Below are 269,203 nucleotides of genomic sequence, written 5' to 3' on the forward strand. Positions count from 1 at the left end.
GTGAGCAGCTGGTTCAAACTAGCTCTTGTAATGAAAAGCAATTAAGCAGTTCAACCCCACTATTCTCCAGCTCATCTGTTTTGCTTCATGATGGTATAAAGTACAGAAATGACTACTGTTGTCATTGTTTATGAAAGGTAATCACAGATCCAGTGTGGTGTAAAATTGCAATAAAAGTGTGCCTAGACCTTTGCTTTCTTTCATATTGCATTTCTCTGAAGAATGCAAAGATTTGGGTTCCTTCATTGTTAGCAGACAATGCTGAAATGAGAGTGGAGTCTAACTGTGCTCAACTATGAATTTCATGATTTATTGTTGTGCTGTGCATTTTGTTTCAGTAACCTTTAGCAAAACCATGGCTACCGATGAAAGAGACACTGAGCAGAATGCTCAGTCAGAAGTACTGAGTAGTGATGTTGCAGGTACTGGAGGGGGAGGGAAGCTAATTGTGTTTCGTTTGCAAATTAAAGAGACCGAATCTGTTGCTTCATTTACACAGGTGTACTTAAAAATAAAGAAGTGTGCAATATATTTTTCCCAGGAAATGGCTTGAGAAAATAATATTATAATAGGAAGAGAAAAGATATTGCATACTTTAAAAGCCGTGAGGAACTTTGGTTCAATTAAAACATTTATGTACTGTTTACATGCCATGCATTTGTGAATAACACACTGGTGTTGTAGTTCAATCAAGAATCTACAGCAACACTTGCTGTTTGCAATTTGCAATGACTCCTTTGATTAACGGGGATCTCCAACAAACAACAGACAATGCATAGCATAGGCACGTTTCCAATATTTTGGATAGGGATGGGCATGAACCGCATTCTTGCAGTTCAGTTCATAGTTCATGGCTGAAATTTGAATTGAACCATGAACCCCTACGAACAGGGAGATTGGTTTGCTAATCATCCTGGTTCATATCCATTCATAAGCCATTTAAAGTTTAAACCCCTGCTCTCTGCTCCCCATGGCATCTGCTCGCTGCAGCTCCCTGCCACTCAGCTGTTTGTTTTAATGGGTTTTAAATGGCTCTGAGCCATTCAAACCACTGCTTTCTGCTCCCCATGGGTTCTGCTTCTCCATGGCTTCTGCTTCCTGTCCCTCCCCACAACTCAGCTGTTTGATTTAAATGCCCCACTGCTTTCTGCTCCCTGCAGTTGAGCAGCTGTTTTTCACAAAGCCACCACAAACTGCATCAGAATTTGTGAAAGTTCATGGTGGTTCTTCAGTTTGCAAACACTGCTTCATGAACCGTGAACTGCTCAAAATTCGTGATGAACTTTAGTCCATCAGCTAATTCATGCCTATCCAGGACTTTTTGGTAGAAAAAGCCCAGCAGGAACTCATTTGCATATTAGGCCACATCCCCTGACATCAAGTCACCCGGAACTGTGTTCCTGCTCAAAAAGAAAAGAAAAAGCCCTGTGCCCATCCCTGATTTCAGAATAATCAGATACAAAGTAGATCATTGGACCAGTATCTGTTGTTGCTGGATTATGAAAGCTTTCAGGGTATTGCCTCATGAATCAAAAGTTCCATGTAACTAATTGCATGTCCCTATATCAAAAGAAGGTGCTGTAGTTAAAGGTAGGACTTTTTTTGTAGCAGGAACTTTTTTGCATATTAGGCCACACACCTCTGATGTAGCCAATCCTCCTGGAGCTTACAGTAGGCCCTGTACTAAGAGCCCTGTAAGCTCTTGGAGGATTGGCTACATCAGGGGTGTGTGGCCTAATATGCAAAGGAGTCCCTCTACCAAAAAAATCCTTTTTTGGGGTAGAGGCACCACATTGGTAACCACATTGGTATTAGTTCAAGATTCTGCCTTGTATGTCTTAGCTTCAGGCACAAAAGCATTGAGAAACTTTAAGTCATATCTTAGGAAGTGGGCTTGATGTAAACCAGAGCTTAAGGGTTCTGCTGTGATGCAGTTATCTACACATTCATGATATACTAATGGCTAAACAGGCTATTTCAGAATCTTTGTTCTGTTTGCATTACGGCCCGTTAAAGGACTTTCCTTCAGCTTGCCCTCCTCTGCCATCATAGGGAACAGAAGCCTCTCCAAAGAAATCAGCCTCACTACCTTAGGAAACAGGCAGCACACATAAGGAAGAGGCATGATATTACTGTTGCCAAGGTGTAAAGAAGGTGCTAGCTGTGAATTATTAATGTTCTGCTTACAATTTGCTTCGTGCAAAGGAGTTGGGAACAAGTGATGGAGGATTTGTGCCACGTCAGTAGCCAACAGTCGAGTCCAGCGGAGAAAGGTTGAGGAGAGGGAAGAAAAAAAACTTCTACATGATAAATAAAACCACAAAGCAGTATTTTAAGACAGAAGTTATTCAGTGTCCTGGAAACAGTTCTAATTTGGCCTGCTTCTAAGATAGCATTTTGCTTTCCCAAATGGCCTCTTTTAAACATAGGGCTGCCAAGTCCAATTCAAGAAATATCTGAGGACTTTGGGGGTAGAGCCAGAAGACTTTGGGGGTGGAGCCAGGAGACATTAGGGGCGGAGCCAGGAGCAAGGGTGTGACAAGCATAAATGAACTCCAAGGGAGTTTTGGCCATCACATTTAAAGGGACGGCACACTTTTTCAATTCCTTCCTTCCATAGGAAATAATGAAGGATAGGGGCACCTTCTTTCGAGGCTCATAGAATTGGACCCCCTGAAACTTGGGGGGTATTTTGGGGAGAGGCACTAGATGCTATACTGAAAATTTGGTGCCTCTACCCCAAAAAACAGCCTCCCAGAGCTCCAGATACCCACGGATCAATACTCCATGATTTTCTATGGGAATAAAACTCCATAGGGAATAATAGAGTTCCCAGCAGACATTTCCTTCCCCTCTCCCCGCTTTCTGACAACCCTGAAGCGGGGGGAGGGTCTCCAAACCGGGGGATCCCCTGCCCCACCTGGGGATTGGCAACCCTATTTAAACAGGATCATAGGAATACCTAGCGCTGAAACACTGCTTAGGCATGGATTGTCCACAGAACTTTTCCAGAACTGAATCTGTACCTGGTAGTGGAGCATAGGATCCCATTGGGAAATTTTTCATGGGCCAGCAACAAGGAGACGCTCAACACAGAGCCAATCATTGCAACAGGTTTACCCATCAAATGTGACGGTTCTGCCTCTTTCTAGTTGCAAAACAGTGTGGGTTTTCTTTCTTTGTGTTGCTGTGATTATTCTTGCTGTGTGTCTTGACGTGAAATTATTCAAGTGGATAGAATAACTGCATGGTGCGTTTGAAGTGTGATGTGACTTCTCTAGATTCGATGGTTTTGCTTTGCTTTTTCAGTGCACCTTAACACTTCCAGTTGCTACTCTCTTATCGCTTTGGTTCTACCGAAGGTTTTCTTTTCTTTTCTTTTTTAAAAAATTCCAAATTCATCAGATGCAACTAATGGATTTTACCTGTTGACAGTTTGGCAGATACTAGAAAAGCAATAATGGCAGGAGATTAAAAGGTCTGCTGTTTTAATTAGGCAAGGAAGAAAATGTGCCAGATCTTGTTGGGGTAAAATGTCAGTATGAGAAGTTATGTTAAGTGCTGAACTGCAGGGAATGAGCATTAACAGTAAAGTCTGCTCCCCTGGGCAGGCTCAGACAAACACCTACAAATATAATTTAGTCTGTGGGGCATTTAAAATGTTATCCTATCTTTCTGGGAGCTCTATGAATGGATTCTGGGGAACTGGGCAATGGTGAAACTCCCCAACCTATGTCATGTAAGTTACAATTATGGTACCAGTATTCTTTTTTAAAGGGGTTGCTGATTCCATGGGAAAGACCCACACAGTCCATTCCCACCCACATGTTTTGTTCATGTTTTGTTAAATGCTACACCATCTGTGCAGGAACCTCTAATGGAACACTGAGTCTCATGTGGCTAGAATAATAGGGCTCCTATGTAAATACCATTGAACAACATACTTGGAACAAGTGGAACTGCTTACAGAACATGCAAAACATATAATTCACACATTGTGGAGAACAGAATTTAGTTCTGAGGCTGCCACCCTATGTACCCAATAGGGGTTGCAACAGTGATACATCAGCCTTCTCCCTCCCCCCCACAATTTTACCAATCTACAACAGTGGGGCGGGGCACTATTTTGCTTGCTGAGGAAACCCACAAGCATACACAAGGGTGTACACATGAATTTCCCAAAAATGGCAAACACCACACACCTAAATACTGTTGCGTGTCAGTAAAATGACACAGGATGGAATGTTGATGCTCTTCTCCATACATTTTAATAAAGGGAACAGGGCCAAAATTACAGTGAAAGTGTGGGTGGTTTTTTATTGCATTGTTCATTGTTTGCACCCTATACTGTTGCATAGTTTAAGGCAAAATGCCCAAGGAAAACATTAGTGAATTTGAGACCACAATTCTTCTCATAGTCATCCATCCAAATGTAATTTCTTTAGGTTCCTGGTCAAGTATTCATTCATTCATTCATTCATTCATTCATTCATTCATTCATTCATTCACTCACTCACTCATCCATTTGGCTTATATTCCGCCCTCCCCACTGAAGCAGGCTCAGGGCAGCTTACATTCCACAAAAGTCATATAAAAACCACTATTGATATAAACCACAGATATAAAAATATAAAAATACATAATACATAATAAATAAAAACATAAAACCGTATCAGGTGCTATTTCGATCTTAAAATAGAATTGTTGATAATGGCAGATAGCTGCCAGTTGTTTGGCTGTTACTACTAGATGTAATTGAGTTGAATCATCGGATGGTCAGACCTCTAGGTTTGTGTCAGGCCCATAGCTTAATATTAGAACCTGGTTTAGATACCTGGAACCCTGAGAGAGCTACTGGGCTGTATCAGAGAATATTTGGCTTGATTTGTAGTTTCCTGTGTTAGCCCTGGAATGCCTAAAACTGCTCCCAGGTGAGTATTTGGGAGACTACTTTGGTTGGGAGTGCTTTGTTGTTTTATATAGGTTAATCCATTGCAGAAACTGAATGTGGATTGAATATTGTCTGCATTAGAGCTTCTCTCATTGGCAGCTTGGTGTTCCAGAAATGTGAGATGTCAGTTCTGGGAAACAAGGATTCTGTTCTGTGAGCATTTGTGCAACATTCCTGTCTGGGGGTGTTTTTACATTCAGTTTGATCCAGAGTTTTAGAGTCTTCAAATCGCCTGCCACCGTTCTGCTTTAATTATTTTCCTTTTACATTGGTGGATTTGCTCTGCTCATTTTGAGTAGCCAAACTTCTATATTTCCTGCTGAAAGTGTTTCAATTTGCGGGGGGGGGGGGGGGAGTGTCTGATCAGAGGGCAGCTGGAATGCCAGTGCTTAGTTAAATGTATAGGATTGCTTGGAAATCGTGTCAACACTGCAAAACAATACAACTTTAAATTACAAGATGAGGCAAGCAATGATATGTAAAAATTTTGAGTGCTGTCAGTTCTCATGCAAATTGCTGCACCTTGTGGCTTTTGGAGGAGTTTTTTAAAACACATGAAAACGTCTACAATACAAGTTTGAAACGGCTGTAGAGAAATGACCGGATCAAAACTAGTTTTGATAAAAACGTTGCAGCAGCAGCGCTAGAACTCATCTCACCAAAACAAATGTAGATGCTTTGGGCAGCAACGATGCAAAACAGTTGTGAGAATGTTAGGTAATGTAAAAGGTGAGTTTCCAATGCGGTGATAGAGAGTCACAAACTGTCAGTGTAAAAACACCCTGGGTTGTTCCCTTTGCATTGCCCCTGTGATTCTCCTGGTCTGCTATTTGGATTGGGCTGCTGGCCTTAGTCAAAAAGTTACCCTTAACTCTTTTTTTGTATTAATGATACACGTAGAAAACATTTAGAAGCCTGAAAATGGTGCATCTGGAGTGTGCAGTCTGAAGCAACAACTTTGTGGTGCTTGTGCAATAAGACCTGCCCTGGTAAATTAACAGAGATAAGTGTGGAGATAAGCACAGTAGCTGTTGAGTTTGTAGAGATCTGATATGCTTCACATCATCATGATCAACCACCACCACCACCACCACCACCACCACCACCAATCCCTGTGTGGGCTTGTCTTTGGAGCCGGGGTTAGATTTGACAACTTTCTGTTTTATCTCTTGATCCTGTATATAACATGTCCTTGATTCTGGAGTGGAGAAGATGTGCCTGAGCAAGTTAGATATATACACATCTGTGGCCTGCAACCTGTCCTTCTGGTATTGTTGGACAAGAATGTCATCTTGCTATTTATCGCAATCATAATTAAGCAGTGGAGATTCTTGTCAGCAGAGGTCCAATTTGTGATATCCAGCTAAGTTAATTCCATTTTCTACAGGCCTCACACAGAAAGCATGCACAGTTTCCTGTAGTTTTCTGTTTCTTTAGTCCAGAGGTGTTGAACTCATTTGTTATGACGGACAAATCTGACATAGATGTCACTTTGTTGAGCTGGGCCATGCGTGCCATAAAATGTAACACAAGGTACCAGAGATATAAACTTTATAAAGGTGATTTCAGTTGTCAAATGGCAATAGGAGGTGAATGACAATAGCAGACTTGATTGGATTAGGTGTGATATGCAGAGGGGTAGTAGGCATGGAGATACCAGCATTGATAATGAGACAGGAAACCTAGGTCTCAGTTTGGTCCAGGAGGATTCATTCCAGGAGGATGCAAAGAATAAATAGACATAAGTCAGACATTAGAAACCACAACATTCAGTTGCTGACCTAAGAGCAGTAGTTGTTTTACAAAGGAATTTCAAAGGGAGATTAGAAAGAGAGACTCCTGAATTGCGATAAATAATGAAGCTCAAGACAATGCATTCTCCTGGACTGAATTGAGACCTCATTTTCCCATCTCCTTACCAATGTAAGGTCACTTACATTATCATTTGATATCTGAAATCACTCCACTTTCCAAGATATAAGGACCAGCCCAAGTGTTCTAATTCCTAATCAGGGTCTTTTTGAAAGAGAATAAATCCAGATTGGAAGAGAGAAATCCAATCTTTTTGTTTTAAAAAACAACTTTTCAGTGTAAGCCAAACTAATTTCTTCAATGTACATTGTGCTTGCCAGAAGAAGTTGCTTGGGGACAGATTTGAGCCCTGTATACCCCTGCTTTAGTACTTATGGCTGTATAAGATTCTTGCAGTATGATGTTTTACTAATGTACAGGAATAAATGTGCACATCAGTAAAACACCACAAAAGAATCTTGATGCAATCATACATATAATCACATCAAGATTTGTTTGTTGTGTTTTATAAATGCACAAGTACACATTAGTAATATGTTGTGGTGGGGGGGGAGGGAATACATATTCCTGCTTCTGGAATCTCTTCAAAGTTGTTTGCATGGCTGCTTCATAGCTGTTTATATTGCCTTATGACTAGCAAACTCGGACCAATTCCCCACTAGGCTTGTTCTGGCATTGCAGCTCTTTCTAGCCCTCCCCATGCTTCCATCTGATTTTGCATAATCTGCCATGGGGCTGCAACTCACCCCACCTCTTTCCCATGACAAGCAGAAACCATTTTTCAGAGGATCTTGCTTGCCACAGGAAAGAGGCAAGGCAAGTCACAGCCCCACAGCAGCTTATGCAAAATCGGACAGAAGCATGGGGGGTGGGGGTGGGAAGAGCTCTGATGCCGGAACAAGCCTAGTGGGGAATCGGTCCCAGATTAACCCCAAAACCCAAAATCATGCAAGGTTGTTCAACTTACATAATTGATTTGGGATCCAAAATCTAATTTTTCTTGTTGCAGAATTTGTATTTCTTGGGCAAAGTTTAATTTTTGTATCACAGTGAACACATAGCCCTGATTGTAATGGCAGTGGGGTTTTCTCAGTCACGTTCTCTGTGTGTCTGTTTTTGAACCAAAGAAACACTTAAAGTTATCTGGATTTTACAGGACTGCTGAAGACAGACTAAAGTCAATCAGAATGAAAACACTATTTCAAGCAAAACATTTGTGACTCAGCTACATGTTGAGAACAGATTTCAAACAAAGCATGCACAGAGCTGATCCATCTGGTGAAATGCTTAGCAAGAATATTTTAACTTTTGAGAAGTATATTCTTTGACATGACAACACTAAGAGGAACAAAATTATTAAATTAATGATGTACCTTTTTAGGTAGGTTTAGGCCACTTGTGAAATAGGGTTGCCAGGTCTGTGTTAGAAAATACCTGGAGACTTTGGGGGTGGATCTGGGAAAGGGAAAAGTTTGAAGAGGGTAGGATCCTCAGTATGGTACAATGTCATATTGTCCACCCTTCAAAGCAGCTATTTTCTCCAGGGGAACTGATCTCTGCCAGCTGGAGATCAGTTGTAAAAGGAGATCTCTAGACCCCACCTGGAGGCTGGCAACCCTTGAATATGGCTTATTTTTGTTTATTTAATACATGTGGGATGAGGTGAAATTCTGAGATTACAAATTTGTACAGTCTTGAGTGCAATGTCTGTTAGGGTATTCAGACAGTTTCTGTTTTTTTCATTCAGTTCTTTAGATCTTATTATTATTTTCCTAAGGATATTAAGGTACAAAGTAAGAAACACATTCTAGTTAAAGAAAACTTTTGCAGCCCTGTCACCAAACAGGCATCCGCAGGAATTTTTTTAATAGAAAAGGCCCAGTAGGAACTCATTTGCCTATTAGGCCACACTCCCGGTGCCAAGCCATCCTGCGCATTCCTGCTCAAAAAAAGTCCTGGGCAGCTGACTTCAAGACATTGAAACAGCCCACCAATCCACTGCAGTTTCTCATCAACTCTTCCCACTGCTCACTTGATGCAGTAGTGGGGAGGGTAGTTGAAGGAATGCAGTCGTAAGTGAACAGTGTATTCTTGCTGGGGCGGGGTGGCTTCTTGCCAAAGATCCCACAAACAGCTGGAATGAGTCCCAGTCTAAGTAGTGTTCCTTGCCGAGGAAATATATTTCACTCTTGGCATCATTGCTGAGCATCCTGAAGCTTTGTTTCTAGGGGCGTGATTTTTGCAGTCCTGTACTAATTTTTGTTGACTTATAGTTTCCTAATATTCATTTCTACTGACAAACATCTGGACCTGACTTGGTCAGCTGTTTCTTTCTTGCTTGTTAAAACAGGAGGTGTACTTGCTGAACAGGCACCGTTGTCTTGAGTTCAAGGCCTAATGATGATGTAAATTAAAACTCCCTTAGTGGTCTTTCACTGTCAGGAGCTCAGATGTAACATATACTTGAAAGGCAGAAGGATATGGGTCACCCCACCCCAATAAAGCAACAATGAAAGATTTATAACCTAGAGTTCAGTTCAAGAAGCTCTTAGTGGTCTGGTCCCAGAGGCTATAGCTCATCTTGATTCCAAATGGAGGCAGAGTGAAAAACTGCAGCCAGCTTAAGCTACGTAAATCTGTGTTAACATTGCTAATGGGTATTCCTGAGGGTTACTCTAAGAGTTGCTTGTGATACTATTTTCACCTGTTCATGACTTCAGATTGCAGATGGAGAATGAAGGAGAGGAGGGAAACATTTTCATAGCTCCAAAGGCTCTATAAGGGACTGATAATGCTATTCTCTTAAGCAAAGTGAAAGAAGTGGCCATCTTTCTAGGTTTTTGTTTACAGCCGCATAGCTAAAAAGGGACATTGGTGATCAACTGATGTTCTGAGAACGTGTAATGGAGGTTGCATCTTAATGTTCTGCCTGAAAAGAGGGTTGTCAGCTTCCAGGTGGAGGGGCATGGAGGTCTCTTGGAATTACAGTTTATCTCCAGACTATGTAGATTGCTACATAGTGCGTGGACTCTTCTTTGGGAGAACCGGGTTTGATTCCCCACTCCTCCACTTGCAGCTGCTGGAATGGCCTTGGGTCAGCCATAGGTCTCGTAAGAGTTGCCCTTGAAAGGTCAGCTGCTGTAAGAGCTCTCTCAGCCCCACCTACCTCACAGAGTGTTTGTTGAGGGGTGGGGGAAAGGTAAAAGGAGATTGTGATCACTCTGAGACTTTGATTCAGAGTATAGGGCAGGATATAAATCCAATATCATTGTCTTCTTCTTCTTCCATTTATCTCCTGACAAAAATATGTAATCTTTCATTGAGATCTGCCTCTGTTCCTGAGGATTGGAAGGTAGCAAATTTCATCCCCATCTTTTAAAAGGGTTCCAGGAGATCTGGGAGATTATAGGCTAGTCAGTCTGACTTCAATATGAGGAAAGTTGGTGAAAACCATTATTAAAGAGAGCATTCATAGGCACATTGATGAACAAAAGTTATTGAGGAAGACTCAGCAAGGGTTCTGTAAGTTGAGACAGTTTGCGACTGCAATAAATAATTGGTGCTTGGGGGGGCACAGCGGGAGGGCTTCTAGTGGCCTGGCTCCACTGATGGAGCTCCTGATGGCACCCGGGTTTTTTTGGCCATTGGTCTGATTCAACATGGTTTCTCTTATGTTCACATAGGGCTTTTTTGTAGAAAAAACTCAGCAGGAACTCATTTGTATATTAGTTCACACCTCCTGATACCAAGTCAGCCGGAACTGTGTTCCTGTGCATTCCTGCTCAAAAAAAAGCCCTGCGTCGGTCTGAGCGAGCAGTGCTAGGTGGTAGCACCAGGTCTCATTATCCTTCAGCTAAACCTTTCTGAGTGGGAGCAGTCCCTGCTAGAGGCTTCTTTACTTTCCAAAGACATTTGTAGGCGTTCTTTTTTTCCTCCTGAAATCCAAATATAGACCATGTATTTTCAACTTGATCCACCAGGCTGTGCCCACACAAACTTCATTTGCTTTAAAATATTCCTTTAACCAATTTTTTTTTTTTGGTAAAAATTTCCATCGTGATCACATAGATTCAGTTATTCCTTCGAAGAGGATCAAAGCAGGAGAGTCTCTCGTTTTCTCTGCAATATTTAAGAATGATCAATTTGCTTAAGAAACCTTGTAAGTAACATTGCCTAATCATATGGATCTAACAGGGGTCTGTCATTTAGAAAAGTGTTGACAGTGGGGATGCTTTGTGGCTTAGTTTTGATTTCTCACGTAGAACAATTGAAGGTATAGCTTGTTGTCGATCATATTTGCAAAGCTAAAGCTGAGTTGCTCTCAGTGTCCATAGGGGTTTTTCTTCAAGAAATGTGTGCATATTTAGATTTGGGATTTGATGCAAAAGTAATAGGATCAATTTTATTTTCCAATATTGTGCTGTTGGTTTTGGGGGGAACTTCCAGTGCATCAGCTGCAATTCTTTGCACAGAGATAAAAGAATTAGCATGTTCTCTGTGACTGGCATTCAGGCTAGCAATTGATGTTTGTCTGTATTTTTAATTTCCTGTTCCTTTGCCATGTAGTTAATCCCAAAAGCAACGGAATTAGAAAAAGAGTCTAAGCATTAGTGGTAGCTATGACTTGGAATCACCCTGAGGTCTTGTTTTGTGGCAACTGTAGAACATATTGCATCTATTTCCATTTCATTATTATTTTTAAATATACCAACTGTGGCTTTAATTGAAAACTTAACTATGCTGGTATTAGATCCTCAGAGTGCAACTACAGTCTTTATCCTTGATATCAGTAATGCAGGAGTGAGAAATCTGAATATTCTTTTGACCTAAGAGGGTAAGCATGTGGCATTAGGCTTGAATACTCCTAGGCAATTGCTGGGCAACCAAATTGCCACTGGACATTTAGGTTAATAATCTATTAAGAAACATAATAAAGGAAGACAAGATTTCTTAAAAGTGTGCAGACTGCAGCACACAAGCAAATATACTGGTATCTCTCTGCGCTTGCTACCTTAATTTTTACATAGGGCTATGCTTGGAAATGTAATAGGAAAGATACTGGTTAAATTCAGATTCCTATGAAGCCAAACAATAAATCAGTCTCACAGTTGGGTCATCAGAGATTTAAAGAAAATATAAGGCAAAGCACCAGCATATTGAGGATGCTTAAAACTATTTAGACCATTCTACTAACTCCTTTCAAGGTGGTACTCTCAAGGAAGAGTTTTTCTTTTGCTGGGGAGATCAAAGCAGTAGAGACATCACTGATGCTGCCTCCCCTTTAATGGTGGCAGTGGCCTTTAGGGTTGCAGTAGGACACCAAAAATAAAATTGCAGTGGTTATTGTCAGGTTTGTTCTCTTTCTCTCTCTTCCCCTCCCACCTTTAAGGCAGAGCAGCTTCAGAGGTCTGCACTTGGCTGGTGGTGATGTTTTGTAATGTCCATTTCTCTTGGTGGTAGGGTTGCCAGTCTCCAGGTAGCACCTGGAGATCTCCTGCTGTTACAGTTGATCTCCAGAGGATCAGTTTCCCTGTAGAAAATGTCTGCTTTGGAGGGTGTTATACCCTGCTTAGGTCCCTCCCCTCCCCTCCCCAAACCCCACCCACCCCAGGCTCCACCCCCAAAATCTTTGGGGAGGGACGGTGGCTGAGCAGTAGAGCATCTACTTGGTAAGCAGAAGGTCCCAGGTTCAATCCCCGGCATCTCCAACTAAAAAGGGTCAAGGCAAATAGGCATGAAAAACCTCAGCTTGAGACCCTGGAGAGCCGCTGCCAGTCTGAGTAGACAATACTGACTTTTATGGACCAAGGGTCTGATTCAGTAGAAGGCAGCCTCATATGTTCATATAGCTTCAGGTATTTCTCAACCTACAGCTGGCAGCCATGGGTCAAATATGCATATCAGCCTGGATTGGAGCTTGAAAGGAGGTGGTGATGGGGAACGGTGTAGCTTGACCTTGCCACTCATTGCCAGAAGTGCTGCCAGCCAGATGCAGACATGGCTGTGCACTGGAACAGATGAAGCCTAGAGTAAATCACACCTGAGCCAATCTAATTTAACAGTTCTCTGTTCTGTCTAGCAGCAGCTGTCCAGAATCTCAGGTAGAAGCTGTTTTATGGTTGTGGCTCGTAATTCTGAAACTACCTGCTAAGAGTCAAAATAGATGTGCTGTGTTTCCGCAAAGGCCAACATTTCCCAAATTTAATTACCAGGTCATGGGGACCTGATTCATTTTGGGACCACAGCACAAGGAGGTAGGGTTAAGAAGAAGAATTGCATATTTATACTCTGCCCTTCTCTCTGAATCAGAGACTCAGAGAGGCTCACAATCTCCTTTATCTTCTTCCCCCACAACAGACACCCTGTGAGGTGGGTGGGGCAGAGAGACCGTTAAACAGGAATGCACAGGAATGCAGTTCCGGCTGGCTTGGCGGCAGGGTGTGTGGCCTAATATGCCAAAGAGTTCCTGCTGGGCTTTTTCTACACCCCCTCCGGTCCACACACAACCACTACACCATACCTTCTCACCATACTGTTTTCCTGGTCTCAAACCAAACTGGGGAGCTGCTGTGAGCAAATCTTTATGTACTGAGAGTGGACAGAAACAGAAAGTTCTGGGTCAAGTCTCAGGTCAGAGGTTGAAATCTGGAGGATTTTGAAGTATCAGGGACAAAGTCTGGTGATTATGTTATCTTGGGACCTGTTTCAGTAGATGGTCAGGGCAATGGAAAAATTAACTTCTACAGCTTAAAAAAAATAGTTTACTCAGCAAAATACCTGCTACCAATTCTGAGGCAAACATACTAGGCAAACAGAACACTGGATGATATACTAAAGTCTAGGAAGTAGATCCAACCATATTTTCAGTGGAGAAAAAAAAAGAGAGTTCTCTTTGAGCATCCAAAAGGCTATACTATGTTTATGTATATAATAATTGTTTAGATTTTTAACTATAAATTATGAAATGTTAATTTAATGCTTAATTTTATATTTTATGTTAGTTTTACATGTTGTAAGCTGCCCTGAGCCACCTAGTGGGAAGGGCGGGATATAAATCTCAGATAGATAGATAGATAGATAGATAGATAGATAGATAGATAGATAGATAGATAGATAGATAGATAAATATACTATGGCTCATGGAACCTGCATGGACAAAAGCCATGTGGGACGGGGCTATAGTTAAGAAGGAGAATTAAATAAGGTTGAGCTGACAAAGAAAAACTGGCTAGATCCCACCCTAAATCTTGTCTAGGACTGCCACTTGAATCCCCTTTAATTGGCAATGCCAGGGACTGGAGGTAGACCCCCCCCCCCCCCCCCCCGCGCACACACACACAACATGTGCTCAAGTGCTGATCTATGCACCAACCCTGGGCTTCTTTTGTAGAAAAAGCCCAGCAGGAACTTATTTGCATATCAGGCCACACCCCCTGACATCACCATTGTTTTACACTAGGCTTTTGTAGAAAAGCCCAGCAGAAACTCAATTGCATTTAGGCCACACCCCCTGACACAAAGCCAGCCAGAAGTGCATTCCTGTGTGTTCCTGCTAAAAAAAAGAAGCCTTGCACCATCCCTCTTATACCCCCATTTCACTGGAGGTGCCTCTTCAGTGGTATCCAATGCTATTCTCAGATTTCTGTGGCAAGGCAAGCATTTGCTGCTAGGAACATCGTGTTTTCCTGTTTTTGGTTCAGGAATACCAAAGCAGACATGCCGTCAGAGATCTGTGAACAGGATATCTTGTTCTTTAGCGGCCCCACCTGCACCCTGGCCTGCTGTATCAGAGACATGAGACTGACATAGGCAGTGTGGCCCTAGACTGTCTGGCACCCTAGGCAGGGCTAATTTCTGGTCCCCCCCCCCCGCACTGATAATATCACTGAGTCACATGGGGACACCCAGTTCATCACTCCAGAAGGCCAGTGCCCTAGGTGGTCACCTGGTTTGCCTAGTGGCAAAGACAGCCCTGGACATAGAGGGGTTGCATTCCTCCCTCCTGCCCCATTTTCTCTTACAAATCGTCTTATGATACTAGAGTTTTCTCCACAGTGGAGGGGAAAAACATAAGCACAGGTTCTGTTCCTGTATTTGTCCCCTGCAGAGATAATTGCAGCTTTGATGGTGTGTGTGTAGAATAGATCAAGGAAATAGAACAGCAGTAAAGAGCTAAATGCTGCCTCCCCAGCACCGTTTCCATCTCTTTTTCTATGGTGCATTAAGATGATGGTGGTAGAAACTCCTGTCAGGTTGCAACAGTGTTATCGTGACCTGCAGGGTTTTCAAGGCAAGAGATGTTCAGAATTGGTTTGCCATTGCCTGGCTCTGCATTGTGCGACCCTGGACTTCCTTGGTGGTCTCTCATCCAAGCACTAACCAGAGCCAGCCCTGCTTAGCTTCCAGGATCTGATGAGATGAGGTGTGCCTGGGCCATTCAGGTCAAGAGCATTAAGATCTAACATAACAATGTGTACAGTCCGTTTAATTTCCACAATACAATGGATCAGGTCCACGGTGCTAGTTGGAACACGGTCATCAGCAGTGCTCTCAAGGGAATGGATATGTACAAGGTTTTTGAGCAAGAATGCACAGGAATGCAATTCCGGCTGGCTTGGTGGCGAGGGTGTGCCCTAATATGCAAATGAGTTCCCGCTGGGTTTTTTTCTGCAAAAAGCCCTATGTTAAGTAATGGTGACATCAGGGGTATATGGCCTAATATGTAAATGAGTTCCTGCTGGGCCTTTTCTACCAAAGAACCCCTGGATGTGCATATGTGGAAGATCTGGAATATTTACTGTGCAATCCTGGGAGTCAGCCCCCTTGAACAGACCTTAGTAGAATTCAGAGTAGACCTGCTTAGGATGCTCTCTTAGCTACTCTTTTCTTCAGAACTGCAAATTATTTGATCTTCTGGCTTCTTGTGCACTCTAGATCTGCAGTAAAAAAAGCTTCTGTTCTATAAATGTGTGTGGGAGTGCAGCGTGCTAGTTGAATACAAAGGAAAAGATTCACTGTTGTCAAATTGAACTTTTAAAAAAAGCTTTCTTATTTCTAGTGCAGCTAAGGAAATCATTTTTTAAAAAGAGTGCCATAAGAATAAATGCTGAATTAAACAAAAAACAAAACTTTGAGATAGAAATGGCACATTACTGTCTTGACAGCTGTTCTAGAAGAATCCCCAAATCCTCTAAACTCAGGGCTTTTCTTTTTGTAGGAAAAAGCTCAGCAGGAACTAATTTGCATATTAGGCCACATACCGCTGATGCCAAGCCAGTTGGAACTGCGTTCCTGCTTGAAAAAAAGCCCTGCCTAAATTTAAATAGGAATGAGTGATTTCTGGGTTTGATTTGCATCTGTTCACATTTTTTGGTAGAAAAAGCCCAGCAGGAACTCATTTGCATATTAGGCCACACCCCGACACCAAGCCAGGTGGAACTTCATTTCTGCTCAAAAAAAAAAAAAGCCCTGAGTGCCACTAATCTAGTGTCTCTTGAATTTTTACCTTCTTCCAAACTGTTGTATGCCATCAGCCATCTGTGTAACCAAACCTGTGTAACCGAGTTGCTGCTCTGGAGCCGTACTGGATTTATAGCTGCCCAGAACCCGCAATAATTTCAGTGGTTAAAGAGGGCATGCACGTGCTTGCTCTGGCCCCCAGGACATCACAGAGGTTTGTTTTGGGTTCAGGCAAGGCAGTTTCATCCCCTGTGCTCAAGACATTTCACACATGGTGGCATTTGGTTCCAAAGGATGGAGAATTTTCTTCCTTCCCCCTTTCACTCCTGAAGCCACTGGGCAGGGAGGGGAACTGAGCACTGGAAACATGCCCTCCCCAGAGCTAAGTCCTCCTTTCTAGCCATTTAAACTGAAAGGAGGTAGTTCCCATCACCGTTTCAAGGATCCTTTGCAGTGGTGGGACTTAATGAAGACATTGCCGAGATCTCAGCTCCTAAAACACCACATTTCTCTTGATTCTGAACTTTGAACTCGATTCTGAACTTGACCATGGGCAGATCCCTTGTGTACTGGATCTAAATGGGGGCATGAAAATGTCCTTCTGTAGCAGCAAGTGGGATGGGAATGTGTTGGGGCAGCATCCACCCACCCAATCCTATTCTACTTGCTGTTGCTACCCCTACCCCTGTTCCTCTCAATTCCCCCAAGCAAAAGTGCAAAAGCAGTAGTGATTTTGCCAGGACCCCCTCCCCCACTTTTCTTTGCAACCCTTTAAAGGGCTTCAAAGATCTAGACTGTCTGGCACCCTAGGCAAGGCTAACTTCTGGTGCCACCCCCTGCACTGATAATGTCACCGAGTCACATGGGGAGCACCAAACTCAGTGCCTCCAGAAGGCCAGGGCCCTAGGCAATTTGCCTAGTTTGCCTACTGACAGGGCCAGCCTGGGTGGTGGGGGTGAGATGGCATGTGATAGTGATCTACAGCATGCCATTGTGGAGCTTAGCTCCACTCTCCTTCCCCTAGTGATGGCAGAGGGAGTGTCCACACAGAAGATTCCCCTTTGAGATACATTTAAAAGGTTCATTTTTAATCTGGTTTAAATGGGAAGACCTAAAGGACTCCATGAGTCATGGTTGGAATAAACATGATGGCCTGTGGATGTTTCCCTTTAAGATGAAACTCTCCCATTTTCCATGTGGGGAAGAATCCCTGTGTGGAAAGCAGCCATGGTTTCACGGATCCTTTGGAGGAATCATATCGAGCTAAACAAACTGCTTCAGACCAACACGGCTGCCCGCTTGGATCTATCATATTGAGCTAAGAATCTCTTCTTTAGGCTAGTTTGCTGCCAGTGTTCTAAAAGGCCAGCATGCATACATAGACCTCAAACTTCAACCAGGTTTGAAAATTTTCACAGTAGGAAATTGTCATATTAAAAAATCCAGCCTTTCCCTGCAATTTGTGGGTGGGCAGAAACCCGTCCTGACCATCTCCTTGGCCTGTTTTTGTGTATCTGCACATTAAATACCCAGTTGATTACCAAGGAGGGTGGTGAGATGAAAGCTGCCAATATTAGTTTCACACATAAGCTTGATGTTTAGACAAGCAAAATCATTTGCATGTGTTTCAAATAATTAAGAATATGGAACATGGTTTTGTGGCTTCCCAAAGATTAACCAATGTTAGTTTCAGCAGATGCTTGCATTTAGCAGAACCCACTTCCTCAGATGCATGCGGTCAATCAAAGCTTAAAGTGGAATAAAAATGTATTGGTCTAAGGTGCCACAAGATTCCTGTTTGTTTTCACTACAATACACTGACATAATTGACTTCAGTGGACTTAGAAGGCTGTGAGTCTCCTTAGGATAGCACTCTAAATAGCTGCCTTTCTGAAATTCAGACCGTAACTGATTTTGTGCAAATACGTTTTCATTTTCTGGTGGTAAAACACTCCAAAGTGGCAGTGAACTCTAAGGAAAGCCAGTTTCCCATTTGTGATGGAATACATTAATCAACAGAAACCTAAATCAAATAGGTCCATTAATCTAGCTAGGGAGACGGTCAACTTATGACTGTTACCAGACCAAAAGAGCCTCACCAGTAAACAATGGTGGTAGCAATGAAATCATGCATATCTATTGGTTTATTTAAATCAATGCATAAATCACCTTTCTGATTTTTAGCAAATATCCAAAGTGAAAAATAAATTCCAGCAGGGGCAGCCATATTAGTCTACTACATTCAAAACAATAAATTTGTTAGCCTTGGGGCAACTTAAAGATTAACATTTATTATGGCATAAGTTTTTGTGGAAATTACCCTGACTCCATCTGTCTAAATCTGTGTGTATTATCAGGTAGACAGAAGAGTCAACAGTCCAAGAAATAGGTGTGTTATGTTGCTATGCAAATCACAATGGAAAACTCAGTTCAGTCCAGAGTCAACAATCCAATCAGAACAGGTGTGGCCCACTCTCAATCTGTGATGTGGCAAAGCAAGAACTACAGGCTTCTCAAAAGGAACGGTTGCTTTCAGTAATGAGCTAGCCTCTTCAGAGACCTGGCAGTAGAATTTTTCTTCATAACTGGAAGTTTGTTCACTGATAGATCCACTAGAATCCAGACAACGTTCCTGCCAAAGCACTGCCCTTTAGTGTTTTCCATGCCATTGACTTGATATCTCATGTACTTTAAAGTGCCTTATTGGGCTTCTAACACCATTGTAGCATTATATTTTCAGAGGTCAACTGGCATAGCACTCTTGCCACATCTAGCATGGTCTCTATTGACCTGACAGGTGCCTTAACTTATATTAAGTAGAATGAGTGTGATATTCTATCTTAATATATGCCATCTTGTGTCAACAATGCCCGTCTGCATTGGACCAATTGGAGAATCCCTGTGCAAACTAATAACTGGACACACATCTGGCATTTAAAACGTAGCATTCAGAAAACAATGGGGGATATTTTAACGATACAGGACATACTGTTACTGATCCTAAGATTAAGGGTATGTTACAAAAAGAATCACTAGAAGGGTGTATTGTCATGACTTTGCTAATAAACCCTTCCCCAGCAAATTCCTTTCCCCAGCAAATTCCAGCAAAAGAACTTCATGGGTAGAATTCTGAAAGGAATTTGCTGGAGGAAGGGTTTATCAGCAAAGTCATGACAATGCACCCTTCTAGTGATTCTTTTTGTAACATACCCTTGCCACCCCAATATATAAAACCCCAATATATAAAACCAGGCCCAATGCTTGTAAACTTCATGCATCTAAAAAAGTAAGCTCTGACTCACAAAAGCATATACTAAAATGAATTTGGTTAGCCTTTAAGGTATTATTTGACTCCTGTGTAATTTTTCTTCCTGTTATCTCACTGTTCCTTTGGTAGATTCAGGTGGATAGCTGTGTTGGTTTGAAGCAACAGGACAAAGTGTGAGCCCAGTGGAACCTTTAAGACCAGCAAAGTTGAATTCTGGGTATGAGCTTTCATGTGCCTGATGAAGTGTGCATGCATGCAAAAGCTTATACCCAGAATTAAACTCTGTTGATCTTAAAGGTACCACTGGACTCAAGCTTTCTGTTCCTTTGGTGTCCTCCCCCCCACCCCCGCGGCTGCATTGAAACTGATTGTGGAGGGGGAAATTTAATATTTCCACCAGTGGCTATACTTTTTTTTTAAGTTAAAATATTAGTACTTCCATCAATCTGCATAATACTTTTTTGAAGGAAGAAAGTCCTTCTAAAGCCTTCCAGGGCTTTCATGCAGCAGCAATAACATAACAGTGCTGTGGAAAGGAGTAAAGAGGTGAAAGTTTCCAACTACCAACTGGTGAAGGAGAGGAGAAGCTGAGGGTGGAGGGGGGGGAGAGGTCTTCAAAAGGGCATCGTACAATCAGCTTGGGTGACTTTCCTGTCCACCCCATCTCTTGTTCACTAAGCTTGGTCTCTATGCCAGCACTGCCCTGGAGTTGACCCCTCATCCCGCTTGAATTGCTCTCTCCTGCCCTCTCATGGTTGGCTCCCTAACTGCAGCAACAGCTGACAAGAGAGCTTGCCCACCAGCCATTTCAATTCAGTCTGGGTTGCCCCTATTTCTGGACCAGCCAATGAGAATAGAGACAGGAGGCTGTTGGCAGCAGCAGTCTTGGGGCAGGGCAGCCAGTCGGGGCCTTGTCTTTGAAGAAGAAGATGACACTGGGTTTATATTCCGCCCTCCACTCAGAGTGGCTCACAATCTCCTTTATATTCCTCCACCATGACAAACACCCTGTGAGGTAGGTGAGGCTGAGAGGCTCTCTCAGAAGGTGCCCTTTCAAGGACGAGCTCTGAGAGAGCTATGGCTGACCCAAGGCCATTCCAGCAGCTGCAAGTCTTGCATTGCTTAAACACCAACTGTTGGGATTGAGATCTGAAACCAGTTCTTTCACTCTCCAGCTGTTCCACTAACCCACATACATAACAGAAGAGCAGGGCTTTTGGGGGGTAGAAAAAGCCCAATATGAACTCATTTGCATATTAGGCTACACCCCCTGATGGCAAGCCAGCTGGAACTGCATTCCTGTGCGTTTCTGCTAAAAAAAAGCCCTGCAGAAGAGAGGAATGGAGAATTGAGTCATGTGATTGGTTGTTGCAGGTGCTTTCAGACTGCAACAAACACGTCTGTGTGTGATTGTGGGGCGGGGTCTTTTATTACTGTTATGAAATACTGAATTGGCATGAAACAGGGGCTTAGCATTATCATACTATGCCCCTCTTTTTGTTGTCTGGATTGCAGGTAAGACTTCATATTTTAATTTCAGAGGGATTTCTTTATATAGTCTCCAAATGCAAGTGTGTGTGACGGTATGGTTATTCCATGCAAAAAAAAAAAAAAAAAGCCCAACAGACTATTCTAGTGCAGGGTTTCCCAAACTTTTCTTTCCCGTGGCCCGGTTATTTTTACACTTCTCCTTCGTGGCCAACTAAAATTCAGGCTTGGAGCCAGGAGACTGGAGGTGGAGCCAGGAATTATGCCATTTTCTGTGGTGTCAGTTCCAGGTCAAGGGCCAAGTGATGTCATTTCCAGGGCACACTGAACCGAAACTCCACCAAAACCAAAACTCCACCTTTTCCTGTGATGTCACTCCCCCAAACCTGCCTCTTCTTCTGAAGTAACTTTGTTTTCAGAAAAATCTCTCTGAAACTCATGCTGAGCCAAAATGGGGATGGAAAGTCGGTGGTCTGCAACTTTTTCATACATTCCCAGGGTCCTCTCTTTCCACCCTCACATCTGCATGCACCTATCTGTCTGCGTGTTCTTCTCCAGTTTGCAAGCACGCCTAATGCCCATGTTCAATTGCCTGCACCACCTACACACCCCTTCCTCAACAGCACTGGCCAGTGTATGCAGTTAGGAGTGCTGTTACCATTGCCATCAGGAATGCCAGTGTTGTGTACCACCCACACTGGGCCTTGGCAGCTGCTGTACCTCAAAATATGCTGACACATTTAGTAGGCCCTTCCTTCAGCTGCTACTATTGGAACCCTTCCTCAAGCTACAACCAAGCTTGCTTGGTTTCAAGAAAATCTTTTGACAGCTATTTTTCGTACTTTTCCTTGACTGAAACACTGGGAAATTGCTGTGAAAGATAGCAGAGAATTGTACTGCAATTAATGAATTAATTTCAAGTTATATAAAGTTCATACAAGCTTTTCTGCAGTTATCCCAAAAAGGATATTTATGAGGGGCTTGCGGCTTTTTACTGGCTGTGTTTCCCATGCCTTTAAAAACAACCTGTTGTGCAGATATTTAGCCAGTGAACTTCTTTCATCCTTTTAAATATCTACAGGAGGAGTTTAATTTTGGTGTCAGACAGCTGTTAAAAGCAGGACCAGTAAAATTGTGCCAAATCTCCCCAAAAGAGCATACTGCTAGGCACATGAAAGCTCATAGCTTGAAGAACATTTCATGGATCTAAAGTGCCAGTGGATGCCAGCTTTTCTCTCAAACACTGGGAGAGGGGGAGAAGGAAGGAGAGGCAGACCAGCTCCTCTCTGCACAACACAGAGACAGGGGAAGGAAGGAACCAAGCAGAGCTCAGGCCTTGCAGTCTGTGTCAGTCTTCAAGGCTAGCTTTTGTCTGCACAGCACAGAGACAGGGGAGGGAAGTAAGCCAAATGGAGCTCAGGCTTTGCAGCCTGTGTCAATCTTCAAGGCTAGCTTTTCTCTGCACAGCAGAGAGACGGTGGAAGGAAGGAAGTAGAGCAGAGGTCATGCTTTGCTGGGGCGGGGCTAGCTTTGGCTTTTCTTGTAACCCAGTAGTGAGGCTTCCGTGGCCTGGTACCGGATCCTGACCCTGCAAATGGGAAACAGTGGTCTAGTAGTAAGAGTTGGCCTAAGATCAGGGAGACCTACTTTTAAATCATCACTCTGCCAGTTTTACACTCTTAGCTTAATCTACCTCTCATAGAATTGTGAAAATAAAATGGAGGAGAAAATTATGCAAGTGGCTTAGGGTTCCCATTGGGTTGTAGCTGAAGTAAACACATGAAATGGCCATATTTAAATGCTGCAGGTCCAGTTGAAGACAGTAAAAGCTGAGGAAAGGGTTGTTGTGGAAAGGGTTATTGAATGGAGGGGAAATTTAAAAATTCCGAGTGAAAGTTCGATGCTTTAATTAATTAAAGGGATTATTTTTTCATCTGTCAGTCTGTTTCCTCCTACTACTTAACTGGTTTTAAGACATTATGTAAGAGATGTTTTTGTTTATAGCTCCTCATACGGCTCTGACACAATCCTTGCAGGTTGTAGAAGGCATGTGGAAACAAGCTCAGAGTACATTAAAATATGTATACAGAAATGAACACAATGGTACACGGTGGTGCACAGGCCAGAACATGTGCTCATTAGCACGGACTGGAAAGTCACATTTAGTATCATTTTAATTACTGCGACTTAAAGTCTTGAAGCCAGAAGGGTACCAGCAAGGATTCACTGTGCAAGCCAAGCTGGGCAAAGATGGCTTTGTGCCCTGTTTGTGTATTTATGAAACTGAAGCAAGGTTTTGATAATGTCACTGTGGGCAAAGAAAAATAATAAAATATCAAATCAAAGCACAGAACATGTAAACATTTGGAAACGTTTGTTTTGGTAATCAAATAATCAATTTTTAAAAAACTTAGTAGACATATCCTGCAGATTTTGAAAGCTCTCTAAGTTGTTGGCTCCGCTGCAAGCTGTTATATGTTAATGAACATTCCAATCACACAAAATTGGGTTTTTTTTTTAAATCCAAGGGATATTATACAGCAGACAACATTTGTGTATGGGTATGTTTTTAGATATTTGGAAACCTTTTATAGATGCTTATGTATAGACTTACTACCACTTTTGTTATATTTTCCATTACTTTTCTTTTTGGGTTTTAATTATTTTGTAAAAAAGGGAAAAGGAACAGGGAAAGGGGGAAGCAGTTGTGTGAAAGTGTGGTGTGCAGTGAGGATACAAGTGTACATAGGTTTGTGTGAGAGAGTTAATTGGAAATGGATACAAAAGGGTATTTTATCATTTTACAAAAACAAAATGATTATAAATTTCACTGCAATAACTCAGGTCAAAGAACAGGGAATTTGAAAGGTGAGTAAATTTACAAGAAAGACACATGAATTGTGGAAAGGGTTATTGAATGGAGGGAAATGTTATGAATATCCAAAATATGTGCTGGAAAGTTTGTTAAACCAAATATTCTCCGTATGGAGACTTTCTGAGAAATATGCTTTCCTGTTGTTTTTCTTCTTACCTGGATAAAAGTATCTGGTCAGTCAGGAGAAGAGAAAGGAATATGTTTCCCAGGAGCAGTATTTAGAATCCCTGCTGAGATCACACAAACTAGTGATAAGGCTCAAACAACAGGGTGTATTTTAGGGAACATTTTCTGCCTCTCCTTCTCTTCCAATTCACTCCCCAAAGCAGAGCCTTCAGCTTGCCTCAGGACTGGGCTAGCGTAACTCTGTCTCTGTTTGAAATTGCAGCTGGATAACCGGGGGGAAAAATTCTGCACGGCTGTCTTCTCAGTCAATGTATTATTGAAAAGATTGCCTATCCCCCTTCACATGTGATGTAAACCAAGGTAGTGCTTGGTCTCAGTGAGTCTCATTGAGAGCTATGGTACAAAAATATTTATTTAAATGAAAATGTTCACATTTATTATTCTGCAGCAACTGACTGAGCAAGGATACAAAGTAAAGATACATACAATGCAGATCTCTTATTCTGAATGTTGGAAGTTTGTTCTCCATAATCACATAATCCTACTAAAAGCACAAAGGGAAAGCATACTGTTGGTCTATGCTTTTCTAGATCTCTAGAGAGTGCAAGTGTGCTAAGTCATCCCTGTGATAGCTAATCAGAGGGAGACACAGGTACTAGGCTGAGCCTGTAGATGGCGACGTAGATCAAGTACTGCGAGTGCTGGCTGACTCATTGGGAGATACTCTAAGTGACCAGCTGGTGGCGGCATAGATACCCAGTGAGAAGTGAAGTAGGGATCTGCGCTTAGATAAAATCAAGCTGAATATGTATCCCCAAAATACCTTTGGGTCTCCCAAATGGTATCCAGGGTTCTCCAGGGCACTTGTAAATGGGTCCCAAAAAATCCTGGAAATATTCAGGGTTGACAGAGTATTCAGAGCCAGTGTCTGAAGGCTCCCACAACTATTCCCCTCCCCCGCCCCACCCCACCTCAGAATGCTTGTGTTTCTTCTCAGGCTTGATATTGGCTTGCCAATTTGATTTGTATTAGGCCATGCCCTTTTAAATGGTTTTTCTTGATGTTATAAAGTTGTGTTCTTTGCTCGGGTTGCTTCGTGTCATTTGCTTTTTGCAGTGGATTCTTGGGTTTTATATTGTTTTAGGTTCTTTGGTTGTATTTTGGCTGCATTCTCTGATTTTACATTTACTAGGCTTGCAGCAGAGTTCCCATTCAGTTTGACATGGGCGTTCTTGGGTTGTGCAGACTGAAACTCACAGGCCAGCAGGGGTGTTCTGTGATGGTGCTGGGAATTATCTTGCATGTTGATGTGATGCCAAAGAACCCCTTCTATTTCCCCCCATTGTGTTGGTGGGGAACAGGGGCCCCAGGTCTGCCACCCTGAGGGCCTATAGTGGATTGGCCTTTCGTCCTACAATGCTCCAGACATCATAAGCACTGGGCATTTCCCTAACTTTGAAATAAACAAAATGGTCATGGACAAGGCCTTTTTTAAAAAGAAAAGGCCCAGCTGGAACTCATTTGCATATTAGGCCACACCCCCTGATGCCAAGCCAGCCAGAATTGCATTCCTGCTAAAAATAAATAAAAAATCCAATGCTCTACTTTCCCATTAAAAACAAATGATTCATGGTAGCTGTAGCTACTCTAGCCATGCTGCCTTCACCTAAGCCTATGCCTACATTAGATGGGATCTGAGAGCAATGGGGAGATTTGGGGGGGGGGGTGCCTGGTGAGGGTAGAGTTTGGAAAGGAAAGGGAGGTCAGCAGGGTTGGGAGGCTAAAGCTGCCATTTTATTCCAGGGGAATTGATCTTTGTTTATTCCAGGCTGGAGATCAGTTGTAATTCTAGCTCAGCTTGGAGGTTGGCAGTCCTGGGTGCAACTCTGATTCAGATGGCACTGATAAAAATATCTGGGATATGATATATGCATGCAGATTTGGTAGGATCAAATGCTATAATAAAATAATGGTTTCACTAGCATGGTTTATCTCAGTTTTTTTAGTCTTTGCTTTGAACTCTTTGAAGAGCCCCGTAGCGCAGAGTGTTAAAGCTGCAGTACTGCAGTCCTAAGCTCTGCTCACAACCTGAGTTCGATCCCCGGTGGAAGCTGGGTTTTCAGGTAGCTGGCTCGAGGTTGACTCAGCTATCCATCCTTCTGAGGTCGGTAAAATGAGTCCCCAGCTTGCTGCGGGGAAAGTGTAGATGACTGGGAAAGGCAATGGCAAACCACCCCGTAAAAAGTCTGCCGTGAAAATGTTGTGAAAGTAACGTCACCCCAGAGTCAGAAATGACTGCTGCTTGCACAGGGGACCTTTCCTTGAACTCTTTGGGAATGGGATTGTTGCACCCAAATCCTTCCGGCCCATTTGCTGCTCTCTCTGCATCTCCCCAGAGCAATAGTTGCTTCAAGGGAGGATAAATACATTTGTTTGTTAATCATTTAATTACTTTACATAATGGGTAGAAGCATATATTTACAAGCCTTTTTTCATTTTACTAAAATCCTACCACCACAAATAAAAACATGGAAACAGGTGGAACATTAAAAATAACATTTGGTGCAGAAAGTGTGGGGATGACAGTCAGGATTCATTCTCGGTGCAGGAGGTCGTGGAATCAGGGGGAATTTTAATGAGAGAGACCAGTTTACAATTGAATATGTAAAATCTTTTTAAAAAATTAAATTAAAATTGGAAGAACCAGGGTTTCTTTCAGAATTATATTAAAGTACTCCTGCAAACTAGCATTGATAAAATGTTTCATTTATTAAATGATGTATAGAATTCTAGGAAGGCCACATATTTCAGCTGTCCTTATTTATCAAAGACAGTCCTTGTTTTTATATTCAGGTGGGTAGCTGTGTTGGTCTGAAACAACAGAAAAAAGTGTGAGTCCAGTGGCACCTTTAAGACCAACAAAGTTTAATTCTGGGCACAAGCTTTTGTGTGCAGATGAAAGCTTATACCCAGAATCAAACTTTGTTGGTCTTAAAGGTGCCACTGGACTCTAACTCTGTTCTCGTCTCTGTTGTTGTCCCTGCTAAATTGCTGGCCCCATGTAATCCCTGTTTTTAGCTTTTGAGCTTGCGTTTTGTGAGCTTGAGTTGCCAGTGTAGGACTTCTTCAGGGTTTAGTGACCTTCTTGGATTTCCACAAGCTAATTTGATGAAAGGGTGGATGAATGTGTCCTGTCTGTCGTGCACATTCATGTCAGTGCCCACATATGAACATTCAAGTACCATGTAGCTGCATACCCTGCCTTTTCACCCTGCAGCTCCACAGGTACATAATATATTGTTGGGCAAGTATGTTTTTTATATAGTGTATCTTTAACCAGAAGATTAAACATCCCTTTAGGTATTAAATCAGTGTAGGGCAGGTCAGTGGAGATTAAATGGATATAACATATAGCAGGCAGGGTAGAACCCCTCCATGAGATTTATATTTGTGTGTGTGTGGCTCTTTGATGTGAGTAAAGAGATGTTACAATGTGAGAGGATGTTAGCATTACAAACAGCCCCACTCTTCTGTCAAATGTGAATAACTTTTTAAAATCAAGCTAACAATTTACTACTGGAATTTATGAGGATGAGAGTATTAAAGGCTCCCTGGAGCTAGTTCTTCTGTGCCTCTAAGGCCATGCTGGAGAATTTTCAATACCTTTCCCCCCAGTGGATAAATGAAGCTAACCTTCAGCTCTTATTCACTTAGCTCTAAAGTGGGAAACACTTAATGGAAACTATATGAATCAAACATTGTTTCTGGTAAGTCTGTTTTGATCTTTGTGAGCTGTTCATTTTCCTATTATGTTAGTGCAAGTTGTATGCATTGGTCTCAGTTTTTATTTGAAGTTCTTACCTAGATAATCATATATGGTGTGTAACCTATACAAATTTGGGCCCCTTTTGCTATGATGAGGGTATTTCTTCCTCACACCATGGAAGATCTGGGTCATGTGAAAGGAACCCCCCCCCCCCCCACCGGCTTTTCCTCTTGTGTCTGTTCTTGAAAATCCCAGAGAGGGAAGCATGTTGCTGGCTTCTCTATTGTGGATCTGACGCTGTTTATGAACTGAAGAACCTCAATCTGGTAATTACTTTTTTTTTAAAAAAAATGTCCTTTTGAAGCAGTGGCATCTGAAATATGTTATATTTGTTAAGTTCCATAAGCAAAGAATAAGGTTTATATGGGCAATACATTCATCACCAGATTGCTGAGCCCCTCATGGTTCAAAGAAGAATGGATGAAATGAAATGCATTCTACATGGGCCCAGTGGTGGAGCAGCAGTAGCCCAGGAGCCATGCTGTGCCAGGCAGTGGCAGTACGGTAGCCTGAGAGCTGTGTGCTGGGCCTGGGGGTGACATGACACCCTGGGAGCTGTTCTGGGTCCAGTGTTGGAAGCATAGCAGCCTGGGAGCTGGACTGAGCCCAGTAGCCACAGCAGAAGATTGGGGGGGGGGGAATGGGATTCTCCCTCCTGCAGCTTCCTCCTCCTCCACCAAGCCAGCAGCCTACCATCCACCTACTGGTGGGGAGAGCAGCAAGGGTGGGGAGGGTGAATGGAAAGGATGGGGAGGTAGTGGAGGGCCAAGGGTGGAGCTAGATAAGAAGAGCTCCAAAGGTGGGGATGATAGGAGTGCCAAGGGTGGGGGGTAGGTGGGGAGAGCAGCAAGGGTGGAGATGAGTGTATGTCAAGTGTAGAGGGTAGTAGAGTGCCTAGGGTGGGGGGGGTAGGTGGGGAGAGAGCAAGGGTGGGGGTTCAGTGAATGCCAAGGATGGGAGATAGAAAGGAAGAACCTCAAAGGGGGCGGATCAGTGGAGTGCCAGGGGTAGAGGGTAAGTGGGCAGGGCTTCAAGGGCGGGGGTAGATAGGGAGAGCTTCCTGTAAGGGTGGGGGGGTAGTGGAGTATGAAAGGTGGGGTAGTTAGGGAGAGCAGCAAGGGTGGTGGGTAGGTGGAGTGGAGACAGCTGCAGTGGTGAGGGTGAGTGAAGTGCCAGGGGTGGGGAGAGCAGGAAGGGTTAGATAGACTGGTGGAGAAAAGAAGGGGCAAAAGAGATGGGGTAGATTGACAGATAAGGGGAAAGGAGTGAAATGGGGGTTGGTTGGCAGATAAGGGGAGGGGAGAAAGAAGGGGAAGACTATTAGAAAAGGAGGAAGAGGGGAGGAACCAAAGGTGGGGAAAGGATGTACCCTCTCCGCAAGCTTCTTGCAGGTCCCCACTTGTGCATGTCTAATCCAGCCCTTCATCTACTACTTCCTCAGTAGTAATATTCCTGCCCCTTCTGTTGTCCTGGAAAGGTCCTAGAGTTTCAGTCCATGTTCCCTCTAGCTGAGTTAGTGTGAGATAGCTTACAGTTGTTTAGTTTCCAGCTCACACATTTTTTTCTTAGTTCAGGAAAAATGGCCCCAGAGCAAACTAATTTATGCATTAGCTCACAACTTTAATGCCAGTAGAATATTTGCTCACAAGACCTCACAGCTTAGAAGGGGCATTGGTTTCAGTTAATGATGATTTGGGGGAGGCATTAAGGTATCTTTAAAGGCAGATAACTTCAGAAGAGATTGACTTGTGAGAGTGAATCCCATCCCAAAAATGCTGAACGTTGAGTTGGAACCAGAAACAGCTCTTTGAGCCTTATCCAACAGCAGCTGAAAAGCCGACAACTCCAGTTTTCCCCTCAACAATTAGGAGGCAAATACTAATGACCAGCTATCAAAAGGTAGCACAATGGGGTTGCCAGCTCCAGGTTGAGAAATTCCTGGAAATTTGGGAATAGAGTGTGGAGAGGATGGAGTTTGGGGAGGGAAGGAACCTCTCAGTGGGGTATAACACCATGGAGTCCACCCTGCAAAGCAGCCATTTTCTCCAAGGGACTAATCTGTGTAGTCTGGAGAAGAAGAAAAAGAGAAGAAGAGATTGGATTTATACCCAGTCCTTCGCTTGCAACAGACACCTTATGAGGTAGGTGTGGCTAAAAGAGCTCTTTCTAGAACTGCTCGTGAGAGAGCAGCTCTTTCAAGAACTATGACTGACTCAAGGTCACTTAGCAGGTGCATGTGGAAGAGTGGGGAATCAAATTTGGTTCTCCCAGATTAGAATCTGCGCTCCTAACGACTACACCAAACAGACATCAGTTGTAATTTTAGGAAATCTCCAGGCCTCACCTGGAGGTTGGCAATTGTTGCAGCTCTAGAAAAAAGAAAATTCTAATTGTCCATGGGACTGAAGAATATCCAACCCCCACTCTGGCCTATCCTATAGATTCTTTAAACCCCAACCTCCCACAATCAAATAAGAAGGGGGCTTTGATTAAAGGATTGGTAGTGTGTAGCTACATGCTCCCTAAGTGTCTATTATTTGTAAATCTCCTAGACTGAGGCTGTTATTATTTGTGAAGTAAACAGAAATCACTTTGCCCAAGATATCTGATGAGAGACAAGATGCAGATGGAGATGGATCACAAAGGTTTAACTAAAAAGTATTTCATAGGATAAATATTATATATTGGCTTCAATATATAAAGTAAAACTGGCTTTCAACTTCACCCCCCAAGATTACAAACTTTTCCGCAGTAAGAGTAACTACTTGATAGTCTTATTTCAGGTAAACTAAAAACCCCTGAAGGGAGATTTCTCTAGACAGGTTACCTCAGCTTACAAGGTTTCACTGGAACCTACAACCTTAACAGACAGGATCCTTGAGTCCACAGGTTGAGGGTTGCTATTTTAACACATAAAGAACCTGTAAATTAGGAATGTTGGGCCCTTAACAGTCTGCTAATTTATTTCACTTAAGCTTTCTTTCTTAAACTGACCCCAAATACTAACTAAAAGCCAAATGAAAATCTGGCTAAGCTGACCCTCTTATCCAGATAGATCGAGGTAGGTAGCTGTACTGGTCTGAAGCAATAGAATAGAGTCCAGTGGCATTTTTAAAACCAACCGTAAAACTTTGTTGATCTTAAAGGTGCCACTGGACTCTTAACTTTATCCTCTTACCAGAGCCTTGAAATTTCCTGTCTGAGAAATATCGGACTGGCTTATCCCTCTCATCCATTGGAGTTCTGTGGTCTCTGATTGACTGGCAATCACTTGGATGTGCATGAGGCCAAAACCACAAGGACATTTGGGGATGACTGACACATCCTGGTAGGACTTTTGGGGATAACTGACACACAACCTAATAGCCTATCAAGATATGGGAAGGTGAATGTCTATGTATTCCTGCCAAGTGGTGGAGCAGTAAAAAGACTTAACTGCAAGGTTCAAAGTTGCGTCAGTGTTTAGATATATTAATGATTAAGTTGCAGGAAAGCACTGGATTTTTAGAACATTTGCTGTGATTTCTTTACATGCCTCATAAAATCAAGCATATAGTTGATTCTAAGCAGGGCTTTTTTTTGTAAAAAAAAAAAAGCCCAGCAGGAACCTATTTGCGTATTAGGCCACACCCCAGTTGTCACCATTGTTTCCACACAGAGCTTTTTTGTAGAAAAAGCCCAGCAGGAACTCATTTGCATATTAGGCCACACCCAAGCCAGTCAGAACTGCATTCCAGTATGTTCCTGCTCAAAAAAGGTCCTGATTCTAAGTGATGACCACACTCTAGAAATGATAGCCTCAACTTGGGGATCCCTCGGAATTACAGCTGATCTCCAGACTATTTTGGAGATTCTGTGGGATTCCAATCCACTGAGGCCCCCATCCTCCCCAGGAGCCATCCCCAAATTTTCCAAGAGTTTCCCAACCTGGATCTGGCAACCCTGTCGCTCCCCCCCTTTCCCCACCAATGGCCGGGGGGGTCTGGCAATTAAGGAAGGAAGGTGTCTGCTTTCCTCCCTCTTCCTTAATGGCTGCTCTGGTGTATGTGTCTGTGGGCATGTGGATAACTTAAAATGTAAGTCACCTTAGGCAAGATATTATTTGAAATAAGCTTGCAGGAGTAACCTGTGAGTCAGCTAAGTGATGCTCATCTTAGGAGGAAACTATATTTGCATTTTGTTTTTTTTATCTGACAGTCTTTTCAGGTACCTGCAAAATCTATTCCTATCCAACATTTGAATTCATTTATAAAAATGTATTTCTAAAAATATTTCAGCTAAATCCTTCTCCTGGGAGAAATCAATTTATGCAGAGTTTTTAATAGAATTCTTGCTAGCCATTCTGAAGGGAGATGGGCTTTGATGACACTCCTTAATTAGTTCCTGGTATTTTAGTAATGCTATATCGGAGGCAAATCAGTTGCAATCTGTTGTGAAACCAATCCCTTTATGTTGCCGTTTGGCTTTAGTGATATGATGATGGATTAGAAATCTAGTTTCTTATTTCTGTTTCCAGATTGAATGTCATTAAATGACGTTTTCCATATGTAACAGCATTCAATGATAGTGGACTTTTGTGGGGGAGGGAGATGGTGGTGTATTTGTTTCTACTTGTTGATCCTTGTAGAAAAAAAATCACCACCACCAAACACCCTCCCCCCCCCCCCCCCAATTGATTTTATACAATCCCAGTTTTAAAAATTTAATGAAGGTTGCCGTGGTAGTTTTAGAAAACCTGTGTACCATGTAGCTCCTTACTCATGTAGCACCTTATGCACCTTACTCACCCTCCAGGTGGGGTCTGGAGTATTCCCAGAATTACAACTGCTCTCCAGACTACAGAGATCAGTTCCCCTGAAGGAAACAGCTGCTTTGGCAAAACTCTATGTCAACAAGAAGGCTCTTGTTAAATAAGCAGGATTCTTATCAGAAGGTTAAACAAAATCCTCAGAAAGCTTCAAGATGACTCTCAAGCAGATAGTAGATTAAGGAGGTTTATTATTGCTGAATAAAAAATCATCTACAGCTTCTGCAAAGAGGATTTCAGGCAAGAACTTCTTGATAATAAAGAACACAGCAATTTGGTGCTCTGGCAAAGATTTATTAATTGAAAAATCCCTGGAAAATGGGAATGGGTAGCCTCTCCTTCCCCAACAATGGAGTTCCAAGCAGACTCTCACAGTATTGTTAAAGCAAGAGGACTCCTGTGTCAGAATGTAGGGTTGCCTTCTGCTTTTGCAAATGATTTCCAGACTGTAGAGATCAGGGCCCCTGGAGAAAATGGCTACTTGAAGGGTGGGTTCTATGACCTTATATTGGAGTTGCCAGCAACCAGATCCCACTGGGGTTTAGGGTAGCCAAGTACCTTTAAGCCCCCGGTGGGGAATTCTGGCTGGTTCACATGCAGCACGATGACGTCACCCAGAAGTGATGTCATTGCGTCGGTGACATCACACGGCGACCGCTCTAGGTGATTCCAGGAAAACTCTATGGTTTCCCCCAGACGCTCTAGCTATTTGGGAGGGGAAAACTATATGGTACCTATTGTGCCATAGAGTTTCCCCTCCCAAATGGCTAGAGCATCTGGGAAAACCATCATCGGCGCGATGAGGTGACATCATCGCACTGGCGACGTCAGGGGAGGTTCCCCCCACTGGCCCAATGTGGGCCGGCGGGTTGGGAACCTCCCAGGATGGGGGAATCCCCACCGAGACTAGGGTCTTGGCAGTCCTACTGGGGTTTACCCTGCTTTTGGGGGCTTTGATCCGCCCACCCCAAACAAGGGTTTCACTGAGGACTCCATATTGTCTAGTTGTGCCCACAGAGTGGATAATGCAGGGGATCCTCAAGGCAGTTTAAAGATTTCTACAGGCAGTAGAGGTCAGTATGCAGGTGCTATTTATGGGACAACTGGGGAGTCAGGAGTAGGATTGCCAACTTCCAAAGAGTTACAACTGGTCTCCATTTTACAGAGATCACTTTCTGAGAGAAGACTCTGGCAGTTTCAGAGAGTAAACTTTATGACATCACATCCAAGCAGAGCTTCCTGCTCTCACCAAACTCTGCCATCCCCAGTATGTGCCCTCATATTTCCAAGAATTTACTAACTTGGAGTTGCCAACCCTAGTCAAGGATAGGATTGCCAGGTCTCCCCTGGCCACCACTAGGGAATGGGGAGGGGCAGGGTTGCCAGACCGATGTTGGAAAACTGGAGATTTGGGAATGGAGCCTGGGGAGGACAGGGACTTCAGTAGGGAGCAATGGCATAAAGCAGTGTTTCCCATTTGCATGGTCGTGACCCGGTACCGGGCCACGGAAGCTTCACTACCGAGTCACCAGAAAAGCCAAAGCTAGCCCTGCCCCATCTCTGTGTTGTGCAGAGAGAAGCTGGGCTGCCTCTCCTTCCTTCTCCCCCACTCCCAGTGTTTGAGAGAAAAGCTAGCATCCACTGGCACTTTAGACCCATGAAGTGTTCTTTAAGGTATGAGCTTTCATGTGCCTCGCAGTATGTTCTTTTGGGGAGATTTTCCCGGGAGGCCTGGGTGGCAAAGAAGGGTGTGTGTGCTTTCTTTCTTTCTTTCTTTCTTTCTTTCTTTCTTTCTTTCTTTCTTTCTTTCTTTCTTTCTTTCTTTCTTTCTTTCTTTCTTTCTTTCTTTCTTTCTTTCTTTCTTTCTTTCTTTCTTTCTTTCTTTCTTTCTTTCTTTCTTTCTTTCTTTCTTTCTTTCTTTCTCTCCCTCCCTCCCTCCCTCCCTCCCACCTGGAGGCTGGCATCCCTAGATCTGAGCTACTGAAGTGTTATTACATGCTCATAGACACTGAATATTGAGAAGTTCAAGGGACAGGGGGGGAAAGGTTTAGGTATGCACAGTTCTGTGACCTGTTGGGTATACCAACCTCCTGGTGGGGCCACAGAGATCAGTTCCTTTTGGGAGGGAGGGCTGTGTACCATCACATCCAGTGTTCCCTCTAAGCTGAGTTAGCATGAGCTAGCTCACAGATTATTAGCCTCCAGCTCACACATTTTTGTCTTAGCTCAGGAAGGATGACCCCAGAGCACAATAATTTATACAGTAGCTCACAACTTCAATGCCAGTCGCTCACAAAGTAGAATTTTTGCTCACAAGACTCTGCAGCTTAGAGGGAACATTGATCACATCCCTAATGAACTCCTTCCCCAAACTTTGCCCTTCCCAGGATCCACTTCCAAATCTCCAAGAATTCCCCAAGCCAGAGATGGTAACTCGTGGGAAGGAGTGCAGAGGTGGTGAACTATCACATTAGTGTTTAGCTGCTGGGTTGCATATGTGAATAGTGTATGATTTTGGACTAAGAGCAGGAAATAGAAAAACTACAGAGATGATAACCATCACACATATATAAATAATTCTACATCTCTTGTACATCCCATTTTAGGCAAATTCTGCCAGTATTTCTGAAGGTGTGTCTTCTTCAAGGATAGTTATGTCTTGGCACATGTGATGTTTATGGCAGGTTGATTTGAGGTCAGATGAACTGACTCTGTTACCACGGAGCATTTTGTCTATGTATTTCCTCTTGTCTTAGTTATCTTCCTGAGAAAATGATCTTCTTGTCCGACTTCACTTCCTTGGTATGCGCCTCCCCAGTTGGTATCTAATAATAAGGACCATATTTGGAACTGAATAAGGACCAAGGAGCCATTGGCTGCTCACATTCCCTCAGTCACATGATCACGTGAAGCTGCCGTATACTGAATCACACCCATGGTCCATTAAAGTCAGTATTGTCTACTCAGACTGGCAACAGCTCTTCAGGGTCTCAGGCAGGGGTCTTTCACATCATCTATTGCCAGATCTTTAAACTAGAAATGCCAGGGATTGAACCTGGGACCTTCTGCATGCCAAGCAGATGCTCTACCACTGAGCTACAGTCCCCTCTGAGATGTCAGGATTGAGATCCAGTATTGTATAGCAGTTAATGTGCCAGATTAGGATCTGGGAGACCCACACTGGGATGAAGTTTGCTGGGTGATTTTAAGACAGTCATTCTCTCTTGGACTAGCCTACCTCACATGGAGATATAAAATGGCAAAAGGGAAAGGATGCACATCTTAGTTTCTTGGAGAAGGGGCAATATAAAAATGTACTAAATCAATAAATGAATGAAGCCATTGGGTTTTAAGTCAAAGTCTGGAATGAGTTAAATATTAATCAGGCTCTCATTCTATGTAGCCTTTCTTGGGAATAGATCTCATTTAATTCAGTGGGACATCTGGACACTGATGTGTATAAGATTCCTGCCTCCCTAACTATATGTTGGTTCTTTTTTCACCAAGATGTTGCTATCTTATAGTAATGGGTTTCATATAAACCACAATGCCTGCATATGTGACTAGAAAACGGTTGCCATGGGATATGAGACTAAAAACAAGATGCTCAGGTGCAACCTTGAAGTCTGATGATGACTCAGGAGAACAAACCTTGAATTAACATCTCTGGCAAACCCAGCACTGCCCGTCCTATCCCATCGTTGTAACTAACCTCTTTGTTTGCTTACAAAGAATCACACACACTGATAGCACTATGTAAATAATACATCGTAAAGTCATTTGCAGTTTTGCTCTCCACACAGTGACGTCTAGCGTCTGCTGCAGATGCCCTTCCTTTAGCACAATGAGGATAAAGACGTGCATTGCACAAAACCCTTAAAAAAGATTAATCCCACTGTGGATGCATAGCACCATGTTTTGGCGCTTGCAATTCATTTTTGTCCCTTCTAAAAAATTAGCCTGCTCTGACAATGGAGTGTGAATAGAACTAGAGAGCAGATGTTTTAATGGTTTTAGTTGTGCTTTGTCACTACAGGCAGAAAGCAGCAGCCGTACAATTGAAATTCTAAGCACAGCGTCTGTTTAGGCTTCCTGCTCTTTGGCCTCATTTTTCCTTGGCGAGTGCTTAACCAAACTGCCTTTTGCTCTGAGGTCCAGCATTGATCAGCTCTTTTTGTGCATGCTTGTCTTGTTATCTGCAGACAAGAAAAAGTCAAACAAATTCCAGCCATTTAAGAAGTTTTTTGGTCGGAGGAAAAAACGGGAGGCAACTCCAGATCGCGAGGATGCCAAGTTGAAACCCAGCCATTCCTTTGGAAATGTCTGCAATGGCTTGCTCTCTTCCGACGAAGAGACAAACGATGGCTTGAGGTAAGCGGATGACGTGGGTTTCCGGTGGCTGGACCTTTTTGCGCTGAGCCGGCCCAGAAGGATAATGGTAGGTGTGGTGAGTATTCTCAACTCAGCCGTAACAATTTGCATTTTATCAGATTATCATTGTTGCCTCTTCTAGAGTAGAAATACTTCTGGAAATCCATAAGCAGTTATTTTAAGAGAAGTTCTACTGAAGTAAGTAGTTCCCTGATTTGACTTTATCTGAAGCGAGCGAACTGGGTACTGTCGCTTTGGCGTCTCTGTCTGTTCACAATCTGATGGGTTCATTCATAATTGTAGTGTGAATATTTAATTTCATAATATTATTTTTACTGACACACATACAGTTTGTCTATTAAATCCAGAGGAGTTTATGTATAAGCCCATTGCAGCAAAATTAAGCAGGGGTCAAGTGGCACCTTAAAAAACTAACATATTTGATTCCAGCATGAGGTTTTGTGAATCAGAGCTCACTCCATCAGATACAATGACGGTATGCCCATAGACAGTGGTGTCCAGCGGTAGCTCTCCAGATGTTTTTTGCCTGCAACTCCCATCAGCCCCAGCCAGTATGGCCAATGGCTACCGTTGGCCACCCCTGCCATAGAAGATGTGTTTATACTCAGTGACAAGTTACAAAAAAATTGCTTTTTTTTTTTGCTAAATGTTGTGAGTCCTTCATGTGCCAATGGACAATATTGGCACTTTACAAAAAAGAAAAGACACCTCCCTTCCATGTTACAGTCTAACATCTTAGATGCAGTTGTGATTGGTTGATTGCATAGGGGAGAAAAGCATGGATTGTGGTGGGTGAGCCCTTTGCTAGTTCTGTTTCCAGTGAACGTAGGCAAAACACCTAATCTCCCTTCCAAATAATGGATACTTGATTATTCTACTTCAAACCCGATTTGACCTTGTTGCACAGCCAGTGACTTCATTAGGTATATGAAGGTATCTGAATTCTTCCCCCAGCTCCCTGTGAATTCTTTCCAGCTTCTCAGTCCCTTCCTTTGCCCTCAAAATGTGCTTTGCAACAATTAGAAGAATCTTAATGAATGAAAAGCCTAGTTACACAGGGACCAGGGACCCAGGAAATGTTCGTGGCAAGAATTTTATAGCTCTGAAAATGGCATTTTCCCAGAACTCCTTATGCCAAATACACTACTGTGTACAGCAGCATCTGAGTATCAGGAACCCTGGGAAATATTGTTGCCAGGTCTCCTGATATCATAGTAGAATGTCAGGAGTCCTAGAAACATTTCCCAGAGTTCCCAGCACCTGGAACGCCACCACAATAGAATTTTAAGGTTTACTGCAGACCAGCCATATGCATTGCAAATGCCAAATAAGTTAGGGTGGGATTGGGAAGTGATGATGCTGACAATAGAACCAAGACCATTCCAAGCCTGCTCAAACTTTGGAGGAATTTGGGCCCAGAAAGGGCTCAGCAAATCCTGAGTTTGTGGAGTTTGGGCCCAGAATCCTCATTTTGAGAATCAAAAATAATCACTAATAAGATTAAAGCAAGTACATTCAAATCTATTTTTTTAAAGGCATTGGCAAGAATTAAAGCACATGTGATGCTCTGGTCCTTGTCACCTAGTACTTGAACTGAGTGAGTACTGAATTGCTTTTCTATCCTCTCTCAGATTTGGGTTTTCCAGTACTGAAGGATACAGATTGGGTAGTTGAGGTAACATTGTGCAACTGTAATTTTAAGAGTAAAAATTGGCTGGAGAAAGACTTCAAACTTTGCTGAGCTGATTGGTAGGGTTGTAGGATAATGACTTGCCTATAGCCATCCAATAAAGTTTATGGCTGAATGGGTATTTGAACCCAGAACCATCCAGCCCAACTCTGATAGTCCACCCACTACCATACTGTCTGGGTACTATAACCCAGGGATATGATAACTACAATCCTGAGCGATTTGCTTTTTATAAACAAGAATCCTGGTAATAAACTGATTTTCTTCATAAATTTGAACAATGAACCACTCAGGATATTGTAATAGTTTTAAGGCTTAACTAATCAATGTTAATTGACCCTGAATATACACTCTCACTTGGTGGACTAGTGCCAAACTAGATAATACATTCTATGAATCAGGTCATGGAAACCTTACTGATGAAGAATGTATCATCCAGTATGGCCCTTAGATGAAGCCCTTCTGCTCTGGCATTCTTTGAAAGAATCAGGGCAAGCAGCAGGTACTAGTTGGTCCATCGGAAATTTGCCAGTTTCCCAGCAGCAGATCACAGCCTGTCTTCTATTTACCCTACTTATATCATAATCAAGTATGTTCACTACGAGCTGAGAAATTGCTACACTAAGATCACCAATATGAGGCCAGTATCTGTGCAGGATGCAACAGAACATATGCAGTGATATAGGTAAGGGGGCAGTTTTGAAAATCTGTAGATCTCTGTGTGTCAGTAATTTATGCCAAAGAAGATGATATTGGATTTATATCCCGCCGTATACTCTGAATCTCAGAGTCTCAGAGCAGTCACAATCTCCTTTACCTCCCCACCACCACCACAACAGACACACTGTGAGATGTGCGGGGCTGAGAGAGCTCTTACAACAGCTGCCCTTTCAAGGACAACTCTTGCAAGAGCTATGGCTGACCCAAGGCCATTCCAACAGCTGCAAGTGGAGGAGTGGGGTATCAAACCTGGTTCTCCCAGATAAGACTATGCACTTAACCACTACACCAAAAAGATCCTGTTCATACTTAACTGGAGTGCCTAGACTTCCAACTGTCATACAAGACTGAAAATGTTTCCAAGCCTGAGGAAACATCACCTTCCCTATCCTAGTTTCAGTGATGAATATGTGACATTTAAATATTACCAGAAAGGGCAAGCAATTTATTTTTCTGTGGTTTTTATTGAAAGAAAATTGAATCATAGACTGTTAATGAGTCAAATTATGCCAGACTGATAAATGTGCAGATTCAGAGTTAAGCCACTATAAAACTGTTGGGTCTGTGTATCAGAGCCTTTCTTATTTCATCAGAGGTGGCATTTCTAGACCTCTAGATGCAGAGGAGATCAACTCTTCATATGCGAAATAAATAAAGTCCATGTTTTATGACAGTGTTCTGCAGAAGAGATATTTTCAGTGGCAAACTTGTGACATATAAACTATTATTCAAGGCACCATTTCTGTTTGAATGTGGAAGATGTAGCATGTCATCTTTTATTGTGATTCTTTTAGTTGAAAGCTGAGATCTCCCAATTAATGATGGGCTTGTTTTGGTGAGAGTAGGACCTGTACTAGGCCTTAACATTAACAAGCCACAACTGGGAACCATGTTTACAAATCTTTCATAAGTGACCTGCCTCCGTTTCAATGCCATGGTTTAACACTTGCCTTGCCCAAATGTTCAGGTTGTATTTATAAAGACAAAATTGTCTCAATTTTGCATTAATTATGTCATCCAGAGGACAATCTGTACACGCCATCTGTTCCTCCTATTGCTGTGCTCTCATCATTTAACAAACCCAGTTCACTGATGGCCTGAAGGGGTCTTTATTTCTAAGAGACATGCACAGTATTTCATTTAATCCTTAACAATCTTGTTTATATCTGATAACTTATTCAATGGGAGCACCATCACCCCCAGATGTGCTGAAGAGGATAATAACATAATTGTCCTTTTCTTCTAGCAAGCTGCTAGGAATATAGTTAGATATATCCCCAAATTTTGGGAGAATCTTTCCTAAAATTCAATATTTAGCTCCACTTGTAATTTGCCACCGGCTTTCCTTCTTCGCTTCCCCACACTTCTTATATTATGAAATCAGTCATAATCAGGGCTTTTCTTATGAAATCAGTCATAATCAGGGCTTTTCTTATAGAAAAAGCCCAGCAGGAACTCATTTGCATATTAGGCCACACTCCCTGACATCACCATTGTTTAATACAGGGCTTTTTGTAGAAAAAGTCCAGCAAGGTCTCATTTGCATATTAGGCCACACAGCCATCATGCCAAGCAAACCGGAACTGTGTTCCTGTGCGTTCCTGCTCAAAAAAAGCCCTGGTCATAATAATATACCATAGACCGATTTTGCACTCAGCTTACCCCGCAGTCACGTTCCTCTTCTCTGCGCAGCGTCTGTTGGATTTCCCACTATCTGCGCCGGAATTACAGGAAATGTCGTGGCTTTCGTGCAGCAAATGGAAACTGTTTTTTTAGTGGTTTCCGTTTGCTGCACGAAAGCTGCGACACTTCCTGTAACTCTGGCGCAGATGGTGGGAAGTCTGACGGACGCTTTGCAGAGAAGAGGAACTTGACCGCAGGGTAAGCTGAGTGAGAAATCGGTCATAGTGTCATCCTACTGTGTCACCCAGCTGCCTCCATTTTGGTTTGCCTTTCTTTCCCCCGCCACTTTGATATTGGGGTTGTTCCTCTTTGTCTTAGAAATGGCCAGAAACTTATTTCTGTGGCACTAAGTAACAGACAAAGGCATGAGAGCTGGAAGAGCGAGTAGGACCACTCCTAATCTCATCATTTTCACTGAGGATAATGATAGCGGCTCCAGACAGAACTTGAGCCTTAGTCTGTACCTAGTTTTCAGACCATTAAGCAAGGCTTCTCAGCAATTAATCATGGCACTTAAGCCACAAGGGGATCGTGCCTTAGTAGCACTGTGCTATAGAAAGAGCTAATCCCACATTAACATTTCTCACTATAAACTTCTCAATTGAGATTGATCTAATTTGGTTTGATTTGAACTGCCTGTAAGCAAGACTTCCTTCAAACACTCCACAACCTGGAGACCTTCCCTCTCTTCCTTTATTTGGAAGTGGTTTCAGGATCCTGGACCTCTCTTTTCCATCCCTTCAGCCAATCAGGTGGCATACCTATCTGTCCACCTGGCCAACTCTTTCCATGCCTGGAAGAAAGAAATCTTTTGTTTTGAACTTGTCCCTTGTCCTATAACTGGAGCCAGAATCTGTCTCCAAATTATATATATACTCAGAAGTTTGATGCTCTACTTTGCATGATCTGAATGTGTACAACAGGGGTGGCCAGACTGTGGTTCGGGAGCCACATGTGGCTCTTTCACACATATTGTGTGGCTCTCAGAAACCCCACCTCCACCCCATTGGCTAGCAGCTTGGAGAATGCATTTAAAGATGCTTTATTTCCACCTCCACCTCCCCCACCTACCTGCTTTCTTTCCACCTTCCTTCCTTCCATCTTGCAGCTCTCAAACATCTGATGTTTATTCTTTGTGGCTCTTAGGTTAAGCAAGTTTGGCCACCCCTGGTGTACAACCTTATGTGCAGTCTGTCTGGATCCAGAGCACAATTATGGGGGAGCCACTCTGCACATAACACATGCTGCTTCACTGCTTTTCCCTTGGCTTTATTTGCTATTTGGACCCTTATTCTGGAAATCAGACCTTGCTCATCAGAACTCCACACTTTATCCACTTGCTCTACTTTTTGATGTCTTGTCTCGTCTTCTTATGTGGAATATATTGCACAGTATATGGGGATTAGGGATGCCAGCCTCCAGGTGGGACTTTGCTAATTCTAAGTATAGTCTGCCATTATAAAGCTGAAATCTGGGTGGAGCTGAGGGCATGGAAAGGGAGGAATAGAAGTTAGACTCCGGTGCTTGTTGTGAGAGCCAGTTTGGTGTAGTGGTTAAGTGCATGGACTCTTAACTGGGAGAAATGGGTTTGATTCCCCACTCCTCCACTTGCAGCTGCTGGAATGGCCTTGGGTCAGCCATAGCTCTCGTAGGAGTTGTCCTTGAAAGGGCAGCTTCTGGGAGAGCTCTCTCAGGCCCACCTACCTCACAGGGTGTCTGTTGTGGTGGGGGGGGCGGTAAAGGAGATTGTAACCACGCTGAGATTCAGAGTATAAAGCGGGATATAAATCCAATATCATCATCATCTTCTTCTTCCTTTTCTTTATCCCTCTCTGGAAAACAAAATCTTGCCAAAGAGGTATTACTTAGGACACTCCCACTGATGTAAATTAAGAACCCCAGAGAAGGCCAGGATTCCAACTAACTCTGCAACCAATCATGGCGAACCATCAGAAGTGCATAAGCCTCAGCACAGAACTCATATGTCAGGATGATGTGGCTTGAGGCTACATCATTCTCCATCTCATAGTTAAAGAACTGGGAGTTCACAAATGATAATGTGAACTTTGATGACGGAGTGGTTTGCACAAGCAAGCACAACACAACAACCAGAGAAAACAAAAATAAATGAAAGGAGGATGAGTAATATTGGTCATCTTAGAACATTTACAGGTCCGGTGGCTGAGGACTTCAGACACCATCTCCCACAAGGAATCCCAGATCTGTTCTACAATGAGACTGTGAGGAACAGGCAAGTTGTGGAGGAAGCACACTATAGAAGCAGAGACCATGGTTTAATGAAAGACCTCTGCAACTCTTCCATCCTTCGTGTTCTGCAAGAAAAAAAACAAGAAAGAACAAATGTTTATTGGCCTAACAGTTCTGTACTGTTATGAGCCAGGGACACATAAAGTGGAACAAACAGCAGCTGGAGACAGAATATTAATCTACTTGTCTACAGCAGATGAGTGAGAATTATTTTGATGGCTACATCGTATCACCTAAAGATGACTCAGCCAACATGGAGGCTTGGGAAGCAGCTTGGTGATAATGCTCTTTCCTTCTAACTCAAGAACCTCTAATGAGCCTTTAATCAGAGGACTGTTTCAGCTGGTACCCATGAATCATCACTTTCCCCACAGGCAACCAAGCAGCCATTCAAAATGCACCAAGGATAGAATGTTTCCCACCTCCAGAGCCATGCAGAGCATAAACAAGACCTACTGCTGCAGCAGTGACTAGAAGGAAACAAACACAGTGGTTCTTTGGTTGGGAGTGTCACATTTTCATTGTAGAAAGACTCTTCTGCCTTCCAGAGTTCAAGTGCGAGCATTATGCAGAACGGCGATGCAGGAGAGGGGGCAGTTGCACCTGTCATTCCCCTGTCTGTCATGCAGCTTTCTCAGTCACAGGGGCCCTGCAAGAAGAATCTGATTTCTCTTTGACACAACTCACTCCACAGTGGACAATGCTCAAAAGTTCTCATGGTTTTATCCCTGTCTGTTGTCTCATGATATTAGTAGATGGGAAGCTATTACCACTCCATCCATGTGCAGAATAGCCATCTCAAATTAATCATTCAGTTCACACATTCTGTAACTCATCCATTAATGAGAGAATAGATAACAAGAGACCCAATGATAAATATTTATGTGTGAACACAGTATGCGTGCAAAGTATAATCAAGTAGCTCGTACCTGTTGTGAAATGAGTAGTCACTGAAAACATTCAAATAATTCTGTTCCTAGAAGAGTTTTTCATGCTTTACTTTTCCGAGGTTCTGGAGAAGTTGGAAATACTGTGGGATCTGGTGCAGATAGGGAGAAGGTTCGTGGACTGCCCCCCTCCCCCATGAGTCAAAGTTCTCTAGCACAAGCTGGGGCTGAATCCAGCCCGTGGCTCCTCCAGAAAAAAAGAATTATTTTCATCTTCTATATCAGGGTTTCCCAAACTTTTCTTTCCCATGGCCCATTTATTTTTACACTTCTCCTTCATGGCCAACTAAAATTCGGGGGTGGAGCCAGGAGACTTATGTCATTTCCTGTGGTGTCACTTCCAGGTCAAGAGCCAAGTGATGTCACTTCCAGGGCACACTGAACCAAAACTCCACCAAAACCAAAACTCCACTTTTTCCTGTGGCGTCACTTTCAGGGCACTCCCCCAAACCTGCCTCTTCTTCTGAAGTAACTTTGTTTTCAGAAAAATCTCTCTGAAACTCATGCTGAGCCAAAATGGGGGTGGAAAGTGGGAGGTCTGCAACTTTTTCATACATTCCCAGGGTCCTCTCTTTCCACCCTCACACCTGCATGCACCTATCTGTTTGTGTGTGCTTCTCCAGCTTGCAAGCACTCCTAATGCCCATGTTCAATTGCCTGCACCACCTACACACTCCTTCCTCAACAGCTCTGGCCAGTGTATGCAGTTGGAAGTGCTGTTGCCATTGCCATCAGGAATGCCAGCTCTGTGTACCACACACACTAGGCCCTGGCAGAGGCTGTACCTCAAAATATGCTGACACATTTAGTAGGCCCTTCCTTCAGCTGCTACTATTGGAACCCTTCCTCAAGCTACAACCAAGCTCGCTTGGTTTCAAGAAAATCTTTTGACAGCTATTTTTCATACTTTTCCTTGACTGAAATACTGGGCAATTGCTGTGAAAGGTAGCTGAGAATTGTACTGCAATTAATGAATTAATTTCAAGTTATATAAAGTTCATACAAGCTTTTCTGCAGTTATCCCAAAAAGGATATTTATGAGGGGCTTGCGGCTTTTTACTGGCTGTGTTTCCCATGCCTTTAAAAACAACCTGTTGTGCAGATATTTAGCCAGTGAACTTCTTTCATCCTTTTTAATATCTACAGGAGGAGTTTAATTTTGGTGTCAGACAGCTGTTAGGACCAGTAAAATTGTGCCAAGTTCATGGTATCATCACTTCCAGTGCTGTTGAGATATACAGCAGTAATCACCAATAATCTCTTTCTGCCGCACACCTGTAACTCTCACTCACTCACACAGAAATCTCATAGAAAGGCCAGCTGGCTACAACTGGGGGTGCCAATTTTTCAGTGACAGAGCTCCTATGTTTGCAACAACAGTATGATTAACAGAAAAGTTTCATCCAGTAAAAATGGAAGGAAAGAAAGGGAAAGAATGACATGGAAGGAAAAGAAAGGAAAAGTCATGGAAAGAAAGAACATAAGAACATAAGAGAAGCCATGTTGGATCAGGCCAGTGGACCATCCAGTCCAAAATTCTCTCATACAATGCCCCAAAAGCACCAAAATATCCACCAGTGGGGCCAGGGCACTAGAAGCCCTCCCACTGTTGCTTTCCTCCACCCCCAGCACCAAGAATAGAGACAGAGCATCCCTTGCAGAGGGCAAAAGAAAGAAGGGGGGGACAAAGAGGGAAAAAGCCTTACTCACCATCAGATGACCCCAGCCAGCAACAATTCTGCCCGAGGGTCGTTTGGTAAAAAAAAAAAATAGCTACTGGAATGCCCACTCCCCGCCCCTCCCGGCTGAAAAAAACACACACCCCTTCTTTGCCGCCCAGGCCTCCAGGGGAAATCTCCCCAAAAGAACATACTGCTAGGCACATGAAAGCTCATAGCTTGAAGAACACTTCATGGATCTAAAGTGCCAGTGGATGCCAGCTTTTCTCTCAAACACTGGGAGAGGGGGAGAAGGAAGGAGAGGCAGCGCAGCTCCTCTCTGCACAACATAGAGACAAGGGAAGGAAAGAAGCCAAACAGAGCTCAGGCTTTGCACCCTGTGTCAATCTTCAAGGCTAGCTTTTCTCTGCACAGCAGAGAGATGGTGGAAGGAAGGAAGCAGAGCAGAGGTCATGCTTTGACTTTGACTTTTCTTCTGACCCGGTAGTGAGGCTTCCATGGCCCGGTACCAGATCCCGACCCTGCAAATGGGAAACAGTGTTCTATATGGATTGTTGTGTAGTATAGAATACCTACTTTCTGCTGGAGTCCACAGGAGCAGAGCTCTGCCTGGGTTGGCCAGGGCTCCAACTGACCCGATCTGCCATGTGGTGGCCACATGCTCCCAGGCCAGGTGGTGTGTCCTAATATGCAAATCAGCTCCTCCTGGGCTTTTTCAAAGCACTGCCTACTTTTGTTTTCCATCTATATACTGTCATTTCCCCAGTATTTTCTTGCATTAATATCGTTTTGAAGCATGGGATTACCAATAACGGGATTTTTAAACTCAAGTTGCTGTCACAGGCACATTCAACCATGTTAATGTCCATGTTCAGTTTCTAATAAAATGCAAGTGTGAATTCAGCCTCCAATGCAGTAATCACACTGATCCAAAGAGTCACTCATATGTGTCATGGCAACTGTTGTCATGGTATTACCATGGCATTTAAATAGATGGGTAGTTTAAAGCCTATAGCAGCAGCCTGTTCCAGGCATACACTAGATTCCACATGCATTGTTAATTTTCGGGGTCCTTTTAAAAAAATCAAATGGTACTCACAAGTGGCTCTTATTTTGAAATGATAAGGCACAAAGGTTCAAGAGAATTCCATAATGAAGACATTGCAGAATGTCACATTCTTCTGTATTTTCTTGTTTCTATTTCTGAATGCCTCAATATGGCAGGGGGAGGCAGATTTCTATGCTCCTAAAAATAAGTGACAACTTGAGCTTTTTTGAACAATGATAATGCTCTAGACTGGAATTCTGCAAGAGCCCAGCAAGCGCATGATGCAAATAAATCCCCTGTATCTGGAAGTCTCTCGTGTCACTGTAGGTGAATATGCCTATATTAGAGAGGTGTCCAAAACAGAATGGGGCAAAACTTATCAATGTATGTAGCAGAGGTGGACATAAGATGTCAGAACACCAAAGGACTAAAGATATCTGAAGAGACCGAATCTACTAATCTACTGATTGATGTTCTATTCAGTTTAATACAAAGCCAGCCAAAGATTATTGAGAATGGGGATAGATAAAGGGAGGTATTTGTCTTTTGTCGTTATTCTGTTTCTCTTAATTGGTAACTTGTATAACTGTCAGCTGGGTTCATCAGTACCATTTTGGATAACAGCCATAATACACTAACCATGTGCCCATGGTGCATAGAACCAATAATCTGTCCAGAGATATAAATACTTCTATGCTGCTCTAGCCATGCATAGTTTGAAAACTGAAAGTGGGCCATCTTGCTCACCACTTCAGTTGTTGGAGGAACTGTGATGAAAAATCCAAAGAAAGCTCGAGCTCTCTCAGTCAATTCTTTGTTGGTCACAGTGTGTGCCTGGCCTCATAAGAACATAAGAGAAGCCATGTTGGATCAGGCCAATGGTCCATCCAGTCCAACACTCTGTGTCACACAGTGGCCAAAAAACCCAGGTGCCATCAGAAGGTCCATCCGTGGGGCCAGAACACTAGAAGCCCTCCCACTACGCCCCCCCCCCCCGCACAAGCACCAAGAATACAGAGCATCACTTGCCCCAGACAGAGAGTTCCAACAATACACTGTGGCTAATAGCCACTGATGGACCTCTGCTCCGTATGCTTATCCAATCCCCTCTTGAAGCTTGCTATGCTTGTAGCCACCGCCACCTCATGTGGGAGTGAATTCCATGTGTTAATCGCCCTTTGGGTAAAGAAGTACTTACTTTTATCCGTTCTAACCTGACTGCTCAGCAATTTCAGAAAAGGTATAAATACCAGAAAAGGTATAAATCCAGGGGGACACCTTGGGTGAGCTGAAGGGATCCCCGATTTCCACCAATTAACGCCCCCTGCCCACCACTGACTGTTTCACCCTCAGGCCCTCTCAGAAATCAGATGGGGGGAGCTGTGCCAGCTTTTGAGGCCTGTAGCCACAATAAAAATTTTTTAAGGCAATATATTATGTGAATAAAGATAAGCAGTGAAACATATTAAATGGTAAAAAATTAACAAGAGGCTCTCTTTGAAATTGAGGCCCAGGCCAAATGGCCTTCCTGGGGCCCTGGGGTTGCCAATCCCCAGCTGGAGGCAAGGGATCCCCTGGTTTGGAGGCCCTTCCCTTGCTTCCGGGTTATCAGAAAGCGGGGGTGGGGCATGTTGAATGTTCACTGGGCACTACATTATACCCTATGGAGACTGCCCCCATAGGGTATAATGGAGAATTGATCTGTGGGTATATGGGGCTGGGGGGCATGTTTTTTTGAGGTAGAGGCACCAAATTTTCAACATAGCATCTGGTGCCCCTCAACCAATACCGCCCCCCCCCCCAAGATTTAAAAGATTGGACCGGGGTCCAATCCTATGAGCTCCAATGAAGCGAAGGCTTTTAAAAGGAGTGTAGTCCCTTGAAATGTGATGGCCAGAACTCTCTTTGGAGTTCACTCATGCTTGTCACAACCTTGCTCTTGGCTCGACCCCCAAAGTTCCCAGATATTTCCTGACTCAGACCTGGCAACCCTATGGGGCCCTACTTACCCCAAGTTGCTTCCACCACACACCATACCATTCCCGAGAGTCCCTGAGCCCTCAGGAGCAGCATTTGAGTGACTGCATCAGGAACAAGGTGACCAAAGAAACCCTGTCCTGCATTAACAATCAAATTATTTATGGTTTAGTCTCCTGTCTGTTTTTAATCCAGTGCTCTAAAAGAAAAATGTTGCAAGTTCACTTATTAACACTTTTGTTTCTGCCACCATAAATTTTAGCTTAGAAAATGTATGGATTTGGTAAACCCCAACTTTAATTCAGGACCTGTCCCTTTGTTACCTCATCACTTGGTCTCTTCTGTTGACTTCATACAAGCATTCAGGCACTAAAGAAAGGCATAATGACTCCCAGCCACATTGGTACCATTTTCTGTCAGCCCCTCATGGCTGTCATTTTTCCTGCCACATCACTAGAGTTTTTTTTAACCAATGCTAACTGCTATAGTGTTATGAAACTATAATGCTATGGCAGCATAGTAATTACTGGGGGTTTAGGGGAGAGGGAAACCACCTCAGGTAGTGCATCAGGGGGAAATACGGGGAAAATGGCAGCTTACAGAGGAACATTGTGCACAAAAATTCCTGCGTGGATGCAATATTGCCAATGCGAATGACTCTGTATTTACATTCCATTCACAAAATCCACTCTACATTGCCAGAAAACTCCTTTGCAGATCCAATCTAAGTCCAAATTTTAAATTACATTCAAGAAATTGTTGCAATGACAGACAGGTCACATTCCATCAGCATAACTTATCTCACAGAGTTTTTGTGAGGATAAAATAGAGAAAGTGGGTCGTGTACACTGCACCGAGTTCACCAAAGGAAGAACAGGATACATTTGTAATCAATATTGAGAATTCCTCTGAATTCATTAGACTCTGTACTTCACCTTACAAAAACTGGTATAAAGTAAGAGTCCAGTAGCACCTTTAAGACCAACAAAGTTTTATTGTCTTTATTCTGTTGCTTCAGACCGACACAGCTACCTACTACAAACTGGTGTTTTATAGAATGACTGCTCTGGTAATGATTTGTGGGTTAGAGAAATACTTACTCCATGTTTATGTAGCAAACAACTGTAAAATAAATATAATTTAAATAGGTTTTCCCCTGCTTTGAGCCTTCAACAATGGGAGAAATACATATTAAAACAAATACATATTAGGAACACAATGTAGGGAATGAGGACGGACTTGGTTATAATTGGTTGGACATGCCATTTGAGGCACTTGTTTAAAATATCTGTGCCTGTCTTTCAGGTCTTCCAGTTATAGTATGGGAACACGGGCCTTTTCCCATGACAGCATTTTCATACCTGATGGGCGAGCAGAGAGTGAAGAGTCTGTTCAAGCAATGTCACAGGACAACATTCTAGGAAAAGTCAAAACCCTTCAGGTAAGAATTAGTAAGCTATGTGACTCTAGAGGTAGAACAATTCAAAGCCTTGTGGAATCCTTCACTTGCTGTACTGTCATTAGAGTTGCCAGCTCCAGCTTGGAAAATACCTGTTGATTTGGGGGGTGGAGCCTGAGGAGGGCGGGCTTTGGGGAACTGGCATTTTCTCCAGGTGAACTGATCTCTATCACCGGGAAATCAGTTGTAATCACAAGAGAGCTCCAGCTACCACCTGGAGCTTGGTAACCCTGAATGTCATTATCATTCATTGTTTGTACTGTGCCTGTCATTAAACTAGGGGCCATACTCTCAAGAGAGAGTTAAGGGTAAAGAAGATGGATCAAGTTTATGGTTCCAGTCTTGAAAGCCATTCCCCATCAGCTTATAGTATGGAGAGTGAAAATGAAACATTGCAATGCTCAGATTCCATCCTCCAGCTCTAAAGTTCAAGTCTGCACTATTTGAGACCCACCATGATTTGTGTTGTGTTTTGCTGCAACTTGATCCGCTACTTTGTGGTAGCTTGACAGCAGCTGCAGACATGTGACTCAGGAAACACAAACTGCTTTCTGTTTTGTTATAATCCATAAGAATGTAAGAAGAGACCTGCTGGTCCATGTAGTCCAGTATCCAGTTGCTCTGGAGAGATGCAGATAAATGGGTTTTTTACATTTTCTGAATTTGCCCAGATTACGTAGATAGTTCAGTTGTAATTCCAGAAGAGCTCCACCCCCCACATGGAGTAGGGTTGCCAGGTCTGACTCAGAAAACTTTGGGGGTGGAGCCAGGAGACTTTGGGGAGTGGAACCAGGAGCAAGGTTGTGATAGGCTCGATTGAACTCTAAAGGGAATTCTGGCCATCACATTTAAAAGGACTACATTCCTTTCAAGTGCCTTCCTTCCATAGAAAATAATGGAGAATGAGGGCATCTTCTTTTGGGGCTTATAGAATTGGATCCTTCGGTCCAGTCTTTTTTAAACTTGAGGAGGTTGAAGAGAGGCACCAGATGCTATGCTGAAAATCTGGTGCCTCTACCTAAAAAAACAAAAACAGCCCCCGCCCCGCGCCAAGCCCCAGATACCTGTGGACCTATTCGCTATTATACCCTATGGGAGCCAGTCTCCATAGGGTATAATGGAATGCTCAGCAAACATTTCCTTCTCCACCCTGCTTTCTGATAACCCTGAAGCGGGGGGCAGACAGAACAGCCCAGGCTTGAGAGAGTTCAAAGCTTTATGGGAAACTTTATGGGAAATAGAACTCCCTGGCTAAGGAGCGCAATTTTTTGTGCACAGGGTGTGTATGTGTGTGTGTGTGTGAGAGAGAGAGAATGAAAGAGAGAGTACAGTGGGGAAAATAATTTAAACCTGTTCCCTGATGTGGTACATTCCAAAGAATGTACTATTTCATTATTTGAAACTGCTGACTGCATAAACAGGCCCTCAGACAGAAGTTGCTGTATTGCTGAAATTCAGTGGCCCATATTGGTATGCATGTCAAAGCAATCCTAACTTACCCCTATTGATGACAGGTATTATTGAAGAGTTACTTATTCTTTTAAAAAGCAATTAGTAATAAAACATCTTCTGAGCAGAGGGCAGCAGTTCCTAAAATTATTGAGTTGCCCCGATTATGTAGATAGTTCAGTGAGTCTAGTTGGCTAACAGAGGGGCCTTCATCCGGTACAAGGAGACATGCATTTCCAGAACATATCTCTTCCACAAGAGGAAGGGTGAGCCATTAGTGGAACAGATTCTTAGGCAACATTCTTTTCAGTGGTTTAGGAAAATATCTAAAATGCCCTTTCCCCAAGCAAGTATAAATCAGCCACAACTTTAAATTAATTTGGAAGGTGACCACTGTATAGCCACAGCTGTGGTTTTTTCCTTGAAAAATATAGTTTTCATTGATAGAGCGTACCCTTAAACTTCGCTTTCCTTGTTGCTGAAAACATGCATTCATCTCGCTGCCTTAAAGTTCTTTGAGCAGAAGTGGCTTCTCTCTTCTAAATTTAGAATCTTCAGTAATCAAAACATGTCTGCTCTAGTTGCTAGAGGCTATAGTGAAGTTAAACCTTCATTAAATCAGGTTTGAATAATTAACAGCTAAATGCAGCTATGGCAAAAAAAAAAAAAAAGAGTTCCAGAAACATATATATCACATAGAGCTCGAAAAGTGTGCGAACCAGGAAGCATACTTAACAAAAGCAAATACCATTTTAAAAGCACGCCTTGATTAAGTATTGGTGTATTTACTCGTTAAGCATATTGCTTGAGAAAATAAAGGCCAAAAGAGGTGTGACCCTTGGAGATTAATGATTATATTTTCCTGGTATATTAAAAAAGACTAATAGCTGCTGCACAGGCCAAGATTTAGACTGGAACTGCAGTATCTGGAGAGAAGAGCCGTAGAAAAGAGCAAGAGTCCTGTAGCATCTGAAAGACTAACAAAATTTGTGGCAGGGAATGAGTTTCGTGAGGCGTTGCTCACTTCTTCTGATACAGCTAGAATGTGAGTCCATCTGTCCTATATTTTGGAAAATGGAGTGATTTCAGATGCCAAATGACATTAGCAGGCAAATGACAATAGCAGGTGTGATTGGATTAAGTGTGATAAGCAGAGGGGTAGTAGGAGTGGAGAAATCAGGAGATGGCATGGCTGATGTTATAAGGGTGATTAACATGTGGAATTCACTGCCACGGGAGGTGGTGGTGGCTACAAGCTTAGCCAGGTTCAAGAGGGGATTGGATAAAAATATGGAGCAGAGGTCCATCAGTGCCTATTAGCCACAGTGTGTGTGTGTGTGTGTATATGTATTTTGGCCACTGTGTGATACAGAGTGTTGGACTAGATGGGCAATTGGCCTGATCCAACATGGGCAGGCTTCTCTTATGTTCTTATGTCCAGTGATGGTGCTGCTAGGATCTATGAAAGTAAGTTGGCATCTTGGTTTGTTGCAGGCCTTGGTATCCGAGTCCATGTTACTGTTATATAGTTTATCCTTGTGGGCAGGAAGCTGTTTTAGGTTAGCAGGCTGTCAGTAAGCAAGAAAAGCCCCCCTCCTAGTGCCTCTATGAGGGAAGTGTCACTCTCCAACATGGGTTGTAGGTCATTAATAATGTGTTGAACTGGCTTGAGTTGTGAACTGTGAGTGACCACCAGTAGTGTTCTGTTGTCATTTTCTTTGTGCATGTCTTATGTTGAGTCATCCCTGGATATCGTACTGGCCTTTCCGATCATCTTTCTCACTATATTAGGAGAATATTGCAGTTGCAAAAATGTCTTCTTTAAGATCCTTAAAGTGAGTACCTCTGTCTGAGGGGTTGGAGCCGATGTGACTATAGCTTAGGGCTTGGTTATACACAGGGCTTTTTAAAATCAGGAATGCAGTTCTGGCTGGCTTGGCATCAGAGGGTGTGGCCTAATATACAAATGAGTCCCTGTTGGGCTTTTTTCTACAGAAAAGCCCTCTGTGAAACAATGGGTGTGGCCTAATATGCAAATGAGTTCCTGCTGGGCTTTTTCAGCAAAAAAAGCCCTGGTTATACACAATGGATTGTTGGGGTGGTAGCTGAAAGCATGTAGATATGTTTGCCTATCTGTCAGTTTTTGATATAATGTGGTACTTATCTGTCGTTTGTGTATATTTACTGTGGTGTCCAGGAAGTTTGTGTAGAGTAATTTATATTTAGGTTGATCGTGGGTGTGGAAGTTGTAGAAGGTGTGATGAAACCTCTCAATGACTTCTTTGCCATGGGTCCAGACAATAAAAATGTCATCAATGAATCTCAAGTAAAGGAGAGGTGCCAATGGGTTCAGAAAATGCTGTTCTAGACCTGCCTTTAAAATGTTGGCATACTGTGGAGTCATGCAGGTGCCCATAGTTGTGCCATGGATTTGGAGGTATAAGGTCTCAGCAAGGTTTAACTCTTCCACATTCGCATAGTTTTATTGCAACAGCCCTTGTCTTGCTATTAGCTTTACAAGGGGAAAAAGACAGTCTTTCCCCCCTTCCAGGTCTAATTACTCATGTGTGGGTCTTTGCAGTTACCAAACTCGGGGGGAGGGGGGGGTTGAATCTCTTCTCCCCTGTTCTGCAGTCTTGATGTGAATCAGGACCATTTTTAGACCAGAGAGAAATTCTGATCACTGATTTCCCAGTGACTCATCTGTTTTGATCTTTAAAATATATTAATACAAAGGGTGGAAATTGGACATTGCATCAGATGTAATATTTTCTATGCTGAGGTAATAAATAATAATTCTCTAGTCTCAGATAAGGTGGTTTTCAAAGAAAGTGACTCAAGGGTAGAAGCGAAAGCAAAACACAGATTGCGGCCAACACCGATCTCCTACTTGACGTCATGTTCTTTCCACATAACATAGAGAACCTCATTCTGAATGTTATGGTGTTGTCACTTCATGAATTTTCCTGACTCCATTTCAGCTCATTAGATGTACTAGTAAGAGTGGGGAAAAGCATTATGTTACGAGGATGGAGAGATGACCAAATCCATGGGATCCGTCCTCTTGTTTTGCTTTCAGTCAAACCTGTTTCTGTATTCATATTATCATTTTCTGTTTCCTTGCACAATATTTTTCTCATTGGAATTAATGCATTTTCAGTGTCAATTTTGCACCAGTTGTATATAAATGCAGAGAGCATTAAATGTCCAAAAACAAACTGGGAACCTCTCAATGAAATTCAGTAGGCAGAACAAAAAAGGGCACAACAAAGGAACAATAATGCATTTTTGTGCATCTCTATTGGGCATGCATGCCTTGGAATAACAATATAGCCATTTACTCATTGTGTCACATGTGGAGACGGGATAAACTTAAAAGGGGTAAACAAAATCTCATTGACTTATTACATGTTTCCAGCACACACACACCCATTTTCATGTGTCTAAATAAAAGCTACAGCTTTTGGTATGCACAACTGGAAAATATTTTTTGGAAGGAGCAAGGACTGCAAGCCTCTCTATGCAGGAATTTCGCCACTAGCCAAAGAGTGTTTTAACACACTATCTTTTTGTATTGCTATTTGAGAGTCAGTGCTTGCTGTTAAATTAAAATGTCATTGCAAACTAATAACGGAAGGAAACAACATAGCAAAGTATTAATGACTTGCTTGCCATACTGACATTTACTGCTTGTCTTCAGTTCTCAAAGATGTTGAAAGGAAGCTGACAAACAAAAGTTTCAAATGGAAATATTTTACAGGAGGACTTCAAAATGCCTCAGGTGCCTAGAGTCTGGTTCGGTGAAGACATGAGGGCAAGGGCATTACTTGAGAACCAGTTTGCTGTAGTGGTTAAGTGCACGGACTCTTATCTGTGAGAACCAGGTTTGATTCCCCACTCCTCAACTTGCAGCTGCTGGAATGGCCTTGGGTCAGCCATAGCTGTTGCAGAATTGTCCTTGAAAGGGCAGCTTCTGTGAGAGCTCTCTCAGCCCCACCTACCTCACAGGGTGTCTGTTGTGGGGGGAAGGTAAAGGAGATTGCAAGTCGCTCTGAGACTGAGTTTCGGAGTGAAGAACAGGGTATAAATCCTTCTTCTACCTCCCCTCCCCCAGTTTAAACACTAATATATGTTGGTCACAATAAATAAATGTTCAATAGATGAGAGATTTTTAGAAAGCTGCATCTGGCCCACAAAGATAAAAAAAGCTGGTCTTTGTTAATATTGGAGAGAACCCAGCAAAACCAGCTAGAGAACATTCAGCATTTGGTGGGGGAATTTGGAAATGCGGCATACTCATATAAACCCATTCTTCCCGCTTGGCACCAACTTGGATGTGGACTCTGAAGCTACATTGAATGTGGAATAATGGTTACAGTGTTGGACCAGGATCTGGGGGATCCAGATTCAAATCCCCACTCTGCCTTGGAAGCTTGCCGCCTACTCTCAGCCTTACCTATCTCACAGGGTTGTTGTTATGAGGATAAAACGGAGGTGTGAATGGCCATATTGTTAGGGTTGCCAGCTCTGAGTTGGGCAACACCTGGAGATTTGGGGGAAGGAGCCTAGGATAGGTGGGGTTTGGGGAGGAGAAGGACCTCAGCAGGTTGTAATACCATAGAGTCCACCCTCCAAAGCTGCCATTTTCTCCAGGGGAGCTGATCTCTGTAGTCTGAAGATCAGTTGTAATAATAGAAGATCTCTAGATGCCAGCTGAAGGTTATCAACCCTACATACTGTAAAGCCCAGGCTAGCTTGATCTTGTCAGATCTCAGAAGCTAAGCAGGATCAGCCCTGACTAGTACTTCAAGGAATACCAAAGTTGGGATGCTGAAACAGGCAATGGCAAACCACCTCTGAATGCCTCTCACCTTCAAAACCGTAGAAGGCTGCAATGTCAGCTGTCAAAAAAGTCAATTTGGGATCCCTATTGGGGAAAAAAATGGGATATAAACACCTAAACAAAAAAGGGCCGTTTCATCTCTCTGTGTCCATAGCAATATCAGTTTTTGGTCTTGCACGTAGTAGTAGTCAACTACTTGATCTAAATCAGAGTCTAAAACTTCATTTTTTATTTTTTTGATGCTAATTCACGTCAGTAGTGTTTTATTCATTTCTTCTCATAGACAATGCAATATCTTGACCTGATCCAGATGAAGCATAGTGCTGTTTTAATTTAATTTTATTTCTTCTGTAATATACTTTTATCTTTCCTCTGTTTGGAGGACTACCTTGATATTGAAAATATTTCTGTGTATCCAACAATCTCATATTTTATAAAAGTTCAGCAAATATCCTTTGCTTGAGCATTCATTTCCTGTAGATTTTCACACATCAGATGACAGGCAGGGAAACCAGACCTTGTGGGAAAAAATCTCTGTAATTTACAAAATAAAAATAATTAGCAGTCTCTTCTCTCCTAACTGGGTATGATTCATTTAGCTACTTGGAGAAACGAATGCTACATTTTCCATGTGCCTGTTCGATATGCTTTAAAATCATTTAATTCCCATGTCACACCCAATTTTTCATTTCTTTCAAATGTAATCATGTGAGGTACTATTTTTGTAGGCCTTCAACATTAGCAAATATCATTATGAAAAAATATAGTCCTGTGACTCTGAGTGGCCATAAATAAATGCGGATGGCCATAAATAAACAAAGAAATAAATAAATATCACAGGGTTATTGTCAGGATAAAATAGAGAAGAAGAGAATGATGTGATCCATTTTGGATACCCATTGAGGACAAAGGCAAAATACAAATAAACACCCTCTCCCCCAATTGTTTTTGTAGGAAGTGATGTTGTGAGAGTGGCTGATTCACACGTTACAACGTACATAGGTTGGATCTGTGATCTCCACCCTGTGTAACAGTCAGGTGTGAACTGCAGGTTCTCCTTCAAGCACATGGTGCTCAAGCTGGATCAGGACTGCATAGAGACAGTCATAGAGAAGGAATAGAGAAGAAGCTTCAGCAGTTTTTCCCAGGGCTTTTTTTTTTTTAGAAAAAAAATCAGCGGAACTCATTTGTATATTAGGCCACATCCCCTGATGCCAAGTCAGCCGAACTGCTTTCCTGTGCATTCCTGCTAAAAAAAAAGCCCTGGTTTTCCCAAGCAAAAACTGTTCATGGGAGGTGCTTTTCGGTCCACTAGAGAAATCCACTTGTACCCCAGGAAACATGTGAGCTTCCCCAATGGGACATCTAGCACTCCCTGGCCATCAATGAAAACTGCATATTTAAGAAGTTGGGACAGAAGAAATTGGAGTCAGCTGTATGGCATCTTTCTGTGTTTCAGCTTAACGTATGAGCCATCTCTACAGCAGGAGGGGGGTTATTTAGTATGGGGGGAAATTAGTGGCACGTAAGTGGAAAGAAGAAGAAGCTACAACTGTGCCCATACCTGGACTGCCTTTTTTGCAAGGAAGAGGTGAAAGCTCTGAAGAGGACAGTCCAGTGAACAAGCGAACAGTGAACTCTCCTATTTGTGAGGAGAGTGACATATCTGAACCACCCCCATTGTGAGGAGCCATCAGGATGAAGAGTGGTCCAGGTGTTAGCAGTGCAGCCTCCTTGTCCTTGACTCTTTATGAGGGTACAGAGGCTGCACTTGCATCTGGGCCACTCTCTTGGGGAAGAGGAGGAGCAGTCCAGGAATAGGTGCTGGGGACTACCTCTGCTACCACCACTTTGCCTCAGCACACCTGTGCTCAGATAACAGCATCCCATTTAGATTGGAGCAAATTGTTTTAAAAGGGAAAGGAGAATCCTTGCCCCCCCCCTATTTTTTTATGCTGTCAAATCTCAGCTGACTTGCAGCAAACCCATGGGGTGCTCAAGGCAAGAGACATTCAGAGGCGGTTTGCCCTTGCCTTCCTCTGCATAGAGACCCTGGACCTCCTTGATGGTCTCCCATCCAAATAACTATCAGGGACAACCCTGCTTAGCTTCCCAGATCTGATGAGATCAGGTTACCCTGGGCTATCAACATTAGTGGTTAGATCCAGGTGGGCAGCTGTGTGGGTCTGAAGCAGTAGAACAAAGTAGGAGTCAAGTAGCACCTTTAAGACCAACAAAGTTTTATTCAGGATGTAGGCTTTTGTGTGCTCTAAGCACACTTCATCAGACAGTAGGATGGAATGGCAAGCAGTCGTAAATATAGAGAAAGTGGGCAGTGAATCAGCATGCAAAATCATGGAAATGTCCCTTAGCATATTAAAAGAATCACAAGCCAGGGCCTAGACTGCCAGCCAGTGTCCACTGGGCTAAAAATACAGAAACAGTAATAAATGCCAGAATAGCAGATTGATGTCCATTAAGTATCCTGCAATAAATGAGAGTCTGCTCTAGGTTAAAAGGAAAGCATAAGGGTTTCAGAGGCTTAATTTAATGTTGGGGTTTTTTGCTATGTAGATTTCTTCAGCTGATAGCACTATGATCTTCTCACACACACACACAAAGAATAAAAATATGGAGCATATGTTTTTGGGGAACAATAATTACAAACAAAAAAGAGAGCCCATTCTACCTCTCCTGAATGTTAATGGCTATTTATGTACCTTCTAACGCATAGGTTTATTTTGTTTTTCAGCAACAGTTGGCCAAGAATATAAAATTTGGCCAACCCCCACAAATGACAGTTTCAGTGAAGACATTTGGGGAATCAAACACTAGTATAGAAGCAGATGTGTTACTGAGCAGCCCCATGGAGACTGAGACACAGCAAGACTTGGGCCTCCCGGAGAACTATAATAAAGTAAGCACTTAAATCAAACATATTCACTATGTAGCTGGAACAATAAAGTTCACTGAAGCATAGCCACCATGTCCACTGAAACAGAGCAAAGCTCACGGAGGTATTTTATAGGCAGGTTTAATAGCCCTTGGTATCTGGCTGTCTAATATAATTTATATGTGTTGGGAACTCAGGGAATAAATTGGGCAGAAGTCTCTGCCTACTGGGCTGCTTGAGGATAATCAGCAGATGTAATGCAAAGGAAGTCTGAGAATGTTGTGTAGGGGACTGTGTTGAGTTCAAATCGAGTTAATTCACTGACACATGGCTCTGCCTTATCCTGAGTCACACTGTTGGTCTATCAAGGTCAGTACTGTCTGTTCTGGCTGACAGCAGCTTTCCAGAGTCTCAGGTAAAGCAATGCTCTTTCACATCGCTTAACTAATCCTTTAAATAGAGAGGCCAGGGGTTGAACCTGGGATCTTCTGCGTACCAAGCAGATGCTGTACCATTGAGTTGCGGCCCCTCCACACCTTGGTATTTCCTCTTATTTCAGGATTATGCAAGTCATGAAACTTAGCTCAAGACAAGAGCTCTGATGTTGGGCCAGTGCTTTCACCTGTTAATAAATTTATTAAATTTATTATTATTTCACGCACACGCTCAAAAACACAATTTCAATCCACTTGCAATGCACTTTGCAACTAGAGTTCATGATGTGAAATGGCAAAATCTATTTCCAATCAATTGCTGAATGAAACTACATTATTAAATATGTGTGGAAGTACCTTATAACTTCCTGATAGATGAAACAAAACAAGCGATATATTTTGCAGCCCTTGATTCTACGGAATCTGCTGTTTTTTGTGTTACATAAATCTGCATTAATTCATCTTCCTTGTATCTCAAGGCTAAAGTTTACCCATTATCTTTCACCTCTGTTCCTCATCTTAGACTATGTACTGATGCTGCATTAGCAAAGGTGCATAGATCATCCTTGTTCTGAAAGATCTTCACTGGCTGCTTGCTTCTGAACAGAATTCAAAGTGCTGGCGCTTCCTTTTTAGACCATAAATGACTTGAGACCGGGGTACCTGAAGGACCATGCTAGGGTCGTCAGCTCTGGTTGGGAAATACCTGGAGATTTTGGAGGTGGAACCTGGGGAAGTGGGGTTTAATGAAGAGAGGAACCTCAGCAGAGTGTAATGCCAGGATTTACTCTCCAAAGCAGATTTTTTTCTCCAGGGAGACTGGGCTTGGTCATCTGGAGAATAACAGATGGCAGCCTCCAGGTACCACCTGGAGGTTGGTGACCCTGACAGCACTAGCCAATCCACAAGTTCGGGTCATTTTCCCAAGCTCTGTTCTCTGTGCCCCTCGCCTGCAGAGATGAGCCAGGTGCCTGTCAGAGGCAGGACTTTTCCTGTGGTCATGCCTTGCCTTTTGAATTCCCTTCCCCCTCAACTGCCTGTCCCAGGTTTCTAAAGCACTCTCTAGAGCACACAGTAGCCTGAAGGCCCTCATCAGTCTGGATTTAGAGTAGAAAAGCAGATGGCATTTGCCTAGCTCCTTCCAATTTCCACTCCTCTCCACTTCAGCACAATGGGGTCGGTCAGATGCATCCTCTCAGCTCACTCTCCGCAGGCACAGTCATTTGGGGATCTTTAGCATTTTTACAATACCTTTTTCTGTCAATGGCAGAGGAACCTGCCAGAATTGATTTGAGAAAGGTGCACAAATGTCTGCCTATGCTGGTCTCATTATCAGTGAAAGAAACAGAGAAGAGGTGCTGTTTCCCTTGAGAGACATGGCAGATGTTACTCTTCTATGGGAGAATGAGAGCTAAGCGAACCCTAATTTCTCAGGTCACTATATTGGCTCCTCCACACATTTATTTGAGCTAAGGTGTGTGTCTTTGTGTGAAAAACTCAAGGACACCTCATTGCAAATAGGTGTTTTGTTTTAAATGCTGCAGATTGGAAATTAATGCAAGCAGGCAGACTTGAACACATTTTCTTTCAAGGACCCAGATGCAAATGCTTAAAAACTATGAGTCAGATGTGCTCTTATTTTTTTTAAAAGGAAAAGAAATAAATTCTTGTCTTCTGAGATTTTGACTCAATCTGTCAGTCTTTTTAAAAAGTAATTTTCAGTCAAAAGCAGAAGTAATGAAGGGGGGGAGGACAGAGAATTTCCCAGTTACAGCACTTAGGAAGTTCCTTGTGAATATAAATCTTAGACATTAATCCTGTCATCCTAAACAGGGACTATTCAGAATACTTCTCAAATTGATATAGATGGGCTTACTTGCAGGGAAATATTCTTAGGATTGCACTCTAAGACTTACCTGTAAATGTCTTGTCAAAATATAAAAAATTAAAATAGAAACTTCATGGGACGCTTATTCAGACTGGAGGTCTCATATTTGGAGGTGGGGGCAGGGGAGATGAGGTTTAATCCTTCACCTCACTCATGGTTTGCCCTTCCTTGTTAATCTTGAAAAGAAAATAAATAGTTAAAGTGGGTGGTGCCTTCTAGAGTTCTGAATACTCGGGGCGGGGGGGGGGAGTGCTTATGTTTGTTGAACCTGTGCTGTGTTTGAAGGGTTACCTTTAATGTCAGTCCAGATTGTTGCCGCTGCAGCAAATGCCCAGGCACTTTCCCCTCATTTCCCTTACCTCAGCCCCCAATGGCGGCTGTCCTCCCCCCTGTCACCAGGGGCCTTATCAGACTTTCAGTAATACTTACAGTCCTATAAGGCAGTTGTTGCAGTAATGAATTAGTTCCCAGCTGTCATTTTTTTAAAAAGTAAGCTTCCAGCTCTTTTGCAGCATTATAAAGAAAAATGTACAGCCAGCACCTTTTCACTTCTAACTCCATGGTGGAAAAGATTTTTTAAAAAATGAAAGCTGGAAACTAATATATTGTTGCATTGTTCTGATAGGGACCAAAAACATTTCCAGAACATCTCCACTCTGGAAATAGCGTGGGAGCTGGTCATATTGTGACCAAGGACTTCCCCAGGCTCAAATCTACTATAGCAATGTGGTGGCTAGATTGGCGAGTTCTTGCTGTGCCAGAGGTCTAGAACAACAGGCCCAGATGGTATTTTCTGCTGCAGAGCGGGAGTGGAGTAGAACAAATTCATTCTGGAACATTCCAGTGTAGACCAGAAAGGCTCAGCTCAGCTCTGTGAATCATGAAGACTGAGCCTTCTGTAGATTTTCATCTCACAGTCTTATATTTGTTTAACTTGGCAGGAAAACATCTGAAGTTGAAGAATTTTTGAAATGAAGCTCTCGTTGTATGCTTCTGAAAGACTAATTACTCAGAATTTATGTAAATGAATCACTGTTCTGTCAATAGAACAAAAAATAATCCTAGAAAATATATACCATCTTTCAGTTTCAGAAAAGCCTTTGGGGAAGGGGGTTGCATTCAGTCATTATTTCAAAGGTGTAAATTACCTTCTATTCATAACATTCAATGCAGTCTGCGCTGAAATCCTGAATGAGCTCTTGAGGTGGATGCGGTGCATAAATAGAGGCAAATGTCTGAATAGAGACAACTGAAAAGTTGTTGCCTATCAGTGGTGATGTTTTCATTGAATTATACTATTTATAACAGATGAACCATCAGAGGGCTTTACCGCCTGCCCCCCACAGTTCCCTATCTGTGCCATTGAAGTTCCTCCCAGTCCTGTGGATTAGAGCACAGCTGATGTAAGATCCGTGCTACGCTAATTGAGAAAAGCTGGGCAGAGTCGCCCTGTTTACAGTGCACTTAATTGGGTCATAAGGAACCTGAGTTCTGTTCCTAGTTGTGTCATTGCATCCATCATGAAACGTGGGGGAAAATAAAGGCGAATTGTTTATCCCTTGAGTCTGTCATTGACTAAAATGCAAAATGCCTTTGATGCTTCTTTTATGTGACAAAGGACTTCCTGAATCAGGCTGCTGGAGTTGTGACACTGGCAAATGTTGTCTTCTTTTCTAGTCAGGTGGCACACCAGATTCATTAAGCCCAGCAAGTTTGCGTGGAACAAGGCATGAAGGGGAAGAGAAGGTAACTGCCTTTGCTTCAAAGCATCACTTAACACATATTTTGAGCTGAAGACTTAGGAATTTTTTAAAAATGCATACCTAAAAGTGTGAATACAGGCTTTACTGCATCATGTTTTTGCTCTCTTACACACTATTGTTTGCGGTTGTTGCTCTCCTGTATTGCACCCCTCAATTTTTTTCTTGGTTTTTTCCCCCCCAAGACCACTTTTGAGGTCAGAAAAAACACAGGACTAACTCAAAGGCATTTTGGCCCCATCACTAGCTGTGCCATCAGCACAATCCAGCATACTTACAAGTGGCAGTAATGGCAGCATAGCTGTTCGGTCAGGAGGGGTTGAACTGGCAGGCAGGGACTGAAAAATTGAGACGGCGGTCCTAAGAGACCATGAAAGGAAAAGGCAGAGGAGAAGAGGCAGGATGGCTGAAGGCTGTAGTCAGTCAGGTGTGGGCTTCTCCCATAGCTGTAGTAAGGGGAGGAGAAAATTGGCACTTGGTGAAACTCATAAAGGCACAAAAACTTTGTGAGGGTTTGAATCTGGCAATCTTAAAGGGAGCACAGTGGAAGCCAAGAAGTAGTGGTGTGTGTGCCGAATTTAAACACCCAGCCAAATCCTGAACTACATGTGTCTACATTTGAAAAGATAGCATGAAAATACAATGCTCCATATGTGGACAAAAATAGAATGTTCCTTGATTCTGCTCTCATCTCTGCGTTGTTGATTATGAGCCTTTAATCTTGCTGGCATTTTGGCTGGTTTCTGCAAAGCATCTGAAGAGCTGGTTAAACACAAGCAAACTTGTCAGAGACAAGAGACCGCTTGTGTGAGAGATTATGACTCTAGATTAATTAATGAAGTCAAAAATTTCCCTTCCTGAAAGTTTACATTTCTGACCTCTCTATCAATTAAATTAGTTTTAAAATTAATTTTAAAGCAAAAGGTAAACCATGTTCAAAGAACACTAAGAACCATATTATATTAAGCTAGACCAATAGTCCATCAAGTCCAGCACTGAGTCAACTGACAATGGCTGTCCACAGGACTCTTTCCTTTTAACCAGAGATCAAATCTTATGCATGCAAAAATTGTATTTTTCCAATGTGCTATGACCTCTTTTTTTGGTAGTGTTCAGAATCTTGATATCCATGGCAGCTTAATAAGGACTGATCTAGAAATTAATTTGCTATTATCACCCAAAGGAAATGACAGAAGAGTGGAAAGGGAACTGGGTCTGTCAGTATTCTTCTGCATTAACTGAAAAATATCAATATTTGGGTGCAATACTGGAAATTACAACAGTGAAATCAATTAATGAGGCATGAAAGAAAGCCCTCACTCAACCCTGTCCTCTTTCTCATGCCTGTGACAGAGAGTGTGTTTTCCTTTTACTGCTGCACTAATGAAGCAGTGCACATAATTGTACTTCTCCTTGGACAAGAACGTGAACTGTGGTGCACATGGTAGTTCCGAGGGAAGCAGTGATACAGTTGCCTTGCTAGGACATTTGTGCAATGGGTCTTCTCATAGTCTGGATTCAGTTTTCAGTGCTAAAGCAGAAATATGAGAAGTATAACTCAGAATTAAGGACTACAGCAATGCAGAAAGTGCTGGGGCATAATACTCCATGATGTCCAGACAGTCTGCCCTGCAAGAGTCCACTGCTCCAATGCATTTCTGAGTCCTTTTAGTTGCTGCTACTTGGACACATAGGAAATCAAAGGAGAACTGGGGATAAGAACTGTGATGTGGAGTGAGTGCTAGGTTGTCACTGGGAATGAGACAGGTCTCATATCTGAGCCTATCTCATATCGGGGGAGGGACGGTGGCTCAGTGGTAGAGCATCTGCTTGGGAAGCAGAAGTTCCCAGGTTCAATCTCTGGCATCTCCAAAAAAGGGTCCAGGCAAATAGGTGTGAAAAACCTCAGCTTGAGACCCTGGAGAGCCGCTGTCAGTCTGAGAAGACAATACTGACTTTGATGGACCAAAGGTCTGATTCAGTATAAGGCAGCTTCATATGTTCATATGAGCCTCTAAACATTTGGTCCTGATGGGTAGCACATGGCTGCCATGCTGCTGGTGGGTCTTAGCCACACTGATGGAGGAGACTGAGTGGAAGAGGCAGTCCTGAGAAAAGACCTGGCTCTACAAAATTGTGGTTACTATGGAATGAAACTTCTGATGTTTGCATTGACTTCATTTCTGTGACACTGTTGGATATATACTTAGTTGTGTTTAAAATCTGTGAATTCAGGTGTTTGACTCAATTTACTCCCATATGTGATATGTACAGGTTACTCCAGTCAAGTCGTCTCGGCCGAAAAGACATCATTCTCCTTCTGGCACGATTGAGACAGTCAATCTTGATGCAATCCCTCCAGTGATTGCCCGTCTGGACAACAGCGCAGCAAAGCACAAACTTTCTGTTAAGCCAAAAAATCAGAGGGTGTCAAAAAAGCACAGAAGGTTACTGAAGGTACTGGACTGTTATTTTTTTTTTTGTGGTCAAATGCCTACAGCAGGCTTTTGACACTTACCTAGCAATTCTTTATTTCTTGTTCATATGTACAATTCAGCATCACACTAAATCAGTCAATGGAATTCATGGCCACAAGATGTTATGATAGCCATTAATCCAGCCTTGAAATTAAATCTACAACCCTTATTACCCAACTGAATCTTTAAAAATAGTTTACTTATCTGCAAATAGCAGTCTTAGTCATTTGGGGTCTAGAGGGGGTGGGGTTCCCGGCCTGATCATGTGAAGGAAGGTTCTTAGGGGATTAGCTACTGTTTGCACATGTGTAGTGTCTAATTTTATTAAAGGCTATCAGTTACTATTGGCAATCATAAAGAACATAAGTAGCTGCTTCACAAATAGGAAAGGAATAGATAAGAAAGGAAAATACGTGTTTAGATGGAAGATGCCCTTGATTTCCAGATGCCATTGATGAAACAAATGTCTTCCTCAATAAAACCACTTTATGTGCTTTTCTAAATGCAAGTTGATTGAAGTGAAATAAGTCTTTGTTTTAGCTATAGCATCATCATAGTCTGATGGGATTTCTTCTAGTTTGTGTGTGACTTGCAGGCAAAGGTCACTGTCTGAGCCAGAGTGCTGAACTAGGTACATCTTTGGTTTCACCTAATCAAACAGCACTCTTTTCCTTGAATCTAAGAGGAATACATTATTTTGCTCCCAGCTGTTCAACAAGAGATTCCCTCCCTCTCACTTGTAGCCCTGACATTTTCTTCGATCAACAGAAATTTTATATTCCAGAACTCATGCATTTTTTAATGGTAGGCTACTTGTCATTACTGAATCATAAACAGAAATCTTTAAGAAGGAAATATATTGTCTAAAGGACTTTCAGATCACATAACAATCAGTAGGGATTCATCTTAAAAATACCGTGGCGTGTTGAGATCACAGGTAATCACATCCTGAGAAAGCCTTTGAAACGTGGATTGAGCCAGGAGGTGGCAAGTTACAAGAATTGTCAGTAACTGTGTCAAGAAAAAACACATCTTCAGCACACAGGTTGCTGCTTCTGTCTTTGAAGTAAAGCTGACCAATTGCACCCATCGCCATACATTTTGAATTTCTGCAATAGTGCAGTCTCCATGATAACATGCTATATGTGATGCTACTGATTCTTGCATTATTGACAAAATGCCTGCTGTCCAGCAATTTTTCACTTAGATAAAAATGGCAAAATCCAGACTTTTGGCCCTTGCAACTTATTGATTTGTTTAAATGTTTACAAGCCTTGAAAGGGGAGGAAGGATTAAGCAGCTCACATAACTGGGCAAAATAAATAATACATTACAGGCCAATTTTGCAATAAAACAAAAATGGATATCTTTGTGCAACCCACAATCAAGACCTTGCTGCCACTGATGAAACAAATGTCTTCCTCAATAAAAACCACTTTACGTGCTTTTCTAAAGGCAAGTTGATTGAGATGGAATAAGTCTTTGTTTTTAGCTACAGCATCAACAGTCTGATAATTGAAATTTCTTCTAGTCTGTTTGTGACTTGCAAGCAAAGGAAAAACAGTGTGTAAAGAAAATGAATGACTTGAAGGCAAAGAAAGGTCTCTTCAAAGTGATATAAATTTCTGGGAAAGATAAAAATCCCTGGCTTTGCAATGTGTGTGTTTTTTAAATATCTTTGTTCTATTAATACAAGAGAAAGTGTGTGCTTGATTCTCAGAAACATTTATTAAATGGGGTGGCAGTTGGTTTTCTGATTAATTGAACTCTTCATTGGAAGAATTAGTTCAGTAGTAGCAGGGCCTTTGCTGCCCTTCCAGCTGCAGGTGCAACTTCACAATGACTTTAGGAGATGCTGATGAGAAACCTCTGGAAAGTACAGCTGTACATCCTCAGCTTCCTGTCCACGGTTAAGAGCAGACAAACATATTCCTTAACATTCAACAGTTGGAGCATGCTGATTTGCTATCAGGTTGATTAAGATTAGATTATTTTACTTGGTTATTGTAATTCTAAACACGGCCAAAAAAATGAGGATCGATAAATCTACAAAATGAGGACATGTTCAAATAGAGATTTGTCTATATGTCACAGACAGCCCCCATCTGAAAACTTTTAAAGGTGTGGGGGGGGAGTTAAATTTTTTTTAAAAAAAAAAATAAAGAAAACTAAGATATCAGCTGCCATCTTGGAGGATGCCTAGCAGCCTCTAAGATGTGTTGAGAGAGGGAGACAGCCAAGAGCAAGAAGGTGGTGGTTGGGGGAAAACGAGCACTGAGCTGTGGTGGTGATTGGGATGGATTGGGGAGCCCGGAAGGCCATGGGCTCCCTCACAGCCTAAACACTGCCAGCATTCTGCAACCCAAAGATCTACTAAGGGGAGAAGAGACTGCCAGGAGGTGGGCATTCAGCACTGGCAGTATTTGATGGCAGCTGTCACTGCCCAAAAAATAGAAGGAAGGCAGAGTAACAATGCAGCAGTGGTGACCCACACAAAGAGGCAGGGGCTCTGCCTTCTACTTCCTTCCACCACTGCCAACCCTGGCAAAAACAGACAAGAAAGTGGCAGAAGCTGGATGATGGAAGAAGAGGGAGTACTGCTGGTGGTTCCTTCCTTCCATACCACCACATAGGAAGGAATGTGACCAATTTTGCACTCAGCTTATCCCGCGGTCACGTTCCTCTTTGTCAGCATATGCTTGCTAGTAAGACTTCAGGCTGGAGTCTAATGCGAATGACCGTTCATGATCTGTGACAGTTCCTGACAGCTTCCCTTAGCAGGTGCAAACTGGTTCTGTCCAGAGTACTTGTGCTTAAGCAGAATGACTCAGCACTGTGTGCTGATTGGTGCTTGTATTTAGCTATGTGTATATAACTGAGGAGAGCTTGTACAGTGTATCCTCTGCTAACGAATGTATTGTCTGTGAAGCACTTTGATCAGTGTATACCAGAACAACTATAAATTGTATATCTGTAAATAAATGTATATAGTTAGCACAAGTCACTGTGCTGTATATTCTTAAGCCTCACGAACCCAGGGCATACCAGCGAATACACCAACACTCTTCTCTGCGCAGCGTCCATCAGATTTCCCACTATCTGCACCGGAGTTACAGGAAGTGTCGCGGCTTTCGTGCAGCACACGGAAACTGGTTTTTAGTGGTTTCCGTGTGCTGCGTGAAAGCCGTGACGCTTCCTGTAACTCCAGCACAGGTAGTGGGAAATCCAACGGATGCTGCACAGAGAAGAGGAACATGACCGCGGGGTAAGCTGAGTGTGAAATCGGTCTGTGACTAAGACTGATTCCCACTAGACTTGTTCCTCTCCCCCCCACCCCTCCCCCCCAGCGCTTCCATCTGATTTTGCACAAGCTGCCATGGGGCTGCAACTTTCCATGCCTCTTTCCTATGGCAAGATCCTCTGAAAACTGGTTTTTGCTTGCAAGGCAAGTTGCATCCCTGGGGCAGCTTGTATGAAATCAGAAGGAAATGCTGGGGGGGAGGAGGGGAAAGGGCTCTGACACCGGAACGAGCCTAGTGGGGAATCGGTCTCTGTGATGCTCCTTTCTCTTTCCTTCTGCACCTGTTGCCCCAGTCCCTGTCAGGGAAAGTAGACAGGCGAGAGGGGATAGCCAGGAGGAGATGACAGCAGCTTTCATGAGTCCCTTGTGGGTCTCTGCTTGTCTCTTACATTATTCAGTATCCTACAGACTCATATATGGAAAAAAGATTGAAAACCATACATGCCAAGGTTACTAAAAGCATTCCAAGGTTCTTACTAAAAAGCTAACCAATTAGTACGCAACACACCTACTTGTTACTCTGTAAAGGGGTAGGGCATAGATAACAGTCTGTTTTTGTTTCCCAACACCAGGAGTCACAAAGCACGACTGAGTTTGAACAAGAAATCACAGAAACTCAAAGGTACAAAGATAAAGTCGTAAAACAGAATGGCCATCATGTTGCAGACAAACCAATCCAGGATACAGAAGGCCAGGAACAGGAAGAAGAAAAAAGGAAGCACGAAGATTATTGGCAAAGCCTTGAGCCTGAGCAGAAAGTACAAGCAGCTGAAGCAGAAGTAAAACACCATCTGGAACACAAGAGACTTCAAGAGAGTCAAAGGGAGGAAGAAGGGAAAAAACAAAAGCTCCAAGAGGAAGAGCAGTTTTTGAAAATGGAAGAGAGAGAGGGCCCAGAAGAAAAAAGACAGGAAGAACAGGATTGCAGGCACAAAGAACTGGAAGAGCAGAGGGCCAGTGAGGGGCTCTGGGAATGGCAAGAACAAATGCAACAGGAAGAACAAAGGCATCAGGAAGTGGAGGAGCAAACGCCACAGGAAGAACAAAAGCCATTAGGAGGACAAAGGCACTGTGAACTGGAGGTGCAAAGGGAACACGTAGACCTAAGTCATCAGAAATGGGAAGAACAAAAGCAGGGGGAAGAACAAAGACCTCACAAGCTGGATGAACAAAGGCATCAAGTACTGGAGGAGCAGAAACGGCAAGTTATGGAGGAACTGAAAGGAAAAGAAGAAAACAGTCATCAAGAATTAGAGGAGAAAAAACAGTCTGAAAAGCTGTTACAGCAAGACCGGAAAAACAAGAGACAAGGTCAGGAGAAGCAAACACAAAAACGAGGGCACCAGGAACTGAAAAGGCAGAGGCAACGAGAACTAGAAGAACAAACTCATAAGACTGATAAGCGGGATGGTCCAAACCAGCAAGTACTGCAAGTACAAAAGAAAGAAACGGGGCAGAGACAACAAGAAGAGAAAAACAGGAATGTAGAAGGTGAGAGATGGCAAGGAAAAGGAAAGGCTGTGAAGCTGGAGGAGCAAAAGAGGGCAGAGGAACCACGGCAGCATCTGGAGAGGGAGAGAAAAAGGAACGATGAAGAAACCCAACAAGAAGCAGAGAAGCAGATGAAGCCAGCAGGGCATGCGCCAGGAGAACTGTCACAATTAAAACAACCTCCAGCTGAAAAGAAGATGCAACGGGAAGACTTTACAGAGAAGAAAGGGGCACATCTACCAGAAGGACAGAAAGGTCCAAGTTCGGAAATACACCAGACACTGGAAAACACAAAAGAACAAGACAAATCCTTCCAGTCGCCACTAGGCAAACCCATGCATACAGAAGAGAAACGTCTAGAAGCTGCAGAACTTCCTGTTAAAGAAGAACGAAGTCCGCAAAAGGTAAAGCAGCCAGAGAGAGAGCCAACGGAAGATGAAACGTTAAGACACAGTCAGAGAAGTACCACTGATGCTCAGGAACAAGAGAGAATCCTAGGAGAAGAGCTGCGCTGGCAAGAAGTCGATGCGAGGCAAAATATGCCCAGGGGATTCACCTTTCAAGTCTCTTCTGGAGAAAAACAGATCATCTTTCAAAAAGTGAATCTGAGCCCAGTCACTCCTATGAAAGAGGCAGCAGCTCCTTCTGCCTCAAAAGAACCGAAGGCACCTCAGTCCAGTTCAGGGGCCCATGCGCTTCTGTCCTCTTTGTGTGTTCCACATACAGCAATTTTGGTCACCGGAGCACAGCTCTGTGGCACCGCTGTCAATCTGAATCAGATAAAAGACACTGCTTGCAAATCTCTGCTTGGTTTAACAGAAGAAAGAAAAACCGCGGATGTAGCCCTGACAGAAAATGCTCCAAAACTGTCACCCGATGCCAAGCATGGCAGCAGTAAAATGAAGACCACTCAGGATCCATTGAACAACGAAGCCACGTTAGCGGAGTGGGCTACTATTCGGTCCAAAATCCTAAAAAGTGCAGAAACTGGGAAAGGGAATGAGAAAGAGCGAGGGAGCCTCAGCAGGCACAGTGATGACTGGACCCCGAGAGGACGAGCTGCTTCTCACGGGAATTTACGAAAAACCTTGTCTGCAAACGCAAAGTTTTCTATAACTCCTGCATGGCAGAAGTTTTCAGAAGTTACAAAGACTAATGTCGATGCAGAGAGTGAAGTTGGCTCTGAGGTAGCGAATGTAACAAAAGATGTAAACCATGAGACAGTTCATAAAGAGGGACTGCTGGGTAAATTTAACACATTTGGAATACCTATGGGGAAAACTGAAGTATACCACGAAGCGGCAGATCGCACAGAAGGCTGTAAGTTTGCCAAAGATCTTCCATCCTTTCTTGTCCCAGGCACCTCTCATTCTCTAGGGAAAGAAACGCCCCAGTCGGAAATGGTGGAATCTCTGCAAAATGTCGGTGTGAGGAAAGCGGACAGAGGGTCACCGAATGGGGAAGAGAGCGTTTCTCCATTTGGAGTCAAACTACGGAGGACAAACTATTCAGTACGTTTTAACTACGATCAGCAGGCAGAGCAAAAGAAGAAGAAAAGATACAGCGCAGGAGATAGTTTTGATGGTGTGCCTACCCCGCTGGTGACCCCGGACAATGAAAAAGAGGCAAATAATATCTTTTTGAAAGAAAGCAAATCCCCTAGCCAAGAGAGAAAGGACACCGTTTTTCATTCAACAAAGGAGACTCCAACTAACATGAATCAAAATTATGCCCCAGCTGCCCAAGTGTGTCTGGCAGCTAGTGTTCAGGGGTCTGCACCTAGTCAAGAGAAGCCCGTCTGTAAGTCCCCACTACCACAAAAGCCGGCCTTAGCTCCAAAGCCCACCAGCCAAACCCCACCCTCATCCCCTCTCTCAAAAATGCGCCGATCTCACTTAACCGAGTCAGTCGGGCTGAGGGTGGCTAAAACTGAACCTGATGCCTGTTGGAGAAGAGCGGAGGTGAAAGGCAGCTCTCTGCTTTCACAAGCTCATGATGAAAACAAGAATGAAGAGGAGGAGTCCAGGGAGAAGAAGTCATTTTTCCCATCCATTACCATGCCATGGAGAGAGAAAACTGAGAAGAAGCCAGAGCCACTGAAAAGAGGTAGGTGGAAATTCAAGTCTTATACGAGGCGAAGAACTCGGTGGCAGAGAACTCAGTGGTCAGTCTTAAGCACCACTGTATTATTTTTATTTTATTTGCCCTTCACTGTATTCCAGACCTGGTTTTTAATGCTTACTCTTAAATGTGAGTTCACACATGCCAGGAGGAGATGACATCATGTGATGATTTTCGAGTGTAAAGCAAGTCAGACTTTACAAAACACATCTCGCATCACTGCAAACAAAATGGTTTCCAGCAAAGACAATTTGCACATTTGGTCTTGGTTTATCTAATGTGCATGCATATGTGAAAACTCAGCTCCAATAAGGGCCACTTCACACGAGCAAATGTCTTTAGGCTTATGTTTGTCCGTGTTTGCATAGGGGAGCCAGCAGGTGAACCAGAGACATATGTCGTATATATTGGTGCATCTACAAGCATGAACACCATCTCAGGAATCCCGACAGCCCCTTTTGAGGCTTCGACAGTAGTAAGATTTGTAGCAAATGCACCCAGCCAAATGCACATGTGGTTCCAGCTCATGTTCACATGGTCATGGACGAATATGAGCATGTCCACATGGAGGTAATGTGGAACTACTGCTCAAGTCAGCCCTTAGTGTGCAGAGTAATTCACAAAGAGGAAATGCAGTTGGAACCATATTTGGAAGGTGCCATTGAAAACTCAAACTTACGTAAAGCCAGATTTATGTAAAACATGTATGTAGGACTTCATCATTGTTAAGTAGCAAAGCTTTTAAGAAAGCAGCAAAGCTTTCTTCAGTCCTGATGTGTCGTTCAATAAAGATGCACAAATATTGAGGAGCCTGAGCTATACAACTCTTAATGTTGAAAGCACATCTTTGTCAGGACACGCTCATTCCCGCAACCTCATCACCCAAATACATGGCTCCATGCTGGGGTGTAGATAGAGAGCACACAGGTCTTCTCTCTTTATTTCAGTGGAGGGGTGAGCTGTGTTTGTGCATGGAATCATAGAGTTAGAAGGGGCCATACAGGCCATCTAGTCCAACCCCCTGCTCAATGCAGGATCAGCCCAAAGCATCCCTGACAAACAGGGGTGGAATTTTAGCAGGAGCTCCTCTGCATATTAGGCCACACACCCCTGATGTAGCCAATCCGCCAAGAGCTTACAAAAAAGAGCCATGTAAACTCTTGGAGGATTGGCTACATCAAGGGTGTGTGGCCTAACATGCAAAGGAGCTCCTGCTAGAATTCCATCCCTGCTGACAAGTCTCTGACAAGCTGCTGCTTGAAGACTTCTAGTGAGGGGGAACTCACCACTCCCCTAAGCAGCCATAATAATACCCATTATTGAGGGTCCTGTCTTCTGCTGCCAACAGGAGCAGCTCCCGGCCCTTCTCTAAGTGATATTTTCCCTTCGCTTATGTGCAGCGGAGCTACTTGATCCATTTAAATCTCACAGGGAACCCTGCGCTAGCAGAGAAGTTTCATGTGGCACTGGAGCCCCTGTGGCTTCCAAAACATATTGAGGGGGCTGGGGAGGAGTGCTTTCTTTGGACATTCTCTAAGATATTCCCTTTAAGCTGTGGAGTCGTGTGAGCAAGAATTCTACTTTGTGAACTACTGGCATTAAGAAGAAGACTGCAGATTTATACCCAGTTCTTCTCTCTGAATCAGAGACTCAGAGCGGCTTACAATCGCCTGTATCTTCTCCCCTCACGACACAGCTTTCAAGGACAACTCCTGCAATAGCTATGGCTAACCCAAGGCCTTTCCAGCAGCTGCAAGTAGAGGAGTGGGAAATCAAACCCGGTTCTCCCAGATAAGGGTCTGCACACTTAACTACTACACCAAACTGGCTATCTTAAAGTTGTGAGCTACTGCATAAATTAGTTTGTTCTGTGGCCATTTTTCCTGAGCTAAGGCAAAAATGTGTGAGACGGAAGCTGAAAAACTGAGCTAGCTCACACTAACTCAGCTTAGAGGGAACACTGGTTTCTTGACTTCATTCTCAATAGCATGGAGCACTGACAAACTTAAAAGTTTGCTCAGGTTTCCCAAAATAGTGCATCAAATAACTCCAAAATTAACCCCCACACTTTCCAGAAATAGATGGAAGTGTGAGCGCTCACAGATAAAACAAGCGTTGACATTTCTAGGCCACCTAAGGATGCAGAGAATGGTTAACAAACTTTTGAAAAAGTCAGAAGTACTGCCAAGTAATTCAGGATATGCACAGTCTAGCTGAGAATCAAGGGGAACGGTGGCGGGGGGGAATGAACTTTACAAGTGCTATTTGTGGGTAAACCTGCTTCTACTATAAGCAGATATCCTGGCATCATGTATATAGTGGCAGGGCGGAATAGCTGTGCTAAGAACATAAGAGAAGCCATGTTGGATCAGGCCAATGGCCCATCCGGTCCAATACTCTGTGTCACACAGTGGCCAAAACCCCCCAAATCAGGAGGTCCACCAGTGGGACCAGGACACTAGAAGCCCTCCCACTGTGCCCCCCCCCCCCGGCACCCAAAATACAGAGCATCACTGCCCCAGACAGAGAGTTCCAACAATACGCTTGGCTAATAGTCACTGATGGACCTCTGTTCCACATGTTTATAAGAACATAAGAGAAGCCATGTGCTGTGTCAGTTTGTTTCAGGAGAGATTAGGGTGAACAACTCCATTCTAGGAAATCCCTGCAGATTTGGGAGTGGTGCCTAGCAAGGGTGGAGTTTGGGGAGGGCAGGGAACTCATTGGGTCTGTGATGCCATTCAGTCCACCCTCTGAAACACCCCCCCCCCCATTTTCTCCAGGGCAACTGATCTTGGTAATCTGGAGATCAGTTGCAATTCTGGGATGAAGAAGACATTGGATTTATATTCCGCCCTCCACTCAAGAGTCTCAGAGCGGCTCACAATCTCCTTTATCTCCCTCCCCCACAACAGACACCCTGTGAGGTGGGTGGGGCTGAGAGGACTCTCACAGCAGCTGCCCTTTCAAGGACAACCTCTGCCAGAACTATGGCTAACCCAAGGCCATCCCAGCAAATGCAAGTGGAGGAGTGGGGAATCAAACCCGGTTCTCCCAGATAAGAGTCCGCACACTTAACCACTACACCAAACTGGCTCTCCAGGCCCCACCTTGAAGTTGGGAGGAAAGCGATCAGGACTCCGAAAGGGGAGTGCACGTCTGTGTGCATGTCGAGTGCTATCAAGTCACAGCCAATTTATGGCAGCTCCAGCAAGAGGCTTCCAAGGCAAGGGAGAATCAGAGGTGGTGTGCGGTTGCCTTCCCCTGCAGAGTCTTCCTTGGCGGCCTCCCATCCAAGTACTGACCTTGCTTAGCTTCCAAGATTGGCCGAGATTGGCCTTGACCCTGCCGCCTTCCCTCTCGCAGAGTTTTTTGAGGGAATGAAAATTTCACACAATGTTACAGTATCAGTGTGGCAATAGACTGCTAGAATTGTTGTTCCTGTTCCCATTAATTTTTAAAAGTTACGTGAACCGCTCCCTAAAGAAATAAAAACAAACGTTTAAATAGATTTTTTTTTTAAAAAAAGAAAGAAAAGAAGATGATATTTTGGTGCACCTATATTCTAGGACACCATAAACACTAGGCATGAATGGAAAAGGTACATTTTAGACCAGGGGTGGCCAAACTGTGGCTCAGGATCCACATGTGGCTCTTTCACACATATTATGTGGCTCTCAAAGCCCCCACAATCATGTCGGTTGGCTTGGAGAAAGCGTTTGTCTCTTGAAATAACTTCTCCAAGCCACCTGGCAGCTTGAAGAATGCATTTAAAGTTAAAGTTGCTTTCTTTTCACTTCTTCTCCCTCCCCCTCCCCTCCATTTATTTATTTCCTTCCTTCCTCCCTCCCTCAACTTCGGCTCTCAAACATCTGATGTTTATTCTATGTGGCTCTTACATTAAGCAAGTTTGGCCATCCCTATTTTAGACCATTCACCAGAAGGCTGCAACACTAGGAGACGGGCAGACAAGCCCTTTCTTGTCAGGAGTATTCCTGGATGGCTGCTGGCACCAGGAGAGAGCTGAGCCAAGCTGCCTTTGAGATGCTGTCAGCACCACAGGGTCCTCTCTGACCAGACTCAGGCTGTGGAGATGATGACAATAGGTGTAGGACACGGCAGCTCAAGGGCCGCTTGTCCCGGTCTATCCCTGCTAGGAGACCACAAGCTAAGTCATGCACCCCTCACTAGAATGCAGGGCAAGCTTTTTCTTTCATGCTCCACCACCAAAGTGTGTCGTTTTGCCTTCTAGAAAGGCCTGTTCTACAGAGCAGGCATTCCATAGATGGCTCCAAGCTGATGGAAAAAGTGGAATCTGCGCAGCCGCTCTGGATTACGCTGGCCCTGCAAAAGCAGAAGGGTTTTCGAGAGCAGCAGGCATCGAGGGAGGAGAGGAGGCAAGCCAGGGAAGCCAAGCAAGCCGAGAAACTGGCTAAAGAAAATGTAAGTACCTCAAACTTTGGGATTGCTGACATATTTAACACAAAAACTCAATGCGGAGGATGTGTAAATATTTCATGCAGTTGGCAGTAGGTACTTTTTCATAGTATGCATTCAAAATGGAGTGCTCAGAGACCGGAAAGCAAGTCAACTAGAGTCTACGTGTCTTTTGTGACTGTGAGCAGCAAGCCTAATTGAAAATCCCCCACAGTATTGAAAAAGATGTTACTAAATAACAGAAATTATGGCAATATATGGTAGAGCATCGTGCCCCATGTTTATGCAAATGATAAGGGGATTGTGATAAACAGAAACCAGTAAAAGTTTGAGGATCATACCCAGCTCTGTATCTCTCTATCCAACCCGCCTGGTGACACAGAAGAGGACCTAAGCAGCCTGACTGCTGTGGTCAGATGGCTGAAAGTGAACAAATTGAAACTAAACCCAGACAAGACAGAAGTTATGCTGGTTGGAAAGGGAGAGATTTTGAAGGATTTGGAACTTCCCACTTTTGATGGGGTTTAGCTAACACTTCTGGAGCCTAGGGGTGGTATGGGATCCATCACTGGTGCTGGAAGAGCATATTACTGCGAGTGCAAAGAAAAAGCTTTCTTCTAACTCACTCTGGCCCACAAAATGTCCAATCTGACCATCCTAGATAACACTGAGCCTTAGTAACACTGAGACTAGGCTACTGTAATGCATGCTACATAGGTCTACCCTCAAACTCAACTTGAAGACTCCAGTTGGTGGAGGATACTGCAGCTCAGTTGCCATGACCTGGGTAGCTCAGACAAGGCCAATCTTGTCAGATCTCAGAAACTAAGCAGGGCCAACTCTGGCAAGTACTTGGATGGGAGACCTCCTTGGAATACCAGGAGTTGGGAGGCAGGGACAGGCTTTATTCAGCCACCTCTCTGAACATCCTCCAGACCTCCAGTAGGGGTCAGTCACCATGACTTTCAGGGGCACACTCTCACACACCCGAACATGCATGCACATAAAAAAACAAAAATACCCTCCCCCTCCCCAAAAGATACTGCAGCTCAGTTATTATCAAGAGTTAGGTGGAACATGTGTTCCACATTCTGCAGTCACATTATTGATTGCCTGTCAGTTAGTGGACTAAATTAAAGGAACTGGTTATTACATACAAAGCCCTTTGTGGCCATGGCCTCATACCTGCAGGACTGCCTCACTCCCTGTGCTCTGCTGCAACAGCCTTGGTCATCTAAGGAGGGCCTTCTGCAGGAGCGACTCTGCAAATAGGCAAGATCACCAACTGCCTGTACACATGCCTTCTCTGTTGTGGCCAGGGGTGGAATTCTAGCAGGAACTCCTTTACATAATAGGCCACATCCCCTTGATGTAGCCAATCCTCCAAGAGCTTATTAAAAAAGAGCCTTGTAAGCTCTCGGAGGATTGGCTACATCAGGGGTGTGGGGCCTAATATGCAAAGAAGCTCCTGCTAGAATTCCACTCCTGATTGTGGCCCTCCACGTTATGGAATGGCCTGGTGACATTAGGAAGGGTCCCACTCTTCTGGCATTCCTCAAACTACACAAAACTGAATTAGTAAGGGGGGCTTTATTTTATAGATAATAGAGCTGTACCTAATGAAATGTTTCAGGGAGATACTTTGGTAAAGGTTGTGGCTGTGAACTATACTACTATGTATAGTATGTACTGTCTGTTGCTATAAGTATGTCCCTACTGTGTAATTTCTGTATCATTTGGATGCTTGTGCTTTGTTTCAGCTGTTTCGGATTTCTGCAGTATTTTAACTGGATGTCCCATCCTGTCAATTCTGTTGATTTACACCATGTAATCCTCATTGTGTCTCAGTGGGAAAGGTGGACTATAAATAACATGAAGTAACTAAATGTTAGATGAAAAAGTTGTAATACAATAGTTTTTCCTTTTGCATTTTCCACTAGGCCAGTATAAACAATCAGTCGGATAACAAAAGCAGCAGTATCAGCCGGATAAGTTCCTTGCCGAAAGCCGCACCCCAGGAAGAAGAGAAGAAAGTTGAAACTGTCATGTCAAGGCTCGAACGCCGAGAACAGCTGAAAAAATCAAACACCCTTCCAACATCTGTGACAGGTATCTGTACTTGAAGCTGTCTTATACTCAGCCAGACTACTGTTCTATCCAGCAGTACCCTGATTATATAATGAGGTCTTAGGCTGACATTCATGTTAACTTACTGCTTGTACTTGTTGCTAGAGATGCTCGGGATTAAACCTGGGACCTTCTGCACGCAAAGCATATACAGTCTGTTACTGAGCCATGTGTCAGGTCATGAACATGGCCACCTGGTCATTTCTGAAAGTTTTGCAGTGCGTTGAGCGAATTACCGTAGCTTCATTGTTGACTGCAACCACATTTGCAGATGCTTGTTTCCAGATTCCTGTTCATTTCCTGAAGACAGATCCATCTTGTCCCTAAAAATGCCAATGGTCAGGAAAACAAAAGCTTTCCAAAGGAAATGGTTGCATATGAATGTCACTGACAATGCAATCTTTACACAGAGTCTGTTGAAGTCAATGAATTCAGAAACTGTGAGATGAAAAAAATGAAGGCCATTATGAAAATGAGTGCAGGTATTCCTTTACCTTTCCACAGTGGCCATGTGGGTATTTCTAAGCACAGTGGGCATGTGGTAAGCTGTGGGAAGAGTTTTATCCCAGTTAATAAGCAGTGTGTGTTCTGTGCTTGCTCAGGAAACTGAGCCTTATAAAACTAACTAGCTATATTAAAAACACTCAGCTCACTGAATCATTACTGTAAAGAGCTTTATTGGAATAAGGGTCACAAACTGGGCGGAGGAGGAGAACCCTGAGGAAAAGTCCAGCTTTCCCCCCTTTTGAAAAATGGCAAAATTCCTCTTGAAATACATTTCCCCCCTAAATGACAAGCATGTGCTTGGATGCGGTGCTGGCAGATGGCTGAGAAAGCTGTTACATTAATGAGTAATGTGCTCGTGTCAGAAGTACGTGCTTCCCTTTAGTGCATTCCAGCCGTTGAGTCTCTAGATTGCACTTCCCTAATGATGTCTTCTTTCGTTCCACTCTTTCAAAAGGTGCCTTTAAAGTTCTGAGGCTGATTAGCTGATAGAAAAGCAATATGTTGAGGTGATAAAAGCAAGAGGGCAGCACATAGATTTTATTTCATAGCAGGTTAACACAAATAGGGCCTGCGTAATTTTTTTTATGTGCATCCCATTATTCACTCTTATGCTCTTAAAAATGGAAGATCAATATAAATGGGATTCTCTGTACCTGTAACAGAGCGGGAGCATTTAGAACAATTTGTTCTATAAAATATGCTCATTTTAAAAAGTGCTATAACAACTTACCTTAGCAATTTTGCTTAGAATAATGGTGTTTAACCGTAACCCTGTGCAAAGCAGATGATTGGTTGAAGATGGGAAGGAGGAATCTGAGCAGTCCAATGGGGGTGAAGGGCCGATTGGGCTCTAGTAACGCCCAACCTGTTGCAATTGTCAGGGAACCTTTAGGGAGACGAAATCTGGTATTCTATATTGATTGCTCTTTGATGCCATAGTGATGATGTTTTGTTTGTTTTTTGTTTGTTTGGCTTTTAATTTGACAGCAATAAATTTACAGTTAATCCAGATTGCTTCCAAATGGAGAAAATCAGTACTATCTAACTTGGCTCTGGAATCTGTTTCAATTTCAGCGCTCATGAACTGAGGCAGTGTGCATTTTCCACATTACTAAGTGGCTGCAGATCCTATTTTCTTTTACTAATCATATAGTCCCAACTGTTAGACGATTTTATTATTGTTAAAGGGAGTGAACAAAGGGTGAACAAAGCGTATAACTCTGTGAATACTATATGCACGGGGGCGGGGGGAGGCTGATGTGGACGGCCCGGAGTAGCCTGTTTTTGTCAGATCTCAAGGAGCTCAGCAGGGTCAGCCATGATCAGTACTTAAATAGGAAACCACCAAAGTAGTCCAGGATTGCTACACAGAGGCAGGCAATGAACATCTCTTGCCTTCAAAACACCATGGGGTTGCCATACGTTCACTGTGATTTGACAGCACTTCTCACCATCAGGGAGAGAGAGAGAGAGAGAGAGACTTGATGCATATTTTAAAAGTAAGGATTTAATTTCCACATAGCCATTCCTTTGTGTTAACAGCGTTTGACCCATAAAGTGGCAAAATGCATCCATTCTCACGTCAACAGAAACCAAATTAAAATTAATTTGTTTGCCTTTGTTTCTGTTTGATTTAAAACTTAGAACTGGGATTTATCACATACACTCTCCTTATAGTTCATGATAATGTTAGCCGCTGAATGTTATTTCAGAACCCACATATTTTGGTATGATCACATCTATGACATAATCAGTGCAGTAAGAAAACAGAAATTTCAGCCCTGCTGCAAAGTGTTCGAAGACTACCATCTTTCCAGCATTCAAATGTCAGCTTCTTCAGGCTTAGAGAATTCCTACTGGTAAAAAGATCACATCTTGTCCCGTGTAGGCTTTAAAGGGTTTTGTTTGTCAAGGTTAGAGATGGTTTTTAGGGGCTGATGGCAAGGAAGAAGATGATGATGATATTGGATTTATATCCCGCCCTCCACTCCGAAGAGTTTCAGAGCGGCTCACAATCTCCTTTACCTTCCTCCCCCACAACAGACACCCTATGAGGTGGGTGGGGCTGGAGAGAGCTCTCACAGCAGCTGCTCTTTCAAGGACAACCTCTGCCACAGCTATGGCTGATCCAAGGCCATTCCAGCAGGTGCAAGTGGAGGAGTGGGGAATCAAACCTGGTTCTCCCAGATTTGAGTCTGCACACTTCACCACTACACCAAACTGGCTCTCAGTGGGTGTGACTTCAGGTGGGGTTGAAAGTTTGTTGCAGAACAACAGTCAGTCGTTTTCTTGTCAAATGGCTTTCTTTCTGTGCTAAATTTGCAGATTCCTGACATTAACGTCCAGAGGAAATCAGTCATCTCATTTGTCCATCAGCAATCTGCCTTCAGTAAAGGAAGCGGACTTCTTTGAGGAGCAAGGGTGGGGAATGAGAATAATTGTGTGATATGAAGTCACAACATGGTGGCCCCAGGAGCATGGGGTTTCCAAAGCAAGAGATCAGCAGAGGTGGTTTGCGGTTGTCTCCCTCTCATCTAACCATGGCCAACCCTGCTTAGCTCCCAAGCTGTAATGAAAGAGGACTAGGCTGGGCTATGAGGCTGCTAATAAGATAGAAAAAATAAAAGCAAGTGGAAGGAATAGAAGAGAAACTGGAAAGCTCCAGCAGAATAATCTCTGTCACAGACCAAGTCCTCTGTTCTATGGAGAAGAGCTTTCTGGATAGCTGAAAAGTACTTTCTAAATTACAGTGACCTGCCTCATAGAGATTGTAACACCTGCTAACTGGAGGCATTTCACAAATTAGTTACATGGCTGCTTGGTATGTTACAGAAGCTATATGGAGACATCCTTAAAATATTTTGTGTGGAAACTATTGTCACATGAGAAGCTGCTTGTGAGGAAAAACAAATCTGGGTTTCTCCACAATGAAGAAGACCATAGATATATACCCTGCCTGTCTCTCTGAATCAGTCTCAGAGCGGCTTACAATCTCCTTTATGTTCTTCCCCCACAACAGACACCCTGTGAGGTAGGTGGGGCTGAGAGAGCTCTCACAGCAGCTGCCCTTTCACGGACAACTCTTGTGAGCGCTATGGCTGACCCAAGGCCATTCTGCAGCTGCAAGTGGAGGAGTAGGGAATCAAACCTGGAGTCCGCACACTTAACCACTACTCCAGATTAGCTCACAGAAAGGGGCTACAGACTTTTTTTTAAAAGTTGGGAACAGGTACATAGATGGTTGTAACACTATTATTATAACCCAGTTCTTAATATGGACTCAGGTGTGGATTCTTAAACACAGACATTGGGGCCAAATACACAGAAGGGAGATCTTTCTACAATCTTTAGGGGGAATACCACCTTTGCATATATTAAAATGGAGCAGTTACAAAACAACGAAACATGGAGAAGCATTGCCTGAGCTTGTGCAGGTAACAGACAGGAAGCAGATCTCAGGATGCAGTGTGGGCAGGATGAAGGAGGCTGATGGTAGAGGGGAGGAAGCCAGACAGAGAGGGATGGGGGAGGAGGCAGGGGGAAAAAGTTAGCAGGCTCATTGGCAGTGGCTCTCCAAGTTTTGTTACAAGGGTCTTTCCAATGACAGCTCCCTGGAGATGCCAACAACTAAACTATGACCTGCTGCCTTCAAAAAGCTTGTGTATTTTTAAATATGCTGCTCTTTTGCAATTCAATTTTGAAACTACCCCAGAGCAGGACTTTGAAATGTCTGGATTTTGTCATCATCTCCAACTTCTCTCTTTCTCAGATAAAATGGTTGCACTGTCCATGACCATATAATGACAGATAGATTTATGCTGATGGGTTTTTTTCTTTCCCCTCTTTTTCTTTCATTCTCAAACAGTGGAGATCTCAGATTCTGTTCCCTCATCACCTCTGGCAAAAGAAGTTGCAAAGAGATTCTCTACCCCTGATGCTAATCCTGTGTCAACAGAACCTGCCTGGCTGGCTTTAGCCAAGAGGAAAGCGAAAGCCTGGAGTGACTGTCCACAAATCATTAAGTAAATGATTCCGGTTCTGCTCTTTACTGTCATTTATTAGTTGGTCTCAAGTTTTTATTAGTCTTTTCTCACGACAGAACAAACAGAACAAAATTAAGTGCAAATCCTAGAAGGATATGAACACGTCAGTTTTCCATTTTTGCTGGCTCATTGCAGATTTCCTCTACCTTATAAAATCTGTTGCTTTGAGCATCCTGCTATAAAGGGGAAGAGACGTGCAGGTTTTGTCTATGTGAAAGGTATCAGGAAGTTTTAGATTCTGACCAATTCTAAAAATTTCTGCTCCAGTGTTCCTGAAGTTTGACTCCTAGGGGTTTGGATTTCTACATGTCTTTGGCTATATTACTGAAAACGAAGTAGAGTCCAGTTGCGTCAGTTCTAAAAATGAATGTAAGGTGCACGTTTCTAATTTTGAATGGAGAATGTAATGCCACTTACTGGGAAATTTTTAAAAGAAACCCTCTACTCAGGTACAGGATTTGGAAAGAGCCATTCCTGTCCTAGTAGTAACCAGAGTATAGGATGATTAACTTTTATTCCTGTAACCAGCCCAATGATGAGGACACTGAAATAATTTCTTTCAAGCCTCATAAAAGCATGAATATGTACAGTCCTACCCAAAGAGGTTCGCATAGGAATTTCTCCAAGTGCAAGTAGCAGGTTAGCCATCCTACAATGAGATCCTGTTTTGATGTTTTCGCAGATTGTGTAATTTTTAAGGAAGACTTATAATTGCAAGGCTTGCCTTGATCAGCAGCTTCTAACAGGAAGAGTCTAAATATAACAATCAATATGATAAATATGGGAATAGCAAATGTGTAACTTTCCTACTGTGGTTATCCACACCATGCAGAAGCACACATGAAAACTGCACTGCAAGATTTTTCCTGGCAGAAGTGGGGTGCCGCAGCAATGTAGGGCACATCACTGCACCTCCTCTCTTTCATTGGTGAGGAGCATCATGCAAAGAGGAAAAGAGCAGCAATTCAGATTTGAAAGCACATGTGACAGTGAGCCCACCAGTCTTGCAAATGATGCATAATTTAAATGTTATATAGCAATCCATTTGACAAAATAACAACTTACATGCCTATTTGGCTCCAATTCAGCAGATTAACATGGAGAGATACAATAAAGTTTTTGAAAACAGGGAACTGTAGAATTAAAAAAACCACTGGAATTAGATTGTTCAAGTTTCATTATGAGCCTGCTATTCTGTTTGCTTTCAGGAAAATAATTCCATCTTTGGTATTTAATTAGTACCTTGGTCTTCAACACATGTGCCAGACTAACGGTGATGCTAGCAAAACATCACTGCAGCACTGTTGTTGACAGCATGTTTAGAAACAATACAGCTCAGTACTTACATAGTGGTATAACAAGCAAGTCCAATCATTTTTTTTTTAAATGGCAGATGAAATCTTGCATTTTAAGTCTTGGAAGAAAATGGTTTCATGATTTCTTCAAAATGGTTTCACATACCTGAAGAATCATAACAAGGTCCACAAAGCAGTAAATTCTTGTTAGTCTCATTGACTTCAAGGGATTTAAACAGAATTCCATCTTAACTAGAGTGTGGATTTCAGCTGCAAGAAAGATGTTCTAACTATTCCACATATGATGAACATCATCAGAGAGACCGAGCTGCTCATCCAACACAGCGTTCCATGTAAAGTTCTTCTGGCAGAATGGCACATGCCGTTAATAAATAGCCATCATCACAGATCCACCGCAATGGCGTTCAAGAGCCCACTAGGTTCACTGGTTGTGCGCCTAGACCCAGGAGGGTTTCTTCTGTGATTGTTGGGTTATCAAGGTAATTTTTGTTTGTGGTGTCAATTCATACCATAAATATCCCCAAAGACTCACCGGTGAAACCGATTATGTTTAGCTTCAAGAAGGACTGACGCAGGGCAAATACTGCTTTTAGGATTCCCTGAGTGGTGTTGCTGAAGAGCATGAAAATAGCCCATGTTATTTACTTCTGTGTGTCAAGTGTGGAACTTCCCAGCCAGTGTAACGTTGGGTTATTCTGCACCCTTTCATTTAACCCACACCCTCATTCCATCCACATCAGTTTGTAGGGAGCTGCAAGCCAAAAGCACAGTTTGGGCTCCTTCTTGGGTGAAGCTGCAACATGAAAACAAACCCTTTGTGGATTTCACCTATGTGGTCATCCACAACCCACCAAACACTCCATTATCCTAGAGAGACATAAGTGATGAACAATAGGAGGAGCGTCTATTGGATCTAGCACAGTAACACAGAGAAAAGGAGAAATGCAAACAAGCTACCGACCTTCTCTGCTTGTTGTAAAAGCCTCCTGTTGCTGGTATAAAAATATTTTTCAATGTGCACTTAACTGTAGATAGGCTTAAACCTCTAACTGGATGACTTGCAATTTAAGCTCTATGTTTCCTAAGATCTAGTCCCCAGATTTGTTTTAGGGGTTTTCTTGAAATTGGAAAATAACAAGTTGGGGAAGGGGAATTATTAAGGTGGGTGGGATAATGCAAAAAAGAAAACATAATTTTAGAAAAAAAGACACATGTTTACAAGGAAAAGTAGGTGGTATTTGCATGATGGAAGGAAAAAGGCCTACCAAAATAATTCTAGGCACAGTTAGCACACCGTGTAGTTAGTAAATAGTTCTAAAGCTTCAAAAGCAAAGTTTTCAAGCATGAGATAATCTAGTCTACTGGAAACTGTATTTATAGACTCCAGTCTAGGGAACCAGGAGGAGAACAGAAGGCTGAGCCATCCTAGGCTGTTATAGCAGAGGGCCCATTGCATCCCACCCACCGATCTAGCTAACAGCATTATTAGCTGGAATGATAATTTGGGGGGCAGATGGGGCACCCAGGCTGGGCCAAGAACCTGCTTTGTATTCACCCTGCCTAAGAAGTTGTCAGTGTATCAGAGGCAACTGTACTGGTTAGGTGGGAGGACCCCAGGTACTAGATGTAGGGCTCTGCGTAGCTCTTTTTTTCTTCTTCTTTCCCTTGTAATTATGGCAAGGGAAAATGATTTCCATTCAGAGATCAGTGTCTGGATCAGAGCTGGAATATGTACAATATTTGTTTGGAAACATTTCTAAAAGCCTTTATTTTCAACATGGTTATTTCATGTAAAGTCAACCTAAAATTTTGCACTAAATACCAATGAAGTGTTACTTTGCTTTAGCTCTGTTACAGCCTTTCCTAATGAACAAACTGCTGGAACACTTTACTGAAATGGTTTAAAAACTGGCCCAACCACTATGTAGAACATGGCCTCAATCTTTTTTTTTTTTTTTGGTAATTTATACACAAAGGTTTTGATATGGAGGAAATTAGTCCCACTCAAATCCTGTTGTGAAAGAGAGAGAGTTTAAGTCTAGTCACATGACTTTGCTAGCCCACAGATTTCAACAGGAATTAGGCATAACTAACTTTCTCTGGATTGTGGCCTAAATATTATTTCTGAGGTTATGTATGCTTAACCTCTGTTGTTCATATAGTGGTGTATAAAATTATAAACAAATGTATAATTGTGGGGTTTTGTTTTGTGTACTTTTTTAATTTTTCAAATGTTTTAAAGTGCAATTGTTTCTTATACTAATGTCATTTTAATTCCTATTTAAATTATAACCTACTGAAATCAGATGTATGTATTCATTGTCTTTTTGTTTAAAATATCAGGTTTATCTTATAAGGAGGGCCTGAATTGCTACAGGAACCTAATTATGTGTTTTTACCAACAAAGAAACCTGAGTAAAATTACCTATGATTAAGGAATATGTTAGTGCAATTTCTATTTTCAGTTTTTGATTGTCAAATTTCAATGTAAATGGTCCATCACTGAAAATTTGTTCTATTTCAATTAAAAAAAACCTTGCAAGTGTTTACGGAGCAATGAACATCCTTTTTATTCATTCATGCAGTGATTTCATTCATTCATTCATGCAGTGATAACATGAATATCTAAATTAAGACTTCCAACTTCATCTTTGCTGATTGGCAATATGTGAACAGTTATAGTACATCATAGTTCTGTATTATCAAACAATATCTTTTTTTCATCTGGAGAAAAAAATCAGTTGAACACTAAAACATCCACGCATGAGCTCAGCCCACAAATGTAAAGTGTATAGATAGAATCCTGATCAAAAAGTGTTACTGACATATGCCTTAGGAGGCGATTGTTACCTTTAAACATTCCTTTGTGTAACGTGCACAGTTCTTCAATATGCCATAAATATGCCATTAGTAAACAAAACAGAGCAAGGTTCAAACATAGCCAAGAACGTCTAATACTTGGAATTATCAAAACATTTTAAATATTTCCATATTAATTTATCATTCATACAATCTTTCATAATTGTAAGAGCTCTCCACTAGAAGTTACTGAGGTGAACAGCTCCATCCATTCTTTGGAAAACTGCATTCGTCAGCTCATTTGTTCCTACAATATCTAAGGCCTTAGTTAACTACTCAGTAGTTTTCAGTAACATGCTCCAAACAATTTTTCTGCAACTAAATTATTATGGGTTCATACATTCATAGGTTCATATTATTTTTAACGTTGTTAAATATTACATACTACTAGAGAGCAATATTACATACTACTAGAGAGCCAGTTTGGTGTAGTGGTTAAGTGTGCGGACTCTTATCTGGGAGAACCGGGTTTGATTCCCCACTCCTCCACTTGCACCTGCTAGCATGGCCTTGGGTCAGCCATAGCTCTGGCAGAGGTTGTCCTTGAAAGGGCAGCTGCTGGGAGAGCCCTCTCCAGCCCCACCTACCTCACAGGGTGTTTGTTGTGGGGGAAGAAGGTAAAGGAGATTGTGAGCCGCTCTGAGACTCTTCGGAGTGGAGGGCGGGATATAAATCCAATATCATCTTCTTCTTCTTCTTCTACTATTGGCCCTGAGAAGAATTCCATTCCAGCTTTGAAAGTGTGTTAGTGACTACAGGTTGACAACTAACAGTACATACTCAGCATGCTTTTAATTAGCTAATACATATAGCTACTGATAACCATCTCTAATATGCTTTCTAAAGGATTCATGGTTATCCATAGAATATGCACAAGCAATGGCAGCATCAATTTAATTTTAAGCACCGAGGCTTAGCAGATATGTAGATCATATTGTTACGTTTCAACTGCTAACACAACCTTGCCTTTGATGCTGTTCTCTCTCTTAGTTTTTATAAACATGAGAGGGTCAAAAAGGTGCACAGCTTGAATAACCAAAGCTCAAACATGGTTGTGGGTTGGGAGTCTGAAAAACTGTCCACAGCAAATTTCAGGCAGTCTTAATGTTTTTCAATATACATAAATCCAGGCAATAAACATAGTTATTTCTACAGCCAACAACAAGCTTAGTTCCCCATATGACAGGAGAAGAGAACACTTCTCCCGGAAGTTCCCCTGAGCCTTCTACCGCGCCAGTCTTAGCATTCAAGATCCAGATTCTGCCATCTGTAGATATTACTGCCAGAAGTGTTTTATCCTCCAAGTCATGACTGTGGAAAACAAACGGTGTTGCATATACAGTTGATGTGGTCTCAAATTTCCACATTAAATTACCTTCCATATTACAGCAGTAAGTAAAGTGGTCATGGGAGCCAAAGAACACTTCTCTAGTAAAACTTGAAAGGCAGGGTGATGAAAAAATTGGTCCATTAGTGGAAAACTGCCAAACCTATAAAACAATATCAGGACATCATTTAATATTAGTATATCATTTAAATTTCACTTAGCGCTGCCAAAACATACATTGATTTAACATTAGGAACAAAATGATAATGCAAAGTGTCAATAATCTTTCTCTCTCCTTACCGTTAGTTTTATCAAATATACACAAGGCCTCAGGTAGCAGATTCAGCACTGTTCATTTCACAGTGTTTCATATATTAGGTAAGAGAATATGAGAGCCAGTGTACATTTTCTGCAGAATGGTGATAAGAGGGGCTATTTTTACCTTTTCTCCAAAGTGGCTAAAGCAATAAAAATTCCCATCTACGCATCCGACACACACACAGTCCTTGTTGCAATGTGGTGATGAAAAGACAGGTTTCCCACAAACGCTTTTCCAGACTGGACTCCCCGTAACCTGTGAATGTGAAACAAACATACTTTTTGTTCAAGGCCCTCCATGCTTCTGACTAAAGAGCTAATCTAGCACCTGAGCAAAGATCTGGAATTGGAATTGCCAGGTCTGGATTGGGAAACACCTGGAGATGTTTGGGGTGGCGTCTGAGAAGAGTGGAGAGACTTTGATGGGGTAAAATGCCCTGGAGTCCACCTTCCAAAGCAGCCATTTTCTCCAGTTGAACAATCTCTGCCATCTGGAGAGCTACTGTAATTCTGGGAGAGTTCTAGGTCCCGTGGTGCAGAGTGGTAAAGCAGCAGTACTGTGATCTGAACTCTCTGCTCACGACCTGAGTTCTATCCCAGCGAAAGCTGGTTCAGGTAGCCGGCCCGAGGTTGACTCAGCCTTCCATCCTTCTGAGGTCGATAAAATGAGTACCCAGCTTGCTGGGGGGGGGAAGTGTAAAAGACTGGGGAAGGCAATGGCAAACCACCCCGTAAAAAAGTCTGCTGTGAAAATGTTGTGAAAGCAACGTCACCCAAGTCGGAAACAACTGGTGCTTGCATAGGGGACCTTTCCTTTCCTCTAGGTCCCACCTGGAGGCTAGCAACCCTATTCTGGAACCATCTGTTACTGGGAAAATGGCTACGGTTTCCCTTAAAAAGTGGAAAAGCAGTGGGCTCTGTGGGAAAATTGCTCCTGCACTGAAACCACTGAAATAATTTATTTATTTTACTATATTTATATCCCGCCCTCCCATGATGGATAGCAAAACATCAGGTGGGATCTTTATGGCCACTTCTCCCACCTTATCAGCCACACAATGCTGTCCTCTAACCTAGATGGGTAACCCTTCCTGTTACCCATCTTAACACCTTTGACTACCTTTGACTGTCTTGTTCAGTACACATTGCTGGACCATATACAGCAGGAAAATTACGTACAGGGTTTAAAGCTAGCAGCAGCCCTCTGAGTGTAGCAACATATAGGTGGTGTGGCAGAAGATTTAGATAAGGGGAGGAAAACACAGCTCCAGCGTCACTGTTTAACTTCCAGACACACTCTTCCTTCTGTCATCGTGCCAAAAAGAAAATACAAAGTTATGCCATTTCACAAAGGTTAAAAGGCATTGTATTTTCAAAGCTTTGCAAACCAGTACAGCTGTACTATGGGTAATTCTTCTGAATAAAGACACCACTCCACTTTTAAATCATAGCTAAGAAGAAATTATGTTCACAGTTCTGCTCCATAAACTCATAGTGCCATATACATTTAGAGGCAAAAAGTGTACATGAAAAGATGTGCTACACTAGTTTGAAAAACAGCAGTAAGACAAAATTAAATTTGGTGTTTGCAACAATGCACATGCTAACAAAACAAAACAGAATTTACGTATTGAATAATCAAATCATTTTTAATATCTAATTAACCTAAATACATACATAACAGCAGATGCCCTACACTTCTCAGTTTGTTATAGAATCAGTTTTGATAATTAACATAAGGACTGCAGTGCTAGGCATCCTTACTTAGAAATTAGTTCCAATTAAATTAATGGGCTACTTTTAAGTAAAACACGTATTCATTCATGGAGGCATTTTTGTTACAGCAACTTACATAAATGTCTAGAGCATATACATGCTGGTCATGAGATCCAATGAAGACCAGCCCCGTGGAAGGATCTGTCACCGCAGAACTTTTCACAGCATCTTCTGCAACATATGTCCATTTTGTTTCCCCATTACTGCTTCTGAGTACATATACTAACCCATTATAACACCCTGCACAGAATAAGAGGCAGAAAATAAAGACATTTGGGTATGCAGTGTAACTACTGTAATGCCAGCAAAGCAAAAATGTTCTCATTCTTAAGGCTCTCAAAACATATTCCAGTATCTGAACTCAATTCACAGTCCAGTGATGTGAATTACAGATGGGCAAAATACCACAGGCTTGAATGGCCTGGCAGTTTGCAATGGGGAATGCTCAGGAGGAAACAAAAACAAGAAACCTTGTTTTTTAAAGACTATTTTCCATTCACTCACAATTTCCTGACCTTCCCCATGAGCCCCCAAACACAGCTCCATCCTTCAAAGGGCTTCCTACTGACTCCCACTCCTCCCTAACATCACCTTGCTATGGCTACAGCTGTTGCTGTGGAAGGCTGGGAACCAACCAACAGGTGAACGGGCAGTAGAGCTGCCAGCTCTGGGCTGAGGAATTCCTGGAGATTTGGGGGGATAGAAACCAGGGAGGGGGGGTTCAGGAGGGGAGGGACCCCAGTGCGGCACAATGCTATAAAGTCCACCTTCCAAGGAAGCTGTTTTCTCCAGATGAACTGGCGGGAGACCAGTTAAAATTCCAAAAGACCTCCAGCCACCACCCGGAGAATGGCAACCCTAATGGACAAACGGCATTTTCATCTCCTTCCCTAGCATCTTGGGTGCTGTTTGGGCAGCACCTGAGATGCCAAGATGTAGTCTTCAGGATGCTGGCAAGAAGTGGTAGGTACAATGTAAAGAGGGGAAGAAGCAAAGGAGCCCTCTGGCTCCACTATATCATCCAAATCGCAGTAGCTCAGGATAAGATGCTGGAGTTTGTATTTTGGGTCCAGGTAAATAAACTCTGGCAGCTGGTAATCATAAATTTGTCTCCACTGATGTGTTTGCTGCATTCACGTTAAGAAAACTGCGACCCAATGGTACAGGTTTATTCACAGACATGTAGCTTTGGACTGCCCTTGAACAGCACCTAGCTGCTCAGTAAATTTTATTCTGAACATCAAAGAAAACAAATTTATGTTCATACCAACAATTATGAAGTTTCCACACACAGACACACAGGCAGAGGACTCAATGCGATCTGTAAGGCATCTCTCCCACTTCACTTTTCCGGAATACAGGTCAACTGCCTGAATTGCATGAGAATGAGATCCAATATATACAGAGGCAGATAACTGGTCAATGACTGGTATTACAACTAGAGGAGATGCATCTACACATTTGCCCAAGTCTGACTTCCACCTTACATCTAACGTCAACTTTCCAGCAGTTCTTCCAAGGTTCTCTTTTAAGTGAGTCTGTTGTGCAGAATCAATGTCTGTTGTGTTTGCATTGCTAGCAATTGTTTCATTACTCTTCAAAACTTCCTCCCCTCTGGGTTCACTTAGAACAAGTGAAGAGGGCCTTGATTCCCTTAGCTGAATTCCTGCACCACACTGGTTCTTCAGGTGTTCATCTGTGGACAGCAATCGATTTCCGCGGCTCACTGCAACAAATCCAACAGTGTGTGCTTCACTTTTTAGGGACCCTCCAACTTGTGGCTCCGCATACATTATACTCAGCTCCTCTCTGCTGTCTCTCCGTTTTCTTTTTGCAGAACTGTTTTGATCATCACTTGGGAAAGCAATCCTTAGGACATGGTTGTAGACTTCAGCAATGGAGTGACTGAGAATAACTTCCAGGAGGCCAGGAATGGCCCTCCCAACCAGATTTTCAATTTCATCATGGAGGTGTAATGACTTTAAAGAATCTCCACCACTGTTCAAAAACAATGAATCTTCTGAAATGCTGCTGGAATCATCAGGGAGATTCAGAAGAGACTAGAGAAGATGAGAAGAAACAGAAGTATGTAACGTGCATTCTTCAGAGAGCTGCAGTGTAGGTGTAGTGGCACTTTAGGACTGGACTGATCCAAGTTCAGTCATTCTCTTTTTGCGTAACCTAACTCACAAAGTGCTATGAGGATATAATGGGGGAGAAGAGAACCATATATGCCACTTTAGGCTCTCAGGAGGAAGGGCAGGATAAAAATGAAATAAACAAAGGAATTCAATCATGCTACAACTGTCCCCGTAGACTTGCAGCAGGATACGAATCTAGAGAGCAACAGGAAACCAGACTCCCAATGAAACAGACTATAGCTAGCCCACTCAGAACTGGGACTCCCAGAGAAACAGACTATAGATAGCCCACTTGGAACTGGGACCCGCTTTTGTGATTAAGTCATTAAACAAACCTTTTAATAACAAGGGCACTTCTATGATGCAGCAGTGCATTAATATTTTCTTAGATGCACAAGCCAGAAGGAAAATTGTTAGCATCCTCTTCTCTTGTATGATGGCTGCAGTACAAATTTCCTTCCTACTTTCTTCTCAATTTCTCCTACGTTCTGTCCTGCCAGGCATACCCTTCTGCAGCCAAAGGGCATGGAGACATCTTAAACATTTGACAGTATCCCTGTGTCAAAACCAGGACACAACTTACTACATGAGAATGCAGTGTGGAAAACCTCATCCACTTCTTTGTTATTTCTGTTTCATAAAAAACGAATACCTAAACATATTAGGAAATGATGAGTAGAGTTAATTTAAAAATTCATTCCCAAATTACTGCTAGAAAGGCAAATTTCAAAAGCCTTTTTGGCACCTGAAGCAATATTCGAAAAGTCTTGGCATAAATCACTCCGTTAGCAATGACTGCCCCAGTTTTAATTTCTACCTTTTGGAAAAACAAATAGTTTCCATAAAACTACCGCAAAGAACTTCACTGAAATGTCAAATGGATGGTAGAAGTGTAGGACAGAATTTATACAGGGTGAGAATAATGAGCCTGCATTCTTCTCCCAAGGTTCCTATGAGAACCTGATTAATACGATGCAGATGCACGCTGTACCTTCAGACACTACCTTCCAGAAGCACTGCAGCCTCTCCCACAATTCTTCTTTCTTATTCAGCTTCCTTTCACACCTTCTGGAATTCAGATGGCTGATGTAGATCTTGTTCAGCTCAGGCACGTCAATTTTGCCTTTAATTAAAAATTTTTTTTGAAAAAACAAGCTTACATGGAATCCAACAATTTAGCACTTGGTTTTATTTGCAATCGCTATAAGCCTGAGATCAGATTTCCTTGGGGTTTTTTTGGAATGTGTACCTATTTGCTATAACTACACTGGCTTCAATGGAACCAGAAGCTAGATCCAAAGAATCTATATATTAACTGTACATATGCAATTACTTAGGGTTGGATCCTGTCAAGCAGATCTGCACATTTAAGGGACGGGGTGTGCACCTGCCGTAGATCTGGATGTGATCTAAGCCTTAATTTCAGTGAACCAAAAGGTCAAAATTTCTAATTGGTCTGGGCCCCTCGAATCTCTAACTCCCACCATCACCAATTTCTTCTGCCGGGAAAGAATGAAATAAGACAGATCATAGCAATAGCTTACACCAGAATAGAACTATGCACTTATCAGCTATCAGGGCCACAAATCCAGACTACCATTAGGACGAGAAACATTGGGGTTTCTCCCTGAGCCACAACCTGTGTAGTAAACCTCTTCAAAATGGATTCTAAAACAATTTGAGACATGGTGGGAGAGTTTGTTATTCTGAAGAAAAGGAAAAACAAAATTTCCACCACACGTTTCCATGCCCCTGAGCATACCTCACATAGTTTCCATGTGTGTCGAATCACTAACCCCATCCCCCACATTTAGCCTCTATGTGGCCACTAAGCACAAGAGAGATGTTTACTGCTAGGCATGCTGACCATACTCCTGGAGGGGTCTCCCCAGGGAGTAACTCAATCACTTTTCCCATTGTGTCGAGATCATTTTATTCTATCATGCTTTTAAAACCTGATATGCCTGGGTGTTTGTTGTGGTGGGCTGGTGCCACAGGATTTTAAAGACAGTATACTTAAATATGAGCTTTCAAACTGAGAAAAGCAGATAACATGTTTTATAAACAAATGAAGGCATGGCTTTTAAAAGTATTTCTTTTTTACCATGTGACGTCAAAGGCAAAGCGTCAATCAGCAAAAGCTCATCCGGGACTGCGTAGCTGGGGAGACATTCCTGGAGTTTTCTGAAAAGATCTCCTCGTTTGAAACTGCCTTTGGACACAACAAACAGAACTAATTTTTCTTCCTGGTACCATATCACAGTGCAGGTTTCCACTTGGCAGTTGTCTTCCACAAGCTGCAAAATAAACCCATTTCTCTCACTTGCTCTGTTATTTTCACTGACAGTTGGGGAAGGAACTGAAAAAATAAATGCCCAGTATTTTTTTAGTTTTCCCACAGAGTTAGTAAAAGTAAGGGTCAATGGTAATCTTACCAAGCCCAAAGAGTGCAAAGCATGCTGTTTGTACTGAAGGGGTGATACTGAGCCGAAGAAGATGATGATGAACAAAAAGATCATGAAGAAGAAAAAGATGATGATGAAGAAGATGATGATGATGATGATATTGGATTTATATCCCACCCTGTACTCTGAATCTCAGAGTGGTCACAATCTCCTTTACCCCCCCCCCCCCACAACAGATACCCTGTGAGGTAGGTGGGGCTGAGAAAGTTCTTACAGCAGTTGCCTTTTCAAGGACAACTCATACGAGAGCTATGGCTGACCCAAGGCCATTCCAGCAGCTGCCAGTGGAGGAGTGGGGACTCAAACCTGGTTCTTCCAGATAAGAGTCTGAACACTTAACCACTACACCAAACTGGTTCTCTGTTTGCACTGGGAGAAGGTGGAGCCTTGCCTCATGTGTCCAGTATTTTTTTTTAATCTGGCAGCCCTAACCTTCGGGTGGGGGATCTGTCATTCTTGCCTCCTCCCTTTTATTATCAGAACAAGCCTGCAAGGTAAGTCAAGCTGAAAGAGGCTGACTGAAGATCATTAAGCGAGCTTCATTACAGAGTAAAGACATAAACTTGGGTCTCTCTGATCCGACTCTGACACAACCACTTACTGGCTGTCGACTAAAGAAGATCTAACTCTTTTCATGTAATTATTTTTGTGATAGCTAGATCATTATATCTCCTGATAACACAAGCTGTGCCAGAAGATACCCGTGCACAGTCAATGCTTAAACTCCCTTTCCAATCTATTTTTCCCTAATTGATTCCCACTGACTATCCCCAGATACTCCTCCCTAGTTTTTAACCCCACTCTATACCATCCTTTTGTCTCTTGTGATTCATCTGCCCCTTGCTTCAAAGAGAGCAGATGGAGCATGAGAAGGTGTGGTTTGGTGCGCACTAATCTGCTGCATTCAACTGAGTAGCCATTTCCCCAGCAAAGATCTTGGTGATCCTATGAAAGGAAACTTCATGAATGACACCGAGTTTTATCAATTCTTCAAACACTTCATGCTCCAAAACTGACTCTCCGGCTACTTCAGAACTCTCTAAATAACATTGTTATTTATTATATTACCTGCTGAATGCATTCAATATTGAGCTTCTTGCCGTGACGCTTAATCTGATTGTCCTTCCGCCCCAGGTAAAACATTTCTGCGTCCTTAACTGTTACAAAATCACCAGTCGCTCTCATTGTGGCCCTAGGCAATGTGACTTCATCATCAAGGAAACAGACCCGTTCTTCACCTCCTGCAGAAAATGAGATCAAGTGTCAGGTCAGGGTCACCATGACCTCACATAATGCAGACCAGAAGGCTACCAATAGGAACAAGAAAGATGGCTGCACATCAAGTAGCAACACACCCATAATGGAGCATGGGAAACCACAACAACAACAACACAACCAGCCGTACAGCTGAAACAGGTTTACAACAGTGGTACAATAGACATAAAATTTTCATGCAATGCTACGGTTTCTGAGAGTGTGCAAGCATCCCATCTGATGAAACTCATCCTAAAAACTGCCATATGGCTGGCTCATCAACTCTTATAATTTGCTGTTTATCCACAGCTCTACTTAAATATTCAAAATGGCACCAGCTGCCACTCACCCTGATTTTCACTGTACTGTTGAATATTGAATTCATTTTCTTAACATTCGTCTTTTTATGTTCTCAATTTTAATAACCTTTTCACCTTTGCCCTGCCAGATCAGGCTGATGATCATTCTAGTCTAGCACTGTTTCACACAGTGGCCAACTGGTTACCTCAGAGGGTCGACAAAGAGGGACCAAGGCTTTTATGAGAGGAGTCTACAGCTGCAATCTTATGAACACTAAGCTTCATTGAAGAAAATGTAATTTATTTCTGAGTAAACATGCATAGGTTTGCATTAAAAATAAGCAAGATGTGCTGCTAGTTGTACATATGCAGAACTATATCTGTACAGTAGGTTGAGGTGGGCAGCTGTGTTGGTCTGAAGGAATACAACACTCCTATACAAAGGCGGCTCTGACCCCAACAGTTAATCAGTATCTGTTTAATTTTAGCAAATAATATTTATCACAGTCATGCGCTCAGTCACAAAAGACAACAATCTTGCAAACCTTTCAAACTTGTCTGGTGCTTAGTGAGTACTCTAACCTGGGAATCCACAGCCAAAGGGGGATATTACACTAAAGAGCCATTGCCAATCTGAGCAGACCTGGGGCAGGGGGAGAAGCTTGCAGTGCCCAGCCATTTCATGTTTTCCTAAGCTCAGAGCATTTTATATTAGTTTCTGTTGTGATCCTTGTGCTTTTTCTTGATATTTTATTTTTAAAATTGCATTGTCAACTCTCACTATTCCCCCACCTTTCCATCTTAAACAAAACATTGCAAAGAGTTTTAAACATGTTTGTATTTTAAATAAAAAAAAATATCTTTAATTGTGTTTCTCTCTATCCTTTATAAAGTTTCTCTCTCCACTACCTGACATTGCATTTTATGTATGCATGGCCTGGCCCCACAAAGTCCCATTTATGTCAGATCTGGCCCTTGTAACAAATTAGTTCGACACCCCAGCTCTATGATAAATCCATAGCCTAGTTCTGTGGGATGAGACCAAAGGGCCATCTAGTTCTGCATGACATCAACATAATCTGATCTGCCTATATCAAAAGTTTTCTGAATAGCACCAAATATGTAGTTTTAAATTGTTTAATTGTTTTAAGTTTTATCGTTTTAAAATTGTAACTTGAAATTGTTGTTTTAAAAGGACTGTTAGCCACCCTGAGTCTGCTTGCAGAGAGGGTGGGATAAAAACCTAAGGTAAACAAATAAATATTTCCCCAACTCTGCCCTGTTGTTTACACTACATTCTGTGACTGCCTCTAAACATAGAGGTTCCATTTAGCTATCACAACAACTAATATGAATTGACAGAACTCTCCTTGATGAATTTGTCTTAAAGCCATCTATGCAAGGTGCACAGAGTTCTAGAATTAAAGCTATTAAACAGAAAGTCACCTATAAACACTTGACCTTCACCTTCCAGAATGGCAGAACCGCTGTAATTTTTGACTTCAACTCTTGTTCCAGATAATGGGGTTCCCAATGGCACAAGGGAATCAGATCTAAAAATCAGGAGGAAAAAGAGACAAAAGGGTGGGCAACAAACAACTAGTCAATCAAGTAACAAAGCACCCAACCTGCCTACAGATGCTTCATCTCTATTTAATTGTTACTTAAAACTGAAACTTAAAAAAAATGCAGCACTGACACCATTTACAATAGGACTGCAACTTTCAAGGCAGTGTTAGTCACAAGTCAAGTGCTAAGAAGCCTAGCTCTGAAATGGATCCTCATACCAAACACCCACAAAAGTACACTTTGAACACTGTGGTTGCACCATCTGCAGAGGACTGAAGACTCTTGCGAACATAAGAAGAATTCTGCTGGATCAGAACACAAGAAGAACTCTGCTGGATCAGAACGGAAGGAGAACTCTGCTGGATCTAGTTTAGCATCCTGTCTCACACAGGGGCTAACTACTGGAGGGCCAACAACAGGGCATAGAGGCTGAGGTCCTCCCTTCATGTTGTTTCCTGGCTCTGGGATTCAGAGGATTGGTGCCTCTGAATGTGGAGGTTCCCTCGGTCACCCTGGCTAGTAGATAATGATAGACTTATCCTCCATGAATCCATCTAATCCCCTTTTAAAGTTGTTTATTCCTGTGACCATCACTACATCCTCGGGCAGCAAATTCCACATTTTAATCACTTTCTGAGTAAAGTAGTATTTCCTTTTGGACCTACTGCCCATCAGTTTCATAGGATGCCCTCAAGTTCTATTTTATCATTTATCGCGATGTTAAAGAGCACAAGCAGTAGACATTTCCTACCGGCGATCAGAACCAAATAATGCTTCAGGGATCTTGTAGCATGTGGCCCAGCAAGAGACTTCGGTAATGCCATAGAGATTAAACACCTGTGTTTTATTTCCTTTTTCTTTCCAGCTTCTCAGCACATTCAGGCCCGGAAATGCTTCTCCACCAAGAGCTAAGACTCGCAATGAAGTACTGGCAGATAGTACAGTTGACTTTATGCGCTGAACTCCAAATCTTCTCAGAAGTGTTGGTGTGGCCTACGCACATTGCAGAAAATAACAGAGCAGTCCAGTACATATAATTTGTATGCCTAACAGCAGAGACTGCTAACTTGTATCCTGTGCGCAAAATCTAATCTATAACAGGCTGCCAGCCTATTTAGGTTCAGGTGGGTAGCCATGTTGGTCTGAAGCAGAAGAACACAGTTTGACGGCAGTGGTAGCATAAATAAAACTCTGAATAAAATGCTGTTGGTATTAAAGGTGCCATTGGACTCAAAACTTTCTTCAGCCTATGTTAGGGTTGCCAAGTCCAGTTCAAGAAATATCTGGGGACTTTGGGGGTGAAGTCAGGAGACACTGGGGGTGGAGCCAGGAGCAAGGGTGTGACAGGCATAATTGAACTCCAAAGGGAGTACCGGCTGTCACATTTAAAGGAACCACATTCCTTTCAAACGCCTTCCCTCCATTGGAAATAACGAAGGATAGAGGCACTTTCTTTGGAGGCTCATAGAATTGGGCCCCCTGGTCCAATCTTTTTGATATTTGGAGAGTGTTTTGAGGAGAGGCACCAGGTGCTATGCCGCAAATTTGCTGCCTCTACCTCAAATAACAGCCCCCCCCCAAGAGCCCCAGATGCCTATGGATCAATTTTCCATTATATCCTATGGGAATTGGTCTTCATAGGGAATAATGGAGTGCCCAGCAGATATTTCCCCCCTCCCTGCTTTCTGATGACCCTGAAGCAGGGGAAGGGCCTCCAACCAGGGAATTCCGTGCCCTCACCTGGGGATTGGCAACCCTAGCCTATGTAGAGTTCGTTCTGCTTCTACCACTAAATTATGATGGTTACAGCAGTATTACTAACTGGGCTGAGAAACTGTTAGAATTGAAGGGAAGAGGAAACCAGTGGCATCAATTGTATGGCTGCTAGGCAACCAGACAAGGATATTGGGTCTTTTGGCAAATCCAGTTCCTGGCCAGAGATACATAGCCGAGGTTTCCATATTATGGGCTGGGATACTCAGAAAGGGTCTCATGATTCCCACAGGGTGGCTGTGAGTGATGTGAGTCAGTGCTCCACTGCTCCAAGGTTTCTCTCTAAGGTCCTTAGTGAGAATTCTGAATGGAAAAGAAAAAGACCCTCAGCTCTTTGTCTGTTGGGTCCATGCCCACATTGAAGAAGTACTGCACCTGGAACACAACAGTCTGACCCAGGGAGAAACCATGAAGACCAATGGCTAGACCAGTGGGGGACTGCTGTGCCAGACGTCATGCCAACCATTTTCATTTGTATCCTGTTTACTGCTCTGCAGTTCTTTGCTTATACCAACAAAGAACAGAAGCCCAGCAAAGGAGGAACAAAACTGGATTTGTTACAACTGAAAATTAATCTCCTATAGTCTTGTCTTATGCAGGAAAATCATTTCACTGTCGTTGTTAAAATATAATGCAAGTTATAATTTTCAACAACAGAACCAATGCATATTCTTCTTGCTGCTCTCCCTGGCAACAGGGTTAATTTGTGTTAGTAAAGCGAGAAAGTTCAAGCATTCATGACTTGAGCTTGTACATTAAAACAATTTAAAAAGTGCTGTTGCTAGTAAACCCTTTTAGATGAATTCTGTATTTATTTTCGGACATTTATTGTGCAACTTTTGAAATAAAATATATTAAACCAGGGGTCGTTTTGTAGAAAAATAGGTGGTGGAGCTCATCCAGGGACTGTTATGCAGCTGCACCTACTATTCAATGGACAAGGAGGTGGAACTCTCAGAAGGAGGAGGTGGAACTCTCAGAAAGGTTCAGGAGCTGTGCTCTTGTGAGTTCCCACTGAATCCGAGGCCTGTATTAAACTAAGACTTGATTCAATACTTATACTTGGTCCAAATATCCTCTTCTCATGATGGAAGAGTACCCATAATGTAATGTGAAGCACTGGTGGTTTATGTAGCCACCTTTAAGCTCAGATAGTCAAACTGCACAATCCAATCTTTTAAAAGGGTGACAAATTAGTAAGCAAGTCTTCTGCACACATGAGCATTCTTGTGGATTATCTATGTGTTCATTATGTGTGCAATGAAGAAGCGGGCTGTATGCCTAATCCTCTGTCACAAGACCACAGTCTTTGACCTTGCATCCTTTAAGCATCTGAACGTGGCTTAATAGCAGGTTTCCACTGGCATATTCATTACTTGTGACTGCAGAATCAAGTGACAAATAGCATGGGAAAACTGGCTATTATCACATCTTTAGCTCCACAGACAGAAATCTGATATCACCTCACACCCAATGAGGAAACCTTCACAGATTCAGGCACCAGTCATCAAGGGTACCATAGTGTAGGGAAGGAAATCACTACACAGTTTGATCGTCATTACAGTCCAATGCTGTGCTGAAGCGGTTTTCATGGCAAAGAGTAAATAAACAACTCAGTTAACATTCCCGTATCTTACCTGTAATACAGATACTCTGTGGTGTTGAAAAAGAGCCTCAGACAGCTCCTGGGGCATCATTTTAATCAGCTGGGGTACAATAAGTAGAGAAGCCCCACTTGCCAGAGTAACAAATAGCTCAACTACAGATGGATCAAACGTCAGGGGAGAGGCCATGAATATCACATCATCAGGGGTGATTTGAAACAGATCTCTAAAGCCAAAGATAGACAATGCACACCTTTATTACTACACATATTTTGACGTCTGAACCTGTGCAAATATCACAAGAGATCAGTGAATTATTTCCCATTCCCAGTAGTATAACAGGTCACTTTAACCTACTGCTCATTTTAGTGATGATCATTTGCCCTTTCCTGCCAAAGCTGCCTTCATTAGGAATCTTACAGCATACTGTGGCTTTCACTCTGCCTTCCTTTACATCTTCCAGTTCTCATGTGCTGATAAAAATACTGTATTTGCTTTATCAGGTGAAATCTTTCATATCATTAACTTCTTGATCCAAAGCAGTGTGATATGGTGCAATTTGTGAGCCCCTGATTTAGCCTACGAGGCCTTTTATTTATCAATAGGAAACTGGAATTATAATTGGTCATTAATTTATTTACTAGAGCAGTCTAAAAATAGGGAACTGTTATAATGTGAAAAACGTATGCAACACAGAATGGGGTACATTGCCACAGTAAGGGTCGCAGTGAAAGTCTCTTTTGGTTTCATCTAAGGGCCAGACCGTACAATGGCTGATTATATGTTGAAACCAAGAAGTGCTAGAATCACAAGGCTAGAAATCCAATTTAAGGAGCAAAAGGTGAATCTTCCCCTCCCCTCCCTGCCATGCCTTGACTCTCTCCCAAGTGCTTACCCCCCCCCCCAACATACACCTGGGTTCAGTCTCAGAGCCCCAGCTGACAGAAAAGTGCTTTGGTAGAGGAGCTGTGGAGTGGCAAGCTGTTGCCAGGGAAAAGCCATTATGTTTCTCATCTGATTGACATTTTGTTCTTAAATAACTTCCCCACCCTGCACTTGCTATGTGAATGCAGCGGATCTGAATCTGGCATTGTCAATGTCTAGTTTGGTCCTAAATAGCTACTCATGTAGGGCCCAGTTCCACTGGTGTGAATGGAGGAAAAAAAATAAACAGAATTTAGAAATACTTGCAGAGGGCAGGAGTTTGCTCAACATGTTTATAAAATAACCACGATAAAGCCAGGTCAAGCAAATAAAGAAGTGAAATTGATGTTCTATGTTGCAAAACATGAAAAGCAGAAAATAATACAATGCTAAAGTATACCTTCAAGGTTATCAGTGCATGGGGAAAAAATAGTATTTAAGAACCCAAATGGATTGAAGACTTAATTCAGCCATGCAAAAGGCATATGGTTTATTATTTCTCTTCTGAAAGCAGAGCAATTGTGCAGTCAGCTGGAATTATAGCAATAGCATTCTGGCAAGGTAAGGACAGAAATTCAGATACCAAGGGAATAGACAAAGCATTAAAATATGGGCTTTTCCACTGGTGAAAAAGGAATGATGGGGGTCCCTTTTGACCACCCAAAAGGATATGCTGGGGATAGTGTTTCCTATAAGTTGAGTGAGTGTGAGCTAGCTCACAGTATCTGGCTCATACATTTTTGTCAGTTCAGGGAAAAAATGGCCCCAGAGCAAGTTAATTTATGCAGTAGCTCACAAAGAAAAATTTTTGCTCACAAGACTCCACAGATTAGAGGGAGTATTAGCTAGGGACTGCAGGACTTGCATGGACAAAAGACATGAGAGACAGGGCCTGGAGTGATGAGGGGGACTGAGAAGAGTGAAGGAAGAAGCCCGCGGGATCCAACCCATGATTTAGCATCAGAGAGACACTGCCCGCCCTCAGAACCAAACAGATATTTACTTCTGAAACACCAAACAATAACTGCTCCTGCAATTGGCTCAGTTGCTCCAATTTCTATGTAAAAGGGGACTAAATTGTGATTCCTCTAAGAGCTGGTTTGCAAACAGCAACTGATTATGAAAACACATATACAGTGAGAGAGAATTTCTGTTTGTGGGATGACATCTAGATAAACCAAGTAACGAATATGTGTGTATGAACCAGACTAGGGTTTATCTGCATTATTTCAGGCATAACTAGTCCCTCTGTTGCCTCTCCCAGCTTTCTCTGCTGCAAAAGGCAAATAAACCAAAGCGGTGCAGCACCAGAAAATCCATCTAGGCATCTTACCTAATGATTGCTTTGTGATTTATTTTAAAAAGGCTGAGTGGCTCTGGGATTTCATATACTGACAGTTTCTCCAGAGGCGACATTAAGCAGAATGAGCCAGGGGAATCAACAAACAACAGATACAGGGCACTCATGGGAAACCCTCTCCACAGAGGAACCCTGACAGCTGAGACTGAACTAATATTTGTTGCAAGGCATGTGAAGCTGGGAAGGCAACACAGGATGGCTTTACTGTTCTGTTATCCTAATTATGCCATCCTTCCTCTTGCTAGACTTCCACAAAGAAACCATCGATCTCACACTCTTGTACTTGCCCATCTCCTACTAAGGCCAAAATGGCTAATATGTTCAAAACCATTAAAAGAAATGTGAGCATCAAAGCAAAAACCACTCTGAAAAGCAGTCAGATTTGTTAAATGGGAGAGGTGAAAGCAAACTTGGGATATAGTTCAGATGAAGTAGATTTATTATATTGAATATTATTATGACAAAACTTGGTGGTAACTACAGTTTTTAAAGCTCCTAAAAGTTTGAGCAGTTTTGCTTTTCACTTTAGAATTACCCACAGGCAAGTTGTTTTATGTTACTGATGAACTGTTTTCTGGCAATAAGCTGGAAGCGGAATTAAATGTAGGGTTTCAGACATCACTTCTCAGCAAAATTTTAATATGTCGCAGAATTGTAGGCTACAGCAATAATAGATAAATGATAAATTTATGGAATTTATCGGCTCTCTCTCAAGAGATCAGCTCGAGGTGGCTCCAAAATAAAAATAACAATCAGAAAAACAATAAATTATCAATATAAAAAGTTAGCCCTGAAAAATAAGCCAGAAAAATAAAAACAGCACAGAATGACCATTCAGCAGCCTGATAAACCATAAAATAAGCACACTGCAAAACAGCTAAAAGGATAAAATCTATTTGTGTAGTTTGGTCCTTAGCAAAGAACATTTATGTGCTGAACAAAATCAGCCTTCAACATAATAATATAAATCAGTAAAATCATCAGAAGTACAAAAACATAGCAAAACATAAAAACACAGCATCAACAACAGTATTTTTTTTAAATCCCTTAAAATAAATCATAGCAACAATCAAAATTAAATCACAACCCCCCACCACCCGATGCCAATAAACAGTGCCAGACCTGCAAGGGGAAAAAACTTCTAAAGCTCGCAGAAAGCAGAACAATACAATAATAGGAGTAAAAAACCAAGTCAATCAAACTAAATGCAAACTAAAAGCAGTCAAGTGATGAAAACTTTAAAAACCTTCTGAAACAGAACAGATTTCAGTAGATGCCAGGAGACCAAGATGCAGTTGTATGGGCTTCCTGAGGTAGAATTAGGGTTGCCAGCCTCCAGGTGGGGCCTGAAGATCTCCTGTTTTTACAGCTTCTCTCCAGCTGGCAGAGAACAGCTTCGCTGGAGAAATGGCAGCTTTGAAGGGTGGACTCTATGGCATTGTCCGATGCTAAGGCCTCTCCCCTCCCCAACCCCGGCCTTCTCCAGGACCTACCCCCAAAGTCTCCAGGAATTTTCCAAACAGCCCAGGCAACCCTAGATGGAAGTTCCATAAACTGGAGGATACCACTGGCAATGCCGTTCTCAGTACCTAGTGTTCTAACCTCCCTCACTAACAGCACGCAGAGCAGGACCCCAATAACAATTATAAATCACAGGCTCTTTAATATAGGTGGAGGCCTATATTATGTTTAAACATACTACTTTCTATCTTAAATATAACATTAGATATATATTTTTGTGTGAAAACCTAGCCCAGAGAGAATTTCATGTATCTACCTATAGGTTAAGTGTGCTGTTGAGTTGCAACCAACTTATGGTGACCCCAAGAAGTTCCACCTCTTGGAGTTTTCAAGTCAAGAGCTGGGCAGAAGTGGTTTGCTCTTTCCTTTCTCTGCAGAGCAACCCGTCTTCATTGGTGGTCTCCCATCCAAGTACTGACCCTGCTAAACTTCTGATTTATCAGGCTAATCTTAGCTATTAGGGCTACCGCACACTTAACTACCTTCCTCTGAAGAACTCAGGGCAACATAAATGGTTCTCCCCGCTCCATGTTACTCTAACAACCCTGTGAAGTAGGTTCAGTTGAGAGTAAATGGCTCAGGGTTGCTCAGTGAGCTTCACAGATGAGTAGTATTATAATCTGGGTCTGAGCCTATCCACTCTACTCCACTGGCATCTATTTAGTTTAGACTGCCAGTTTGTGACAAGGGCGTATGCTTCATATTATCTCTGTATGCAGTGTTGCCAATTTTAAATACAATAATAATCCAGCCTCTATCTGTTCACCTTTAAGCAACAGTAATTTATGAAAGACACTTACCGGAGATGAAGGATATTTGGTACTATACATCTATGGGGCACTCTGACAATTTTCGGAATCCCTGTTGTTCCTGATGTATGCAAAACATAGGCTAAGGAGTATTTCTTTCTGGCATCCAACAGCTCTTTGGATTGCTTTGTCTCATTCTGGTCTGGAGTATTTTCCTCCCAGCAACTTGTCACTGCAGGCCTTTCACTATTATCATTTTCACGGTCAATCAACAGATTTCCATCAATTCTACTGCTGCTCCTTTGGAAAAGAATTAAGCCAATGTTCTGAATTTCAAGGAACTTATGGCAGAACAAGTGTCCAAACGTGATTTTGAATTTCTGAAAGAGAATGAAGAGCTTTGTCGTAACGTTGTATGCATGCATTCTATTAGAACAGTGTTCGCTATGTTGGCAAGAAAAACAGCACATGTATAAAAATAAATAATCATTATTATTCTTTCATCTCTAATACAAGCTGACAAATTCTGCATACAAGGCAAATATTAACATACACAGTGAAACACTGAACAGATTTGATATTCATAACCCCTGGGGAATATTATAAATCTATCCCTGAGTTCAGTGATTTTCCCAGGAGCTTTTTAAAGGAAGTAGTAGTGAGGCTGCTCTTAAAGAAGCCATCTCTGGATCCCGCTGATCCATCCAACTACTGCTCAATTTTGAATCTTTTGTTCCTGGGCAAAGTAGCTGAGAGAGTAGCAGCTGAGCAGCTCCAGACATTTCTGGATGACACCTTGGTCCTTAATCCTTTTAAATCTGTCTTTTACCTTGGCTATGGGATGGAGGCTGTGTTGGTTGCCTTCCCAAATGACCTCCATAGACACCTGGATTGAGGTGGGTCAGCACTGCTGTTTTTATTTGACCTTATAGTAGCATTCAACACAGTCAATTATGACCTAATGACCCATCACCTACGTAGGGATTTGTGGGACAGCCCTAAAATGGTTTGTCTCATTTCTTCACAGTTGGGGACAGTGGGTGGCACTTGGGGGAAAATTCAGGGCATCACCCTTTGGGGGTGCAGTGTCCCCCAGGGGGCAGTCGCCTCTCCAATGTTCTTCAATATCTGTATGCGCCCTCTCACCAAGCTGAGATGTAGCTTTGGGCTGGGATGTCACGAGTATGTTGATGACACCCAGCTGTACCTGTTGATGGACAGCCAGTCAAATACCGCCCCAGACAACCTGGCCAAGGCTCTGGAAGCTGAGTTGGCTGAAACTAAATCTTTCAAAGATGGACGTCCTGCGGCTGAGCTGGGGCGATCCCAGGTTGGGATGCCAACTTCAAGCCCTTGATGGTGAGCCACCAAGACCATTTTGTGAAGAGCTCAGGAGTCATTTTGGAAGCCTGCCTCTCAATGGAGGCCCAGTTCACAAATGTTGCCAGACTGGCATTCTTCCACCTATGCCAAATTTGGCAACTGGTTTCCTTCCTGTCTTGCCATGCAATGGTCACCTCCAGGTTAGACTACTGTTACTCGCTCTATGCAGGGCTATCCTTGAGAGTGACCCGGAAACTCCAGCTGGTCCAGAATGCAGGTGTGCATGTGCTACAAACACTCCATGTAGAACCTATATACAACCAGTGCTCTGCCAGCTACACTGGCTCCAAGCTAATAGCAGATCATGCTCAAGGTTTTGGTTTTAACCTTCATTATTACTCTTTCATCTCTAATACAAAGTTTTGGTTTTAACCTTCAAAGGCCTGCATGGGACAATATCTATAGGAGTGTATCTCCTGGTACACTCCCCCCCCCAACATTGCACTCCATGCGTGACAACTTCCTGGTGGTCCCTGGCTCCAAAAGTATTTGCCTCACTTCAATGCTGGACAGAGCCTTTTTGGCTCTGGCCCCAGCCTTGCTGGAACACTCTTCAAGATGAGATACAGGCCCTGCGGAGTCTGATTCAGTTCTGCAGCCTGAAAAACAGAATTGTTCCATCAGGCATATAGCTGAGGCAGTGAAGTTTCCAATTTACTTGCACCTGCCCCCAAAATTCATTGCACTATGTACCAGCTCTACAAACCATACAGCCTGCACAATCCTTACCAGGCTAAATTATGTATTTGGTCCCCAAGGTGCCACCTGATTTCTCATTTTAACTGTTATTATCTTGTAATTGTTTTAATCTATGATACTGATTAACTTGTTGTACCCCACTCTTGAGTGTGCAGTACAGGGGAGGGAGGGTTAGAAGTCCAATAAAATAAAAAAATAAATATTTAAAACAAATTTGGCTGCAATCATAAACATGCTATTTTGGGAATACCTTCCACTGACTATAGTGGGCTTTTCTTCAAAGTTAAATAAAATCAAAGTGGATTGAGCAGTTTACTTGAAAAGTTCATTAATGACGTTGCAAGCATTTCAGTCAAGACTGCACTTACATCAAGTTTGTCTTTTTCCACAAGGACATATTTGAAGTTGCACTTTTTCATAACATAAGTAGACAAGGTTGGCAGGGCATCTGGATCAATAGGAGAATAAGCAGCTGGCACTTGGAGAATTCTAATAAAACAAAGTATTTCATTTAGGGGAAAAAATTATTCTCAGGAGCCAAACATTTAAAGGCCTAAATTTTCTTGAGTTTTATCACAAGCTGTCCCTGTGACAGATGTAAAGGCATTCAGAATTCCCTCTTGAGAGTTCTGGCACCTCTTTTTCCAGGAAAAAACCCTGCTCACAATGATTCTAATGCAGCTGCACAGTTCAAAAATAATCATTTTCACTTGGGTAAACAAACCCCTGGTACTTTGAAAGTGTGGGGGGGTGGGGGGGGGAGAGAGCAAGACAGACTTGCCAACAGAAGAGAAGTTGGTTTTATATCATATGAACATATGAAGCTGCCTTATACTGAATCAGACCTTTGGTCCATCAAAGTCAGTATTGTCTTCTCAGACTGGCAGCAGCTCTCCAGGGTCTCAAGCTGAGGTTTTTCACATCTATTTGCCTGGACCCTTTTTTGGAGATGCCAGGGATTGAACCTGGGACCTTCTGCTTCCTAAGCAGATGCTCTACCACTGAGCCACCGTCCTACCCTTCACTACCCAAAGGAGTCTCAGAATGGCTTACATTCACCTTCCCTTCCTCTCCCCACAACAGACATCCCGTGAGGTGGGTAGGGCTGAGAGAGCTCTGAGAGAACTGCGACTGGCCCAAGTTCACCCAGCTGGCTGCATGTGGAGGTGTGGGGAACCAAACCTGGTTCTCCCAGAGTCCACTGTTCCTAACCACTATACCACAGCTGGCTCTCCACCAAGCCACGCTTCCACCCTTGCAGGATTCCAACCACATGTTTACACAAACGCCTTTTCATGGCCTGCAGATCAAGGAAGGAAACAACACCCACCACAGAAGTGGCAGGCAGGAACCTGGTCCATAAAATTAATAATACACTTCTATCAAAAGGAACAAAAGGCCAGTGCTCTAAGGACAAATTGGATTTATTTCATCATTGAGTATGTGCTCCATCTAGTGGAGCTTAATAGCGTTTTTAAAAAACCAAATATTTTATAAGGATTTGCTTTAATATTTTAAAAAAACATACTAACTTCTTGAATTAATAAATCCACTTGGAAACTGTTTCAAAATTATAAAAAAACAAAACAACCCACCCACCGCTCAGGACAGGCTGTACGACACAGATATGAATAGACTAATATTTTAAAATATATAATTGACTTGAGCTTAACAAAATGACTGAAATATTCAATTCACTTCTGAGCAACACACAAATATCATCTCACAGCCATACCCTATAATCCAAGAAGGCAGATTTATCCCTGGATAGCAGTAGAGGCCTATCACTAAATTGCCGGTGAGATTACACTTTCCCCTCAAAAAATCAGTCAGTTCTGTGGCAAGGGTGGTAACTGTCTTATATGTGTACGTGGCGGGAATCTTATTGTTGCACTCGTCAAAGCATACTGCTCTCCTCTCAGGATATAAATTGGCTGCTGTCTGAGCAATCTGCTGAAGAGTCATCACCAATACTTATACAGCATACCTGAAGAAATGAAAATAACAGTTAAAAATGTATCAATCCATAGCTCCAAAAGACTGCAAAATACATTATATTCTGCAAATAAATTTAAAGAAAATTAATAATAAACAATATATAGGGGAAAATACCATCCCCACACATTTTCCATTCAAGAGTATCAAACAAAAATAATTTTGTGGAAAAAGAACTACAGAGTATAATAAAGCCAGTAACCAGCATTGATTACAGATTCAGTCCTTCTAGCCTGGTCTATTTCTAATAACCCTGCTAGTTTTAACTCAATGTTTATATATCAGGCAGTGTTTTTAAGAACATGTTTGATGTTTACAGTGACAGGGTGAAAGATTCAGGTGAGCAGCTGTGTTAATCTGAAGCAGTAGAACAAATTTTGAGTCCAGTGGCACCTTTAATACCAACAAAGTTTAATTTTTGGTATAAGTTTTTGTGTGTATGAACACTTCTTCAGATTGGTTTTGACTGACACTCACAGATCATCTATACCTATGAGAAATTAAATTATATAGTCATAATTATAATTTGTGAGAAAACGGGATATCATTAGCCCACAGAGGTTTTCTTTTTTCATCTAGAGAAAGGGAAGTTTTGCTGTTGCTTTTTCTTTAGTTAAAAAGATGTCAGTTTTCAACTAATCTGTTACAAGGAAGAATACATAATTTTAAACCCAAGGATTCAGCACTTTGATTAACAAAATAACTGTCATTAATGTTATTATTGTTGTATATTGTAACTCTGCCTGCAAGAGGATCTGGGAGGGAAAGGGTAAAAAGAATTCTCTCACTTGGCAGTTGGGCCCACCCTCTCATCCATTAGATGTTGAGCCTCTTTGGCCCTTGCTTGCCTTCTGTTTCATCTTATCTAGGACCTTCTCTCTCTTACCTGGGCTTGGAGCTGCAGTGTTAACCTTTTTGAAGTTAATCTGTTGTTAAATGTGCCTGCATGAATATGCCACGTAAGATGTGCTTCTGTTTTTGTAAGTAAAAATTTCTTTCTCTTGTTACCACTGGAGTCAGATCATCTTTGCAATTAGTTTGAACAGCATATTCCCCTTAACCAGGAAAATGGAGAATCAGGGATATTGTGAAAAAGCTTCTGTGCTTCCAAGGCAATTTTTTATTTTTACATTTAACCCAATAATTATATCTTTGAGATAACCCTGTGTTATGGAAGGAAGGGCAGGAAGGTGCCTTTCCTTGCTGGGAAACTCCCTTAGACCAAAGGTTCCCTGAAAAGCATCCTGGTAAGTAGTTGCCACCACTCAGGGGCCTCCTGAAAATATCTAGACTGACCTGCTGAGAAGATATCTTTCAAGGGCAGCACTGGAGTAATAACAAAGTGACAAGGTAGAAACCCTAGAAAATACCTTTGCATTGAAGGATTTCAAGCATAAGGAAGAGATTCAGAGAAATATCCCAGAGAAAGAGATTGTACTAAGCAAAGCAAAAAAAGAGTCAAGAGCCCCGTGGCGCAGAGTGGTAAGCTGCAGTACAAGCTCTGCTCATAACCTGGGTTTGATCCCGGTGGAAGCTGGGGCTCAAGGTTGACTCAGCCTTCCATCCTTCTGAAGTTGGTAAAATGCGTATCCAGCTTGCTGGGGCGAAAGTGTAGATGACTGGGGAAGGCAATGGTAAACCACCCCGTAAAAAAGTCTGCCGTGAAAACGTTGTGATGCAACGTCACCCCAGAGTTGGAAATGACTGGTGCTTGCACAGGGGACTACCTTTAACTTTTTATTATGAAAGAAAGAAAACAGAGACATGGTGGTTGGATTCAAAAACAGCTGGAAAAAGGTAGAACAAAAATACGGGGGGGGGACCCATAGAAGAACACAGAGCATAGAATTATAGAAAGCAATACAATTGATTTAACTCAGATAAATACACTTTACCTAGACTGTAGCAGGTTCTTCAAAGCATGTACAGAATTCCTTGTAATAACTAAATATTGAAGGAGTCCTCAACCTCTACACAATCTCCTGCAGACCCCGTTTCTGCTGCAGACTGAAGACAAGGGAAAATCCCAAATTTCCAAATAGTCATGGTTAATGGTATCTGACCTAGCCCAAACCAGATGGTATTTTGTAAAAAGGGATTAAGTCTGGCAGGATGGTCCAATGTGGAAGGGATGAGAATGGGTTATTGTAATGTAAATTCCAGATTCCAAGATCTCAGATACTTTCAATGGCACTTGCGAGTCCTAGAAAGGTTTGAGGTTTCTGTCACACTCTGGTTAAAAGTCCCCCCCCCCTTTCATATACTGTTAGTTATAATTTTTGAAAAGCATGAGAAAAAAAAGTAATCTGATCTCACTGTTGTGAGGATAAAATGAGGAGAGAATGATGTTGTAAGCTGCTCTGGGTTCTAATTGGGGAGAAAGGCAAGGGTATAAGTAAGTAAATAAAGTAGTAACATTTTCACATACCTCTCCAAATTCATTCAGATGTGCAGATTTTATGACCCAATCAAAATGCCACGTTCCTTAGCCAACAGAGCACCTCCCTAGCCCTGCTTCCCAGACTCCTGCCAGTTGCCAGCTGCTGGCTGTCAAACCTATCCTCTTGGCACCCTCAAGTGTACCTCGTATAGTTTTCACTGTATGTTTGAGGCCTCCACAAGACATCACTTGTCTTGGCATGCAAACTTAAGCAGCTGTCCAGGATACTTTTGGCACTGATGAGAGAAAGGAGGCCTTGGGAAAGGCCTGCAAAACATCTTTAAAAACTGGAGGTCCTTCTTGGATTCCTGATTTAGAGGAGGGAGGATGTGATCAACAACTAGGAAAAGGAGGTTAATGGAGGGAGAGCCACATAAATTAAGCTAAGAATACCTTAAAAATTACTTTCTGTAACTGACTCTTTATCACGGTCAGTTTTCATTCTGATAACAACGCAAACAAATGAAACAGATGCTAAAATCTATACTTGTAATCAGATTCATTTCCATGTACTCCTGATAACTGCGTACACTTGATCTCCTCTTCTTACTGGGAAATAGCAGCTACTTGGAACCAAATGATATGGCTGATTTTCTGAAAACCGTTAAGAATAACCAGAGCTACATAGTTTCAAAATACTGTGCACAATGTGGCTTTTTTTTTTAAGGGATATTTTAAACTACAGGCAGATTTTCTGGCATAAATGCACTAACTTCTACAAACCCGCATTAACTGCTACAGACAACAAAGTAGTACTCAAGACGAAACTGACTGGGTGACTACTCAGCACGTTCACAAGAAGCACACAACGTTCCACAGATCTTGTATGAAGATGTTCAAAGGGTTGTTACAAATGTTACCCCTGATGTGTCTGCACTTACAAAAGTGCAAATGGAAAACTATTTCTCTGTCAAAAGTATCAATTAGCGATCAATCAACTCGACCATCAAAATTAATTCAGAAAAAAAAGAGGACCAGGTTACATGTTCCTAGTGGAAAACATTTCCACATAAGAAACGGCCTGAAATCCAAAGCGTGCAAATCAGTAGATGTGTAAAGAGCAATGGTAGAAAAACAGCCTGTGCAACGATCTACATAAATCTTTTTTGTAAAAAATGCAATGCCACTCAAACGCGCTCTGGAAGCAAGCGGATAACAGGCATCTGTATTTACCACTGAAGGGCTAGAAAGTGATTTCTATTGGCTCTCTCATGTCCCGGGAAGTGGTGAAAGCACCCTCCTGCAAAAGCAGGATTGGCTCCAGCCTCCAGTCAACTCCCTATTATTGTGGCTAGCGGTAAAGGAACAATATGGCTGACGCAAAGCTCTTCTGTCATCAGAGTTCGGTACCAATATGGCAGCCATAAATGCGACAATTAACTAGAAACAGGACACTGATGCGGCTTGTACGGCCTTACCGATCTTCAATTTGCCTGTTTGTTGCTATGGAGACTGCTAATGGCGGAAGTAGTCAGCCGGACGAGAATCGCGAACGCAGGCGCTTACCTCCTCCGTTCTCTCCCCTCCTTCCCTACGTCGAGTCCCTTTATCCAACTACAGAGCTCAAACGCCTCGTTCTCCACACGGAAAACCTGCTTCTGACCATCATGGCAACATGTTACTCGAAACGGATTGGTTGACTGGATTTGAATTTTCCTGATTGGCCTATCTCTATAGCAAAGGCGGGAAAACGGGGGGGGGGATTCTGAAGTGGCGTGGCATTGGCTAAGGAAGGTAGCATTTTGATTGGGTGGTTGCGGGCAAATCACAACGGGAGGCAGGTCCGTGTGACGTTGATGCGTTATATAATCCGTTCAATCAAACGAATGGGCGGTTTGGTCGGTGGTGGGACAACTGCTGGTTAAGGGAGCTCTAAGTTGACTAAGTTGTGAGCGAGTACATAAATTACTTTGCTCCGGGGCCATTCTTTCCTGAGCTAAGGCTAAAAAACTGTGAGCTGGCTCACACTAACTCAGCATAGAGGGAACACTGCCCTGAGGGAAGAAGTCAGAAAGCATTGTGCGTTTGATATGTCAACTGAGAAACTTTAACACAAATACTTATTTCTTTGACGATGCAAAGGGGGAGGGAATGTTTCCCAAAATCACTGTGCCAGTAAGGGAGAGGTGTTAATTTGCAACAACAACAAAAAGTGGGAATGTAGAGCAAGGGGCACCAACCTTTTCTTTGAGCCACTTCTTGATTAATGGAAAATATTAGCTCCTACCTGCCCCCCCCCCCTCATTTCTCTCCTGCGCAGGTGAAGTGGAGCTGGGAATGGGCCAAGGAAACGGCTTCAAGTTTCTGTCCATGAAGCAGACAACCCTGAACCATTTTCTTGGTCTAATCAACACCACAGTTTTATTGTGAGATGGAAAGGCATCAGGGAGAAATCAAGGCTGGCTTTGCTGATTTTATGGAACTGGAAGCAATGAGGAAAAAAACCCAACTTTAGCAATAATTTTGTTTAAAAAACTCAATACTTAGAATTACTTGTGCGCACACATGCACTATGGTTACAATACAGTGGCACGAATTTAATTGTTTCTAGCTAATTACTCTAGCTGCATTTTCAAATTCACTTCCTCAGAGAGTACAAAAAATCCATGAAGATGGATCCAAGTGGGTAGCCGTGTTGGTCTGAAGCAGTAGAACCATGTGACCAGTTAGTTTGCCAGACTGCTTGTATTTCAGCTCACAATACCTAATCCCCTCATCTGATAAAGTGTGCTTAAGAGAGCGCACAAAAACTTATGTTCTGGATAAAAATTGGTTGGTCTTAAAGGTGCCACTTGATTCCTGCTTTGTTCTAAAAAATCCATGAGTAATAGTTCATCCTGTCAACTTTTACATTTACAGAATATGTAAGTATGCTTTCAAAATATGACCAGCAAATCCATGCTGACACACATAATGCATATGGTATTAAACAGAATTTCCAGTACTTGTCCAAAATTCAGTTTGCATTTGACAATATTGTGGAATGACAAGAATTATGATAACTGTTTGAATACAGTAATGCTGCAGCTGTTAGCATTGCCTTGCAGAATGGAGTGGAAATACAAATCAGCTTAACACAAAGCATTCACATATTAGGATGGGTAGCGGTGTTCCTCTGTCTGTAGCTGTAGAAAAGATGAGTCCAGTAGCAACTTAAAGACTAAACATTTGTGGTAGGGCATGAGCGTTCATGCTTACTTCTTCAGATATAGCTAGAATGAGGGTCCATCTGTCCTGTATATTGGGAAGCGATTTCAGATGCCAAATGGCAATAGCAAGTGAATGTGTGGAAACATTTTAACTTTCCAGGACATTCAGCTGCTAACTTAAGAGTAGCAGCTCTCTTTCAAGATAATGAAGCTCATTGTCTTGAGCTTCATTATCAGTTCAGCAGTCTCTTTCAAAAAAGAGACTGCTGAACTGATAATGAAGCTCAAGACTATGCATCTTCCCGGACTGAAACAAGACCTAGGTTTCCTGTTTTATTACTAATGCTGGTCTCTCCATGCTTACTACCCCACTGCATATCACATTTAATCCAATCATGGCTGTTACTGTTATTCACCTGCTATTGTCATTTGTTGCTGTGCCCAGCATGCTGTGTTAGAATTCCAAAGGTGTCTGCTGGCTCAAAAAGATTGGGGACCCCTGCATTCTCAATATGGGGGGCACCAGGCTCCATACTACCTACATGCTTGTAGCCTGTGAAAACTCCATTATTTTCCCTTGCAACTTTGAACAGCAGTGTATTTCAATGAAGTAGAGATAAGCCAATTTCATTTTTTGCAATGTTTATGGCTAGCTGAAGTTGCTTGCAAATAAAGGGTTGATGCTTTGAGCCAGTTTGTCTATGCTAAATGGACCTGAGAACTGATGCCTAGTGAGTACTCTAACCTGGGAACCCACAGCCAAAGGGGGATATTTCACTGGAGAGCTATTGTCAATTCAAGAAGACCTGGGGGAGGGGGGTGCAGAGAAGCTTGTAATGCCCAGACATTTCATATTTTCCTAGACTCAGAGCATTTTATATTTTTAGTTTCTGCTATGATTCTTGTGCTTTCCCCCTTATGTTTTATTTTAAAAATTGCATTGGCAAATCCCACTATTCTCCCCACCTTTCCATTTTAAACAAAATATCACAGGAGTTTCAAGCATGTTTGTATTTTAAGTTAAAAATATCTTTAATTGTGTTTCTCTGCATTCTTCATAAAGTTTATATCTTCATAAAGTTTATGATATGCATTGCTCAGCCCCACAAAGTTCCATTTGTGTCAAATCTGGTCCTCGTAACAAATGAGCTTGACACCCCTAGCTTAAACAGTATACTTGAAATTCTAATTCAAACAGACAGAATTGTTTTTATTTTTTTAAATTTTGACTTTAATTTGACTTTTATCCGCCCTTCCCACGAACGGGCTCAAGGCAGGTTACAACATTGAACAACAGCATATAAAACAATTTAAAAACTGTAAAATCAATGACTCTAAGACACCATCCAAACTACACCACAGTGTTTCCTTAGTGTCCTGGTATTAATTTGTTATAATCAATGTCATAATTGATGGCAAGATGCTGATAGAAAGACATAGTGTATGAAAGGAGGGGTCAATTAATATCTTGACGTCTGCTGCCTCACCTGAAAACCTGGTGGAACAGCTCCATCTTACAGGTCCTGCGGAAGCGTAAAAGGTCCTGCAGCCGGGCCCTGATCTCTAATGAGAGATCATTCCACAGGGCTGGGGCCAGGGCCTAAAATGCCCTGGCCCTGTTTGAGGCTAGATGGACATCTTTTCAGCCAGGCACCATCAGCAAATGCTGGTCTAGCAAGCACAAGGCTCAGCTGGGCACATGTGGGGAGAGATGGTCATGTTGGAATGTTGGTCCCTGGCCACTCAAGGCCTCGAAGGCCTTTAGTTGTATAACCTCAAATGAGTTATTTCAACTTTATTTAGAGTCAAACATACACCACATTTTTAAAAAGCCACAAGATATTGGGCAAAGCAGTAAAACATGTATATTTTAAATTAAGCCCAATACATTTGTTACTGCTCCGATTGTATGCTAATTTTTTTCAACATTTGAGTCTTCTGTGAAGGTTTAAATGCAACAGAAACATTCATTCAGACTACAGTTCAGTAAGTATTCAAAAGAATGTAATTGTAAAAACTTAATACAATGTCTAAATCATTGTACTTAAAATGCTTATCGGTTTATCTAATATTCCCTGTCACATTCCTTGATATACATTGAAAGCACTTGGTATTATTTGTCAGGCTTGAAGGTACTAGAGCAGGGGTGACAAATGTGTGGCCCATGGGACAGATCAGGCCCCCAGGGGTCTTATCAGTCCCACAAGCAACTCACTGTTGTCTGCTTCCTTCTCCCTCTCTTGGTTCCTTCTGCGTCACAGCTTGCTTTATCAGTCTTGCTCAGTCACACAGCAGAACTACTGAGCCAAGCCTCTCTTCCTTCTATTGCTGAGGCTCTTCCCCCTCCCTGTCCCCTGGGGAGTCCTCAGTAGGAAAGCAATGTGAACGATTTAGATGAGGAATAACAACAAGCCAGTAAGTGAATTAGACTTAGTGTGTGTGTCCAGACCAAGCTCACCCAGCATATTTCCTTTGTATATTAGGGATTTTTAATTTAGGCTTCTCATATAAACAGGCTGATACTGACCACTATACATTCCTATCTCTATATTCTTGCACTGTCTCATAGGAGGTGCAGTTATTTCTCTGGGGAAGACTATAGTTTTGTAGACAAACACATAGTCCTCAGTCTGCGTCATGGTGACTTCGCATGTTCCTGACCAGCACGTGAAGCAATTTATGTACAAAATCTCGCAATGCTCAGCCGTTTCATGTTTTTCCCTGGGTCTTGGACTCAAAGCATTGACCATGAGATTTCTGTGATGAATGTAAATAAAAATGGGTTTGCAGCTTGCAGATGCACACCTGAACAACACCTGAACCACATACTCAAGACAACAACAACAAACATTATAATTCAGAGCAAGGGGCGTCAGCTGTCAGAGATTGTTAAACAAAAAGTATTGCAAGAATGCTACTGTTTTAACCATGATTAATTTTAATTTTTAAAAAAATATTTGTGTGTGTTTGTGTTCTTTATATTATATCCCTGCTACCTGGCATTACATTTGATGATGCACATGGCCTGGCCCCACAAGGTCTCATTTATGTCAGATCCATCTCTCACAATAAATGACTTCAACACCACTATACTAGACTTTTGGTTTAGTATTTCCCTGAGTCTCTAAGTCCCAACATCACACTGTATAAAACCAACATTGTCTCTTTGGAAGCAAGTTATAACAGAGTTTGATTATAAGGCCCTGTGTTTACATAAGCCAAAATACAGGCAAACAATTTTTCATTCTGCAAAACTTGTAGCTATATAAGAATATCGAGGAAAGTAGTTTAACCTCAGAATTTTGCACTCATATAAAACAGAATTTGACATTTCCTATGTGTTCATAATTTGAGATGGCTCAGTGGTCCATGATCTTTCTCAGAACGTAGTTTATAATGAACCAAAGGTGCAAACAGATCCATGTTTCCCTTGCCTGCAAAGTTAGGCTAGCAAGAAATCAAAAGACTGTAGCCATCTCCCAAAAGTTACAGCACTAATTGTTTATAATGTGATATATGCCAATAAAGTTACAGCACTAATGGTTATCATAATGCATTATTTAAGTTCTTGTAAAGTCTGTTACCCTTAACGTTTTAATTAAAATTGAGTGGTTTAATAACTGGCTTCGTAGCAATTTCCTGCATGCTTTTAGGTGCAACACATTTCTTAAGTTCCAAACTTTAATTCAGTGGCTGCAGCTGCATTCAGAAAATTCACCACTCAAGTTCGACAGGATATTCTCCAACAAGGCAGGCTATGCAGTGGCCGACTTTCCCAGCGCGAAACTTGTTTGTCTTAATGTTGTTTCCACTGTCTTGCTTTGCTTTGATACTTTCCTGAACAGATGATACCAGTCCTTCTACCGAAAGGTAAACAACACTGTCAGCTCCTAAAAGCGAGGGGAGCAGGAGAAGATAAATAAATTTAAAGTTCTATTACTTCACTTAAAGTAAACTTCTAAAAACTAAACTTTTAACCCAAAGATATTGAGCTTCTGGAATCCAAACTTAAAATGTATAGGAGCGAGCCATGCTAACAGTGAATGCCCTAGGAGATGACATTCAGTAACTGAAACATTATACCATCTCATAGAAGCAGTACGCAGACTCAGACCACAGAACAACTCCCTTCAACATTCCCTATTAGTTTATTAAGTTCCTTGCAAAATTGCTCTGTTCGGCTATACACCTTTACCCAGGGGTAGAATTCTAGCAGGAGCTCATTTGCATATTAGGCCACACACCCCTATTGTAATCAATCCTCCAAGAGCTTACCAAAAAGGAGCCTTGTAAGCTCTTGGAGGATTGGCTACATCGGGGTGAGTGACCTAATATGCAAAGGAACTCCTGCTAGAATTCCATCCCTGCCTTCACCTCTCATAACTTTCCATTTGCACAATTTAGCTCCACCCTTCCAACAAATATCATAGGCATTATTTTACCTGTGACTTCTAGTAATAATTCTGAATATATCTTTAATTATATTATAATTACCTATGAATATACCTTTTAATTATGTGCTTAAATCCCACTGTCTTTCAATTAATGTTCTTTGGATTACAACCATAGCTTTTTTTATTACATGATGCATTCAAAGTGCATCAAAGAACTACCACAGAACAGATATACAGTTTTGTACCAAAGGTCATGAAAAGGCAACTCAAAGAATTTCTATAAATAAGCAGATAGATCTCAATAAATCTGCAGAGAGAAGGGATTTCCATCAGCAGAACAAAACTGTCTGGCTTCCCCTCTCATGTGGCAGCTGAAAATTATTCCTGCCCCTCCTGGGGGACAGTATGGCTGGTGTATTTGGGTTCCACATCAGGAGATGGGGAAAATCAGCAAAAGTCATTCCCCCCTTCTATTAGCAGAAAATAACCACAAGATCCAAGTCAATACTTTGCTTTTATACACAGCTTTAAAATAAACATAACATTTTACCTATGTATTTAGCCAGGTCACGAAATTCAGGCTTGTTAGCAATAAGTTCTTCTTTTGTTGGTATATTTATTCCCATGTAACAAGGAAATCTTATCGGAGGTGAAGCTACACGAATGTGCACCTGAACAAAGATACATTATTAGGATACTGTATTTTGACTGCACAAGACATTGGCCTGTGCAGAAGTCAAAGTCATTGCAGCAATGAGCCCAAGATAGCTATTTGTTAATGGAGCTAAATGAAGTTGTATTTGCTTCTGGGGAGTGGAGCGACAGAATAAACATCAGGAATGAAAAGAAGTGAGTGGACACCTAGGTGTGGGAGAAAGAGAACAAACATTGTGGACACTTCCCCCCTCCCCTTTTTTTCCTTTTCCATGATAGCTGATAAATTGTTGCGAACAGAAACAAGAACAGTCATCTTGACTCCATCTCAGAACTACAAGCAACATTCACTTACCTCTTTAGCACCAGATTCCCTCAATAGTTTAATTATGGGTGAAATGGTGTTGCCTCGTACAATGGAATCATCAATAAGAACAACACGTTTCCCTTTGAAGTTGTCGGACAATACTCCAAACTTTTTGGCTACACCAAGCTGTCTTAACCTCATGTTTGGCTGAATGAATGTCCTTCCTACGTATCTGTTTTTGCACAATACTTCGATGTAGGGTAACCCACACTGAAAGCAGAAAGAATGTAAAGAACACTTGATGAGGTAGCTAAAAACAACTCCGTTCTGGCCAACATTTTTAGCTCTTCTACACACAAATGTTTACAGTAAGCAGAAACAGTTCAATTTTACATTACACCTTATATGAACCTAATATTTGCTTGCTACACTTTTCATCCTACATAGGTTTTGTTCATTATGATCCAGGGTTTTTTTGTAGCAGGAACTCCTTTGCATATTAGGCCACACACCTCTAATGTAGCCAATCCTTCTGGAGCTTAAAGTAGGCCCTGTACTAAGAGCCTTGTAAGCTCTTGGAGGATCGGCTGAATTGAGTGTGTGTGGCCTAATATGCAAAGGAGTTCCTGCTACAAAAAAAAAGCTCTGTATGATCACATGGTCACCAGCACAGCATTTCTGGGAGGTTAAAGCAAACACCTTCCTCTCCTTTTTTACAAGGAGAAAAACAGGCTGGATCCATCCAACCGATTTCAGAAGGGCTTGTTTCCAAGTAAAGATACTTAGGACTGCAGCCTTAGATATCTATTCTGCAAACTGTCCTGGAAAGAACCTCCTCTTTAGATCACAATATGCTAACAGAATATTGGTATATTATGTATTTGGGGGGACAGTTTTCATTCAGAAGACTGATCGATTCCCAAGAATGAAGTTAACACCTAACTTGAGGATTTCATCACAGCAATTAATGCAATCTCCAGTTCTTAAAAAGATCATGCAAACTGAAGCAGTGAAGATCAGGCTCTTGTGTTGCATCACTCATGGGAATGCACCATTGTGAAGGGGGGGGAATGGTTTATGGAAACATGAAACTTTAAAAGCTTATTCCAATTTCAGTCCTATCAGCAAACCCCCCTAAAACATTTAGTCACTAGTCTCAAGGCTTTGGAATGTATCGCTTGATGACATAAACTGAGAAGAGTAGCTAGAAGGAAGAACTTTAATCCATCAGATAACTGGCTGTATGTCAGCTCACCAACAAATGCAATACTTGGCCTTGGGCAAACCAGTCTCTCACTGCCTCCATCTACCATCTGTAATACATGGATACTAGCCTATTTCACAGGGCTATTTAATTATTTCTGTGATCATTTATCAGATTTGTAGAAAGTGGTAGAGAATGGTTGTTTTAAATTAGCACCAATGTTCCAGGATAACTTCTTTGAAAAAAACCTGGTTGCTGACTATTGTATCTGTCTGTGGATATATTAATAAACAATATAATGATGGAACACCTTTCATAATTTTCACTGTCTAGTGATTTGATATATTTAAATTTCTTATTAGCCATCTTGAATTAAATGAAGGAAAGGCAAGGACAGAGATCTTGTGAATAAATTAACCAGTAGTGAGAAATATCACAAATATCTCATGAAATATCACAAATATCTCATATACTAAATGACAAATATTTGCATTAAAAGCATTTTTTGCAAGAAAAATAAAACCAGGTAAAGACATCCAACAGTACCTTTTGTGCATAGCCAAGGGCTGCTGGAGTTGCAGATTCTGGGACTGTGCTAACCAAATCTGCTTCTACTGGAGCTTCAATAGCTAGTTGCTGGCCACATCTCCTCCTTACAGAATATACCATCTGACCTATGGAGATTGAGGAAAGTTGAGAGTTTTCCTATATATCATTGTGATGGATGTCTCTGTTTTTTGCTGTTGCCTTTCATATTGCAAAATGTATTCCTACAGGAACAGAAGTCCAAACCAAGTCTGTACAGCAATTTAATCTGTTGGCATATTAACTGTCACAGCCCAATGCCCCCTTTGGACATTCCCCCCAAACAAGCACCAGCTAAAGGGAAGGACTACATGGAGACAGCCCTGTCTGTCTAAATCATAATTCCTGTGCTCATCAGGGCATACAAAGCTGTTCCAAGAAAGCATCTACCCTTAGACTGTACTCAGTTTTTTGTCTAGTAAAAAAGCTAATTTTATACCCCGCTTTTCTCTACCCTAAGTGGCTTACAGTCACTTTCCTCTCCCTACAACAGGTGCTTTTGTGAGGTAGGTGGGGTGGTGCGGAGAGTTCTGAGAGAACTGTGACTGGCCCAATGTCACCCAGCAGGCTTCATGTGGAGGAGGAGTGGGAACTCAAACCTGGTTCTCCAAATTAGAGTCCGCCGCTCTTAATCACTCCTTTGCACAAAGCTCGAATTACTGGAAACATTTAAATTAGGAAGAAATCTAGAAACAGTGAAAAGGCATCAATGAAGAATTATTTAAACTACCTCATTTCTTCTTTGCTTGGTTTAAGAGTAAGGTTAAAGGTCGTTTTGTTTCAAGAGGCAGCTCTTGTCAAAAGATGTAGATCTCCTACACAGTCCTCACGTAAAAAGAGTGCCACCAGCAGATTTCTTATTCCCTGGTTCTGCCTCTTTTTAAAACCCTAAAAATCCCACCTTGGTAATTAAATCAGACAACTACCATGACCTTGGTGCCCACTGCCAATTAGGCATGTGTGAATCACTCGAGAAACAGTAACTCTAATTCTAGAAATAGAGCAATGTGGGCAACCATGCCTCCTCCTCCAGCTAACAGAAGTCTATTAACATGCTAATTAACTATTATACAAGGAAAAATAAGTGCACACATTGTATAATTAATTTATAAGAACATAAGAGAAGCCATGTTGGATCAGGCCAATGGCCCATCCAGTCCAATACTCTGTGTCACACAGTGGCCAATATATGTACACACACACACACACACTGTGGCTAATAGCCACTAATTCTGGAATTCATTGCCATGATGCCATTAGAAGTAACAAAATCTATAAGCTTAGATGGCTTTAAAAGAGGACTAGACAAGTTCCTAGAGGACAGGCTGTGCAAGGACTGAGTCGTTACTGATCCATGGAGTGACATCACATCATGATGTTTTTTGGCAGACTTTTTGTTATGGGGTGGTTTGCCATTGCCTTCCCCAGTCATCATCTGGACAGGAATACCCAGCAGCTATTAGCCATGATGATTAGATACAACAGCCATGTTTGGAGGCAATACACCTCTGAACACCAGTTGCAGGGGGACAGTAACATGGAAGGCTGCTGCTTTCAAGCTTGCTTACGGAGTTCCTGAATACATAAGGTTTGTGGATGGTCACGATATTGCACTAGATGTGCCTATGGTCTGACCTAGCATGGTATCTGTATTCTCTTGAGAGACAGCTATGTGAGACACTCCTCAGAATGCTTAGACCAGGGTTGGCAAAACTTGCTTAACATAAGAGCCACGAAGAATAAATGTCAGATGTTTGAGAGAAGGAAAGAAAGGAAAGGGAAAGCTAAGTGGAAAGAAAACATCTTTAACTTTAAATGCATTCTTTAAGCTGCCGGCTGGCTTGGAGATGTGATTTAAAGAGATAAATGCCTTCTCCAAGATGGCCAATGGTGCGGTAGGGGCTTCGAGAGCCATACAATATGTGTGAAAGAGCCACATGTGGCTCCTGAGCCGTAGTTTGGCCACCCCTGTATGGACCTTCTGTATGGAACAGATCAGATTAGACAGAGGAAATGAAATATTAGTTGTAACAGGCTTTCTAATGGGGCAGTCTTCAGCAGAGTTATACTCTTCTAAGTCTACTGGAGTTAGTATTGCACTATTATGTCAAACAGGTGCAGGTTTGAGCAAGTATAACAGAAGCATCCTCAAGTTAACAATTTATGGTATGAAATATTAAAAGCTGTGAGTACAGTATTTAACAGGAAGGCCAGAGAATAAACAAAAATAAAGATGTTCACTTTATTCAGCAGACTTTCTGATTTCAAACATAATTTCCTTGCTATGTATCCTGCAAGTGGGCAAGAAGGCCGCAAACTGACTATACACGAAGTATCACTGTGTTGCCAACAGAAATGTATGGATTTTAGTTTTGGTTTTTTTGCTAGTACTACATAGAACCAGAACTCTCACAATAACTCTGCTGCACAGGCGGCCCATCCACTAAGCAGATTAAACAATTGCCTAGGACAACAGAGGATGGGGTGACACCAACAGTTGGCACACACGATCAGCAAATTCAGTCTCAATAAGAGCATAAGAGAAGCCATGTTGGATCAGGCCAATGGCCCATCCAGTCCAACACTCTGTGTCACACAGTGGCCAAAAAACCAGGTGCCATTGGGAGGTCCACCAGTGGGGCTAGAAGCCCTCCCACTGTGCCCCCCACACCCAGAATAGAGCATCACTGCTCCAGACATAAGAGCATAAGAGAAGCCATGTTGGATCAGGCCAGTAGCCCATCCAGTCCAACACTCTGTGTCGCACAGTGGCCAAAAAAACAGGTGCCATCAGGAGGTCCACCAGTGGGGCTAGAAGCCCTCCCACTGTGCCACTTTTGAAGGTTAATAAATAATAAACTGATAACCCTCTAGGAGCACTGAAATAGGTCTAATGTGAATAAAATTCCTTCAGTGACACCTTTCTGACATATCTCAGAAGTTGAAAGACATTCCCGCCTTTCCATAGACTTTTCAAAAATCTTCCAAGTATAAGATCTATCCACTTGACAAAACAGATTTTGTCACTTGCCTTCAAAGATGCTGTCAGGCCTTGCAAAATATACATATTCAAAAATACAGAACGCTGATGCATCTCCTTCAGGTCTTGGTACAACATCCAGGGTTTGGACATCGTATCTGGATATCTTCACGATTTCCCCAGGCATGACTTCACGATAATATCTTAAAAAATAAGTTTGCATGAGTTAGAAATCACCATAAACCTTGTTTTTTTTAAAATACATACTGCAACCTGAAAATTAAACAATGCTGAGCCTTTGGACTGGAAATATGCAATAGGATCTACATTCCCTTGCTGTGTTGTCATCACTAGTAATACTCAGGAGCATGGGGGAGGGGAGAAGCAGGAATGCTGGCCTGAGTTCATCAGAGAATGGCAGGCTAAAAATATGATACAGGAGATAAAATAAAGCTCAGCTGCTCTCTTCCTCACTCCCTTTTAAATGCAAATTTCTAATGCTCTTATGGCTGTGAAGAAATGCTTGAAAATGTGGGGAATGGTGGAATGAGATTGGGAACAGGACTTTAATGCCCACCGCATCTACTTGGCCTCCTCTTGTGATAACCGTAATAAAGCAGTGCAAAATGCAAGAAACCACAAAAACTATCAGTTTTGAAAAATGTGTACAGAGCAGTAAATCCACTCTTCTTGACACTGGATTTTAATTTTTCTCCCCCCCTTCACCGCACACAGTTAAAATTAGCTTCCATGGTAACTCGGAGAGATATTGAAATATCACAGAAGGTCAGATTAATGCTTTTGTGTTCACTTGACGTAGCAGAAATATTGCTAGAGTTCTTTCACGGCTACCTAAGCAGAAGGTAAATATTAAAAACTAAGTGCTGATACGTTGCCAGTCAGCACTCACAGACATACTACAAGACCATATGTTAAAATGCCCTAAAAACTGAAGAATGTTATTAATTCAAATTTATTCTTTAATCTAAGGGGTTTGCTTACACATGCCAAAATTCTTGGGGCAGACCTATCAAAGTGTCTCATTATCAATTATTTAATTCCTAAAAGGAACATCTTGCAAACTGGCATTACATTTGTCTACCACCTTCCAATGTACTGCCATAATGACCATATGCTCTATTACTGGTGAAAATGCAAGTACATAAAGGCTCCTTAAGTTTTAAATCAGATGTCATGCTTTCTCCTCGTTACTGTAACATGTGATATGAATGCATGATGTGATGACATGTAATGACCATGTCCTCGCACCATACATTTCCCCTCCCCCTGTTTGCTGTTGGAGGCAAAAATATGCAACATGTTAATGTCTTGTCACACTGTAAATTTATGGTGAACTGAGGAAGTACTTGATATAGGAGGTACATGTTTGTGGTAGTTCCACATGGCCACAATGTATGAATATGAAAACTTTAGCAATTTCTCCCATTTGTGTCTACCTCAGCTGGCCTCCCTGCTGCAGTTCCAATTTAGCTGAGGGGTCCATTGACTCCACCTATGTGGCCCAAAGAGGTTTTTATGCAAGCGATGCTACCTATTTTTAATCTAGTGTTTTAATGGTTTTATCAAGTATTATTGTATATTGTAATGGGCTGTTGACTTGGCTTCTCTGTTGTGATTCACCCTGATCTCGCTTGCAGGGAGGGTGGAATACAAATCAATTATTCCAGAAGTTCTTAGTTTAAAGAAGTACTGTTCTTATTCCTGTATTCCTTATTCTTATTCCAAAATATTCCTGTGCAAATTCTATAGAGCTACATTGTCTCTATTCTCAAAGAACTACAAATAAAAAGAGACAGACTCCACAGTTGTGTAAAGGAAAGGAAAGGTCCCCTGTGCAAGCACCAGTCGTTTCCGACTCGGGGGTGATGTTGCTTTCACAACGTTTTCACGGCAAACTTTTTACGGGGTGGTTTGCCATTGCCTTCCCCAGTCTTTTACACTTTCCCCCCAGCAAGCTGGGTACTCATTATGCTGACCTCAGAAGAATGGAAGGCTGAGTCAACCTTGAGCCAGATACCTGAATCCAGCTTCCACCGGAATCGAACTCAGGTCATGAGCAGAGAGTTCAGACCACAGTACTGCTGCTTTACCACTCTGCACCACAAACAAATTAGTTAATGGAATGAATGTGCTGTTTCCAGTTCTTACACATAGACCTAGGGAACATAGTTGGCTCTGTGCTGTTAATAAGTAGTTGGTTTTCACAGATGAACCATCACCTGTTTACTCCTCTAAATAAAGGCATAGCATGCAATCCAGCCTCCTTAACATCACTGAAGTATTACTAGTGACTTCAACAGGATTCAGATTGACTATTGCGATCTTGCTGAACTACAAAATGGCAAAATTTACCTAGTTTGATGGAGGAAGGGACAATATCAATTTTTGTGTAAAGAACTTATAATAAATACACTTACTCTGCGCCAATAGATAAAAAGCTACAGGATTCTGAGGAAACTACCCATCCTTCTGTTTCAGAGTTATTTTTCCCTGTAACAGAGTGAAAAATTGTAGTTAGAATGCTTTCACAATCTTGAATCATTAAAAGGTGTTGCAAAAACGTATTACTATTTTCCAGTATAACAGAGTTGATCATTTTTCAACACAGAGAATTTTAGCTCACTGGTAATTCAGCTTGTAAAAATACTGAGTACGAATAGCCAGTCTATAACTAAACATATTTGTTTTATTGAATTTTATTTACTTTATTCATTGAAACTTAACATACTCATTTTAAAACAAATGAAAAAATGAAACAAAAAAAACCTCCTTTGTTTTAATCTGTTTTGAGGTGAATATGAAATGAGGAAGCACATTTCCATCAGTAGACTGTTTTTCATCTGGATATATTTTCAGGATCATATCCCTTATCCAAGCAACCCTTCTGTGTTTATTCTGTTTAAGAGTATTTGAAACATTTCTGAAAATACTCTGGACGCATACTCTTGTCACATTACCACATAAAGAAATCACTTCTAACATCCCAGATATTATGGGCAAATTCTTGAGAACTATTACTTGTCACATAAAAAATTATTCCAAGATCCTCATTAATAAATTGTTCTAGCATGTGTTGCTTTCAGAGAAGAAATGGGCTAGTTGTATAAGCAGGACTCTTTTTTTGGTAGAAAAAGCCCGGCAGGAACTCATCTGCATATTAAGCCACATCCCCTGACACCACCAGCCGGAATTGCATTCCTGTGCGTTCCTGCTCAAAAAATGCCCTGTGTATAAGAAGAGATGTTCCCCTAATTATCCTTTGTATTCCCCCATTTTTATAATTTTTCAATTGTTACAATATCTAGTAGAGGTGGCTCAAGCCAGTCAGGAAAGTAGCAAAACCAAGCAATTCAAAAAAGGCAGCATTTTTACCGTAATTTCTAGGCATGCAGAAATACATGACTTTGTAAATCAACCAAGTTGTTTTTTTTAAAGTGGTAATTATCTAAAATGAACACAAATTCAGTATTGCTCAAATATAAACATACCAATAGGCTAAGTAAATCTCACCTTTTTTATTAATATCACCAACTGGAACAAGACGGCCAATGCAGAGTGGACGGTTCCCATAGGGATCTCGCACTGCATAAATAATATCTTTATGCATCATCAGAAGGGAATACGAAGTAGGTGTTTCATTCATTAAGTTTTTGATCCTGAAACATGAGAATTAATTTAACCTGCTGTCTTTATCAGTGCTAAGAATTCAGACAACTGTTATCATAGTTTTGTGTAACTGTAGAGTGGCTGCCATTTTCTTTCCCTTTAAAAGGGATTTTTTTTTTACCTTGCTACCCAGTCTGGGGTATCGTCTTGCTCCATTGGGGGAGTGAATGCCAGCAGCTGGGTGATCAGTTCACTGTCAGAGCTGGTGGATAATCCTACTCCATGGCGCATTAGCTATTAAACAAAGGACCAAAAACAGCACCATCAAATCTAGGCAACTGTTTTATACAGTTTTAACAGACTTAAATTTCCTGAAGAACAGAAGGAAGTGGGAAAGACCCAGCACCTTTTAAAGTCAAAAGAACCAAATCAAAGAAAACAGGAGGGAAAGGGCTAAGAAGATCCATGCTAATACTTCAGCTGGCTAACCACCATTCCTTCTTCCTAGGAAATACTAGAAATTGTAGTTCTGGGAAAAGAATGACTGGAGGGGGAGACAGGAATTTAAAACAGAATTCTCAACACCCTTCTAAAAGGTCAGTCCCCAAGACTCTTTGGGGGAAAATCATGATAATTAAAGTAGTGTATAAAACCAATATAAGTTTATGGTATAACATAAACCATAAGGAAATTGCTCATGTTCCAAAGCATCAAAAAAAATCCTATTCGCTTACTAACTTTGTCAATTTCTGCACGTTTCAGAAGGACAAAGAGCTCATAAATCTTCCCACCATAGAGAAATGCACATGTGGCCAAGGAAGGAAGAGATCTGAATTCCCAGTGGGCCCTGATAGGGTGGAAAGGCGGCATAAATAGACAATAAACTCCACTGTAAACTCCAAAGGTGTTGACGTTCTCCCTACCTTACTAAGCAATAGGTTTGAGTTCATTCATATGAGAAGAAGAAGATATTGGATTTATATCCCACCCTCCACTCCGAAGATTCTCAGAGCGGCTCACAATCTCCTTTACTTTCCTCCCCAACAACAGACACCCTGTGTGGCGGGTGGGGCTGGAGAGGGCTCTCACAGCAGCTGCCCTTTCAAGGACAACCTCTGCCAGAGCTATGGCTGACCCAAGGCTATGCTAGCAGGTGCAAGTGGAGGAGTGGGGAATCAAACCTGGTTCTCCCAGATAAGAGTCCGCACACTTAACCACTACACCAAACTGGCTCTGGTGTACAAGAACACTGGAACTAAGTACGGAAGGGAACATGGTTGACAGCAAGATAACGGAGGAGTTTGGTTTATTTTATATATAGTGTTTTGTACAGAAGCTTCTATCTCTTTTAGGAGGTACCAAATTTTGAACAGAAAATCCCAGGAAACAGCATCAACAGTAACAGAACTGACAGTGACAAATGGACTGATTTCCCCACCCCAAACATTAACTAGCAGATTAATCCAACAATTAAACAAATCCAACAATTAAATAAATGAACGACATAAAATAAATACAAAGTTTGTGGGGAAAACCTGGAAGTGTTAATGATTCCTAACAAATAACTATGCATTTTCTTACCCCAAACAAAACATGGTTCTTGCTACTTGTAGTTACTTCCTGAGCATCAGGAATAGGGATGCCAGCCTCCATGTAGGACCTGGGGATCCCCGGAATTACAGTTCATCTCCAGACTACAGAGATCAGTTCCCCTGGAGAATATGGATGCTTTGGAGGATGGACTCTATGGCATTGTACCCCACTGAGGTCCCTGTCCTCCACAGACTCAATCCCAACTCTCTAGAACTTTCCCAACCTGGATCCGGCAATCCTACCCCACCATCCCTCACCAGAAGACAAGGGAGACCAGGCAATCCATATAAGGAAGCATAGTATAAAAATGTAGACTAATTCCTACCTTTCTTCTCAATCGTGCTGCATTTGTCAGCTCGCCGTTGTGGGCCACAGCAATCTTCCCATGCAGTGTTTCCACAACAAATGGTTGGCAGTTATCTAGTACAGAGACTCCTGAGGTGGAGTATCTTGTGTGGCCAATTCCAAGGTTTGAAACATACAACTTCTTCAGACTGTCTTCGCTGAACACATGATTAACCAGACCCATTCCCTGTAAACAGAAAGGAAATTGAGTAGATGACCCCAGTGCCCAGAAGATTTTAGCAAACTAAAACTTGTCAACATACATGAACACAAACACACTTGTAAAAATTCCTGTTACTTCAGCTCTTTATGTCTGATTGGTAAACTGAGCCTTTATTATTTTTTTAAAAAAGCACAATATGTCTTCCTCAACAGGTCAAGGGCTTTTTAGTCTATCATATCATCATCATCTGTGATGGGCCTTGGGCCAAAACTCTTTGTGACAATGGTTGTTCCATGTTTTAAAACACAGAGTTGTTTCAGCCTTTGGTGGTCCAATTTTGAACAGCAAAAAGGGAAGCATGGGAAAGGAGCACTAAAACTCCTCCTTCCCTGTGAGGAAAAAGTGCTTCTAGTTTTAAAGTTCAGCTGAGGAGAACAGAAAATGATGTATGGTATGGGCAGGGTGATGATGGCAAGTGGGCCTCTATACTTCTCACTTCATGCTCCTTTTTTCTTAAAATCAGACCCTCCCCACCCCTTCTTTCTACATGAATGGAATAATTACACATAGAACTATCATATTCCTTGGGTCCTCAGCTAAGTTACCTCATAGAGTTACTGCAAGGCGAAAGCACACTGACTTCTTCTTAGATAATAAAGGCAGACTGATGACTGGACTAGTGAAAATGCAAGGTCAAAATATGTATGAATCACAATTTAAATACTTCTTCCTGATACAAGTCAGCTGTTGTTGACCTGTAGTTTAATATGTAATATGACTGATTCTGAGTGCTCCCTCTCACCATGGTACTACTGCACATTTCTTGTGATTGAAAGAAAAAGGATATATTTTCAAAGTACTTGTTTCCAAAGTACTCTAACTGGCAAACTCCTGAGGAACTGCAAATAATGAATTAAAAAACAAGCGAATTTGGGGATGATTTCAGATAAGAGGCAGAACTGGGATCTAATATTTATACCCTGCCTTTCTGCCCTTCAAAATATACAATATAAAATCACATTATAAAACAATTAAAATAAACACTCCTCCCAAACATACATCATTAAAACAATTGTAAAAGAATATAAAAGTTAAAATATATTGTAGGATAATTTATTAGGAGTATGCTCATATCAAAGATTGTAGAACAGAGAAAGCAAATTACAAGATAACATTCTTCAGATTTTTGGCTCATGTAAGCTCTAGTGCCTGTCTTCCAGTTTCTCTGTCTACTGCCTGCACCTATTTATTCTCCTATACATAATACCTTAAAGGCTACAACAGAAGTTCTCACCATCAAGTTAATCCCTTATTTGCCATATGATGAATATTCCTTATTGATGTGTGTTATATATTCTTGCGTTTTACAGACAATCTTTTAAAGATATGAAGAGGTCAGATTCTTTATTACTACTTCTATTTAACAACACAAATAATAAACCTTTCCATTTTACCTTGTGCACTTTGAAGGATTGGGCTGTTTCTCCATCACTTGTCACAATCCCAGCACTCTCTTGGCCTCTGTAGAAACAAAAAAAATCTTAAAGCACATGATTTATGAATAACATAATGCCATGAGCCCTTGTGATGCTTATGTTCAAGCAGAGCTTTGAAACAATAATAAACCCCCCCATCAAATTCATTTACCAAAGATGAAAGTAGGACAGATATATTTACCACCGAATTTCCTCCAAATTAACATCTCTCACCAGCATGTAGTTCAAACATTCAGTCTCTGAAATCAGTATTTCACTAAGTTTGATTAGACCATTTAGAATCTGTTCAGACAATTATTTGGAGCCAACCAAATAATTTGGAGCCAACCAAATGATAAAGGGAGGAGGGTTTCCCTTAGACTACCAAAAAGGTTGTGTTGGCAATCATAGCACCTGAATGCACAAAAGCTGGGAGTTGTAGTAAGGAAGTGAATTGGGTGAAATTAAGTGAATAAAGGGGTTGGATTCAACCCAGTAATTGCCCCCTCAGACTAGGAGATTGGGGTAACAAACTCTGCCGTCTGTCCCCCTCACTATGGAAAGTAGTGAACAATCCAAACCAGGAAATCTCATGTTAAACATCTTCCTGAGAAGACAATGCCTTTCTCTAGCTGGTTTAACCTTGTAGGCTCAGTACATTTCTGAATGCAGTCTTCTGATCTGGACACTCACCCACGTGATTTCAGTTAGCAGGAATGGGACAAGCAGCCCTGGAGAAGTCTTAACAGATTTCAGATATATTCTAAAGTCATGTACATTTTTTTTAAATCTTAGAACTTTCTGCCACCATCAGAACTACCGTAATCCATTTCCCCACTATTTCATCAAACGCACATAGGTTGCCAGTCTCCAGGAGGTAGCTGGAAATCTCCCAGAATTCCAACTGGTCTCTAGTTCCCCTGGAAAAATGGCTGCTTGGGAAGGTTGATTCTACACAGGGCTTTTTTTGTAGAAAAAGCCCAGCAGGAACTCATTTGCATGTTAGGCCACACCCCGACATCACCATTGTTCCACACAGGACTTTTTTGTGGAAAGGCCTAGTAAGAACTCATTTGCATATTAGGCCACACCCCATGATGTGAAACCAGCCAGAACTGTGTTCCTGCTCAAAAAAAGCCCTGATCCTACAGCATTATACCATGCTAAAGTCCCTCCCTGTCTCTAAACCCTGCTGTTCTCAGGCTGTAAACCCTCAACATCTCTAGGAATCCCTCAACCCAGAGCTGATAACCCTAGGGTAAATTATTGTCAGGTGTTATATATGCAAGTCTTTCAACAGAGCTTTTTTGTAGGAGGAACTCATTTGCATATTAGGCCATACTCCAAGCCAGCCAGAACTGTGTTCTTGTACGTTCCTGCTCAAAAAAGCCCTGCTTTTAAACATTATTAAGATTTAGAGCATTTTAATCTAACAAACCAACTAAATGGTGTTAACACATAAATACTGGAAAATGAAACGAACACCCTGCACTTCATAATCCTAAACAGAGATACACCATTCTAAGCTCATTTGACCCCCGTGGATATAGAAGATTGGGATTTCACTACAGTCTCCTAACCTTATCTTTAATAACTCTAGTTGCTTTTTTGTATCAAACCTGAGGCTATTAAATTTATAGACTGTAATTTATTACTATTTTGACATTTCCTAGACTGTTTCACATGGAAGCAACATTAAGGTTGGTTTTCCCCCTCCAGATTCCCCAGGTAACTCTTTCTCTCTCTCGTTTCCCAAACAACATCAACTGCCATACTTGCTGATATGGAACTCCTATGCACTCTGTATTATTCCACAGCACCCTCTTTTCATACAGACCTATATGTCAATTAGCATACATGCTGGTTGCTTAGGGGAACTAGCAGTTTGCCTCACACACATGACCCTTCGGTCCCTCAAGAGGTCAGACTGGCAGCAGCTCTCAAGGGTGTCAGGCAGAGATCTTTCCCATCACCTATTACCTGATTGTTTTAACTTGAGATGCCAGAGACTGAATCTAGGACTTCCTGCATGTCAGGCAGATGCACTGCCACTGCATCATAGCCCCTCCCTTAATATGACCACAAAGTATGTTTTTAGTAGTATGCATAAAGCTTCAGCTAGAATTGACATGATAAGTTTTAAAAATATTCTTAAAACAAAGGCCTTGTTTGTAAAATTTTATATAATTGCTAGAATCAAAAGAGAAGAGTACTAACACCTTAAAGTCTCAACACAAAAAAAAGTATAGCTTTTCTGTTGCTATGAATTGCCTAAAGGGTATCCATAATTTACCCAAACTGGTAGCTTTGTCCGCACAACACAGTAAAAGTAGAATAGATGTAAACTTGCAGAATTTAGGGTACACATTTGCTTGGGAATAAGCATTACTGAAGACAGTGTGACTTACTTCTGAGTACACATGCATACAATTGTGCCACATTTGGTCTATGAATCATAGACTTCAGCAGTAATTTTAGGGCTCTAGAACAAAAATTCTATTTAGATGAAAGTACTGGGTTGCTAGCAATTCTGCACAGGAACACGGTGCAAATCTATCATGGTTCAGGCTAAATAAACCGTAGAACAAATCCAGTTATTTTATATGCCTTATAATACAGAGAGTGTCTACTGCACAGGGGTTTTAAACAACTTGGTTCTGCTCAGAATTCTAACCAGCAGAAGGCAGCTTATTCTAGATGCCAATTATTAAAGTACTTTGCAATCATTTATGCCTGAGCTGCTTTATCTTCCCTGCCTCAAATGCAGAACCTGCTTATTTGGCAGTTTCTCAAGTTACTCCCCTCAGGCAGCTTGAGCCAGTAAAACTAGATCCTTTCATCTCTGTGGAGCTTACTGACAACCAGCCGTCTGGTTTCCTAGGAAACAAAATCTTGGCTAGAAATAGTGAATCATTTCCAGGTCACTTTCAACATGGAGAGTGGAGCAGGAAGGCACTGGACTGAAGAGGAGGTTAAAGCCTTGTTAAGCGTCTGGTCAGAAAAAAATATCAGAAAGCAACTCCATGGAACCCTGAGGAATAAAGGGATATTTATTTACATTGCTAAAAGGCTGCAGGAGGTGGGGATCTGCAGAGACTGGAAACAATGTCGTGCAAAGTATAAAAACCTGAAATATGAATATAGGACAGTTAAATATGCCCACAACTCAGGAGATGCTACAAAGACCATGAAGTTTTTCCATGAACTGGATGCCATATTGCAACATGAACCTGTCACACAATTAAAAGAGGAAGAAAACAGCAGGTGCTCAGCAAATGAGATCATAAATGCCACCAGAGAGAACAATGAAGGTAAAAAAAGCTCTCTTTCCTTCTTATTTTGTAACCTAAAATACCTAAAGGCTTCCAGGATTCAAAGCCACATAATGCACCACGGATGGTACAGTTAGTAGAACAAACTGACTTAATTCACCCCCTCCTTGTTGGCGTGTGTGTGTGTGTGTGTGTGTGTGTGCGCGCGCGCAGGGTGGGGTGGCTATGCACACTAGCGTTTCTATAAATACATAAACCTGATGAAGTTAAACTAGCTGCTTCAGTCAGATTCAGGAGAGACTATTGCTGTAAGGGGGGGGGGGAACAAACCCAGCAGGGCCCTCCTCCCTCGAGTTCTATTGCTTTTTTACTGGTGATTTATCTTTAACAGCTGATATCACTTTTTTTGCAGCCGTCCAGGGCAAGGGGAAAATAATTGTGGAATGAGTAATGAATGGTACAGAGATTTCAATTGGTCTAAATGACTAATTTATCTAGAACTGGCATGAAAATAAAGAGGGTCAGCATTGAAAGTCACACATTAAGAATGAGGAGGAAATGCTGTTCCTTTTGCAGATCACCCCTCCCACCCCAAATGAGCCCTGTCCAACTGCTAACAGACTAAATTAAAAAAAAAAAAACAGGTACAATGTGGTTTTAAGTCGTTTGATTGTCAAGTACTGAAATGTCACACCAAGCAGCTTCATATTCTGACAGCTGTCATCTTTTACCCACAGCCCTCCAGGATGACATGCAACAAAATCTATTCTTGCTTTGTCCTTAAAAAGAAAACCAGAAAAATAAAATTTAGAAAGGCTAAAAAATAAGAAACAGCCCCCCATACGAAGATAATAAAATAAGGCACTTGGTTTTACTATTTCTCTCTAGCATGAGATTTACTTTTACACCACGTTCAGACAGAATATTTTAAAATTGCTGTTCTGCTTTGTTTTTCTTTTCTTTTTTTTTTACAGCATTCTTTGTCAGATATCTGATTTCAACTATGAGGCCAAGAAATGCCCATAATATTTGGCTCTATGTGTGCACGTCTTGGATGAAAAATGCAAAGTCATTACCTAGACTTCCAAAATCAAATTCTAATTAATGTTACATGTTGGGGTGGGGGGCTGTATATGACAGAAACATTGAAAATGTCCAGCGGTCTTGCTTAGACAATTCACATTTTTTTAGCTGTAGCTTAGACTACTACAGCAACACAATTTTCAATCCTTCTTTCAAAATCTTTTAGCTATATAAGCCCACCACACTTCATTTTCTGGCATTTGCATGAAAAACACATTTGCATGAAAAACACAGACCTTAGCCACAGTGTATGTGTGTATATAAAAAAAATTTTGCCACTGTGTGACACAGAGTGTTGGCCTGATCCAACATGGCTTCTCTTATGTTCTTATGACCTTGTTCCTTCCCTTAATTTAAAGGAAATGTTACCATGGATCACACAGATGTTCAATGGGGAAAAAATTAAGTGCCTTTCTCCCTTCCTTTAACTCTTCTACATAGGGATCTATAGTTTGAGTTACATTTTAGGGCCAGTAAATACATTGCAATTTCCTGCAAGAAATCTGTCTCTATGTTGCACACATATGTGCATGAAGTAACATTGTCATCAGAGAATACAGCAATTATGCATCCAATACAGGCAAGGTCTTATGTCAGGGAAAAGCTCTGCCCTACTCATATTCCAGAAGCTTCTCCTCCAGCAAGGGTGGCCAAACTGTGGCTCAGGAACCACATGCGGCTCTTTCATACATATTGTGTGGCTCCCAGAGATCAAGGAGGAACTTAATGCAGGATTACTCTCAAGTAAGCATCAGGACCTCCCTCAGCCTCTGAGCACTGACCCATAGGTAGGTGACTATTTCTGCTGTGCTTGAAGTGGGGAAGGAGAGGAAAATAGGCAGGTGAAGTGGGGAAGGAAGGGGGAAAAGAGGCAGGCTTGCAAGCTCTTCTCCTCTACCACAGAGGTCGTCCAGAGACCTAGAATAAAGAAAGAGAGTGAAAGAGCCAAGGAAGCCACTGGAATGAGGGGCAGAATGAAAGAGGGCACTGCAGGGTTCCCTCTTAGTGTCATAGCTCTTGTAGGAGCTGTATTTACTAACCTTGGTGTCAAGGCAAAGAGAGATGCATAATAATGCAAATTGTGACCAGTCATTTATATGGGACATGTGTTTTTCCTTCTCCCACTGATGTCAAAAAATAATTCCATAACCTTTCCCTAAACTGGTCATATGGGGACTGTTAATCCCAGCTTTTGTTGGGAATAACAACAACAATAAAAAAGTCACATTGTAAAGTGCATACATATGTATTTCACCTTTCTGTGCAAAGAAAATATTAAGAGTTTTAATAAAGACATGCGGCTCTCAAACATTTGACAATTATTATATGTAGCTTTTACAATAAGCAAGTTTAGCCACCCATGTCTTAGAGCAGCATTGGCGAACCTATGGCACACTAGCCAGAGGCAGCACTCAGAGCCCTCTCTCTGGGCACTCGCGCCGTTGTCCATTTTTGCCTCTCCCACTATCCATGCTGGCCATTTTTTCTTCCCCTGCCACCCGTTTTTGCCTCTCTTGCTCTCCCTGCCACCTGTTTTCGCTTCCCCTGATCCCCCGTCACCTGTTTTCACCTCTCTCGCTCTCCCCGCCACCTGTTTTGCCTCTCCCACTCTCCCCGCCACCCCTTTTAGCTTCTCCTGCTCTGCCCGCCACCACTTTTCGCCTCTCTTGCTCTCCTCGCCACCCCTTTTTGCCTCTCCTGCTCTCCCTGCCACCCCTTTTCACTTCTCCTGCTCTCCCTGCCACCCTTTTTGCCTCTCTCACTCTCTGCCACCTATTTTCGCCTCTCTTGCTCTCCTCGCCACCCCTTTTTGCCTCTCCTGCTCTCCCTGCCACCCCTTTTCACTTCTCCTGCTCTCCCTGCCACCCTTTTTGCCTCTCTCACTCTCTGCCACCTATTTTCGCCTCTTCTGCTCTCCCCGCCACCCGTTTTCGCCTCTCCCGCTCTCCCCACTTCCCTTTTTTCTAAACTAAAACCTCAGTATTCAGGTTAAATTGTTGTGTTGGCACTTTGTGATAAATATGTGGGTTTTGGATTGCAGTTTGGGCACTCAGTCTCTAAAAGATTTGCCATCACTGTCCTAGAGGAAAGTTCAAGGATCATGGGCAGATTTGCACTTTTCTGAGTCCACTGAAAAATATTACAAAAGTGCAACTCTGCTGAGTATAGAACTGTTAATCCATATCAAATTCTTACAGAAATATCATTCTACCTTAATGAAACAAACAGATTTGGCTTTTATGAACTATGGATTATTTGATGATGTCAAATTCCTCCTTATGTCTGACTGCATGAAGAAAGGCCCATATGAAATGAACTAAACTGCAGAAGGCACATGTAATCACTTTGTGAATAACTGCACTTTCATTTCTTCCTGGAGATGGCCACATTTTACCACTGCAGGTTTTATTCCTGCATGTTTTTGGCAAAGTTCCTAGCTCAATTAATTGAATGGAACATATTGACGTTAAGTGGACAGTTTTTGAGTTACGTGGCATATAAATTTCAGTCTAGCTAAGCATCCTGATAACAAAAACAAATTGAAAAATGGCTGAACAGCTTTTAATGATAATTTGAGATATTCTGGATATTTTATGCTGAGGCACCAAACACCTGTTTTATTCCCCCCCCCCCCCCCCGGGAATCATACTGAAGGGCAGCCCATCATTGTTTGGCAATATACTGGCTACACAAAATTTGTTATGTGATAGTATTAAAGCTTTTTGCCAAACGATTTGCCAAACATACTGATTGTGTTGCAAAACATCTCAGTCAGTGCCTTCAATACATTATGTTAAAGCAGCTAATAATACTGAGTCTGTTAAAGAGAGAAATCCTTTAGCATCGATACACCTTATATGTGTAGTGGTTTCAAGTAAACAAAAAGCTTCTCATAACTGTTCCTAAGAAACATAAGTGTATGAACAGTTCTTCCCTGGGTTACATAACCTCACTGTACCTTCCAACCTGACAACATTATTATATAATTAGAAAATACTTCACTATCTGGAAATGAACTGCAAGGAGGCCTTCACCTTCTGGCTCTTCTTTATTGCATGTTCCATTCGCAGTCTCAACTGTTTTTTTAAAAACATGAATTAAGTCATGAACACTAGTCCTGTCCAGAAAATCTAAATGAAGTATCCAGCGATGGTGGGTCAGCTAAACACAGGGGTGGCCAAACTGTGGCTCAGGAGCCACATGTGGCTCTTTCACACTCAGTGTGTGGATCTTGAGGCTGCCACCACCCCATCTATCAGCTTGGAGAATGCATTGTTAAAGTTGCTTTCTTTCCACCTCTCCCTCCACCCTCACCCATCTGTTTCACTCCCTCCCTCTTTTCTGCTCTCGAACACCTGATGCTTATGTCTTACAGCTCTCAGACATCTGACATTTATTCTATGTAGCTATTACATCAAGCAAGTTTGGCCACCCCTGGCTTAACTTTTTTTTTTTTTTTGCATTACCAAAATCTACCCAATACATCATACACATGGATTCCTGCAGCATATTTCAACATGTTCTCTGACTTTTCTACATACTAAATCTCTTCCCTTTTCCTTCCAGGTGAAGCCTTACTTAAAGATGAGGAAGATACGTCTGCAAATCCATTACTTTTTATTTCTCATTGCAGGCCCATTCAGCTAGGTAATAAATGATGATGTGTGTGAGATGACGAATTAGCTTAAATCTTTCCAAGAGCACAGGAACAATATTTTTAAAAATTATTTTAAATTCATTTAAATACCCTTTTCTCCCCAGTGGGGATCCAAAGCAGCTTACATAATTCTCCTTTATTTTGTCCTTGTGATCTGGGCTAGACTGAGAGTGAGTGACTGGTCCAAGGTCACCCAACAAGCTTCCATGGCAGGGTGGGAATTCAAACCAGAGTCTCCCTGACCCTGAGCCTAGTCGGACACCATGGTGACTCTGCGTGTTGTGTAAGCAATTAAAGAAACAATAGCAGATAACTACAGTGTAAGGCTCCCCAATCTTGTCAAACCTGTGGGTACTTCTGGAATCATGAAGGGATGCTATTACAAAATGGCTGTCACAGAGGGCACAATCAACCATAAACAGATGCCAGGAGTTTGGGGCTAAATGCAAAATATTGGGAAGTTGCATTATAAACATCCTCCCTATAATGAAGGTATTTGTTAATGATGCTTCCTGTGGAGGAAAGCCAGGACTGGCTCTTTGGAGAATAGGCACCACCTTTTGGATCACTGCTACAGAAAATGTAGCTAAGATCTAAGGTTGCTTTCTCACTGTCCACTTGTGCAAAACTGATGGTAGTCCCTTAATAAAATATACAACAGAATTGTTGCTTTAATGGTAGTGCATGTAGATAAACAAATGGGACACACATGGTATTCAGCGGGAGGAAGAACCAAGATTAGTTCATGAGCATGCTAGTGTCAAGTTTATTGTTACAGTCAGTGACCAGCTTGTACAATCGAATCACATAAAACTTTTCAGCATGCTAGTGAGGTGCTACACAAAACATACTCAAGCTCCTTTTCCCTTCACAGTCTAGGATCCAGACAACCCCTTGTATGCATAGAGCTCATCTGCATGCTTATAGGAATTTTTTCTTCTAGCACTACTCTTCCACATCTCATGAGGTTATAAAGCAGCCCTGATGTTCAGGAAGGCTTTTCAGTATGTTGCTACAAGAAAAAGGAAGCTGAAAACCAATTACATGAATGCATGGAATACTCTGGATCCCAGCTGCTGTACAGCATGTCTTTTATATATTAATCTGAAACACAGAAATAACAGGAATGTTTGGTGCAATCCTAAACAGAGTTACGATCTCCTAAACCCATTGACTTTAGTAGGTATAAAATGCTGTCGCTCTGCTTAGGATTGCACTGTTAAGCGTGTAAATGACCACATAATCAAATCATCCCTCATGATTTCCAGTACGCAGACAATTAACCAGTTATTATATGGAACAATTAAAAACTAATGAAATGCAAAAATCAGTATTGAAAGGGTATGACTTATGTTTCAATAAAGAACGAAGTACTGTAAAGTACTGCTTAAAAAAACTGTCACAAAAGGGTGGCTGATCTGCCTTTAACGCAAAAGTTTTATTTCTATAAAGTAACCTTAATTATACTTATGGAATTTAGAGACAATGGTCATCACTGAACAGTCAAATTCAGTTTCTCCTTTGGGGAAAAAATTAATTTCACAATCCCTATAATCAGGGGTGGAATTCTAGCAGGAGCTCCTTTGCGTATTAGGCCACACACCCCTGATGCAGCCAATCCTCCAAGAGCTTACAAAAAAGAGCCTTGAAAGCTCTTGGAGGATTGGCTACATCAAGGGAGTGTGGCCTAATATGCAAAGGAGCTCCTGCTAGAATTCCACCCCTGCCTATAATACAATCAAATGTGAGATATTTCAAAATCAGTCTTGTAAATTAAAAAAAATGTCCTGTATCCTGAGTTTGCTTTTTTAAAGGTTTGCCTGAATATTCTTGGCAAGGTGAAAAAGTTAACAAACTTCTCTTTCTCACCATCTCTACCTGATCCTGACCCCACCCTACCCCAATGCAGGTAATACATATCTATGTCTCTCTCCTATCCTACCTGATGCAGGTAACCCAACAGCAATACTAGACACTTCAAAAACCCCACCCTTTATTCCATCTGTAGCAAATGAAGGTGGAAAACACTGGACTGTCAATGAAGTGAGAGCTCTAATACGTGTGTGGTCAGACAAAAGCATCCAGCAACAACTGGAAGGAACAGTGAGAAACAAAAGAATATTTGAACATGTTGCTGCCAGACTTCAGAAGTTTGGAATTGACAGAGACTGGAAACAGTGCAGGACAAAATATAAAAATCTAAAACATGAATATAAGAGTGTAAAAAATGCTCAATATTCAGGCAACACAAGCAAAACTATGAAGTTTTTTAGGGAACTGGATGCAATACTGGGACATGGCAGCGCAGATAAAACAAACAGATCAGAGAACAACAACAGGAAGAAGCCAGCAGATTGGACAGAAGTGAAAATAGAAAGAAATTACAGAGGTAAGGATTCTAACTATCAAGCTTATTTTGTTTCTTAGTAATGAAGTACAACCATATGCATTTAAAAGGCATGAAAACAATGCCCAACACAGAAGAATGTAAACTTGTATGTATTTCTTTTAAAATTCATACTTCAAATAACAAAACTGAATGGAAACTAGTGATGTGGGTTTTCTAGAAAAATATGAATAATAAAAATTTCCAGTACAACTTTTTTTAAAAAAACAACAACCCCAAAACAACTGAACTGAAAACTATTAGCACAGTAATTTTAGCACACCCAAAGGTCTGGGCATGGTATGTGATTGTCCACTCATCTGTTTCAACAGAATTAGATGTACAGGGATAGTGACTTCTGCGCTGGGAGAGTCTCCTCAGCACTGGTGTTCATCTGATAGTGTGTTTGAAATCATTCTGATGCTTTTTTCCTCTTAGGCAAGGTACAACATATTAATCTTATTTTTCAACAATGACAACCAAATTTTCAAATCAAATAGTATAGAAACACAACGCTCCTGTAAAGCAGAATTCCAGTTAGCTGGTAATGCATTAACTATCGTGACTTCAAGTACTTAGAAATTAGCTTATATATAACTGATGTCTTTCATGTAATATGTTACTCATGAGCTCGTAAATTAATCAAAGTAAAATAAAACTCGATGAGAATAGCCTAGGGACACATAAAACATAGATGCATTATGTAGTCAAATTGGCTGGGAGCCTAGTAATAGCCTTTACCTTTTCAGCATTGCGTCTTGAAACTAAGGCTGTAATTCCCTCATGGGATGAAGCTTCTTTTTGACTGCCTTTACAAATGAGAGCAACTCAGTTTTGACTACCTGAGGCTCGAGTGGACTACCTAAACATTCTTGAGTAATTTATTTTAAAGTCTCTTAGAAGAACTGTAATATAATGTCCACAGTTGTGGTAACTTTTTAAATAATGTAATGCCATTTTACGCAGATATGTACAGAGATACTGGAGAGGAGGATTCAGTCAGCAGTGTGTCAGGAGATCTGGGGCTCACAGACACACAGAAAGTGGCAGATACAGGTAAATGCAGTCATCATGCATGAATTCCTTGAATAAAATACAAATTCTGTCAATTCTGCCACATATATAGCGGCTGTCAACTGGCCTAGACAGCTTTTGAGGTTTGGGCCCACCAGAAGTAATTTTGAAGGGGAAAGCCAGTTCTCCCTCCACAATCTGTTTTCACAACAGTTTATATATGTGCATTATTTGTTCTCTGAATGTGTTTGCTGCACATGTCAATGTATTGGACAGTATGAGGGAGGGAGGCCCCCAGAAACATCATTCTGAGTCCCCACAGGATGGGCAAAATCTGGAATAGGTCCAGACAGGCAAAAACAATGCTAGTGGTGATGGTGGTTAAAGAGGCAGTGAACGGATGGTGGACTGCTAGTTTCATCTTAGACCACGATGCCAATGAGGCTGCTTAACTTGTGGTGGTGACCATATGGCAACAGAACAACCACCATCCGAAGCAAGCTCATCAGGAAAGACAAAATTGGAGAGAAGATGCATAAATATGGTTTCTTGTGTCTCAAGAATGGAACATATGCTTTTATATTCTCAGTGCTTGTGTGTATGACTAAGAGTGGCTCTCTTCATGGAGCTGCCTGCATTGCATTGATTTGAGTTCTCTCCATAAAGACATTGGTTGCTATGCAGCTGGACCCATTTGTATTACTTACAGACTTTTGGAACTGGGTGCCAGGTTGACCTGTTAGCTTGACATCATATATGGATCTATAGCTTGCTGGTGGGAGTAATAGCTGTGTACCATAGATGATCCCCATACTGCTGAGTCTGGCCTTGAAAACAGATTTCTCTTTCATGAGTTGATTAGTCAATCAGCATAACAAATATCAGCATAAGCATCTCTCTTTGCATTTCTAGTGCTCCACGAGACATTAGATGAAGATAAGTATGTAAATGGTCATTTGGAACAGCCAGTTATTGTCCACATGAAGGAAGATATAAAAGAAGAAGTTATTGATTTAGGTGAGTAAGGTTTTACTGTTATTCAACAGGTTCACTAAAATATTACACATCCTGATTTATTAAGTTACACATAATAGATTTTGTTGTAGTTAAGATTAGATCTGATAAGAAAAGATGTATTGCATGCATTCCATATTTCCAAAAACATCAGTTGAAAGGTTTCCCAGGGGAGAAGGGCTGGAAAAAACCAAACCAAAGTTTGTCTCTACTTCTAGATGACTTCAAGAACTTCAAATATCTAGGCACATGTAGACTCTCCCCTCCCCCCCAGTATCCTATAATGCATTGTGCCTTGGATACTTGGTAAGTGTAAGAATTCATACGATTATGATGATAAAACAGAGGAGGGGAGAAACATGTCTGCTTCTCTGATCTTGTTAGAAGAAAGTTGAAACAGATGTGAGATAGACAGATAGGTCTGCCGTCAGTCACAATCCACCATGACTTCTCCTTCTGTATTTATCTTGCTTTTATCCCAGAAAATTCCTTGTCTAAAGAATTGCCTCCTTAGATATCAAAATACCAAAACATCCACAGATAAACAGTTGGAACGCAATCCACAGTATGTATTAATATAAACCATGGAAGGACCTTGAGCTTTCAGCTAGAGCCCACTGGATCAGACAGTCTACATTACTGTTGTAAACCGGTAACTACACTTCACTTCAGGCAGCCTGATTCTGGATATATCTCTAAAGAAGAAAGGTTAACTAAAGCATTTCTCAAAACGGTATCAAAGACTTATCCAGCAGAGGGCGCCAAACTACTAAAGTAAATGCCTATAAACTTGGAGCCGAGTTTGTTTGTTCTGTGTAAAGATTACAGCAAAATGCACTGCAGTTTCAAAAACTGCAGCATTTATACTGTCAGCAAATGTATCAAAACCCTCAAAGAAATGCCTTTTAAACAGCTGAAACCTTCAGTGGTAACTGATAAATCCTAATAAATGAGCAGTGACAATTAGTGACTTTTTAGTAAGGTGTTACAGCTGCTGACTGTTGCTCAATATTTGCCAACGGCATTACATAAAAGACTGAGAACATATCTCAAGAGTTAGAAACTGCAGTCAGTGACCCTTTCTGCAGAACCTTGGACATTCACCTTTTTGTTGGGTCAGTCTCTCTAGCTGTCATTGAGGTTAGGAGGTAGGCATTCTATCCAAAGGGGTAGAATCACCAAACAGCCAGAAGCCAATTAAACTGAAGTCCAGAATTCCACCCTCTTTGCCGAGATAAAATATAACAATCTGCATTTTTTAAAAAATCAAACTTTCTGAATATAGTAACTTTGGAAATCTAAGTGGGGAGAAGATCACATGACTACTGTGTGTTACATTAATTCAGTAAATGGTTGGCATGTTTATTGTGCATTGTTTCTGGCTTCTTCTGACCTGGTGCACTATAAAGACATGTGCACATGCTATTCCTTGTGGAAAGTCATGTCACAGAAAATACCTAAAGATCTCATATCCCATCATGGATCACTTTTGCCCAGAATACAAACTCATAATTAAGTATCAGTCCTGGAAATCTTGTAACTTGAAACAGCCTACTGACACCTTTATTAACATGCACCTATATGTTCCTGTTTTATGAAAATCTGTGCAGCTGTATCTGACTGCAACATAGGGTTACCAGGTCCTCTCACCCATCTGGTGGGGAGATTTAGGGGGTATTCTAGTGGTGGGTGTGATGATGTCTCTTGGAAGCGATGTCATCACATTGAGGATGTCATGCAGGGGGTGCTCTGCTTTTTTGGGTAAACTCTATGGTTAAATTGGGCTAAAACGAAAGACTTTGCCCAAATACTAGAGCATCTCCCCATGATGTCCCTGATGTAATGATGTTGTATGGCAGGGGAGGGGTTTTCCCCATTGGTCATTTGGTCTGTGGTGAAGAGGAGCCCTGAAACTAGGAGATTCCTCACTGGGACCTGGGGGCTGGCAACCCCACTGCAACATCACCACAGTATTTCTGAAAACTCTAGCCCAGGGGTGGCCAAACTTGCTTAATGTAAGAGCAACACAGAACAAACATTGGATGCTTAAGAACCACAAGATATGAACATCAGATGTTTCAGAGCCACAAGACAGGGAAGGAAAGGAGAGGAAAGGAAAGAAGGAAGATAGAAAGTGGAGGGGGAAGGGAGAGAGAGGTGGAAAGAAAACAACTTTAACTTTAAATGCATTCTCCAAGCTGCCATCTGGCTTGGCTTGAGGAAGTGATTTAAAGAGACAAATGCCTTCTCCAAGCAGCCAACAGAGTGGTGGGGACTTCGACACAATATGTGTGGAAGAGCCACATGTGGCTCCCGAGCTGCAGTTCAGCTACCCCTGCTCTAGCCACTACCATAGTACAATACTTTGTGTGCAACAGCTTTCTGAAAGCTCATCCTCAGAACAACCAAGTGGGGAAATCTCAAATCACCAGCTTTTGGTTCTACTTGCACTTCAAAGGACTTTCTAGAACTAGCGAGTTGTAGTTTCATTAACAGTGGAATCTTAAATAGAGTTTCACCCCTGAGCCACCAAAAGCAATAGGATGAAAAGGTTGTGATTCTGTTAGGATTGCACTGTATTTGGGTTTTAGGCACAGCATTCTTGCTCTCAGTTATTTCATCAAAAGAAAGAACACTCCTTGATGGCTTAACCACTTTTGTTCATTTAAATCCTCGCAACAGTATGTCAGAATTCGCTGATGCAGAAGACGATGTGTATCATTTTATCTGCTGGCAGGGCAGATCCAGAACTGGATATTTAGCATTTTAAATATTTTTTTCAAGCAAAAGAATAAAAATATTAGAGAATGTTCACTCCCTAGTTCCAACTTGGTGAGTTTTAAACTTGGGACCATGTTAATAATATTTATGTCAAGTTTATATCTTCGGTATAATTAATTACCTCCTGAGATCTGCTTTCTAATTTACACAGAAATCCCAGATGATGAAGAGGATTCCACAAATGCAGATGGCATGGAGTTCGCACACATAAAGAAAGAGTCAATTGACATAGGTAAGGAAACCATTCACAATCAATGATTCTGGAAACCACCTTGTCTGCATCAGTGTATGGAGATTATACTTTTACAAGGTATACAATTACCTTTGATTACTGACTTCTCTTTTTGCTTTAGACAATCAACACTACATAAGATCCTTCCAATTAGTCCTGGATAACAGATGTACTCATTTCTGATAAAGGTTACACTTTTTATGCTGCCTCTCCAAAGGACATGCCTGAGACTGCTTACAAAATGAAAAATAATAAAAAACATTAAACTAACCAACCAGAACATTAAGACACAGATAATTAAGCAAGTTAACTCAACAGTCATGCAAACTCAGTCCTCTAATATTTCAGTGATGTATAAGGATAGACTCTGTCTATACAAAGAATGAGCTAGAGCCTTGTGAAGAAATGACAGGGTTTTTTGGGTTCCACTTAAAAGCCATCAGTCAAGATAAAGGCAACGAAATGTTTGACACTGGCTAATGTGGACTGGCTTTGTGTGGATGAACTTTTTACTCACTGAAAGATTAAGAGGGCTTGAGTTTGCATGGCTGTTAAGTTGAGTAATCAATACGATGTGAGGATTTTGTGCCATTTAATGTGGGAACCCATAAGAATTCATCACAGACTGTAAAGTGCCCGCCTGCACTCTTATGTATCTCCTCTTGCAGACTTCTTTAGAAGCAGAGACTTTGTAATGTCAACCGGGTCCTTCCTATGGGCTCGTTCCTCTGAATGAGTTGTAATATTTACTAGTTCTGTAAACATAGTTTTTCATATTACCCTATTATAATTTTCTTGTAATAAATACTTTGTTAGAATAGTATGTTTTAATAGTTTCACCCTGACGTTTCTTCTATCATAGCTTTGTTTTGACGCAGGGAGTCCCCTTTTTTATGATAAGGAGAGCTGCACGAAAATAACTCTTTGAAGGAAACACTGGATTTAGTGGAGGTTTGACTCCCTTGATGGGAGTATAGCCTCTGTGAAAGTTCAAAGACATAATCCATATCACATGAATGCAATGAGACAATAAGTTACTATGAGAGAGAAAAGAGCATACTATGAGATTATGCAGTTCCCTTACTGCAAAATGACCTCTCTGTTCCTAGCACATAAAATCCATTTATGGATCATAATTGCATTAAGTCAGCAGCATACAAATCCCACTGCCAAAAAAGCGTAAGTAGTAGTTAAGAAAAAGGATATCTATAAGAGAGGTGGATGAACCTTTCCTCCTCTCTTTGGTGACCCTTCTGTGCAAATTCACCATTCCTCCCCATGTACCCCCATACACAGATTGTCCATTATCTTGGCATGTGTGGTGGTTGGACCACACATTTGTTGATATATTATCTATTTGGTTTGACTCAGTTTGTTACTTGAAAGCTGAAAAGCACAAGCGACTTGTGCCACTGGAACCATGCCACATGAGTAGGATTTGCAGATTACATTCACAGCTAGAATCAGGGCTTTTTTTGAGCAGGAACGCAGTTCCGGCTGGCTTTACATCCGGGGGTGTGGCCTAATACGCAAATGAATTCCTGCTGGGCTAAGCCTGGTGTGAAACAATGGTGATGTCAGGGGGTGTGGCCTAATATGCATATGAGCTCCTGCTAGGCTTTTTACACACAAAAAACCCTGGCTAGAATCATAGTTTCTGAAGCGCCAACATTTTACCATAGACAAAGACCCCAAGACCCCTTTACAAGAGAGCAAATCTGTGGCACAGTGAAATGTGGAGGAATGTCTCCAGTGGTTGAAGTCCTAAGGTAACAGAATGGTGCCAAACCAGACTTCAGGTGGGAGACCATATTTTTGCATTATGCCATCTTTAAAAAAAAAACAAAAACAAGCCTCAGAGAGAATTATGGCTATTTCTATATACCTTCTCCTAGGACTGCCTCATGTTTCACAACATAGCTCAGCTTTCGAAAGTTATGAAACAGTATCACTGAAGGTGTGCACACCTGTGCCGAAAATGTCTGCAACCTCATTATAAAACACAAAAGGGAATTTATGTAAACGTTGCACAATCTGCATATCTGACTCCAGCTGCAATATTTACAATTTGGCAGTATTTGGAAAGCCAGCAAGGACTGGGATGGCAGAAAGGAAAGCATGGGAATTGTCAATTAAGAACAAAAGGCAGAGGAAAATGATGATAGGCACTGGAGAAAGAGCACACAGTAAATCTCTAAACCAGGGTTGGCCAAACTGTAGCTCAGGAGCCACGTGTGGCTCTTGCACACATATTTTGTGGCTCTTGAAGCCCCCAATGCCCCATTGGCTAGCTTGGAGAATGCTTTTAAAGTTAAAGTTGCTTTCTTTTCACTTCCCCTCCCCCCGATCTATCTTCCTGCCTGCCTGCCCTCAAACATCTGATGTTCATGTCTTGCAGCTCTCAGACATTTATTCTATATGGCTCTTATGTTAATCAAGTTTAGCCATCCCTGCTTTAAACTCTGTCCAAATGCTGCCCACGCATTTCTAAGTTTTTACCTGCAACTATTTAAGCTTGAAAGGGTCTAAAGAAAAGAAGCCCAAATGTATTACGAATAATGATTTAGTATCACATAGCGGCTAAGTACTATTCCACTAACAGCCACAGAAAGAGTTTTCATTCTTAGATCTTTGCTTTTCATTGTTTGGAATTTATTTGCATTGGGGATATGTTGGATCAAGTCTCCTATAACATTCACGTTTACTTACAATCCACCTTTATTACTTTACTTGTACCATAATGGTATAAAAGGAACATATTCAGGGGTGGAATTCTAGCAGGAGCTCCTTTGCATATTAGGCCACACACCCCTGATGCAGCCAATCCTCCAAGAGCTTACAAGGCTCTTTTTTGTAAGCTCTTGGAGGATTGGCTACATCAGGGATGTGTGGCTTAATATGCAAAGGAACTCCTGCTAGAATTTCACCCCTGAACATATTTAATGCTAACTGAAAAAAACAACAACCAACACCACTCCCAAGCAGGCTATAAAAGGAACGTATTTAATGCTAACGGAAGAAAACAACAACAATGACCCGCAAGCAGGCAAAACCTTTCAGTATACTGCCTCTAAAACTGAAAGCAAAATGCTTTTTTCAGGCTTGTCTTCTAGACACTTTTCGCTTTGGTTCTCAAAACAAAGGCTGAATCGGTGTAAAGGTTTTGCTGGGTAATAGCATTTGTGCCAGTGTCTTTCAGTTCACATTGGTTTTTAAAAATACCGATTTGTTGGGTTTTATGTTAACTTCCGTTCAATAATAAAACCTGCTACCATTTCAGAAAAGTTAAAAGCTGATAACTACCAAATGTCTCACTTTATTACCAAATGTCACACTTTACTAATCTATCCCGTGTACAAAAAAGGCCAGCATTGAGACAAACATAAAATGTTTCTATTCAGAGTGATTAATGTGAAGTTGGATGTGAGTTGAATAAAAAGTGATTCCCCCAAAATGCAGTTCTCCCTCTTCAGCTGGTCTGACTGATGGCAGCTTCAAACAAAGGGTGCCAAGCAAGGCATCATTCAGAGGCTATTTGAATAATAGGAAAAGTTTACACCAAGACAATTAACCAGTTCTCTGCATCTTACAATAGCCTATACTTTATTACTCAGTGCTAAAAGATAGATTTCATCTTGTAAGATGCAAGCTACAAATACATAACACAGTCCCATCCATTTAAAAAGAAAAAAATTTCAGGAGGCTGCAATTTGGCATGGATTGGTACCCGCAGTTCTGCATCATCCCTTCCAGCATCTTTTTACCCTGTGGGTTTCCAGCAGTGGTATAGGTTTTCAAGAGCAATTTGAAATGAAACATTTTCCATTTAAAATAAAATCAATTTAAATTAAAAGAAAAACTTTAAATATTTATATTGTCCATTATATTGCAAAAAGGAAGAGAAGTGGGGGGGAGTTTCTTAGGCTGAAAAATCCTTTGGAATTCTATACTGAGAACTTGTAAGGGTAGACAATTTGGAAATCCCAAAAAGCACTTCAGAATCTCCCCTTCTAGAGTTCTATGAGCTCTCAGGGGCTTAAGCAGGTGAATTTCTTCCCCCTCCTCTTGTTTTTCTTCAGTGACCTTCAGGTGCCCACAAAATCTCATCTGTTCTAAATCAGTTAATCAGGTCAGTTTTTAAAAGGATTTCCCCCACTTTTGGTTAATGTATCTGGAGGGACTCTTCCAAGTACATGGACAGCGATATTGTGTGTGGGTGACTCAGTTTTGTTGCCTTTATTACATGCATGGAGGCCAGCCAAATTACTGTTACAGAGAATAATATATAATAAAGACGGTTCTTGTGCAGGTTCCCACAAGTGACTTTCTCCTTCAGGGAGTTCACGCAAATGGAGCATCAGTACAAAATAGCATTATCTTGATATTTTTAGCAACAGCAGGCACAAAATATGAACAGGAAGGGTAACTGCCTATCTGAAATAACTTTTAGACTGAACAAATCTATGGTATGCATTCTAGAACTGCATATAAGACTTACCTAGCAACAATGGCCATTAATCCTAATGGAATTAATTTTCAAGTAATCATGCATTGAATCAGGCTGCATATAATGTGGTGCAAATTTAGGTTAGTCAGACAGGATTATCAAAATTATCAACTTATTGGTCTTCAAAGGTACACCTAGTTAGCACAGCAGGAGCTACAAATGAAACATTATACGGAAACAAAAACCTCATTAGTCATGAATACTGGGGGTGTTTTACAAAATTGCAAGTCGAAGGAGTTAAAAAGGAGAAAAGAAACTGTGGACTTGTACTGACTAGGACAGGGGTGTCAAAACATGCAGTTCGGGGGCCGAATCAGGCCCCCGAAGGTCTCCTATCAGACCCCCAAGCAACTGGCTTCATCTGCTTCCTTTTCCCTCTCTTGCTTCCTTCTGCATAACAGCTTGCTTTGCAAGCCTTGCTCAATTGCACAGGAGCTACAGAGTAAAACCTCTATTTTCTCCATTGGCTGAGGCTCCTCCCTTGGGGAGAAAGGGGGGGAGGAATAGCTTGTTTTGCCAGGCTCTCTCAATTGCACAGCAGAGCTACTGAGCCAAGCCTCTCTTCCTTCTATTGGCTGAGGCCACCCCCTCCTGGTCCCCTGGGGAAGGAAGGAAAGCGCCAGAGCTTCCTTTGCCTAATTCCCATGGGAGAAATACAAAGAAAGTATCTTTAAGACCAATGAGTGTTAGATGTTTTAAGCATGTTTTTAAGTTTTTAAAAAAATATATTTGTGTTTTTCTGTGTTCTTTATAAAATTTATATCTCTGCTACCTAATCTTAAATAGGTACACACATGGCCCAATATGACTTGGCCCACCAAGGTCTCATTTTTGTCAGATCTGGCCTTCATAACAAATGAGTTCGACACCCCTGGACTAGGAGAACCCACTAAGTAATATTTTAATGGGGAAACAAATCTCTTCTTTTACAGATGAGGATTCTATCAGCACAGCCTCAGAGGATGCATCTGGTTTTTCAATATGTAAAAAGATAACAGAGGCAGGCAAGTAATTAAACTCTTTGTATCTGATAGGTGGTGGGAAGAAGTGTTGTTCTACCTCCCAAATCCTGGTCCATACATTTCTAGCTCTCTAGTACTGAAGGCTTATTTTCATACAGAGATGCATATCCAAAGTGATCACTGAATACACAGCTGCAATTTTACTATAACAGGAATTTCTAATAGATCCCAGATAAGTAATTTCCTTTTAGTACTGCCAAAAGTGACAGCTACAGGAACTGCAACTCCCCATTTGTGAACTGTAGTGTCATCACATCACAGCAGATTTTTGGAAAGAAGTCATGGTCAGAATCATTACGGTTCTTTTACTTTTATAATCCTGCTATTTATTCTGGGATAGATGCCTACAGAAATATCAACTGACTTTGTTCCTGAGAGTAGCAAAAGATATTATATGGCAGTACTGGAAAGGGACACGCACCTTCCAAACAGAGCACTGAGTCAACTTGTTGATTCTTGCAGCCTATTCCAAGAATAAAATGATAGAGGAATTTCAGAACATCTAGGGTAGTTCTCCAGAAATCTATGTTGACTAGTAAATGGTTACCTATCATGCCATCACAAACATGAGCTGCCTTTCCTCCTTTTCTTGTTCTTCAATGTTTTCTATAATTCATTTCCTACTCATAATATTTTTTCTACTGATGTTAACTGTTTCCTTACATGTTTTAATTATAAAACCTGTCCCACCTGTTTCATTAGGAGGCAAGGAGGAGGGGAGATGTGTGTAAGGGAAACTGAGTAATCAGGGAGGGGAAGGGAGAAGAAAACAGACCCAAAGGGTATGAGGTCAGAGAATATGTAAACTTTGTCCAAAATATAAAACTTACAATGAAAATTCAATGAAAGATTTATATTAAACAATAACAGCATGAATATGGTTTGAATAATGTTACAAGTGTAGAATCTGTAATTTTGCAATTATGATTGCCCTCAAATACACTCAGCAGTGACCACAGTATACTCCATTTGGGCTTGGTAGTCTATAAATACAGAAACATAAAGTGGCCTCAAGGATCATCTAGTCTAACCACACAACTACCACCCCACTCACCCAGTGACCTCTGAATGGCAATTTAGCACATTTAGGGTACAAAGTCAGCATGTAAACTCCTCAGGATAACATCCAACTAAGCCTTCTGTTGGCATAAATCAGAGAACTGCTGGCATAGCACCCCGCTGATCATGCTGTACTAGTGTGACCACTGCACTGGCATAGAAGCCAGAAATATGCAGTGACAGGACAATAGAGCTTAGCTTGTGTCCTAAACAACCTGAGCCACTCCACGTCCTGAAGCTTGTGTAATGCTAACACTGCCATAAATACCAACACAGTCCTAATGAACTCAATGAGAACAGAAAAACAAACCTTTCTCCCATGCTTCCTACCATATCCACACAGCCAGAGCAACTCATAATACTGATTTAGTCTGCCGCCAATCATAGCTCTTCTACAATCTACATAAACCCAACCCATACCTCAGATAACAGGGCATGTGGTAACTTCTGTCCTGGTGTTGAATGCACTTAGAACATGCATGCGGCAGATGTGCAGTGACTGTTGTGTATTTAGCTGTTCTGCTGTGCCACTGCCAACTCTACTTCTAGCCAAATTCCTGCAACTGTTTAACACACCACTGTTTGACAAGTAGAATTGTACATGAGCATTCAGAAATAGGAACAGGGTTACCATTCTGTGGTCAGCCAATGCAGTTTTTAAAAGTGCAGGAATCTTGATAAAATAAGAGGCCCAACAGCCTCGTTCACCTTCAGGGATTCAGATAATATGCAATAAATTTTCGAACTGTTTCACAGTTGTAGAGTGTTCTCTTGCTTCTGACTTAGTGAATGTCTCTCCTGCCACCTGCTTTGCAAAAAGTTGCTCCTTAGGGCTTTCTTCTCCTAGTTCCAGAGCCGAATTCTTGAATAGTAGTGGTCATGACCTTTCTGTGGGGACTGCTGAGCAACAGGAACGGAGCAGCCATGCTTTCTTTCCTGGGTGTTTAACTGTTATTGCAAGAATGGGCTTCAAAACCTTATCTTCAGAGCTTATGGGTTTGTAATAGTACAGGGTTCCTATGAAACAATCCATGTTACAACAGATCGCACTGTTTGGTGTAGTGGTTAAGTGTGCAGATTCTTATCTGGGAGAACCGGGTTTGAATCCCCACTCCTCCACCTGCACCTGCTGGAATGGCCTTGGGTCAGCCATAGCTACCGCAGGAGTTGTCCTTGAAAGGGCAGCTGCTGTGAGAGCCCTCTAAGCCCCACCCACCTCGCAGGGTGTCTGTCGTGGGGAGAGAAGATATAGGAGATTGTAAGCCACTCTGAGTCTCTGATTCAGAGAGAAGGAAAAGGAAAGGTCCCCTGTGCAAGCACCAGTCGTTTTCGACTCTGGGGTGACGTTGCTTTCACATTTTCATGGTAGACTTTTTATGGGATGGTTTTCCATTGCCTTCCCCAGTCATCTACATTCCCCCCCCCCCCAGCAAGCTGGGTACGCATTTTACCAACCTCGGAAGGATGGAAGGCTGAGTCAACCTTGAGCCAGCTACCTGAGAAGGGCAGGGTATAAATTTATGGTCGTCTTCTTCTTTCGTTCCTTTCTTTGTTGAGGGAAGGACGACGCCAAAGAAGCACACCAGCATTGGCATGTACATGGCATGACTGTATTGTCAGCAGACTGCTCTGTGATTGTTGGGTGTGAATATTAATCTGTTTTTTCCAATTACTTTATTTTGTATTTGCAGAAAATCAAATGTCCTTGGATGAAGCACAGAGCCACTTTAGGGTTATCACAGTAAACGATGCAGGAGTAGGAAAACACTGGTGCGACAATGAAGTCAGAGCTTTGATAAATATATGGTCGGATGAGGAAATCCAGCAAACACTTGAAGGGGCAACAAGAAATAAAGAAATATTTGAGGAGATTGCCAGAAGGTTAATGAAAGTTGGAATAGACAGAGACTGGAAGCAGTGTCGGACAAAATACAAGAACTTAAAATATGAATACCGAGCACTGCAGAAAGACAACAGTCAGCTTGGAAATGCCAGAAGAAAGATGAGATTTTATGATGAAATCAACTGCATTTTGAGAAGCCAGCCTTTAGGTATGTATATGCCCACAGGGGGTAAAACTAATATTGCATTAATCTCCAAGAACATATTGAACAATAAAAAGTGTCAAGTGCTTTACAGAAGTTAATACTGTGGAAGAAACGGAGAGAGAGATACTTCTAAAATCTTGTGGGTGCAATACAAGCAGGTAACATCCCAACAGATCAAAACATTAATTACTACGGATGTAAATCTCTTGAGTGGGTTAACATACCACAGGATCATGTACCCGTCTCTTGCTGGAGGGGCCTTGGGTCAGTCATAACTCTCTCAGAGCTGTTCTGCTCAAGATCAGTTCTTGGTGAGCTCTCTCAGCCCCACCTACTTCACAGGGTGTCTGTTGTGGGAAGGGGAAGGAGAGAGTAAACCACTCAGACTCCTTTGGGTAGTGAATGGTGGGGTATAAATCCAATCTCCTCCTCTCCTTCCCTTCATCCTACCTCTTCCCTTTTGGAGTCTGAATTTTCCCTACCAGTTCTAATCATTAGACCTGCAGTAGAACTGCCATGCCCTGGATAGCCCAGGCTAGTCCAACCTTGTCAGATCTTGGAAACTAAGCAGGGTCGGCCCCAGTTAGTACTTGGATGGAAGACCACCAAGAAAGTCCAGGATCACTATGCAGAGGCAGGTAATGGCAAACCACCTCTGGATGTCTTGCCTTGGAAATGTTACAGGGTTGTCAAAAGATAGGGTTTGAGCATTTTTTCCTGCTTATGACTTCAAATGATCTTCCTCAAACTATTTATTTGTGTTATCTAGAAGAATGTTACCTGTTGAAGAATGCATGTGAATAAACATTGTTTATTGTTGCCTTTTAAAAGATACAGTTACAGATGCAGGATCCTTGAATGTCAAGAGAAAAGCATCCGAAGTTGGTAAGAACTTCTTGTTGTTTTGTTATTCCACTGTGCTGATCAGCTGTTTGACAGGGACAGATTATAAAAGATGAAATCACTGATCTGTCCCCATCTTGGGAGGCTTGTGCTCACGACAGCCATGGCTCTCAAGGATAGACTCACATACCTGCCTTTGATATGTATAAGTTACAGTGCATGCCACTTAGTGTGGTGAACCACCCAATGAATATTCACGTAACTGGAATGTGTCCTTAGTCATGTGACATACTGTCCACACAGCCCTTATCTGTGCACAGTGCAGATAAAGTTGTATCATATGTCCATTCCAACGCAAATGCATTTCTTGATATGCTATCAAACAGGGCTTTTTTTGTAGCAGGAACTCCTTTGCATATTAGGCTACACCCCCCTGATGTAGCCAATCCTCCAAAAGCTTACAGTAGGCCCTGTACTAAGAGCCCTGTAAACTCTGGGAGGATTGTCTACATTAGGTGTGTGGCCTCATATGTAAAGGAGTTCCTGCTACTAAAAAAGCCCTGCTATTGAAGAATATTACTAGTTGTACCCACTGGCATGGAAACAACCTTAAGTGGCACCTGTTAGAGGAAGGCTCCAAATGTTGCTCACTGGAACAGTAGGATCTATACCAATATCATGCTGCTGGGAATAAGTCTCCATGCTGGGCCCTGTGATCTGAACAAGCAGCTTTTCCACAGCCCAGAGCCCCTGACCACAACACGGAACAGACTTAATAGGTATGGCATGCAAACCAAAAAACGTGCTTTGCTTTACATCAGAAAATGATGGAACATGATGGCATCCAAATGCAGCAGATAGACCAAGGAAAACAAGCAAGTTTAACCTCAAAACCAAGAAGAATCACTATCTTGTGCAATAGGAATAATCTTGATCAGAGGGCAATAATATCAGTGGAACATAGTATCTCCATAAGCAGCCTCCCCGGGTATTTGTTAAAATTAAGATATTGGATTTATATCCTGCCCTGTACCCTGAATCTCAGAGCAGTCACAATCTCCTTTACCTTCCCCTCCACAACAGACACCCTGTGAGGTATGTGGGGTTGAGAAAGCTCTTACAGCCCTTTCAAGGACAACTCCTCTATGGCTGACCCAAGGCCATTCCAGCAGGCGCAAGTGGAGGAGTGGGGAATCAAACCCGGTTCTCCCAGATAAGAGTCCTCACACTTAACCACTACACCAAACTGGTATAGAATAAGAATGAGAAAGAGTTCATGTTTCTATACTGTGCATTCTAATAGAAAGGCAATACAATTCTCCCTGTCTTGGCACAGCATTCTATGGGGAAGAACTTGTCATTGCACTGTTGTGGAGAAATTTAAAAAAAAAATCCCAGGGAATATTCTACCAATATTAAATGACTTTAAGTCTTATTAAAATAGTAAGTGATTTCATGCATAACTTTGGCTGGATAATGTTCACAGGGCTTCCTTACCCATTTCAGGAAAAAATGCCTGAGTTCATGTATATTACATGGGTTAAATCAGGTGTGCCTTCTTAGGTTTCAGTATATTGGCCTTGAACAAACTACCATGTCTCAAATTAGCCAACGTTGTTCTGATGATTAAATGCAAGAGTCCAGAGTTCCCTTAAAGTTACAATCCTAAGAACACTTTCCTGGGAGTAAGCCCAACTGAATGAGACTTACTTCCAGGCATACCTGCTTAGGATTGCTCTGGCAATTGTGCCAGATTGTTTTAAAAAGCAGATGACCCCACAACAAGTACATGTTTCATTTAGAATGTGCTCAACATTAGAGTGTGCTAAACACAGGCTCGACAAATATACCGTAAGTTTTCTCTGAAGTAATAAGTATTTTTTCCTTACAGAGCCTTCCCCTGTTCTGTTCAAGAAGAGTGCTTCTGATAATGTAGCAACTCAGACAGAAAGTGTATCTGAGAGCATGCATTCTGTCATCCACAGCCAAAGGACATTGCTAGAGAGATTTTACAAACATGAAGAAATACAAGATATCAATGCAATACATCTACGCAGTGTCCTCCCCGGAGTACAACAGGTTAGTTATTTTTTTTGTTCTTTCTGATAAGACTGTTGTGCAAAATAACTTCCAGAAGAGACAACTACACTAGCAGTGGGCCAAACTAGCAAAATATAATTTCCCTGAATTCCCAAGCCATGCTTCTGCCTTGTTTTCACTATATTATGGAATCAAATGTCAGGAAATTGCTTCATTGTTTAATATAATGCAGACGCATCTGTTTTCATCCTGAAATTATTTCAGGGGTTTAATCCTGTTAGTTCTGGCAAAAATTTACTGAACAAGACCCAAAGCAATATGGCTCCAGTCCATATAATTTCAGCAGTGTTTTTATATCATGTCTTTAAAGTGGCACAGTTCTGTTGCTTCACCCTTAGTCAGACTTTCAAAACTAAACAACAACACTTGCAGTCTAAAGGAGCCAGTGCAAGACTCTGCCTGATTGCACTCTAGTCCTAAATGTACTCACTTGGGATTAAGTTCTATGGACTTCCTGAACATATTTTGCTTGACTGTGAATTATTTAATTATAATCAAACTAAAATCACAATTGCTTGCTCATTTGATAGCACAAATGACTATCATCTTTTTCCTCTAAGATCTTCGGACTGACATATTCTTACACTGTTCCCAATGTTCCATTTTAAATATGCTTTCTAAAATATCTAACCAGCAAGAAAAACTTTGGCCCTTAACCTTTGACTATTTATTTGCTGGGCTTATCTTTAAGAAGCACCTTATCAAAGGCTTTTGAGAAAAACTCCAAGCAAATAATTTCCAATAGCTTAGCTTTATCTGTATTACCAACAGCTTTTTAAAAAGAGCTTTTTGTAGTCGAAACTAGAAACTGGAGTTTAGAGGTGACCACTACTACAGGCTCACCTGTTTTCAGTTAGAAACCTCACTCACATTGTAGATGTAGGTTTTCTATACTGCACATCAGACCGCAGTGTAAGCTAAACTACAGAACAAGCCCTAATGTACAGTACCCTCATGTATAGCACTTAAATACACACATCTCCAAAATAAACACGGTCCCATGGAAACATACATCAATGCTATTGAGCAGCCCCAAGTAATTTAGAACTCCATAGATCATTCTCTGCTTGCTTGAGGAAACTGCTGGTTTACTCAAAGAGGGCAAATGACTGAGCAGTAAATTTGGATTGTGGACCGCTTTGGTTGCATCACTGAGCTCCCTCCCTATTTTTATCCAAAACTTGAATTAAAAGTGGCAGAAACAGCCCTGTCAGCCCAGTCTCATCAGCTCTCAGAAGCTAAGCAGGGCCGACTCTGGCAAGTACTTGAATGGGAGACCTCTTTGGAATACCAGCTGTCGGGTGGTGGGCAGGGTTCCCTCTAAGCTGAGTTAGCCTGAGCTAGCTCACAGTTTTTTAGCCTCTAGCTCACACATTTTTGTCTTAGCTCAGGAAAGATGACCCCGAAGCACAATAATTTATGCAGTAGCTCACAACTTTAGTGCCAGTAGCTCACAACTTTAATGCCGGTAGCACACAAAGTAGAATTTTTGCTCACAAGATTCTGCAGCTTAGACGGAACATTGGTGGTGGGGGCAAGATTTATTCAGCCACCTCTCTGAATATCCTCCATGCCCCCAGTAGGGGTCAGTCACCAGAGGTTGCCATGACTCCCAGATGCACACACACAAAAAAACAAAACAAAAAAGAAGGGAAAGCATGGCAAAAACACATTACTGCTCAGCAGTGTGCCACTTTAAACGCTGTTGAGAATTATAGTGCATTCACTATATATTCACTATAGTGTTGAGAATTATAGTGCATTTAAATGTCAGGTAGATTTCACACACTTTTATTCAGCTAGCAGAGAAAGTGACCTCCACTGAGTGGCACTTTGCACTTCTCTTGAAACATACAAAACTCTTGCATAAGTTCCTGAATGACCTTTGGCCAGCTGCATCTGCTCGGGCTAACCTACTTCACAGGGTTGTTTTGAGGATAAAATAGAGGAGAGGAGAATGACGGGAGCTGTTTTGGTTCTCCCATCATGGAGAGAGGCAGGGTATAAATTAAGTACATAATAAATACAGCTGGAGATGGGCAGATAGAAGATAGGCTGATTGATGGGTGGGAAAGAGAGAAGGAAGCACAAAAAGGTCACCAGGACAGAAAGAGGGAATACTGTGGGAAGAGAGATACAAGGGGAAGTGAGGTACCCATTGCAAGCCCTTGCAGGTTCTGCACCATGTACCTGGCCCATGGTTTTCCCAGGTACTGGCTGCTGGGGAAGGGAAACAAAGGTAGGCTGGTGGATGGGTAGAAAGGAGATAACGAAGCAGGTAAAAGGGGAGAGGCTAAATGAGCTTTCAGGGAAGGGAATGAGGAAATAGCTGGGGAGGAGAAAATGTGGGTACCCCACTTGTATAAGTGTATTTTGCAACATCTGTTTGAGCAAAATGTACGGGGACAATTTCCTCATCTTCACTATGCAAGTCTCACTTCTACCCCAGTGACATTTCATCATGCAGAATGGCTAACAAAAGTTATTGATTGGGAGAAAACAACTTGCTCAAAAACTTACAGGCACATTACACTGTTGCCAAAGAGGAGTGCCTTTTGGAAAAAAATTAACAGGCATAAGACTTGTTCCAAAAAGGATATTACATAATTGTTCAGGTCAAGGATCCACCTGACGTTTTTTCTTTACTGACTGATGTACATCCAGTGCCTGGAGCAAGATGTCAGGATGTCTCTGTCCTGTCTTCATGGGGCTTCCTAAGAACATTTTCCTGAGAAAGTCCCATTGCTCAGATGCGAATAGGATTCTGAGTTAAACACGCTTAGGATTGCTCTCCTAGTTTTGTAAGTGGTTTTGTAATTATCCAGCACTTTCTTTCAGGTTTGCTGATAATAAGAACGAGACTCTTTACTCATCCTGCAATATAGACTAAAATCTTCATGCTGACATTCAGAAAGAATATTTAAAAAACAGAAAACAAAAACTTAAAAGACAGATAATTCTAAACTTAATCCTCCAATACAAGAATCTACAGCTTGAGTACTTCAAAAGCTTCTCTTTTTTAGCAGAATATTTTTGATATAATACAATCTTAATGTATATAAGAAGATCCCTGCTGGATCAGATCAGTAGTCCATCTAGTCCAGCATTCTGTCTCACACAGTGGCCAACCAGTTCCTCCGGATGGCCAACAACGGGGCATAGAGGCTGAGGTCTTCCCCTGATGTTGCCTCTTGGCTCTGGGACTGAAAGGATTAGTGTCTCTGAATGTGGAGGTCCCCCTCAGTCACTATGACTAGTAGCCACAGATAGACTTATCCTCCATGAACCTATCTAATCCCCCTTTCAAACCTGTTTATTCCTGTAGCCAGGGCAGCAAATTCCACAAATAAAATGCTACTTGCCAATTCTGATCAGGTGAAAACATCCAAAATATTGCTCGACACTACACATCAGCAGTTTAAAAAGACAGTATTAAGTACTTTCCAAGGTGAGAAATTTCTACTAGTTAAAGATCACCAACAGCTTACAAGCAGAATTTTCTGATAAACAGCAACTGGAGAAGGATTAGGGGTATGCACCTGCAATGTATATGTATGTGTGTGTATACACACACCCACACACATGCTCTATCAAACCATCTAGTGAAGCATTTTGTGTGTGTCTCTCTCTCTCTGTGTCACACACACACACAAATCCATATTAGGAAGTTGGGAAGAGCATGATTATCATTTAAGTATCAGGAGAATTGTTATTGTTCCAGAAGTACCAGAACAATATTTCTAATATTTAACTTGAACTATATTTATGCCCCTCCTGTTTTGTGATTGAATGGGGTAGGAAGAAAAAGGAAGGGGCCTTGGCTCCCAGCTTAATAGCAGTGCACATGCCCTTTAAACTTAAACATGCCCTTTAAAGCTTCACCTCTGAAAAGAATGGCTCTTTAAGGTTTAAAGAGCAGATGTGCTGCTAACCAGCTGGGGAGGGCTCTTTTCTTCTTGGCCACTCCTGCCTCCATGACAGGATTACTATCCCAATATTATCAGGAGTGGTGTTATCGGAATCAGGAATTGTGTTGAGAAGGCAAGAGTAGTATCAGACATTGCAGTCCAGATACCTGAAATAATGAACATCTTATTCTGTTGGTAATTTCTGACTGCATATCCCTAATGTCTATTCTAAACAAATATTAAATTCTATGCTTAAAAAAATGCCATTGCTCTAACATTTGCCAATATCCTAATGGAAGGAATTTGTCCTTAATAGGAGCCTAATAGTTTTCTAGCTTCAAGCCTATAACATAATAAGAATGGAAGAGCCCTGCTGTCATCAAACCATCTAGTGAAGCATCCAGTCTCACACCGTAGCCAACCACAAGTCATAGAGGCAAAAACTTTCTGTGATCACACTAGTATTCAGACGGTTTCTACCTCTGAATGTGGAGGTTCCTTTTAGTCATCATGGCTTGTAGCCACTTGTAGACCTATCCTCCAACAATGTGTCAATGAAATAGGGCAGAATAGTATTAAAATACTAGTAAAAAGGTAGTCCCTTGTGCAAGCACCAGTCGTTTCCGACTCTGAGGTGACGTCACATTGCGACGTTTTCAAGGCAGACTTTTTATGGGGAGTTTTGCCATTGCCTTCCCCAGTCATCTACACTTCCCCCCCAGCAAGCTGGGTACTCATTTGACCGACTTCGGAAGGATGGAAGGCTGAGTTAACCTTGAGCCGGTTACCTGAACCCAGCTTCCGCTGGGATTGAGCTCAGGTCGTGAGCAGAGAGTTCAGACTGCAGTACTCTCTGCGCCATGGAGCTGCTAGTACTGTAATACTAGTAGTCAGACCCTAAATACTTTTAAAGAAACAAATCCATCTGATTAAAGCATAATTAGTAGGCTTTCTTCCTAGTAAGTACTGCCTAAGATTGTGATCCTGTGCTTACTGAATCAAGAATTAGTTCAGTGAGACTTACTGTATTTTTCAGTAAATATGGACAGGATCAGGCTACAATCTTATGTACAGCTAACTAGGCAGTATGCCTCATCAGTCTTAATGGGACTTGCTTCTGAGTAAACAGCAACCTACTAGACCTGCTGAAATAGATATATTTAAAAGTACCTACCAGGCACAAGAGAACACCTTGTATAAACAGATCCAAGGGGGCAGCCGTGTTCATCTGAAGCAACAGAACAAAGCAGTAGTCAAGTTCACCTTTAAGACCAACTAAGTTTTATTCAGAATGTAAGCTTTTGTGTGCTCTAAGCAGATGAAAGCGTACATTCTGAATAAAACATAGTTGGTCTTAAAGGTGAAACTTGACTACCACCTTGTATAAACAGTCTGCAGGCACTGTTCTACCATTTGTTTCAATGGAACTCAGGAAAGTGTATAGATTTTCAAGGCTAGGCAATGGATAACTGATTTATTTATTTACTTTATATCCTGCCTTTCACTCCAATGGGGACCCAAAGTGGCCAGAATCCTTTCCCTCTCCTCACAATAATCCTGTGATGTAGGTTAGGCTGAGAGTCCGTGACTAGATCAAGATCACCCAGCAAGCTTCTAAGGCAGAGTGGGGATTTAAACTTGGATCAACTGGATCCAGTTTGGTGTAGTGCTTAAGTGTGCAACTTCTGTGGGAGCTCTCTCAGTCCCACCTACCTCACAGGGTGCTTGTTATGGGGGAGGAAGGTAAAGGAGATTTTAAGTCGCTCTGAGACTCTTAAATTGAGTGAAGGGCACAGTATAAATCCAATATCTTCTTCATCATCATCCTAGTCCAGCACTTTAACCACTACACCACACTGGCTCTCAACAGGCCTCATCTTTCGATGTCTCAGGTCATCTTTCACATAGAAACATATATATTGAACCGAGAGGAAACTATGTGAAACTTATATAATGTTATGTGAGATTATGATAGAACCCAGTTAAGCACCCTGTAGTGGGCAGATTTAATGCTTAAATATGCTACTTATCATTCTGCCTTTTATAGCTATGATCTGTCCTGGCTCAGTTTGTGTCCACCACCAGGATTTAAGAGTTTAACACTGACTGGCAGGATGGTGCCCTTACCGCTTTCCTTCATACCACATGCGCTATAAAATGCATAAATCAGACAGGCATTGAGGCAGACCACTGCTATAAGAGACAGCACAATCATGAAATAACACATTAGTGTGAGATTTGCCAAACCTTACTTCTATTCTGTCTCTGAGATCACTAAAGAAAATCCTACATGCTCTGAAGTACTCCGCTTCATGGGTCACATGTATATATTTAATATGAATATAATATTAATTAATGAATATTAATAATAACAGTCAAGATTGGGTTTTTTGTGTTTTTGGTGGGGTGGTGCACAGGGCATACATAAGCCTTGTGGCTCTTTTGCTTACTCGAAGTAGTAATAGCAAATGTGGTTCTACATCAGTCACATATTGTGCACCACTGCTCCAGGGCTTAATGAAAGAATCTAAACTATATGTATGATCCAGTATTAAAGTTGTTGGTGGCCTTACACTTGCAAGCAACAACAAAAAAAGGCTGGCATATTAGCTTTTTAAAACTTAGGTGTGGTGGTCCATCCTAACCGATGCTCCCTCTAAGCTGTGGAGTCTTGTGAGCAAAAATTCTACTTTGCATTAAAATTGCTAGCAAGCATTAAAATTGCTAGCATTAAAATTGTGAGCAAGTGATTTGGCTACTGCATACGTTAGTTTGCTCTGGGGCCATCCATAGTGAGCTAAGACAAAAATGTGTGCGTTGGAAGCTAAAAAACTGTGAGCTAGCTCACACTCACTCAGCGTAGAGGGAACACTGATCCTAACATCTATAAGAACCTAATCCTAATGCATATTACATGCATGAACTTCATAGCAAAAAGAGTACCAGCATTATCCTGCTTGCAATGAAAATCAATCTGCAAGGTGTTTTCATCATCTTTACAAAAGGTAAAGACAGTATCTAATCATGTGGGCCACTGTGGCCATATTAAGAGCTAAGTGATGCTGAATAAGAAAAGATAAATTAGCTTAACAGCACAGAGTTGGGGATCACAGAATAAACCAAGGTGGCAGAGAGATCAGAGAGCCAGACTAAGTTCCAGGGTACCCACTGTGTGACACAGTTTTTGCCCACTATGTAACACAGAGTGTTGGACTGGATGGGCCACTGGTCTGATCCAACATAGCTTCTCTTATGTTCTTACCCAGCTTCACATCCCCACTCTGCCACAGACTTTGGGCCAGTCACATGCTATCAGCCTGACCTACCTCACAGGGTTGTTGTGTAAAGGCACGAAAGAGAGGAAAGCAATGTGTAAGCTGCTTCAGGATCCATTGGTGAGAAAGGCAAAAGTATGAACAATAAAGAATAGAATTAAAAGCCAGAACTGACACCAGACAGACGGCTAGATCTTCATCATGTTGCCTCTAAAGTGGCGATGGAAAGTGCATCAAGTCACAGCCGACTTGCGGCGACCTTGTGGGGTTTTCAAGGCAAGAGACGTTGCAGAGGTGGTTTGCCATTGCCTGCCTCCGCATCACAACACTGGTATTCCCTGGAGGTCTCCCATCTAATTACTAACCAGGGCCTTACCCTCCTTAGCTTCTGAGATCTGAGGAGATCAGGCTAGCCTGGGCGTTTATGTCTCAGCAAATTCAATTAGGATTGGCCTATTAATGAGGAATAGTATGAACATCTGGATATCTCAGTGTTTAAGATATGCAAATAATGTGGCTATTATAATCTAGATGAACCTGCGCAATTGACACACCTGCAATGCCAGGAGTGAATTCAGAAGTTAAGGATTAACATGAGTAAAGAGGGCGGAGGGGGCGGGCAGGAAGATTTTAGGCAGCTGGAAGTGCAAGCTAGAGTGCACCTACCATTAACACATAGAATGCTTCAGGTGGAAGGCAAGACAAATCGACTTTTTTACTAAATAAATAAAATGTGAAGAGCCAGTCTATGTCACAAGAACCCAAATGTCTTAAATTATCTAGAATGGTCTTTGTTAGAGGAGTAACAAGAAATGTAAGCTACAGATTTCTGCATCTGTATTCAAAAGTAGTCCCACTGAGGTTAGTTTACTCCCAAGTATGTATGCCCAGAAGTGCAGTGTTCAGATGCTTACAGCTCTTAAACCAGGCAAAAGGAAACACTTTTTTGTCACTGTTGCTGTTTTGGAATGCAAGTTTCTTTTGCCCCTAATCTGGCTACTTCTATTTAGGTGGGAGGATCCTTCCAGCAAATAAGATTGTAGATGATCAGTGCTCAGATTCAGAACCCATTCATATGCAATGAACTTTAGGGTGAAAACAGAAGTGACAAAAGGAACCAATAGAAGGGTAGATGGGAAGACACTTGAAAGACTGAGTGCTCAAAGCAGGTCCATTTAATACAATAGGACCTATTTCCAGGAAAGCAGATTGCACCCTAATCCAATTTATTCCAGGATAAACTTTGAGTTAGTTAACTTCATCAGATCCATGCTTTCATTATAACCATGCTTTCATATTCCAACAGAAGGGTGCAGTGAGATTTGCTCATGCCCTTAACTGTTTTTAGACAGGCAAAGTAGGACTAACAGAAAACTTAGTGCAAGATAGATAGATACAATAAGAAGTTGCAGAAGGATAGGCAAGGCATCCCAGCTTCCTGTTAATACTCTTGTGAACATAAAAGCATAAACCCAATACATGCAAGCTATTACAAGAAGGTAGATCAAAATGGGTAGGCTGTCTATAGCAGCAGAAAAGAGCAAGAGGCCAGTAGCACCTTAAAGACTAACAAAATTTGTGGCAGGGCGTAAGATTTCATGAGCCACCGCTCACTTCTTCAGATACCCTGTGTATTCTGAGGGAGCGCTCTTTGTCAGGAGCGGAATCTGAAGAAGTGGGCAGGAGTGACTCACGAAAGCCCTGCCACAATTTTTGTAAGACTTTAAGGTGCTACTGGACTCTTGCTGTTTTCTATTATCACAAGATGTTGCATATTAGATGGTGCGAGCTCTGATACCCCAAAAGTTATACCAGAACACTTTTTTGGGGTAGTGGAGTATAAAACAAGAGTCCTGTAGCACTTCAGAAACCAGCAAAATTTATCCCAGCACAAGCTTCTGTAAGTCAGAAGTCATTACATCAGATCATAACAAACTCTAATTTGCAATAGCATAAAATGGAATAAAAATCATCCGTTTCCAAAATGGCACTTGGAATTCACAGTGGAGGCTCAGTTGACTGTATACTGTCTTTATACACAAGCATATAGTTCTTTCCCACACAGGTGAAACTGCTCACCACTTTGCCCTAGCCTAAAAGTATCTCGTAGCTTTCCAGTGAACGAAACGCGTTCCAGATTCTTAACTAAACGGTAGGTTTTGTGGCAGTGGATAAGATCACGCAATATGGAACGGGGCAGTCATAAGACTAGACTTCTAAGATCTGATGTTAACAGCGTTAAGCGCACAAACGTTGTCTGGAGATTAGCTTTGGCCATTAGAACATTTGAGCAAGTACCCCATCAGTCGTATCCAGCATCTCCCCGTTGAGGACTAATTAATTGCACCGCTAAATTAAGAATAAAGCGGACAAACTTCCGCACATGGCTGGATGCACTTTAAGCTGCAACCTACCGATTATCTCCTAGAAGGGCGAGGAAGCTGCCAGCAAGAGCAAAAAGTCCCCTGCTTCTAAGTGCAGTAAAGAGCAAGGATTGATCGTGACAGTTCCTAACGGCAGCTCCTGTCCTTTCCATATTTGCTCGGAAGTAAATCCCCTTCCCTAGCCTAACTCAAAGAAACTGGCTTCCAAAGTCAGCGCGTGCAAGGCGGTAGCCTTTAAGGGGGATGGGTCCTTCCCGTGCGCAGCGAAAACCTCCAGCCCGGAATCAGGCCCTCCACTCCGGCCCCCCCTCTTACCTGTGCTGCAAGCCCACCAGCCCCAGCGTGATCACATGGGGCACATCCAGCTCCGAGGGCCACAAGCCGGCGGCGATGCAGCCGAACACGCCGCACTCCTCCCGGATGCCCAGCTCCTCCAGCTCCATGCTGCCCGCGCCAAGCACGTGTTGTTGCTACTTCTCGCCGCTGCCTGTGTCTGCGGGGCACCAAAGGAGGCGGAGGCCTGGGGCGGTGGCGCGAGGCGAGCTCCTTTACGCCCACCCACCCCCGGGCTGCCTCATTTACATGCACGGGCAGGGGGGAGGAGGAGAGGGCAGAGCAACTTGCCGAACTGTGCAGGGCGCCGGAGAGCGAGCGGGGGAACTCGCGTCCCCTTTGTAGAGCAGCGGGGACACTTTGTAGCCCACTGAATGCCACTAAGGTTAATTCTCCAGCGGTAACTCTTCCTCCTCTCTCCCCCGCCTCCCCGGTCGACGTTTTGGTACGTTCCACTTTCCCAGGCTAGTTGGGCTGTCCGAGTGAGAGGCGCGGGAGGTGCTGGTGGGTCGGAGAAGGCTAGAATCGCCGCCGCCTCCCGTCGCTCCTGCAAGTGGCCATACTGGTGGAGACGTGAGGGGTAGTCGCGCGGGAAGCGTTTGCAAGCACGGAGGTTGGCGTGTGCCTGGAGGACAAGGGTGGAAGCTGCCCGAGAGGAGCTGAAAGTCCCGCGCTCGGTAAGCGAGCGAGAGAGAGAGAGGGGGAAACTTTCTCAAGTCAGAAGGGAGGGGAGTAGCAGTTTCTGCCACGGCGGGCGGAGGCGCGCTAGGGGGCGTCGATGGAAGCCGAGCGCAGATTGGAGCAAACGGAATTGCAGCAGCCGAAGAGGGGAGAAAAAAAAACAAACACAAAGCGGGAAACATCTGCCCGGGGGGGGGCGGGAAAGCGCCGAGGAGGCGCAACCTTGGCGTGAGCCGTGGCCATTGGCGGCTCCTCTCTACCCGCCCCCCTGCCGCCCCCTGCCGCCCGGCGCCCTTCTTACGCAGCCCCGAGTCGTCTCCTCCTCCTCCTCCCTCGCAGTCCGGCTGCCCTCGCGTGCTTAACTTGCTCTTTGTGCCTTCCAGGTGCCTCAGGTCGTCCTCCCCGCCGCGATGCCGCCTATCCCTGCAGGTGAGTGGGGCAGGAGCGGGACGGGGGTGGCGCATCTGCCCCATAGAGCGGTAAAAGGCAGGAGCCACGGGGCCAGTAACTGGTCGGTGTGGTGGAGTCCTGACCGGTGTTCCCTCTAAGCTGCGGCAGTGTGAGCTAGCGCACAGAATTTTCGCCCCCAGCTCACACATGTTTGTCTCGGCTCAGGAAAATTGGCCCCAGCGCACAATAATGTATGCAGGAGCTCACAACTTTAATGTCAGGAGCTCACAACTTTAATACCTGTGACTCACGAAGTAGAATTTTTGCTCACAAGACTCTGCAGCTTAGAGGGAACATTGGTCCTGACTGAGAGGATGGAGTGACCAGTAGTACCCTCCATTCATGAGAGGGGAAAAGTCACCGATAAGCTAGCAGGCAGAACCCTAGGCGAGCCCTTTTATGCTCCTGTAAAAGTGTTTGAAAACAATCCCTTTTCTCCTAGTGCACTCCAAGACCTGATTTAATGGGGGTGGGGAGGAAGTCCCAGTGTGGTTTCCTATAAGTTGAGAGACTTGCTTAAACTGCGCTGCAGGCTGCAAAAAGAATAGGTGTGCATAGCTTGCGTGCCAGAGCTTGTAGCCCTTGTGGAGATTGTATGCCACTGTGCTATCCAAGCACCCCCAGCTGCTTTGCACAGGTTGCTCTGGCAGAGGATTGAGATGGTAGAATGTTGAGGTGGACCTCCGGGAGTTTCCTTACAAGAAGCGAAATGGAACACGCTCCACTTTAAAGGCTGTACAGGCTGCTCTGCTACCTCATGCGTGGCTAACTGAGATGCTGAGTTCTTGCAAAGTTGCATAGCGTCTTAACCTCGCTGGCATCTTATTTGAATTGGGCATGAAAAGCACCCTGTTTCCTTAGGTCTGTGCCACTTCATTCTGACTACATGGTGTGTCTCTGGCATTCTGATGCCTACAGTGATTTCTGTTCAGATTTCACTTTTCCTATTTTTTTTAATGCAAGTTTCATTGATAACAAGGTTTATGTGATCCTGCGCAACAGGAGTGCCAAGTACAATGTAACATATCTTCATCCCTGCTGATTTCAATGTAATTAGAAGGGTATATAGAAATTCTGCATAAAAACCTTTCTATAAAGAAAAAAAAAAACATATGCAGATTGTATGATTCCACGGATGTCTGATATATTATGCACTCATGAACGTCCATGTAGTTAGTAGCAGTGTTCTCTCTAAACTAAGTTAGTGTGAACTAGCTCACAGTTTTTTAGCCTCTGGCACACACATTTTAATTTTAGCTCAGGAAGGATGGCCCCAGAACAAATTAATTTATGCAGTAGCCAGTTTGCTTGCTCAGTTTTAATGCCAGTAGCTCATGAAGTAGAATTTTTGCTCACATGACTTCACAGCTTAGAATGCAGGAGTGGTTATAACTTGCGGTTATGCAGTGAAATAAACAGTCATGTGATCATCTTATGGTGATCTAGTGCACATGCTGTCGGCACAGTTTTTAATTCCATGAGGGTAGCTGCACTAGGGACTGCCTCTCCCCATATGTTCCCCAGAGAGCACTGAGATCTAGCTCTCAAAATCTTTTAAAAATCCCTGGGCCAAGAGAGGCTAGACTGAAGACAACCAGGGAGCAAGCCTTTTCAGCAATGGCCCCTCGATGGTGGAATCAACTTCCAGAGACAGTGCGAGCCCTGCGGGACCTGAATCAGTTCCGCAGGGCTTGCAAAACCATTCTCTTTCAGCTTGCTTTTAATTCAGAACCCGGCTAAACTGACAAATAGCCACCTAGCCATCTATGTATGATTGTGAACTATAGCACCTTAACTTAATTTTAATCCATAACAACTGTTTTATTTATTTTAATTAACCTATGTAATTGAATTGTATTTAAATTTGTTTTGTCTAGATTGTATTTTAAATCATGGTATTCCATTTCTGTGAGCTGCCCTGAGCCCGCCTCTGGCGGGGGAGGGCGGGATATAAAAATAAATTTACTTTACTTTGCTTACTTACTAGTCTGCTGCAGCAGAAATCAACAGGATTCTTGTAGCAATTTAGAGGCTAGCAAAACTTTATTCCAGCAGAAGCTTTTGCAGGGTCTACAGCCCACTTCAGCAGTTGCTTTTGGCAGGGATGTAGCCAGGATTTTTAGGCCAAAGGGCTTTTCAGTAATTTCCGGGGGGGGCACTCAATTTTTTTAAAAGCTCCCCCACCTAAAAAATTCTGGCCATGCCCTTAACAAGTGGCCTCCCCAGCTGGGTTTTCCTGCTTTTGCAGCCAGCTTTGAAGCACCCACAGCCTTTCGTTCTCCCGTTTTGCTTGGCCAAGAGGGGGGGGGGAGGTGAGGCCAGTAGGTCAGGTTTTCCTGCTTTTGCATCTGACCACTACCAGTTGGGAGGGCTTGATGGGAAGTTGGGGCCAGGGCTCTCAGTGGATCCTTGGTATGCATTTGTTTCATGTGGGAGGTCTGAGGGAAAGAATACAAATAGGTAGGTTTCTAATCAGGTGAACTAGAGACCATATGCTAATTACTGCCAAGTAAATTAACACCTTTACTGGGTATAACGGCTTTGACTTGCCACCCATTAGTTATTAAGTACCTGGGCATAACTGATGAATAGTCTCTATAGCTGCCCTGATTAGCCTTGAATTCTATGTAATCATTGCTGTCTACTTACTCCATTTTGCAGCCCCTTGACCTTGTGGGCACCCGTGTGCATGTTCATAACTTCCTCCGCAAAATATATAGTGAGGATTCACTTGTAGTCCCTGAAGAAGTTGGCTCTACTCTATGAAAGATTCATCTGGAATAGGATCTGTGCTAAGTTTTTAAATGTATCACTGTATTCCCATTTTTTTTTGCTATAGCAGACTAACACAGCCATCCCTCAGAAATGGTGATAAACACACCTGCAAATTCATTCATGTATTCTTGTCAAGGAGTCATTATTGGTGGTGGTTAGCTATTAAATTGCTGTTTGGGTTTGCTTCTGTTGAAAACAGACTCATTAAGTTGTAAAAATGAAGTTTGGTGATATGTAAGAAAAAAATGTAGAAACACGACTTTATAAAACGAATGTAGCTTAAAGTGTAACATCAGCTGAGTTGGAACATGTTTAAAACTTCTAGTAAATTGGTAGAGATTGTATTTCTAAAGAAAATCTAAGTTGTTTTTTAAAATTTCTAATTGGAAACAATGCTACTTATTTACAAACTATGTTCAAGATGACAGCAAAGTAGAAAAACAAACTTGAAGGACATGAGTAATCAAACTCTCGCTTTGAACAGCTCCAGGAGGCTAGCTAGATTGCAATGCAAGAACTAGATTCAGATTACTTAGAGACCAACAAAATTTTCGGGGTATAAACTTTCGAGGTGAAAGCTTTCAAAGTTCCTTTTGTCAGATGCCAAGGAGCTGCTGGTCTTGAGTCTAGGTCTCTGTGCTGCTATCAGACAGCGTTGTGTATACTGCATTGGTGTGTGCCTCTTGTATTGGAACTGAATAAAATTTTCAGGCTAAATAACTAAGATTTTGGATCCAATATCTGTCTGTAGTTGTGTGAACGCTTAACCCTAGTCCTTTAAAATTATCGTAAGAACAGTTTGTGTGAAACAGAAGCACGACTCTTTGTTTTACTTTCCATGGCTTTTGTAACATGCAAAGTCAGTGGGAAACGTAACAGAGAAGTTCACGAACCCAAGAGTTTCATAGGGCAAGAAGTTCTAAAGTCCTACTTCAGATGCCACAAGAGGGGGGAGGCATATGTGCAGCTCGCTTACAACACATGGAGCAAGGTCCTGTGCAAAGATTGATCTGATGCTCTATGCAGTTTTAAATATTTGCTCATTTTTATTGCTAACAACAATAATGAAAAATTCTGAATCAAGTTATGCTTACTGCTAATATGCACATTATTAAACATCTATTTCAGGTGTGCTTAAAATGGTGTATAATTTAGATCATACAAAAGCAATTTCTTTAAACTTTACCAGAAGTCTAAAAACAACAAAACCAGCAAAGGAATAAACAGTTTACAATAAATAAATGGTGTCAGGTAACAGGCACTATCATTCATCAATACAAATCAAAGTCCTTTCCAAAAACGAAAGTTCTTAGCTCAGTCTGGGAGACCTGTAGGGATAATACCAAATTTATTTCCAGGATGAGGAAGTTTTATACTCTGGTACTGGAGACCTGCAGTTGAAACGGAGTCTGTGATATCTCATTGATGTCTTAGAATAAAATGTAATTGGAGACAATGAAGAGATTGCTTCCCTCCCCCCCAACTTTAGTGCTTCATTCTGGTTATCTCTGTTTATTCTCCTAAGCATTCCTGATATCTCAAAATTGATTTCAGAACCTAGTAACTTATATTACTTTTGTTCTGCCTTAGAGCTAAAACTTGGCAAAAAAATAAATGAGGGCAAAACAAAAGAGGTTTATGAATTGCCAAGTCTCCCAGGATGTGTTCTGATGCAATCAAAAGACCAGATAACAGCTGGGAATGCAGCTAGAAAAGATATCATGGAAGGGAAGGCCACTATCTCGAATGCAACAACAAGCTGTGTGTTCCAGTTGCTTCAAGAATCTGGTAAGCTGTGCGGAGTTGGACTGGAAAGCATAACTGTTTGCTGGAAAGCTATTTACAGCTATAAAGATACAATCTAGACTTTTCTACCTGGGAAGATGTACACACACCATGATGGTAATGGGAAAGTAACTGAGAGGTTACTTTATCCTTCAGTTTTGGAAAGATTGCTAATGTACAGTTCATATTACCAGACATGTGATATAATTAATAATTTTCTCTTTACCACAGTTTTGGAAAAAAGACACAAAGATTATTTTTATTTATTTATTTTTTGAATTGGTGGTTCCTCAAAAACAAATAACACTTTAGTACTCAGGACTTTTGTTGTAGAAAAAGTCCCATCAGGAAATCTTTTGCATATTAAACCACACCCCGACATCACTATTGTTTCATACAGGACTTTTTGTAGAAAAAGCCCAGCAGGAACTCATTTGCATTTAGGCCACACCCCCTTACACCAAAACAACTGGAACTGCGTTCTGTGTGTTCCTGATAAAAAAACGCCCTGTTAGTACTTATTATGGTCTCTGTTCCTCGGGCCAAATGGCTTCCAAAGAATGTTTTAGCTATTGCTTGTGCAGTCCTTCCTTTGCTCTCTTATTTTCATATCCCACTTCTATCTATATATCACTTCAGATCTGCAATCCTTTTCCCTCTTAGGAGTTGTCAGATCTCAAACACTCTGAATCCTAACAATTTTAAACCGCCTTTTTTTGTTATAAAGATCAACAAGCATGAGTGTTTGCCTTGAAACCATTAAGATGAAGTAGTGTTGAGCATTCAGTACTTATAAATACATGAATTTAAAAAAATCCTATTTTAAGAATTGTGTAGAGTTCAGAATATTCTGAAATCCCTTCTCTTAACCGCCAGCCCAATACAGGAAAAATATAATTCAGTCAAAGGAGAATTTACAAAAGACACAACAGTAAACCTGACACTTCCTAATGTTATCAGTAATATCTATCCCACTTCACAAATCTCTACCAGACTAGCCCAGCCATTTCTGTATTCGTTCTCTGGATCCTTCTACCCGCTCCATCTTTTTTTCGTCTTCATCCTCTCTAACGTAACCCTTTTCAATCACATCATCTTGTCTGCCCAGAACACTTGACTCCCAGGGTTCTCATGCTCTCTCAATCTGTCACTCCACTTCTCTCTTACATACACATACTCCCCACTTTCTAGACAGCCTCCTTGCCTTTTAAACCTCCTATCAAGAATGGCATACATAATTAATAGCATTTTAGGGTGCTACATACAGACCTTGCATGCATTATGTCAAGTTGGCATTAATTGTTCCAGCTACACTTACTGAATAAGCCCCAGTGCAGCCAGTGGCATTTCTGCTTATACATGATTAGGATTGGCACTGCAAGTTGAGTGCGATTTCAGTATTCTTGGATACTACAGCTACACTGTGAAATTGAGTGGGTTTTTTTTTTAAGCTTTGGTGTATTTTGTAGCTTTTTAGACTTGCTGAACTTTGCTCTGAATCTATGAGACTTGTTACCTTGCACTTCATGCTAATAGTGTCATTATTAGCCAAAGGACATATCTTTTTTTTTCTTATCAGTTGCCCAAAATTGCCTAACTCTTACATCATTTATCAGAATTATCCCTGTGGTTAAAAATTAACCTTTTGGAGCCCTTTCTCCTGTTTCAAAATATGTCCCATCCATGGTTCTAACTACTGGAATGCATTTTCCACAGTGGCAAAAATATACCTAAGTCTTCATCCCATTCTCTTGTGTATATATTAGTTTTGTCTGGTTTTCAAGAAAGTTATTTAAATATCAGTCTGTTGTTTCAAGCGCCCCACAAAATCACAACAGCATAACTTCAGCAGTAACTTGAATAACAAAATGCAAGTAGAAATAATATGGGAAGGAAAGGGGAATGGAAAAACAAAATTGGGCATATGAAGCTTGAGTTGAAGTAACTTCATATATCATCCAGAGATGAAGGAGGCAAGGTGTGTATGTCATCCTCTAGAGATATCTTGATAGTAGTCTTCATTGAAGAATAGTTCAACCCCTGTTCTGGGCTTCAGATAGTTACTCACAGTAGTGCTGCAAAACCGAAGGTGAATGTTTTTTGGGAATGCGAAGACAGGCTTTAGAAAGAAGCTGCTCAGTGCAGAAGCTTTGTTCTAAAAAGTGCTTGCTCCTTGTCAAAGATCTGGGATATCTGAATATTTTTCGGTAGCCTGGATTGCCACGTGGAATCAATACCTTTGGATCCGAACAGGTTTAGTGAACATGAAGTACTAGTATCAACTTGCATAGAAGGCTAAAATCCTCTTAGTCATGAGCCACTGACTGCAATGGGAAATGAGAAAAGCTTGCATAGAGAAGAGAAAGATGAAACTCTAAATATTTATTTAGATAGTTATGCCCCACCTTGGGACTGAAAGCTGCTCACAACACCGTTCTCCTTTGCTCCATTTTATCCTGTTGTGAGGCAGATTAGGCTGTGAGGAATGTCATTGGCCCAGAGTCACCCAGTGAACTTCCATGTCAGAATGAGGATTCAAGCCAAACTCTAGTCTGATCCTCTAACTGGTAATCAGTCTTTCTTAAGGTGGTGTGGCTAGTTACTGGATTTCAAATTCTTTTCCCTTTCTTTTCTGTTCATGTGAAACTCAAGTTTGTTCTTTCTGCAATTGCCATGCAATGTTACCCTTGTACTTTGAATGCTTATAGCCCTGAAATGAATGGAAATCTGGTGTGTAGACTTTTCTCACAGTGATTGTTCTCTTCCATGATCACAGTAGTGTATCAGTCTCATCCCTCAGGTACACTGGCTAGATAGGCTGCTCTCCATAGCATCTTCTTATAGTTAATCAGAGTCTTTGGGATGTGACCATAAAGATTATATTGTTAATGAGCTTGCACTGGTTATTATCTCTGTATCCCTGCTGCTTTTCACTTCGTGCAGGGACAAATACCCGTGTCAAGCTTTTGAAACTTTTTTTTCTGTGGTGGAATTACGAGTGATCTTTTGTTTACACTTCAAAGTGCTGCTGTGCTCCTCTACAACTGAATTTATAACAAGTCATGTTACTTTCCAGGGATTAAAACAGCTTTTGTGAGAAAGCATAGCAATACAGCATTCATAGCTGCTCACTGTGAAATGATTCCAATTGAATGGGTTTGCAGAAGAATTGCAACAGGTTCTTTCCTGAAGAGAAATCCTGGTGTTAAGGAAGGCTACCGATTTTACCCACCTAAAATTGAGATGTTTTATAAGGTAGGTAAAGTAGATGAGATTTGGTTTTAATAGTGACCATGTGACAACATTGAGCAAGACAGCCTAACACGATGGAGATGCCAAAGGTTGATTCTTGCACACTAGAAATATGGTAATGCTGAATTCCCAAGACAGATCTCTCAGAGGAGCAGTATATTTAACAAGAAGCTTCTGTTTGACTGAAAAAAAGGAGTGTGTTTGTGTCCTGTAAGCGTCTGTTTGTATTGATGTCAAAATCAGAACTCAGAAAACTTAATCTGACACTGGCTTTTGTAGTTGGCTAGGCAAAACAGCCTTTTGATAAAAAGTTAGGATTTGGTTTAAATAAACTTACTTAACACATCAGGTATTCAGGAGAAAATAAAATGTTATAGTCAGGGTTCTTAATAGCCTGACCAACCATGAAAGCATTTTGGACTCATCCCTAAGTCACTGAAGTAATAATGAAGTAGAATCCCAAATGTTAGGCAGATTATGGTGGGAAAAGATTTTTTTGGGAGTGACAATGCAAATTCCTGCACTCGCTTGGGGCGCCTGGTAAAGATGTAAATTTGTTCTAATGAAATCCTTGCTGCCTGTTTCCTAGGATGATGCAGCAAATGACCCACAGTGGTCTGAGGAGCAACTCATTGAAGCGAAGTTCCGGTTTGCTGGCCTTGCGATTGGACAAACTGAAGTTGACATTATGGCCCACTCAACTCAAGCTATTTTTGAAATACTAGAAAAAGCATGGCAGCCGCTGAATTGTACTCTGGTGGACTTGAAGGTATTGGGGGAAGATCTTTCTAAATTGGGGCATATTTTAAAAACAGGAATACAATTGCTTTGGCTAATTTCTCATTTGTGCTTTTTTTTTTAAGGTTGAGTTTGGTGTTGATGTAACTACAAAAGAAATTGTCCTTGCTGATGTCATTGATAATGATTCTTGGAGATTATGGCCATCTGGAGACAGAAAACAGCAGAAAGACAAGCAGGTTTGTCTGTACAATCTTGCCAGACTTTTCTAATGTTAAATTTAAATCAGCATTGCAATAACTTCTCAGAAAGTTGCCGACACCTAGAACTCCACCCTATTGGGCTGCTCCTTTCACCACACTGCATTACAGATAATATTTTTCTCCTTGCAGCTTCAAATTGGATACAAAACCTCCCCATGTTAAATAGATAGGATGTACAGGGTTCCATTCAGACTACACTGGCTCTGAAATAGAGCCCTGGGTGCTGCCTTCAGCAGCCCTATATTAAGGCAAGGTTTGAGAGCTTGCTTGGAAACAAGGCTCTTTAAATCTGCTTTCAGTGCTGGACACTTAAGGCATACAGGCACATGGAGTTGCCTTGGTCTGTCAAGGTCATAGTTGTCTAATTTGATTGGCAGCTACTCCCTAGGGGTCTCAGGGGGAATTCTTTTATTTATGTTTTTATTTATTTTACATTACCTACTGCCTTTGATCCCTTTAACTAGAGATGCCAGTTATCAAACCCTGGGGCCTTTCTGCATGCAGAGCAGATCCTGCATCCTTGAGCCACAAGTACAATGGGCATGTTCACCTATTTCTAGGTTTAAATCCCCTGAGTCTGAAATTCCACTTGCTCTGTGTTCATTCAGCTGAAATGATAATTTTTAGTTTTTATATCCAGATTTTAAATTATCCTTGTTTTTAAATTTGTACTTTACAAAGTATAGAGCATGTATGTTTAAAAATACTGTTATGGTCCTTTTCTATCTAAGGAGGCAGAGCTTAAACATAATAATGGTTCAAGGGAATCCCTAACTCTGCATCTCTTCCTTGATAGCTGTTAATATTTACCTGGATATCCTGAAGCCTTCTCTCTGTAATACTGGTCTCTCTAGACCACCAGGACACAGCCTTTTATTTTTCTATAGATGTTTCTTTGGACAAACTGATATTTTTCAGATCTTTTTCTCAAATTTATTGGTTCTCTGTTAAAGTCTGATATATTTTATGAATTATCCTTTTTAATTAACTTTATGATGTAACAGTTTCCTTGAAAACAAGCTGGAGTCCAGAGGCACCTTTAAGACCAACAAAGTACATGTATACAAAAGCTTATACCCAGATTAAACTTGGTTAGTCTTAAAAGTACCACTGGACTCCAGCTTTATTCTGTTGCTTCAGACTAACGTGGCTGCCCACCTGAATCTAATGCCCTTGGAATTCTATAGTCACAATCTGTAGAATGCACACTAGCTGCACTTTTTGTCCTGTGCTACTTAACCACAAGCCTCTTTGCCTATCCCACATTTCTTGGGAACTGTAAGGTTATTGATATCCTAGAGGACAAGTAGAACAAATGGAGGTGTCATGTTCTCCCAGCTGCCAATGTGGGTGAGAATCTTGGATCTGAATGCCAATGAAAACTTTAGAACTTCAACTGTATTGCTGTGCTTGAGTGACACTCGTTGGTTGGTGCAGATCAGATGAAAAAAATTGGAGCTTTTCAGTGAAAATAATGTTTGCTGCTTGAACTCTTGCTTACAGTTTTTTCAGTATTTGGTTTTGTGTGTACTTTTCAGTCTTACCGTGATCTCAAAGAAGTGACTCCAGAAGCATTGCAGATGGTGAAGAAAAACTTTGAATGGGTGGCAGAAAGAGTTGAGGTACTGGTGACATTCGTCATAAAACAGAGAGCTCTCTTGGCTCTATTTGAAGTACTTCTAAATTGCCCTCTGACTTTCTCTTCTGTTAGCTGTTGCTGAAACCACAAACCCAAGGCAGAGTGGTTGTGCTCATGGGATCACCATCTGATGTTGATCACTGTGAAAAAATTAAAAAGGCATGTGGAAACTACAGCATTCCTTGTGAATTACGAGTGACTTCTGCCCATAAAGGACCAGATGAGACCCTGAGAATCAAGGCTGAATATGAAGGTAAATAACCAGAAGCTATTGTCTAAAATCTAGTCCTGCAAGGACATATATATATATACACAACCATTGGTTAAAGAAACCCAGAATATCCTCCTACATATTTTAAAGTGACTGTTTATTCAGGGGGGGGTGAAGATTCCATATATGCTTTTTTGAGTTTTTTTTCATCCACGTAATACAACATGGGAACTGTACTGTGTGTATTTATTATTAGGCGATGGTGTTCCTACGATATTTGTAGCAGTGGCTGGTAGAAGTAATGGATTGGGCCCTGTGATGTCTGGCAACACTGCATATCCAGTTGTCAACTGTCCTCCACTCTCGGCAGAGTGGGGTGCTCAGGATGTGTGGTCATCTCTAAGGCTCCCCAGTGGTAAGTTGGCTTTTTCTTTTTTTAATACCTTGCAGGGGTGTCAAACTCATTATGAGGGCCGGATCTGACATATATGTCAGGTAAGAGCCAGGGCTGGTCCTGCCACTAGGCAAAGTAGGTGATAGCCTAGGGTGCCAGCCTTCTGGGGGAACCAAATTGGATGCCCTCCCATGTGACTGGGTGACATCAGTGCAGGGGGGCTCCAGAAGTTAGCCTTGCCTAGGGTGCCAGACAGTTTAGGACCAGCCCTGGTAAGAGCCCTGGATGGTTCTGGGCCCCGGCCAGGCCTTTTTTGACACCCCTGCCTTAGGGGGTGTAGTGGTTTTGTGTAGTGGTTAAGTGTGCGGACTCTTATCTGGGAGAACTGGGTTTGATTCCCCACTCCTGCACTTGCACCTGCTGGAATGGCCTTGGGTCAGCCATAGCTCTGGCAGAGGTTGTCCTTGAAAGGGAGCTGCTGTGAGAGCCCTCTCCAGCCCCTTCCACCCCACAGGGTGTCTGTTGTGGGGGAGGAAGGTAAAGGAGATTGTGAGCTGCTCTGAGACTCTTCGGAGTGGAGGGCGGGATATAAATCTAATATCTTCTTCATCATCTTATTGCCTCAAATCAGTCACATGGTCACCAAAGGTGAGAATTGCTCCCCCCCATTTTAAAGAGCTGTTAATTCCCTGGATATAATGGCAATACAGCCCATTCATAACTGGGGAACTTGGAACAGAGCAAACAAATTTCGGATACATTAGAACTTGACATCTAAATACTAGTGGGGGCCTTTAAAACTGGAACATGTCCTAAGAGGTTGAACATTCAAGAGTGACTGTTTTTATCTTCCTGTCCTGCAAACTCAAGATAAGTTTTGGGTATTCTAAAGTGTGATAGTTTAAACAGGGGAGAATGAAAAACAGCTGCACCCACTGCAGAGAGAATGTAAGAGTTATGACTACCTAAACAGTTACCTGATGCTGCCAAAAAGCGTAAGCTATCAGGTAAAAAGCATCCTGGATACAAAAACTGAGCTTTTCAGGACCTCTGATCTTCATTGGCTTCTGTCAGGTGCAACATACACTTGTGCTGGAATGAAACTAAAACAATGAATTTCATTTCCTTTGTATTTGAGTGATGCTGCGCTTGACCTCTAGTGGCTTGAAATTTTCTCAACCCACTTTAAACGTTTGTCATACTTCTTTCATCCTTATTCTAGATTTAGATTTTGCCCCCCCTCCCCTTTTATAGATATACCCTGGTTTTCCCTCATGGTGGTTTATAATTCCCAACCCCAATCGTTGCCCATTCTCATCGCCACCCTCCCTTCCTTGGAGGGTGTCAGAGGGAGAACAACTAGAGGGAAGATGGTGTGGGGCGCCGGGGGGCATCAGTGCCCCCCCCAATGTAAATGCCCCCAAATCTTCAAAATCCTGGCTACCACCCTGCCTATTGTAACCTTGGTGGCAGTTCCTTATTTGGGTAAAAACCTACAAAGGTTATTTATGCAATTCGAAAAGACATGCTATATAAGGGCTACCTACAACAAAGAATTGAGTCTGTTGAGGAGATCATGTGGAAGTGTTTAATAAAATGGTCACCGTGGTTTTACGTGTTGTATTCCAGATAGTCCTTGCCTCTACAAAATTTATGGTCTGTTCACAAGGGCTGCTGGTGCTGCTGCTAAAGTCACAGAAGGGGCTGAACTCTCTCTTTTTCTAACAGGTCTTGGCTGTTCTACAGTTCTTTCACCTGAAGGTGCTGCACAGTTTGCTGCACAGATTTTGGGGCTGAATAACCACTTTGTCTGGGCCAAGCTGCGAGCAAACATGTTGAATGTGTGGATCTCTCTAAAGCAGGCTGACAAGAAGATGAGAGAATGTACCTCCTAGATAGCTTCTGTTAATACAATATCTGTATTGGCCAGCTGGTGCTTGTATGCCATTGTATTCAAAGAAACAGTTCACTTAGAAGTTCTTCATATACTTATCAGAGAAATCTGCATTCCACCAATGACCAATTTGGGGCTTTTTATAATTACAGTGACACCTACCACTTTGCTTTTGTTATTTAGAATAATTTTTACTGATCAGTCTTGATCAGGCTTACTATGTAGAACTGGTTATTTGTATCAACTGTTCTAATTTACTGTTAATTCTGAGGCTTTTATATAAAGGCTAGCAATACGACATAGCAATAGATAGGCAACTCTAGTTTAAGAGCTTGTTCTAAAATACAGTCTGTTAGCAACATATGGTCTGATGTTTTATGTGAGGGTGAGGTTAAAAATCTTAACAGTATTCATAAACAGCCTATTTAGATGCTGACAGGAATGCTTATTTGTGGGTCTTGTCTCTGTATTGTAACAGCCAAAGATTTGAAGCAATATCTCAGGCTTTTAGACCTGCTTCAAGAATTAGAATTATATGTATTTTTTTTGGTGGGGGGGGGGGGTGGACAAGTTTAAATTGCTACAATAAAAGCACCTTTCATCACTGACATTTTACATTTTCAGTGATGTAAATGACATAGGAAAACCCCTACATCAGATCTACTTGGTAATTGTATGCTTCCTGTCACAATCTATTCACACAGAATTCAGAGAAAATGAACCTACTACGGCAACTCACGCGTGTGCCTATGCTCACGTAGTAGCTTGTACATCCCTTAGAGAACACAGGAAAAAATGTATCTGTACTTTCCCGTGAGGACCGAAAGCTATGTGACCTTCAGTTACTCACAACCTTGTGAAGAATGAGTAACTGAAGGTCACACAGCAAACTCAGAACGGGAATCCTTTAATCACTGACTACACTAAACATATGAAGCTGCCTTATACTGAATCAGACCCTTGGTCCATCAAAGTCAGTATTGTCTTCTCAGACTGGCAGCCGCTCTCCAGGGTCTCGAGCTGAGGTTTTTCACACCTATTTGCCTCAACCCTTTTTTGGAGATGCCAGGGATTGAACCTGGGACCTTCTGCTTCCTAAGCAGATGCTCTACCACTGAGCCACTGTCCCTCCCCCACTGGCTTATAGCTATTACTTTTTATTACATCAGGAATATTCTAGGCTGTGGCTGCTTAACTGGTAGCTTCACTTCATAAAAAGGCTGGGAACACCAACCCTAGGTATACAGCAAGGAAAACACTAGCATAAGTTAAAAATATGGTTTAAGTTTATTGAAAATTAAATATTAGCAAAAGCAATGCTTTTACAGAAATATTTTGCATTGTTTCACATACAAGGTGCTCACAAATCAAATTTAAGTAGTACCTATTGGCAAGCAGAATGCCAACCTTTCTACACGGTAAAATGAAAACTGCCCTATATTCTACTCCACTCAGCCATCTTTCAGCTTAAGCTTGAGGAAGGTGTTACAGGCCAGTGATATGAATAAGGCATGGAAGAAGTCTTGCTAGAATCCTTAAAAAAAACCCTTGCCCATGGGCATTGTTGGGGAGGGGGCTTCTCCATAAATTCATAGGTAGTGATAATGGTGGCTCCTCCCTATGATATCACTGGATCCCAATGCCTCTGGCTGAGCCCCAACCCCTCTCCCCTCGTGAAACAGAAAAGTCTATGCCCTCACATAATCCCCTTTTTCACCTGACTAATGTAGTTGTTCAAAGCTTTTCATTCGTTTTGTCACATTTTTTTATACTGGTACTGACTTCGGTCGTATTTTGAATAAATTGACATTCAAAATAAATTTCGCTTAACTTTTTATGGCATGATTTTAAAAGCCTGCTTTCTCAGAGAGTAGACATTAATTGCCAGTTTTTATCCCTATCTTTCCCCCCTCGCATTAGGCTTTATGACATCAGCAGGAGGAGCCCTGAGGGGTGGCCCGTGCAGTGGGGCCTGGCAATCCAAATCCAAAAACACCTCTGCCAGTCCCAGGGGTTGGAAATGTACCCTGGCAATCCCATTCCAGGACACTTGTAGGTTGTGTTGACTTTCCTGGAAAATCCGCTCCACATTTTTACTGCAACCATTTTTGTGCTTCAATGTATTTCTGTGGGGCCCATGCAAGTCAATTGGCAATCTTCTCTCCTATTATATCCAATGGGCAATCTAGGCTCTCCCATGGCCCATAGAAAACAATCTTGTTATTCGTTTTAATACATCTCTAGTTTCTAAACATTTGCATCAATTGTCCATAAGAGTACAGTGAATGGGCCATAGCATCTAGAAGTGACTGAATATTTTTCAAATCTGCATGTCTGATAACTTGTGTCTAGGTGATGCGCACAAACCTTAGGCATCATTGATGTATACAGTTGCTTGTAGGGCCCAGATAAAAGTTGTGGCAGCAATTCTCTTAAGCTAACTGCATTTTATTCTATTTTTATTCCTTTTAATTCTCAAAATTGGCACATGCTGTATAAACTTCAGCTATCCTTTCCCACTTAAAGCCAAATCAGAGCTTGCTTCTTTACAGCAAACAATTGCTGGGGCTCTTCCCCTAAATCTCTCAGAATCTCACTACACTTTGTCTCTGAAAGTGGCATTTGCTTCACAAATAACAGTCACTAACTAGAAGCTGGAGACAGAGTCTCTATTAAACACTAGGGTTTTAATCTGAATTTTCCCTGTTGAGATAGAGACCCTGAGTACATAAGCCCTAGCTGAAGCTAATTACCCTTTCGGACCAACTTTTTGGTGTTTTCCCCCTACTAACTCCTGCTAAATTTAATGCCATAGAGTTTTAAGAGGGTCAAAGTAGTATTCAATAAAGACCAAAATGTCAAGCCTCAGGTCTGAGAGATCGAATTCAGCACATGATCTAGAGGATTCACCTGCACTCCCAATTCATAAACAGAAAAGAATCTATTTTACACCAAATAAACTACAGGCCGTTTTCGCACTCACGTTTTACTGGCGCCACGACCCTCCTCACGCCGGCGAATCTGCATGGATTTCGCACCAGAAGCGCCGGCTACTTCCGTCGCTAAGCCAGCGCAAACGGAAATCGCAAAGATGCAGGAAAACGTTTGCGCTGGTTTAGCGACGGAAGTAGCCGGCGCTTCTGGGTGCGCCGGCGCTTCTGGTGCGAAATCCATGCAGATTCGCCGGCGTGAGGAGGGTCGTGGCGCCAGTAAAACGTGAGTGCGAAAACACCCACAGTTTTCAGTCTACCAACTACACATCAATATGCTCCTTTAGCTGACACTTCAAACTCAGAGGCAGGTACTACTACAGAAACTAACAGTCTGCCACAAGAAGTATAGAGGAATCCAGAAGCACAGAGGGAGTGCCAGTGACATGCTGAAAGAGCTTTCCCTTTTGACAGTGGATCTTTTCTATATTGATTTGAGTTAACCTTAAACTTGAACAACTTACAAGGATTGTGTCAAGACCAATAAGACCTGTAGGTGCTGACTACCTGAAGGCTGAAAGAAGCTACCCAAACTTGGACTTGAAACAGTCAAGAGAAAAGTGGGAATGGTATAATTTAACTCTGCAGCCACATAAGATGTTTAATTATATGCCAAGATAACAGAGTCCTAACTGGAAGCCTAAAAAACAAGCCACCATTAATCTAAGAACACTTATTTCTGGAGAATGATATCCCAATAAATTTATCCTTGACTGAAATGTTGAACAGTTTGAATCAAACAGAGATGCTGCTAACTTTTAATGGTTCAAAAATACCTTTCCTGTTATTTTGCCAGAATAGGAACTAGAGAATTTTCCCAGTTAAGAATCTTTGAGATTACTATTTTCCCTTGTTTGCTATGCTACTAAATGCCAAAGCTCCAGCAGACTCAAAAGATCATCCCTCAAGAGCCCACACAGCCCCACCTAAACAAGATAAAATAGACAAGCCAACTATACCTTAAAGTCTCCCAAGTCTTACAAGGACGGACTGAAAACGTCCATTTAGAAAACTCCACCGAAGAAAATCTAATTAACTCCTTTTTGGTTCTTCCAGAAGCAGAGCAATCAGCATTAACAGAAAGATCAGAATGGCTAAGATCAAAGCTCCTGAAAACAAAGGAGTATCAATTCAGGCAGCCCAATATCACCCAAACCCAACAATACTAGCTGAAAATCCTCCCCTCTACCCTACTTTGTGCTCACTGAAAACTTGGGCATAGGATTCTGCCTACATAACCCTCCAGGGTTATAGGACATATGCTGTGCTTGTCAGATCAGCTCCAAGGGTCGAGATAGTGGTGGCTTGGCAGTGCTAATCACAGTCAAAAAGCAGATGTCCAAGTCATAGACAGATCCAGGAAAAGGGAATGTGTGGGAACCCACCAAAGATATACTTCCTGGATTTAGGAAACACAGGTGGATGGAGCAGCTATAAGATATAATAGCTCAAGCTCTTGAAACTGGAGATCTAAAAGCCAAACATCAAGATTTAATTTAATCTGATAAAAATATAATTCAGAATGATGAAGATTTAGTCCAAAATCTTAAGCCATTAATAATAGCTCTTCCAAACAGCAATACAATCTGCCCAATGGCTGGCTCAACCAAGAATGTAGAAATTAAAAAAAAAAAAAATCTAAGCTGATTTGGTCAACATAGCAAAGATCTCTGTGCAGTCCAGCATATAGCTACAGAGTCCAGTGCAAGAGTCTACTTAAAAGATGACTCATGCTAAGTGTTTATGGGCTGAACTAGCACAGGCAGTTATTGAAAAAAAGGACTATTTTGGGGAGTTAGCCACGTTTGATCTAGGCAGATGCCCTCAACAACTAGATGCTCAAACTCCTGGAAACATTTGGCTTAGGCATTTTCCTAAAATCTTTGAATCTACCCTACCCCAGCCCAAAAGGTTAGAAACAAGAAATCATGCTACTGCCACTAACCTTCAAGTCCTTCAGTCATAAGAGTTGAAAGTGAGATGCCAACCCCTGGGACATAAGAGTGGCCTTCAGTCATAAGAGTTGGAAGTGAGATCTCTCTTAATGTCCATGGCTTCTGGTAAATCCCCTTCTAAAGGCTTTCCCTAATTGGTGGTCACCAATACTGGCCAAATTATTTACCCAGATAAACAACACAGATATATTCCTTGCAGGATGGAAGATAAGTATAGCGATACCCATCCACACACAAAAAAAGATAAAACCAATCCTAGTAATTATTGGCTTTATAAGCCTTTTGGATACAGCATTAAAACTTTATGAAAAATATCTCCTTCAAAAGCTGGAGGATTGGGCCATCAATAACATCATACATCCTCACCAGGCAGGTTTCAGAAGTTAAAGCACAACAGATCACTCTAATACACTCCAGTAAGCCTATACAGCCATGGACAGCCCAACAAAAGCCTTGTATATGGCATTTGTGGATTTGGCTGCAACCTTTGATTCATTCAAGGTATCAACTCTGGGAAAAGCTAGCGAGTACTAATACTGATAAATGACTTGTTTTTAATACAGGAGTTACATTCTGACACATATGCACAAATTAAGGTGGGCACTTCGGCTTCTTTAACGAGGCATTCATGTACGCAAAGGAATAAAAAGGGTGTTTTAGCCCCTCTGCTATTCAACCTATACATAAACAGCATTGTCTTCAAATTATCAGGTTCAGAATTTGTTCCACCCTTCTACAGACCATCTCAGAAAGTATCAACCCTGTTCTATGACGATATGACACTAATTGCCCTGATCAGAGTTGTCCTAAAAAAGACTTCTAAATAGTCTGGGCAATTGTGTGAAGAGAAGTTTACAATTAATTACACAACAACCAAAATAATGGTTTTCTGGAAAACCTTCTCTGGAGCATACATGGCATATCAATAGAGCAGTGGAAAAACCTATAAATGCTGGGTATAACGTACAGCAAAACTGAATTGGAGCACCCATCTATCCAATCCTCAGCTCTTAAGATTTTTGTTGTTCAGTCTCAGTCGAGTCTGACTCTCTGCGACCCCATGGACAAAGTCATGTCAGGACTTCCTGTCTTCCACCATCCTCCAAAGTTTGCTCAAATTCGTGTTTGTTACATCAGTAACATCTTAAGATTATTGGAGCAATAATGAAATTTTATTACACCAGAGGCGGCTTTCTTATAGAACTGGCACTGAAACTCTTTGCTTGCAAGGTCACCCCCACTTACTATATGGGATCAAAGTTTGAGGATGGAAGGGACAAGTTCTCATTTGGAAACAATTCAACATTTCTCTCTGAGACTAATCTTAGCATTACCAAAAGGGACACCAGTGGCTCCGTCAAGATCAGAGCTTGGCCTGCCCTCCATCAAGGCCCACAACCGTTTTATTATTCTAAAATAATGGCAGAAAAACCAACTACATAACACTGGCTCATTCAGCAATTCTAGCTTTCATGTTTTGTTATGCAGGAATATGGCCTACTCTCATTTCCTTTATAGCATCTTCACTCGCTAAACCATCCCAGGTTATTTGCTCCAGCTACCGGGAACAACCTGGATTTGGGGGAATGGGCATTTAATGGGGACTCTATAATTGAGAACTCCTCAATTATATGCCAGAAGTTTACCCCATGGTACAAAGCGATTTAAGAATAATTCTAGAGCTTCTTATCTGGTCAATATTAACAGCTTGAAATTTAAAAACAGCATTCACAGCATTGCCTTTTCAAACAATGCCATCTGAGCTATTAACAGGCCAATATAACAAAACTCCAATCAACTGATGAATTTGCATGGGTAAAAGCTCTGTGGAAGACCTATCATGCTATGTCCTGACCTATCCTTTGTATCTGGGGCCCAGAAATAAATTCCTGGCCATGATTTTAGATAATATACAGTCCTTTTCAGATCATGAAAAATTAGTTTGTATGCTCTCTGATGCGGAACCCTCTGTTTCCTACGGATTAGCTCTTTTTGCCCTGGCTGTTACGATGACTTTGTTTCTAAGAATACCTCTAACTGAATTATTTTAGTATCATGATGCAGACTGTATGCTCTGAGGTTTTAGAATTTTAACTTTGGTCATCTGTAATTTCATTTTAGATATGTTGTAATTGTGAAGACTGATGGTCATGAACAATAAATTTGATGATGAGTTCCTAGTACACTAAGCTATATTTGTTATGCATTTGAGTTTAAAAGGTCAGCCATCCGATCTGTATCCAACCCCAGTCCTTCTCAGAATGCACAATAATGTTTGAGTGTCTTAACTAGAAATGGTACAAATTAATATTGCAGACTTCATAATATGAAAAGATTGTAGGAATTTGGAGCCATGTTAAAAAACTGAAACACTTCACTTAAGATGCTCCTGAAGCTGTGGACACAAGTTTCCCACAGCAACATTCAAAACTACATTAAGTACTTGTGCAAAATAGCAACAGCATGTTGCAGGTGAGGCAAACTCCAAATTGCAAGTTTTTGAACATATCCCTAATGTTGTAAACTTGGACTAACGTTGAAATCCAGCACTTTCCACTGCTTGCAAGAAGTCAGCAGAAAAACTCAAATCAAAGATACATTCTCACTTGTACATAGTGCAAATAAAGTGGAACTAATCCACATCTTTTGTTACTGGATTGATTTGTGTGCACAGTTTTGTGATATCCTTTGAGCTAACTGAATCCATGTGAAGAACAAATTGTTTCAGGAAAAGAAGCAATTCTGATATAGTTTTCAACCCAGCATTAAATGTGCAAATGCTGCAAACACTCCAGCTGCAATTACAGCAAGAACAGGGAACATTTCAGGAAGATCAAGAATTCATCTGGACTGGTCTCTAGAGAAATATGTCAATATATCTTGAATTTTTATCAGTCGTTCTTCCAAAGATGTCATAGAGAACACTGACAGCTGATATCTAGGGTCCACAGGGAGGACAGCTAGAAGCCACCAACACCAAGCAGGTCCATTAGCTGTTTCCTAGGAATAAGGAACTGCGTTATTACAATTGGAATGTAGCACAAAGATGATTACAACAAGAGACATAAACTACTGGTACTTAATATAGATTTTCCAAATCTATATACACCCCCCTTCTTACATATACTGTGGACAAATAAATCATATTTTCAAGGATACATTACAATATGTGTAATTTTGCCAACAGTTAAGATGCTATAATGCTTTTAATAATAAAATGGTCAGTGTTTAATCTTCTAAAATTTAACTTGCTCTCCAAAAATGTTGTTAGTGCTAGTACAACTATATGAAACTATTTCTGTCCAAATAATACATCCCTGTTTACTACAGCATTTGTTTTCTAAATTCCAAATTTATTTATTCCCCTTTAAGAGTCAGGGATAAGGTAGCACCAGGGGCAGCAAAATACAACTCTCAGGCATAGGGTGCATTCACATTTTTGCTTGTAGAAAATTAAAGCATTTATGCTGTTAAATTCTACAAATACGTAAACAACACAATGTACATACAACTTACAAATGATGTTTATCTTGTTAAAACAGTAAAATAAGTTTAGGTTTAATAACATAAGGATTATATGTATTTCTATTCCCCACCACCACCAAATTTCTGGAAATTTTACATTTTTAAGCTGCTTATCAGTTGCCCTCCCATTATAAACAAGTGAATACTATCAGAAGTCACAATTGATGTATATTACAGGATAGCCCTAAGAAAGTCATCTATAGTCTTGACCACAACAATGAGTGGAAAGAAAACATGATAGGGCATGGATTGGTGCTGGCAGTGGCTCTCATATACCCACCCATGCTAATGCAACTCCACTGCAAAGAACAGGAAAAAGAATTTCAAAAGGGTGCCAAGTAAAATTATTCAAACATTTAAAAAAAAAATCTGCAAAAGATTTTTCATTTCTCCAGAAGATGATCTCTCTAAATGTGTTAATATTCCTGAAGTGCCAAAAGCCTATCTGACACTAGATTGAGATTTGCCCCTATTTTTGGCAGTGCCTTTTTGCCAATTATCATTGTGACATCATCTGATGTACTCTTTACAAATTGGTTGGCTTAACTAATAAAGAAACAAACTAGTTTGTCAGGGGTTGCTTGGTGAATATACACATAAGCTCAGTACCTGTATATTTGATTCCCTCTCTGGCATTGGACCAAAATGCTGACGAATTTGGGTATGAAATTTGTTTCTTAAGCTTTGGAACCAGTTGCAAGCCTGGATGTATACAAAATCATGAAGCTCTTCAAGTTCCTTCATCTCACTTTCATCTTCAATCTAGGCATGAAGAAAAAAGGGTAAACTGAAATGCACAGAGGTAATCTAGATCTTTATGCAGAACAGTAGATCTCAGCATAAATTACCTAGCAATAGAAGGAAAAATAAACGCATTAAGTTTTCACCATCACAATACTACCAGGAGCAAAGAGGTCTGTAAAGGTGTTACATACACATCTACAGTGCTGTGCAAGGAACTACACTTAAAGCAGTGCCATCAAGGAGGAAGCCCTTTCACAAGAAGCTCAGTTGAATGAGTCACAGTTCCTACGGAAGGTTGAATATACAAAATAAGGGTATTTTAGCATTTTTTTAAAGGAGCATATGTGCCTGAAATGGAGGACCCCCACTCCATTTTATTCTTTTTCTCTAGAGAAAGCTCCCACTTGAATTCTCTGTAGAAATCTACTAATTAAGCAGACTGCTGGGTGCTTTCTTCTGGCTTTATGACTGCAAAACACAACTGAAGTTGCATGTTCAATCACTACACCAACTGAGTTACATGTGCAATCTAATTTCTCCACAGCTGAGGGTGGGAGGATGGTAAGAAGAGAGAACAAAATGCAGATCAGCTGACCTGCGTGTGTCCCATCTACTCCCTGAAATGTACTTTACAATGCTTAATCAGATCAAATCCTTTGTTCTATTAACCAAATATGACCTATTGCCACCTACTGTAAAGTTCTTTCCCCCTCCCACACTTCCACTGTTAAAATCAACAGAAAAACCTTAAATCAAGGATCAGTGGAATCTGCACCTGCAGTTGCTGTTTCGCATATTCACCTATTCCTATTGCCAGAGGCAAGGGCTGCAAAAGTTTTAATGCTCTGTGTGAGATAAAATGCTCGTGACAAAGAAGAATGAAATATGAATACCTTTGTGTCTTCCAAATATTCGATGTCTGCAGTACAATACCCATCCTTCATCCCTCTTTGCAGAACTCTGAATCTCCTTAATCCAACTGTATCAACAATAGACCGTCCATCTGGCAGATAGTCAACATTTCTAATGTACAACATGCAACCATAATCTGCAAAACTAGAACAAGGAGCAGAATCAGTACTAATGCTAGAAAGCATTTTCCATAAAAGCTTAAGCATCTTTCCACTGTGGAATATATACTTACCCCTTCTGTGAGTCACTGATACACATCCCAAATTGCTTTGTTCCCGTTTCTATACTCCTTCGTATCATTAGTCGGTATCTCGGCTCAAACACATGAAGAGGACAAGGCACAGTAGGGTAGGCCATAGTGCAAACAAAAATTGGAATGTTACTGGTTAAGCTGGAAACAAAAATGAAATAGAATTTAAGTCTTGCAGCACTTTAAACTACATTTTACTACAAGCAAACAATAGGCAAGATTTCACTAGTGCCCATGCCCTCCAATTTACTTGTATTTCAAACTGTCCAAAATGGTACTTAAAAGGCTCTAAAAATTGTTTTTTCTATTAAAAATAAAATGTACTACTCAAAAGCTTTACACTAAAGAGTTACAAGAATGAAAATGAAGTAAAGATCCTACAAGCACAGGTTCATGAGCCATAGTAAAAGAATAGCTATTGCACTGCACTTAGTCCTACATGTGATGGCTTCAGACTTGTGACTTACACATGCAGATCTGGCCAATCACATGTACAAGTAGGGGATGGGGAAATCATTTAAAGAGCAAGAGATGTGCAAACAAGGAATGCTGAATTCTCCTCCCAAAACACAGGCTATTCCCTGACATGGTCCTCAAAAAGATCTCCCAGTTTATCACGGAGTCTATGCTAGCGCTGCGCTGTTCTGCCAAATACTAGCTGTGGGAGGAGAAAGCAGCTCAGAAGGAAGGAGAAGCCACAGGGAATCTCCACTCCAGCCAGGAGCTTTCCTAGTTACCCATGTCTTTGGGAACCACTGGGAAATCAGTGATTGGGGGGGGGGGTCCACTCTGGTGTTCTTTTTCCTCTTGAGAGAGCCAAAAGGAACAACTGGTGATCCGGCAAAGAGCAGTGGTGAGCTAACAAGCCAGGGCAGTTAACTTGGACCTGATGCCTTCCCCTCCCACATACACCCTATTTCCCCTCTCAAAGTTGGTGACCTCTGCAGGCCTCTGGGGATTTTATTGTAACCGTAGCAACCATTTTAGACCTACCTCTCTCAGCCCCTCCTGAGCATAACTGACCCTCCTTACTCTTCTTCTACAAGGACAGAATTCAGGACAACAACTCCAGTCTCAGATCTCTGAGGGGAGAACATACTATCTAATCTGTTTGTATGGATTAAAAGGGGGAAATGAAAAAAGAAATGCAGTCCTGTATTGCCCAGGCCTTGTGTTCTCTCCAGAAACTACCTGTCTCCAGTAAGGTAGATCCAATGCTCAACAGGCATAAAAAACACAAGTGTAAATCTAAGAGGAATCAGTCTCACTTCAGGCCTGGGGAGAGAACTCTCCTCCTCTTGGTGCTTCAACTACTTTGGATAGGTGGACTACAAGCCACAGAAACTGGATCCTTCTGAGTGGATCAGAGCTCATCCTAAGGGAAGCCACCTCCTCTGCAATATATATTGTTGGGTTTGGCAATTTCACTTCCTGGAGTCATGAGTTAATTGTTTATTTATGCATGCTGGTACTTAGCCAGTCAGTGGTTGGACCTATCAGCTAGTCTGCACGTATCTCCTGCCAGAAGATAGGTGTTAATATGCATATTAACCTGTAAGTGGAAGCCCTAATTGGGTAATCAATAGATTTGGGGATGGGACTGGGGAAGAGAGCATTAGGTTACAGTTTATGACCCTTTGTTTAAGTCCTCAGATCTCCATGCAGTTGCTGTTTAGACTTGAGAGAGTCAACATGTAGTTAGAGGAGTCAGATAGGATGTTAAATCCTTTCCTTGTTTTGTAGAACTCCAAGTTAGCCCTTTCTTCACTAGACAAGTAAAGATTACTTTGTTAAAGCTAAATGTGTGTGCCTGGCTATTTTGCAGTTTACTCTGCATTACTCTACTAAACGAAATCCTAACATACAATGTTCCTATCATCAGCACCTTAAAGTGTATTTTTAAATTTTCATCATTTTAAATTACAATTGTAAATGTTTTGAACTGATTGTCAGCTGCCCCCGAGTCTGCTTGCGGAGAGGGCGGGATATAAGATTAAATAAGTTAGAGGTGGTGTGCAAAATGACTACTTTAAGTTTGTGCACTCATTTACTAGGCATCATCAGATTTGGAAGCATCAACAGATGCTTCTTTCAGTAGAGGGGTCCTTCAAAAGGTGTTCAACAGTGAACCTACATATCTACCCTAAGACAGGACTGCTTTACTGTGTTCCCATTAGTCTAAGACCACCCTAACCTGGACTATTGGAGAAACAACAATTTGTTCACTCAGTGTGAACTTCTATTCTCAGTGCTCCTAGGCTAGAGCAGTCTTCCCCATCCATTTTAAGTTTTCTAGACAGCTGGATGTGATGGAGGAACCTTGGCTGGTCCTCTTAGGAATAGTCTAACTGCTCAGTTGTCAGACTTAATGTGCTTTGTTTCAAAGTTGTCTTTCTATTCTTCTTGTTCTGTGCTTAGGGCTGTTTTGTAGCTAATATTTTATCTAAATAAAATATGATTGCTGGGAAATGAGCTGCTTCCACACTAAACCACAGACTGGGAGAGAAACTCTCACACAGAGAGTCTCAACGCTTGGACTCTGCCTAATCCAAGGAGTAACTTCTTCCTAGTAATGTAAGACTGCTCCTGCTCCTGCCTTGGACCATTGACAATAGAAATTCATGCTAAGCAAATTTCCCTTTCTACAACGATGCAAAGAGCATTGCCCTTTTTTGATTCAGAAAACAGTGCTGGGAAGAGGGGAAATAGGCTTAAAAAGTTCTCATTGCTCACACCATGGTCCCAATCTGAACCAAGCTCCCACCTGCTTACTGAGTTTTTAAGAACTACTGGGTGCTCCACACTGTGTAGTTAGGCCTGCAGACAAGGGGAAAAAACAGGTTCATACTGCCATCTAGCTATGAAGCTCATGATATTCTTGAACTAGATGCTCACTGCCTAAACCCCTTTGAGAACTGACGCGAGGACAAATATCACCTTAGCTTATTACAGGAAGAGTAGAAGCCATTTAAGAAAAAGTGTGGTGGGGGACCTAAGCCTTGTTAGAATCTTGCAAGTCAGTCAGTGCACCCCATCCAATTTAAAACCATCTTAGAATGCTGTTCTCCACCCCCCCCCCCCAAATTGTACAAAAATAGGATAAAAGAGAATCTAATCAGCACAGACTAGATGTTGGGAAACTTGGAAACCAAAGCTCTGGAAACACAGGAACAAGAACTCACCTTGAATGTTCAGCTGTTTCTTCATCATAAATCCTTTTTCTCTCAGCTAACTCAGCTGGCAAATACTTTTTCACTAGTTCTTGCAGCAAGTGGGTGATGCTGTATTTCCTATTTGCCAGATACTGAAGAAAACAAAAACTGTAAGCAATTTTTATTTACTATAAAATGCTGCTGTTCCAAAACAGTTGTCAGCTCATTTTCATTTCAAAATATAAACACAAACATGTAATCTAGTGGTTTTAACTTAAAGCGCAAGTGTTTACTGACAAATATATGAAATTTTAGTTAGCCCTGGTACAAGATGTTATGCAACTGTGCTTGCATTTCTTCTAAAGGACTGATAGATGCAGAGTATGGGTCAGAACTACCAAGCAAATTAAGTGTAAGAACAGGAGAGCACCCCCAACCCACCCCAAGAAATTCTGTTCTGAGAATTTTTCAATTTTGTATTAAAATTTAAACAGGATGAACAATGTAAAATGTCAGACATTAGTCAACAAATACTGATATTTGCCACAGGTTACATCTATGAAAACTCTTACCTCTGCCAAATTCTCTTTACAGAGGGGACACTGAGGACCATAGTCTAAACAACGCTGTAAGCAGTTCTTACAGAACGTATGGCCACATGGAGTTGTCACAGGATGAAAGACAAGTCTGAAATAAAATGTCAAGAAATTAGTCATACTACGGTGGTATTAGCAACAGTCAGAATTAGGATTCAAATTTAAGGAAAGCAGGCAAAAGTAACTGTCAACAAAACATTCATAAATTGTTTCCTAATATTTTTCTCCTTCTATGAGCCTCACACAGTAATAACAATTTCCTAAGAATAATTAGGTTTGCACAAAGCGCTGCAAGTACCCTTTAGCTGTACTTCAGTTCTTTCCTTCCTGTGCTTAACATTCAACCACTACATCAAGATGTAGCTTAACTTGGCTTGCCTTAGTCTTCTCCTTTTCCCTTCTTCTCTAGCTTCTGCAACTTTGAAACTTGTATTTTAAAAAAATACAAGTTGGCAATTGAGGATCTTAGGTTACAATGGCTGTTTTAGGTACCTTAATCATAGCACTTAACAGGCTGGTACTGGATGTGATTACTGCTGATTTGTGTTAAAGTGAAAGATTTAGGAATTTACTAAACTTGCTTTAATGAGCCAGATTTAAATTGCAATTAAAACAGCTTCATTTTAATTTAAGCCACTAATGGTTGGGGATGGGGGCATTGAAATCTGCACACCGATTGAAACAATTGTGTGCAATTCTGCTCTTTAACTCTGGGGTTCCCCCACAAAAGGATCAAAAAGTCTGACATCATGATTAGTGCAGGGTATTGGCTAAAAGCACCATGGTTGCCTACCTTCTTTGATATTTTTGTTACATACATCTTAAGAGCAACAGATGTAACATAGAAGGACACAGCAGCATTCCATATCAGTGGAGGCCCTTTATTATATTCTTGGCCTGAAGACATGAAACACTTTCATACCAGCAGCACCAAAAATATAGTGGTGATACGGACACTAATTCCGTACTCAGAATCACAGACACATATCCTCAGCAATGACAGCAGTGGCAAGTTTTCTGTCTTACTTATCGAAAATTTTCAATTTGGGCAGTTTCAGAGTGGCAATTTTCAGACCACAATTGCTAGGAAACTTAGATCAAGCATATCACATGCACGTACCAACATAAAAGTCAAGCCAGTTTAATAAAATAGATCCAATTGCTTTAAAGCACCCATTACATGTTCCAAATCCAAGTTTCACAGAAAACTTACACCTCCCATCAGTGGGAAGAACTTTCATGCACGAAGTATAAAAGCACAACGCTCAGGATAAATACGGATAAAGAAATCAATGTACTACCTCATACAAACTGAACACTCGAAATCTGATATACTGATCAAATCCTTTGGAACTTCTTCCCCCTTGAATAGAAAGACAGTGTCCCTTTCTAGAGTTTCTAAAAACAAACAAAACGTATTATCAAAGTAAGATAGGAAACAGAACAGCTCAAAGAACAACAGTGTGCTTTCTGTGTGTGTGTGTGTGTGTGTGTGCGCATGTGTGTGTGAAGTTCCATCAAATCATTTCTGACTTATGGCATTCCTATGAATTAAAAGACCTTCAAAATATCCTATTGTTAACAGCCTTACTCAGTTCTTGCAAACTGAGGGACAGTGGCTTCCAGGGCTGAATTAATCCATCTCATATTAGGATTTCCTCTTTTCCTGCTGCCTTCAATTTTTCCTAGCATTATTTTCCAGTGAATCTTGTCTCCTCATAACGTAACCAAAGTATGAGAGACTCAGTTTTGGCCCTTTTGCTTCTAGGAGAGAGTTCAAGCTTGACTGATCTAGAAATCACTTATCTGTCTTTTTGGCTACCCAAAATATGACTAAACATTTACCTCGTTTTTGACGTTTACTTTGTCTGTCTTCACAAACAGTGACATCTTGTTCTGAAAGGGACAACTTCCTTTTTAAGAAAACACCTTTCTTCTGGACAGAAAGCAAAGGTTCAGAAGAAACCCTTTTTAATCCATCTTCTTTGGCATTCTTTTCTGTTGAGATAAGAGATTGGGCAGACTCTGCATGAGGCAGATTTTCTCCAACAGGTTCTGATGTACCTTGTTGTACTCCTAAATCCTACCAAAAATGATGGGAAAAATTGATTACTTAAGGAAAGTTCAAATAAAAAGATGGCAACAATGTTTATTTTGTTTATTGGATTTATACCCCGCCCTCCCCGCCAAAGCAGGTTCAGGGTGGCTCACAGTCAATGTTCCCTCTAAGCTTCAGAGTCTTGTGAGCAAAAATTCTACTTTGTGAGCTACTGGCATTAAAGCTGTGAGCTACTGCATAAATTGCTCTGGGGACATCCTTCCTGAACTGGAGGCTAAAAATCTGTGAGCTAGCTCACACTAACTCAGCTTAGAGGGAACACTGCTCACAGTACATAGTAGAATAACAATAAAAACATTTACATTAAAACATTAGATTAAAACAACTTAAAATAATTTGGTGCTAATTTCAATACAGTTTGAGGATGGTGTTCGGTGATCTTAAGCATTTATTTAGATCTAGCATCTCGGTGGTGGTCCTCATTTCAGTTAAATGCTAACTGAAATAGTATCATCTTACTAGCTTTGTGGAATTGGGCAAGGTCTCGCAAGGCTCTGACCTCAGGCAGTCAGTTCCACCAGTAAGGGGTGGCAACTGAGAAGGCTCTTCCTTGAGTTGTTTTCGATCTTGCTTCCCTCGGCCCAGGAATTGGTAGTAAGTTTTGTGTTCCTGACCTAAGTACCATCCGGGGAACATGTGGGGAGAGACTGTCCCTAAGGTAGGCAGGTCCTCAGCCATATAAGGCTTTAAAGGTAATAACCAGGACTTTGTAGCAAATCCAGCATACCACTGGCAGCCAGTGCAGCATCCCAAGAGCAACATCTGATTATTTTAGGCACACCATCCTTATTATTTTGGATAGGCAAATACCTATATATTAAAGACTACCTTGAAAGTATGCTACAAAGGATAGGGGCTGCAAGGATTCAGAAATTGGTAACAACTGGGAAATTTCCCGCTTTTAAGTTCTTAGGGAAGCCTTAAATAGGCCAGTTTCCTCTTCCCCTACTCTGAAACTCAGCTGCTCTTGAAATTATGTCACTCCTGGTGGCAAGAAGTACACTCAATCACAAAATCATTTTAGAGGTTTCCCCACCCTGTCAATTCACACATTAATATTTTTCTGTTTGCATGAGCCAGATACAAACTGGCTGTGGATCATCCTGTTTCACTGGCCAGCTGATAGTCATTCTACCATTATACCATTAAGTCTGCAGTTTTGGACAGAGATATACTCCATCTGGTTGCACATTATTACTATCTACATGAATCTAAGCAACAACACTCTTCTCCTATAACACAGTTTCTGCTTTTCCCATTTCAAAGGCAGGAACATAAGATGGGAGATCCCTTCAGTGGGCAACTTATCAATGGGTCCACTGGAAGAAGTATACTGGCACCTCCTCCACATGCCAAATCAAGCTCAAAGACACCTGTCCCTAAGGAATATTTTGTATTAAACTGCCATTTGCATTAGAATTCCCATGAGCTGTTTAGTGTACCAATTTTGAGTTGAAAAGCTAGTTTAAAAAGAATAACTTCAACATGCTAGTGCACCACTGAAACAGAATATATTCTAGGTAAAGCTGTCAGTTTGTAGTAGTCCTGTAGCATTCTACAGTAGTCCTGTATTTCCCTTGTTCTGCAGGAGGGAAAAGATTTTGTCTGGGCTATGAATGGCAGCATGTCTTTCATGTACTAAAATATGTACATCAGATGTACTAAAATAGAACTACAGAGGCCTTAAAACTAAGAGGCGAGGGGGGTGGAAGAGCCACTGTCTGGAATGCAGAGTTTAAACCAATACCCAATTTTCACTGCTAAAGAAGCTCACTTGCTTGAAAGTAAAGTCTTCATTTTATCTGAAGCGGTGAATGTCCAACATACAAATCCAGGATGCAGGGGTTTCTTTTTTTTAAATAACCAACATTTAATATGTGATTTCAGTAATTTTCATCAGTTTGTAAACTACCAATCCTAAAACAATACAGGGAACTGGACTCAGTACTTCACATATCCTCATCATGCCTAAACTGTTATGAACAATTCACATCTAGATTGGAAAGAACAAGAGATAACACAACAACGCATTGACAATGCATGTTAAAAGTAATTATCACAGACCTATGCAGCAACAATTATAATCTAATCCTGCATTAAAACATGCAATGCTTACTAGCTCTAAATCCACCTCAGAACTATGTGGAGAGTTCAAAGCAGATTCCTTCAGGTGCTCTTTCACATTTTCTGGTGACAATAAATCATACAGCAGCTGACACATGGAAAACATGAAAACAACAATATATCAATTTATTTAATAGTTTTACAACATTTAGGAATTATCTGTTCTAGATCTACCAAAAAATCCATTCAAATCCCTACTCTCACAAGTCTTCATCTGGCTAAAAATTCACATCTTATTCTACAGAACTGCTACACAAAGAATGTGTGTGTACACAGTGCTCAACATCTGTGTTAGTACTCTTCACAGTCAGTAGTTGTCAAACTTTAGTTTCAAGTCAAAGCATTTTTGAACATAAGTTAACATGTTTTATCTGCTTAAGCAGCTGAGCTCTTTAATTACTTTCTTCTCTCCCAGAAAATGTAGACAATGGAAATAACAGTGAACACAGCAGTAAAGATTCATGTTAAAATAATTTATAACCCACATACCTTTTCCAATTCTAGTTTTGCTGGAAGGAAGTCATTTTCAAGAGCGAGACAGTGGAGGAAAAGTTCTAAAGCATCCTCTAAACAGCCAACACTCTGAAACACGTTTGCTTGTCTAAAGTACCCCTGAAAAAAAAGTTTTATATTTTAAACACAATACAGTAACTATTTGATTTATAGGACAAAGCAGATGTCTGAGCTGTAAGCAAGTCCACTCTAACTCTAAAGTCAGCTCCAGTGACTTTTACTGGACTTGCTTATTGTGGAATTGCAGACTGACTAATCTTTCACCCTTCTTCCCCTAAAAAATTTAAAACAACTGAATGAGACCTTACTCTTAAACCTGTTCTTTGAAAGAACATGCAATGCTACAAAATTACACAAGGGGGCACAAGCCTAGCTGAAACCAGACCTTGAAGGAATTGGTGTCAGCAGAAAAAAAATGCTGACCTTGCATGTACCCTCACTGGTGTTTCCTACACAACATAAAACCTACAAGAGTAAACACCACAAAGCACTAACTACCCAGACTCCTTGTTTGAGTCGTGACAAACACAAAGGGTTTCAGTAGTCACCATGTTGTTCTTGAAATGTACTCTGGCTGCAGATCCAACACCTTTCAAGGATTGGGTTCAGGGAAAGAGAGAGAACCTATCTAGGAAAAGGCAGCAGAATCCAGCTTTGCATGTATATGACACAAGGGCTGGTCAAACCTCATAATCACCCTTGCCTAAGACCTGGCTCTCAACACTGCCAGTTACATGGTCGTCGTGTCTGTCAGGAAAATATCTTCCCTTTGTCAACTGGAGGAGATCTCAAAGTTTAAATAAGTCACAATAAAAGGTTTTCTTTGGGGGGGGTGGGGAAGGGGAATAAAATGCTAAAGTTTTAGATACCAGAGAAAAAGAAAGCAAAAATTAAGTCTAAGTAGACTAGGGGTGCAGCGTTTTCAATTTGAAGGATATACACGTTTACTGAAAAATGAGGATGGAGAAAGTCAGAGTTTTCCTTGTCACTGAGGAACATACACTTTGTTCCTCTTTGAAAAAAATGTTAGCTTCCTCTGGTTAGAACTTTCCTGTCAATCTTTCTCTTGGCACTAGAGTCAAGATTCTGACAGAAAAAACAAGTTAGGCTATCTGGTGATCTTTTAAAAAGCAATCCTGTAATTTCTTCCTACAACAGCCAAAGCCTGCTACCACACTGCACACTTTATGGGATGAGTGCCCAGCAAGCAGCAGACATTAAGGTTATGTCAACTGTGATCAGACAATCTAACACAGGACCTTAGGAACACACTGTCATATCATGGACTGCAGTCTTCTTAATGGGTTCATGCTTACTATTTGGTCTGTACTATGCTGGGCTACGGTTAAAAGCATCTATCCCACATGCTTCATTTTAACCATAATGCAATTGTGAGTGATCCCAGGGCATGACTGGAAGGAGCACAATTTGTTAACCTTGCTGAAACTAAGAAGGTCTGCAGAGGGATCAGTGTTTGTATGGTAAGCACCTGAAGCCCTATGCATGTCCTCTTGTGTTCTGTGATGGGGGAATGGCAGGATATGTAAGAAACAGAGTTTTATTTTAAGTGGTGACACGGAGAAGAACAGAGAGCCCCATTCATGCTATGTTTCTGAAAGAAAGAATATTATCAAGTCAATTCTTTAAGAGTTGGGGGTTGGGAATCACTGAACCTTTGTTTTGAAGCATCTCTGATCGAGCTAAATTATGTCTGCCACTGGCCTCTATCCACATAACCTGCCTCTATCCTGCTACACAATGCAGTTTAACAACAATCTGACAGAAGCGAGCTGCATTATACATCATGGAACATACATGCAACATGCTCACCTTCCAGAATCAATCTCTGTCCCCATTCATAAGACATCACAGTGCATGAAAGCAATTCAGATTCAACTTCAGCAGCCTATTTCTACACTTTTAAAAAAAAAAAAATAATGCATGTATACCATCTTGTCACACCCTATTCATCTGAACCTACCTCGGGCCAATTTGGCACTTCATTGATGACAGCAACCAGGTCATCACGGGCTAATTCAAATTGCTGGAGGGCAGCAGAAGATTCAGCTCTGTAAATCCTGAGCATCAAGTCACTAGGATCTAAAAAGCAAGATTTCCATTTTATTATGTAACTCTAGCACAAATTATGTAATTGTAATTCAAAAAATACCTGTAGCACAGGCTTGGAAAACAATTTAGGAAAATAAACTGAAATTTCTGAAAACCAACCCAGAAGTCATCCCAAACCTGAATATATTTAATATAAAAATTAGAATATTAAACTGAGCTTGGTCCTCTTATATTCTTTAAACCTTGCTATAAAATAAATTTCCCCTACAAAACTCATAGCCACTTTTGACATATTCTTGTTCAAATAAGCCTTTTAAAAATATCTCAAACCTACATGCTATGATATTTTCTAAGAATGAAGAAAACATTGTATTTTGTGGTTGCAGGACAAGATCAGCAATATACTTAATATGAAAACAAAACAGCAGGATGCTTTTAAGCTGCAGAATGTTTCTGAAAATAAGTGTACAATTACCCTAGGCAATGATCATTCAAACACAATCCACAAGCTATGGCACAAATGCAGTACTGACAATTTCCATATTTACGACTCCAGAGCTCATTGGCCATCTTCAGTCACATGACTTGATAATATAATATAAACTGTGATATAATAAAGGTATAAATAGTCATAGCCTTTGGGCTTTCTTGCTCCTACAGTGTACTATACTAAGTACCAATAACTTTTTTAGTCTATGTGAATCAACAGTGCATCCTAAAAAGTTATGGATATGCTGAGATAACTAACTCTGGTTTACCAAATATATGTGAGCAGCTATTAAGTGCTGCTGTGGGGCGTTAGTTTGAAATGTGGCTAGTAAGACTAATTTTAGAAGACACTTCTTTCTTTGTAAAAATTTAAGCAATCCAGAATTTGGAATTTATTAATATTACAGGATACAAGAAATTACCAACAAACGCTATGTTGGGCAGGCTTTGTGGCAAAGTAGTTCTGTTATGCCACCAATAAATATGTTTCCCATATATTTAGAAATGGGTTTCCGATTTTGCTGCAAAATAAATCAATTCTATGGAATAATATGTTGCATCCCCTAACTCAGGATCTCAACTGAGAAGTCAAACCCACTGCTATACCAACCTGATTCTCTGCTGCTACTAGCTTAAATTATGGATTTCATACTTGCATATCAATATATCTAATTCTCAATGCAGTCAAACGTGTGGATATTTAAGTCCAGACACTGGAGCCTGAACAGACAAGACAGACCCTTCTACGAAGCTGAAAAATGCCATGTTGGCAGAAAAACCTGAAATCTAACCCTCCTAAAACACTGGGGGGGGGGGTCAGTCTTCACAAAATAATAGAAGAACCTGTAGCTTTAAGAAACAAATGCTCCCAGTAGCCATTGCTAGGCAGCCACAACAGTACAGTCAGCTTTCAAACCATTTCTATCAGTAAAAGGCAGTGAGAAGGGGCAGGGCCCTTTTTAGGGCTGTTTGGGCCTTTGAGGGAGAACTCATGGGGTCAGGCCTCCAGGCAGCAACCACCAGGCAACTCAATACAATGCGACTTATATAACTCACCCAGGAGCAGTTGCTTATTTAGAGCTATATCTGAAGAGCATCAATCTCATAACAGAGAATAATACCCATTAACAACCGGCTTCTCACTGTCCCCTCTCTGCAAAGGTTAAGACTTCAATTTAATGTTACTCTTTTGATACCATACAGAAATGGTAATGAGCCTTACACAGCCCCAGAGTATGAAAACATTTATGTTAGGCTTCATGGTTTGAAGTCTGGCTGTCCAGTAAGAAATTCACAAACAAATGCATACCAGCTATTAATCTGAAACATAAAATACAGCACCCAAAGAACAAATCTTGCACTATCTAAATATTTCTATCTATAACATTCACAAAGATTAATAACCCAGCATAGCTGCACAAAATCACAGGAGTTAGTAGCTAAAAATCCATCACAGAGAGATACAAGCACATCTACGATTAAGCCAGCCAGAACTTATTTCACACAACATTATGAGTATTTTTCCAATGCTGTGCTGTGAAGATACTCAGTGAATATTTAGCCTAATCACATTCCTTGACCTCACTATCCCCTATGTCTTTCCCTAGCACTCTGTTGTGAAAGGCCCAACACACCCCTCAATGATGTCACCAGTATTATACAACCTTTTCCCCTTCCGCACCTCCATTTGCTTATGCAACTAGCCCCAGCCTCCTGTGAATTATCTCAGTAACATTTAAGACTGAAAATAGCCCTCAAGCTAAGAGTAATGTGCGACTGCTGGCCAACACACTCCAAAGCATACTGGCTAGCCCATCTTCAGTACCAATTTGTCTGGCTCACTAACTCAAGAAGAATACAGAACAAGCCCCCACCTGTTCATTCAAAAATAGATTTTTATATTACTGAAGAAAAAATATGTATAGACTGTTCAGTCAGCATCCTATAAAAGGATGACAGCTGTACATCAGTCCCTGGGATGTGTCTAACAAAGATACCATCGTACTGAATGCCTATTAATAAATGCCAAGGATGTATTGAAACTCTTGAAAAGTTTAGAAAGAAATCAACAGACAACTGCACTCCCTTGTAAAAGCAATGGTGACAGAAAGCTGACAAGTACCTATCCCACCAGGAAAACAGGGAAAATCTCTCACATATGCGACTCAACATTAAATCCACAGTAACTTAACCAAGATAATCACCATTAGTTCCACAGTTCCCAAACAGGAACAGCCACCTAGAATTCCTTTTAAACACTAAATGTACACCAAAAAGCTGAAAGAATCCACAGCTCCACTAGTGAAATCAAACTCTTGCATAACGTGCATCTCTGTGTAGGAATTCTTTGAGCTTCTGCATATATAAGAGAGCAATACACAATTGTGATGTGATGTCTCTATGTCCACCGAGAACCTATTTAGTTGGAGCCATGGATGAAAGTAAGCTGGCAGGAGTCACTACCAACAACTCAGAAAGAAGTAGCATCTCCCAATTTTCCCGTCCTTGACACACACCAGACAAAGGTTTTTCAACCTCTGGCTGTAATTTCCAAGCACATTTGCATCGACCGGCTGCTTCACAGAGTCCTGAAACTTTCAAGTGCACCTGAATGTGTACATTAACTTGATTCATCCAAATCACAATGGATCCGACAGGAAGCCTTTCATGTACAGTGCCTTATTCACACATGCTAACTCCCTGAGGCTGAATAAATCAAATATTCATGTGGAAACACAGCAGCACTTATAAGGTGCGCACACAGTGCACAACTCTGAAGAAATCCACTGCGGGAAAGGAAGGAAAGAAAGAAATCCCACCCTCATACAAGACTTGCAGTCCCTTAAAACCTAACCTCCATTTTGTCACGCCTCACTTCAGGGGCCCCCATGGAGTAGCACGCATCGCCTGATGTGAGCCTTGTCTCAATCACAATGGTTTGGGGCTAGAACAGGGGTGGCCAAACTTGTTTAACGTAAAGAGCCACATAGAACAAAAAACAGAGGTTTGAGAACTGCAAGATATGAACATCAGGTGTTTGAGAGTCAAAAGGCAGGCAAGCAGGCAGGCAAATAGAGGGGGAGGTGGAAAGAAAACAACTTTAACTTTAGCCGCAATCCCCAAGCCACCAGGTGGCTTGGAGAAGTGATTTAAAGAGACAGATGCCTTCTCCAAGATAGGGCAGTGGGGGCTTTGAGAGCCACGCAATATGTGTGAAAGAGCCACAGTTTGCCAATCCCTGGGATAGAATAAAACAAGGTTTGGTTCCAAAGCACCACCAGACTCCTCTTCCTTTCTTTGCCACCTAGTAAGATATAGCCCAGCCTCGTTTTCAGTTCACTCAGCTGAAGGGGATTTCCTGCCCTACTGCAACTCATAAGTGACCTGACTAGTGAAAGGAGGCAGCTGCCAGCCGCCAACACCTCTCTCAGAAAAGAGGCTGGGGGGGGGGGGGGAAATGTGATTTTGAATATTTATATTGTATGGGGGGGGAGAAATGTGATTTTGAATATTTATATTGTATGTCTAGGCAATCTCAAAAGTTCAGTCATTATAGTGTTAAATATGTTTACCTGTCAATCAGACTAGAGCTGATGGAATGTTAAGCAGAGGCTTGAAAAAGGTTAAAGATGAGCGGTTGGCAGTTCTGTGTTAGGATCTGGAGTGAGCTGACTAGCACCTTGTTCGCGATAGTTTAGAGAACGTGGTCTATAGAGTTATTATTTTCATCCCAATGTCCCTATCCCTTAAGAAAATATATCTTTCAATATTAAAGACAGCACAATCCTTCTGTGATCCAGCCCGGTCTGCAAGGCGTGCTCTTTTTTCTCTCCCCCCCCCCGGGGCTTACCCTCCTGCAGGGTCCGGCTGGCGGCTTCCCACGCCGCTCCGAACTGTCCTCGGTCCAGCAGCTCGCCGAGGCGGCGCCACGTCCGCGCCCTCCTGTACTGGAGCGGGAACCACTTCTCCGCCAAGTGCCCCAGCTGGACGGCGACGGCACAAGCGGCCATCCCCAGCGGCTCCCCGCAGACCCGGCAGCGGGCGCGGAGCTTCTCGCGCAGGCAGCGGCGGCAGTAGGCGTGGCCGCAGGGTGCGACCACCGGCTCGCCCAGGAAGCCCCGGCAGCCGCTGCAGCTGAAGAGCGTCCCCGGCGGCTCCAGCGCCGCCGCCCGCAGCCCCAGCCGCCGGAGCCGGTAGTGCTGCACCACGCAGTCCACCAGCGGGCCCAGGCAGCGGCAAGAGGCCGGGCCCAGCCGCAGCGCCGCCGAGTAAGCCTCCAGCGCTTCTTTCAGGCGGCCGCTCCGCGCCAGTAGCTCCCCGCGCTGCAACAAGCGCTTCTGCCCCGACGGAGCTAGCGGCGAGGCCGCCATTCCCACTCGGTCCTCCGCTTGCTCTTCTCTCCGCTCTGCCTAGAGGGGGTGTGGCGCGAGATGCCGACAGCGCTCGCTAGCAGAAGCGAATGAAAGGAGGTTGACGCGCCTGCGCGCCAACGAACTCCTCTCTCTCTCTCCGCAACCGTCCTTCTTCGCCTCCCCACCCAAGCGACCCTCCTTCTTGGGCGCTACAACTGCTCAGTGGAAGGGCCGGGAGAGACCGCGGGGAACGTCGCCTTCCGCATTCAACCCCCCCTCCATCCTGGCCGGCCCTCTTAGCGGCCGCGAGACTGCTCTGCCCGCCACCTCAGGCTTACATAAAAGGCCGCGTCACCAGACTTTCCACAAAAGCTGACTTTCTATTGGCTGAAACGCGAGCCGCGAGGAAAAGGAAAGAGGGGGGCGCGGCGGAGTGAAATTATAAAACAAGACCACGTGCTTAGCCCTGCCCCCATGGCTTGTCGCTCTGCTAGAGGGGGCGTGGCTGAGCGCTCGGAAGGCAGGGCCGGGTTTGGAAACCCTGGTCGGGGTTCTCGTCTGGCCAAATATCGGCTTCCTTGCTTCCGGCTTCAACTGCGCCGTCTGGGGGCTTGATGGAGTTGGACTTTAGTTACTTTAGGCTAAACCTAACGCCGCGCATGGGATAGATTCTGCTGGGTAGACGTGTTGGTCTGCAGTAGCAGCACACCGTTTGAGTCCAGTAGCAGTAGGACCAACGAAGTTTTATTTAAGATACGAGCTTTCGTGTATCTGAAGTGTGTGCGTGCACACGAAATGCTATCCCTCTGCGTCGGATTGCACTGTCAAGGCTCACTGAACCACCTGCTTGACCTCTTGCGGGCAAATGTTGGAATCACCTGGAGACCTTAGGGGGAAACTTCCAAAAGCTGCTGTCCTTTGTTTAGGTTTAGCTATAATGTCACGGGGTAATGAGCAAACTTTAGAGATGCTCGGAACTCCTCTTCAGTCTGAAAGATCAATAAAGAAGGGGGAAAGGTGAAGATAAAACGCCCTGTAAAGCTTCTCTTGTTCCAGGTGTTCTGCCAGGCAACTGCTGCCTCCTCTGCTGGTTCATTGCTTTTAATTCGGGTACACTTCTCCATTCCTGAGGAGGTGTCTTCATGGAAGAATGCACTCAACTTTCTCGCTTAGAAAGAAAACCAGGAAAAGGCGAGTGAGTCACTGTTTCAGTCGGACAAAGTGAGCTTTCACTCACCAAAGCTTATTCTCTGGAAAAATTTGTTGGGCTTTCGAAGGTGCTGTGAGGTCTGAATTGTGTCTTACTGCTACAGATTAACAAAACTAATCACTTGAAACAATGTCTTTCTTTCTCAAAAGCTCCTGCTGGTTGTAGGAAGAGGCTCAAGCTGCCATCCTAAACACACTTAGTAGGGAGTCAATCCAGTTAAGTGGAGGTGAAGATAAAATTGACTTATGAAGATTCTCTTATTCCACATGTGTTCCTGCCAAGTGGCTCTTTGCTCCCTCTCCTGCTGGTGCATTCCTTTCAATTCAGGCACATTTCTGTCCTGCCATCTCAATTTTTGGTATCTGACAAAGGGAACTCTAATTTGGGAAAGGTTGTACCCTGAAAATCTTGTTGGCCTTTAAGGTGCTCCTTGTTGCCAGTCTCGCTCTTCTGCTATAGACCAACATGAATACCTACCTAAAACTATCCCATTAATATGATTTAGTTCACAGTATACATATTTAGAACTGCACTGCCAGTGGATGCCTGGAAATTTTTGAATGCTGACATCTCTTGGGCTTGTAAGTATGAATGGGAACTGTAATTCCCAGCAAGGAGAGCAAAATGGAAAAATACAGACAACAGATTTTGAAAGGAAATGTTTCTTCCCCAGCATCTTACAGGTGAGACTTGGCTCTTCTGACTTCCGGCAACCCTGCATTTATATTTGGGTGAGCTGTCAGCATCTTGGATCCCATAGAGCTGTCCATGCCACCAAAGATTGGCTTAGTTGTGTGATGATGATGATATTGGATTTATATCCCGCCCTCCACTCCAAAGAGTCTCAGAGTTGCTCACAATCTCCTTTACCTTCCTCCCCCACAACAGACACCCTGTGAGGTGGGTGGGGCTGGAGAGGGCTCTCACAGCAGCTGCCCTTTCAAGGACAACCTCTGCCAGAGCTATGGCTGACCCAAGGCCATGCCAGCAGGGGCAAGTGGAGGAGTGGGGAATCAAACCCGGTTTTCCCAGATAAGAGTCTGCATACTTAACCACTACCAAACTGACAGCTAAAATCCTCTGTGGGAAGTTATTTATTTTTATTCAGCTAAATGTGTGGAAAGTTATGAAGTGTACATGCAACACATTGTAAAGACAAATCCTGTATTTAAAAGGTAATGTTAAATACAGAGGAATTGTAAAGTGCGATCATTTTATTTCTGCGTGGAAACTAAAACTGCACCATAGTTAAGCATCTTGGCAGCTTACCAAGCACACAAAGCTCGTTACTGCTACCGGGAGAGTTGTGTTCTCTTTAAAGTTTTTAGTGATTATATCAATACTTATTTGGGACAAGGCCGCAAAATGCCTCACTTCTGATTAATCAAGTTTATTATTGATCGTTTTTAGTAGATGATTTAACGACATTATTGGCCTTTAGCTTAGTATCAATGAGAGATGAGGATGAGCCTTAATTGGGTGAAGGCAGTCTGGCGGAAAACAGTAAAAGGCCAGCCTTGGCCTTGCTGGGTGTCGTGTTCTGTCATAGAGTGACTCACTCAGAAAGTGTGAAAACAGACGCTTTAGTGAGCATTGTTGAAAGCATTAAAAAAAATGCTGTGTGTGGAGAAATGCCATTTTGTGTGTGGGCTTAACTGTCTGAAGTGGATGGGAGGACAATATCAAACTCTTGGTAGGCCTTGGCCTAGAATCCTCCTCATTCCCCCCTTCCCTCCTGTCTGTAACCAGTATTCTGGGGGCAACTCCTTATGGAACACAGGAAATCCCTCAAGGTTAGAGATCTGCCCCAGAATGTTGCAGGAGAAAGAGAGGCAGTTCCTGGGCAGGAACTGCTGTTTATATTATTGAGTTTGGGGTAGGAAGGCAGTCAGTGGTCAGTTGGAGTCACAGACAGAGGTAGGGATAGCCCTGCTCCTGCGCCATGTTGGGGGATATGTTTGACCAGCATACCCCAAGAGTAATTAAGTAAGGTGCCTGCCCTGCATACTATCTAGATCAGGGGTGTCAAACATGCAGTTGGGAAGAACTTAAAAGCTTGCTCAGTGCTTTGGCATTTTTAGTTGGTCCAAAGAAAAGGAATTGCTTTGCTGCTGTTTTTAGATATCTTCTAACAGATCAACATAGCTAACCATAAGTTTTCTCTGGGAACACTAGACCTACTTCTGTTTTCATTTGTGCAGGTTTGTAGCTGGAAACCTCCTGCTAAATGGTCTGTTAATTAAACTAAAGGCATTGCTTTCTTGGGCTAGTGAATGAACAACAGGTGAGTGCCAGCTATTCATATGAGTTATACAGTGTGGAAGCAAAGCATTTTCATGCCTCATGCAACATACAAGCTAGCAATTGCTTGCTTATTTTTGTTTATATTATATTTTCTCTAAGTTCAGAGTAGTTTACAGGTGCATTAGAACATCAAACAAAAATGGTACCTGACTGCACAAATACACTACAATGAAACACCATTCAAATATCTTTTAGAATTCAGTGGCTCTATGATTATGCCACAGATTCAGTATGAAGCCAAATGGAAGAAAAATGTCTTACATGCCTTTCAAAAAGACAAAAGGGAAGAATCTGTATGTCTGCTTCCTGGAGAATGTAATCCTCCTCAATCTTTTACATAGATCATGGGTATAGATATGTGGCTGATACATTGGTACTCCTAAAATGCGTCCACAATAAGCACCCACATGTGTTGCTTGTACAGGTGGACTATCCCTGATCCTGGAATAACAACTGTGTAGCAGGCAAAAAGAATGTAGCCTAAAGTCATACTGTAGTAGGGGTGAAGGGTATGTTGATTTATAGGTTCACCACTCTCAACCATGTAATATTTTTATTGTACATCCCACTTTAGGCACAGTCAGTTCAATATTCATTTCATATTATGGAATAAAATGTTCTCATACTCTTGGTAGATCAAGAAGCACAATCAGAAGTGTGGGAGACACAAGCAATCCAATCCCGAACACATTGCTAAAACTTGAAAAGCAAAGTTCATGTATTACACAAAGGAAATTTGAAGAACTGCAGTTCTGTGAGGGGTGCGAGCTATAGAGATTTTTAAAGAACTGTAGATAGTATTGGTAATGATACCTATAATCATTTTTTGTTTGTCCTGCCATAATTTATGGTCAAAAACAATTTTCAGATTTTTGTGGCGTTTCAGTCAGTATCTCAGGAAAGAGCACAAGGAAGCTGAAGAATTCCTTTCAGTTTGCTTTGGATTGATTTACTTTTGCAAAAGGGTGATAGTGTATTGCAGGGGTGGCCAATGGTAGCTCTCCAGATTTTTTTTGCCTACAGCTTCCATCAGCCCCAGTCAGCATGGCTGATGGCTGGGGCTGATGGGAGTTGTAGGCAAAAAACATCTGAAGAACTACCGTTGGCCACCCCTGGTATTGTGTTGAGGCAGATGAGAAGGTGTGTACTGAACTAAGGGGGCAGAATCATCTCAAGGGCCTTGTTATAAAATGTGTCAGGGCTTGATGTATAGTGCCAGGCATCTTCAAGAGTATGGTAACAATATCTGTGGCAACTTATCATTTGCCAGACTCTGAAAATAGTTTTTGCAGTCTCCAAACTGCTGAATCTGAGCAAGACTGCCTTACTGCCTGGTATTACTTTATTTTTTTGATGCAAAGCAGTCTTTATTCAAGCAAACAGTATTCAAGCTTCTGAGATCTATTTTCATTCTCTAAAATGTTTCAAATTTTGAAGAAATAGTACATACTTTAAATTAGTTTTCGTTGTTTTTCTGCTGCAGCAACTATCAGGATTTACACCTTTTACAAGCATGTGTGTGTGCGTGTAGCCCTCAAAACACATGGTGATAGTGTAGTTTCTAATCTTCTGGCTTTGCAGTCAGATCATCATTCATTTATAGAAACAGCAAGAGATCTATCAACACAGACTGCTTCTCTTCTCTGTCTTATGTAAGGCATTCACATTGTTTATTTCCTATGAAGCTGAGTTGCATAATTTGCAGGGCTTTCCAAGGTAGCAAAAAATGCATCCAAGGATATCTCTTGTTGGCAAGAACAGGCAAGGAATTAATTCTTTTAAAATCATATTTTCTTTTTACATAAAAATATTTTATCTACATACATAATCCCTAAAGAACAGTATAAGTGTTATGGGTTTCCACTTAAGAAGATTAAAAATAATGACTGCACTATATCAATGAGAAAGAGATTCTGTCAGAGATTCTTTGGCTTCTGGGCACTGTGAGGTACATGCAGGTAGATGGCACACTGAGTGTCATGAGATATTACAGCATACCTAGCCACTCCCCCGCATGCAAGTGTTTTGTGGGTTTGGTGCTTGCAGCATTTTCTTAATGTTGGGATATGTGTCAACATGCATTTCTTTTTGGTATAAACTCTCTTTCAGACAGGACCAGATCTACATGTTTTTTGAGGGGGGCACAATTAAAAAAATGATGCCCCCCATGGGCCCATTCTATCTTATGGGCCCATAGTCTAGAATGGACTCCTTACCCAATTTGGCGCCCCCTCTGTTCCCCCCTAGATTCAGCCCTACTTTCAGATACTGTAGCAAATGTAAGTAAGGCATTTGTACATCCAGAGGGCTGCTGGCACAGATACATCTAAAGTAGTTTTTATACTCTGATCCTATAAACTGCAGCATGAGTACTAAGGTCTTAATGAGATGTTAATGTTTTACACATGTCCCCCGTGGGGGGCTTTTAGTTAGATGTCAGCAGCAAGTTCCCTGCTGTAAACTCAGTTCTCCAGTGTGTGGGGCCCTGATTTGGATTTGAAATTCAGGATGTGGGGAGAATTAGGCCTCCTCCCCCTTCTGCCATTTTCCTTGGCTAAAACAGCCCCAGAGGTAGGGTTCCCACCATTGTCTAGAAAGTGCTGGGAGATTTAGCAGGTGTCTCTGGTAGGTGGAATCTGGGGAGCACTTGGGTGACATTGTGGGAATTTCCTCTAATTTCTATGGTAAAGATTATAGACACTAGGGAAATTTCCTAGATAATTTCTAATGAGGCCATTCTTTCTCCCACTCTTCAAATGTTTTGAGAGCAAATGGGAATTTTCTTCCAGGCCTGAACAACTGGAAAGCTTATGCAGAGGTTGCTTTTTGCCCTTTTGGGGTCTGCATGTGTCCTGATGGCCAGTGCAGCAAATAGCATCCTCTTGAGTAGTACAAAGTTGGCACAGGGGAAGGCCGAATCCCCTAATCCCCACATGACACATCATCTCACTCCATATTGTGGCCCCTCACCCTTGACAACAGAGTTCAGATACAGGAACGCACAGATGATGACTGACTAAAAGTCCCTGTGGTGGACATGGGTAAAGAGTGATAGATAAGAAGGTGCTTTTGGAACGCCACACTAGAGCCTCAGCAGCAGCAGCAGCATGAGAGCCATCCTGGGTAGCACTGGGATTGGCTCCATTCCCCCTGGATCCCATGGGAGAAACAAGGGTGGCATGGGGTCCCTTCTTTTCCTCAGTTCTTGTGCAGCAATTTATGGGTCTTTTTGTGTCACCAACGCCAAGGAGTATAGTTTTGGCTTTATTACGGTCAAAGATCAGAACGTAAATACCCATGTATAAAATGTGACCCCCATTGTCACCCCATTGATCGCCAGGGTTGATCTGGCTGGCTAGGTGGGTGTCCCCTCCCTCCCTCCCTCACTGCTCCATGTGCATCCCTTCTGAAGCTGTGTGCTCAGTGGAAGAGGACGACAACCATCTCAGATAGAAGGAGTGTACCAGTCTTTGGTCAAGGGTATACAATAGCTGCACTCCCCTGCTAGAACCTCCAAAGCCAAGAAGGACAAATAGGGTTGCCAGGTCTCCTTACCCTGCTAGCAGGGGGTGGGAGAGAGCTTTCACTATGCCCTCCTACAATTACCTCACTGCCCTCTTTTGCTTATAATATTTTTCTTCCAACTTGTTTCACTTTCAGTATTGGAGCTTCACCGTAGGGTTGCCAGCTGTGGGTTGGGAAATTCCTGGAGATTTGTGGGGGCGAGGATGGGGCATGGGGAGGGGAGGGACCTCAGTGGGATGCAATGCCATAGACAACATGCTTCAAAGCAGCCATTTTATCCAGGGAAACTAATCTCAGTAGCCTGGAAATCAGGCCCCACCTGCAGGTTGGCAACCCAATAATCTGTGCACTGAAAACAAGACCAAAAAAAAATTCCCCTTTTCACATCAACCGGGTGACATGAGTAAATGCCCATGTATTATTAAACTAGAAACATAAAACCAAAAGATTAAAGGGATTAAACAAGGGCGCTTTTTTTTTTTAGCAGGAACACATAGGAACACAGTTCCAGCTGACTTGGCATCAGGGGGTGTGGCTTAATATGCAAATGAGTTCCTGCTGGGCTTTTTCTACCCCCCCCCAAGCCCTGGATTAAACATTTTAGGATAGGGTTGCCAAGTCCAATTCAAGAAATATCTGGGGACTTTGGGGGTGGAGCCAGGAGACATTAGGAGTGGAGCCAAGATCAAGGCTGTGACAAGCATAATTGAACTCCAAAGGGAGTTCTGGCCATCACATTTAAAGGGACGGCACACCTTTTTAATTCCTTCCTTCCATAGGAAATAATGAAGGATAGGGACACCTCCTTTTGGGGCTCATAGAACTGGACCCCCTGGTCCAATTTTGAAACTTGGGGGGTATTTTGGGGAGAGGCACTAGATGCTATACTGAAAATTTGGTGCCTCTACCTCAAAAAACAGCCCCCCCCCAGAGCCCCAGATACCTGCAGATCAGTTCTCCATGACTTTCTATGGGAATAAATCTCCCTAGGGAATAACAGAGTTCCCAGCAGACATTTCCCTCCCCTCCCCCCCCCCCGGCTTTCTGACGACCCTGAAGCAGGGGGAGGGTCTCCAAACCGGGGGATCCCCTGCCCCCACCTGGGGATTGGCAACCCTATTTTAGGACCATTCTCATCATGGGCACACAAATCTTATTGAAGCTAGATGAGGCCTACACAGCTGAATGCAGCCCAATGCCAATGCCAATGTATCAGGGATACTTGACTGCTCCCATCCCAATCTTTTCCCCCCAACCTCAAATAGACAGTAGGATTAAGCCATGCCATATGTATTGTGTCGAGTGGTTGCTGAACTATGTTCCGTGTGATGCTTCATGAGGCTTAGTTGAGGAAGGATTCCAATGCTGCTGCTTCTTCCCTTGGGAAAATTACATCTGTAACGTTCTGGAACGTCTACTGTGACTATCAGTGTGGAAATTAATGGCTTTGTACAGTTCCTTGACTATGCGTGCCAGACTTGGATTTGGAAAGTATTCGTATATTGCTTGCTCTGGCACACCACCCTGACCAAAAAGATTTTATTTTCTACAGTGCAGGATCTGTCTAATAAATACTATCAACAATGCTACCCTTCCATTGTTAATCATTAAGAATACAGCATGCACCCATAAGAGACGGGGTGTATTTCTGCTTGAATTGTAATAGGTATATCAAGATTAGAGATTTATTTAAAAGTTTGATTTTCAGACAAGGTTCTGTAACATTCTTTTTTTGGGAGCTGTACCAGGCAATGTTAGCTCAGATAGACTGATTAAATAAATAAATGACTCACTCTTCTCGGAAGATGCTTGTCATTGCAGAGAGCAAAATTTTACATTAGAGAAGCATTTTAAAACCTAGTCTGAACATTTTGAAAGTCCTAGAACAGGGGTATCAAACATGGGGCCTGGGGGCCGAATCGGGTCCCTGGAGGGCTCCTGTTAGCCCCCCCCCCCCCCGAGCAACTGGCTCTTGTCTGCTTCCTTCTCCCTCTCTCTTGGGAGAAATACAATGAAAGCACCTTTAATTCCAACAAGTGCTAATGTTTTAAGCACTTAATTCACAAGTCACTAAAATTGCTGTCTAGATCGTTAAAGGGAAAGCACCAGGTATACAAGATGTTTTGAAACCTAATTTAACTCAATTGAAGTCATGAGTATCAAATTAGTGGAAGACATCCTGCAAAGGTCTAGGGAGTGGAGTAAACTGATGGGAGTGTTGTCAGATCATAGAGAGGGGTAAGAAGTATATTTTTATATAATTCCACACAGTCGTCCCGTCCGGTTGGAGTCATCAAGGAGCTGATGCCCAGGACTTATGGCTGGTAACTTTCTGGAGGCAAGGCCATGCTACTCTGGGGCCTGATGTAACGTGAGTTAGTTTGCTGTGCACAGATAGAGATATTATTTAGGCTTTAGCCTAGTGAAGTTATTTTTTTTATTTTTTCTTGTCATTTTGCTTGTCTGTTTTTATATTTCTTGGCCTAGTGTAATTATTTACCTTAGAATAAAATAAAGAAGGCCTTTTTATAAAAAGTAATTTGGTCTGGTCATTTTGTGCACTCTAGCACTGAATAACCCAAGGAGTTGGCACCTTCCAGCCTCACTTGGTTTTCAGATCCAAAACAACTTCAGACATTCACCAGCACGAGCCCTTGGCAGCTTTCATTCACTTCGCTGTGGGGAATGAAAACTGCGAAGGGCTCATGCTGGCAAATATTTGAAGTTGTTTTGGGTTTAAATAAGGTTGGAAAAAGTGGCAAGCGAAACTACTCATATACTGGCTTTCCTGTCGCTGTGTATCCTGTGAATTACAACAGGGAATTTGAAATTGACACTCTTTTGAATCTACTGCACAGGGACCTGTGATACTTGTGGATTGGATCCGATGTAAAGAGTGCCCAGTCCAGTGCCTGACACAGTCCTGGGTATTGATTTACATGTGAAATAATTGGAGAACGCTTTGCTTATACTTATTGCAAACTTCATTGTAAAGACTATTGACTGTGATATAAAAGACTCAAGAGGTGTTTTTTACACAGAGCCTTGGGGCTTAATTTTCTAACCCATCCTGGAGTTTGGCAACCCTTTGATGAGTGACCTTGGGCCAGTTCTTTCCATTGGCCTTAAGTGGTTTCGTTGTGAGAGCAAAATGGAGGAAAGGAAAACTATGTAGGTGACTCTGCATTCCTTGAAGGAAGCGTGAGATAAAAGTACAATTGTATTTGCTTGGGTTTTCCTGTGATTGAACTCAAAATAACCTTTGTGTCCCTGATGCTGCTGCATTTATCTTTGGACGCCTATCTGTTCATATTCTCCAACAGTTTGTAAGTTAAAATAAGCACCTATTGTAACACCCAGTTCCCAAGCTAACAATCATTGCTCCAGCTCACCCACCAACCCAACTATGTATTATTGAAGGCTCTGTACCATCTGGTGTTTGTTTACTCTGCAGTACAGTAGCTGATTTTTCACTGATTTGAAAGCCAAGGACTTTTTTTAGTTTAATATATACTAACTAGACTAATTCAAAACCATACAATGGCCGCTGTGTGAAGTGGTAGATATTGTATAGTGCCTTAAGGTTGAAACAGACGTAGCCTCCATTTTTCCTGGTGTAGTGCAAGAGAAGGAATTTAACATCTCCACCTTCACTTGTGTTTGGTAGTCAAAACCAGGACTTCTGCTTTGTTCCTAGCATTTTAAAGGTGTGTGCGCGTGCATTCTTAAAGGATAGTTCCCTTCTTTAAAATGCAAATAAAGTGGGTCCCAGTTTTAAACGGTGGCACTAAGTGGAGGTTGAAGGGTTAATCTCCTTTCCCCTCCCCTGTCATCACAGAAGTGCTCCTTTAGCAACCAGTTTGGTCTGAGCAGAGCAGAAAGGAGAAAAATTAAAGGTAGCATCATGAAAAGAATTGAGAGCTTGTATTTAAACCCCCAGTTAACAAGGCAGCTACTGCTAACAAAGGGTTTTGATTTGTTTGTGTGTATTTGGTCTTAAATGCTTTTTTTTAAAAACAGAGAAGTAATTGTTAGCCTTCTGCAATTAAACTAACCATAGTAAGCTCCCAGGCCAGTCTTTGGCATCTTCCATTAAATGGATCTCAGGTAGGGTTTGAGGAAGACATGAGAGATTGGAGAGCCACTGCAATCACTGAGAATAGTGCCAAGCTACTTAGATCACTGTCCAACACAGTATAAACAACTTCATGTAAGTATATTTAGGCCTGTAACCTAAGGAGGTTATAGTGGGAATGCTGATAATCAGATTAAATTATTTTGTTTTGGCCTGAGCTCTACAGCATATTTTGTGTCACTAAAGTTACATATGTTAGGTGATCCAACTCAATATAGGGGTGGGCGGGAGCCAGAGTACATCTGAGTTTGATTTGGCACTGCCCAAGGAAAAGAATTAGTTCCCATCTCTTGTATGATGCTTATGTAATAGATTAGAGAATCTGTGCCTGATTTATCCTGGCTGTCTCCAGCAATGTATAAAAAGCCTGCTGCTCCATTACTGCTCATTTAGCTCACTGAGCATCTCTCCCAGGCTCCCAATCCTTTAATTGGTTTATGGGTATAATCCTTTCCACACGCTAAGAGTGCAAAAAGTGGACTGGCTAATGAAGTCAGAGGTTTCAGCAATGGAAAGAAAGCAGCTGTTGTTTAATTATAGTGGCAAAAACGTTTTCATGTGGCCTCTTTTTTAATGCCATAAAACATTTTTTTGCTGTGTGGAATCCAGATATTTTCCTGTCAAGGTATTGTAACTGGCCTGAATCTCTCATTTTCCAAGCATGCAAATTGCAGAGGGGAGGGGAAAGTTCATTTCTTTTCCCTGCTGTTGTTTATTTTTGTACTCCACTTTCTCCTCAATAAAGACCCCCAATGGCTTACAATATCATTCTCTCCTCCATTGTATCGAGACAACCACCATCCTGTGAAACAGTTTTAAGTTGTGAGACAGTACCTGGCCCAAGTCACCCAGCCAGCCTCCCTGCCACTGTGGGGCGTGGGAATCTGAACCTGCGTCTCCCAGATCTTAGTCCAGCCACTACGCCATGCTGGTATGAGACAAACCATTTGGGTGCTCCAGATGGGGGAAATAAAAAATGGCACCCAATTGCCTATAGTAAAACACCACCATCAATTAAAAAATCATTTGCAGCTCTTTCAACAGTCTTTGTTATGTGTAGATGGAGCCTTAAGTCTATCCCCATCAGTGAACCTAGAACAGTGTAACTCTGCTTAGAAATGCACTGCATAGAACTTAAATTTTTGTGGGGATATTTAGTGAGAAAAAAAGAAGGCACTGGTTTACCAGCTGTCTTTGTTGAGTTCTGAGCGGGGGGAAGGGATATAAGAACCATTTAACTTCAAATTGTAATCAAGGGTAACAAACGTTTTTGTATGGAATGACTGTCTACAGTAAAATAGAATGTGACAGTTTTCCAGTCTTGGGGGATATTGCATGAAAAACAATGGAGGGTTACAAGGTGCTTTAAAACATTAACACCACGTTGCTGTCTAGGATTCACTGACAGAGTAATGGATGAGTGGCCTTTAAGCCCTAGAAACAGAGAGCTGGCGATAGGTAGTCACCAGTGTGTGGCTGGTCTTAACTTGCCTAGGGATGTTCAGAAGGGTTTTTGATTCTCTCTCACTGCATAATCTAGGCACAAGGAAAAATCTTCTGTCTCGTGCCCTTATCCTATAGGTAAAACCAGGGCTTTTTTGTAGAAAAAGCCCAGCAGGAATGCCTTTGCATATTAGGCCACACCCCCTGACATCACCATTGTTTCATACAGGGCTTTTTAAAAGAAAAGGCCCAGCAGGAGCTTATTTGCATAATAGGCCACACCCCCTAATGCCAAGCCAGTTGGAAGTGCATTCCTGCTTTTTAAAAAGCCCTGGGTAAAACCATTAGCAGACAACTGGGACAGAGTAAGCAGCGTTTAACAATGGTGCAGCTTAAGAATGATTCTTGGTCAATGAAACCTAATATTCTTGTTTCTAAGTGCGTTTTCCATAGAATTGGCTAAACATCGGTTGCCATTTACAAATGGGATACATAAAGAAAAGATGCAGGTATTGCTGTCTATAACACTTTTGGACTTCTGGCTTCATTTCTTGTATATAGTTTACCATTCCCTATGTTAGATAATGTATATGAAACTTGTCATCACAGCTGAAAATGCTATTTTCTTCCTATTTTCATATGTTTTGTGTTCATTTATGTTATTACACTCTCCCACTTGTCTGAGCAGTGAAAAATTCCAGAAGCTTATTCTTACATGAGTTAGTTCCCTTGGAAAGAGGCATCCTGGAGTCTTGAGGGCCAAATGAGGAGTGGCAGCATCCATGGATCTGCCAGCATTTTAAATCATTTTAAAAATGCCATGGCCCAATCCTGATCAGGCCTGCATCACTGAGGGCTGTGGCACTCTTGTTTGCCTCCCCATGCAAGTGCCAGGTTGGTCACCCGCACACCATGGCTGAAGATCAGGCCCTCACGCCATTTTTAAAATGCTTTAAAATGGTGGTGGCATCCATGAGTTGGACCCATGGATGCCGTCATGTCTAGTTTGGCCCTCAGTGATATTTGTGGTATTTACAAATATATTAGTAGTGCACAGGGAAACTGATCCCCTGCCCCAAGTCAGATTCCCAGATAGAGATCCTGTACCCCAATACATTTTAGCCAGATCTCCTTCTGTCTGCCTTAGTCTCATGTGCCAGCTTGGCAGAGTGGTTGAGGTTTCAGAATAGGGTCTGGGAGACCCAGGTTCAAATCCCTGTTCTGCCATGGAAGCTCACTGGGTGACCTTGGGGCAGTCACCCTCAGCATAATTTACCTCACTAGTTTTGTTGTGAGAATGAGCTGGAAGAAGAGGAAATGGTACAAGCTGCTTTGGGTCCCCATTGGGACCCAAAGCAGCTTATAAATAAGGGAGAAATCTAAATATATATGTGACTTTGTGTGGAGGTGGTGCAATATCTATAACATTGCACCACTTCCACACAAAACCACACACACCTTTTTTTTGCTAGTGGAGGAAGGTGAGGGGTCATCCCCTTCAGTCTGGGTAGCTGCTTGGGTAATGCTCTTAAGCAGGCCTTGAATTCAGCAGGCGCTCCCAGGAGCACAGCTCCTGAACCTTTCTGAGGGTTCCTCCTCTTCCTCCCCACCTACCTTGTCCATTAAATAGTAGGTGCAGCTGCACAACATTCCCTGGGTTAGGAGAGCAGGTGGGCAGCCAGCCACCAGGAGCTTTGCCACACCCCCAGCAGCCTTCATTAACCTCTGGAGAAGTCCATCCCATCCTTTCTCCTCTTCTTATGTGATTTTGGGCAGCGGGTGGCTTGCTGGCCTTTCGACTGGGTGGGGGGGCGGGACGGCCAAGGAGAGCCCCAGGTGAGCGAGGCCTGCTTGGGCTGGCTGGATCTCTAGCCAGCCCAAGCAGGCCTTGCTTGCCCGGAGCTCTCCTTTCTTGCATTGGGTTGCTTTTGGCTGGGGGGGGGGGGCGGTTTGGCATATGTTAATAAGTTATGTTAATGAGCTCCACTACCTATTTTTCTACAAAATGACCCCTGTTCTTAAAACACATGGCGAGAAGGAATCTACATCCATGTCAAGGATGCTTCACACTCATCAGAGGCCATTTGCATGTGGGACAGAACAGGCCTCAGACTCGCAGCGGGCACCCAATTGGACTACTTTGTTTTACTCCCTATACTTAACGGCTTGAAGATTGTACTGTATTCCTCTTCTGGTTACATAATGGAAAACTATTTTTAGTAAAGTACTGCAGGATGGTATCATGGTTATAGCAGAATCTAGGAGACTCTGTTTTGAATCCTCGCTCACACGCGGTGGGAGTTGAGGCTGTGTGACTTTAAGCTGGTCATGGTCTTTCAGCCCAAACCTGCCACGTAGGGTGTCTCTTGCAAAGATAAAGTGAAGGTGGGGAGAATGATGTTGTAAGGTGCTTTGGGTCTTCGTTGGGGAGAAAAGTGCAGCATAAATATGAATTTCAGTTTGGCAGCCATATTTTGGGAAACCTACTCTGAAGTCTGTCAGCTTCCATTCACCCATTATTAAAGGTGGTCCCCTGTGCAAGCACCAGTCATTTCTGACTCTGGGGTGACATCACATCACAACGTTTTCATGGCAGACTTTTTACGGGGTGGTTTGCCATTGCCTTCCCCAGTCATCTACACTTTCCCCCCCAGCAAGCTGGCTACTCATTTTACCGATCTCGGAAGGATGGAAGGCTGAGTTAACCTTGAACCGGCTACCTGAACCCAGCTTCCGCCGGGATCGAACTCAGGTTGTGAGCAGAGGCTCCGACTGCAGTACTGCAGCTTTACTACTCTGCGCCACAGGGCTCTGTCTACCCGTTATTACTTCACCTCTATTTATTCTCTCCCTTAGTGTTAATGTCGCAATTCAAACTGAAGGACCTGTCCCTTTCCTTCTATTCCTCAGTAAAGCTCCATCCACAAGGACTGTCTTGTATATATCGTTCTGTCTACCTATAGATATTTATCTGTAGTGCCATCGTTGTGCCTGAAGTTTTATGCAGGAACATAAGCAAAGAACATGGGTCCCTCCTTCCCCCTACGCATAGATAGCTCCTATTAGCAACAAGTTACACAGAAAGTAAGCATAATAGTACACTAACCTGAGCACATGTCCTCCCAGTTAGCACTGTGCCTGTGATTACCTGTCCGACTTCTTTAACTGTACAGTCCTAAACAGATTTTCTCCCTTCTCAGCCCATTGTCTACAGCGGACTTAGAAGGATGTAACTGCGTTTGGGATTGCACTGTCAGCCTCATCTAATTATCTTCATATTTCATAATGACTAGCCTGCCATGAAGAGACTCCTACTTTCCCAGCATTTAAATGAATCGCTGTTTTGTCTCTTTGATTCTCGCTGAAGGCCTGTGTTGTTTATCTCACTTGAGTCTAAATAATTTCTGTTCTTGCTTATAAAATGTGCTTATGCAATTCAAACCACCAGCCTGCTTCAACCCTGTTTAAACTTGTTATGTTTCTGAGGTTCTTATTGCAGTTCTCCATTATTTTTTCCCCCTTGCTGTGTTCCTGCCAAGAATTTTCAATACGGGGCACGGGTCGCATCCTGACACTTTGAAAATGCCAGTTTGCCACATGTTGGCACCGATCTGTTTATCTTTGCTCAGTGTTTTTGCAACAAGGTTAACTTAACAGTTCTACGGAATTGGTTTACATGGTCTGTTGTGCTTCTTTTCATAGCAACCGCAAGAATAATCCAGATGCTTGTATGGTGTACAGAAGAATGAAAAATGCAGAAGAGGCATGCATCTCATGTTTTAGGTCATTAAAAATGTGCAAAGTGTTTTTCTTGGTCTGATTACGCCAAAATGTACTCACAGGACTGAGGCAAAGACGAAACCCAACCTCTACTCAATGCCATGTGCCATTAAAAAGCACATATATAGGTGGGGCAACTTTTTTTTGGGGGGGGGGGAGGGTGGCTGAATTTAGGGTTGCCAACCTCCACGTGGGACCTGGGGATCCCCTGCTATTACAGTGGGTCTCCAGGCTACAGAGATCGGGTCCCCTGGATAAAATGGCTTCTTTGTAGGATGGACTCTATGGCATTGTATCCTGCTGAGGTCTCTCCCCTCCCCAGGCTCCACCCTCAAAGTCTCCAGTTATTTCCCAATCCAGAGCTGGCAACCTTAGCTGAATGTGAGATATCTGGTTCTGGAAGCGGAAGATAGAAAATAAGCCCCCATGTACTACCAAAGTGCTACCCTGTACCACTTTGGATCCTGGCCTTAATCTGGAGTGGTGTGGGGGAATCCAGGTCATTTAGAAAGTGCCATGTTTTACTTTTATAATATAGTGCAGGGGTGACCAACAGTAGCTTTCCAGATGTTTTTGCCTACAACTCCCATCAGCCCCAGCCAGCATGGCCAATGGCTGGGGCTGATGGGAGTTGTAGGCAAAAACATCTGGAGAGCTACTGTTGGCCACCGCTGATATAGTGGGTTTTTAGGCATTGAAGAGGCGAGGTAGTAGTAATGACAAGCACTTTATTGAGTACAGCATGATGGGTGGCTGCACTAACTGAACTGGCGAACGGGGCCCGCTGGGCCAACTGTATACAACACTGGGTTCCCGTGCTAGCATGTGATTGGGTCATTCAAACCAGCAGGGGGCCGGTGATTGGAGCAGGGCAGTTGGGATTTGAATCCTCCTGCCCATTGTTCTTTAGTCCCCAAGCTCAGTCCTTCAGGCTCCAATGAGCCAGGCAGGAAACTCATTTGGTAACACATTCACATACATAACAACTTTATACGCATCTTCTGGATGTTCAGTGCCATTTATGAGGCCTACAGTTGGCCCTTCCTTTGAGGAAAGAATAGCAACTCACACTTCCCTGTTACTCAGGCATTAGCCCTTATCTAGCAATAGTAACAATAAAAGTACAAATTCAATAGAAGAGATGTGGGAAAGTGTCATTTCAGGTAAACCATCCCTCCTTCAGTTTCTAACTGCAACTGCTTGCCTTAACAAGATGATGGTGCTTAAAGGGGTGTAGCTCTGTTTAGGATCGCACTGTCAATTGACTGGTCCAAGTTGTGAGCAGATTCTCAATCTAAAGGAAAATGTTTGAGGTGTACTGAAAAGGGAAGAGAGGATGCTTTAGGAAGAAAAGAGGGTTTTGTTATTTGCTTTTGGGAGTTTTCACAGCCAACGTGCGGCAGAACTGGCAGCCTTTAGTGTTGGGACACTAGATCATGCCCAGTGTTTAAAATACTTGACAGAACACAGCAAACAATGTCTCATGAGACATTTCCCTTTGAAAAGAGGTAGCTGATCACAGACAAGTTGCACATCCTTATTAAAACCAAATCAAAAGCTTAAAATTGGAAGCATAAGGAGATGGCAAGGACTTCATAGCAGTAATACTGGACTTGGCTTTCCCTTTCTCATAAAAAGTTAAGAAATGTTAAAACTGCTTTGAGCGTTGCAGGAAGTGTTATTCATTGGCATGGACATCACTGGTATATACAGCAGACGATTCTGACAGCTTGATTGCTGTTTGGAGGACTTCAAGAAACATGCAAAAGTAGTTTGATCTAAATCATGGGGGAAGTGAACGTAAGCACAGCAGGAATAAAAAGGTAAAGGTACTCCCCTGCGCAAGCACCAGTCGTTTTCGACTCTGAGATGACGTCGCATCATGTTTTCATGGCAGACTTTTTAACGGGGTGGTTTGCCATTGCCTTCCCCAGTCATCTACACTTTCCCCCCCAGCAAGCTGGGTACTCATTTTACCGACCTCGGAAGGATGGAAGGCTGAGTCAATCTGGAGCCGGCTACTTGAACCCAGCTTCCGCCAGGATCGAACAGGTCATGAGCAGAGAGTTCGGACTGCAGTACTGCAGCTTTACCACTCTGCGCCACAGGGCTCTGCAATACTGCCTCCATACTACAAAGCAAACCTCAGACATACAATTAGGGAGAATTTTGCAGAAGGTCCCAGGTCCAGCCCATGGCATCTCCAGTTAAAAGACCAGGCAGTAGGTGATGTGAAAGACCCCTGCTTGAGACTCTGGAGAGCTGCTGCCAGTCTGAGTAGATCATACTGAGTGACTTTGATGGACCACTGGTCTGATTCAGTATAAGGCAGCTTCCTGTGTATTCATTGACCAATTTGGCTTACAGCTATTGGGAAATCTCTTTGGAGGCTTTGTCAAATCTTCCAAAGGACCTAAAATATAGGATAACTATAGGTTATCAATATAGCGGTGGTGTTAGATAGACCTGGGGATATCAAATCCCTCTCAGCATGAAGCTTACTGTGTAATGTGAGTCAGCTGCTCTCTCAGCCTAACCTCCTCACAGAGTGGCTGGGAGGATAAACTGGAGGAGCAGAAGACCATAAGTTGAATCCCATGAGCCATCAGCAGGTCCATAGCTATGGGGGGGGGGGGGGGGCAGGCAGGGCTGTAGCCAGGATTTAATTTTTGGTGGGGCTCAATGCAGAATTTTTTTGTTTGCGTGGCCACCTGGTTTGGCAATTAAACACTTTCTCTGCTTCTCAAGTAAAGTGACAGCCCCCCCCCCCCCCCAGTTTGTCTAACTCAGTAAACCTTTCAGGGGGATCCAGCTGCAAGTAGACTTCTCCCGCCCTGCCCCCCTCCCATGCCAATCTGAAGCCCTGACAGTAGCAATGTAAGAGTGGCAGCAAGTGGTGGTGAGCAAAGGGGGTAGATTGGAGGCCTTCCAATGGAGGGGCCATGCAGATGAAAGGGGTGTTGAATGGAGTGGCCTGGACCATCAGTGGGAAGTCCTGACAGCCATGGGGTTTCTTAGCTCTTTCCCCCTCCCAGCAGCAATTCCTGACCCTGGGGAAGTGTATTCTTGGGGTCACAGGATGCATATGGAATAATTACCATGCAAGCTGACAGGGAAAGGGGGTGTGAAATCACTCCTTCCTGCTTCTTGCATGAGTGGAGCTCCCCTGTTAGAAGAGAGTCCAGAACATCTCAGATCTTTGTGTGGACCTCGCAAGATCCTTGCTCTGGTTTCACCCCCACATGCCGCTTCTGAGTTCCTTGGAAGAAGGAAATGATTTGGCTCCACTCTGGAATGACTAATGGCTTTGATTAACTCACTTGGAGTTAGAAGGATGGACATTATTTTAAAATCTCCTTATTTGGTCTGCCCAAGCAACTAGACAATAAGAGCTACAATGAAAAATAGCATCAGGTGCACAAAAGCCTTTTGAAATCAACAAGCTCAAACATGTTGTGTGGATTGTGGCCAAAGACTTTTTATACAACACAAGGTGCTTTTATGGGAGAAATTCCACTCATGGCAGCTTTAACTGAAGAACTGCCAGTTGGTTAGTCCTCCTCAGTCACGTCTTCCAGTGAGGATTGATGATCCTGTCGAATTTCCCATTTCTGCTCATCAAAGAGCAGTTGAAATGTAAATTAGGATGAGCAGGTTCTACAGTGGAAACATTTGACGGTCTGTGGAATGATTCCACGTTGCTTGGCCAGAACTCTGGGTAGATTGAGAGGTCCTTAGTGGGTTCCACAATCAGATCCAGACACTTGCCATGTGCCTTGCTCCAGTATAACAAGCGGCTTTTGAAGAAACTGATCTTTTGATGTGTTGAAGACCTTTTAGCATGCAAACTGCAGGTCTGGCTTAGTTCCTGGGACAGTTTGGTGTAGTGGTTAAGTGTGTGGACTCTTATCTGGGAGAACTGGGTTTGATTCCTCACTCCTCCACTAACAGCTGTTGGAATGGCCTTGGGTCAGCCATAGCTCTCCTAGGAATTATCCTTGAAAGGGCAGCTACTGTGAGAGCCCTCTCAGCCCCATCCTCCTCAAAGGGTGTCTGTTGTGGGGAGAGAAGATATAGGAGATTGTAAGTCACTCTGAGTCTCTGATTCAGAGAGAAGGGTGGGGTATAAATCTGCAGTCTTCTTCTTAAGAGGGGTCCACATAGAAGGGACATTTTGAATTTGATGACAGAAAGTAATTCTCTCTACCTCACCCTCCCAAATAAGAGCATAAGAAGTGGATCAGACCAGTGGTCCATCTAGTCCAGCATCCTGTCTCCCACGGTGCCCATCAATCAATCCAAATTCACTGGATGCCCCCAAGTTCTAATATTTTGGGAGACAGAGAACAAGTTCTCTCTGTCTGCTTTCTCCATCACATGCATACTTTTATAAACTTCTATCATATCCCCTATTAGTAATCTCTTCTAAAGTGCAAAGTCCCACTTTTCAGCCTTCCCTCATAGGAAAGATGCCCCACGTCTTTAATCATCTTGGTTGCCCTCTTCTCTACTTTCCCCAGCTCTCCATTGTCCTTTTTGAGATGCACAATGAGGCATTAAGCATGGGAAAGGACAGTGAAGACACCAACCACTCACTATGTTTTGAGGTTTGTTCTTCTGTAAAAGCTGCTGTGATACTGCAGGCCCTAGTTCCCTGAATGGAGAAACTTCCATTTTACCTGGTGCTTCAATTTGAATCTTAAAGAACTTCCAGGCTGCATCCCTGTCCAAACTTTCAGCCAATTCCAAACAGAATCTGAGATCAATTAGGCAACACACAAATACACCTGCAGATTTGTTGAAACAGATCTGTAAAACACAACCCTGCTGACAATGCTGCCAGACCGGTATGAATATGAATGTTTTAGAAAATGCTTTGCAGGTGGGAAATGTGGTTTCTTAATTTGAAATCTAGATTTACCACTGCTTTCTGATGGATGCCCTGATTTAACAGCTGTGTGCAAGTGCTGCCCCCTAGTGGTTAATATGTACTTTTTAAAGAAGCACAGTGAACATTAGTTAATTCCTTAAAAAATCGTTTCCGAGGGCAGTTGTATCGGTCTGAACAGTGGCACCTTAGAGACCAACAGGTGTAAGCTTTCAAAAGTCAAAACCATGAATCTAGCTGTCATAAGTTTGTATTTGTATCTACAATGCATATGACTGAGCTATAGACTTATAGGTAATTTGAGCACTGCTGAACTCTTCTGAGCGGAAAAACCGTCATGAATAGGCAAGAAAACAGGTCACAACATATTCATCAAGACTTTTTAACCTCTGAAATTACTTGGATCACTGAACAATAAATAAAAGAGGCTAAAACAGTAGAGTTGAATCAAATCCATCATCTACTGTTAATGAGATACTAAGGAATGATGTCAAACTATTGTAGAAATGGATTATTCTTGGTGACAAAAGAGACAATTCATCAGCTAGATTCCCTTGGTAGTCCTTATGTTTCCAACCAGTCAACTTTTGAACCCCTTTTGATCCTGTTCTAGGATATCTCTGCTTCGTTTATGTAGATATTTATACCCCACTGAGGAGCTGCCCCCCTCAGTCAAAAGGCCTGTAAGCCACCCACCACCCAAAACCACATAAGTGGAGAAGGCTTCTCCAGGGGTTAAAGAGGGCTTCTCCAGGGGTTAAAGAGGGCTGCTGGGGGCATGACAAAGGCTTCTCCAGGGGTTAAAGAGGGCTTCTCCAGGGGTTAAAGAGGGCTGCTGGGGGCATGACAAAGCCCCTGGTGCCTGGCTGGCTGCCCACTCTCCTAATCCAGGGATTGTTATGCAGTTGCACCTACTATTCAATGGACAAAGTAGGTGGGGAGAAAGAGGGGGAACCCTCAGAAAGGTTCAGGAGCTGTGCTCCTGTGAGCTCCTGCTGAATCTTAGGCCTGGTTCTTCCCTCTTCCTCCTTTATCCACCAGTTGCTACCTTCTTATATGCCTTTCCTCTCCAGATCCCTGTCTGTTCCTTCCCTGTCCTTTCACCAGTCCCAGTGTTCAACCGTCAGGGACTAATGGCTTCATTCTGGCAGAGGAGCAAAACGGTGTTTAGTAGGACAGAAATCAAGCAGATCCTAAAATGAAACTGGAAATAGCGTCAATAAAAATACTTAGTGTGTTCATCTGGGTATCTCCTTTTTGCAAAAATAAAGATTCTTTAAGCAGTCATCACATGACGTCAGCAGCTATATCATGGGGAAAGTGGAACATTTGACCCTCACCATGATGTCATAAGAGTTTGACAATATAAATAATTCCAGAAACGAAACGATCCCTGGAAAACGAAAGAGTAAGCTTTTGTGAATTGGAGTCGTCTTCATCACGCATCTGATGAAGTGGATTCTAGTCCACAGACCCTTGTCCTGTGATAAGAAACACATTAGTCCAAAGACTGACAGCATTTATTCCATTTATGCCAGTACTTAATCCTTCTAAATAAGGGGCTTTTGAAAATGAACTTTTAAATTTAAAAACAAACTTTTTTTTCTGTGTGTGTAAAATCTGAAGTTTTAAATATAAACATCTGAATAGTGTTTTGATTTTTGAGCCTCTCTTTGTGTCATGTGAATATATTTCATCTGTTCCCTTTGATTTACTGGCCTCCTCAAGCCTTTCAAAAGTATTTTGAATAATATAGTGACATGTGGATTTGAACTGTTGCCATACAGATTCCATTTAACGAACAAAATCTGATTGATCCCCATCCAAATGCTTCTCTGTGCTAAATAGCAATCATGTTTTGCAGTAGTGCTTGGGAGGACTTTATTTTTTTAATGTTCTGGTCCTTGATATAAAAGAATAAACGCATGTGATTCCTCTGCCAAACACAGGTCTCATTATTTGAGCGAGTACTATTTTCTGTATATATGCTTCCAGGGCTTTTTTAAATAGAAAAAACCCCAGCAGGAACTCATTTGCATATTAGGCTACACCCACTTGACACCACCATTGCTTCACACAGGACTTTTTTTTACAGAAAAAGCCCAGCAGGAACTCATTTGCATATTAGGCCATACCGCCTGGTGCCAAGCCAGCCTGAGCTGTGTTCCTGCTAAAAAAAGAAGAAGCCCTGTATGCTTCCTAAAGTGATAACCCACAGATATTTAGTACCCGTGGCAGATAGTTACCACCGCCCCCTTTTTTCCTGCTCTTAATTTTGCTGTCAAGTTGTGGTGACCCCCTCCCCCCATAGCCTGGTTTTCAAGGCAAGAGACATTCAGAGGTGGTTTGCCTTGCCTACCTCTGCATCACAACCCTGGAATTCCTTGGAGGGCTCCCATCCAAATACTGGGCCAATCCTGCTTTTCTTCCAAGACCTGACGAAATCAGACCAGCCTGGCCCATCCAGGTCAGAGCACCCGATTAGTACCTCAAGATCTGCTCCTGGAGACTGGCTGTCTCACCCCAGCTATGTTTTGTGCTGGACTTTGGTGGTGGTTGGAGTTTCCTGATCGCCAGGATCCCAAGCTCAAGGTGCGGAGTCTTGTGATGTCACGTTGAACAGCAGTACAAATGGTAGTCCTTCCATACCCACCAGGAAATACGTGCTCTCTGCAAATGCGCCTAATCACTATCATATGGTTTTGAAGAGATGGGAACATTCGCCATTAGAATGTTCGCCTGACCTCCTGCTGGAGGCAGGGGATCCCCTATCAGGCCAGGCCCCAGCCCTGCTGCTGATCAGCTGGCTGGCAGGGGACTTACCAGGAACAGGACCGAGGCCCAAGCTATATAGCTGGTGATGTGGTTGATATCACTTCCAGCGTGTACTGGAAGTGACACCCACTATTGTCACAGTGCTCTGGTGTTTGGGCAAAGCATCTATGGTCGGGGTGGAATTCTAGCTGAGCTCCTTTGCATGTTAGGCCACACACCCCTGATGTAGCCAATCCTCCAAGAGCTTACAAAAAAAGAGCCTTGTAAACTCTTGGAGGATTGGCTACATCAGAGGGGTGTGGGCTAATATGCAAAGGAGCTCCTGCTAGAATTCCACCACTGTCTATGGTAGAAGCATTTTTACCATAGAATTTTTGTGTCACCACTGTGTCGCGACATGATGATGTCACTTCTGGTACACGCCACATCGCTGGCAGCATCACCTGGGCCTCTCTCCCACTCCTGGTAAGTCCCCCTCATCCCCTGCCAGTTGCTAGAAGGGACCTGACTACCCTGTTCACCATCCATCGGATTAAAATTAAACATTGTAAACTGGGTGCTAAATGTAAAACGCGCTTGAGCTGTTGGGGTCAGATTATTGCTTCCTGTCCTCAAACCTGAGGCTCCATCTACACATTCCAAAGTCTTCGTGTTTGTTGGAAAACCACACGAGGACTTTGTATCCCACGTGTGATAGGAGTTCTGTGTCTTCCAGACTCATGCTGGCTGTTTTCTGTTGGAGGAAGCAGTGCTCTGGTGTATAAAAGGAGGAAAGAAGAAGCCTGCAGAGGGCAGCAAGAGGAAAGGCTTGCTGGATAGGATAGCGTGGTCTGCCCTTTTCTTTCCTGGTAGGTTTCATTCCTTGTCTGTCTTCAGACTGCTAGTCATAAGGGCAACATCTTCCTCCTGCTTGGAAGTTCCACAGAACAGAACTCTCTGTTAGCTAGCGATGTACCGCCCCGCCCCGCCCCCCCCCCCCAGACATGACACAAGGTCAGACTGACATAGTGAATTAGCTTGTGTGTTTGTGCAGGGAGTAGAAAACCAAGATTTTGTCTAAAGGGTACATGCGAGTAGCAGGTTTCAGCAGGAAAACAAGAAATCTGATTTAACCCACAACAAACACCCTGTGAGGTGGGTGGGGCTGAGTGGGCTCTCACAGCAGCTGCCCATTCAAGGACCACCTCTGCCAGAGCTATGGCTGACCCAAGGCCATTCCAGCAGGTGCAGCTGGAGGAGTGGGGAATCAAACCCGGTTCTCCCAGATGAGAGTCCACACACTTAACCACTACACCAAACTGGCTCTCACTACACTAAACAAGCAACATGGGCAGCACCTCAAAGACTGGCCTTAGAATCGGCTGGTGCCTGTGCAGATCGGGGATGGGGCCCATGATAGGCATAAGTCATGCCTGTTCCCTTCTCTCTCGTGCTGCTGGTCCCATCAGGACTGCCAGGGCTTTTCTTTAAAGCAGGAACTCACAGGAATGCAGTTCTGGCTGGCTTGGCACCAGGGGGTGTGGCCTAATATGCAAATGAGTCCCTGCTGGCCTTTTTCTACAAAAAAGCTCTGAGTATTGCCAGTGTCTGGGTTGCTTAAGCAGAGATCTGGCCCTGGGTTCCAAGCAAAATGATGTTGTGTGGCACGTGTGTGTGTGAGTGAGAGAGAGAGAGAGAGAGAGAGCGCAACCTACAATAACAATCATAAAACCAGTATAAAATAAACCTGATAAAATAAAATTAGAACATGATTTAGACCATTCCCCCCCTTCCCTCCTGTTGTTCCTTTGTTGCATAAGTCAGCCACATTTATTAAACTCGTGTTGACGTGTATGTATCTAACCTGTTGTATTCCCTTCCATATTGCACCAGACTCCAGAGAGTCGCGGGCTTTCTGCCTTTCAGCGTCTTGCCCTGATATTAGGCAGGTGCAGCGTCATTAACAAGCAGAGCCCAATCCCCTCGTCGCTAATTTGTTGCAATGTGGGTCTTGCAATAAGAGCCGGGACTGCTTCCCGCAGCACTCTGAGCCAGCAAAGAGCAGTTTAGCACTGTGCAGTGCTCCGGCTATGACACGGAACAGCAAATAAAAACTGCCACCCCCCCGAGGCCAGGATTAAATTTAAAAATAGCTCAAGGTCTGAAGACTCCTTAAGTGCCCTAGTTCCCATTTTGGTTTTCCAATTTAAGACCAGGCATGCGCAGGTGGTCTTTGCTGCATGAATAATACATCTCTTTGGGAGCTGAGTTTGTAATTGCCACATGATTATTCATTTATGGCCTTTAAGAGAGCCCAGGTAGGCTTGTGCATTTAGAATTGTTGGCACACTCCCTGACAGATGTCCTGCATGAGAAATCCTGAAGGACAAGCACAATTTGTCCACATATCCTTATGTGGTGGGGCCTTTTGTCCCTGTCTCCTGCCTACATGCAGGCTCAATAATGTCACTCCATTTGATAGCCCCTGTTTGCTTCAGTCTTCTTGCATCACAGCACAATTCCCCGTTGATGATGTCCCCTATTCAGAAGTTTTAAAAACTCTGCTTTGGAAGATATGCAGTGCAATCCTAAAAAGAAGTTAAACCCTTCTAAGATAGGGCTGCCATGGCCAATTCAAGAAATATCTGGGGACTTTGGGGGTGGAGCCAGGAGCAAGGTTATGACAAGCACAAATGAACTCCAAAGGGAATTCTGGCCATCGCATTTCAAGGGATCTTCCCTCCATTGGAAATAATGAAGGAGGGGGGGCTTCTTTGGGGGGAGTCATAAAATTTGGCCCCCTAGTCCAATCTTTTTGAAACTTAGAGGGTATTTTGAGGAGAGGCACTGGATGCTATGCTGCAAATTTGGTGCCTCTACCTCAAAAATAACCCCCCAGAGTCCCAGATACCCATGGATCAATTCTCCACTATACCCTATGGCAGCGGTGGCCAACAGTAGCTCTCCAGATGTTTTTTGCCTACAACTCCCGTCAGCCCCAGCCAGCATGACCAATGGCTGGGGCTGATGGGAGTTGTAGGCAAAAACATCTGGAGAGCTACCGTTGGCCACCCCTGCCCTATGGGAATTGGTCTCCGTAGGGAATAATGGACTGCCCAGCAGACATTCCTTCCCCCCACTTTCTGATGACCCTGAAGCAGGGGAAGGGTCTCCAAACTGGGGATCCCCTGCCCCCAACTGGGGATTGGCAACCCTGTTATAAGACTACTAAAATCAAAGGCTTAGAAGGGTGTAACTCTGCTAAGGATGGCATTGACATGGCTTTTATGAAGCTCAATTATCTTAATATGTTCTTGCATGTCAGGGTACCTGTATGTTTACCCCAATATAGAGTCCCAGCTGTAAAAGGCCCTTCCAGGTTGGGAAAATGGTGTGTAGAGGAGGATGATGCCCCCATGCACACACACACATACGCACATCATGGTTCCAGTCTAAATCAGATGTACCCGCGACTGTTCTTTAAAAAAGCAACTCCATTCACAGAACTCCCAGCATCACATCAGGATTGACCCCATGATGAATTCAGTGTGCTTCACTTGAGCTGGGAGAGAAGGCGGCATGAGATAAAGGCTGATCTTGTCAGATCTCTGAAGCTAAACAGGGCCAGTCCTTCGATGGGAGACCATGTAACCTTGTTACTATTGATGCAGTGCATTGGAAAGTGAATGATATGAATACTCGGATGTGTATTTTGGAACGACTCCTGAGGAAACTTGTTTGTGAAACACTATCCTGAGCTAGCAGAAGTGGTTATTTATTTGTGGAACTTTTCATTCCTGGGGCAAGTTGTGTTAACTCCAATGGGCTCGCATCAGATTTGCACCTAGCGCTTTGTTGTGAGTTTCAAAGTGACTCTGAGAAACAGGTGTAAAATCATTGAGTTTGGAAATGGACAATCTTTTTCTGTAGTGAAGAATGTATGCGGCTTGTATTGCTTTATGAAATAATGGAACTGGATATTTCAAAATGGTAAACAAGTTTATTTTCCATCATTCTTGTGCACGGTAGTTTTTGTTTTTCTGTTCGACATACTGTGTATTCCTGTGGATTGTTGCATTCTGCAGAGGAAGGCAACAGCAAACCACCTCCGCTTCTCACTTGCCTTGGTGGCCCCTGGGTGGCGTTGCCATAAACTCAGTTGCAACTTGGTGGCACTGATGTCCATAACTTGAGCTAAGCCATGCTAAATCACTGAAACAATCTCCACAGGAGATGGTGTCCCTCAATACCCCATGGTGTCCCTCAATACTTTTTCCAGTGCCTGCTTTCCTCTGCCTCAATAGAACAGGAGGTGCTTCAGAAGAGTCCAGGAAATAGAACCTTTTTGTCAACAAGGAGAACTCATTCAGGAGCAGCTGCCTCTATCACAGAATGATGTTTACATTTTGTGTTTTCTGTACAACATTTTGTACCCTCTCAACAAAAAAAGTATTTTGGCCTGGCACTGGAAAGAGAGCGGAGTAGTCAGCAGGAGAGCCTCAAGAGATGTCTCGCTGTTGAAGTTCCTACAGAAGGCCAGCTGGTTACCTCCTGCCTCATGTCTGCAGTCGGCTTCACAGAGACCGGGACTTGGGAAAAGGATCTTCACTGATTGCTGGATAGAATGAGGGCAGACAGTGCTTCAAGGATCCTGGCCCCAAACCATTTATGGCCTTGTAAGTATCCTGCCTCTGACAGGCACATTCTGGACCAGGTGAAGTTCCTGGACAGTTTTCAAAGGCAGCCCCCCTAAAGTGGCATGTCTTGAGGGGTGGAATCACAGTCCTTGGCATAAGGAATGTCATGCTTTTCACTAATCGTTGATATCTCCTGAATAGGTCTTAGGAAATTGCTCTGTCCAAGCAGCCATTAGCGCTTAGAGGAAATGACCTCCCAGCTGAAAGGAGGGGATTGGTATGGCTGCTTATAAAGAAAGGGTAGTTTGGCCTCTGGAAAAGGCAGAGGCAAACAAACACTGCTTTGACACTTAAACACTTTGGGGTGCGTGCATCTCTTTTTCTCTCTAGTCTGTTGGGGATAAATACACAGGGTCTCTAGTGGGCATCCAAGATTAGGTCAAACTGGATCTGACCCACAATACTGGAGCTGGATAGCAGGATACTTGTTAATGGGACCATCATTCTGTTGTGGAGTTTCCCTGTTCTCAGGAGTCTGCCTCCTCTAACGAGGGTGAGATGTGTCAGATAGATCCCGATAACCAGGAGATCCCTCTCTTTCTCTGCATGGCGTGTGGTGCCAAATTTATTGCCCTCTATAAGAACAAAATTTGAGTTCAGGAGCAACTTAAAGGCTAATAGCCTTTCCAAGGTATCTTCAGAGAGTAGAAACATGGAATAATAGAGTTGGAAGGGACTTCCATGGTCATGTAGTCCAACCCCCTGCACAATGCAGGAAATTCACAAATACTCCCCCCAAGCCCCCTATTGTAGATCAATTGGTAGCCTCATTGGTCTACAATAGAACTAGATTTTTGGGGTATAAGCTTTTAAGCTTTCATCAGGCATCTGATAAAGGGAGCTTTGGCTCTCAAAAGTTTCTACCCTGAAGACCTTTTTGGTCTCCAAGGGGCTACTGGATTCAAGTCTAGCTGCTCCAGGGTACCTTGTTGGTCTTTAAGATGCTGCTGTAAGAAAAAGCCCCCTACTTTCCATACACATGGACATCGTGATCACCAGTATGGTTGCCAGGGTACCTGGAGTTTTGACTCACACACATCTGCTCTAAGAAGTGGAGTTTGCCCACGTTTTCTAAGGCTTATGTGAATACTATAAGCCTCAGCTTTGCAGCAGCATTCTACATCTCTGGATGGGTGTTAGCCAGAACTACAGATGAGCTTCCAGCCGCTCCTTGCATGCACAATCTAGGCCATTGCAGTGGAAGAAGCCACGCCGCCATGAACTGTACAGGCAAACAGTTCCCGGCCTGTTTCCATGAACCAAAGGCTAACACCACCAGAATCCATCTTGTTTTCCTGACTCCATTACAGCAAAGCAAGAGACTCACATATCCAACAGCTGCTTCAACGTTTGCATAAGGCAATCAATCTTATCTTAAGCACAGACCCTGCCAAACTGTCTAAGCTTTTATTCAATGGAACCCAAGACAATAGATGGTGCCGGTATGGAGGTAAAGAAGAGGAAGAACATCTTCATCTAGAGCCAGAGTTCTTCGTATAGATCGGGTGTCACCTTAGGTAGCAATTTGGCCCTCTATTGTCACCTTTAGAAAAGTTTGATAGCTTGTTAATCACTTCCACCTCAGTACCCTCACCCATTCTTTGCCCTAATGGTCACCCTGGAGCCTCCCCCTTTTTTTGCCCATTGTTACCTGGAAGCCCAATCAGGCAACCAGGGCCAGGTCCGCTCATTGGCCAGCCATGGGTATCCAATCAGGTGCCCCCAATAAACTGGCCGTTGGCTACCGCACAAGTCCAGCCCTTATGGTCATTGCGGAGCCTTCCCTTTTTCTGAGGTCATGTACCAGCTGACCACCTGTCATCCACCCCTGCACCTCCTACCCCCTAAGGGCTCAAGGTAGTCCTTATAACCTCTGACCCAACTCCCCACAGGTGTGCATCTAGCAGTACCCCATTCCCGCTGTTTAGATACATCCCCGATTCCTGATCAGTTGAGGGTCCCTTCCCTCATCTCCCTAGTTTGTCGCCATTGGAGCCTTCCTCGAAGACTACGGTGGGTAATTATCACCCTGTTTGTCCATCCTTATGTTACCTCTATATATTTCTCTCTATTTTTATTTGGTCTGTATGTATGTTATATGTATCTATTATCTTGTATGTGTGTTCTATATTTTTCTGTAATAAAATCATAATTGTTTTACTTAATTAGTATCCTTTGTAAATTTAGCAATAATTTCTAGAAGTGGAATCCTGTATACATAGATTCTAGGTCCTTTTTGAGCCAAAGTTGCCCACCTGTCAATCCCCCAACCTCTATTGAGGGCATTTTGGCTTACGCTACTGGACTCAAGCCTGGATCTTCGAATGCAAACCAACAGAACTACCCATCTGAAACTTGCTGTAGGGCTGGTCTCTGCTTCCACCTGTCCTTTGCAAATAAAACAAAGACCACAAAAGCACCGTCAGTCTCCAGGGCTCTGCCTTCCCAAGGGAGCCAACCCAGGTAAGCCCCAGCCTTTGGAATTTCCCAGTGTCTGGGGAAGTGGGGCAGGCATCATGGGATGCATCAGATCAGGCTGCAAGTACAGAGACCCAACCAGAATTTCCTCTCCAATAATGTTTCTAATGGAAAACTTGCCAACGTAGCAGGATTTTGTGGGGGTGGGGAGGGGAGATGATTAAATATGAATTTTAAAGCATTCTTTTATTTTCCATTCTGCAGGATACTTAGGATGACTAAAAGTTAGTCATCAGCAGCATTCCTAAAATTTTAGCTCAAACTGACCTACGTATATTCATTTTGTTTTAGGAATGACTCATAGTTCTATCCAAAGGAGAAGTGGTGACATTATGAAAGCTAAAAAAAGCTTCAGCAAACTTTTTGCGGTAGAGCATCAAGAGAAGTGTTGCGCTGGAAGCGTGAGGCAGGCTGGATCCCATCAAGATCCACCCAATGCAGCGTTTTGCTTCTGTTGATGGACCTACTTTGACCCGAATCACAGAAACATCCAGGGCAGGGCTGAATTAACAATTAGGCCAAGTAGGCACTGGCCAATGGACCCCCAAGCCTTTAGGGGCCCTGGGCCGGCTTCCCCCCCTCAGTTTTCCTCCTGCTTGCAGCCCTCCCAGCCTGCACACGCAGTCAGCAACTGAGCCACTCTTTGCCCAACTTGTCTGGTGCGGCTGCTGCTGGTGTCGTCGCCAAGTTTGCCTCTCTCTGCCTCTCCCCTGCAGCTTTGTCAAAGGGGCTTTTGAAAAAGTGCCTGCAGGCTGCATTGGGGGCCATGAGCAGCGGGGGGGGGGGGAGATCTGACTCAGATTATTTGCAAGGGGGCCCCCAAGGTTTTGACTGCCTAGGGGCCTCCGCTAGGCTTCCCAAACCTCCCGCTCTGGCGGGAGACCCCTGGGTTCGCAGCCTCATCTCCCGCTCTTCAAAAGTTAGGAAGCGGGGGGTGGGGGACAACATACCTGTAGGCTTCATGTTATTATAGAGCTCCTGAGCCGTTTGTAAAATGTATGCCCCTTTAAGCCGTTTGTAAAATGTATGCCCCTGGGCAGGAAGCAGGAAGGGCTTGGGAGAACGGCCCCTCCCTTTCTTTTGCTTTCATTTTCACAGCAAGAGTTCTCCGGAAGAAGATCTGGTAAGTATTTGTGTGTGAGAGAGAGGGAGGGGGCAGGGGATTCCCTGGTTTGGAGGCCCTCCCCCCTTTAGAAAGCATGGGGGGGAGGGAAATGTCTACTGGGCACTCTATTATTCCCTATGGAGAACGATTCCCATAGGGAATAATAGGGAATTCATCTGTGGGTATTGGGGGCTCTGGGTGGGTCTATTTTTTGAGGTAGAGGCACCACATTTTTAGTATAGCATCTAGTGCATCTCCCCAAAATACTCCCCAACTTTCAAAACGATTGGACCAGAGGGTCCAATTCTATGAGCCCCAAAAGATGGTGCCCCTATCCTTCATTTCCTATGGAAGAAAGGCATTTTAAAAGGTGTGCTGTCCCTTTAAATGTGATGGCCAGAACTCCCTTTGGAGTTCAATTATGCTTGTCACATCCTTGTTCTTGGCTCCACCCCCAATGTCTCCTGGCTCCACCCCCAAAGTCTCCTGGCTCCGCCCCCAAAGTCCCCAGATTTTTCTTTAATTGGACTTGGCAACCCTAGCCTCCGCAGGGTTTAATCCGGCACTGATCCAAGGGGCTGAATTTCTTAAGGAATTCATGGGGAAAGGAGTCTGGTCCTCACAATGGGGCTGTCTCACTTCCCTCCTCCTGTATCAGCCCTAAATGCCTTCAGAGTTGCCAACTCTAGGTTGGGAAACACCTGAACATTTTGGGGAGGGTGTGTTTGGTAAGGTTGCCAATCCCCAAATGGGGGCAGGGGATCCCCCAGTATGGAGACCCTCCCCCTGTTTCATGGTTATCAGAAAGTGGGCCGGGGGCGTGGGGAGGGAAATGTCAGCTGGGCACTTCATTATTCCCCATGGAGACGTATTCCCATAGGGTATAATGAAGAATTGATCTGTGGGTATCTGGGGCTCTGTGGGGGCTATCGTTGGAGATAGAGGCACCAAATTTTCAGCATAGCATCCAGTGCCTCTCCTCAAAACACCCCCAAAGTTTCAAAAAGATTGGATTAGGGGGCCCAATTCTATGAGCCTCAAAAGAAGTTGCCCCTATCCTTCATTATTTCCAGTGGAGGGAAGGCATTTAAAAGGTGTGTGGTCCCTTGAAATGTGAAGGCCAGAACTCCCTTTGGAGTTCAATTATGCTTGTCACACCCTTGCTCCTGGCTCCACCCCCAAAGTCTCCTGGCTCCACCCCCAAAGTCCCCAGATATTTCTTGAATTAGACTTGGCAACCCTAGTGTTTGGGGAACAGAGGGACCTCAAAAGGGTATAGCTGAGGTCCCATCTTCAAAAGCAACCATTTCCCCCCCAAGGGGAAAAACTTTGATCATCGGGAGATCAATTTTAATAGCAGGAGATCTCCAGGTGCCACTTGGAGGTTGGCAGCCCCAATGCTCCCCATGCTGGCCCTGGGAAACGCAGGACTCCCTGGAGCAGCACAGGGGGAGGGATGATGATGACTGCAGATTTATGCCCTGCCCTTCTCTCTGAATCAGAGACTCAGAGCAGTTTACAATCCCCTATATCTTCTCCCCCCACAACAGACACCCTGTGAAGTGGCTGGGGCTGAGAGGGCTCTCACAGCAGCTGCCCTTTCGAGGACAACTTCTGCCAGAGCTATTGCTGACCCAAGGCCATTCCAGCAGGTGCAAGTGGAGGAGTGGGGAATCAAACCCGGTTCTCCCAGATTAGAGTCCGCGCACTTAACCACTACACCAAACTGGGAGTTGGAGTTTACCGCAGAAATGGTGAACTGGCGAAAAAGGCCGCCTTCCACCTGCTGAAATCCTCCGTGGGATCCAAGAGTCTGCCAGCAGATCATTATCTTTTGTTTTCTATTAATACATAAAAATATCAGGCTCTGAGCAGCGACTAGCTAAAACGAATCAGTCTCAGACATCATATGAGTATGATTTATTAAAGCACATGCTAACTGTATCCATTATCAGGATCCCTGTAACCGCCTATTAAATAATTTGATGTCACTGAGATAGCTGCGTGACGTCTTTGGCAGAAAGACAAATGAGCTTTGTCCAGTCTAATGGAGCTCAGATGGAAAATTGTGTTTTTAACAAGGATTTATTTATAGTGCTTCTAGCTCCAGTTTAGAGACAAAACAACAGAGACAGAAATAGGAACGGTTGGTGCATCATGAATGTTTAGTGACAGTGCTGAGCATTTTCGGGACATTATATTGTCCTGGGTAAATCTGTGTCCATCAGTTTCAGTACTTTGACCGTGAAATGCAGCTGACCATATTGGACCAGCAAGGACTTGCAGGAGAAGAGAAATCCCTCCTACTAGCTCTCATTCCCACATTGGCTGTACTTACCAGCCCCTTGATGGCTCCTCCTTTATCCATCTCCAAAACCACTCCCTCTCCCCCACTGGCTTCAGCTGTCACTTTCTCCCTGTTATTATTGTCTCCCACTTCTTCCTTACCTTTGGGTCTGCTTTTCTTCTCTCTCTGCTTGCTCTTGGTTGATTTTTTTTACCCTCCCCAACCTATTCCTCTTTCTTTCCTTCCTTCCCTCCCCTCCTCTTACTGGCAGCTGCTTTTACTCTCTATTTTAGGGATCCAGGTGGGATCCAAAAATGGATTAAATTTTATATCCAGACTACGGAGATCAGTTCCCCTGGAGAAAATGGAGGCTTTAGAGCAGGGGTGTCAAACATGTGGCCCGGGGGGCCAAATCAGGCCCCCAAAGGGCTCCTATCAGGCCCCCGAGCAACTGGCTGTCATCTGCTTCCTTCTCCCTCTCTTGCTTCCTTCTGCTTACTTTGCAAGGCTTGCTTTGCTAGGCTTGCTAAATTGCACAGGAGCTACAGAGCAAAACCTCTACTCCATTGACTGAGGCTCCTCCCTTGGGCAGGAAGTGGGGGGAGGCAGAGCTTGCTTTGCCAGACTTTCTCAATCGTACAACAAAGCAACCAATCCATGCCTCTCTTCCTTTTATTGGTTGAAACTCCTCCCCTGGTTCCCTGGGAAAGGAAGGAAAGAGCCAGAGCTTTCTTTGCCAGTTCCCTGGATCCCAGGTCTAGGGTTGCCAGGTCCCCTTGCTGTTGTGATGGGGGGACTTGGGGAGGGGCATTCCAGGTATGGGTGGAGTATCTCTGTGCAACATCCACGGCATGATGGTGTCACATGGAAATGACAATCACATTGCCACGTCCCATTTGGGAGTGGGTTTTCCCCCACTGGCCAACTGGCCAGCTGCAGATCGGAGCCCCCCCAAAGCAGGGGAACCCCTGTTTGGGGCTGGCAACCCTACCCAGGTCCCACCTGGAGGCTGGTTCCCTAACTGCCATCCACCTGAAAAATTCCTGTTAATGCCATAGAGCTGCATTCTACTTCTTGTTTTTGTTTTTTTTTTTAATGTGAAAGTAGTGTCTCGAGGTTGACTCAGCCTTCCATCCTTCTGAGGTGCGTAAAATGACTACACAGCTGCCTGGGGGGAAAGTGTAAAAGACTGGGGATGGCAATGGCAAACCACCATGTAAAAAGTCTTCCATGAAAACGTTGTGAAAGCATCGTCACCCCAGAGTCGGAAATGACTGGTGCTTCCACAGGGGACTACTTTTTTTTTTTTAAGTGTCTCCTCAAAAGGAATCTTGGAGGGTATTTTTTAAAAAAAGATCTACATTTTAAAATCTACATGACATGGGATGTCACTATCTTTACTCGAGGCTGGACTTTCATTCTAAAGTTCTCTAGTCCTTTTCATGAAAATGCCCTACAGTTGGAAATATTTTCCCCCCAAATATCACGAGCATTTTCCCATCTGAGTCTGAGAAAATGGTATAGCGCTTCATGAGCAAAGAAAATGTCAAGGTCAGCACTTGTTCTTCCCTGAGGGGGGGGAAATCAAATACAGATCTCTCTGGATTTAGAGTTTGTGCTTTATTCTCTCAGGAGCCAATTAAATAATGATCCTCATACAAAACGGAGTCTTCCCATGTAGTCACCTGATGCCTGTGGAGTTTGTAATATTATACTAGATAGATTTTGGAGGCTTTAATAAATTCAAAAGCCAGCAGTTGCCTTAGCAACTGTCTGTAGTGGATGGCTTATTAATCTGAGTTTTTCCCCAAAAGAGCTTTAACTTTTCACACAGATACAAAAGTCTTCTTTTTAACTGACGTGGCTCGAGGAAAGGTTCTGAAGTTTTTCATCACTGAGATGACTGATCATGTTTTGTTTGGGTTGCCAGGTCTGTGTTAGAAAATACTTGGCAACATTGGAAGTGGACCCAATAGAGAGCAGGTTTTAGGGAGGGGAGGGGCCTCAGCATGGTACAGTGCCACAAAGTCCACCCTTCAAAGCAGCCATTTTCTGCCAGTGCCAGATCAGTTGTAAAAGCGGGAGATCTCCAGACCCCACCTGAAGGCTGGAAAACCTACGTTTTGTGGTCCTGGAAATAGCTGAACGAATATGGCACAAAATAAGAGGAAAGGAGGGCGGGGCGACGCGGCAAATGGCGGACGCTTGAAGGAGCCGCTCTCTACTGACTGTCTTTTCGCGCCCCCCCCCGCTCCTTCTTTACACTCCGTTTTCGCTCGGGCATGGGCAAGAAAAACGTTGAATCCCACAGAGCTGTCGGAAAGAGCCTCAAATCGACTCAGCAAGTATTAACCTTCCCCCCCGCGACCCCCGAAGCTCCCGCTTCCCTGTCTGGGCCTTCCTGCTCGCCAGAGAAAATGGCGTCCGGAACTTCTCCCGATACTTTAGAAGGCGCCTTGCTTACTTCCCAATCTTTTCACGCTGCGATGGCTCAGCTACAGGAGACTATCGGGGAGGCAATCTCCAAGGCTACTACACCTATCTATTCTGAGCTTAAAAAAATTAATGAAACTCTGGCAGCAGCCACCCAAACTGCAGACGCTGCCTTTGAGCTAGCCACTAAGGCCCACGAAGCTGTAGAAAATCTCCAACACTCCGATCAGTGGGCACACGAAAAAATATTATATTTGGACAATAAACTTCGGGCGGCAAACCTGAAATTTCGCGGCCTGCCAGAGCAAGCAGAAGAAAATCAAGAGCTCAGAACCTTTATTGCGACCTGGCTTGTCTCTGCCCTTCACCTCCATGATGGAGTAGCCCCCCTCATTGACTCCGCCTTTTGCCTTGGCGTCCTCCGGCCTAACTCAAAAGATCTCCCACGGGACATTTTAGTCACGATCCCGGATTCCAGGACCAGGACCGCCATTTTCCAAAAAGCTAGATCTGACGATGGCCTTCTCTACGACAAGAAGAAAATCCTAGTACTGGCAGACCTTTCTCCTGAGACTCTACAACATAGGAAGGAAATGAAACCTATTCTCAACTTACTCACTTCACACAACATACGATTCCGCTGGTCATCACCCACTCAAATCGTGGTGGTTCACCAAGGTCTCCGACTTAATGCTTCTGATTTCGCCACGGGATGCGACCTTCTCAATCACCTTCGCATTGATCCACCTTCAACCGCTGACTTTGACCCGGCTAATGTTCTCCAGCCACCTGCCAAGTCACTTTTTTCCCGACCAAGAAGACGTCGTTGAACTCGCTCTACCTGATAAGCCATCCTACTTGTTTGCTCCCATGCCCTTGCTATGTTAGCTGTAAAAGTCATGTTTTGGCTCTATCCTTACGATTCAAAAGGAAGCGGGGGGGAGGAGGTGTTTTCCTAATTTTTATTTTACTTATACGACAGTCAAGAGCTCTCTCCTTCTAGCCCTCCTACTCTGGTTAGTGTTCTATTAATATAGGCTAAGTTTTCATTGTTCTCTTTCAGAGTCAATGAATAGTTTAAATAATTTTGTGTTTTATGTACTGTTTATGGATTATTTGTTTAGAAAGGAAAGCCTTTTAGTGGCACTGCTTACGAGCTCGATTGTTCACATTGCTTATTTAGCTGATTCTAACTACTTTTGGCCAATCTTGCTTGTCCGTAATGGTGACCTATATGCAGAACGGTTCTCTTTTACGATGTTATGGTACCTAAATCTTATGCTTCCATATTTTTCCTTTATTAACGAAGATACCAGGTTGGTATGGCCTTTTCAATGTGTTAGCCTCATTCATCCCTGGTTAGAATGGCCTCCCCTTGTTATGCATTGCTGTACTGAACTCTTGGTTGCTCAGAAATGTTATACAAAATCAAAGTGGTTGCTTTCAGCCTATGTCTGTGACCCTAGACCCTGGCTCACGTTTTTACCTTCTACCAATGGCGGCCTAAAGGTCTTAACGATCCTAAATATTTTTGCTCTGAGCTTATTTTTTTGCATTTCCATTGCTGGTGTTTACAATTTACAAGTGATGCTTGTTGTTACTCTTCAATACTTGGTGTTACCTGCTTTGTTAAATTCTCTGTATTTGATTTTAATGAAACCAAGAGCCCGGCTACTGGGCCCTTTAATAATAATGTTAGTTAAGCTTAAACCTCTACAACATTTTGGTTGGCTATGGCTATGTCAGAGATGAAATTAATCTCTCTTAACTGTAGAGGTCTTAACAATGTTATCAAAACTAAAAGACTCTCTTCAGCGCTAACAAAACTACAACCTGACATTCTTTTCCTGCAGGAAACTCATATAAAAAAAACAGATCCACCCATCCTCCGTTCAAAATGGTTCCACTCACAATTTTTAGCAGCAGGCTCCTCTAAGTCACGTGGTGTGGCCATTATACTATCTAGAAGAATTAGATTTGTTCCCTTGGCCCAAGAAGTTGACCCTCAAGGCAGATATATCTTTGTTAAGGGCACGCTTAATGACTCTTTATTTACTTTGGCTTCTTTATACGCCCCCAACACAGCGCAACTCACCTTTATAAAGTCCACTCTAACTAAACTTGCACTCTTCCAAGAGGGGGCAGTTATTATAGGCGGCGATTTTAATCAGATAGTTGACCCAATCTGGGACAGATCTTTTAAGGTACATCCCCCCACAACTGCTCCTTCAGCGCCCATGCAGTCTGTTCTCCATAATTTTAATCTTTGCGACATTTGGAGAGTACACAATCCTGGCGTCAAAGACTATACTTATTTCTCAGCTGTCCATAATATCTTCACAAGAATAGACTATTTTCTAATTTCTCCTTCACTGCTGAACCAAATTTCCCATGCTAACATAGGCCTAAGAACTCTCTCTGACCACGCTTGGTTAGAATGTACGCTAAGTACTGCTTCCCAAGACAAACCCTGCTATAACTGGTCATTGAACAGGTCACTTCTTTTAAATCAAGAATTTTGCACGCATATTGAACAAGAAATTAAACTTTATTTTGAAAACAACTCAGAATGTGGAGTCTCTGCTGACATTGTTTGGGATGCAATGAAGGCAGTTTTGCGAGGCAAGTGCATTTCCTTGAATTCGGCCTATAAGAAAAGAAAATTGGAACTTAGTCAAAAACTATTGGATAATATTAAATTACTTGAACAAAAGCATAAACAAACCTGTTCAAAAAAGATTTTCCATAAACTCTTGTTAGAGAGGAAAAAATTGGACTTAATGGAATCTTCTACCGTCAGGAAAAACCTCCTCTTTTTAAAACAAAGATATTGGCACAACCACCCTCGCTCATTGAAATTACTATCCTGGAAACTTAGAAAGGAATTAGGAGAGAGACAAATTAACGTAATCACGGATCACACAGGCAGAAAACACTCCACTAACTCCAAAATTCTAAAGGTCTTCCATGACTATTTTCAAAAGCTGTATAATTCAACTAATCCCTCTCCCTCTGCAATAGATCACCTGTTTCAAAACCATCCTATTCTTAATCATCTATCGCACGCCCACCAACTTTTTTTGGACTCTCCTATAACCTCCCTAGAAGTGCTTGAAGCCATTAAATCCTCTAAATCCAATAAAACTCCAGGCAGAGACGGCTTACCTTCTGAGTTTTACAAAAAAATTGGCCAATCTCTAATTCCATATTTCACTTCTATTTGTAACCTAGTAATGGAGACTGGCTGTATGCCCTCTTCCTGGTCCCAAGCAAAAATAATTCTCATACCAAAAAAAGATAAAGACCTTTCAAACACTAAATCCTACCGCCCTATCTCCTTACTTAATAATGATTACAAGCTTTTTACATCCATTTTAACGGCTAGACTGAACAAAATCATAGGCTTTTACATCCATGCTGACCAATCAGGATTCATACCCAACCGAGACATCACAGACAACACAAGACAAACAATTAATATAATACAGTATTGTTCCTTTCAAAATTTCGAATCCTGTATTCTAGCCCTTGACATTGAAAAGGCCTTCGACAGTGTAGAACCACTTTTTCTTCGCAAGGTCTTAAGCTATATGGGCTTTGGCCCAAAGTTTATGACGGTTATTGATTCTCTTTATTCGGAACCTTCCGCTTTTTTGCATGTGAATGACCAACGGTCCCCTGAGTTTCGCCTAGAAAGAGGGACACGCCAAGGCTGTCCCCTCTCTCCAGTCCTTTTCGCATTGGCTATTGAGCCATTTGCAAACCTAATCCGTCTTGCTTCTGAGATCCCGGGCGTGCCGATTCACGGTTCTACCTTTAAAATCAGCTTATTTGCTGATGATATAGTCCTCTATATTACAAACCCTCTGCAATCCCTAGAAGCTATTTCTACCCTTTTAGATAGTTTTGGCAAACTTTCCGGACTCTTAGTTAACCATTCCAAGTCCATTCTTTATCCAATCAATATTTCTCCCAATACAAAAAAAGAAATGTCCACTAAGTACCCTTTTCATTGGGTCACTGAAAATTGGCCATATTTAGGGCTCAAAATCCCTTTAAAACTCTCCAATTTATTACAGGCAAACTACAGTGCTACTTTATCTGATATTGCCAGCACCTTGAAACAGTGGGACAATTTACAAATATCATGGCTGGAGAGAATTCAGACGGTTAAATCATTTATTTTTCCACGACTTTTATACCTGTTTCGCGCTCTTCCCATCGCTATACCTCAAAAGATGTTAAGTTCCTGGCAGCAAACTTTGACTTCATTCATTTGGAGATACAAAAAAGCCAGAATTAAACTAACCACTATCTGTAGATCCAGAATGAAAGGAGGTTTGGCGGTCCCAGACATCACCCGTTATTACAAAGCCGCAATTCTTTCCCAAATGATCAAAATTCTATATCAACACCCTTCTCCTGCTTGGACAACCATTGAGGAAGCTCACTTCACCCCTTTAAAATACTATGAACTTCTTTGGCTTAACAAGAAGGATCGCCCCCCTTGGCATTTTGTAAATCCATTCCTCAAGGCACTCCTCTCTACTTGGGATTCCGAGCGCTCTTTTTTGGCCCCAGGTTTCTCTATTATTTCCTCTTTTATTGGCCAAAAATGGTTTCCCCCGGCTCAGCCTCCTTCTTCTTTTAAAATCTGGCGAGACTCCTCATTGGTTTTCCTTTTTGATCTTCTTTCTTCCTCCAGGCAAATCTTACCCAAAGAGAAATTAGACCAAAAATTACTAACTCCAATGCCCTGGTTCCAATACTTTCAGATTAGACACCTTTTACAAGACACTCAATTAAAACCTTTACTTTCTCGCCCAACGACAGATTTCGAACATTTAATTCTCCAACTACAGGGTAATACGCAAATAAAGGGGTTTATCTCACGAATATACCGCATCCTTCTTACTAAGTTGGAATCCTCACTCCCTCCATATACGACCTTATGGCACAGGGACTGCAAGACTATACTCTCTTCAGACCAGTGGGACTCTATTTGGGCCAGTGAGACCCTACACTCTAACATAATAAATATCTCTCAACAAAACTTTAAACTTATGGCCCGCTGGTATCTCACCCCGACTCAACTTTCGCATATGATCACCTTGAATTCTCCTGATTGTTGGAGAGGCTGCGGCCTCAAAGCTTCCTACATCCATTGCTGGTGGGACTGTCCTAAAATAAGACCCTTTTGGACTTTAATTTGCTCCCACATCTCATCCCTGTTAGACATCATAATTCCCGAAGACCCTACAACAATACTTCTTAACCATTGGCCTGGCTCTAAATTGTCACCTTCGAATAGATCCTTAGTTGCCAAACTGTTAACCGCCGCAAAAACTACTGTAGCTCAATCCTGGAAAAACACCAACAACTTGTCCCTTGATACCTGGCTCCTAAAAATCTGGGACCACATAGCAATGGACAAAATTCAAGCATCATTGGATACTACTGATCCATACTTAGCTTACTCCAAATACATTGCGACCTGGTTTCCTATTTTAGGGAAAATTGATAGCGACCCATTTTACATTAGCTCGTATAACAAATCTAAAATGTACAAAGACTTTCTGTGGTTGTAATTTAGCGTTGGCTTTCCCTTCCTTTTTTCTTAAATTTTTATGTTTAATTTATGTTATTGTATTGCATGTTTTCATTAATGTATCTGTATCTTATTTACGTCATGTTTATCTTCAGAAATTTTCTCAATAAAATCATTTAAACTTAAAAAAAAAAAAAAAAGAGGAAAGCTTCTGACTGCTGAATTCACACCTTTTACTACGAGCACAGCAATGGTAAAATTAATGTCTGCTTATATTTATTTATTTCCTTCATTTCTACCCATCCTTTCTCTCCAGTGAGGACACAAAGTGGCTTCCATAGTTCTCCTCTCTTCCATTTTATATATGAGAAGTTTTAAGTGAGGGTCTTCCCTTCTGGGAATAAGTCTTAGTATGTACATGGCAATGTGCCCTGTATATAGCTATGATTCTACTGCTTTATTCAATCCAAACTTAGGTTGTCAAGAGATAGGGCATTTCTCCATGAGGGGTTTTGTTGTTGTTGTTTGGTTCTGTTGTTGCTTTGGTTTAATCCCTGATTTTTGCATGTATTTTTGTGCCTTTATCTTTTACTTTTGTTTGATTGTTTCCTGGGGGGTTTTTTCCTGGTTCTTTTGAGATCACTTTTACCCCAATCTTTTTCTGGAAGGTGATTTTGAACCACCTTTTTCCAGGTGTGTAATGTTTCTTTTAGTCTTCTTTGTCTCACCCGTTCCACTTACCTTAGGGTTGCCAAGTCCCCTCCCAAATTGCTAGAGGGTCCGGGAAAACCATAGTTTTCCTGGAAATGCCTAGAGCGGCCAATGCGTGATGTCGCCGGCATGATGACTTGCGGGTGACCTCATCACGCCGGTGACATCAGGGGAGGTCCAATTTGGGCCGGTGCCGGTGCGTTGGGAACCTCCAAGGTGGGAGAACCCCTGCCTGGCCTGGGAACCTGGCAGCTCTGACTTACTTTCACCCATTATTTGATTATTCAACTGTCATCATCGTTCCCTCTCATCCCCAAGATATATGGTTTGGTTTGTTTGTTTCTTTTAAAATAGGCACTAAAATATCAATATAGCATTGTAGTTAATAGGTCAAATAGGTTCTTTGAATTCCTAGCTTTTTTTTTAAGTCTCTATCCCCCTCCTTGCTTTTTCCCCTTATACCTCTACTAAGGGAAGGCACTTGAGACTTTTTTAAAAAAATAAAAGCCTGATTGAGAATTCAGAGAACCTGTTTGACTTATCATTATAATGGTAGATCGGTATATCATATTTTAGTGCCCTTTTAAAAAATGCAGCCATAGTATCGCTATAAGCGTATGCAACAAATGAAAAAAGGAGGTAGTTCTGTGATACAGCTGATGATGGCAGCAGCCTTCCTTGAAAATCCTGATTATTTAACGCACATGCAGAAGGAAATAATCCAACTCCACAACTGTAAAAATGCAGAAGGAGCGCTGACATGTGGAAGAACATAAGAGAAGCCATGTTGGAACAGGCCAATGGCCCATCCAGTCCAACACTCTGTCACACAGTGGCCAAAAAAAACCAAGTGCCATCAAGAGTTCCACCAGAGGGGCTAGAAGCCCTTCCACTGTACCCCCTCAAGCACAGGAGTACAGAGCATCACTGTCCCAGACAGAGAGTTCCAACAATAAGCTGTGGCTAATAGCCACTGATGGACCTCTGCTCCATTTCTTATTCGTTCCCCTCTTGAAGCTGCCTATGCTTGTAGCTGCCACCACCTCCTATGGCAGTGAATTCCACGTGTTAATCACCCTTTGGGTGAAGAAGTTCTTCCTTTTATCCGTTCTAACCCTACTGCTCAGCAATTTCATTGAATGCCCACGAGTTCTTGTATTGTGAGAAAGGGAGAAAAGTACTTCTTTCTCTACCTTCTCTATCCCATGCATAATCTTGTAAACCTCTATCATAGGGTTGCCAATCCCCAGGTGGGGGCAGGGGATCCCCTGGTTTGGAGGTCCTTCCCCCGCCTCAGGGTAATCAATAAGCGGGGGGAGGGAAGGGAAGTGTCTGCTGGGAACTCTATTATTCCCTATGGAGACTTATTCCCATAGGAAATTATGGAGAATTGATCTGTGGGTATCTGGGGCTCTTGGAGGGCTGTTTTTGAGGTAGAAGCACCAGATTTTCAGTACAGCATCCAGTGCCTCTCTCCAAAATACCCCCCCCCCCCAAGTTTCAAGAAGATTGGACCAAGGGATCCTATTCTACGAGCCCCCAAAGAAGGTGCCCCTATCCTTCATTATTTCCTATGGAAGGAAGGCATTTTAAAAGGTGTGCGGTACCTTTAAACGTGATGGCCAGAACTCCCTTCAGAGTTCAATTATGATTGTCACACCCTTGCTCCTGGCTCCACCCCCAAAGTCCTCAGATATTTCTTGAATTGGACTTGGCAACCCTACTCTATCATGTCACCCCGCAGTCGACGAACTGTGCCTGAACTGATTTCAGTGCTTGTGGATAATCTACCAACAAAAACAGGAGTCAGTCCAGTGTGTAGAAAAGCCCATAGAGATGGATAACAACTAAATAAATCCTTTATATTCTAGGATGACCCTCAAGGGAGTTTTAGGTGCTCCATTCCTGTGGCGCCACCATATTTTAACCAGGCCACAGTGGGGAAAAATGCTCAGTTTTACTGATTTCAAAAATGCCTAGAAAAAATTGTGGAATGGAAAGGTTTTGCATTTTAATATTGCCTCTTTCTTGGGATCCTGCATAGAATATCCCAATCATGTTGAGGTGTGCTTAATATCAGAACTGCAGGGCCGTAATGGCGAGATGGAACCAAGTTTGTCATGGGCCAATCACTTACAAAGGGGTCAGGTTTGGTTTTGTATTTTTTTTTTTTGCAAAACTGCACTTCTTTTTTTAAACAATAAATAACTTTAATTAAAATTTCATATATAATACAGATTATAAACATAGAGAAATATCATCATACTATATCAAGAACAAGAGAAGTAATAATATTTATACTAAAGTTAAACAAACAAAACCACACTTCTGATACTTGGCCAACAGTCCCAGATTTTTGTTCGGTCAGACAGCTTAGTCCGACTCTTTGCGACTCCTTGGACCAAGTCACACCAGGCCCTCCTGTCTTCCACCATCCTCCGAAGTCTGCTCAAATTTGTGTTTGTTACATCAGTAACGCTGTCCAGCCATCTCATCTTTTGCCATCCCCTTCTTCTTTGCCTTCTGTCTTTCCTAGCATCAGGATCTTCTCCAGGGAGTGGTCCCTTCTCATTTGATGGCCAAAGTATTTGAGCTTCAGCTTCAGCATCTGACTTTCCAGGGAACAGTCTGGGTTGATTTCCCTTAGGACTGACTGATTTGATCTTCTTGCAATCCAAGGGACTCTCAAGAGTCTTCTCCAGCACCACATCTCAAAAGCATCTGTTCTTCTGTGCTCGGCCTTCCTTATGGTCCAGCTCTCACAGCCATACATTACTACTGGGAATAACATTGCTTTGACTATACGGACTTTTGTTGGCAGGGTTATGTCTCTACTTTTTATTATATTGCCCAGGTTTGCCATAGCTGTCCTCCCAAAGAGCAAACGTCTTTTAATTTCATGGCTACAGTCACCATCTGCAGTGATCTTGGATCCCAGAAATGTGAAGTCTGTCACTACTTCCATGTCTTCCGCTTGTATTTGCGAAGGTGTGATGGGGCCAGATGCCATGATCTTAGTTTTTTTGATGTTGCTTTTCAAGCCTACTTTTGTGTTCTCCTCTTTCACCCTCAACAAGAGGTTCTTTAGGTCCTCCTCACTTTCTGCCATTAGAGTAGTGTGATCTGCATATCTGAGGTTGCTGATGTTTTCCCCGGCAATCTTAGTTCTGGTTTGTGCTTCATCCAGGCCAGCATTCTGCATGATGTACTCTGCATATAAATTAAATAAGCAGGTGACAATATACATCCTTGTCGAACTTCTTTTCCTATTCTAAACCAATCAGTTGTTCCATATCCCGTTCTTACAGTTGCTTCTTGACCCTTATACAGGTTTCTCAGGAGACGTGTGAGGTGGTCTGGTACTCCCATCTCTTTAAGGACTTGCCACAGTTTGTTGTGATCCACACAATCAAAGGCTTTAGCATAGTCAATGAAGCAGAAATAGACTTTTCCTGATACTCCCATGCTTTCTCCATAATCCATCGAATGTTGGCAATTTGATCTCTGGTTCCTCTACCTCTCTGAAACCCAGCTTGAACTTCTGGTAGTTCCTGATTTACATACTGCTGAAGCCTAGCTTGTAGGATCTTTAGTATGACCTTGCTGGCATGTGAAATGAGTGCAATGGTGTGATACCCTTCTTTGGGATTGGAATATAAACTGATCTTTTCCAATCCTGTGGCCACTGTTCTGTTTTCCAAATTTGTTGACATAATGTGTGCATAACTTTAACAGCATCATCTTTTAGGACCTTGAATAGCTCAACTGGGATATCATGATCTCCGCTCACTTTGTTGTTAGTAATGCTTTCTAAAGCCCATTTGACTTCACACTCCAGGATGTCAGTCCCAGATAATCAAGCCCAAATACAGAAACTGGTCTTCTCTGTTCTGACTCACAAAAGTTCATATTGAGATAAATGTTGTTTGTCTTCAAGGTGCCACTGATTTTCTGTATTATTGTGCTATAAGCAGCTAACATGGCTACTCCTCTGCACTTAAACAGCAGTCTAGCCAATGGTCCATTGCGTTTGATACCAAATATTTGCTAGATTTCTTGTTAGACCATTAGTGAGAGCACTAGGAACTGTTCCAGCAAAACTAAAAGTTGGTATTATAAAACAAACCAATTCTCTGAGCCACAGAATCCTATTTCAGTCTCTTTCATAGACTTGTGAGCACTACAGTCTGATACTGCTCTGAGTTATAAGTCTCAGCAGATCCACTGCCATCCCATATGCAAGGCAGAAAAGGCAAGATAGAATTATGTGTTGACAACAAAAGTTTCAAGTCTTTCCTTCGAAAGCGATGCACCATGAGACCAATAAGCTTTGGCGGTGGGCTGGCAGCTCTGAACAGATGAAGCCCATTTGAAGTTATTTTACAATATATCTTCAGCTGTATTCAACTGGAAGATGTGAGGTTAGTCCAAATGGTAGGCTGTGGGTTGTGTTTTTGAGACACTGAAGCGAAAATCCAAAAGATACCTTTCAGTTATGACAAGTTTCAAGTCTTGTGTCATCACAGGTGTGTGTGTGTGGGAAAGCCAGGCAGCATTATTAAACCATTTGTAATTTTATGCTCCATACAAATCTCAGAGTCTCAGAGCAGTTTACAATCTCCTTTACCTTTGTCCCCTGCAACAGATACCCTGTGAGGTGGGTGGGGCTGAGAGAATTCCCACAGAAGCTGCTCTTTCAAGGACACCTGTGCAAGAGCTATGGCTGACCCAAGGCCATTCCAGCAACTGCAAGTGAAGGAGTGGGGAATCAAACCCAGTTCTCCCAGATAAGAGTCCACGCACTTAACCACTACACCAAGCCTTATATGGTCATTGAGGCTCAGGATTGTCCCACTGAATGCCATGGCTGAGCAGAAATTTTAACCCAGGGCTACCTGTTAGATTCAGCATATTCCTCCCCCCCACCCCCCCAAAAAAACCCTATACCATGCTGAGACTCAATGAAGAAAAAGGACCACTTTCCTCCTCTAGTTCAGCAAATGCAGTGGGAATGTGAACCAGGTACTGCAGGGACAGATTGCCAAATACTTAGCAGCAGTCCCCCCACCTGCCCCCGGACAAGCAGTGTTGCTAGGGACTAAGATGGCATCATGTTTGAGTCAGTATTTGACATTCATCATTAGGCTCTGCAAATGTCCAGATTGGAGCTCTTTGGTACCCAGGCCTTTTATTAAAGGCAACTGCCTTTAAGTACTGTTGGGCTGACAGCGGTAGGTGCCAAGAACATTCAAAGTAAACAAGTCAGTTGGAGGCGGCATTTAGTGTTCCTTACAGGGCACTCCTCTGCCAATTCACTCCAGTCTAAGCCCACTGAACCATATGAGCATAGACTGGAGTCACTCTGCAGAGGATTGTACTGTTGGTGCCTTTTAAGGTTGGCCGCTCTGACAGGGATGCAAGTAGCAGCCCCACAAAACGTTAAGTTTTGAAAGGTGCATCACAGGACATGAATGAATTCATCTCATAGCCAAACAGAGACTTGGCTGTGCTTGGGCTGAATATGTGGCATATTAAATTCTTCACAGCCTTGTGGAATGCACCCTTTTGATTCCAAGTTTAAAACCGCCAGGTACCCCATTGTTTTAAGACTCATAGAATAATCCAAGCAGGTCAGGGACATCTCTATGAAGCTGCCTTTTCTTGGGTCAGACCTTTGGTCCACTTGGCCCAGGGCTGCCCACTCCTCCATCTGGCAAATGGTGGTAGTGGGAAAACAATCCCAAATAGAAAGTAATTAATTAAAGAAGTAGTTTCTCTTGCAAGGTGCTGTAATTGTTTAGGAGCAATGATAAATCTCACCTCCCTTCTTATCCTGCAGATCTCTGAGGTTAAGGAGCAGTCACATCAGGGGATTGTCCTCCCTTTCCCACACTTGAATGTGTGCCATTCTGATTCACAGTTCCAATCACCTACAACGTGTTATGTATGAAAATGCCTTTCAATTTTGCAAAGTGTGTGGGGTTCCAGTCAAATGTCAAAATGTCAGGGTGAAAGCAAAACCACATGTGCAGGACACATGTATGACAGGGGGTCAAAAGGCCTTCCTTTGTAGAGATCTGGCCTACCACATAATTCCCATGACCGGTTGCATAAGATGGGAGATGGAACCACTGTTAATTGTTCAGGAGGGTCATGTGGAGAATCAGTGCAATCAGATCCAAAGGAAGACCTCACACAGATGTTCTTGAGCCTGCCTGACAACATATAACCACTAAGGGGGAAAAAATTCCAGGGTTCAGAAATTACTGAGGGAGGTGGCTAGACATGAAGTGGGTGAATTACGTAGAATGCTATGAGGCAAGGTATTTTTTCTGTCTGAGTGGGACCCAAAGGGGTTTACAGCATCATTCTCCACATCTGCACGTTATCCTCACAGGAACCCTGTGAGGTAGATTAGGCTGAGAATGAGTTACTGGCTCAAGGTTACCAAGTGAGCTTTTGTGGTAAAATGGAGATTCCAACCTGGGTCTCCTAGTCTGATGCTCCACCCACTACATAGGGTTGCCAAGTCCAACTTAAGGGATATCTGGGAGTTTTGGGGGTGTAGCCAGGAACTAGGGAGTGGCAAGCACAACTGAATGCCAAAGGGAGTTTTGGCCTTCACATTTAAAGGGACCGTGCTCCTTTTAAACTCATTCCTTACATTTGGGATAATGAAGGATAGGGGCACCTTCTTTTGGGGCTCATAGAATTGGACCTCCTGGTCCAATCTTTTTAAACTTGGGGGGTATTTTGAGAAGAGTCACCAGATGCTATGCTGAAAATTTAGTGCCTCTACCTCAAAAAACAGTTTTCCCCAGAGCCCCAGATACCCATGGATCAATTTTCCATTATGACCTATGCAAATTGGTCTACATAGGTAATAATGGAGTGTGTCCAGCAGACATTTCCCTCCCCCCGCACCCCGCTTTCTGATAACCCTGAAGCAGGTGAAGGGCCTTCAAACTAGGGGATCCCCTGCCCCCACATGGGGATTGGCAGCCCTACCACTACACCATGGTGACAAAGGCTTATGTGGACAGAGTGAGCAGCTTGGCCTAACACTCTGAGGCCTCCCTAAGCTACTTCCTCTTCTCTACCTCAGCTAGATTCAGCTGTGTTGGTCTGAGGCAGCAGAACAGAGTTCGAGTCCAGTGACACCTTCAACACCAACATTTTATTCAATGTATAAGCTTTGGTGTGCAAACACACTTTTTCAGATACAGTGAAACAGAATTTCCTCAACCATTACACATAGGAAGGGGAGAGCTAGTTCTCAGGAAAGGCTAGTTAGAATCAAGATGTGTTAAAAAGTAGACAATTATAGCTGAGATTGGATTAAGGTATTGGTAAAATCTGTAAATCCAGTGGCACCTTCAAGACCAACAAAGTTCAATTATTGCTTGTGTCCAGAAATGAACTTTGTTAGTCTTGAAGGTGCCACTGGACTCACACTTTATTCTCACATCTATTTGTTAACTCTTGTATTTGGATGCTAATTTAACGCCACTCACATATTTTACTGCCTTAATCCAGCAATCCCCAACCTTTTTGGCACCAGGAACCAGTTTTGTGGAAGACAATTTTTCCACGGATCGGGGGGAAGGGAGTGCGATGGTTTTGGGATGATACAGTGGTGCACTTTATTTCCATTAGTTTGATGTAGTGCTTAAGTGTGCGGACTCTTATCTGGGAGAACCGGGTTTGATTCCCCACTCTTCCACTTGCAGCTGCTGAGATGGCCTCGGGTCAACCATAGCTCTCATAGAGTTGTCCTTGAAAGGGCAGCTTCTGGGAGAGCTCTCTCAACCCCACCTTCCTCACAGGTTGTCTGTTGTGGGGGAGGAAGATAAAGGAGATTGTAAACTGCTCTGAGACTCTGAGATTCAGAATGGAGGGCAGGATATAAATCCAGTGTCATCTTATTATTATTATTACTTTGTAATATACAATGAAATAATTATACAACTCACGGCCCCAGTTGCTTAACAGGCCATGGACCGGTACCAGTCCACAACCCAGGGGTTGGGGTCCCCTGCCTTAATCCAGTCCCAGCTATAATTGCCCACTTACTTATGCATCTTTATTCTAACTACCTCTTCCCGGCAACTAACCCCCCACCCCCCAAATATGTAATGTTTGAAGAAATTCTGTTTCACTGTATCTGAAGAAGTGGGCTTGCACACAGAAGCGTATTCCTTTAATAAAACTTTGTTGGTCTTAAAGGTGCCACTGGACTCTGACTTTGTTCTACCCTGTCCATTAGTAGTGATTCCCTCACCCATGCAGGAAATGCTCCAGGAACAACGTGAGTTCTCACTGGGCCTTTTAGCAATTAGATATTAAAGAGGAACTGATAATATCTACTTTGCTGTCACATAAATGTTTGTCATGCTTTATAATTAATGGAATTTTTAAAAAGTCATTGTTCAAACCAGTCTTAACCACACAGGATCAACGGCAGGGTCGAATTTCAGAATGAAAACCTGAATTTGTACACACAGAGAAAGAGGGAGTAGATTTTTTGTTTTTGTTTCCCTAGGTGCCTGCAGGTTTTGCTGTAATACTTTGACCCGTGACCATATTCATTTCAAGTATTCCGTTATTTTTAAATAAGGGCAGTCTCAGCATGACAGAAGGGATTTGGAGAGTGTATTGAAGCTAGCAAGGTCAACTTTGGTTTTCCAATACAGAAGAATAAGAAGGACAATAGGGTACAAGCGACATAAAAACTATTATTGCCAGTTAAATTTCAATATATAATTTTGCAACTTACACACTAAAGCAAAGGGTTCCAAATCATTCTGATTTTATATAATCAAGCATTTGAAACAGACACAAAAGAATAATTCCCCCTGCTAGATGTTTGCTTTAAAATCAGTTTACTCTTATTGGTCTTTTCTCTTCATTTGGCCTATATGAAAAAGAATAACTAAGCCGTATCAACCTTCTGGGGTTCTTGTCAGGGTTGAGTGCGGGAGCACCACATTGGTTCTGACCCAAGCCCATGAAGCAGAGCCCAGAAGGCAGTACTTGGGGATTCCTGCTTTGCCCTATGAGATTTACCCTATGGAGTCCCACAATTTGTTCAGAGGTTTTTTTGGGTTTTTTTTGCTTTTTAAGGAAGCTGCTATTCAGCATAAATCTCTTGCTGATTTTTGTGGGGTGATGAGTAGTTCTAACTTTGTGCAATGATGGTTATTACAGAGACACAATTCTCATTGCCATTCACATTTCTATTATACATTGCATCAAAATGGTTAAATTGTGCATGGATGCAATTTAACATATTCAACAGGAGCTGTAGGCATGGTTTATAATTGTGCAAGCTGTTGTAGCCATGCCTGGAGAAGTCTTTAGGGGTTCCATAGTCCTGTGGCATATTGCATACACAGTAGCCATGACACCTAAATAACACATGACTCTGTCTGCAAAGACATGAACTTTAGTGTTCTGACAGTGTTGTGCTGTCTCCTATAAAGGTCCTCCAGTCCCCAAATACATAGCAATGTGGGAGTCATGTTTTCCACAATGCAGTCCTACAAGGCTGAGGAATATGCATGAAAGTAGCAACCACATAGGTGAAGCTGACTGTGTGGGTCTCACCTGGGGTAGTAATTCACATGGGAATACCTGTGTGATTGGTCCTTCCCAGGTGGTTGTTTCATTCATGCCTATCCCTCAGGAGCCTGGACTGGGAAATGCTTTCTTTCTGCTCTGGGTGCATTTGAGACGGTGGCTCAGTGGTAGAGCATCTGCTTGGGAAGCAGAAGGTCCCAGGTTCAATCCCTGGCATCTCCAAAAAAGGGTCCAGGCAAATAGGTGTGGAAAATCTCAGCTTGAGACCCTGGAGAGCCACTACCAGCCTGAGTAGACAATACTGACTTTGATGGACCAAGGGTCTGATTCAGTATAAGGCAGCTTCATATGTCCATATGAGAGGAGGGTAGCATTAAGGCATGGTGGTTTCTATTGAGGCTGGAACTTTCAAATGGTTCTTGAACAAAGTCCACTGATAGGCTTGCTTAATAAAACATCTTGCAAACCATTGCATTAAAGCGGGTGAAACATATGGCCTTTGTTTACATGATGTTCTACTAAAAAACCACAGGGACTATGAAACTTAACCAGGCCAGAGAAAGAGTATGTGTATTGGAAAGCTCTTAAGTGCCTGAGGGCTAACACAAGATACAAAGAAGCTTTCACCTGGCTCCTTCATCAAAGGCTATAAACTATTCAAGTGTTCTTACATAATTCCCTCCTGCGAGTCAAAGCACTTGGTTCAGCCAAGGCTAGTAACTATAATATTTCTTTAGCTGTCATTTTGTGATAATGACCCATACAAAATTTCCTTTTAATACCAATGGGAAAATGAATTTTTAAAGGGGCAAATATATCAAGAACAACAAGATCTCATACTTTTGCTAATGGTAATCCCATGAGAAGGTTTATAAATTCACCATGTGATCTCCCACCCCTTGCTCTAGCACACTATTATTGGTTTTCTTGTGTGCAAAAGCTTGTACATTAAAGAAGTATATAATGTCCTGCAGCTGGTTAGAACAGGTCTCATATTTTCCCTCTCCTTATCATTATTTGAGCTAATGCTAAGCTGAATTGGCCTGAGTGCAGTATTTGATCATACAACCGAACCAGATGTTGTGCTCTATATGTGGTTGCTGTTGAAAACAGAAGCTGCATGTTAAGTCCCCGCTCTGCCACAGCAGTCCATACATATCTTGCCCTGAACATATCAGTGTTCTAAGCCTCCTCCCCCATTCCATTTCTGCATCATTGGCTGCTACTAGTGGACGAAAAGGTAGCATGCTGAGTCATCAGCACAAAGAAGTTTTTGAGGTACCTGGTCCTAAACTGTTTTAAAGGTCAAAGTCAGAACCTTGAATTAGGTTGCCAAGTCCCCACCGGCTGCTGGCAGGGGACGTTTTTTGCATGTGCTCAGCATGTGTGGCGCAATGATGTCACCTGGAAGTGATGTGTTACTTGGAGACACTCTAGGAATTCGGGGGAAAACTATGATTTTTGCATGGGGACACTAGCAATTTTGGGGAAAACTCTATGGCACCATAGAGTTTTCCCCAAATTGCTAGAGCATCCCTGCCCAAACCCATAGAATTCCCCCCCAAATTCCTTGAGCATCCCCACACAACATGTCCAGCACGATACATCACTTCTGGGTGATATCATCACACTGCTTGCCACCACACATGAGAGGGCTCTTTGGGGCAGGGATCCCCCTGGCGGGCTGCTCCATGCCAGCGAGTTGGGGGGGGCCTGAAACCAAGGGAACCCCTGCTCCCCGTGGAAGCTTGGGAAGCCTACCTTGAATTGGACCTTGATGTGGGGGCCAGTGAAATTGTGCCATACTCAGTTTCCCCTATCTGACAAAGGGAGCTTTGACTCTCTAAAATTTATACCTTGGAAATTTTGTTAGTCTTTATGGCACTCCTGGACTTGAATCTTCCTCTTCTACTGCTGACCAACATGGCTACCCACCCCAAACTTGCCTCTGTCAGCAACAGGACTGCTGTATTCTGGACCAGTTCCAAGAACTTTCCAAAGGCAGCCGCATGGGTAACATGTCCCAGTTGTTCAGTCTCCAGGTCACCAGAACATGTTTAACTTTGGCTGAATCAGATTTCTCCAGGGAAGATTACAATTGGGATATCTGCTTATATTGATACACTGCTATCTAAAAAATGAGGGCCAGGACCAGCTTCAGGAAAACTGGGATTCTGGGCCTGTGATGAAAGTGCAACCCCATCTAGCCCATTCCAGGAGCAGGTAAATGTCCATTAGGCTGAAGCTTCAAGTGGTTTGTTCTCATCCAGCTAAGGGCTGACTAGTTAAGACATCAGTTTAGTAATACTAAGGAAGAACAGCTGTTACCGGAATGAAGAAATGCTCCCTGCTTAGTTATTCAAACAGATTAGAAGGATAAAGTCTGGAAAAGACGTTTGATGGAGTTTTTCTGTGTTCTATAGGACTGCTTTAATCCCATCCTCTCCTCTAATATATAATATTTGGCTTCCCTGAATGCCAGTTTGACTTCCGAAACTATGGGAAGCCAACAGAAAATGAAGGCGCATGTATTTTAAAAGCGACATGTTGTTTAATATTTAAAAATCTTCCTGACTCTAAAATTTAATTAAAGTATCTGTTCCAGTTCTTGGAATCCAGTTATTTTAGTTGTAAATTCACCCAGTAGCTCCGCTAGCTGTTTGAAGAATGAGGCCAGTCAGATTTAGACAATATACAGTAATTAGCATTTCCTTATTTCTTCACAGGCCTCCTAATACATTTTCATAATGTCAGGGATCATGAGTCATACATTTTCAAACAATAATTAGATTCATAATTTCAAGCACAAAATAAAGGGCATAATTAAAGGCCCACATTTTATTAAGAGCATTTGAATGTTATTAACTTTCTTAAACCTTCAAGATAGTTCTGGAAAACTAAGCTTTAAAAGAAGAAAATTAATTGTTCTATTTTAAATATAAGAATCTACATTCAGAGCTACAATAGCAAGCTTCTGACATGAACTGCTGAGAGCCTGGGAATTTGAATATCACGTTTATTGTCTATAGCACTTTCAAAAAGTTAATGCTGGGCTAAAAATTTGTTAGTCAAAAAGGTCCCACAAGATACCTGATAACATAAATGCTGCAGGTGGCCACACTGGCTGGAAGTGAAATCTAAACACAAAAGCCAGTGAGGGGAAATGCTGCTCATGTGCGGATATTGATAACCCTCCTGCTAAAGCCATCTGCAAACTGATGGCACTGAATGTCCCTGCCCCTGGGAAGCTGACTACTCCCCCCCCCCCCACTTTCCCATTGCCATCTGTTAATCTATAGAAAGGCTCTTGGAGCGATGAATGTAACTCTGATGAGAATCTGGGGGAATGGGGCATGAAATAAAGTGAGTTCAGGAAGCTCTGAATCAACCAAGACCACTTTATTGCAAGAAGAAACAGTCACAAACAGCCCAGGCACTTCACTCATTATATACACTCTGGCCATAGTTAACCATGCCCCCCTAGCAGGCAACTGTTACTCCTATTGGCTCACTCCAGAATCCTTCATTTGCATCTCTTTGTTACAAGTTCTTACATGCCTCACATCCTGATTGGCCAGTTTTTCCAGGCTTCAGGATCCTGGTTTGCAAGGAATGCCTGTCTCAAGTTCAGGCAACAGGAACCCAGTGAGATGCAATACTTAACACAGCAAATACATAACAGGGAATTTCTCCACAGCCACTTAATACCTTGCTTTAAGACCAACTGAAATAATGTGAAAGTAGTGTATAGGATTTTCAGTTCTCATGAACTCTGCATCAACCTGAATCTAAAGAAACAAAAAAAAAAGGGGGGGGGGATGTTTCAGGCTTCTTCGCATTCTATACAGGGCCTTAAGAGAAGGGCCAGAAACAGCTTTTCCTCCACCCACTTTTAAATTTTTTTAACATCCAGAGAATTTGAGAATTTGAAAGACACTTATAGTGATATTATTTTAAAAAAGAGCCCCGTGGCGCAGAGTGGTAAAGCTGCAGTACTGCAGTCGGAGCTCTCTGCTCACGACCTGAGTTCAATCCCAGTGGAAGCTGGTTCAGGTAGCTGGCTCGAGGTTGACTCAGCCTTCCATCCTTCCTAGGTCGGTAAAATGAGTACCCAGCTTGCTGGGGGGTGGAGAAGGTGTAAAAGACTGGGGAAGGCAATGGCAAACCACCCCGTAAAAAGTCTACTGTGAAAACGTTGTGGAAGCAACATCACCCCAGAGTTGGAAACGACTGGTGCTTGCACAGTGGACCTTTCCCTTTTTTCCCCCTATAGTAATACTGGTCCCACAGTCACCTGTTTCTGACACAAGGATGTGGAATTAATTTACCAGGCTGAGGTTTCAAGCTGCTAGATCTCAAGTTCATCCTTTCGGCATGACTCCTTCACTCCCACAGTGCTTTGAGGATTTTTCTCACTGCCACCAGCAGGCCAATAGCTGAAGTATATTTATCTAGTGACTGGCCAGCTAACTCTCTCTCAGTCTTGCCTCTTAAGAGACTTTTCTCCAAATTAAGAACCATCCTCCTTTTTCAAACCACATGGAAGCAGGCCTGTAGCTAACCAGGGGCCCACGGGGCCTGGCCCTCTGACAGTTTTTTGGGGTCCCACAGCCCCATCCCAGGGCTGCTCCTTTCCCTCTCACTCCTGCACAATTTAAAGCATACAATTCAAAGCATCCTGCAAGCCCCTCCAATGTGATTTAAATCACACAAAAGGGAGAGGGACAGCCCTGGACCCTCCAGCTTCCTACTCTCACCCCATGGCCCCTTCCCGTGACACCTCCATGGCCCCCTCCTCCCATGGCCCCTAGCTACAGGGCTGCATGGAAGTACGGAACATTATCAATCTCACTTTTTAGGTGAAAAGAGTTTGAGTTCAGTGGCACCTTTAAGACCAACAAAGATATATTCAAGGCATGCTTACACATGAAAGCTTATACCTTGAATAAAACTTTGTGGGTCTTAGAGATGCCACCGGACTCAAACTTCGTTCTCTGTTTCAGAGCAATATGGCTACCCATGTGATTATTTTATTCACTT

General features: G+C 42.4%; 4 protein-coding genes and 2 non-coding genes across 9 annotated transcripts; 2 read left to right on the plus strand and 4 right to left on the minus strand.

Annotated features, from left to right (window-relative positions):
* Positions 1–342: 342 nt before the first annotated feature.
* Positions 343–88,109, plus strand: CRACD (capping protein inhibiting regulator of actin dynamics). Of its 3 annotated transcripts, none has more exons than XM_060246394.1 (10): positions 343–422; positions 36,815–36,983; positions 50,322–50,457; positions 59,520–59,684; positions 63,660–63,728; positions 66,017–66,199; positions 70,093–73,117; positions 77,385–77,575; positions 79,510–79,678; positions 84,069–88,109. In XM_060246394.1, exons 1-10 carry the CDS (start codon positions 356–358, stop codon positions 84,227–84,229), a joined length of 4,335 nt encoding a protein of 1,444 aa, XP_060102377.1. In that variant the 5' UTR covers positions 343–355; the 3' UTR covers positions 84,230–88,109. The 3 variants fall into 3 exon arrangements, with proteins under 3 accessions (XP_060102377.1, XP_060102379.1, XP_060102378.1); XM_060246395.1 differs by lacking the exon at positions 343–422 and adding an exon at positions 10,831–10,922; XM_060246396.1 differs by lacking the exon at positions 63,660–63,728.
* A 1,390-nt stretch (positions 88,110–89,499) lies between these two features.
* AASDH (aminoadipate-semialdehyde dehydrogenase) lies at positions 89,500–115,550 on the minus strand. 2 transcript variants are annotated; one of them, XM_060246391.1, is made up of 15 exons: positions 115,525–115,550; positions 111,319–111,570; positions 109,952–110,072; positions 107,553–107,881; positions 102,981–103,173; positions 100,322–100,563; positions 99,448–99,554; positions 97,517–97,689; positions 96,088–96,280; positions 94,988–95,106; positions 93,110–93,902; positions 91,919–92,082; positions 91,246–91,371; positions 90,191–90,322; positions 89,500–89,911 (listed from the first exon to the last, which is right to left on the minus strand). In XM_060246391.1, the coding sequence occupies exons 2-15, from the start codon at positions 111,546–111,548 to the stop codon at positions 89,513–89,515; spliced, it is 3,321 nt and encodes a 1,106-aa protein (XP_060102374.1). In that variant the 5' UTR covers positions 111,549–111,570; positions 115,525–115,550; the 3' UTR covers positions 89,500–89,512. The 2 variants fall into 2 exon arrangements, with proteins under 2 accessions (XP_060102374.1, XP_060102373.1); XM_060246390.1 differs by having other exon boundaries at positions 115,437–115,550.
* On the minus strand, positions 110,528–110,594 carry TRNAP-AGG (transfer RNA proline (anticodon AGG)). The gene has a single exon. It is a non-coding gene; the product is annotated as a tRNA-Pro (tRNA).
* A 21,861-nt stretch (positions 115,551–137,411) lies between the features above and the next one.
* PAICS (phosphoribosylaminoimidazole carboxylase and phosphoribosylaminoimidazolesuccinocarboxamide synthase) lies at positions 137,412–186,103 on the plus strand. Its single transcript, XM_060247365.1, has 20 exons — positions 137,412–137,805; positions 142,417–142,497; positions 144,417–144,896; positions 145,860–145,949; positions 146,820–146,924; positions 149,854–149,934; positions 155,374–155,445; positions 158,214–158,573; positions 159,402–159,455; positions 161,305–161,492; positions 171,263–171,598; positions 172,478–172,523; positions 176,910–177,107; positions 180,181–180,359; positions 180,946–181,125; positions 181,220–181,333; positions 182,896–182,979; positions 183,069–183,249; positions 183,464–183,622; positions 185,330–186,103. Exons 1-20 carry the CDS (start codon positions 137,427–137,429, stop codon positions 185,494–185,496), a joined length of 3,534 nt encoding a protein of 1,177 aa, XP_060103348.1. The 5' UTR covers positions 137,412–137,426; the 3' UTR covers positions 185,497–186,103.
* LONRF1 (LON peptidase N-terminal domain and ring finger 1) lies at positions 185,421–211,304 on the minus strand. The gene is made up of 13 exons (XM_060247367.1): positions 210,785–211,304; positions 206,357–206,475; positions 204,352–204,474; positions 203,855–203,950; positions 201,465–201,702; positions 200,921–201,017; positions 199,596–199,710; positions 199,054–199,175; positions 195,854–196,012; positions 195,603–195,765; positions 194,575–194,727; positions 188,728–193,440; positions 185,421–188,455 (listed from the first exon to the last, which is right to left on the minus strand). Exons 1-12 carry the CDS (start codon positions 211,302–211,304, stop codon positions 193,282–193,284), a joined length of 2,064 nt encoding a protein of 687 aa, XP_060103350.1. The 3' UTR covers positions 185,421–188,455; positions 188,728–193,281.
* On the minus strand, positions 186,553–186,623 carry TRNAP-AGG (transfer RNA proline (anticodon AGG)). Its single transcript has one exon. It is a non-coding gene; the product is annotated as a tRNA-Pro (tRNA).
* Positions 211,305–269,203: the final 57,899 nt, after the last annotated feature.

Source organism: Heteronotia binoei, chromosome 9 (genome assembly GCF_032191835.1).
Source record: "Heteronotia binoei isolate CCM8104 ecotype False Entrance Well chromosome 9, APGP_CSIRO_Hbin_v1, whole genome shotgun sequence".
In the NCBI taxonomy this organism is placed as follows: Eukaryota; Metazoa; Chordata; class Lepidosauria; order Squamata; family Gekkonidae; genus Heteronotia; species Heteronotia binoei.

Excerpts from the sequence above, each read along its gene's own strand:
- CRACD (XM_060246394.1), top strand. The coding sequence starts at position 356 with ATGGCTACCGATGAAAGAGACACTGAGCAGAATGCTCAGTCAGAAGTA. Across the intron at positions 66,200-70,092 it reads AGCACAGAAGGTTACTGAAG|GAGTCACAAAGCACGACTGA; the intron begins GTACTGGACTGT and ends TCCCAACACCAG. Across the intron at positions 79,679-84,068 it reads CCTTCCAACATCTGTGACAG|TGGAGATCTCAGATTCTGTT; the intron begins GTATCTGTACTT and ends ATTCTCAAACAG.
- AASDH (XM_060246391.1), bottom strand. The coding sequence starts at position 111,548 with ATGACTCTTCAGCAGATTGCTCAGACAGCAGCCAATTTATATCCTGAG. Across the intron at positions 107,882-109,951 it reads TGGAAAAAGACAAACTTGAT|AAATTCAAAATCACGTTTGG; the intron begins GTAAGTGCAGTC and ends ATTCTCTTTCAG. Across the intron at positions 100,564-102,980 it reads ACAGAGTATCTGTATTACAG|GCCACACCAACACTTCTGAG; the intron begins GTAAGATACGGG and ends CAATGTGCGTAG.
- PAICS (XM_060247365.1), top strand. The coding sequence starts at position 137,427 with ATGGAGAGTGGAGCAGGAAGGCACTGGACTGAAGAGGAGGTTAAAGCC. Across the intron at positions 181,126-181,219 it reads GTACTCTGGTGGACTTGAAG|GTTGAGTTTGGTGTTGATGT; the intron begins GTATTGGGGGAA and ends TTTTTTTTTAAG. Across the intron at positions 183,623-185,329 it reads ATCTCTAAGGCTCCCCAGTG|GTCTTGGCTGTTCTACAGTT; the intron begins GTAAGTTGGCTT and ends TTTTTCTAACAG.
- LONRF1 (XM_060247367.1), bottom strand. The coding sequence starts at position 211,304 with ATGGCGGCCTCGCCGCTAGCTCCGTCGGGGCAGAAGCGCTTGTTGCAG. Across the intron at positions 204,475-206,356 it reads AAGTGCCAAATTGGCCCGAG|GGGTACTTTAGACAAGCAAA; the intron begins GTAGGTTCAGAT and ends CTTTTTTTTCAG. Across the intron at positions 199,711-200,920 it reads GAGTGTTCAGTTTGTATGAG|ACTTGTCTTTCATCCTGTGA; the intron begins GTAGTACATTGA and ends ATTTTATTTCAG.